The 256,980-nt window shown below is 41.9% G+C and overlaps 1 protein-coding gene and 2 long non-coding RNA genes across 9 annotated transcripts; 2 read left to right on the top strand and 1 right to left on the bottom strand.

Moving 5' to 3' along the window:
- The first annotated feature begins 24,629 nt into the window (after window positions 1-24,629).
- Window positions 24,630-224,609, top strand: AFF1 (AF4/FMR2 family member 1). Of its 7 annotated transcripts, none has more exons than XM_032862016.1 (21): window positions 24,633-24,824; window positions 39,131-39,204; window positions 135,136-135,256; window positions 135,670-136,590; window positions 174,591-174,632; window positions 179,873-179,959; window positions 180,922-180,958; window positions 184,302-184,353; window positions 193,351-193,405; window positions 193,528-193,565; window positions 196,431-196,587; window positions 201,654-202,619; window positions 211,809-211,912; window positions 212,894-213,155; window positions 213,896-213,987; window positions 214,168-214,228; window positions 218,618-218,754; window positions 219,340-219,408; window positions 220,045-220,182; window positions 222,123-222,328; window positions 223,323-224,609. In XM_032862016.1, the coding sequence occupies exons 2-21, from the start codon at window positions 39,167-39,169 to the stop codon at window positions 223,442-223,444; spliced, it is 3,705 nt and encodes a 1,234-aa protein (XP_032717907.1). In that variant the 5' UTR covers window positions 24,633-24,824; window positions 39,131-39,166; the 3' UTR covers window positions 223,445-224,609. The 7 variants fall into 7 exon arrangements, 6 of the variants coding, with proteins under 6 accessions (XP_032717935.1, XP_032717907.1, XP_032717897.1 ...); XM_032862006.1 differs by having other exon boundaries at window positions 174,588-174,632; XM_032862035.1 differs by lacking the exon at window positions 174,591-174,632.
- Window positions 97,049-98,420, bottom strand: LOC116870428. The gene is made up of 2 exons (XR_004383217.1): window positions 98,360-98,420; window positions 97,049-97,351 (listed from the first exon to the last, which is right to left on the bottom strand). It is a non-coding gene; the product is annotated as an uncharacterized LOC116870428 (long non-coding RNA).
- Window positions 224,610-229,400: 4,791 nt separating the features above from the next.
- Window positions 229,401-231,864, top strand: LOC116870386. Its single transcript, XR_004383208.1, has 3 exons — window positions 229,401-229,558; window positions 231,285-231,470; window positions 231,784-231,864. It is a non-coding gene; the product is annotated as an uncharacterized LOC116870386 (long non-coding RNA).
- The last annotated feature ends 25,116 nt before the right edge of the window (window positions 231,865-256,980 follow it).

Below are 256,980 nucleotides of genomic sequence, written 5' to 3'. Positions count from 1 at the left end.
GTGGTGAGCATAGACATCCTTGTCTTCTTCCTGAACTTAGGGGAAAGGCTCTCAGTTTTTCCTCATTGAGTATGATATTAGCTGTGGGTTTTTGTATAAGGCCTTTATTATGTTGAGATATGTTCTCCCTAAACCTGCTTGTTGAGGGTTTTTGTCGTGAACAGATCGATATTTATCAAGTACTTTTTCTGCATCTATTGAAATGATCAGGGATGCTTGGGTGGCTCAGTTGGTTAAGCATCTGCCTTCAGCTCAGGTCATGATCCCAGGACTGGGATCAAGCCCTGCGTTGGGCTCCCTATCAGCAGGAAGCCTGCTTCTCCCTCTCCCCATCCCCCTGCTTGTGTTCCCTCTCTCGCTGTGTCTCTCTCTGTCAAATAAATAAATAAAATCTTTAACCAAAAAAAAAAAAGAAAGAAAGAAATGATCATATGGTTCAAAAAATGATCAGATGGTTTTTATCCTTTCTCTTACTATCCTTTCTCTTACTGATGTGAGTAGCACAATGAATATTAAAGCACTTTTGCATCCCAGAAATAAATTCCACTTAATCGTGGCGAATGATTTTTTTAATGTATTGTTGGGTTCAGTTTGTTTGTTTAATGTATTGTTGGGTTCAGTTTGCTAGTATTTTGTTGAGGGGTTTTGTATCCATGTTCATCAGAGATGTTGGATTGCCTCATAGAATGAATTTGGAAATTTTCTTTCCTTTCCGTTTTTTTTAAATAGTTAGAAAAGAATAGATATTAACTGTTCTTTAAATGTTTGGTAGAGGGTCCCTGGGTGGCTCAGTTGGTTAAGCAACTGCCTTCGGCTCAAGTCATGATTTTGGAGTCCCTGGATTGAGTCCCATATCAGGCTCCCTGCTCAGCAGAGAGTCTGCCTCTCCATCTGATCCTCCCTCTCTCATGCTCTCACTCTCTCAAATAAATAAATAAAAATCTTTTTTAAAAAATAAATAAATGTTTAGTAGAGTTTAAAACCTACAATGTTTTGGGTGCCTGGGTAGCTCAATCAGTTAAGTGATGCCTTCAACTCAGGTCAGGATCCCAGAGTCCTTGGATCAAGTCCAGCATTGGGCTCCCTGTTCCACGGGGAGCCTTTTTATGCCTCTACCTCTGCCTCTCTCTCTCTGTCTCTCTGTCTCTCATGAATAAATAAATAAATAACCTTCAAATGTTTGGTAGAATTCCCTTGTGAAGCTGTCTGGTCCTGGACCTCTGTTTGTTTGCAAATTTTTTAATTGAGTAACAACATAAGCAATTTATTTAGAAATATGGAGGACGATATGAAAATAACCACAAGAATAAAAGTTGTAGTTGCCAAGAAATAGGAAATGTGATAGACAGGAGACTGATCCTTATATCATGATTTTTATATTCTTTGTTTTGCTGTGGGCATTTTAAACTGTGATTTAAAACATTTTAATGACAAGATATTAAAAAAACAATCACTGCAAAAGGAAAAGGAAGGAAGGCTTAGGTAAAAAGTTTAGGTAGAAATGTGAAATATTTTTTAAAAAAGTGAAATATGGGGGCTCCTGGGCAGCTCCTCAGTTAAGTGTTTGACTCTTGGTTTCAGCTAAGGTCGTGATCTCAGGGTGGTGAGATCGAGCCCCACATTGGGCTCCCCACCCAGCCAGGAGTCTGCTTGAGATTTTTTTCCCCTCCCTCTCCCTCCTCCTCTGCTCCTACACCCCCACCCCACATTCTCTCTCTCAAATAAATAAATAAATAAATAATTTCTTTTTTAAAAAGAAATGTGAAATATGGTCCCAAAGGACAGGGAGTGAGTGACCTCTATTGGTTGTAGCTGTTTATGTGGCAGGAGGTCCTTGAACGCCATCTAAGGAGGGCAAAATTTATCATGGAAGAAATAGGATTTAAGGAGTTTTACTGTGGACATTATGCAATCAGATTAATCCTTGAGAAAATGGAAATCACTGTGTGGCAAGATGGAGAATGATTTGGAAACATAATAACTAGGGGCAGGAAGACCAGTTAGAAAGTTTTGCACAAAATATCCAAGTCAGAAGGGAAGACTGGAACCAGAGTGGAGGTGAAGAGAAGAACAACTATGGGGAAACTGAGGAGAAAGGCTCGGTGACTTGTTGGATATAAGGACTACTGAGGGAGGGAGGAAGATGAGAAAACTGTTTTGAGCCATAGTGAGATCCCAGGGTCAGCCCATTTTCATAGGAATTTCCCTAGCTCATTAGTTCTATGGGATAAAGTCAAACTGGAATAATGTCTCTTATTCCACTCCATCTGACACCCCACTCTTGGGACAATCCAACACACAGGTCAGATCTCCTACCATCAATTTTATATTAATAGGCTTAATTAACATGAAAGCATTACAGATTAATTTCATAGCTGGTATATGGGACTGAAAAGTCCCTAGAACTCCACTAAGTTCCTGGCCTTCTGAGCTTAGATGAAGATTTTGGAAAGTTTTCAGAGTCCTTTTGTTTTTGTTTATTTCTGTGATTTATTTTCTCACTGCTGCACCATGCCTTCCTGGTGTTCTCATTAAGAATACTGAGTGCTACTGGGTATATACCCTAAAGATACAAACGTAGTGATCCGAAGGGGCACGTGCACCCGAATGTTTATAGCAGCAATGTCTACAATAGCCAAACTATGGAAAGAACCTAGATGTCCATCAACAGACGAATGGATAAAGAAGATGTGGTATATATACACAATGGAATACTATGCAGCCATCAAAAGAAATGAAATCTTCCCATTTGTGACGACGTGGATGGAACTAGAGGGTATCATGCTTAGCGAAATAAGTCAATCGGAGAAAAACAACTATCATATGATCTCCCTGATATGAAGAAGTGGAGATGCAACATGGGGGGGTTAAGGGGGTAGGAGAAGAATAAATGAAACAAGATGGGATTGAGAGGGAGACAAACCATAAATGACTCTTAATCTCAAAAAACAAACTGAGGGTTGCTGGGGAGAGGGGGATTGGGAGAGGAGGGTGGGGTTATGGACATTGGGGAGGGTATGTGCTATGGTGAGTGCTGTGAAGTGTGTAAACCTGGCGATTCACAGACCTGTGCCCCTGGGGATAAAAATACATTATCTGTTTATAAAAAAAAAAAAAAAAAAAGAATACTGAGGGTCCTGGGATTGAGCCCTGAATTGCATCAGACTCTCTGCTCAGTGGGGAGCCTGCTTCTCCTTCTCTCTCTGCCTGCCTCTCTGCCTACTTATGATCTCTCTCTCTCTGTCAAATAAATAAATAAAATCTCCAAAAAAAAGAAAAAGAATACTGAGTGCTAACAATCTACCAGACATTTGACTTATTTTTTCCCTTTCTATACTTACAGTGTCCTATTTACAAATGAAGAGCTGAGGTTCAGAAATGTTAAAGATAACACTGTTGTCAATATACCATTTAGCTGATAAATCCACAGCTGAGATCCAGCTCAGTCTTGGGGCGGATCCAAAGTTGGTCCCCAAACAGCTATAGGACCCTGTGCTCCCACTGTGAGCAGCTCCACTCTACATTCCTAGAATGAACAGTTTCCCCATAGTCAATGCCTGGCTTTATCCTTACACAAGTTGCTTCGCCTGCTCTCAAAATGGTATTTAGAGACCAGTATCTGGGGACTGGTTTTGCTCGTGGCTATGGGGATGCCACTACTCCCAAGTTCTTTCAGGAGACATATCTCATCAATACATGTGTGTACATATATGTTATGCATGGATGGACATGTATATGTGAATACATATATGTAAATGCATGCACATGTATTTATGTCTCTGTTTGTGTATTGATCTCTATATATCAAAAACTGTGAGTTTAAACCAATACCTCCAATCCTAATCCACCACAAATTTCATTCCACTTTTCTTCCTTTCTATATTTTTAATCCCTTCTCCAATAGTGAGAAACCTGCCCCTTATTATCCTTAATATTTGATCAATATTCCTGAATATAGTCACTGTCCCAAAACCTCCACCACCCTCTCCCCCATGCAGATATCCTGTTCATCTCACTTGTAGTCCATGCTCTATTCCAGGTTATTCCACCTTCAGTATGAAAGCCCTCTCCCACCGTTTGGGATCTCAAGTGCACTGAGATGCTCCCCCTCCCCAGCATGAATGACTTTCATTGCACATTCAGGTTCTGACTCCACCACCAGGCTGCTCCCGTGTGTGTGGATGCCTTCCTTTCTCGGCCCAGCACCCAGTTCTGAAACACTCCCATACATGGATGTCCTCCTAGCTTCTGTGTGTCTGACCCTTCATATCTGGCCCCCCCGGGTAGATATCCCTCTCACCTTATTCAGGTTCTGATGTCCCATGCTTATGAGTCTTTTTTTTTTTTAAGATTCTTAGGATTCACCTAAGTATTTGTGAGATCTTATGTGTAATGTGTAAAAGAAACAGAGATTAGCTTTTGTATAAAGGATCAGGTTTAAAAGCAGCAAGGGTGATAAATAAATAAATATTTAAAAGTTTTACACCCGAAGTCAACTATATTCAAAATAAAAAATTACAAAAAAAAAAAAAAAGCAGTGTGGCATGTTAAAAATCAAGTTCGAGGGGTACCTGGGTGGCTCAGTGGGTTAAAGCCTCTGCCTTAGGCTCGGGTCATGATCTCGGGGTCCTGGGATCGAGCCCCACATGGGGCTCTCTGCTTAGCAGGGAGCCTGCTTCCCTTCCCCTCTGTCTGCCTGCCTCTCTGCCTACTTGTGATCTCTGTCTGTCAAATAAATAAATAAAATATTAAAAAAATAAAAATCAAGTGGCAAAAGGAAAAATGGATAAATTGGACTTTAAAATTTTTTAATTTGTGCTTCAAATTTACTGTCTTCTTGACAGTAGAAAGACAATCCACAGAATGAGAAAAAAATTGAGCTTCAAATTTACTGTCTTCTTGACAGTAGAAAGACAATCCACAGAATGAGAAAAAAATTGCAAATCATATATATATATATAATATATATATTTCATATATATATACACACACACACATTTGAACAGACCTTCTTCCAATGAAGATATACAAATGGCCAACAATTACTCGAAAAGATGCTCAACATCATTAGCCATTAGGGAAATACAAAGCAAAACTATAACATCTATTAGTATGGCTGTGATTTTTTTAAAACACAGATAATAGAGAAATCATGCTATGATGTGGGGAAATTGGAGCTTTCCTCCATTCTTGTTGTGAATGTAAAGTGATAAAGCCATTTGGGAAAACAATCGGGCAGTTCCTCAAAAAGTTAAACAGTGTTACCATGTAACCCAGCAATTCCACCCTTAAATATATACCTAAGGGAAATCAAAACATATTTCCACTCAAAAGCAATACCCAAAGCTGGAAACAACCCAAACATACATCAACTAATGAATGGAATAAACAAAATACGGTATATCTATATAATGGACCATTCTTCAACCATTAAAAGAAATGAAGTACTAATAGATACAACAACATACATGAAACTTGGAAACATTATGCTGAGTAAAAGCTGCCAGTCACCAAAGATCATATATATTATTACATTTATATTGAATGTCTAGAATAGGGAAATCTATAGAGACAAAAAGTAGTGGTTGCCTAAGGCTGGTGGGGATGGGGAAATTAAGGGGAGAGGGAATGATAGCTAAAGGATACAGAGTTGCTCCTGGGGATGCTGAAGTGTCTAAAATTGATGGTGATCATGGTCACACAACTCTGTATATTACAAAAAACTGTTGATTTGTGCATTGTAAATTAGTGAACCATTGGTATGAACCGTATCTGAATAAGTTCATTAAAGAAAAACACTCTCTGTATGCTGTGGAGTTGAGGGAAGGGGCTTTACCAGTTTCCAAGTAACTCTTCCTGCACAACCTTGTCTCTCATATACCCAGCTGTCCTTGAATTGAAGTCAGGTTCCTCCCCAAGGGCTCATCACCAGGTCTCTGGTTCCTGCAACATTTTCATAGACATTTTTCTGTCAAAATGAATACTAAAGACAAAGAAAAGGGAAAAAATTCAATAAATATTATTTTTCTCTCCCACACACCTCCTCCTCCTCCTCTCCTTTTTTATTATAGAGTCCTGTGTTTCCTTGGAAACCACTCCCATCCCACTTCCAGTACTCATAGTTTGTGTGCACCTGACCCCACCCCAGATTCTAGGAATGATCACGTGACATTGGCATAAGCTGATCAACATAAATACCGCCAGCTTGACTACAGCCTCCAACTCAAGGATGAAAGAGGGAATCAAGTTAACCCAAACAGCATATATCCCAGAACTTTTGGGAGAGTTTGCAACAAAAAGTCCTCTTTCCATCTTAGAACTATGGAAATAAAAGCCTGAAACTCCTGGGAACAGCAGACAGGACACACCTAACTCATGAAGAAGAGAGCCAGGACATGAAGTGGGACACCTTCCTGAAATATATTTTGAGCATCTGAATTCAGCCATGTTAGAAGTTAGATCTATTCATGGATTTTAAATCTACAAGAGCTAATAATTCCCCTTCCCCTTTTTGTCTTTTTTGTTAAATCCTGTTTGAATTGAGCTATCTATTGTGTGAAAGAAAGAATATTCCCAGATAAAGACATACACCAAAGATCAACTATAATAGGAAAGAGGATGTCCAAGTGGAAAAACAGGGTATTGATAGGTTGAGCTCTATAGTTAGTATGTAACAGGTTTTAACTTTTTTTGACCATCTACTTTATGGAGCTAAGAAAACTAAGGCTCATGGTCACACTAAGTCAATGACAGGTCCATGACTTGAACTCAGGTCTTCTTACACCAAATTCTATTCCTGTAACACTGTGCCATAAACTACCACACATAACTATATAATATAAAGCAATGTATATGTGTATACATTTATAATTTATACCCACTTCAGCTATCTCCTCCAAACTTTGCAACAGCAATATAAGGCAGAGAAAGATAGAAGTCTGTCAGTGGTAACCTCCTAAATATCTTGACCCTTACGTCCCCACCGCCACTGCCTATGATTAGTTCTCACCTTCCAAGTTCCTTGCTCCAAAAAAATTCTACTTTTACTTCTATTAAAATATATTTTTTATCTTTCATATCTATCCTCTTAAATAATCTTTAGTTTCCCTTTGTACATAATAATAGGAAGGGATCCAGTTTTATTGTCTCCATATGGCAATCTCATTTCTTACTTCTTTCTTTTTTTTTTTTAAAGATTTTATTTATTTATTTGACAGACAGAGATCACAAGTAGGCATAGAGAGAGAGTGGAGGAAGCAGGCTTCCCGCTGAGCAGAGAGCCCGATGCGGGGCTCGATCCCAGGACCCTGAGATCATGACCTGAGCTGAAGGCAGAGGGTTTAACCACTGAGCCACCCAGGTGCCCCTCTTACTTATTTCTATGTCAACAAAATCCAGCATTTATTACTATTTCTTTGTGATATGCCCTAATATCTGATAAAGCAAAATCTACTTTTTATTCAACTTTTCCAGGGTTGACTTAGCTATTTACAGACTTTTACTCTTCTCTATGAGTGAGTTTATCAAGTTCCTTAAAATTTTCCACGAAAATTTTGATGAAGTTTGCATTGAATTTATAGATTAATTTGGGAAAATTACTCTCTTTTTAATAAGTTATCCAACCCAAAGGCATGGAATGTCTTCTCACTCATTCAGGTCATCCTACTTTGGTCTCTACACTCACTGTGGAGTCTGCTTGAGATTCTCTCTCCTTCTCCCTCTGCCCCTCCTGGGTTCTCTCTCTCTCAAATAAATTTTAAAAAACTAAGGGTGCCTGGGTAGCTCAGTGGACTGAGCCTCTGCCTTTGGCTCAGGTCATGGTCTCAGGGTCCTGGGATCAAGCCCCACATCAGGCTCTCTGCTCTGCGGGGAGCCTGCTTCCCCCTCTCTCTCTGCCTGCCTCTCTGCCTACTTGTGATTTCTGTCTGTCAAATAAATTAATTAAATCTTTAAAAAATAAATAAATAGGGGTGCTGGGTAGCTCAGTGGGTTAAAGTCTCCGCCTTCGGCTCGGGTCATGATCCCAGGGTCCTAGGATCGAGCCCTGCATTAGGTTCTCTGTTCAGCAGGGAGCCTTCCTCCCCCTCTCTCTCTGCCTGCCTTACTGCCTACTTGTGATTTCTGTCTGTCAAATAAATAAATAAAATCTTTAAAATAAATAAATAAATAGGGGCGCCTGGGTGGCTCAGTGGGTTAAAGCCTCTGCCTTCGGCTCAGGTCATGATCCCAGGGTCCTGGGATCGAGCCCCACGTTGGGCACTCTGCTCGGCAGGGAGCCTGCTTCCTCCTCTCTCTCTGCCTGCCTCTCCGCCTCCTTGTGATCTCTGTCTGTCAAATAAATAAATAAAATCTTTTAAAAATAAATAAATATATATATAAATATATAAACTAAAAAAACCTATCTTGTTTTTTAATAAATACTTGTAAATTACAATTTTTTTCTCTAAGAAATGCTTTATCTGTAATCCAAAAGTATTTACATGTAACATTTTCATTATCATTTATTTCTAAGTACTAATTTACTTTGTACTTTCCTTTTAAACATAAAGGTTATTTAGTAATATGTAACTTAATTTTTAAATACGTGAAATTACATGTATACTTTTGTAATTAACTTTTAACTTCATTGCAATATGTTTAAACAAAACTCCACCCAGAAATAACCCTAATGGACAGTGGGGAAAAGAAATACCCTCAGAAGGATTGTCTACTGTACTGAATTGAATATTGCCCTCTCAGAACCTGGGAATGTGACCTCATTTAGAAATAGCATCTTTGCCGATATAACCAAGTTAAGATGAGGTCGTACTGGACTAAGATGGGCCCTAACCCAGTAACTGGTACCCAGGAACTGGAGGAAAATTTGGACCTGAATACACAGGGAAGATGCCATATGACCACAGAGGCAGAGATTGGAGTGATATATCTGTAAGTCAAGGAACACCAAGGATCGCCAGCGACCATCAGTAGCTAGGAAGAGGAGAGAAATAATCCCCCTGTAGGGGCCTTCAGAGAGAGGATGGCCCTACTGACACTTAGATTTCAGACTTCTAGCCTGTGGAACTATGAGACAATAAACTTTTGTTATTCTAAGCCACCTGATTTGTGGCTTAGATGAGGAAACTAATAGATGTGCCTTATCAGATGTGAGAAGACAGATGATATACCTACACTGAGTCATGTGTGGTTGCTAACAGTTTGTTTGGATGGTGAGGGGACAAAAGAGATTGAAATGTTGGTGACAAGAAAGTATAGAGAAGTGGAATGTTGGTGGTCTTCTTGGAAAAGACATAGACTGCGAAGATATTTTTGTCTATGTGAATGATTACCAAAGGATGTTCACTACGGAGGAGGCTCTTAATAATTAAGTGGACAAAATGGGATGCTCTATGGATCAGACCTCTTTCCCCAGACACCCAGTGCTTATTCAGTGGGCCCATGAACAAAATGATTATGGCAAGGATGGAAGTTAGCCATAGACCCAACTACATGGACTTCTCATTACCAAGACTGACCTGGCTAATGCTATTGCTGAATTCCTTATCCACCAACTGCAGAGATCAGCTGTGGCCCTTGGTAAGATGCTATTGCCCAGCCACCTGGTAGCAGGTAGATTGCACTGGAGCTCTTCCATTGTTGAGAGGGCAGAAAATCCTCCTCACTATAATAGACACACATTCTGGGTATAGATGCCTCCTCTACTGATAATTCCTCCAGGACCTCCATCAGTAGACTCACAGAATGCCTTATTCACCATTACAGTATTCCAGCAGCATTGCTTCTGATCAAGAAACTCATTTCATACCAATAGAAATGCAGCAGTGAACTTAAGCCTACAGAATTGACTGGTTTTTACCACATACTCCATCATCTATAAGCGGCTACTTTTAACTTAAAGGTGGAATTGCTTACTGAAAACTCAGTAATGGTGCCAGATGTGAGACAACATCTTCAAAGCCAGAGTTCTGACTTACAAAATGCAGTATATACTTTGAATCAGAGATCATTATATGGTGTTGTCTTCTCCACGCCAGAATATGTGGATTCAGGAATCAAGGGATGTAAGTGGGAGTGGCTCCTCTCACCATTATATCACATAACCTACTCACAGTTTTTTTGCTTCCCATCCAGGGAACTCAGATTTGCTGCTTCAAAGGTCTTTGTTCCAAAGGGATGAATGCTTCCACCAGGGGACACAACAACACATGCACTAAATTGGAAGATGAGGTTGCCACCTGGCCATCTTGGACTTCTTATTTCACAAACCAGCAGGCAGTAAAAGACATCCCTCTGAGATGCCTGGGTGGCTCAGTTGGTTGGACAACTGCTTTCGGCTCAGGTCATGATCCCGGACTCCCGGGATTGAGTCCCGCATCGGGCTCCCAGCTCCACGGGGAGTCTGCTTCTCCCTCTGACCTTCTCCTCGCTCATGCTCTCTCTCACTGCCTCTCTCTCAAATAAATAAATAAAATCTTAAAAAAAAAAAAAAAAAGACATCCCTCTACTGCTGGAGTGACTGATCCCAATTACCAAGAGGGAACTTAGGTTGCTGCTAACCTATAAGTACAAACAGGACTATACCTGAAACCCAGGGCATTTCCTGGAATATATCTTAGTACTTCCATGCCCAATAGTTAAGTGTTAATAGAAAACTGTATTCAAAAAGGGGCAGGATAGGGGCACCTGAATGGCTCAGTGGGTTAAAGCCTCTGCCTTCGGCTCGGGTCATGATCCCAGGGTCCTGGGATCAAGCCCCGTGTTGGGCTTTCTGCTCAGCAGGGAGCCTGCTTCCCTTCCTCTCTCTCTGCCTGCCTCTCTGCCTACTTGTGATCTCTGTCTGTCAAATAAATAAATATAATCTTTTAAAAAGGGGGGGCAGGATAAACAGTATGGAGATTTCTCAGTTGAAAATAGAGCTACTCTACAACCCAGCAATTGCACTATTAAGGATTTATCCCAAAGATACAAATGTAGTGATCCTAAGGGACACCTGTACCCCAATGTTTATAGCAGCAATGTCCACAATAGCCAAACTATGAAAAGAGCCCAGCTGTCCCCTGATAAATGAATTGATAAAGAAGTGGTACATATATACAATGGACTATTACTTAGCCATCAAAAGGGATGAAAGCATTTGCAATGACATGGATAGAACTAAAGGGTATTATGCTAAGGGAAATAAGTCAATCAGAGAAAGACAATTATCATATGATTTCACTCATATGCGGAATTTAAGAACCAAAACAGAGGACCATAGAGGAAAGGAGGGGAAAACAAAATAAGATGAAACCAGAGAGGGAGAAAAACTGTAAGAGACTCTTAACTATAGGAAACAAACTGGGGTTACTGTAGGGGAGGTGGATAGGAGGATGGGTTAACTGGGTAATGGACATTAAGGAGGGCACATGATGTAGTAAGCACTGGGTATTATATGCAACTGATGAATCCCTGAACTCTACCACTGAAACTAATAATATATTTTATGTTAATTAATTTAATTTTAATAAAATAAAACAAAAAACAACAAGGGGCAGGAATACCAAGGACTGAAATGCTTCAAGAATGAAGATTTAGGGGCACTTGGGTGGCTCGGTGGGTTAAAGCCTCTTCCTTCAGCTCGGGTCACGATCCTAGGGTCCTGGGATCAAGCCCCGCATCGGGCTCTCTGCTCTGTGGGGAGCCTGCTTCCTCCTCTCTCTCTGCCTGCCTCTCTGCCTACTTGTGATCTCTGTCTGTCAAGTGAATAAATAAAATCTTTAAAAAAAAAAAAAGAATGAAGATTTAGGGGACATCTGGATGGCTCAGTCAGTTATGTGTCTGCCCTCTGCTCAGATTATGATCCCAGGGTCCTGGGATCAAGTTCTGCATCAGGCTCCTTGCTCAGCAGGGAGCATGCTTCTCCTCTCCTGCTCTCCCTGCTTGTGCTTGTTCTCTCTCTCTCTCTCTGACAAATAAATAAAAAAGGAAGGAAGGAAGGAAGGAAGGAAGGAAGGAAGGAAGGAAGGAAGGAAGAAAGGGAGAGGGAGGGAAGGAGGGAAAGGAAAGGAAAAGGAAAGGGAAGGGAGGGGAAGGGGAGGATAGGAAAGGAAAGGAGAGGAGAGGAGAGGAGGGGAGAGGAGGGGAGGGGAGGGGAGAAGAGAGGAAAGGAAAGGGGAAAGGGAAAGGGAAAGGAAAAAGAAAAGGAAAAGGAAAAAGAAAGAAGGGCGCCTGGGTGGCTGGGTTGGGCATCTCCCTTTAGCTCAGGTCATCATCTCAGGAACCTGGGATTGAGCCCACATCAGGCTCTCTGCTTGGTGGGAAGCCTGCTTCTTCCTCTCCCTTTGATGTTCCCCCTGCTTGTGTGCTTGCTTGCTCTCTCTGTGTCAAATAAAATCTTTAAAAAGAAAGAAAGAAAGTTAAAATCATAAAATCATGTCCTTTTCATAACTCTCATACAAATATAAAATGAATATGTGTCACAGGTTTTATTTACCTCAATAATTAATGAAGAAGCCAGTAAGATGTTACAACTAGATCTAAGGAGAATTCAAATAACCACCACACATAAATAGAATGCAAGGAATGCTAAAAGAATGAATTTACAAAAAGATACAAAATGTTCTAATCACCAGGAAATAATCAATTGTATTCCACTAACACAATTCATTTCCATTTCTATGGGCTAAGTTGTTTGCATTATTATTAGTTTTCTACCCCCCCCAACACAATAGTAAAATACCCCCAAAAAAACACAAGAAAAGGTTAATTAGGAAGTGTGCTCAAGGCAGTATATTCAATAAATATACACATAGAACATGGATGAATAATAAGAAAATAACACTGAGTGGGACAAAAAAAATGGGAGAGGATTGTTACAGTTTATTGCTTGCCAGCTCCCAGGCCACCTGGAGCTGGACCCTGTGAACTCGGCTCATTTGCCTACTGGTACAGTGTTGGGCCTTACAGCAGAGGGCACTGGAGGGACACCGCAAGACATAGCAGAGAGGTAGGTGGCTTCCCTTTTCAGATCTTCCTGTTCCTGGGATGTCTCCTATGAAGACCCAGTGGCATATTTCACCACCACTCTAAACGGATCGCTTCCAGGGGACCGTCCCTGGCCTGCAGGCTGCGCCCCAGCTCTGGGCTGTTACAGCACTCCCCTGAACTCGTCTGTCCTCCAGTCGATTGCAGCCTTATCCTCTCCAAGGACGTCTGAATCTCAGCTTAGGGTTGGGGCGGGGTCTGTTCCAAGTGGGTGGGTGGATGTTTTCCCTCAAGCATAGACATAGTTGTGGTGTTCACATTTGCTATTCTGTAGAATTATCTTTTACCTCTCCTAATACTTAACCACCTTTGATTAGTCCATAATATTACATTAAATATTACTGATAAATTATGGGTGTGGTCTCTGTTTCCAGACTGATAAAAACATAACCTTATTTATTTTCTTTCTATTCATTTCCTAAACTCATCAAGTCCTTATTATTACCCTAACAAATATATATTAGCACGCTCTCCTGTCCTTTTCATATCCTCCCAAAGCAGCCATCATATTAATAATAGCTAGGATTTTAGTTCAGTGTTGTAATGGATATATTTTCTCTTTCTCTTTTCTTTAGTTCTAGTTGTTTTTTCTTTTCTTTTCTTTTTTTAAGATTTTATTTATTTGACAGAGTGAGAGAGCACAAGTAGGGGGAACAGCAGAGGGAGACGGGGAAAGCAGGCTACCCTCTGAGCAGGGAGCCCAGGTGTGGGGCTCGATCGCAGGACCTTAGGATCATGACCGTAGCCAAAGGCAGATAGTTAACCATCTGAGCCACCCAGGCACGCCTACTTTTTCTTTTTTAAGGCTACAACAAACTGTACCTAAATATATGATACAGTTACTTCTGATCTCTCTTAAAACACATCAGGATTTTTTTTAATTTTTCTTCTCATTTTTGTACTTCCTCAAAAACGTTTTCAATGTGAGTCTTTCTGTGGCAAATTTTCTGAGAACTCACACACTTGAGGCTTAATATCACTTTTCCTATGCCTTTATATTTGAAAGACAATCTGGGTGAATATAATATTCTAGGCTCAAGGGTTTTTTTTCAGTATAACATAGACTACTCCTTTGCCTTCCTGCAGCTAGTATGCTGTTGAGAATTCTAATATTGGTATGATTCCTATTCTCCTTTGCAGATTATATGTTCTCTCTTTCTAGAAAGTTTCAGACCTTTTCTTTATCTCTCGTACTCTTTCACTATAACTTGTCTCTGAGTGTTTCCTTATGTCTTCTCTGAACTTTCTGATCTAAAATCACTCTTCATTAGTTATGAGAATTTTTATTATTTCTTCAAATATATTATTTCTTCAAATATATAAAACATCCTGTTCTTCCTTATTCTTTTGCATTTTGTCTTGAGACTCCTCTTCCAAAGATGCTGATACTACTACTATTCTCCACATCTCTTTGCTATGTTTTGTTCATTATCATTTCCTGCTAGCATTTCCATTTGTTTGATATGAGTTTCTAAAGGAGAGATCAACAAACTACAGCCTATGGGCTAAATCCAGCTTGTCATCTATTTTTATAAATAAAGTTTTATTGATATAGTTATGTTCATTTATGTATGATCTACGGCTGTTTGGAAGAGTTGAGTAGTTCCAACAGAGATCATGTGACCCACAAAGTTTAAATATTTAAAATATTTGCCATCTGGGGGCACCTGGGTGGCTTAGTGGGTTAAAGCCTCTGCCTTCAGCTCAGGTCATGATCCCAGGGTCCTGGGATCGAGCCCCACATCGGGCTCTCTGCTCAGCAGGGAGCCTGCTTCCCCCTCTCTCTTTGCCTGCTTCTCTGCCTACTTGTGATCTCTGTCAAATAAATAAATAAAAATTTTAAAAAAAATTGCCATCTGGCCCTTTAATAGAAAAAGGTTTGCCAATCCCTACTCTACATGATAGGAACAATTTTCTTCTTTCTCCTAGAATGTACCTTGCACACTTTTGTTTTATGAATGAATGAATGAATGAATGAATATGAATGAATGAATGAATAAGTTTTGAAAGACAAATATTCTATCAATAGGTAGAACTGAGAGAGATTTATTTCAAAAGATGAAAAGAGAACATTCTTGCTAAAAGTAACAGGAACAGTATAAGCAAAGGTGTCCCTAGTTGGCTCAGTTGGTTAAGCACCCAACTCTTGATTTCGGTTCAGGTCTTGATCTCAGAGTTGTGAATTCAAGCTCCACATTGGACCCTAATTGCTGGGCATGGAGTCTACTTAAAAGAATACATAAATTTGTTTTTTTAAAAAAAGAAAGAAATGGAAAGGAAAGAAACATATAAGCAAAGATATAAAAGTAAAAAGGGTAGATTTCTAGTAGAGTGAAATATTTAACAAAAGTGAAGCCGGAAAGACTGATTAAGAACTCTTTTGGAGGGGCTCCTGGGTGGTTCAGTGGATTAAGCCTCTGCCTTCGGCTCAGGTCATGATGTCAGGGTCCTGGGATCCAGCCCTGCATTGGGCTCTCTGCTCAGCAGAGAGCCTGCTTCCCACCCCGCCCCGCTCCCTGCCTCTCTGCCTACTTGTAATCTCTCTGGCAAATAAGTAAAATCTTTAACAAAAAAAAAAAAAAAAAAAAAAAAACCTCTTTTGGAAAGTCTGGAGTCTAGGATGGAGAGATGGTGCTTAGTTCTCTTTGCCATTGCCAGATATGTCACATGACCGGAGATATGCTTTAGGAGGATTCATCTGGCGGCATTGTGGAGAACACACAAGAGAGAGAGGACTGAGGAGGGATGGAGAACAGTTCAGAGGCTGTGGAGTAGTGAAATACAAAGGAGCTCACTTAGTATGGTGATGTAAACTCAGAGACACAGTGCAGCTTGCTAGAGTCACTGTACTTGGTCTCTATCCCAGACCCACAGTAGCCTAACTTAGTGGGATACTAAGCAAGTTGCTCAGTCTTTCTGAATTTCAGTCTCTCTCTTTTTTTTAAAGATTTTATTTATTTATTTGACAGGCAGAGATCACAGAGATCTGTGAGAGGCAGGCAGGGAGGGGGAGGGGAAGCAGGCTCCCTGCTGAGCGGAGAGTCGATGTGGGGCTCCATCCCAGGACCCTGGAATCATGACCTGAGCGGAAGGCAGAGGCTTTAACCCACTGAGCCACCCAGGCGCCCCTCTCTTTAATTTAAAAAAAAAAAAAAAAAAAAAATTTTATTTATTAGAGAGAGAGATCACAAGTAGGCAGAAGGGGAAGAGGAAGCACACGCCTTGCTGAGCAGAGATCCGGACCTGGGGCTTGATCCCAGGACCCTGAGATCAGGACCTGAGCCAAAGGCAGAGTCTTAACCCACCAAGCCACCCAGGCACCTCTGAAGTTCAGTCTCTTTGTCTCTAAAACATGTTGATTCAGTGAGGATCCAATTAGGAAAATAACACTCCTGCCAGGTAATTTAATAGAATTTAATAAGAGAAGACAGTCTTTCGGACCGAAGAACTGAAAGACCAAACAGGGGATTAAGCAACTGCAGGAAGCAATGGTTACTTCCAAGGCTGGCACTAAGGCCAGACAGTGTTAGCAGACCCCAGGAGGCAGAGCTGCTGATCAGGACATGGGGGAGCTAGAGCTAGGGAGGAGGGGCAGCCCCTGGCTCGGAGCTCTGCCCAAAGCAGAGAGAGAGAAGAGACACTCCAGAGTCTCCTCTCACTCTGCCCTCCAGTCTCCTTCCAGTGACATCCATTGGCCAAACCTAGACAGAAGTCAGTTTCCCAGCACAGCAACTTAGGAAAGGTGATTTGCAAGAATCAATCCCTTGTGATCCACAGCGGAGACTGGGTGAGCTGGGACTGGATGTGAGGCAAATAAGCAACTCGGGCACACGCGGATACATCACCGCAGCTGAGTCTACACCCTGGGCCAGCACATGTTATACAATCAATGAAGGGTCACAGGCTGGGTTTTTGTCTTGCCCTTTCTTACATCTCCATCGTCATCTTTTACCAATTTCCTCCTAATTTCGGGCATACTGAAGTATTTCTACTTCACCATGAACTCCATTCACCATGAACTCCATCACTTAGGGACTTGTGTTTGTTTATCTCCCTTTGTCCACGTAGCATTATGCCCTTTGCTAATGACTCATATTTCCCCCAACTCCCTCTTTCTCTTCGTTATTATCTTAGGCTCTGCCTCTGGCAGAATGTTGTCCCTTAGTCCATCAGTGTTTGTTAGATGCTCCTATCTATGCTCTAATAGCGTTCTACGCATACCTCATAGCACCGAGCAGACTGGTAGAACAATGAATTTATCTCTTTGTTTTAGTTTTCTACTGCTGCCTAACAAATTACCACAAACCTCGCAGTTGAAAACAATACACATTTTTGACCTCACAGTTTCTGTAACTGAGAAGGCACACATGCTTTACCTGGGCCCTGTGCACAGGATCCTACCAGGCTGAAATCAAGGTTTTGGCCGCTGTATCCTCCTCCACAGGCTTGACCAAGGAAAGATCCATTTCCAAGTTCCCTTGGCAGAATTAGTTGTATGACTAAGGTTCCTGTTTTATTGCAGCTGGTGTCCAAAGACTACTCTCAGTTCCCAAAGACACTTTCCGGTCCTTGTCACATGGCCCTCTCTATAACATGGTGATCTTCTCCTTCAAGGCCAATGGGAGAGCTTCTGCTATAGTGTCAAATATCTCTGCCTTCCTCCTCCTTTGGTCTCTAGATCTTCTTCCTTTTTTTTTTTTTTTTTTAAAGAGCTCACCTGATTAGGTTGGGCTCACCGACATTCAAGGAAAGAAAAGTTAAATAGCAAATACACACCTGGATGGGGAATCTTGGGGGCCATTTAGAATTCTGCCTTCCATACTCTCCTTCTAGATGTGAAGTGTGCAAAGACAAGCCAAGTTTCTTATTTGTCATTATATCCCAGAACGGAACAGAGTCAGTACTTGACACTTAGTAGCTATTCAATGAAAGAATGAAGAAATACAATAAGAAAGGGAAGGGAATGTCTAGGGGAGGGAGATATTTAAATAGGGAGTAAAATATGGGGGCACCTGTGTGGCTCAGTCAGTTAAGTGTCTGCCTTTGGCTCAGGTCACGATCCCAGCATCCTGGGATCGAGCCCCACCTCGGGCTCCCTGCTCAGCCCAGAATCTGCTTCTCCCTCTGCCCTTCCCACTCTCTCTCTCTCTGTCAAATAAAAAAATAAAATCTTAAAAAAAAAAAAAAAAAGAAAGTAAAATATGACTTGGTAGGTGATGAACATTTGAACCTGAATCTTGGGTCTATAATGGTACCATTATAAAAAATTGAAAACAAAGTAGGAGGAATTGGGTTGGGTGAGTTGGGAAAGAATAGGGGGACAGAATTAAATGATTTGTATTTCATACTTTGTATGCTGACTTTGTTTTGCCTATGGCGCAACCATGTGGAAATTTCCTGCGAACAAATGAGCATGAAAGTCTGGAACTTTCATGGGTGCCTGGGTGGCTCAGTCGGTTAGTGTCTGCCTTCAGCTCAGGTCATGATCCCGGGGTCCTGGGATGGAGACCCGCATCGGGCTCCCTGCTCAGCGGGTAGCCAGCTTCTCCCTCTGCCCCTGCCTCTGCTTGTGACTCCTCTCTGTCTGTCTCTCTCTCTCTCTGTCAAATAAATAAATACATAAATAAATAAGTCTGGAACTTAGAAGAGAGATATGGGTTGAGGTGAATCATAGTATTGAGTATTGAATTCTTGAAGTTGTGCCATAGTTGGTAAGTACTCTTACCACCAATCCTTCTCCCATGGGGGCACCACAACTTGGCTCTTGTACTCTAGCTCTGACTCATGTCTTTCCTTTTTGTACTTCCCAGCTATTTGATTTTCCCATAATTACTCAGATTTTTCTTATCTTCATCCTATTTAACCCTCCAGATGTCACTGTTAGAATAAAAACCCATTGCTAATTCTCTCAGGCCTGCTGATGTGGATTTAACTGTAATAGACATAGTTGAGATATTTATACTAATCTAATTCTGTGTACAGTGGTGAGAACATGACCTGGAACCACAGAAGAGCTGGGTTCAAGTACTTCCTCTGTTTATTTTCTGTATAATCATGATGGAGATGATCTCTCTGAGCTCTTTCCTTCTTTATACATGAACTATATATAGACACATGTTTTCAAGAGAATTAAATAAAATTTTGTGTGTGAAATGTCTGATAAATTATGGAAATTCAGTTAAATCCCGCATTAATTTTTTTAGAGAAAAATATGGATGTTGTGCTCATGTTCTTTTGCTCCAGATTAATTTGGATTTTTCAAATTGCTATTATTATTATTATTATTTTTAAAGATTTTATTTATTCACTTGACAGGGAGAGAGATCACAAGTAGGCAGAGAGCAGGCAGAGAGAGAGGGGGAAGCAGGCTCCCCGCCGAGCAGAGAGCCCGGTGTGGGGCTCGATCCCAGGACCCTGGGATCATGACCTGAGCCGAAGGCAGAGGCTTAACCCACTGAGCCACCCAGGCACCCCTCAAATTACTATTATAAATATGAAATCAGTTTAACAATATTGCCACATAACTAAAAAACTTTCCTAATCCCCACTGGGATTGGGAAGTAGTATGTACTAGCGATGAGTAAAAATTCCCACACCATATGAAACTCTTACTGTGCTGGTTAGAAAAAGTGATGTCAGCTTACTCGGAACCATATTTTCTGCTAAATATTCATGATGAAATAAAGAAGTTATTTTAATTACAGTAATATTACACCTAGTTCTTTTTAGAGCAGAAGACAGCAGGTTTACATTTGCATATCTGCCTCCCTGGTTGAGATGTAAAGCTAGGAATTTCTGTATCTGCCTACAGTCTATGCTGAGCTCTCAGCATGCTTTCTTACTATGTGGTCTTGGGGTTTATGACAGCAGCCTTCCAGTGTCCTATTCATTTTCCTTTTTTTTTTTTTTTAAGATTGTATTTATTTGTCAGAGAGAGAGCGCGGGTGAGCACAAGCAGGGGGAGGGCAGGCAGAGGGAGAAGCAGGCTCCCTGCTGAGGTGAAGGCAGACATTTAACCCACTGAGCCAGCCAGGCGTCCCTCCTATTCATTTTCACAAGATAGCCGCAGTAGTCTGTCTAAAATGCAGCCGGAGACGCCTGGGTGGCTCAGTCAGTTAAGCAACTGTCTTGGGCTCAGATCGGGTTCATAGAGTTCTGGGATCAATCCCCACGTCAGGCCCCCTGTCAGCGGGGAGTCTGCTCCTCCCTTTCCCTCTGCCTGCCTCTCCCCGTCAGATAAATAAATAAATCTTTAAAATAAAATAAAATAAAATAAAATAAAATAAAATAAAATACAGCCTGATTAAGTCTCCTACCCACTGCACTTAGAATGAAAGGCAAACTCTAGCTTGGCATGTCGGGTACTTTACCAGCAGTTTCCTGTTGACCTTTCCTGTCTTCTGTCTTATCACTGCCCCTTGTAATCTTTGCCCCAAAGTCCTACTACCCCCTCTTTGTGTTCTTTTTTTGGGGAACTGGCTTTTCCACCACTTTCCCCTAGCTGGTTTAGGCTAAATGTTCCACCTCCCTCCTCACTGTCGCTTTCTCCTCATCTGTATACCTCCCAACTCTGGGTTGCTTGTTTTCTTTTCTTTTTAAAATATTTTATTTATTTATTTGACAGAGAGAGAGAGAGAGATCACAAGTAGGCAGAGAGGCAGGCAGAGAGAGAGGGAGAATTAGGCTCCCTGCTGAGCAGAGAGCCAGATGTGGGGTTGGATCCCAGAACTCTGAGATATGATCTGAGCCCAAGGCAGAGGCTTAACCCATTGAGCCACCCAGGGGCCCCTGCTTGTTTTCTTTTACAAGTGTATACTCAGCTTTCAGTTTGGTTGAGGTTTATTTACACTTTGAAGAAATTATCCCTTTGAAATATACATACAGTAGTTTTGGAGTAACATAATTTTTCTTTTCTTTTTTTAAATATTTGAGAGACAGAGTGAGTGAGAGAGAGACCATGAGAGGGAAGGTCAGAGAGATAAGCAGACTCCCTGCGGAGCCGGGAGCCCGATGTGGGACTTGATCCCTGGACTCTGGGATTATGACCTGAGGAGAAGGCAGCCGCTTAACCAACTGAGCCACCCAGATGCCCCTGGAGTAACATAATTTAAACTGCTGGTCTTGCTGACTGCAGAGTTTAAGAGCGCTTTAGGCTGGCCAAGCAACAGCCATCCATTTCATGGTGCAGGCACATTTCCCACCAGTCTCCATTTTAACATTATGTTCCTGCCTCTTTGTACCATTTGGGGGCTTTGAGAATACAGCCTATGAATTTCTGTGAGTCCCAGGGTGTTCACTTGTTTGTCTTTAAATTTTAAGTAAAAACATGGCTGAAAATTGTCAAGAAGCATCCCAGGAGTCATTAAGAGGTAGTTTTTTTTTTTTTTTAAGATTTTATTTATTTATTTGACAGACAGAGATCAAAGGTAGGCAGAGAGGCAAGCTGAGAGAAAGGAGGAAGCAGGCTCCCTGCTGAGCAGAGAGCCTGATGCGGGGCTCGATCCCCAGACCCTGGGATCATGACGTGAGCTAAAGGCAGAGGCTTTAACCCACTGAGCCATCCAGGTGCCCCAAGAGGTAGTTTTAAAAGTACTCTTTAAAAAGGGAAAAGTGGGGGCGTGTGGGAAGCTCATTTAATTAAACATCTGACTCTTGATTTCAGCTCAGGTCATGATCTCAGGATCGTGAGTTCCAGCCCCTCACTGGGTCCATGCTGGGCGTGGGGCCTGCTTAAGATTTTCTCTCTCCCTCTCCCTCTGCCCCTCAGTAATAATTGCTCCACCAACATGGGGCTCAAACTCAGGACCCCAAAGTCAAGAGTCACATGCTCTTCTCACTGAGTCAGCCAGGTGCCTCAGAAAGACAACTTTTCGAAAGAAAGAAAAAAAAAAAAACAAACCTCACTAGAATAACTATCCTGCTTTTTATTTATTATGAAAAAATTTAGGGGTACCTAAGTGGCTCAGTCAGTTGGGCATCTGCCTTTGGCTCAGGTCATGATCTCCAGAGTCCTGGGATTGAGCCCCAAAACAATGGGCTCCCTGCTCAGTGGGGAACCTGATTCTCCCTCTCCTGCTCCACCTGTTTGTGCTCTCTCAGTCAAATAAATAAATAAAATCTTAAAATTATTTAAAAAATTAATTTTGGGGATGCCTGGGTGACTTAGTCTGTTAAGCCTCTGCCTTCAGCTCAGGTCCATGATCCCAGGGTCCTGGGATTGAGTTCTGGATCAAGCTCCCTGCTCAGCAGGGGGCCTGCTTCTCCCTCTGCCTGCTGCTCCTCCTGCTTGTGCTCTCTGTCAAATGAATAAATAAAATCTTAAAAAAATTAATTTTGGGCACCTGCATGTCTCGGTTGGTTAGGCCACTGCCTTCGGCTCAGGTCGTGATCCTGGAATACTAGGATCGAGTCCCGAATTTGGCTCCCAGCTCTGCAGGGATTCTGTTTCTCCCTTGGACCTTCTCCTCTCTCGTCTCTCACTCTCCCTGTGTCTTTCAAATAAATAAATAAAATTTAAAAAAAATTAATTTTGACTTTAGTGTTTTAAAATATTAAAATATATATGTATATATATTTATTTAACAGACAGAGTTCACAAGTAGGCAGAGAAGCAGGCAGAGAGAGAGAGAGAGAGGAGGAGGCCCCCTGCTGAGCAAAGAGAGGGATGCGGGGCTGGATGCAGGGCTGGACCCTGGGATCATGACCTGAGCCGAAGGCAGAGGCTTTAACCCACTGGGCCACCCAGGCGCCCCTTACTTTAGTGTTTTTAAATAACCTACCATCTTTCCAGAAATTAATCACTAGAACTATGCGTTGGAATTATTTATTTACTTGTTTGTTTCTGCTAGGCACTGGAAACTTTGTCATTGATATGGCCTATCACCTAGCACACTGCCTTAAGAATATTCATATAAACGGAATGGACTACTCTCTGAAGCAAAACTACATCATCTTCTACAAAAAGTTGTTGCAAAATTACATCCTTCAGCTTTAAAAGCAGGAAAATAAAAGTATCAAACTCTCAACATTATTTACTAAACTGACCACAGTTTGAAGGTATTAGGAGGTAGAATAGGATGATTAAAGGAACATGACAAAGGAAAAAATTTTAGATAGGAATAGTAAAGACCTTTAGATTATAAAATATTATGCACATATATATATTACAATGAAATGTATTAGTTCCGTAACAAAAAGGTTAAAATGTTTGTTCTGATTAGAATAGATACCAATCTCTATTAGAAACTTTTAAGAACTATACAAACACCTGTCAGAGGTGACTCCTTCTCATAGATGACCTCTAAAGTTTTTGTCCGGAAGCACACCAAGACACCTTCATTATTTAAGCGGTTAAGGTAAGCCAAATCAATATCATCATGGGAGCATAGGGAGGAGGAAGAAGAGTTATATTTTGGAACACAGACCATGGGAAATTAAGCCAGGTAACCAAAGGTTTAATTTGGAAATGCAAATATCTATTGATTAGGTTTTCAATCCACATCGTTCATACACATGAGGAAGGAGTAATGAGGGGCAAAGCAATAGCGACAAGGAGGAGGAGGAGGAAGGGGAAGAGAAGGGTGAGAAGAAATACAAAGGGCACTGAGGGGGTTATTTTCATTCATTATATTAATATACATTTACATCATATTACTGTTGAGAAAGGTAATCTTCTTCATCCAAATAATTTCACCCACTTTAAACCATTATGATACTGTAAAAACCCATCTGAGCCGCTCAGTGTAATCTTTCTGCATCTCTTTCCGTGAGGGAGGAGAGATGGCGCAAAGACCAAACTCGATGCTTTCCTTATATTCATAGAAGGAACAGCTAGCATTTCAACTAGACATTAGCTTTCCCTTCTTCCTTTGGTTCTGTTTGCCAAAACCCCTACCCCTACGAGGATCTTCTGGGTTTGGGCAGTGAAATGCAAGAACCTAAAGGTTGGAATCAGGAGATCTGTTTCCCGTGCCACTTTGTAGCTTGCGGACCCTGGGCACAACACTTAATTTTCAGCTCTTCGGTTTCATTATTTGGGAAACGGCAATAATGATGTATCTATTTTATAAGGTTGTTGTGAAGATGAGTTGGGCCTGTGAGTGTGAAAAGCCCTCTATAAACTGGAAAACACTCTCCAGATGTGAGTTATCTCCTTTAAAGGGAACAGAATCTGTTTCAATTGTATAGGAAATTGCAGAAAGTCTCCTTGACACTTTTAGTCAGAACTTGACACTGAGCTGAATCCCTCTGAGGAAGAGAAAGGGTTCTTGCGCCCCACATCAGCCCGGGGCAGGGTCACCCACGCTGCCGGTGCGGTCACTGCAGTATTCCATCCTCCGCTGCCGCTCCCCCTGGATCCTCCCACCGGCTTCCCGAGGAGGGTGGCGACGTTCCTAGCCATTTGGGTGGCGCCAGCTAGAGGGCGTGGGCCAGGCTGATCCGCCTAGCGCCGGGCTGCAGGGTGGGGGCGGGCCGGGCCGGGGGCGGGGCCTCCCGAGGAGGGCGTGGCCTTGCCTCCGGGGCGTTCAGGCTCTGCGGGCGCGCGGAGCTTGTGGGCCAGCAAGCGGACTAGCGCGGGGCCCCTGCGCACTCGGCCGCCGCCTGCGCGCGTCGCGGGCGCAGCTGCATTTTCGCCTCCGCGGCTCAAGAGCGGAGACTGGTGCGAGCCACCTCTGACTTGCGGGAGGACGCTTTCCTCTTCGCTCTCCGCACCCGCGCCCTTTCCCCACCGCAACAGGTCAGGGGAGAGCGGAGGTGGCGAGGGCGCACGACTTGAGACTGGAGGAGCAAAGGTCAGGAAGGTAAGCGGAGCCCCTGTGCCGCCCCCGGGCTGGGGGTCAGCCTCGCCGGGAAAGCCGCAGCCGCTGATTTCTGGGAAGCCCAGGCTCTCCCCGCCTCGCTGCCTGCTTCCCAGCACGCTGACTCAAGTAGCTGGCGTTTCCACTTTTCCGGTGGGAACGGGCGAAGGAGACGCGGAGCTCGCATCACCCTTGCAAATCCGGGGCAGGTAGCGTCTGGAAGAACTGGGGGTGGAGCGGTGGGAAACACAGGAAGAGACCCATTTTCCGTCCCCACTCTCCCAAATCCGACGTCTCCCGGTGCGCCCCGCGTCTTGCGGAAGGATGTTCTGTTTTGGAACCTAGTCTCGGGGTTGCGTAATAGAAGTGTCCCAGAAGTTTCTCGGGGAGTAAAAGCGGGGCTTTTCTCTCATCCATCCCGAGTTCCCCTTCCCTCCCGTCATTGTCAGCCTCCTCTTTGCGTGTGGTTGGGAGAATTACTGGATCCCGTCCGATCTAATGGTGATTGAGAGGAAGGCGCGTGTTCGGTGGTCCGCAGCCTCGAGAGAGCGAGGGGGAAAGTTGAAGGCACCTTCTGTGATTTGCCCCTGGGGCGCAGGGGGACGGCATCTGCAGAACGTGGAACTGGTTAATTTCTCTTGATAATTTTTCCCGCGGGTGTCTGATCTTACCGTGACTGCTGCATTCGAGCCCCCCGACGTTGCAAATACCAGGGTCGTCGAATTAAAAGGGAGAGGAATTGGAGAGTTGTGTAAATCGTACCCACCTTAACGTAATGGTAGTTACATTAATGAATTTGCAAGGGACCTTCGAAGGTCTCGATACTTTCTTAGTAGGTTGGACTTACAGGAGTTTCTGCACTCACATACACCCCAATATTGTTATGCAGATTGTGCCGGGAAGACCTTTGGCTTTGGAGGTGGAGATGTATCCATTTCTTCCGCGAGCCAGTCTCTTTTGCGGGGAGGGGAGGTTCGAGGGAGAGGGGGCGCTTGCAGACCATGTTTTGCTATGTTTTTTTAAATTGTGGGATCGGGCTTTTTAAACACTGTCAGTGCACGTTGAGGGCTGGGGGCCGGGAATGACATATGATCGAGGAACCAGACAGATTTAAAACCTTAAAGGCGAAACCGTAATTAAGGCGAAGACCCAGTTCCCTGGGACAGTTGCGAAGTGAAATAAGCTCAGAAATTGAGACCCAGAAACATCAGACAAGGGAGCGCCCTGAAAAGTGTGGGGATTTTGCTTGTGCAAGATTATTTCAGAGCAAGGTCTGGCAGATTTCGTAGAAGGTAGGCAGAGGTGGGATACCTCTCCCTGAGCTCTGTGCCTCAGTCAGGCTCCAGGTGGATAGAAGGCCCATAAAAGAAAAAAGACCTTTGGACTATGAATCTGGTTCTCTTCAGAGACTTGAGCATACCTAGGCATGGCCCTGTTTCAATGTTTACTTCCTCTGTCTAATGTATTTCCTTAGCTTGCCTTTCATCTTTAGTGGAAAGGATTCCTTGAGTGGATATTCTGGAAATAAATTCACAGGAGAGTTGAAAATTCTGGATGGTTCTCCTGTTTTAATTTAAAGGTGTTGTCCCTTGCCAGTGTTAGAAAATACTGTATTTGAGGGTAAAGATGCAGAAAAGGCATGGAGAGTACTAAAGAGTAATGACCCAAGAGAATTAAGGGAAACTAGGAGAGAAAGCAAAAGAGTAACTCGTAGTACTTATCGTGTAAAACTAGAAAGATTAATTTGAATTTAGCTGATTTAGGAGAGAGGGAACCACCAAAAGGACTTGGGATGTTTAAGACATTGAAGACTACGACACAAGGCTTTGGAAAAAATGAGCTTAGGGGCTCCTGGGTGGCTCAGTGTGTTAAAGGGCTATATAGATATCCCTTTATAAGACATAACATGTCTTACACATTCTCTGTAGCAATCAGATTTCTGTAGTGGCTTTGGCATTTGTGATTTGCTTATCTCTTCAACTCTGTAAAAAACACAATCTTGAAGAATCACAGTGTGTCACATTTGAATACAAAGGTCATCCAGGGACTGAGAATTTAAGGTCAGAAAAGCCCAGTAATTTTAAACATTGCTTTCTCTGGCAAAATGCGGAGTATGCCTGCATTTTTTGCCACCAGAAGTCACTGTTTCACTGTGGGGTGTTAAGACTTAGTACTTTGAGGTAGTAGTTAGACTACATCAAAACTGGCTGTCTCTTCTGTTTCCTATCTGGGTTGACTGAATTTGGAAGGGGTGGGTTGAGCTAAAAGTTACTGTTTTATTAACTAAGGTCTTAATTGGATTTTGGATTAAATTTGGAAGAGTATTTTCCCATTACAATACATATGAGTTGCATGTCTGAAAACGTCCACAAGTCACTGAAGCCATGTGATTGTTCAGTTGAAGTAATATCGCCTTGAGTTGAAAAGATGGGTTAAAAAAAAATTTAGAAAGGACAAACTTTTTTTTTGTTTTTTAAAAGATTTATTTATTTATTTATTTGACAGACAGAGATCACAAGTAGGCAGAGAGGCAGTCAGAGAGAGGGCAGGGGAAGCAGGCTCCCTGCTGAGCAGAGAGCCCGATGCGGGGCGATCCCAAGACCCTGAAATCATGACCTCAGCCAAAGGCAGAGGCTTAAACCCACTGAGCCATGCAGGCGCTCCGGCAAATTTTTAGTATTGTTTTCCTTTGCAGTTCTAAAAATTAATATTGTTTTCCTTTGGAATTCTAAAAAAATATTTATTTATTTGAGAGAGAGAGAGAGAGTGCGCACAAGCTGGATGGGTACACAGAGAGGGAGAGAGACTCTTTAAGCAGATTCCATGCTCGGCACAATCCCAGGAGCCAGCCTGGAGCTTGATCCCACAGCCCTGAGAACACAACCTGAGCTGAAGCCAAGAGTCAGTCCCTTAACCGACTGCACCACCCAGATGTCTCTTAATATTTTTTTAAGAAGCAAGTGAAAGGAGTTTTATGCTCAGCTGTAATTTGTGCTTTCATCAAATGAATTTACATAAACATTTATGAAGTTAATTGGTCGTTCAAATTACAAATCTTTTTTTTTTTTTTATGATTCTATTTATTTATTTGACAGACAGAGACCACAAGTAGGCAGAGAGGCAGGCAGAGAGAGAAGAAGGGAAGCAGGCTCCCCGATGAGCAGAGAGCCGGATGCGGGGCTCAATCCCAGGACCCTGAGATCACGACCTGAGCCGAAGGCAGAGGCTTTAACCCACTGAGCCACCCAGGCGCCCTCAAATTACAAATCTTAAGATGGACTGATGCTTTCACTTTTTAAAAGGTAGAGCTAATTTATTTATAAATATTTGGATCATTATAAGACATAGTTGGGATAGTATGCTTACTGTTAAAGCCCTGTACTGAAAGCTGACCTTCAACTTGAATTCATTTGCTAACTTAGATATGTCTTTTGAAGCTAAAAGCTTCAAGCTCCCCTTTTTCAAGAACTCTAGATTATTAACTAATTTTTCAGGAGATTGAGAAAGGATTTGGAGAGAGTACAAATTAAGGAACTGCATTAACATAAATCTACAAAGTTTTATAGATTATATTTTCTTCATTAAATTATATATTCTCTTTCCAAATGATACTTAATTGGCTGTAGTTTTCTAGCTGTCCCTCTTTTTTATTTATACAGTAGTAGTTTTTTTTATACAGTAGTAGTTTATTTGATATTTGCTGACTTGAATTTCAGATTTTATTAAAATGGATTTCATAAACCCTGTAATCCATTTATTAAAATTTTATCACAATGTAGAAGTAAATGTGAAATATGTAGTTCTTTGTAGGTACACATCCTTTATTCCTGACAGTTCATATATGCACAAGAGAGTACTGTAGACTTGAAATCCTGAGGTTCTAAGGCTATCAGGGTTGCTAATAGGCGTTTCTGTCTTATGCTTAGGACAGAACTCCTTCAGTAGTGTTCTCCAGGGGAAGAAAATCAGCTGATTTTCTTAAATTAGCTGGCCCATTTTAAACATGACTAAGGATTTCTTGTTCAAGTGACTTTCTCCTATTAAAAGGCTGAAATTATTGTGACAAGTGGAGTCCAGAGAAGTCAATTACATCATTAACAGACTGCTTCAGATCCATTCCTAATACCTCATATGTGTGGGGCGTCTTCTGTGTGCCAGGCAGTACTCTAAACTTTGGAGAAACTGTGATAACACCACGATCGAGAAAGAGAACTCATTGTAGGTGGACTTAACATTCACGTAGCATCAAAGTTATTCACCAACAGCTTTCAAGTACTGTATCATTTAAGCTTAATTGCAGCTCTAAAGTTGGAGTTCATTTTCCATTTTAAAATCAGGAAATTGAGTTGAAGAAGTTAAGTGACTTGACTCTGTGACTCAAAGCCTGGTGCCCTTTCCACTATGGTACACTGAGTTGGCTTTGTTGATACGTGGTTTCCTGTTTTTCAAGAATTACAGCTTGACTCTAAAATATAAATAGTGTTTCTCCCTTGGCTAAGTAATTCTTTCTGATCATTATGGGAATAAAAAAGCAGGTATTTTCATTTAGCATTCTGGACATCTATTTGTGACTCCAAAGGAAAATATTATGCAGGCCTGTTAAAAAGACACGTGGTGTTTATTTGCACCACAAGGAGATTCTTACCTTCCTAAAAAAATGACATGCAAGGGCTTCGGAACCACCTCCCTTAGAGTTTGATAGCTGTTTATGTTATGAAAGGTCAGTCACATCCCCATGTGAATCAGGATATAGCATTTCCTTCAGTTTTATAGAGTCGGCAAATATATGCAGTATAGCAGTGGTTTTCAAACTTATATTGTCAGAATATTCTGGAAGATTTGTCAATACATAACATCTCCTCTACCATCCCCTAAGCCCCCCCAATTTTTGATTCAGTAGGTCTGGGGTAATGCCCAAGAATTTGCATTTGAAACATGTTCACAGGTGATATTGATGATGCTGGTTCTGGAACTGCACTTCAAGAACTACTGCCATATAGCAGAGAATTTAAAAGTTTAAAAGCGTGGTTATTGAACCAGACAGCTTGGGCTTGAATCTTGCATGTGCCACCTACTAGCTGTCACACCTTAGGCAAATTACTTAAATTTTTGTCAAAAAAACTGTGAAGGCTCTGAGACTTTACCCTACTTTCAAGCTAACAGGTTAACCTGCCACAGTTTCATGGGGTCACGGGAATGACTTTATTGCTCATAATAATAGCCGTAGCCAGAGTGTCAACATATTCCTACACTGGTTCCCTAAGCACCATTTTCCAAAGCGAGATGCAGAGAGAGTCAGATGACACCTGGAAATAAAAAGGGTTGCATTACAGGAGAGGAATCCTGAGCTAAGGGAATCCTAATCCTTTATAATGGGCAGTAAGCATGCCTGCCCTTTGCTCCGGAGAGGGAGACGTTATTTTGTTTATACTGAGCAGTAAACATGCTGCCCTGTGCTGTAGGAGACAGTCTCTTTTTTTTCTAAGGCTGTTCTCTCTACAGACTTCCTTAAACATTGTCTGGAACAAAGACAGTTCGTGCCTCTGCTTGTACAATATGCAGAAATGCCATGGACTCATGGAGAACTGGCTTCTAACATTCTTCCATTCCCTTATAAGACGGGGTTAATAAGGTTGTTACTCCTAATTAGATCTCCCTTACTGGGTAGCTGAGTAGATTAAAGGTACTAAAATTTGGCAAGTACAGAGCATAATACGTGCTACATAGATATTTCCTGTTATTATTCCTGAAGGAACAATGTGTGTATGTGTGCCTTTAATGGTAAGTATTACCTTGTAAGATGAAATAATTGCTTTACTGAGTATCCCTAACTGTGAGTTTGTTCCAAGGAATTTCTTTCATGGGTCTGCATTTTAAAATGGGATGGAGCGTTGTTGTACCAGCCCATGGAGAATGAGGCAGAAACATTTACTACCCATATTCATGTGTTCTTTATGTTTCTCTGCCTCATTATGATTGCATAGAATCATGTGACTGATTCCGGGGGTGCCTGGCTGGCTCAGTCGAAGGAGCATGGGACTCTTGAAGGGTATGCAACTCTTGATCTCGGGATCATGAATTCAAGCCCCATGTTGGGTGCACAGATTACTGGGGGGAGGGGGGAAATAAAGAAATAAAACTTTTGGGGGAAAAAAAGCCACATGACTAATTCCGTGCAGTGGGCTGTCTGGGGGAGTAACATGTGTTTCTGAGCTAAAGCATTTAAGTGGCTCTCCTGAAACCCTCCAACTCTCTTTTACTATAACAAACCCTGAAGACACATTTTGAAATAGTGGAGATTCCAACAGTTTGGGTTTCTCAGTGTGGAGGAAAGCTCTTTGCACTCTTTCCTACCCCAACACACCAGTATGCGATGGACATGAGGAGTGAATATGAAAAAACCTTCGTTCTGTCAAGACCCTGAGATTTTGAGGTTAATTTGCCACTCAGGATAACCTGGGCAATCCCCGCTACTTTCAGTGCCTATATATGAGTATAATACCTGCCTACTGTGAGCAACTTGACTATTTTAAAATACAGGTTCTGGGTGTGTATATGTGGAGCTAGACCAGGAGCTTGTATTCTTTTGAGAGGATGTGAGCAGTTAACATTTATTTATTTATTTTTATTATTTTGTGTAAAGTGATTGCAGATGGTAAGTACTAGGAAAAATAAGTGTGGCCAGCACTGTTCCTGTCCTATCCAATGCCCATTCCTGTTTGTTTCATTGTTAAAAGAACCTTAATTGTGTGTGGGACTGCATTGTGCTGGTCTTAGGCGATAGATCAGGCTTGTTCTTAGCCAGTGCTAACAATTTGTATCCTGACTCACCTGCCTCCCCTGTAGCTTTAGGAGGCCATGTGACTTGGCTCTAGTTTTTTGATAAGCAACATCTTGGGGAAGGATTTTCCTTTCCCAACAAAAGGAGGAAGGTGTGGTTGCCAGAGTCACACTTTTCTCTTCTCATCTTCTTCCAGTCTTAAATGTAGGTAAGATACCTGGTTATGGCAGCAACCTTTCTATACCACGAAGTGACAAGCATGAAGATGCCATGCTAAATATGGCAGAGCAGAAGGGCCAGAGTTCTTGATAGCCTTGTTGAACAACTAACACTATACCACTAGCCACCTTCTTCTGGACTTGCTCTGGAAGGACAAAGTTCCATTATTAAGAAGCTGTTACTTGCAGCTAGACACATTCCTAACCCGTGCAGATTATAACAGCATTGAGAGTGGTTGGCTGAAGGATGTGGTTGAAGGCACAACAGTACTACATTAGCCACTATAACCAGCAAGGCCTCTTTGAGAATGTATCACTGGGCAGAGACCCAAATGATGAGAGACCCAATAAGATAGGAAGGGTTTACTTGAGTTTGGGGTAGCACCAGAGTCCTCTTGAATAAGGATTTTGAGGTGAAGAGACAGGGAAATCCATTATGGATTTCTGAACTAAGGGTGCCACATGTCATTGGAGAGCTAAAGGAACTGTGAGTGATCAGTTCAGTTTGGGGCCATGATCGGCGTGGCACAGAGTTGGGGGAGAATGCTGATGCAAACAGTGTATGATCCATGACTCACCCCTGACACATTGCCGTTACCAGGAGACTGTTAACTCCTGGAAGAATGTGTGGGGAGGGGAAGTAGACTTGACAGGGACTACTGACCAGTCCACTCTCCCTCTGGAATCTGGACCGAGTTCTTTTCCTCATTTTCTTCTTTGGGAACAGGGTCATGGTCATGGGGCTTTGAGACCTTATCTCTGTTGTCGCTGAAAAGCAACATATGAATTTCCCCAAGCATGTGCTTTGATTGGCAGGAAAATAACCAGAAAAAATGAAGGAAAAAATTTTTTTACTTGAGTTATTTTACCTGCTATTTTGGTAAGAAAAACACTTTGATATGCATGACTTTTTTTTTTTTTTAAGATTTTATTTATTTGAGATACCCCATGCGAAAGGGATGTGAGGGGTAGGGAGTGACGGTGAGGGAAAAGCAGCCTCCACTGAGCAGGGAGCTGGACCAGGGTCTCAGTGCTAGGACTGTGGCATCAAGACCCGAGCGGAAGGCACATGGTTAACCGACTGAGCCACCAAGGCTCCCGGACATTTTTACTTCTGAATAAATTTGTTGCAAGAGGGGCGCCTGGGTGGCTCAGTGGGTTAAGCCGCTGCCTTCGGCTCAGGTCATGGTCCCAGGGTCCTGGGATCGAGTCCCGCATCGGGCTCTCTGCTCAGCAGGGAGCCTGCTTCTCTCTCTCTCTCTCTGCCTGCCTCTCTGTCTACTTGTGATCTCTCTCTGTCAAATCAATAAATAAAATCTTAAAAAAAAAAAAATTTGTTGCAAGAGGCTGGAAGGACTATAGAACACCTGGCAGGGTACATTCGCAAATGAAACATATTTGTTTTTAACTTATATAAAATGTAACATAGATGTTGCTGACTTAAAAAAGCTGCTATGTATTCCTCTCCCCCTGTCCAAGCCCCAAGAGCAGCTATGTGTTGAGTGCCTCTGATGTGTCAGTGTGCTAGGCTTTTTAGCTAGGGTGTATAATTCACTCTTTTCAGTAATACTGTAAAATTTGCTACTTTCCATTTTACGGATGGGAACACTGAGGCTGGTAGGGTTTAATTTGCCAGAACTGATGTCTGTCTCACTAGAACCCATCCTCTTTTTTGCTGTACAGCCAAGTTGGTACTTTCTCTGCCTTTTTTTTTTTTTTTTTAATAGGAGGATTTTAAACTGTCTAACCCCCCCATCACATTTTGTCTTTATAATCTAGGGAAATAATATTTAAAAATGTGTGAAAACTTAAGACCTTCTGATTTCAATATTTATAGGCCAGTCCATTTTCTTCCTAGCCCCTGTATTTAGAGAAAAATGTGTTTATACAGATAATAAAGGATTCATAGCATATATAATGGATGTGCCCCTTTCCGGAGAAGTCACCAGTTACAGTTTGGTGTATGTGTGTGTACACATGTGTACACATGTGTGCGCATGTATGCAAATTTGCCTGTGTATGGTGCATAAACAAAAAGCATTTTCTTAAGCAAATTGGCTCACATTGTACGTTATACATCTTGTTTTAGATAAACGTATTCTCTTGATCTGTTGCATCTCATGATGTGTCATAATTGATTTCGCCATTTTTGTGTTGGCATGTCTTAAGTCGGTACCAGTTTTCTTAATGCTCTAAATAATATTTTATTGCACATAATCCCTTGTACACATGTGACTATATTTTTGTTTTAAGTCATTTCTAAAATTTAAATTCAGTTATTTAACATACAGTGTATTACTGGTTTCAGAGGACAGGTCTGTGATTCATCAGTCTCGTATAACACCCACTGCTCATTACATCACATGCTCCCCTTCACGTCCAGCACCCAGTTAACCATCCCTCCACTGCCCTTCCCCTCCAGCAACCCTCAGTTTGTTTCCTAAGATTAAGAGTCTCTTGTGGTTTGTTTCCCTCTCTGGTTTCCTCTTGTTTTATTTTTTTCTCTCTTCCCCTATGATACTCTGTTTTGTTTCTTAAATTCCACATATCTGTAAGATCATATGATAATTGCCTTTCTCTGATTGACTTATTTTGCTTAGCATAATACCCTCTATGCTTAGCATAATACCCATCCATGTCATTGCAAATGCTAAGATTCCATTTTTTTTTTTAAGATTTTATTTATTTATTAGAGAGATAGAGAGCACAAGTAGGCAGAGCAGCAGGCAGAGGAAGAGGGAGAAGCAGACTCTCCACTGATTAGGGATCCCGACGGGGGCGCAGTCCCAGAACCCTGGGGTCATGACCTGAGGCAAAGGCAGCCGCTTAACGGACTCAGCCACCCAGGCGCCCATACCACCTCTTCTTTATCCATTCATCTGTCAGTGGACAACTGGGCTCTTTCCATAGTTTGGCTATTGTGGGCATTGCTGCTATAAACATTCGGGTGCAGGTGTCCTTTCGGATCACTACATTTGTATCTTTGGGGTAAATGCCCAGTAGTGCAGTTGCTGGGTCGTAGGGTAGCTCTATTTTCAACTTTTTGAGGAATCTCCATACTGTTTTCCAGAGTAGCTGCACCAGCTTGCATTCCCACCAACAGTGTAGGGGGTTCCCCTTTCTCCACATCCTCGCCAACATCTCTCATTTCCTAACTTGTTAATTTTAGCCATTCTGACTGGTGTGAGGTGGTATCTCATTGTGGTTTTGATGTGTATTTCCCTGATGCCGAGTGATGTTGAGCATCTTTTCATGTGTCTGTTGGCCATTTAGATGTCTTTTTTTTTTTAATTTTTCAAAAAAGATTTTATTAATTTATTTGAATGAGTGAGACAGCGAGAGAGAGAACACAAGCAGGGGAATGGGAGAGGACGGTGCAGGCTTCCTGCCGAGCAGAGAGCCCGATGTGGGGCATGAACCCAGGACCCTGGGATCATGACCTGAGCTGAAGGCAGACACCCAACGACTGAGCCTCCCAGGCGCCCCCCATTTGGATGTCTTTTTTGGAGAAATGTATGTTCATGTCTTCTGCCCATTTCTTGATTAGATTATTTGTTCTTTGGCTATTGAGTTTGATAAGTTCTTTATGGATTTTGGATACTAGCCCTTTATCTGATAATGTCATTTGCAAATATCTTCTCTTATTCTCTTGGTTGTCTTTTGGTTTTGTTGACTGTTTTCTTTGCTGTGCAAAGCTTTTGATCTTGATGAAGTCCCAATAGTTCATTTTTGCCCTTGTTTCTCTTGCCTTTGCCGATGTTTCTAGGAAGAAGTTGCTGTGGCTGAGGTCAAAGAGGTTGCTGCCCATGTTCTACTCTTAAGATTTTGATGGATTCCTGTCTCACATTGAGGTCTTTCATCCATTTTGAGTCTATTTTGTGTATGGCGTAAGGAAATGGTCCAGTTTTGTGACCATGTTTTTGAGAAAGAGTCTTTGAAAGAGACATCTAAGCATATACTAATTGCCTTTCTTAGCAGTAGTTTATGTTAATAACTTCCTGACTACAGTAGGTCTTCATTCCAACCTAACCTAACCTTGTGGGTTGCATGGCTATCCGTACAGCTGTGTGATTCATACATCAGCACATAAACAGTCTTTCATGGGCTGACTTTGTTTTTTTTAGGGAGACATAATTGAGATAACAGTAATCGGAGGATGCAGCCTCTTTGCACCTGCCACCTGGCAAATTAAAGAATAAAGAATTTGAGTTGAATAGACAAGTTCCTGGCTGTGCCCTGGCACCGGATCCCTCAGAGAATGTTTCTTTCACTTTTTATTGTATCTACTCACCCAAGAATCTGGTGGTGAAACCCACAGGTTTGGCTGACCCCTTCAGTGTTGGACTTGTCCATCTCTAAGACAGTTAAAAAGAATAGACCTTGAAGATTTAGTTATTCATTTGAGAGAGAGAGCAAGAGCCCTTGCGTGTGTGAGACTGTGAACACATGTGAGTTGGGGGAGGGGCAGAGGGAGAGAGAATCCTCAAGCAGACTCCCCACTGAGCATGGAGCCTGATGCCGGGGCTTGATCCCAGGACTCTGAGATCAGGACCTGAGCCAAAATCAAGAGCTGCTTAATTGACTGAGCCACCCAGGTGCCCCCAAAATAGACTTTTTATTTTATTTTTTTATTAAAAAGAGTTTATCTATTGGACAGACAGTAGGCAGAGAGAGGCAGGTGGTGGTGGGGGCGGGGAGGAAGCAGGCTCCCTGCCGATCAGAGAGCCCGACGTGGGGCTCAATCCCAGGATCCTGAGATCATGACCTGAGCCAAAGGCAGAAACCCAACCTACTGAGCCACTCAGGCGCCCCCAAAATAGACTTTTTAAAGAGTGGTTTTTTGGTTCTCAGCAAAATTGAACAAAGGGTACAGACATTTCCTATAGACCTCCCTGTCTGCCCCGTACCCCCCTCCCCACCCCTGTGCACAGCCTCCCCATAACCCACATCTCCCAGCAAAGTGGTATATTAGTTACAAATGATGCATTTGCATTGACGCATCATTATCACCTAGAGCTCTAGGACCATCTTTCACTGCAGTTCTGGATGGTTTGCCCTTCATTTCCTTTTGGTCTTTGCTCAGATGTTAGAGTCTCTGATCACCCTATGTAAAATTGCAACACCTTACCTTGGTTCCTTGCTGGCACTCTACACTTTCATTTTTCTCTATAGTACCTTTTAATATTCAATATCTGTGAATTTTTCTTATGTGTCATCTTTGCTAAACTCCTATAGTTTGCAAGCTCAGCGATGGTAAATCTGTTTTCTTCACCCTTACTCTCTTTACATGGCTTAGAGTAGATGCTCAGGAAATATTTGCTGGCTTAGTGACTTAAATGAACAAATAGAACTTAGGACCATTCTCAATGTCAGTGTTCCTCCATAACCCAACCTACTTCCTCCTGCATGCCCTCTTGCTCTCCAGCAAGCCCTAGGGAGGGCACGTTTTTGGCCTACAAGCAGGTGGATGTCTTGATTGGGAGGGTCGTGTGGGAGACTGCCATCATGGACTCTTCAGTGTTGCAAAGAATAATGCTGAAATGACACACTGTTTTATTGGTCACCTGCTGTGTGCCCAGCCCTAGATGTCAAGAGAGAGAAAATGAGAGCAGCAAAACAGGTTAAGGGAGAGAAAGGGAAGGAGGAGGGAGTAATGGTGGAAAAGGGAAGGGGGGAGGAGGGTAGAGAAAGAGGGGGAAGGGAAGTAAAAGTGTGTTGGAGAGAGGGAAAGTGAGAGAAAAGGGCGATGGAGGTGGTAGGGTTGGTGGGGGGAATGATTGGGATTTCAGATGGAGAATTTAGGAAACTTGCCTAAGCCCCGGTAGGGCTACTATAGCAGGGTGGAGGAGTGTGCTACTTCAAAGCATGTATGACCCTGAAAAGCTTAGAGCTCCACTGGTGGGAGTTTAATTAGAATATTTGTAGCATCCATGTTGCATTCTTTCTTGGGGGGAGGAGACAGAGTGACAGTGATATCTACTGGTGAGGAAACATTGTGGTCAGCAAATTTAATTTCATGGAGGAGGAGATAAAAGACCTTATCAGGTGTCAGAGTAGAGCTGGACTATATGCAGTGTTTCAGCTGTAGCGGGAAGTGTAACAGTCTCTTAAACATAAGAGGCAAGCTAAAACTGTTACGAGTTCAGTGTGTTTTCATTTGTATCACATAGTTTGTTAAATCTGTACCAAGATTATTTGTAATAGATCCTTGGCCTTAAGGATGGTTGAAAAATGGAAACTATTTAAAGCAAGTTAGGAGAAGTACAGTAAATTACAAATACATACAAGAAAGGGAAAAGGAAACAGCTGGTGATAGTGTTAACCATAGAGAGAAAGGTTGTTTCTAGAGATACACAGGACAGGACCAAGGCCGTCTGCCCAGGTTGTAGAACCTTTTCTTTTTTTCTTTTTCCTTTTCTTTTCTTTTTTCTTTCTTTCTTTCTTTTTTTTTTTTTTTTAATATTTTACTTATTGGGGCGCCTGCTTCTCTGCCTGCTTGTGATCTCTGTCAAATAAATAAATAAAACCTTTAAAAAATATATTTTATTTATTTGACAGAGAGATAGTAAGTAGGCAGAGAGGCAGGCAGAGAGAGAGAGGGGGAAGCACGCTCCCTGCTGAGCAGAGAGCCCGATGTGGGGCTCGATTCCAGGACCCTGGGATCATGACCTGAGCCCAAGGCAGAGGCTTTAACCCACTGAGCCACCCAGGCACCCCTTGACTGGTACTCTTGATAGAATGCTCAAAAATAAAAATGTCTTTGGGGTTTAAGCACCTTTCAGAAGTGGAAGTCAGTTCTTACGTTTTGCCCTTATTTGGCCCACTTTTTAAAATTAGGTATTCTTACGTAAAAACCAACTGGCTGATTTCCTTTCTTTGCATACTCTTACCTTTCTACCTTTTGATTTTAGGGAGGGTGCTCACACAACCTGTTACCTCAGGCAAATCTCTTAAAACCAAGTTTCAGTTTTCCTATTTGTAAAATTACTTATTGGTATATGGGGTATTAGCATCTACCTTGCAAGTTTAATGGGCGGGGGATGTTACTTCCTTTCTTCCTCCTCATGATAAACTTGTGCACATTTATTTTTGCTGAAAGGGCTTTGAGTAGCAGCATCAAAAGTAGAAGTACATTTGGCCTTTGGTATACAGTAACTAGTTTGTTCCTGCAACTTGAGGGTTGATGAAGAACCACTTTCTAGTTCCAGTAAGAACACTGAATTCTGTTTACAGTAAGATTTTCTTGCAAGTCATGTATACCTTTGAGTGACTTATGGGCTAATATTCACAGGTTGCTTTTTCCCTTTCAGATGAGCAGACTTGTTATTTTGCACTGACGGGCAGCAATGGCGTTTACTGAAAGAGTCCAGAGCAGCAGCAGCAGGTAACGGTGAAATCCACGATTCAAAGATAGGACAATATTCAAGTTGATGATGTGTTTTTGAAAGCATAAGCTTGATCCTTTTCATTTTTATGGTGCGAGAAAATATGGGAAAATTTTCGTTTTCTCTGCATGAAGCCAAACCTGTTAGACTGGCTCCATATTTTCTTTCAGTCTAGTACTTTCTGAGCCTCCTAACTCATGTCTTTAACATATGGCTGTTATAGTCAATCAGATTCTGTGTTTAAGATCTTGGTCGGTATTACACAGCTTTGGAGAAATGAGCCACCTGTTCATGAAATCCACCTTCTCCTGAGAGCTTTGGAGGAGGGAATGCTGTCAGTTTCGTAGTACTGCTTTCAGATCTCTCTTCCTGAGGGTGCATATACAGTTAACTTTCTTCTTCGATCTCCTACGTGATCGGGGTTGGCCGAGGGGAGCCTATTAACATTCTGAAGCGGTTGTTAAGAATAACTCATTTGCTATCCAGAGGGAATTCTTAATGTCACTGATCAATTTTCATTTTTACTGTTAGATATTCAGAAACGTATTAATGTCGACTCAAGCTTACTCAATATTTCTTCAGTAACAGTTGATGGTGCCTGTAATTCTGGAAGGTCCTGTGTGGATGCTTTCCTACTTCCCTTTCTGTCTCATTTAGGAAACTCTTCCTCTATTCCAGGTGGCCCCGGGGGTACTGTTGTTAGACACGGGGCACTGTCCTCCCCCACAGAGGAAGGCATGTGACCCAGGCTGCAGCAGCCCCCGTTCTGCTGGAGCTCTGGGACGCTGTTGTCAGCTGTCTTCAGGCTTGTTCGTGATGTTCGGCTACACATAAGTTTTACATTTTTATGCAGTTAAATGTCTTGTCCTTTATGGGTTCTGGTTTTGATTGTGCTGAGAAAGGTCTTTCCAGCTCGGAGATTGTGCAAATAACGTCATGTGATCTCTGCTGGCACTTGAATGCCTTCATTTTTTGCATTTAAATCAGAACTTGTGAGCTGTTGGCCTCTGGGACAGATCTGGTCACCAGATGGGTTTTGTTTGGCCCCTCACAGTGTTCCAAAAAAAAAAAAAAAGAGATCTGCCCATGTTTTTTACATAACCATCTAGACTTCCATCTTCTCTTCAGAAATACAAGATTTAACAACACTGGGCTCCCACTGCTGCATGGTAGTGCTCGGATACCATTGGAGGGCTGCTGCTCTCTTCCTCCAGGCCAGCGCTTAGAGACTTCCAATTCAGAACTTACCAAGTGGCATGTCACCAGTGGGCTTCAGGTGTGCCCACCGAGTTCAGCCTCTCAACCTGCGGGTCAGCCAGAACTCCAGAATTCCCACCTGCTCCCTCCTGCAGACATCTCTTTGTCAGGTATTTGTCAGAAAGACTTGATGTTTAAAAAAAAAAAAAAAGGTCCGACGAGCACAGATGCTTTCTAGTTTGCTACAGTTTCCACACTATTGGGCTCACCATTTACTTTACTGCTTGGCTCCCTTCATTTGTGACCCATGTGAGATCTTAGACTTTAACATTTAAAAAAATTTTTTTTGATTATTTATTTATTTATTTGACAGACAGTGATCACAAGTAGGCAGAGAGGCAGGTGGAGAGAGAGGAGGCAGAGAGAGGAGGAAACAGGCTCCCTGCTGAGCAGAGAGCCCCATGTGGGGTGGGGGGATTCGGGGCTGGATCCCAGGACTCTGGGATTATGACCTGAGCTGAACGCAGAGGCTTTAACCCACTGAGCCGTCCAGGCACCCCTACATTTTTAAAATTTTTAATGAATATTAAAGTTAGTTCACTATTCCATGTGGGACTTGAACTTACACCCTGAGATCAGGAGTCACATGCTGTACTGACTGAGACAGCCAGGTGCCCCAGATCTTAGACTTTTTAATATTTTGATCTGTCTGTAATTAATTTTAGTGTCCAGTGTGTGCTATAAATTTCCATATTAGTAGGAGAATGAGAAGTCCAAGGGATATTAGGGACCCATTTTTTATTTTTATTTCATACTATTTTTTTTAAGATTTTATTTATGTACTTGACACACAGGGAGAGGTCACAAGTAGGCAGAGACACAGGCAGAGAGAGAGGGGGAAACAGGCTCCCTACTGAGCAGAGAGCCAGATGCTGAGCTTGATCCCAGGACCCTGAGATCAGGACCTGAGCTGAAGGCAGAGGCTTAACCCACTGAGCCACCCAGGTGCCCAACTTATTTAATGTTTTATTTTAATTTTTTAAAGATTATTTATTTATTTATTTATTTGACTGAGAGAGAGAGAGAGAGAGAGATATCACAAGTAGGCAGAGAGGCAGGCAGAGAGAGAGGGAAGCAGGCTCCCTGCTGAGCAGAGAGCCTGATACAGGGCTCGATCCTAGGACTGTGGGATCATGACCTGTGCCAAAGGCAGAGGCTTTAACCCACTGAGCCACCCAGGCTCCCCTTATTTAATGTTTTAAAAGATGTATTTATTTGAGAAAGAGCATGCATGAACACGTGAACTGGGGGAGGGGCAGAAGCAGAGGGAGAGAGGGAGTCTCAAGCAGATTCCTTGCTGAGAGGGGAGCCCAATACGGGGCTCAATCTCAAGACCCTGACATGATCTGAGCTTGAAATCAAGTCAGATGCTTAGCCAACTGAGCCACCCAGGTGCCCCAGGAGCCATTTTTTTTTTTTTTAAGCAAAAGTCTAGCCAGTTGTTTCAATATAATTTATTAAATCTTTTCTCCACTAATTTGAGTGGTGCATCTTAATTCCATCATGTTCCTGAGTCTTTTTTTTTTTTTTTTAAGATTTTATTTATTTATTTGACAGAGAGAGAGACAGGGAGGGAGGGAATAGTAGCTGGGGGAGTCTGGGAGGGAGAAGCAGGCTTCCTGCCAAGCAGGGAGCCCAATACCTAGCTCGATCTCAGGATCCTGGGATCATGACCTGAGCCAAAGGCAGACGCTTAACAACTGTGAACCATCCAGGTGCCCCATATTCTTGAGTCTTCTGTTGGACTCTTTTGTTCCATTGGTTGTTTCTTCTGGCAATGATGCCCTACTGTTTCACTGTATTTCCATAGATTTTAATATTCAGGTACTTCTTTTCATTACTTTTTGTTTTTAGAATTTTTATATTCACATCTGATTACATTTCCATGTTTCCTCTGAAGTCATTAGTCCTTTTCCAATTTATTTATTTGATTTTTTAAATTAATTTTTAATTTTTTTTATCATTAGGCCTTTCCTAGAAAAATGTTGGCATTTTGACTCGGGTTCCTTTGAATTTCATCAATTAGGAAGACTTGAAGTCTATAGCATATTAAAACTGGGTCTTCCTACCAAGGAATCTAAGTATCAGAATGGTGAACTTTTAAGAGGATGAAGAAATTTTAAATTTCAACTGTAAGATTTTTGTGGGCATTTGATTTTTTAAAAATTTCTATGTAATTTTCTATATAATTTGCATCCTATATAAATTCTGGTAACATAATCAAGTATAATAAGCTATTATCAGTGGCAAGATTAAAAAGTATTTTGGGGTGCCTGGGTTGTTCAGTCGTTAAGCGTCTGCCTTCGGCTCAGGTCATGATCTCAGGGTCCTGGGATCGAGTCCCACATTGGGCTCCCTGCTTGGTGGAAAGCCTGCTTCTCCCTCCCCCACCTCCCCTGCGTGTGTTCCCTCTTTCGCTGTGTCTGTGTCTCTCTCTGTCAAATAAATGAAGTCTTTAAGAAAAACAAATAAATAAAAAAATTATTTTGTATTATTTACATATGTTTGCTATTGTTAATAATTATTAGGAAGGGTAAATGGCGTTTATAGTAACATTCTGGCAGTTATAGAACCAGTTTTATTTTTTCGACTCATGGCCTCCCTGATGTGCTCCTTTTAGTTTTAATACCCAGTACAAGTGATAAAGCTAGGGGAAGTCCTCAGTGGAGCTCAATTTTTAATATATATCAATAGCTCACTGTTTAAATGTTTAATCATGACAGGTTAATTTTTCAGTAGTCCAGAGAAAAAGAAACCATCAGATTCATGAGGAACCGGTCCAGGGCTAGCTCGTACTTGAAGGGAAACAGATGTGTATTGAGTATGCGACTCTAATTGTTCAAACTAAATAAAAGTCTGAGTGTGAGCCCTTACTTTGCTCAGGGCTATCACAAGTCATAAGCGTGGGCAGAATATTAATGTCATGTGTAAAGATAATATTTGTTTTAGTCCTGATTAATAATAGGCTTATTCTCTGATTTATAGATTTATCAAATGTTAGACACTAGTGAATCTCACCTCACTTATATTTACCCCCACCTTCCTTTTCCTCCCCTTTCTTTTTGTTCTTTCTAAAAATTGTTATTGGTATATAACAAACTGAATAGGGCAGACATTATTAGTACAGTTCAGTGCGTTTTCACAAAGTGAACACACTTGTGTAGCCCATCAAGTGACAATACCAGCTTTCTAGAAGCCTCCTCTTGTCCCCTCACAGCTACTAACTCCCTCAAAGGCTGCCACTGTTCTGACTTTAACAGCTTGAATTTGTTTAAATTTAATCGTATCGTATACTTTTTATGTTTTCTATTCAGTTGTGATGTTTGTTATTTTTATCCTATTTCATAAATTTAAGTATCTTTAACTTTTAAATATTTCAGTGTATTTTATTTTTTTTTAAAGATTTTATTTATTTATTTGATAGAGGTCACAAGTAGTCAGAGAGGCAGGCAGAGAGAGAGGAGGAGGCAGACTCCCTGCTGAGCAGAGAGCCCAACTGGGGGGTGGGGGCTCCATCCCAGGACCCTGGGATCATGACCTGAGCCGAAGGCAGAGGTTTTAACCCACTGAGCCACCCAGGTGCCCCATCTCAGTGTATTTTATACTAAACTACTATGTTAGGTATATTTTATATAGTCTGTAGTAAATATTTTTGTTTCTTTCTTTTGTACTTGTCCACAGGCTCATATGATGATATAATTATCCTTACTCTTTCTTCCTTCCTCTTCCACCCTCCAACTCTTAGCTCTGCTTTTAGTTTTAAAGATTTTATTTATTTATTTGACAGAGAGAGATCACAAGTAGGCAGAGAGGCAGGCAGAGAGAGGTGGAGGCAGGCTCCCCGCAGAGCAGAGAGCCCGACGCGGGGCTCGATCCCAGGACCCTGGGATCATGCCCCGAGCCTAAGGCAGGGGCTTAACCCACTGAGCCACCCAGGCGCCCCTGCTTTTAGTTTTAAATAGTCCACATGTCATGTGTAAAGATAATATTGATAATATTGATAATATTGATAGCACATTTCATTTTATAATTGTACCTTAAGAGCTTTGTCTCTAAATTGATAATATAAGTTTGAAAAATCAATAGCCCTATTTATGTTATTTTCACCAGGAAGCAAAATAGGGTTTAGGGTTTCATTTAGTATTTCATATAGGATCATATTTCATATGGGCTCAAAGTTATCACAGGTACCACTTGAAAGAGAAGGTTCACTTTGGTCAGGACAGATCAGTTCTTTAGCTGAGTAAATTGTTCAGATTCATGCCACATTTTAAACTGCTTCATCTTTGGTGTTTTCATTTTTCCTGGAGTTTTTAGTTACTTTTCTTTTTCCTTATTGAGAGAATGTGGCTTCTTGCCATTTCACCTGTCTGTTTCCCTTCTTACCCTTATTACTCTTACTTATTGATTGAAATGTCTCATTTCCTTCTTGGAATCCTGAAACTAAAGTTAATTTTTACAAAGTGCCTACTAAATTACATTCTTCTGAAACTGGGCCCAGGTAAGTGAAGCCAGAGAGTACAACTGCGATATATTTTGGGAAAATGTTACTTGGTGATGGGTGGAAAACATGAAGGTAGGACAGAAGAATGAAAGTAATTTTATTTCAGGCTCCACCACCAGATTTGTGGGACACGTTTTTAGTGTTTTCTGCCGTTAAGAGCAGGTACTTTTTATACATATTTTAGGAAATCTGCCAAGATATGGTTTTCAGTATTTGGGAAGATTTGAAAGATTGAGTTTTGTGAGTGCTGAGTTGTACTATAGTACTGTGCTGTTGGAAGCTCTCCTTCCCCAGGAGAGTCTGAAATAATGTTTAACTCTCCTGATTGAGGAGAGTCCTCAATTAGGAAGGAAGCTACAAGGTGTTAAGCCGATTAACACCTATTATATGGACAGATTTTCTTTCTGTGAGTAAATCAGGGGCCTAACTTCCAGATGCTTACTAGAGAGATTAATGGCTGTTTGCCGTGTTTTCCTGGAACAGTGATTGGCCTGGGCATTGTAAATAATCCACACCTGGATTGTGAACTGGGGAACCAGGAAGGTTTCCTGTGTTTGCCAAGCAAGTCGTTTAAGGCCTGATTTACAAGTGCGGTAATGTTTCCTCTATAGAACTCATACTGCATCCCTTTATTTTAGAAAATGGTTCCTAATCATTAAGTTTGTGACATTGTCAGAAGTAGTATTGAAGATAAGTCCCGCAGTTTGAGGGGTTTAGAAGAGTTTAGCTTCAGGCTTATCCCAGACCTGAGGAAATCTTTTTCAGAAATACTTATCTCCCAAAGGGATGGTTAAATTTGGGGGGAGGGAGGCTAAACTGTCAAAGTACTGCATAATTTCCTCCAGTAAAATCCAGTTGAGCTAGTATTACATCTGTGATAGGGCAAGCCGGAGTGTGGGACCCTGCGGTGGGATAGCTATTTTTAGATCTGTGGCATGTTGGTTACTAGGGCAAATCGCTCAACTTTTAAAGCCTCATTAAAATGGGGATAAGAAAAAAAAATGGGGATAAGAAGAAGAATGTGTGTAAAGTGCTTATCGTAGGACCTCCTGCAATGTAAATCCTGAGTGAATTATTAATGCCACCACTTTGGCAATGATAGTAGAATGGTGGATTTCAAGAGAGTCAGAAGCTTCCTTAATTCTGAGGGGAAAGGCTTTGTTCAGAGGCAACTCTTTGGATAGAAGAGATTGTTTTGTGAGCTACTCCAGGAATAGCATTTGTACAAAGAAGAATCATAGAGGAAACAGACCTTTAAGAACAAAACACAGAGTGTGTTTATTTGCAGAGCATGTGGATACACTTAAAAGTTTTACTGTGGTCTATTTTACATTTAATACTGGCAGCGGGATTGTCCTAAATCACACACAGAGTATAAGAAAACACGGCTGCGTGGTATTTTCTTTTCTACAAGTAGCATCATCTTTATATATTAAAGAAACAAAAACAAAGAAATGCTTTATGGAGGTATAATTTACACGCCATTTTAAGTATGCAATTTAATGATTTTTAGTAAATTTGCTGAGTTGTGCAGTCATTTCTACAGTCCATTTTCAGAATTGCTCTCCCAGTAGATGCAGCTGCCTGCTTCCTACCCCAGCCCCAGGCACCTTTTAATCCACTTAATCGTTTTGCCTGTTCTGAACATTACCTATAAATACAGTCATATAATACGGGTTTGTGTGTGTGTGTGTGTGTGTGTGTGTGTGACTGGCTACTTTGACTTAGTGTAAAGTTTTCAAGACTCATCCATGTTGTGTAGTATGTGTCAATATTTCATTCTTTTTTGTTTGCCAAATAATCCGTTGTATGGCTATACCAATGTTTTATTTACTCCTCACCAATTGATGGACATTTGGGTTGTATCTACTTTTTGGCTATTATGGATAATATTGCACATATGTTTTCATTTCTTTTGGATAGATATAGAAGTGGGATTGCTTTCTTGTAACATAGAGTCATGTTTAGAGTCACCTTTATTTTTTTATTTTTGAAGATTTTATTTGAGAGAAAGTAAGCATGAAAGAGGGGAGGGGAGGGAGAGGAGGAGCGAGGAGCAGACACCCTGGGGAGTGGTGGGGCAGTGAGCAGGGGAGCCCAACGCAGAACTCCATTCTGGGACTCCTGGATCATGACCTCAGCCAAAGGCAGACACTTCACCAACTGAGCCACCGAGGCGCCCTAGAGTCATCTTTAGATTATTCTAGGTTCCGGTTCACTGTGCTGGTGGGTCAGTTTCAGATTCATTTGCATGTGGTTTTTCTCTTTGCCTTCAGCCCTGAGCTGTGCTAATGCTGAGAGCTGGAAGAGAATGGATTAATATTGTTTACTGCCTTCTAATGGATACTAGTCTAAGTTGATTTTAGGTGACACTTTGGTCTGTGGTGATAGATAAGGTGGGCATTGAGTTAAACTGTTTAGGATTACACTATTTTTTTTTAAGATTTTATTTATTTATTTGACAGACAGAGATCACAAGTAGGCAGATGGGCAGGCAGAGAGAGAGGAAGGTAAGCAGGCTCCCCACCAAGCAGAGAGCCCGACGATGCGGGGCTTGATCCCGGGACCCCGGGACCCCAGGACTGTGACCCAAGCCGAAGGCAGAGGCTTCAACCCACTGAGCCACCCAGCTGCCCTGGATTACACCATCTTTATAGGGATCCTAAGTTTATGGTATCCTGATTTGCAGAAGAATCTTTTCCTTCTTTCTGGGAGGCTTCAATGATGATAATCCTTTTTTTCCGAGAGCTGTAGCAGTTAGCCTCTTTAAGAATCTATGGAACAGGGCTAGGAAGAAGAGAATTTTTGTTCCAGGTTTCTGTGGTTTCTAGAAGCCTGGAGGACATTATTTCGGAATCAGAGTCTTGTTTTCTGTAGCTCATGATAACCCTGTAAAAGTGGTCAGATTAGATGGTAATCGGCCTCCGTGTACTGGAGAGGAAGCAAAGGCCTGGAGAAGTTAATAGCTGAACGTGTGAATCAGACTCCGGGAAATGCTGGGGGCAAGTAGTTTGTTTGGGTTGGGAAATTCTTAAATTACTACACAGAATAACATTTAACATGTGAGGGACTGTGCAGTTGCATTTCGGCTCTTGACCAACAAGTTCAGATATCTTCATCAGACGATGCCTTTTTTATAAAGTGCAGTGCACACTGCCACCATTTTTGTTGCTAAAGTTGTAGATGCTGGATTGTGTATGTTAATGTAAGTAAGATGTTCATAGATATAAGGAGACCCTGTCTTATTAAAGCTACGAGAAGCATGAGGTCATCCAGGACTTCGTGTTAAGAAGAGAGAGTTTAAAGGCAGGGAGGAAAAGAAATCTTGTGCATTGAAGCAGCAATAAAGAAATAATATTGGCTCTGTTTGGCCTTGGTAATCTAATTTAGTATGGACTTAATCATAGTTCTTGCTTACTCTTTTCCTTTTCTCTCCTTTGCTTTAAAAGAAAATTTTCAAATAAAAATTTAAAGACATTTTTTCATAGAAGTATTCAGACATTACTTTTTAAAAATTTATTTATTTATTTATTTGATAGAGAGAGAGAGAAAGACAGCAAGAGAAGGAAGTAAAGCAGGGGGAGTGGGAAAGGGAAAACAGGCTTCCTGCGGAGCAGGGATCCTGATGTGGGGCTCCATCCCTGGACCCTAGGATCATGACTTGAGCTGAAGGCAGACACTTAAACGACTGAGCTGAGCCACCCAGGCATCCCTATTCAGACATTAACCTTTTCGCATATTTAACATTTCTCAGTATTTTGCTACACTTGAGAAATCTATCCTTTGTCTTTTTTTAATTTTTCTTCTTTGCTGAAGTGTTTTAAAGTAAATCTCAGGCATTTGGTTTTTTTTTTTGTTTGTTTTTTTTTTAATTTATTTGACAGAGATCACAAGCAGGCAGAGAGGCAGGCAGAGAGAGGAAGGAAAGCAGGCTCCCTGCTGAGCAGAGAGCATGATGCGGGCTCGATCCCAGGACCCTGGGATCATGACCCAAGCCGAAAGCAGAGGCTTTAACCCACTGAGCCACCCAGGCGCCACGGCATCTGTTTTTTTGTTTCTGTTTTTGTTGTTTTTTTAATCCAGAAAATGTATTTTATTGCTGTGATCCCTTTGGGTAATCAACACATAACACTAAAATGATTGCTAAGGATAATCATCTACTTTTATTTTTGTCACAAACAGTATCTTTTTTTTTTTAATTATTTTTATTAACATAATGTATTATTTGCCCCAGGGGTACAGGTCTGTGAATCATCAGGTTTAGACATTTCACAGCACTCAGCATAGCACATACCCTCCCCAATGTCCATAACTCAACCACCCTATCCCTACTGTCCCACCTCCAGCAACCCTCAGTTTGTTTCCTGAGATTAAGAGTCTCTTATGGTTTGTGTCCCTCCCGATCCCATCGTGTTTCATTTTTTTCTTCCCTACGCCTCATAACCCCCTGCCCTGTCTCTCACATTCCTCGTATCAGAGAGATCATATGATAATTGTCTTTCTCTGATTGACTTATTTTGCTAAGCATAATATCCTCTAGTTCCATCCACATTGTTGCAAATGGCAAGATTTCGTTTCTTTTGATAGCTGCATAGTATTCCATTGTGTATATATATCACATCTTCTTTATCCATTCATCTGTTGATGGACATCTAGGTTCTTTCCATAGTTTGGCTATTGTGGACATTGCTGCTATAAACATTCGGGTGCATGTGCCCCTTCAGATCACTACCTTTGTATCTTTAGGGTAAATACCCAGCAGTACAATTCCTGGGTCATAGGGTAGCTCTATTTTCAACTTTTTGAGGAATCTCCATGCTGTTTTCCAGAGTGGTTGCACCAGCTTGCATTCCCACCAACAGTGTAAGAGGGTTCCCCTTTCTCCGCATCCTCGCCAGCATCTGTCATTTCCTGACTTGTTAATTTCAGCCATTCTGACTGGTATGAGGTGGTATCTCATTGTGGTTTTGATTTGTATTTCCCTGATGCCAAGTGATGTGGAGCACTGTTCCATGTGCCTGTTGGCCATCTGGATATCTTCTTTGCAGAAATGTCTGTTCATGTCTTCTGCCCATTTCTTGATTGGATTATTTGTTCTCTGGGCGTTGAGTTTGATCAGTTCTTTATAGATTTTGGTTACTAGCCCTTTATCTAATAGGTCATTTGTGAATATTTTCTCCCATTCTGTCAGTTGCCTTTTGGTTCTGTTGACTGTTTCCTTTGCTGTGCAAAAGCTTTTGATCTTGTTGAAGTCCCCATAGTTCGTTTTTGCCCTTGCTTCCCATGCCTTGGCGATGTTTCTAGGAAGAAGTTGCTGTAGCTGAGGTCGAAGAGGTTGCTGCCTGTGTTCTCCTCAAGGGTTTTGATGGATTCCTGTCTCACATTGAGGTCTTTCACCCATTTGGAGTCTATTTTTGTGTGTGGTGTAAGGAAATGGTCCAGTTTCATTCTTCTGCATGTGGCTGTCCAATTTTCCCAACACCATTTGTTGAAGAAACTGTCTTTTTTTCCATGGGACATTCTTTCTTGCTTTGTCGAAGATTAGTTGACTATAGAGTTGAGGGTCTATTTCTGGGCTCTCTATTCTGTTCCATTGATCTATGTGTCTGTTTTTGTGGCAGTACCATACTGTCTTGATGATGACAGCTTTGTAATAGAGCTTGAAGTCTGGAATGGTGGGGATGGGGGTGGGAGGTACGGACTGCTTGTAGAATTGAGTTGACTCTATGTGATCTACTTTGTGGATTTATCTGTTTAACTCTTAATGTTTTTAACTTGTTCTTGTGTGTCAGTGGTTTTCAACCAGGAATAATTCTCCCCCTACGCAGGATTGGGGGGACATTTGACAACATCTGAAGAGATTTTTAGTTGTCAAAATCCAGTGGGTCCAGGACAGGAGTGCTGCTAAATATCCTGCAGTGCACAGGATGGCCCGCACTACAAGGAATTTTCTGGCTCCAAATGTCAGCATTGCTGAGGTTGACAATCCCTGTGGTTCTATCCTGGGTATTTCCTGTAGAATGGAAGTTAGCTGTAAAGCTCAGTTAGAGTCAAGATAAGTCTTTTTGCTAAAAATAGTTGGATAGTGCAACAGTGCTGGTGTTGTTCTGTGTTTTGATCTGGGTGCCGGTTACAAGAGTATGTTTCTGTGAAATGCATTTGTGAACTGTGCACTTTTAAAAAATTGAAATATAATTAACATGCAGTGTTACTAGTTTGAGGTGTACAATATAATGACTCAACAATTCTGTACATTACTCAGTGCTCATCACAGAACTCTACTCTTTATCCCCTTTATCTAGTTCACCCCTCCTCCCTTCACCTCCCCTCTGGCAACCACCGGTTTGTTCTCTGTGTTTAAGAGTCTAGGTTTTTGAGGTGCCTGGGTGGCTCAGTGCCTGGGGTCCAGCCTTGTTTGGGGCTCCCTGCTCCGCGGCAAGTCTGTTCTCTCTCTCTTCCACTGCCCCTGCTTGTGTTCCTTCTCTTGCTGTGTCTCTCTGTCAAATAATTAATTAAAATCTTAAAAAAAAAAAAAGAGTCTGGGTTTTCTTTGCCTCTTTTATTCTTTGTTCATTTGTTTTGTTTCTTAAATTCCACATGAGAGAAATCATACAGTATTTGTCTTTCTCTGACAGACTTCACTCAGCGTTAGGTCCCTAGGTCCATTCATGTTGCAAATGGCAGCAGGAGCTGTATACATTTTAAATGTATGTTATATTCTAATTTTTAAGGTTTACTTGACAAATCCTTATTAGTCATGCTGTGTATTTTTGACTACGCTGTTGGATACTTAGATATGTTAAGAAATCTTTAAATCCTCTTCCCTTTTAAACTTCCTTAATACTCCATTCCATTTACTGCCAGAGAATGACAAAGATGGCTTAAAACAGATGTCTCGTGACCCAGTTATTGGGATGGTCGAACGTCTGTTATGGCCAAGCCAGGTATTTTTCTCATTCTGGATCATTGCCCTGAGGGAGAGAACACCTTAAAAAAATGGGTTAATAAGCTAAGTCACTCGGTCTTTGTCTAAAAGCTTAAAGGAGAGAGAGAAAGTCCCTCCAAAGGGGATGGTTTCAAGAGAGAAGGTCGCCTTTTGTGAGCAGTGGAATTTGGGCATTTGGGGCCGAAAGAACCAGCAAAGGTTGGGAATTCATTAGGGATGTGCTGGGAATCCTTTCTAGAAAGTCGTCTTAAAGCCAGCTTCTCTCCCCCCATCTCTGATAAATCATTGGAAGGAAAGGCAATGAATTTTTTCTGACAGTTGGTTCTTGCTGGGGCTGGGGCTTCGTTTGCAAATGAAAGGAGTGCTGTTGGAGTAGTTGAAATCACAATGGGCCTTGACTCTTTTCACATCAAAGTGTAAGAGAATCTCCAGGGGTGATAAATGGGGACTGCTGGACTCATTACTTGTAAACAAAGCTGAGGGGTGAGCTCTCCCATTTTTTTTTTTTAATTAAAAGAAAACAGGGTTTCCTAGTGCTGAGTGTGGGGTTGCTCCTCATTGGAATTCTGACTGTTCACACTGAAGAAGATTTCTGATAAGGTCACGAGGAGGCTGCCGAGGTTACTCTGGGTTGGCTGTGACTCTCAAATAAGGGATAAATGTGCCCGGTTCCAGATGGCCTCGTGGGTCCTCCTCCAGGATGGAGATCTGAGAGCACTGGGTTCGAAGATGTGCTTGTTGCCCTAAGGGGACCAAGGCAGATTTCTTGACCTCTGTACCTCCGAGGTGGTTAAGGGCTTAGACACTTCCTTTTCCCACCCAACCTCAAGGAAAAAACTCCCTGAGTCCCGTGTGGCACAGAAAGAGGCCAGTTTTCAAGTGAATCCTCAAAACTTTGTAAAGAAGTCCAAAGGCTGTTGTTTTCAGTTTTACTTTTAAAGGTGAAAGTTCTATTCCTTTTTTATTTGTGTAGTGCAGGGCTTTGCATGCGATGGAATAATCTAGCATGTTATAGAATCAAAGCCCAAATAAATATTAATAAATCCAGCCCCGCAGAGTTGAAGGTCCACCTTTGGTAAACTCCCTCCCTTGTGTACTCAACTCCCCATCAAGCTTATCTCTTGCTGGGTTTTCACCTGGCTCCTTTGTTAGTTAGTTTAAGCTCCAACCAGATGTTAAATTGAAGGTCAGAGACTGCTCTTTGTAACTCCAGTGGAACTCGCCCGGCACCCAGGACTTCTAACGTGTTTACTGACTTTCCAGATGTTTGGTAATCGCCTTCTGAGTGTATCTTCCAAACAAGTGGTACGACTTGAGAAAGGAACAGAGGTCACAGCTGGAGGGGAGCAAGCAGGTCCCTGGATGGTGGGTAGAGAAGCAGTCCTCCAGCCCGGCTGATTCAACCAGAGATAAGAGTCTTGGAGGCCACCAGAATCTGATACCGGAATGCTGAGCCTGTGGGAGACGCTTCCCTTAGCATTGCCTTTGTGAGCTCAGATGCCAGGAATGGCTAAGGTTTGAGGAGCACAGAGACCAGAATTTGTGCTAATATGTCTTTATTTGATAGGCATGATTTCATTTCAATCTCGGTTTCCTGTGAGGGTGTATTTTACAGATGAAAAAAGGCAAGGAGACGCTCACTGACCGGTTGGTGGTTGATACTCCGGCTGCCTTCCTTTTATCACCAGACCCTGTGCCCTTAACCCCCTGGTCCATGTTGTCTTGGCAGAAGCTTGTGGCAAGGAAGCACGTTCTGAGCTCTGATTTGACACTCTGAGGCTTGGGCCAGAGATCTTCTGGAGCAGACTGTTGCTTTTCTGACACCATGAAGGAGTATTACATCAAAGGCTGTTCCTGGGACAGTGTGTCGACCTGGCTTCACTAGTTACAGAAACATGCATCCAGAGCTGGTTTCTTAACATTGAGATGTAGACGGTGGAGAAGGGCCAAGAAAGAAGGGGTAGTGCTGGGTGACAGATGAGCCAACGGCAGGAAAAAGATGAATTGAGGGACAGAGGTGGTGCCCAGCCTAGGATAAGTTCCGATCTCCCTAGCTCGCCTCTAGCGAAGCTGCTGTCGTCCTCCTGGTGAGATGGTGTGTGCTGTCTTGGAGGGCACCTCGCGGTCTGTAGAGCATGGCACAGATGTCAGGTGGTGGCCTGGTAATAAATCAACGTCTTAACGGTTAAAAGTTGTAGCAGTTCTCATTTCAGATTATCTTTTCAACATCCGGTGAGACTTAGTTTCCTCCAGTGTGCGCGTGATGACTGAGATAGGGAACTGTCCTTAAGAATGGAGGTGTTGATTTGACAAGATATTTCATAAATGAGAGCCAAGACTATATCTTGTCTAAAAACTATGTTTAAATATATGTGCTAGCTTGTAAAAAAGAAACAAAAACAAAAGACGAGAGCGTAGGCAACGAGGGGAATGAGAGGGGAGGATATTTGGAACAGTTCTTAGTGTGTTACTTTTCCTTTCTGTCCCCATGTCCTCAACCTACAGTAGTGACCAGGTGAGTGGAGGTCTTACTGAGCCCACTGAGAGTCTGCCATTGATTTTCACCTGGAGGCAGCTGAAATTTAAGGGAAAAAGTTTGCTTTAAAATCCGTTAGACCTGAGCTTGAATTCTCGCCCCACTAGATTGTGTAATGTTGGGCAGTTTACTTAACCTCTCCAAACCCCACTTCCTTCATCTGTAAAATAAGAATAATGATGTGAGGCACCTGTCTGGCTCAGTCAGGAGAGCACACGACTCCTAATCTTAGGGTCGTGAGTTCAAGCCCCATGTTGGGCATGGAGCCTACTTAAAAAAAAAAAAAAGAATGACGAGAGATACTGTATTTTTTAAAATCTAGCAGTGTGCCTGCAACGAGTCAGTATTTAATAAATGTTAATTTGTTTCCCTTTCTGTTGACCTACCTTTGAGAATTTTAGTGTACAGGGCCTAGAGAATTTGTACTCTGATGTTCCTAAAGCACCTTTAGAGTTTAAAAGCCTGGGCTCCCCTGGGCACTGTTTGGGAAGTAGGCCTGCTGTGCTCTTGAGATCCAGCTCTGGAACACCTGGTCAGTGACAGGGGTCTGGCCGTGTGGCAGTGTGTGACCTGCCTAATCACATGTTCCTGCAAACTGTGGGCTCAGGTGATTGACATTGATTTTTTTTTTTTTTTTTTTTTAAAGTATATGGGCTGCTTAAGTGAGCATGAGAATGGTTTTTGTTGCTGTGGGATTTATATTACTGAGCGTTTGGGTAATTCCTAAATGGTAGGTAACACTTCTCATTCATGTCTCAATAAAATCCTCATTTCATATTTCCTGTTAAAATGTTACATTAAGAATATAGTTTAGGGGACACCTGCGTGGTTCAGTTGGTTAAGCAACTGCCTTCGGCTCAGGTCATGATCCCCGAATCCCCGGATCAAATCCCACATCGGGCTCCCAGCTCCATGGGGAGCCTGCTTCTCCCTCTGACCTTCTCCCCTTTCATGTGCTTTCTCTCACTGTCTCTCTCTCAAATAAATAAATAAATAATCTTAAAAAAATATATATATATATATAGTTTAGGATATCCATCAAGATAAGTATGCCTAATTATGTAGAGAGGATATTTAATAATACTTTTTAACCTTTTTATTTTAAGGAAATATTTTCTTTGGGTTAGTTTTATTTTATTTTTTTAAGATTTTATTTATTTATTTGACAGAGAGAGACAGTGGGAGAGGGAACCCTAGTAGCGGGAGTGGGAAAGGGAGAAGCAGGCTCCCCCCAAGCAGAGAGCCCGATGGGGGGCTCAATCCTAGGACCCCGGAATCATAACCCTAGCTGAAGGCAGATGCTTAACGACTAAGCCACCCAGGAGCTCCTGGGTTAGTTTGATTTTAAATGAAAAGTCTTCTCTGTTCTGATAATCCAAGATCCGCTCATTCATTCAGCAGTGACTTACACAGATAGGGCCTTGATGTCATAGGTGTCTCCCAGGAGCTAGGGGGAGTGGGTGGCAGGGAAGAGGTTATGATGAGAGTAGTTAGCTGGTAGGAGCCCATGCTAGAGCTTGCATTCTAGTTACTAATGTAAAAGTATTACAAGTGGTTTTCATATCGTGCTCTAAACTTTTTAATTTTTTTTAGGATTTTACTCATTTATTTCTGAGAGACAGAAAGAGAGAGAGAACGCACACTTGCCCCCAAGGTGGGGGAGAGAGAGAATCTCAAGCAGACTCTGTGCTGAGTGTCAGGCCTACCCAGGGCTCGATCCTGCGACCTGAAGGTCATGACCTGAGGCGAAACCAGGAGTCAGAGTCTCAACCAACTGAGCCCTGAGGGCGCCCTAGTGTTTTAAACTTTTTTCAAAGCATTATTAACAGTCCGCTGTTGCATTTTAACCTCCTGGGTATCTTATAAGGTGGGTAGGCTTAAAGAAGTGAAATGGTTTGCCCAACATCCCAGAGTTAATAATAAAACCGTCCTCTTAACCTGGAATGAGTTTTCTGTCACTTTCCAGCCTCCCTTCACCCCGTCTTTCAGAAATCTTTCTCATTCTTCCAGGTTCCACTGAAATAATATCTCTTTTAGAACTCTGATCCCCCAAGAAATGTATTGCTCTTTTTGTGCACTCTGACCTTTGTCCTTTCCTCTGTGCCCCAGTTTCATTATTGCTTCCCTTTTCCAACTTCACCCTTCAGTACCTGCTCTGTTAAAGTAGACTCTGTTTCTCCTTCACGGGGAGCACGGTGTTAAACTTGGCCAGTAGAGGGTACTGGAGGGATGGGGGGTGGGCGGTCCTTTCTTCCTGGTTGCAGTTGCTTCTCTTTCTCACTCCCGCTGTACACGTGTCATTGTGAGCACCCACATGGTGGGTGTGCCCATCCCCGGTGGTGCTCTGTCTCGGTGCCCACAGTCTTGGCAGCTTTGCAGCCCTTGGCTACCTCCTCTCAGTGCAGACACTGCACTCTCCAGGCCTCGTGCCTGTGGAAGTGCCCAGCTCCCGCTCTGCACCCCAGAGGATGGTTCCTCGCTGCTCTGTTAGGACTGTAGACCAGTTCCAGCCAACTTCCCTGCCACCCAGCAGGCTGCCAGCACGCCCTTGCCAGTGACATCCCAGCTCCAGTTTTGGGGAGGGAGTCCTCTTCAAAGTCTGTTCCTCCTTGGGTACCCTCTCTCAGCTCTGGGTACCCTTAGAGTTGTCTTTAATTCCCCTGTGAGGGGCGCCTGGGTGGCTCAGTCATTAAGCATCTGCCTTCTGCTCAGGTCATGATCCCAGGGTCTTGGCATCGAGCCTGCATCCGGCTCCCTGCTCAGCGGGAAGTCTGTTTCTCCCTCCCACCGCCCCTGCTTGTGTTCCCTCTCTCAGTGTGTCTCTCTTTGTCAAATAAATAAATAAAATCTTAAAAAAAAAATTCCCCTATGAAAGTTGTATTTTTTTATATGAAATTTCTGTTCATATTATTGTGTGGTTTCTCTTTCCTGATCAGACCCAGAAGGATACAACCTCTGGTGCTTATTTTCCTTTGTCTCAGTGTTATTTCACACATCTGTGTAAATTGTTAACTCCTTTTACAGCAGAGGCCTGTTTCATCCCTCAGGATTATCTCTGTGCTTTGCAAATAACCTGTGATTAATGAATGATTGAATTTGCCTCTGTTGTTGCTGTCAGAGAGAGAGAGAGAGGGGACGGTTGTCATGGGTATTCATTTGCTCTTTATGGCAAAGATAGCTCAAAGTTCTTGCTGTATTACTAATGCATTAACTTGGTGTTTCTGTGAAATCTTGTCACAGTTGGGGCAATTACTTGGTGACCCAATTATCAAAAAGTACATTTTAAGGCCTGTGTGTAAAGTCTTCAGAATTGTGTAAACAGTGATTTACTGCTACCTATTTATCTTCATTGACTTTTTAAAAACATATTGCTAAACGAAACAAAAACCCAAATTGCTTTAAAGTACGGCAAGCCTTAAAAATGCTTAAAAAATCGCATGTATTTTGCTTTTCAGGCTAATTTGTCAGTGTCATCTCCCAGTACTGTTGTCTGTTTGGAGCCAGGGTGTTAGGCTTGGGTTAACGCACAGGTTCTCTACATGCACTTGCTAATCCTTTTCTCTCATCAACCCGTGAGCAAAAGAGGAGTGAAGGGTATGGCCCATTGGGGAAAACATCTTTTTCCCTCTGCTTGGCATTCTGAGTCTGTGTCTAGGAAAGCAGTGTAGCCAGAAAAGCAGGGATATTGCATGTATTTTCAATGTAGGTCCTTCGTTATGGTTCAGAAAGGACATGTTGATAACTCGGTATCATTAGGAGGCTAATGGCATTTTTGAATTGGTAATAGTTACTCAGTTCTGCCATTTTGCTGACTGGCCTTTTACCGTGGGTCGATTTCAGCTCCTGGGTATTTGCCTGCACCTTCCTTTTGCCCATGCCCAGTCTTCTCCATCAGTGTTTGTCTGTCATTGTCCAAGTCTCTGTACCTCTTCCCTATTCCATCCACTCAGATGACCTTTTTACACTAAAGATTTCTCTCCTTTATGAAGATAGAATACATTAAAACCCTTGATTTGAAATGCTAGAGGGTAATTATTTGTAGGAAGAAAAATTGTGTTGTTTCTTTTCATAAGGATTCACATCTAGCGTCCTTTGAATCAGGGAATGGGTGTGGTTTTGGACTATCTCTCCCAGTATCTCTTTGTAGTAAGATAGTATCTTGATAATCTGAGAAATATATGTAGTTTCTTTGGAATATATGTAACCTGGACAGAGGAACTCAGTGTATTATTTTACACTTCAACAAATGCTCAGCACCTACTGTGTCCAGAGGGCCACCGAGTAAATAGGGCACATGATGGGATATTGCCTTCCCTATTCCCCAGTAACCTCCCTGGGATGCTCACACGCTGGCTCATAAGCTCTTTACCCTTCTGATGGGCCCCTCCCACTTCCACACACAACTTCCTTTCTTTCCTGCTTAATAAAAGTTGTCATTCCTCAGCCCTTTGTCCTCGATTTGCTTTCTTCTTACCACATCTTTTCTCTGTACAGTCTCACTGTGGCTGTCCTACCTAAGATAGGTGACTCCCACATCTGGATTTGTGAGCCAGAACTGCTTCCACACTGCCATCATTTCCCTCTCCGGATTCCTCTCTCTCAAGATGCGTCCGGTGCTGTCCGTCCTGACTTCTTCGCTGCTCCTCAGTAGGAATAACTGCATTGAGCTAAGAGGTTCCCCATACATTCATTTTGCTTCTTTCCCTAAAAAACTTCCAAGGCTCCCTATCATCTACTGTTTATAGTTGGATTCCCTTAATGGGGCACCCAAACCTCCATCCCCAGGGTCTCCGCCTTTTCTTCAAGTCTCATCTCCAATTTTTCCACCAACCCTGGTGCTTAGCTGTACAGAAGTTCTTTTTGCAGTCTTTTGTCTTTCAAATTATGTGCTTTGGCATACGCTGCCTTTGCTTCCTTCATCTCTAAGTGCTGCCCAGGAAGTACAGGGCTTTGCCGGAGCATATGGAAAGGGCATCTAAATGCAGATTTGCAGAATAATCAAGGCAGACTTCTTGGAGAAGGAGGAGGTAGGGCAGATAATGAATATATGTTTGTTTAAGAGGTAGTCAGTTGAAACAGTTGGATGGTGGAATGGGGAGAAGAAAAATGTATTCCACGTCAGAGGAAACACACTTGGGAAGGTTTGGGTTAAAAGCAAACAAAACATAAGGCTCTTTTGAGAAACTGAATAAATTTCAGTATAGCTGGAGAATAGAGTACCAAGCCAGGAAATGATCTGGTGACCCATGCTAAGAAATTTGACTTTGTGTTTAGGGGAAGTCCTCAAAGAATTGTAAACAGGTCAGTGGTTGACATGATTTTAGAAGGTCACTTATCAAATGGAGAATGGAGCAGATGAGGCAGTAGGGCAGAAGAGGATGCAGAGAAACCAGTTGGGGGCCTGTTAAGTGGTTCATGGGAGAGCTGGAAAGGACCATATCGATTCTGGATAATTTTGGAGAAATAGCGACAAAGGATTTGTAGGTATTTGGACAGAAAGGATGTATAAAAGAGAGCAGTCAAGAACAACTCCTAATTTTTTGGGTCTGTTACTGGGAGATGCTGCTAGCAAGGTGGGGAAGACTGGACGTGCTGTAAGTTCTTTGGGGGCGTGTTTAATCTTGAGATCCCTAAACACCTCCTTGGAAGGGGAGATGTCAAGTAGGGAGTTGGTTATCTAAGACTGGAGCTCTCTGGGGAAGGTCTGGACCTAGGATACAGATTTGTTTAGTAGAAATTGGACCACAGTTATCCATGAGATTTTCTTGGGAGGGTGAGAAAATGAAAATGCCCAAGAAGAGGAAACGCAGTAGCAAGAAGTTTCAAGGAGCTTAAGAAGTAAAAGGAATGGACTGTGAGAAAAAACAAGGGAGTGCTAGGTTGGGGGCCAAGAGAAGAGAGCATAGGAAGGATGGCTCAGCATTTCAAATGCTGTTCAACTGTTGGTTCACTTACCTGCTCCATGCAGCTTCTGCTGTCACCTGTGGGCAACAGTGGTCCCCCGCCTCTTGGAGATACTGCCTGTTATTATGGCATTTATTTCCTAAATTGCTGTGATGCTGCTTTACGAGATTCTGTGATCAGACAGCTGATTTAAGGGCTGTCATCTTTGTGTCTCCAAAGGCTGGCGTTATACCTGGACTAAGAAGATAGTAAATTAATATTATATGTATATTTAAGGTTTTATTTATTTGAGAGAGAGAGTGAACAGCGAGAGAGCACAAGCTGGGGGGGAGGGAAGGAGGGGGAAGCAAGCTCCCCTCTGAGCAAGGAGCTTGCCGAGTGGCTCTATTCCAGGACCCCGGGATCATGACGTGAGCTGAAGGCAGACACTCAACTGCCTGAGCCACCCAGATGCCCCATAAATTAATATTTTAAAAACAAATGAGAATTCACTTCTACCATCAAGAAATGGTCATGGCCTCTTTGCGATTTGCCAGCTTTTGTCTCTCTGGAGTCAGGGTGTGTTTTTAAATACATCAACATTCCTTTATATATAGCGCCTTGTAGAATTTTCTGCATTCACAACGGCAGAAGTATGACATTTTGACTGTGCCTGGTTCTTGTGATGGACAAAGACCTCGGCATCAGGACTTTGTGACATGGGGGCTTACACTAGGGGAGTATGGGAAATGGCAACTCTTGTAAAAATAAGCTGGTCAGTGGGTGGTGGGTAAGCTGAAGGAAAAGATTTATGAGCAACATCCTGCTCTGGGATCACTGCTGGGGACAGAATAGGGGGAGACATTTCTGTATAAATCATGAAGGCAGCTCAGGAAATAAAGTCTGCTATTGGAGGGTCTCACAGGGACCTTTTACGGATCTCTTCTGCAGAACACATGGGTGAAAGAGAATTGATAGGTGGTATTCTTTTTGAGACTGTGTGGGGGTTAGTGCTGGACTGAGGTAATCCATCTTTCAGAAGGAGAGAAAAAAGAACAGGAGAAAACAGAGGGCCCGGGAATTATCTGTAGCTTTATAAAATGCTTGTTGAATTGTGAAGAGAGTTGAAGGGGCCCTTTGGTAGGAAGCAGAAGATTGTGTCCATTGGTTTCAGGTCTTAAGTGGTACCCTCTGTGTGGAGTTTCTCCCTGTTCCTTCATTAATCTACATCAGTTTCTGCTTGATGTTTCAAGATGTGTAAGTGAGATCCTAATGTCTTAGCCCAGAGGGCAGATTATTTGGCCTGGAAAAAAAACAAAACAAAACAAACCCAAGAAACTCTATTTTTGTCTTTTCAAATAAAAGACACAGGAATCATTCCATCAATAGGGGGCTGAATTCTAAACTAGGATATACATACAAAATAGAAGAGTAGCTATTAAAAAAAGTGAGATAATATTAATAGGTAAACATGGCAAGATACAGTGTATGAATTGCAGAATAAAATCAAAAGATACGATTCTGTTTTTATGAATAAGAATGTAGACATACATAGAATGGGTCTGAAAGGACATTTACCAACCTTTGCAGTGTTAATTTCGTTGGGAATAGGATTATTTAGGACGCCCAGTAGCATGACTTTTGTTTTTTAAATTTATAAACGTATGGGTAATTTTTTTTCTTGATGTGCATGTATTATATCAAAATGAAAACACTTTATAAACTATTTGAAAAAGTGAGGGAATGGTCTCTTCTGTTATGCTCCTTTTCCTTTTTTTAAGATTTTATTTATTTGACAGAGGCAGCGAGAGAGGGAACACAAGCTGGGGGGAGTGGGAGAGGGAGAAGCAGGCTTCCCGCCGAGCAGGGAGCCCCATGCGGGGGCCTGCATTCCAGGACCCTGGGATCATGACCTGAGCTGAAGGCAGACACTTAACCATTCAGCCACCCAGCCACCCTTTTTAATTCCTTTCTTAATTTTTTATTTATTTTTAAAATATTTTATTTATTTATTTGAGAGAGCGCGCACACGTGCGTTTGAGCAACGTTCAAGTGGAGGAAGGGAGAGGGACTAGCAGACTCTGCGCTGGTTGCAGAGCCAGACATGGAGCTTGATCTCTGAGATCAACCCTGAGATCATGACCTGAGCCAAAATTAAAATCAGGTGCTTAACCGACTGTACCACCCAGGTGCTCCTCCTTTTTTTTTCTTTTTAAAAATATTTTATTTATTTATGAGAGAGAGAGAGAGAGCAGAAGCAGGTGTGTGTGTGGGGGGGGGCAGAGGAGAGGGAGAAGTAGGCTCCCTGCTCAGAAGGGAGCACAAGGGGGCTCCATCCCAGGACCCTGGGATCATGACCTGAGCTGAATTGAAGGCTTCACCGACTGAGCCACTCAGGCATTCCTGTTCTGCTACTTCCAAAGGAAAGTTAAAATGTTGCCTATTCACTTATTCAGACAGTAAATATCTGTTTGTTTTGCATTCCAGGCATTATTCTGGGCAGTGAGGATACAGGAACAAATAAAGCCAGCAGGATCTTGCTTTCCCGGAGCTCACGTCCAGTGTAGGGAAAGGAGAAGAATAAACATGTAACAGCTCTGGGTTATGAAGGCATGTTGGTGGGGTAAGCAGTGTCAGATCTGTGCAGGAAAGTGGTGCTCTATTGTATTTTACATCAGACAGGCTTCTCTGATGCGGAAATGTTGGAGACCTGAAAGAGCATAAACCCGGCAGATGACTGGAGCCTGGGGGTGGGGAAACTTTTCAGGGAGGGGGAGTTTGTGCGGAGGCCCTGGGGCAGCATGTGTTTTGCACGTTGAGCGAGGCAACCAGTGATCCTGGAGCGGTGGCCCCGGGGAGAGGGATGAGGTCGGAGAGAGCCAGCAGGAAGCCAGATTATGTAGGGCTTTTAGGCTGCTGGAAAGTTGTTGGGAGTCAGATGGAGAACTGTTTTTGACCGGAGGAGTAGCAGTGTCTGCATGTCCTTTTAACAGGGACCCTCGGGAAAGCTTTGTGGCGTTTACACTGTGGTGGGCCTGAGTGAAAGACCCTATCTCTGCCCTGGGTGGGGACTGTGCTTCCTCCTCACTCCACAAGTAGAGAGAATTAAAGGTTTGGTACAGGAACGTCAAACATTACAGAGCAGGGACCAGGCCCCGAGTTTTCCTGGCTGTCACTTTGGCACTCTGTCATAGAGATAAGGGTATCTAATCTGGGACTTTCCATTTTCTGATATGTTACAACATGTTATTTTTTAATAGTTAGATGTCTGATGAATTATTATGGCATTAGGCCCAAGATACTGTACTGAATTTCCAGGGGTTCTAGCCTCAGTTCTCTTCTTGTGTCAAGATAATACGTCTGATCTAGGATGTTTGCTAGAATTTTGAGTCAGAGTATGACTTAGTGTTGATTCCCCCTCGCGCCCCCCTCACCCCCCAGCAGGCAGGGTTTGGATGCACCTACGCATTCAGTGGTTAAACTTACCTTGGAACCATCTGTACCTTGAGTGTGCATGTTAAGGGTACACTTACTTACCATAAAGCTGATAAATTAAAGAGTTACGTCATCAGAAGCTAGCATATCATGGTCTGCTGTGGGCAAAGCAGTGTGCCGTGTTCTTTAAGAGCTATAATAGAAATAGCAGTATTATGCCCTTAAGGTGTTTGCAGTCTGTTGGGTACAACAGGCGACAGCACTAATGTTGTTACAGAGTTGCAAGATGAGAACTGGAAGTACGCAGGAGGTAGAGGTGAATTATGAGTGGGGGTAACCGGAAAGGCTTCATGAGTGAGGTAGTGCTGGAGCTGGGTATTGGAGTTTGGAGGACCAGAAGATATTTCGGACCCAAGGGACAGCCAGAGGAGTGCCATGAAAGAAGACAGGCTTGGGGGAAAGGTCTGTTTTCAGCTGGAATCAAGTCTTTGCAGGAGGTGAAAAAGGAGGGAGGCAGTGGGTGCTGTGGGGTCATGGTATCTGAGCCCAAGCTGTTGTATCAGTACAGTGGCTGCTGGCCGGCCATGTGTGGCGCTTGAAACGTGGCTGGTCTGATCTGAGATGCCCTGGAAAAGAACAGTATAGGCAGATTTCAAAGTCTGGTCTGGAGAGGAGAAAAAGTAAAACAACTCATCATTAATTTTGTATTGGTTAAAAATCAAATGAGGAAATTACTTTTTGGTTACATTGGTTTTAAGTAAAACATTATTAAAAAGTATTGCCCTGGTTTCTTTTTACCTTTTTAATGTGGCTGTTGGCAGATGGAGACTTATATTTGTAGCCCCCATTATATTTTTATTGGTCATAGCTAGTCTAGGTTAGGCCGACTAACCCTGGAAGAGGGAGCGGACATGGGGTGAAAAGTGAGAAGGACAAAGAAAACCAGGAAAGGAGAATCTGTAGGATTTACCTTAGTGGGTGTGAGATAGGTCAGTGATCCCTCCCTGAGGCTCTGGCCTGTTGTTGCAGTGAAATTTATTTAAGGAGTGCGACTGCACTGCACGGAGGCGTTGGACGGGGGAGGACAATGATGATTTCATTAGGTCCTGTTGATCACGGGCTGTGCTGTAGGGAAATTAGCTTGGCAGCAAAATGTGGAGCTGGCAGGACCTAGAGGTGGGGAGACCAGTTAGGTTGGGTCCCATGCCCATCACAACTGGCTCCTGCAGCCTGTTGGAGGGGTGGGGTGGGGTGAGAGCACGTTCTACAGAAATAACCTACAGAATTGCTTTGTAGTTGATGCTGAATTTTACACTGGGCTTCCCGTTTTGTCCTCAGTTCCTGTCTTTTTTTCTGAAATCGCCACACCTTTTATCATAGGGAAAAAGGAAGTGTGCAAATTGTGGTGTTAAATTAAAAAAACTTTAATGCAAATATTTGGACTAGTGTAGCAACTTCTCTTTTTCCTTATTATTTCTGGAAGCAAATTGCTTGGTAAAGAGAAAGGAAGTATCCAAATAACAAATTTGTCGAGCTTTATTTCCTAGAATCACAGTGAGGACTGACAGAGTTTTTATCAGGAAAGCCCTCCTTTTTGAGAATTGTTTTCATTAATTCATTCAGCAAGTACTTATTAAACACTATGTCAGGGGGAATGTTGAAATCTGTTGCATTTGGGCACCTGGGTGGCTCAGTCAGTCAGTTAAGCATTTGCCTTCGGCTCAGGTCATGATCCCAGGGTGTACTGGGATGTGGGGAGCCTGCTTCTCCCTCTGTCTCTGCTGCTCCCCCTGCTTGTGCTCTCTCTCTCTCTGTAAAATAAATAAATAATATCTTTTAAAAAAATCTGATGTATCGAAGATGATAAAAATATGAGTCCCTGTCTGTTTAGCTAGCAAGATGGACACACAGATAAATTATGAAACTGCATGATAAATGCTCTAAGGGCAGTCTCAGTAAAATGTTATGGGATTGTAGAAGGAATTAAGTGTCCTACGGTGAGAAATATGGTTATTCTGCTCATTTCCACTTTCCTTTGGGGGCTTCGGGATCATATCATCTTGGTCAAAGTGGTGCTATGGCAGATTTCAACTTCTGGGTTTAAGTTTGTGTGCATTCAGTGATTTATATTAAGTGTAAATAGCGGTTGTTCCACCATTATCATTTTGGTAACTGTGAAGTTGCTTTTCTCCTAGGATTTTAAGTGCCAATGAAGGTATTAGGAAATGGCTTCAAGAATTGCTAACTTGTGGGGCGCCTGGGTGGCTCAGTGGGTTAAAGCCTCTGCCTTCGGCTCAGGTCATGATTCCAGGGTCTTGGGATCGAGCCCTGCATAGGGCTCTCTGCTCAGCAGGGAGCCTGCTTCCTCCTCTCTCTCTCTGCTTCTCTGCCTACTTGTGATCTCTGTCTGTCAAAATAAATAAATAAAATCTTTAAAAAAAAAAAAGAATTGCTAACTTGTGATTTCCTGAAAGGATGGTATTTCTTGTAACTAAGAGCATTCATATAAAATATAGTGAAGGTTAACAATGTGGAATCACAGGGAAGCATTAGTACACACTTAAGAGAAAAAGCTGGCCGGTACATTTTGGTCCTGTAAATCAAATTCAGAAAGGAATTTTGATGCCTAGCTAAAAATGCAGATCCTGGTACAAAAACGAGCTTTTAGGTTGTGGCATAGGAGATTCTGGCTCGGACTCCAGGCCTTCTTTCTTTTCCTTCCATCTTGTGAATGTTATTGACAGTGCTGGTTGGATTTTTGTAATCCCTTTATCTGTCTGTTTGGAATGACCTTTCAAAAAACCACAACTGCATGGGCGCCTGGGTGGCTCAGTGGGTTAAAGCCTCTGCCTTCAGCTCAGGTCTTGATCTCAGGGTCCTGGGATCGAGCCCTACATCGGGCTCTCTGCTCAGCGGGGAGCCTGCTTCCCTCTCTGCCTGCCTCTCTGCCTACCTGTGATCTCTGCCTGTCAAATAAATAAAATCTTAAAAAACAAAACAAAACCCCAAACACAACTGCTTGGGGGCACCTGGGTGGCTCAGTGGGTCAAGCTTCTGCCTTCAGCTCAGGTCATGATCTCAGAGCCCTGGGATCAAGCCCCACATCCCTGCTCGTGGGGAGTCTGTAACGCCTTCTCCCTCTGCTCCTCCCCTCCTTGTGCTCTCACTCATACTCTCTCTCTCTCTCAAATAAATAAATAAAATCTTAAAAAAATCCACAACTCCATTAAAAACTTTGCCTAGATCATTGCTGCCTAAAGAGAAATACTGCCAAGTCTCACTGCATCCTGCTGGGCTGCTCCCCTCCCCAGTGCTTTCCTCACCTTTCTCAGGCTCCCTGCTGTGCAGAGCACCTTTTCACCAAGTGCTGCCTCTTCTCCTGCCTCTGTGTTTCTGGCCATATTGGTCCCATGCCTTGAATGATCTTCCAAAACTACTTTTTTCCCCAGGGAAAATCCTTTTGGTCCTGCCATAACCTTAATTTGGTTTCAATTCAGCAAACATTTATTGAGGTGGTTCCATGTGTTATATGTTGGGGATGCAAAGACTTTTTGTTTTTCAAAGATTTTATTTATTTATTTAACACACACACACACACACACACACACACACACAGAGAGAGAGAGAGAGAGAGAGAGAGATATCACAAGTAGGCAGAGAGGCAGGCAGAGAAAGAAGGGGAAGCAGGCTCCCCGCTGAGCAGAGAGCCGGATGCCGGGTGATCATGACCTGAGCCAAAGGCAGAGGCTTTAACCCACTGAGTCACCCAGGCTCCCCTGTGTTGGGGATTCAGAACTGGTGAAGACAGTCTTTTTTCCAAGAAGTTAGTAGTATAAGGAGGCAGGTATGAAAATATTTATTAATACCGCTAAGTGCTAGGGTTAGGTGTTGGAAGTATGACAGAATAGACATTACGTTTCCTGCCCCCATGAAGCCTATGTTCTGGTCAGGGAGAAGAAATCAGATTTTAGAAACTGTGAAAAACCCCTTTAATCTGAGAAAGCAAGTAACATGGAGGGTAGGGAAGTCAGTTTTATTTTTTCTTTTTCTTTTATTATTATTTTTTAAAGATTTTATTTATTTACTTGACAGAGATCACAAGTAGGCAGAGAGGCAGACAGAGAGAGAGGGGGAAGCAGGTTCCCTGCCGAGCAGAGAGCCCGATGCAGGGCTCGATCCCAGGACCCCGGAACCATGACCTGAGCCGAAGGCAGAGGCCCCAACCCACTGAGCCACCCAGGCGCCCCTTATTTTTATTTTCTTTAAAGATTTTACTTATTTAAGAGAGAGAGAGAAGATTTGTGAGGGATGACTGAAGGGCTTTCCAGGCCAAAGCAGAGGCTTAACACAACTTGTGTTCACAGAGTTTAAAGTACTTTGGTACTCTGGGCCCCTTTGATAATCGAGGCCCCCTCCTGGGGCTCCCTGTTCGGCGGGAAGCCTGCTTCTCTCTCCCACTCCCCCTGCTTGTGTTCTCTCTCTCAAATAAATAAAGTCTTTTTTTTTTTTTTTAAGATTTTATTTATTTATTTTGAAGGGGAGAGACACAGCGAGAGAGGGAACACGAGCAGGGGGAGTGGGAGAGGGAGAAGCAGGCTTTCTACTGAGCCAGGAGCCCAATGTAGGGCTCAATCCCAGGACCCCGGGATCATGGCCTGAGCTGAAGTCAGCTTCTTAATGGCTGAGCCACCCAGGCGCCCCCAAAGTATTTTTTTTTTAAAGTACTTTGATACTACTGGTATTTTATAGTGTGAGGAGCCTAGAGGTAGGAAATGAGACTGGGAAGAGGGGGGAAGAAGGCGGGGGTTCTGGAGCCAGAACCAGGCTCAGGTATCAGCGTCGGGCATTCCCACTTATAGGATAAGTTTTGGTGGGGGAAAAAACAAAAAATCTGTGCCTCAGGTTCCTCATCTGTAAAGCTGAGATGATAGCAGCCAAATCATCAGGTTATTGTAAGGATTAAATAAGAACCTATAAAGTGCCTGGCAGAGGGTCGAGCAGAGCAGGTGCCCGCTCACTACAGGTCTGCTGCTTGTGGACTTGGTGCTGCGGGGAGAGAAGCTGGGACCGGCCACAGACTTGTCACGGGGTATTTGCCGCGGAAGGACTTGATCATTTTGGAGTTTCTCAAATAGCATTTTAGAGCAAGCAGGAGCCTGTGTGTTGGTGGGGAGGGGACCGGGATGGTACTTTGTGGATTTTCTGACCTCACCTTTTCTCCTCATTCCCTGCATAATTACGTGTTCCTTCACCTGTGTTCCCACACCGTTTTATCTCCGTGGTGGCATGTTCCCATTGTACTTTATAGTTTGTGTTTCTCACACTAGACTGAATTCCCCCGGGGTGTCAAGGGCTGTGTGTTACTCATCTTTGCATGCCCCTGCCAAGGACAGGGCTTGACACTGGCACAGGCTGGGCACTCAAGAGGTGGTGGTTGAATTTATTTGAAAGGTTTACTAGGGAGTTGCCCTAACTTATAATTCAGGAGAAAGGTCCTCCCATGGAAAAGTCTGGGCATGTTGCTATGGGAGGGTGTTTTCATTCTTTAACACACCAAGTGTTTATGGAGAGTGTACGGCACACGGCACTGTGGGGGAACAAGGATGAACCAACTCTGTACTCTGCCCCGGGTTGTGTTGACTCTAACACTTTTAATCGTGGGTGGAAGGGAAAAGGTAAATGGTTGCTGAGAGGTTTGATGAGAAATAGGCTATGGAGTGGTGTGGTTGTATTTTTTTTTTTTTTAAGATTTTATTTATTTATTTGACAGCGAGAGAGCTCGCAAGCATGGGGGAGAAGCTGAGGAAGAGGGAAAAACAGGCCCCTTCACTGGGCAAGGAGCCCTGCCTCAGGGCTCCATCCCAGGACCCCAGGGCTCTATCTCCAGACATCCCCAGACCTTGGGACTCCATCCCAGGACCCCGGGATCATGACCTGAGCCAAAGGCAGATGCTTAACTGACTCAGCCACCCCAGTAACCTCTGTATTGGGGTTTTTGTTTAGAAGTATAATTGCTTCAAAGAATCTCAGAATTATTTGATTTTTTTTTTAATGATGTCTCATTGAAGGTAGGTTATTTTTCATTTTACGTTTCCATTTTTTGTCATGAATCTGTTTAGTAAACTGCACAGTGTGAAGTCTGTACAGTAAGCCTGCTCACTTCTCAATTTTTAATCCTGAATAGAAATTATTCTGCTCATGTGGGACAGGGGATATATCCTTGTCGTTGGACAAAGTACCTTTCTGGGCTCTTTGTTCTTGGACTTAATCCATAAATAGCATTGAGTTTCATGTTTGATGAGGGGTACCTAGTTACAGGTTTGTTTTTTTTTTAAGATTTTATTTATTTATTTGACAGACAAAGATCTCAAGTAGGCAGAGAGGCAGGCAGAGGGGGAGGGGGAAGCAGGCTCCCCACTGAGCAGAGAGCCCAATGCGATTCGGGGCTCCATGCGGGGCTCAGTGCGGGACTCGATCCCAGGACATCAGGACCTGAGCCCAAGGCAGACACCTAGCTGACTGAGCGACCCAGGCGCCCTGAGTGAAGATTTTCTTTGAAAACTCTTATTCTAAAATATCAAACCTGTCAGAGCAGTTATATTTTTAAAATGTTCCTTTAATAAGAAAAGATGTGCAGTCATGCAAATTAAAAGAGATGCAAATGAAAACTACACTAAGCTCTCATATCTTGTCTATTGGTGGTAAAAATAAAAAGTTTGACAACATGTTTTATTGATAAGACTGTAGGGGGACAAAGTACTTTCATACATAGCTGGCGGGAATGCAGAATGCTATAACCCTTTGAGGGGGGTTGGCAGGAAGTAGCAAAATCATTTGGATTCACTCTTTGATTCAGCCAGCTCACTTCTAGGAATTTATCCCCAAGATACACTGGCAACAATAAGAAAAAGGTATCTACAGGTTTATTCATTACAGACTAAATGTAATAGCAAAAGATGAAATAATCCAAATATGATTAGGAAGTTGGTTTAAAAGAAATCTGGTACTCTGGGGCACCTGGCTAGCTCAGTCAAAAGAGCATGGAACTCTGGATCTCAGGATCCTGAGTTCAAGCCCCGCATTGGGTGCGGAGATTACATACACATGTACATAAACAAATAAACTTAAAAAACTGGTACTTTAACATAATGGAGCATTTTAAAGGTATAAAATGAAATGAGGACTTTATTCTGTACTATTGTGTAATCTCTAAGATACATCATTTTTTAAAATGATGTATTTTTTAAATGTACAGAAAGAAGGGGGGCACCTGAGTGGCTCAGTGAGTTAAGCATCTGATCCTCCCCTTCCAACAAAGATTTTATTTATTTGAGAGAGAGAGAGAATGCAGGAGAGCCAGGCAGAGGGAGAGGGAAAAGCACATTCCCTGCTGAGCAGGGAACCCATTGTGGGGCTCAGTCTTGGACACTGGGATCATGACATGAGCTGAAGGCAAACCCTTAACCGAGTGAGCCACCCAGGTGCCCCATGCATCTGACACTTGATTTTGGCTCAGGTTATGATCTCAGGGTCCCAGGCTTGAGCCCAGGAGTGGGGCTCCTCGCTTAGCAGGGAGTCTGCTGGGGAGATTCTGTCTCTTTCTGCCCTCCGCCCCGCACTGCCCATGTGCTGGTGCACTCTCTCTCTAAAATAAGTAATTTTTTTTTTAAAGATTTTATTTATTTATTCAAGAGAAGGAGAATGAGAGAGAGAGAGAGAGCACGAGAAGGGGTAGGGTCAGAGGGAGAAGCAGACTCCCTGCCAAACAGGCAGCCTGATGCGGGACTCCATTCGAGGACGCCAGGACGATGACCTGAGCCAAAGGCAGTTGTCTAACCAACTGAGCCACCCAGGCATCCTAAGTAAATAATTTTTTTTTTTAAAGATTTTGTTTATTTTTTTGACACAGAGAGAGAGAGATCACAAGTAGACAGAGAGGCAGGCGGAGAGAGAGGGGGAAGCAGGCTCCCCGCTGAGCAGAGAGCCTGATGGCGGGGCTCGATCCCATGACCCTGAGATCATGACCTGAGCTGAAGGCAGAGGCTTAACCCACTGAGCCACCCAGGTGCCCCAGTAAATAATTTTTTAAAAAAATATAGTAAAGGGGCGCCTGGGTGGTTCAGTGGGTTAAGCCTCTGCCTTAGGCTCAGGTCATGATCTCAGGGTCCTGGGATCCAGCCCCACATAGGGGCTCTCTGCTCAGCTGGGAGCCTGCTTCCCCCTCTCTCTCTCTCTGCCTGCCTCTCTGCCTACTTGTGATCTCTGTCAAATAAGTAAATAAAATCTTTTAAAAAATGTATAGTAAAATTCAGTAAGGGAAGAATATGAAAATGCATATGCATTTGCTTATATTAAAAGAATAATAGATAACCCAAACATTGATGGGGGGATAAAAATAGAAACTAGATTTTCCTGAATATACCTTGCCTTGTGGCTCACCTTGGGACTGCTAAATGTTATATATAATTATAAAGCAGAATTAAACCAAAATTATGGAGGGTGAAACCAGCCCTTAAAAGTGGGAAGCAACAATGAAAGAAATGAATCTAATAGTTTCTCAGGCTGGTGGTTTGTCTTTACTGATAGGAATCATAGTGTGTCCTTGCTTTGCACAGTTCCAGTGTGCACAAATTTCCGTTATCATGGTTTCAGTAACAGCAGTCCTGAAACGCAGTGGTTCAGATTTCAGTTAGCACAGCAATTTCATAAAGTCCAAACTTGTTCATTACTCCGCAAATCACTGTATAAATAACAAAGGGCATCACCATCGGTAACCAATGGTGTCACTTCTTTTAAAGCCTGCTGGTGATTGGTCCCTGTAGTTGTGTTGGCTCCTTGTCTCCCAGTGATAAACCCCTGGGGCATTTCACAGAAATGGATAATCAAAAGAGAGAATTGGCCAACAAATATGAAAGTGCAGAAAGAAAAAGAAAGTGACCATGCTGAGAGAGAAATGCTGAAGGAGCACAAAGAAAGCTACAGAAGAAGTGTCTGACTGGAAATGTGCGGCCACAGAGGAACACCGTGGAGAGGTGCTTGTTGACCTAAGTGAGGAAGGAGGTTGTGGTGAGAAGGAGGGTGATGTCCCCGGGGGGATGAGGTGCCCAGAAGCACTCATGTTAAAGGAACGCTTACTTCACCACATTGAGACATTTCACTACACTGAAAGAGCAAAGGTTAAAATGTTGGAAGTTGATCCATGCCTAGAGGAGTATGACGGCTTGCCAAGGTGTAGAAGAGATGTCCGCTTTGTGTTGTGAGTTATGTGACAAGACTGCAAGCACTGTTCAAAGTACTCTTAGAAAGTTTTTTCTTAAAGAAATTAAACCCTCTAATTCTCCATGTGTTAATGTTTTATATCTAGTTTTATTTTTTATTTATTTCTTTATTTTGAGAGTAAGAGTGTCGGGGGAAGGGGCAGAGGGAGAGGGAGGGAAAGAATCTTAAGCAGACTCTGTGCCCAGTGCAGAGCCCAACTTGGAGCTCCGTCTCATGACCCTGAGATCATGACCTGAGCCAAAATCAAGAATTGGACACTGAACTAACAGAGCCACCCAGGTGCCCCAAATTACAGCATATTTAGTAAATACTAGTTTTACTCTTCATTTCCTAGAAACTATCTCTCATATTTGTGTGTTATTTATATATAACTTCTATGTTACTTTTAAGTTATGTGAGTTGTAAGTTATATAGAAGTTTTTTCCCTGTAAACCTTTAGACTCATAGAATACATTTTAGTATTTTGACAGAAATTTGTAAAGGACATGGAACAGTTGTAATTTTTTTAAAAGATTTTATTTTTTGAGAGAGACTGAATGCACACTGAGTGAAAGGGAGAAACAGACTCCTGCCAACCAGGGAGCCCGATGCAGGGCTCAATTCCAGAACCCCAGGATCATGATCTGAGCTGAAGGCAGATGGTCAACCAGCTGAGCCACTCAGACACCCCAACAATTGTAATTTTCTGCATTGATTATTAGGATTGTTTTTTGCAGTTTCAGCCTTTTTTTTTTTTTTTAAGATTTTATTTATTAGAATAAGCAAGTGCATGAGCACAGGCGGAGGGAGGTAGAGGGAAAAGCAGACTATCCACTGAGCAGGGAGCCCAATGCTGGGCTCGATGCCAGGACTCTGGGATCATGACCTGAGTCGAAGGCAGAGGCTTAGCCAATTGAGCTACCCAGGCACTACCAGAATTTCAGCTTTTTATGGTCTTTCATTACTCTGTGAAGTGAAGACTATCTGTATTTCAAATGATCTGGTGAAACAGTGTAAACTTTTCTCAACAAAAGTGGTTAGTAATGACAGAGGTATTACTTTACTGTTAAGAAACAAAGTTTTCAAAATCAAACAGGGTAAGTAAAAACAGGGTGATCCTAAATTTAATTAAAAATATCAATGGAAACTAATGATGCCTACTGTCTTTTCTAAAATTGCATTTTGGGGGCATCTGGGTGCTCAGTTGGTTGAGCATCTGGCTCTTGATTTTGGTTTAGGTCATGCATGATTTTGGGGTTGTGGGAGTGAGCCCTACATTGGGCTCTGCACTGAGCGTGGAGCTTGTTTAAGGTTCTCTCACTCTGTCCCTCCCCCTGCTTGCATGCTCTGTTGCCCAAAATAAAATCTTTTTATTTTTTATTTCTTTAAAAGATTATATTTCTTTATTTGAGAGAGAGAGCATAAGCAGAAGGCAGGGAAGAGGGGTGCCTGGGTGGCTCAGTGGGTTAAAGCCTCTGCCTTCAGCTCAGGTCATGATCCCAGGGTACTGGAATCAAGCCCTTCATCAGGCTCTGTGCTCAGCAGGGAGCCTGCTTCCCTCTTTCTCTCTGCCTGCCTCTCTGCCTACTTGTGATCTCTATCTGATAAATAAAATCTTTTTTTTTTTTTTAAGATTTTATTTATTTATTTGACAGACAGAGATCACAAGTAGACAGAGAGGCAGGCAGAGAGAGAGAGAGAGGGAAGCCTGCTTCCTGCTGAGCAGAGAGCCCGATGCGGGACTCGATCCTAGGACCCTGAGATCATGACCTGAGCCAAAGGCAGCGGCTTAACCCACTGAGCCACCCAGGCGCCCTGATAAATAAAATCTTAAAAAAAAAAAAAATGCAGGGAAGAGGGAGAAGCAGGCTCCCCGCTGAGCAGGGTGACCCACAAGGGGCTTGATCCTGGGACCCTGGGATCGTAACCTGAGCTGAAGGTAGATGCTCAACCGACTGAGCCACCCAGGTGTCCCTGAATACAATCTTTAAAAAACAAAAACAAAAAACCCTTCATTTTTTTCCTCTATCTTTTGGAGGGGAAAAAACTAAAAAAATGGCCACGCCAGCAGCAAGGCTCTCTTCCATATCCCACAGTGTGGATTTTACATACCATTTCCCAATAAAAGAAACTAGGTCTTATGGAAGTGAAGACCAGTTTTAGGTCTGGGTCTAGAAATGAACACAATGAGCCTACAATTTCCTCATCATTACCAGCAAGCAATGCCCTATTAAAGACCATTCGGGTGGTAACAAAAAGACTCCAAAAACAACTTGAAGGGTTTCCCAGCAGCCAAATGGTAGCATAAAAGCTTAGAAGAATAAAACTGAGTGGATTAAAACATAACAAATATGTTTAAACCCAGGGATTTAAACTGGTAATTTTTTAAAAAAGATTTTATTTATTTATTTGACAGAGGGAGAGAGATCGATCACAAGTAGGCAGAAAGGGGGGAAACAGGCTCCCTGCTGAGCAGGGAGCTGATGCGGGGCTCCATCCGAGGACCCTGAGATCATGACCTGAGCCGAAGGTAGAGGCTTAATCCACTGAGCCACCCAGGCACCCATTAAACTGGTAATTAAAACAACAACATCCATTAATCACCTTTGGAAACTGGTAGGAAACCAGCTCATAATTTTTAAAAAATGAAAACAAGGTATCAAGCATTTATCCTAGTTTCCTGAGCAAACTGGGTAGCCAAATAATTAAGGAGGAAAAGTTACTTGTAGAAAAACATTAACAAATAAAGTGATAGCACTGAAATAGTATCATTTCAGTATTTGCATTCTCAAACTGAATAGGCAGTGATCACCAGTAGCTGATAATATCATTAGGTTAAAAACTGGTGAGAAGCTTTTCAATAGGATGGTTTAGGGTGGCTGATAACACCTGTTATTTATACCTGTTCTAAACCTGTTATTTAATGTTAAGATTTTTTTTATCAAGAGGAAACTGTTGTGTACCCTGATGTGATTTAGTGGGGTGTAGATAAACCACTTCTGGAATAGTCTTTCCAGAAGTTTGGACAGGGATCTTGTTGAGTCAGCTTATGGGAAACACAGTGGACCGAAAAATGTGTTAAGGACACTTCCTGCATGCTGTCAGCAAAATCCATAACTTGAGTACGCTACAGGAAGTAGTCTTTTTTTCCCAACAAATCTGTAGGCAAAAAATTTATAGGTTATTTAAAAAACCCAAGAGACATAACCCTGTAGTAAAAAAATCCTGTTTGATCTAAGCATACTAATTAAATTTGAAGAGTGGGTATTTGAGGCTATTAAAGGAAAATTTTATTAATGTTAGTAATTTTTGAAGATGATTTTATTTATTTTAGAGAAAGAGCAAGCACGCATGCGAGCCTGGGTGTGGGTCGGGCGGGGCAGAGAATCTGCAGGGACTTCAGAGCCTGATGTGAGGCTGATCCCCGGACTGGGGATGGTCGCCTAAGCTGAAACTAAGAGTCAGGTAGGTGCTTTACCAACTGAACTACCCAGGTGCCCCTGTTTTTATGTTTATGTTTATTTTGTTTTTAGAAGATTTTATTTATTTATTTATTTATTTATTTGACAGGTCAGAAGTAGGCAGAGCGGCAGGCAGAGAGAGAGAGTGGGGGAAGCAGGATCCCAGGACCCTGGGATCACGACCCGAGCCAAAGGCAGAGGCTTTAACCCACTGAGCCACCCAGGCGCCCCCCTGTTTTTATGTTTTTAAAGAAAACATTTTAGATGGGATCATTTTATTGTGGTTATGTTTTTTAAGAAATCATATTAAAGTCTATTTAAACCTGGGAAACCCTGGTGCTTGAGTTTCTTACCTATAAAATAAGGGAAGAGATAAGATTAGTGGCCTTTCTTGTTTTTTTTCTCTGCTCCTTATGCAATAGCCACTCCCTCTTGTTTTTCTTCTAGGAGTCTTACACTCTAAAGTTCAAGAGGTAGTGTTGCACGTGGTGAAGCCTTTGTTTAACAGTGTACCTCTGTGAGCAGGAACTCTAGGGCGCAGCCTGAATGGCCTGATGATCCTAGTCCCTAGAAAACTCCTCTGTGATTTTTTTTTTTTCCTGGCCCTTCGCCCTCTCCTGAGCAGGGTCTGACCACAACAGTTCTGAGCTTTGAGTGAGGGGTCCAGCAGGAGCTTGACAATAATCAATTTATGGACTGGGCTGAGTTAGACTTGGCTGACAGTCAACCTTCTGTGTGGAAGACTTCATTCCTCAAGAGTTGATAACTCAGATCCAGGTGGAAACCAGAGGCAATAGCCACTTGGAGTAGTAGCAGTTCAGCACTTCTTAAAGACTACGAGGCTTGTAGAAGATAGCAGGCCCCCTTGGGTGGGAGCCGTCAGCACCCCTGCTTTGGTAATATTCAGAGAGCCTTGGTCAGCTGTTGACAGGAAAGAGGTATGAAGAAAACACAAGGCCATGGGATAGGTACATCTTGACAGAGCTGTAAGCGGAGTTTGTGTGTAACACAACTCCTGGAAATCCCACGTCCCCCAAGGGCAGTTTCAGACTGCCCACAAAGAGGGTGCCATCCATGAGCGGCTCTGCGATCTGCCAGCAGTGAGTAAGCTGAGCACAAAGGAGGCACTTGCCAAGTATGTTTGGGGCAGCATGCTTTAGATGTCATCAAAGCTGATGGAAAAACTGGGGCTTAAATATTACAGTGTGGGCTGTGAGGCTGTTCAAAATGGTGTATTTCCCAGGAACTTGGTTCAACTCTGAGAATAAATGTATGAGCATTAGGGAAATTGTTTGCATAGAAAATGGTTTTTTTTGCTTGTTATTTTATCAGCTGTGATCCACTTACTTAAGGTTGTTGGAAATATATAACCTGCATGTATGGCTCCCTGCGACTGTGCATTTATTAAAGGAGAGAGAAGAGGGGTAGAGAGGAGAGAGAAATGCTGTTAGTTGAAATTGTTTCAGCCAAGTTCTTATTCTGAAAGCACTTTCTGTTCATAAGGTGATTGTCCTACACAACACCACCATCGATAACTGCCTTACTGTTATCCCTCAGACTTCATCAGGTTAGCTTACAGCTTTAAAGACAGACTTTCTGCCAGGAGGGAGGCGGGCGTCTCTTAACCACATCTTCATGGCGGGAAACTTGAGTGTTCAAAGCATCTGAAACATCAGGTAAAAAAAAAAAAAAACCCACACTGGAGTTCCATGTTCACCTCAACTTGCTACACACACACACACACGCGCGCGCGCACACGCGCGCACACGCACATACATATATATGTATATATATAATTATTGTTATCTTTAGTCATTAAAATATGGTAGATGCCCTGGTCCCAGATACCAAATTTCTTTTTAAAAAAATATTTATTTTTATTTTAAGTTGGCTTCATGCCCGATATGGGGCTTGAATTCATGACCTTGAGATTAAGAGTCACGTGCTTTATGGACTGAGCCAGCCAGGCACCCCTGGAATTTCTTTCAACCCCCAAACACACCTGGAGAACACCAGACCAGACCAACTGTGATAATATATCCCTGTTTGCCTTTTGCAGAAGCCGTCTAGCCGAGTTCAAAAAGTAAGGTCAAATTTGGGAGTGATGTGATGAAACATAGCTAAATGTCAGGGAAAGTATTTCCTAAAAGACTGAAAAAGTGATCCAGTGACTGAGGGCTCGACAGTGTAACGGTAGCTTCTCCAGAGGCCAGTTGGCACAGTGATGAAGAGCAAGGTCATAGCTCAGTCCCGCCACTTACCAGCTGTGTGACTGAGAAAATCACCCAATTCCGTGGGCCTCACCATCATTCTCTGTAAAGCAGGGATGGTGAAACTGCACTTGGCTTAATGGCTTTTGGTGGAAATTAATTGAATATGGACAAAAAGAACTGTGTACTGTGGGTGCTCAGCAAACACTCACAGTTCCTATCACTAGCAAAATTATTCCAGCACCCTCCTTGCCACTGTGCCCAGACTTTGATATTGAGGACTGTTACTGAACATCTCAAGCACACACACTGAGGGCATTTTGTATTTGGCAAAAAGTCATCTTTCTGTGAATTTCCAAGTGGAAGGAGCTTAGGGACCCATTAAGTTGTTAATCATTTTAAGGCGGGAGGCCAGCTGGCTTTGAGATGTTAAAGGGCACTAACTAGTCTGTCAACTGGGAGTAGAGTTCTCAGCTGAGAGTTCTCACTGGGATCGCTGGAACTGGATGAGTTCTTAGCCAGGAAGTCGCCTCCTTTCTGAGACTATGGGCAACACTTGTGAACTAAAACTGGTCTAAGTGTCTTAAAGGAATCCTTAAACATGATGTTTAAAACTAACTCCGTGACTTAGAGATCCTTGATCATGAAGAGATATAATTGGTTAATCAACTTTTTGTTCTTTTTTTTTTGAAGATTTTATTTATTTATTAGACAGAGACCACAAGTAGGCAGAGAGGCAGAGAGAGAGGGGGGGAAGCAGGCTCCCTGCTGAGCAGAGAACCCGATGCGGGGCTCGATCCCAGGACCCTGAGACCATGACCTGAGCCGAATGCAGAGGCCTAACCCACTGAGCCACCCAGGCGCCCCCAACTTTTTGTTCTTTACATTTGTTATATTTTCAAGATATTTAGGACATAGAAAAATGCCCTTTCCCTGAGTTAGTAAGTACTTAGAAGACAAGGATTTTTAAAGCTCTCCTATTGGGTTATGCGGGGCTTTGGACATAATAGATGCTTAATAAATGCTGCTTAGGTTTCATTTTAATCTTCCCGTTTGGCGTGTGACCTGCGTGGCAGCTCAGAGCTCAGGACCTCAAATGAAACCCCCTGATTTTTTGAAGAGGCTCTGCCCGCCAGTGGAATGCAAAACTCGTGCCTCAAGTTAGGTTTTTTGAATCGTTTGGATTCAAACATTGGCTAGGGGAAAAAATACATTTAGGGAGAGCCTGGCTATCACAGGCAAACATCAGTAGTAGACATAACCTCTTTTTGTATGTGGGGAGATGAGATCTTTTTTTTTTTTTCTTTTAAGATTTTATTTATTTATTTGTCAGAGAGAGCGAGCATAAGCAGGGGGAACGGCAGGCAGAGGGAGAGGGCAAAGCAGGCTCCGAGTTGAACAAGGAGCCCGATGTGGGACTCAATTCTAGGACACTGGGATCATGATTCTGTGTTTCTAAGCAGCCTCCCACGTAGGGCTGCCACCGCTGCTGCTCTGCCGTCCTCACGTGAGGTAGCAAGGCTAAAAAGCAGAGGTTTTCAAACTTGGCTTCACATTAAATTACCCGAGAAGATTTTTAAAATACTGACGCAGGCGTCCCACCTCCAGTCATTGGCCTGGGGTATGGCCCCTAGTGATGGGAATGTTTCCGTATCCCCAGGTGATTCTCCTTTAGAGTCAAGGGTGTGGACTAGGGCTCAGCCTGAAGGATCTGAATGGTTCCCATTATTAGTTCACATCTGTGAAGTACCTGTCTTCTAAGTCATGTCCTCTGTGTGTGTGTTTTAAATTATTATTATTTTCTCCCTTCTCCTTTGGACCCCATGTTTTGAAAGAACCCCTCTATGAAAGAAACTCCATTTAAACATCTTTGCTGTCTTCCCATTTTTCAAGTAATCAAACCACAGAAGCTCGTCAGTCAGTCAGACTTCCTGGTGAGCCAGAGCTCCCTGGTGTTACCACACGGTGTTGGCATACCCTCCAGGAAGGCCCAGAGCAGAGTCCTGCTCCTACTTTCCATGGGCAAATATGTGATTTCCTTTGGACTTTCTGAAATGTCGACAGTAGTTCACTGATCTCCATTTGTGGACCTAGGGCAGAGTCCAGCGATTACATAATGAAGAGGGCTTCTTAGAAGTTTCTTTTGGTTGGGGGCAGAGCTCTTCCTTGGGCCCAGGTGCTGGAAGCAGTCTCGCTGCTGCGGAGAGCGGGAGTTCCTCACAGTCCTCTGTTTCAGTCATTATCTATTAGCAGCGTTATCTTTTGGCTCCCTTTCCTCTAACGAGCACACTTTCCCCTTGATCCTGTCCCACCTCGTGACTTGATATACAGGAGAGCTGGGAGATTGTGGGAGAGCATGAAGGTTAAGATAGCAGAGGATGCTCTGAGAAGACCTGCGTTGGTTGGGATTTCAAAATTGGTAGGGGGTCTCCAGCTGGAGAGGGGAGAAAGAGCATTCCAAGGGAGAAAATACTCTTGTGCAAAGATGCCTGGCATGAGAGGCGTCTGATGGAGGGTGTCTTTGGCGATCAGCTGAAGAAGCAGTGGAGGGGGTTGGCCGAGGGGAAGGGCTGCTGAAGTTTGACCCAACGGGGCCAATTGGGCATTGGATGTCCCTGCAAGAAGTATGGTCTTCATCCTGAAGGCCGCAGGCAATGCGTATTTTATCTTCTCTTTTCCTTTTTTTCCCATAAGAGAGTAACATCTGATGTGTATTTTAGGAATGATGTATTCTGGCAGTAGTGTTGAAGGCTAAGTGGGGAGAGGTTGGCAAGAGAAAGAATTCTTAAGCTATTGGAAAAAAACAAAACAAAACAAAAACAACCCATCATGATGTATGAGAAAGAACCTGAACTAAGTAAGAGAATGGTAGGGATTCTAGAAGACCTTGTGATTATTTTTAATTTCCAAAAGGAGTTAGATGATAAAAGTGTCAGCTGGGAATAGGTACAAGATTGACGCTAAATAGAATTTGGTACATTAAGGATGCATTCTGTTAGCCCTAGAACAGGGGTTTCTAAACTTTTCGTGTAAAACAGAATCACCTAGATGCGAGTTGTTGGGCCACACCCACATTTTCTGATTCTGTAGGTTTGGGTGGGGCCTGAAAATCTGCAAAAGAATGCAGGAAAGGCGCAACAGGAATCTCGAGGGAAAATAGAAGACAAAGAGCAAGTTGGTAGGACTTAAACCCAACAACATCAATAATTAAAATAAGTGACTGAACATTTCAATTACAAGGCAAAGATCCAGCAGACCGGGCTTCACCCAACACAATACCTTTACAGTAGATACATTTTATTTTATTTTAGATGCATTTTAAATTTAAAAACATGCATAGGTATAAGGGAAGAAGAATAAGAAATACCCTCAAACAGTAAGCGTAAGAAAGCTGGACAGCTACATTAGGATCAAGAGGGCAGAAGTAGAACCAATGATGACAGCTGCAGGGAAGCCAATTTTAGGTCTGTGGAGCACTGAACTTTCTGGTCTCATCCCGGGCCAGCAGTGGGAGGGACTGCCTTTTCAATTACAATAGATGTTCCTGAGATTCTTAGACTACTCTAGGTAGAGAGAGAGCATTCTTGCATAGAGATGTGGATTAGATGACCTTGGTCTCCTTTCTGGAACTGAGATTTGATTATAGTTTGTTAATTTCATTTTTTTAAAGATTTTATTTATTTATTTGAGAAAGGGAGTGTGTGCATGCTCATGAGTGAGGCACAAGCAGGGGGAGCAGTAGAGGGAGAGGGAGAAGCAGGCTCCCCATTGAGCAGGAAGCCTGATGTGGGGCTCCATCTCAGAACCCTCAGATGATGACCTTAGCCAAAGGCAGCTGCTTAGCCGACTGAGCCACCCAGGCACCCCTGATTATAGTTTATTTTTTATAATAATTGTGATTTTTGTTTTGTTTTAAAGGCTAGGAATACAGCTATATGTTCATTTTATAATAATTAGAAAATATTTAGATGCCCAGAATAAGACAAACCATTTGCTCCTTTCATCCAGAAATATCTATGGCAAGCATTTTGGTATAGAGGCCCAGTCAAACTTTTTAATATTCATATTCAAGTAAATTTTGATGAAGTGGTTTCCTAACAAATGTACTGTATTGTGATTGCTTTTTTTCCCCCCTAAACCTTACACTATATTATAATATCTTCCTATATCTTTAAATATTTTTATAAAACAGGAGGTGATGGCATATTCAGCCCAGGGGAAGATAAAGCATTTAGAGACTAGTGTAAATTGAAAATAATAGAGGGGCATCTGGGTGGTGCATTCGGTTAACATGTCTGACTCTTGGTTTCCGCTGAGGTCATGAGCTCAGGGTCATGGGGTCGAGCTCTGCGTCTGGCTCCTCACTGAGCACAGTCTGCTTGAGATTCTCTCCCCTCTGCCCTTCTGTGCATGCTCTCTCTTTCACTCAATCTGAAAATAAATAAAAATCTTTAAATTGAAAATAATAGAGAAGAAGTTCAAGTGAAGAGATCCCCACCCCTGTATCCCTGCACCCCTGCATTTTTACTATCTCAAGAGACCTCCGTGATTTGGGTGGTGATTACATGTGGAGAAGGAACCAGGAAAAGGAGTAACTGATCTTTAGTTTGGGTGAGGGATACTGGTGGATAACCAAGGGACCAAGGGGAGAGGAATGGGTTGATGGAACTGGGGTCTGATTAATTCTGGCCCTGTTGAGTTGCTGGGGGTCACTGTCTGGCCTGTGGCTGTTTCTTAGGCCGTCTTTTGTCTCTCTACCTCATGTCATGTTTTCTTCTTTTTATTTAAGGTGGCACTACTCCCCACACCACCTGTTGTGGTGCACACTCACTGTTTTTTCCTAGTTAGAAATGTAAGGAAGTAGGTGTAAGGATGTTTAGTGCTGTTCATTACAGTTAAACACATTATAAAGATAATGACAGGGGCGCGTGGGTGGCTCAGTGGGTTAAAGCCTCTGCCTTCAGCTCAGGTCATGATCCCAGGATCCTGGGATCGAGCCCCGCATCCGGCTCTCTGCTTAGCAGGGAGCCTGCTTCCCCACTCTCGCTGCCTGCCTCTCTGCCTACTTGTGATTTCTCTCTCTGTCAAATAAATAAATAAAATCTTTAAAAAAAATAAGGATAATGACATTTTTTAGTTTTGTTACTCATGTCCCTCCTGATCTGCTGATTGGAAGCCCTTTTTAAATTCTGCCTTCTGCTTTTATTTACAAGAATGGAACCAACTTCAGCCTTCTTCTCTCAGTTCTTTCCCATCCCTTCATGGGGTGGGAGGCATTGTGTCCTTTATAAAGATAATGCCCTTTGCAGACTAAGCAGCAGGTCAGGCTGAATGATAGGTGTCTCTTGGCATCTCCAGGGTGACACACTTTTCACTAAGTGAATGATACATTTTGGACAGCCTTCCAAGTGCCTTTTCATACCCAGGATCATGTTTCTGGGCAGCTGGAAAGAATGAACGTGGAGTTGTGGAGAGAGGTTTGGGTTGAGTTAAACTTTTGGAGAGTCATTGATGATATTGTCCAAGACCACATACAGAGACTGAAAGTGAAGTGAAGTTTTCTAACGTCTTATAATGAATTCCGGATGTGTGAGCAGAAAGATTATAAAATGAGTTCCCCCCAGATAGACTGGCATCCTAAAAGTCCACAGAGGAGAGCTCCAAGGAGGGTGGTCATTGACATCACCAAGGAAGCTTCATTTAGGAAGTTTGGCTGGGATGGCAGGAGATTGGGTGATAGCTTCGCTTCGCTTCGCTTCTTTTCTTTTCTTTTCTTTTCTTTCTTTCTTTCTTTCTTTCTTTCTTTCTTTCTTTCTTTCTTCTTAAAAGATTTATTTAGTGAGAGCTAGAGCAGGGGGATGGGGCAAAGGGAGAGAGAGGGAGAGGGGAAAAGTGGGGGAGAGAAGGAGACTCCTAAATGAGCAGGGATCGCCGTGTGGGACCCGTTTCACAAGGGGCTCCATTTCACAAGCCTGAGATCATGACGTCAAGATCATGACCTGGGCTGAAACCAAGAGTCAGGTGCTTAGCCAACTGAGCCACCCAGGCACCCCAGGTGTTAGCTTTTAAGAAGAGGAGACTGATACGTGAGAGAAGTGGCTGGTTCTAGAACCGGGGTAGAGAAAAATCAATGAGCCTGGAACATCTTGGAGGACGAGGAGTTAGGGAAGTACTCAAAAGACAAAAGTAAGGGGGCGCCTGGGTGGCTCAGTGGTTTAGGCCTCTGCCTTTGGCTCAGGTCATGATCTCAGGATCCTGGGATTGAGCCCCACATCGGGCTCTCTGCTCAGCAGGGAGCCTGCTTCCCCATTCTCTCTCTGCCTGCCTCTCTGCCTACTTGTGGTCTGTCAAATGGGTAAATAAAATCTTAAAAAAAAAAAAAAGACAAAAGTATGGGAGCAAATCAAAGGGACAAAGAGCTAACCTGAGAGCACCCCATGGCCAGGGCTGGAATATGATGAATAAAATAAATCATGTAGCACTGAACTATAACCCAAAGGATAAAGTAGCCATGAACCCATACTGATATAAAGAAATGATTATATGAATTAATAAATGGAGAAGAAGCTAATCCTTCCCACAGAAGAATTCAAATAGGATGTGTAGATACCACCCACACTCTACAGGAGGTGGAGTGTAATTCCGTCCTTTCCTTCAAGGGAAAACATCAGATAAACCCAGATTGGTGGGGGAGGTGAGGGGGACATTCCACAGCACACCTGGCCTGAACTCAAAACTGTGAAGGTCATGAAAAGCCAAGAAAAACAGATACTCTCACAGAACAAAGTGTGCAATACCGTGGATTTTCTCTTGGAACAGATAGAGAACATTAATGGAAAACTGAATTCAAAACAAAGTCTGGAGTTCCAAGTAATATACCAGTGTTGATTTCTCAGTTTTGGCCAATGAGAAATAGTGCTGTAAGTGTGAAAATGGGGAAACTGACTAGGAGGTATATGGGAATTCTTTGCAACTTTTCCATAAAGCTATGATTATTCTAAAGTTAAAAAAAAAAAAAAATAGGGCGCCTGGGTGGCTCAGTTGGTTAGGCCTCTGCCTTTGGCTCAGGTCATGATGCCTGGGTCCTGGGATCAAGTCCCACACTGGGCTCCCTGCTTCTCCTTCTACCCTTCTCCCCTGCTCGTGATCTCTCTCTCTCTCTTTCTTTCTCAATAAAAAGTCCAAAAAGAAAATTTTTTAAGGCGCTCTGTGTGTGTGTGTGTGTATGTGTGTGCGTGCACGCATTGGGATGGGGTTTTGGAAACTTGAGCTTGTTTGCAGGTTGAGAATAAGTCATTGGTGTGGAGGGGCAGGGATCTTGGGGATGGTGAGGAGAGATGCTCTAACAATGCACAAGTAGAAGGAGATGTGGAAAAGTGTAAACCAGAAGTAGAGAAAAAGACATTCATTCAGTGAAGAGTGAGCTGAAGTTGGGTGGTAGTCCTCAACATTTTTGCTTCTGTAAACGCCCCCGCCCCCACCAGAATATTGAAAAACTGCAAGTCTTCATTTCCAAACCTATGAGAGAAAATCTTCCACCTAGTTTTGTAATTCTGTATAGCTAGCCAGAGAAGGGATGGGCCTTGCTACAGGTTGGTTACCTGAATGTCTTTAATGAGGAACCATCCATGAATATTTCTTGATTGGAGCTCAGGAATTCTCTTACATAGATCTGTTCCTGGCCGCAGAGGTGTTTACACGCTGGAGCAGTGTACCCTTGATTTGGGATGAGTGAGAGGCCTGCTTTTCTTGGTCAGGTAGGGAAAGGCAAGTGGGAAATGAAGGGAAAGGCTGAAGGGGGCATTTGGGAGTTAAGGACCTTGGAAAGAGGTTTACCTAAAACCTTTGCCCTCATACCTCTTGCGAATTTCCTTGGGTCACCAGTTTGAAGACCACAGTAAAGGACCTGAGAAATGGGGAATAAAGCTTTGGAATAGTGCCTGGGGAAGAAGAGGGTCAAGAGAGGTGAGGGGAGGACTGCTTTGTGTTGAGGTCATAACTTAAGAGGGAGCCAGTTAATTTCCAGTGATGCTTATGATAGAGTTCTCCCTGCTAGTTCTGTCCTCCTCAGACTGCTCAGCCTTTTTTTCTTCCTTTGTCTCTTCTCTCTTTTTCTGCTTTATGTGAGATCTTCCATTGGGAACCTTGAGCAGTCTTTTGGTGAAGCGAATTTTGCAGTGCCCTCATTAAACAACATTCCACTGAAATGAAGTAATAATCCTTAGGAGATTTGACTTATGTAACTTTTAGACCCAAAATGCTATGAAAGAGTAGAGTCATTGAATGTTGTGGACCAAATGTGTATAGTACATTGAATGAGGCATTTTACATTTTGGATTAAGGCAACCTATGTAACCTCTCTCCATCCTCCACCCCACCCCCCGCCCTGCCCTTTAATTTCAGCTAAGGTATGTTAAAAAGATTTTGCCTTCTAAATTAAAAAAAAAAAAAAAGGTAATACATATATGTATATACACACACACACACACACACACACACTTTAAACATATGCCTTTGTATTTTGCCAAATGATGGAACACGAAAGATGATTCTGCTTTAGCTCACAATATTTAGACATATTTGTGATTGTACTTACAATGTGTTACATATGCCATATATTGTTGCCATTGCTTGTATTCAGGTGTCATTTATAAAGACTGTTAATTGGGGCACCTGGGTGGCTCAGTGGGTTAAGGCCTCTGCCTTCAGCTCAGGTCATGATCCCAGGGTCCTGGGATCGAGCCCCGCATCTGGCTTTCTGCTCCGCAGGGAGCCTGCTTCCTCCTCTCTCTCTCTCTGCCTACCTGCGATCTCTCTCTGTCAAAGAAATAAATAAAATCTTAAAAAAAAAAAATAAAGACTATTAACTTACAAAGCTAATAGACAGATACTCTTGTGATTCAAGAACATAGCTTGGATTGTAAAATAGTCTGTCACATTCACCTTATAAATTCTATACTATTTATTACATTGTGTACCTTTTGGTTTTAGCATACTTGGTCACTCTAGGATTAATTCAGAAAATGTAAACTGATTAGCATATTCTCACTGTACGGAGAAACTGATTTTGTTGTATAGATGATGTTTTGGTGTCTTGTAACATCTTTCTATTTTCATTAGCAATTCTTCACTGCACTGGGCAATTAATAAGATAGCTCCAAGTTTTTAAAGGGGCAGTGAAGATTGACAGGTGATCTTACCTCTTACTTGTAAACTGAGTTGGGTCTGTGAGCTGGTCCAGTTTGAGCATGCTTCGGGGCCCAGCCATTCTCCACCTGACGTCTACAGGACCTCAGGGGGCTCCCTCAGTGGGTGCCAGGGAGATCATGAACATATCAGAGTATAACGGACGTATACGTGGGGCTTTCTCCTCAAATTTCATTGGAAAACCACAGAATTTTGTGCCCCTCCACCCCGCCAAAGGTTAAAAATGTTGTCTTTGTTCAGTTTCATTACTGAACAGGTCTGTGGTGGGGACACTGTGGTGGTTTCCAGACGCTTGGAAGTGGTAACACCCATGTTCGTATTGCTGTACTTCAGCCACAGACAGTGTCTAACTCCAGAAAATTTCTCTTGCACTTTCCTCTAGTATTTTTAGATCTATTACAAGTCAAATATAATCCCGCTTCAGTTTTAAATTACCCTCTCTAATTTACAAACAGTTTTGACAGCCTGGGTAATCTCAGGTGTAATTATGATCTGGTGATTCCCTTTTTCTTTTTGGGGAACTGTTCGCTGTATTCTTTCATTTCTTTCTATTTAAATAGTGCCAGAACAATTAACATAGTTCACAGAGGAAACATGTAATTTTATTGTTACATTTCCAGCCTGTGGTAAGTGGAGACTGTGAGTAAATGCTCTTATGAAATACTGTTTCATCTTACTTAGGTGTCTGATACCAATTTGTTTAAAGCACAGATGATCCTAGTTTGTATTGAGAAGAGTAGGAGAAACATGGGAGGAAATGGCAAGCAGAAAATTCTTAGGGGTAGACTTTTCCCCTGAGTTTATACTTTGTTTCCTTGAAGGTTTATCACTCTATGAATTTATGCATGCAGTGGTGTATTATTTTTTGATAGAGGTCTCTGACAATGAAGATAAATGCTGTCCAACTGCTGCTATAAAATGATTCAGGCATTATAAACAGATAGTGAATCAAAAAGCTCTTAACATTATTTTCTAAATAGGCATTTAGAATTCTAGGTTAAGTGGTTCTCACCTAGAAGCAGACAAGTATTACCGGGAGAATGTGCTGAAATGCATATCCCTGGGACCTCAGCCCACGAGGACTTTGATTCAGTCGTTCTAGACTCCACTTTTTTTTTAAATACAAGCCTCAGGTGATCTGACCATATTTTTTCAAAGCTGATGGAGGTGCTAAGAGGTTACATGGGACTAATTATAAGAATATTACCTGTAATGCTGAAGAAGCCATGATGAGTGTGGAGAGGTGAGGTGGACACGGAAGTATTAGCAAATGACATGGAAAAGTTTGTGCCCCACAATTATATTGAGAACCCCAAGGAGTTTTACATATTTGGGTTTTATCTATTGATGCTTACTGGATTAGAAATTAAAACTGAGGGATGCCTGGGTGGCTCAGTTAGACATCTGCCTTCAGCTCAGGTCATGATCCCAGGGTCCTTGGATCGAGTCCTGCATTGAGCTCCATGCTCAGTGGGGAAGCTGCTTCTCTTTTTGTCTGCTGCTCCCCCTGCTTGTGCTCTCTTTTACTCTCTCTGACAAATAAAATATTTTATTAAAAAAATTGATATTGAGATATTTAAAACATTAAATATTTAAAATAATAAACCCATTGTTAATTTAAATACTTTCTTATTGAAAAAAACTATTTCCAAAATAAACTGATGACAGCTATGGCATTATTTTACGTATGCAAATCTCTTTATTCTTAACACAGTAGAAGGTTAATACAATAGATTCTCACAAAAGTTTCTTTATTCTATCTGTTCCAGTGTTGTTTTGTTGAAATCTATGAAGATCCAGCCTCACACAGAAAAGGACAGCAGTATTTTAATGCCTCCTTTGATATTATACCCAAACTATACAAGTCATATTTTCTTAAAGCTTGGTCACAATATAGAGTCTGATATCCTGTCACTGAGGTGTTTTATTTTTTTACTTTGATACATTAAAATCCATTGTTCTGTCATACACTTTCAGTGACTGTTCTACCCATGCATGACTTTGTATCAATTAGAAGATGCTGGTCACAAAGTTAGACAGATCTTCTAAAATCACATTTATTTCCCTCATCTTGTTATGGGAGCTCAAGGGTGCAAGAACAACTGGGGGGCAAACAGACCAGGTTCTGCCACTTGGCACTAAAAATATCTAAAGGCCCAGAGACTAATGGTGGTGAAACAAGAAAGGAATTTCAGTGAGGTCAACACTGGGAAGACAGAGACTAATGTCCTAAAAATGTCTCCAAGGTGCTGAGAATACTTCTAAGTAGGTAGGTACTCAGCAGCAGCAGCAGCAGCAGCAGCAGCAGCAGCAAAGGTCAGGTTGACTGTTGTCTTGGGGTGGATCATGTGGGGTCTTGCTGGCATCAGGGGAGTAGTTTTATTGCTTGAGGGGGTAGTTTTGGTTCCCATCACGGGATGTTTTGCCTGCTGGGTTTTTGCCTGAGTTAACAGATAAGCTGGAGGGAAAAACAAAGCTATTAAGCAGAAAAAGTTGAAGGCAAAATGGAGTAAATCATGGCAAAGACTGGGTCCTTCTTCAAATCCTTACTGTCGCCTCATCATTCCATTTCAACAGAAGGAGGACAGACGATGGTCACTTCTGCTGTAACTACTTCCCGTGGACCAGGGGTAATGTAGGAATTTTGGAATGGAAGATTTTGACAGGTTAGGAGAATTTGGTTTCTTGTGTCCCTGCTGAGGAGGATGGTAAGGGCATCTCTGAGCCGGTACAAGCATGGGCTTCTGTGTGACAAATACAGAGTCAAACAACAACCAGAAAGATGAACAAGAAATATAGCAATGCTTAGCAGGGCATATTTCCATTCAAAAGGAATCAAATTTAGTCAGCTGCTGAAAGGATCTAGAAGTAGGGCACCTGTAGCAGTTATGTGTTTGTTTAAATCTTTCACAGCTTCAGTTACATTTTTTTGAGTAATTTGGAATAGAGACCTAACATTCTGTTTTAATGAGAGCACAGGTTCCTCCTTGGGCTGCAGTCAAAATGTCAAGGACCATCCAGTTTTGAAGGGCTTCCTTTTGAATTGCTGGGGTTTCATCATTTAGGAGAGTGACTGCATGCTGGGTTTGCACAAAGGTGGCTGTTGTATGCATGGCTAAAGCCCCCCACATTGATAGAGGCAGCTTCTGGGACAGATATAGCTAAGGGATAAAACCATCAAGAAGCGCTCTTTGGGGGCACCTGGGTGGCTCAGTGGATTAAGGTTCTGCCTTCAGCTTGGGTCATGATCTCAGGGTCCTGGGATTGAGCACATCGGGCTCTCTGCTCAGCGGGGAGCCTGCTTCCCCCTCTCTCTGCCTACTTGTGACCTCTGACTGTCAAATAAATAAAATCTTAAAAAGAAAAAAAAAGAAGCCCTCTTTGCTTGAAGTTGAGCTTTAACAATACCCCAGTTATGAGAAATTGCTGGAATTTAACTTGAATTTAATCAGTGGGAAATAGCTCATCCCCAAGTACATCAACTAATCCATTCATAAGGAAGGGAAAGCCATTCATTATTTCCACAAGTCCATAGCTAACCCCATAGAGTGGGGTACACTCTGTGGTTTTTAAGGAACGATTTTTGCCATCCTGGCCGCATAGAATCAATCCATCAAGGTGATAGTTGAGTTACACAGTTGTCAGGAATTGGCTGAGATGATCCCCAAATACTATCTAGCTTTTCATTGCATAGGGGAGCAGCTTTACTCCATTGGACTTAGTCAGCAGTTAGCTACTCAGTTCTGCCGTGTTCTTCATTTCCCACACGTGGGGTGGGGTGGGGTGTGGGTGGGGGTGGCATTTATCTGTTCCTTTCCTAAGGGAAACACATGGTGATGAGCTGTACCTTCCCACTAGGGGAGCAAAGTATACCCAGAGAAATATTCACCTCCAACTTGTGTTTCCTCAGGGAGGTCCTATGTAACCTTGGTGAATAATTTGAGAAAGTTCAGTGGGCCACCTTAGACTTAATGTGCACTGAGAAGGGAGTGTTAAGAACTCCTAATGAGCAAGTGCCTCCCCTTGTTCAACTGCTCAGTTATATGCCCATGGGTCCTTTTATTATCCTCATGGAGTGACAGACACGAAGATTGTCTATACGTGAGTTATTGTGGCAATTTTTCTGAAGTTTGCCTCAAGCTGTGTAGGTTAGGTGAACAACAAACCTTTAAAGACAATCAAAACTAGAATCTAACATCCACAAAAGTGTGTTATTGAGACACCATTTTTCTCTCTAAAATCACCCTCATTTCCAACAAAAAGATAGCCATAGTAAGACCAGTTTGTAAAACAAGTCCAGTTTTTAACAAACTTGGCCTAATTATTTACATAAGCACAGCAAGAATAGTAATTGGCCATATACGTTCTTTTACATCTGCTTTGCTGGAACTTTTTTTTTTTTTTTTTTTTTTTTTTAAATCTGACAGCACAAGCAGAGGGAGCAGCAGAGGAAGAGGTAGAAGCAGGCTTCCCACTGGGCAGGGAGCCCGATGTGGGGCTCCATCCCAGGACCCTGTGATCATGACTTGCACTGAAGGCAGATGCTTAACTGATTGAGCCACCCAGATGCCCCTTGCTGGAATTTTTAATAAGGAATTTCAGATTGAACTTTTAATAGCCTCTAAAGGTGAGAAGTCAAGTCAAATACTTGCCATCAGATCCTACTGCAATACCTGTAGATTTGGGTGAATTCCTCTCTTCTTGAGGTCCCCCAAGCATCCTAAGTCCTGCATCTGCCAGGAAGTGACATTCTTGACTCACTTGGTAAGGCTGCTGGGAACTCGGTAAGCAGAGTATCCGGGCACATCTTCAAGGGGGTCTGTTGGCTGCATAAAGTCAATTTCCGTTCCTTAAAAGTATGTGGTCATATCTGAGTCTATGTATGTCTCTGTCAAATATGACATTCCACACAAAGCCTTGGTAATATAACCAGTGTTTCCAGTGGTGTTCCGTTATAAGGAGAACAGATTCTTATTAAATCTATGTCACTAATTACAATTGTCATGAAAGAGAATACTTACTGAGGGTTTCTGAATTCTAGAAGGTTCAGATTGGGAGAAAAGATGAATGTTTCCATTCGTTCATAAAGGACTATTTTATCATATTTCTGTAAGTCATAGATCTTTTAAGAGAAAAAAATGTCATTAAATCTGGAAGAGCAAACATGAGAGAACAAACAGTGTTTCAAAGGAGAGTCATAAAAACTATAAACATCTTCCTCAATTCATTTACTTCCTTGTTACTAAATCTTGTTCTGTTTGCAACTTTTCCATTAGTTTTGGAAATTCTTATCCAGTTTAGTTTTGCGATTTAAGGATATCAGAAACCCGTATTTGTCAAAAGTCCTTTTCATGAGATTCCTTGAAGATGAAACATGTTTTGCAAGAGCATCAGAACAATAATTGTAAATGACAGAAGACTCAGAGACGGGCTGCTTAAAGATCTGATGAGTTCATTATAATGCAGTTGATAAGGAGATCCAGTTCTTTCTGTGACATATGGCATTTCAGTAAGTAGAATATCAAGGGATGGCCTCATACCAGGACATATTAAAACTTTAAGAATTTCATATAATTTCTAGGGCAGAGGGGTGCCTGGGTGGCTCAGTCAGTTTAGCATCTGCCTTCTGCTCAGGTCATGATCTCAGGGTTCTGGGATTGAGTCCTGTATTGGGCTCCCTGCTCAGAGGGGAGCCTGCTTCTCCTTCTCCCTCTGCCCCTCCCCTCCTCATACTCTCTCTTTCTCTCACTCTCTCACTCAAATAAATAAAATAAAAAAGTTCTAGGACAGTTATAGCATTTGCCCATGCAGTATAACCTAAGAAGGTTTATCATCATTTGACAGTGCTTCCCATGTAATTTAACATACTAAATAAACAAGCCTGATTAGTCAAAAAGACTTCATTTAGAATTTGAATTTTAGGGAGGTATTGTTGAAAACCTCAGGTCTTGGGCGCCTGGGTGGCTCAGTGGGTTAAAGCCTCTGCCTTCGGCTCGGGTCATGATCCCAGGGTCCTGGGATCGAGCCCCACATCGGGCTCTCTGCTTGGCAGGGAGCCTGCTTCCTCCTCTCTCTCTCTCTGCCTGCCTCTCCACCTACTTGTGATCTCTGTCAAATAAAATAAATAAAATCTTTATTAAAAAAAAAAAAGAAAAGAAAACCTCAGGTCTTATTATTTTTTAAATTAATCATTTTTTTAAAACCTCAGGTTTTAAAGAAACATGCCTAGATAGAATTACAAATCAATATAAAATATAACATTTAATTATTTATTTAACCCAAGTGGCAATAAGAGATTCTATGGGTTACATAGTCGTTAGCAAAAACTTAGCCTCTTTAATAATGAGAAGTTTTAATCTTCTTAATCAAAGACCTGATAAAGACAAAACATGGAAACTGGTTTTTTGGGCAGATTAAAAAAAAAAAAAACAACTTTGTTTATAATTTCTTATCAAGAGTAGACCAATAATCTAAGAAAACTTTGTCATTTTTACAGAAAGAAAAAAAGAAACCCAAATTCCAGTCTTATACCAGTGTCCTTTTAAAATTCATTCATTGCAATCCTAGTCACTCCTGAACATGCACAAAACTGTTTTCCAAAGATTCCCCTTCACAAACCTTCCACAAGGCTTTGTTTTTTGTTTTTGTTTTTTAAATTCAGATTTTATCCTAAGTTTTCTCTCTCTAACTAGTCTTGTTTTGGGACAAAACTACTTTCTTTTTCCGCAACAAAATTGTACTCCCATTCTCCTAACCTTTCTTATCAGAAGCACATCTTAATTTCCCTACAGAGAGTTGCTCTCCTTATCACATCTAGCAGTCTTAATTACATCCAGTGAAAACTTTAATAACCGACTGTGAACTGTTACAACCAGAATTCTTTAGGTTGACAAATTTATAAATATATTTCATAATTTTAAGGAATATGTTCTTTCATAGTATAACTTTCAGTGAAGCATAAAATATGTTTACTAGTAGGCCCAACTATCTTTATTTTCTTTGTAATAAGAGGCCAAAAGCAGATAAACCTGTGTTTAGTAAGTAATGTTTCAGTATTTTATCTTACTTGGAAAAGACTTAACATATACAGTGAGTTCAAACCAATTTGTTATTTAACTAGTGAAATTTCAAAGTATTAGTTTACCAAAGATTTTGAAAGCTGTTTAAAACTTTACTCTTAGGGGTGCCTGGTGGCTCAGTTGATTTCAGTGTCTGACTGTTGATTTCTACTCAGGTCATGATCTCAAGCCCCTGTCTGCCTCCGGGCTCGGTGGGGAGTCTGCTTGGGATTCTCTTGGTTTTCCTCTGCAACCTGCCCCCACCACACCTTGAATGTGCACTGCTCTCTTCCTCAAATAAATCTTAAAAAAAAAAAAAAAAAAAAAAATTTTACTTATAAACCTTCTTAAAAATCGACTTGCTTTTAACAATTACCCATGAAAACTTCATGAGAGAGACTAAATTAGCCATCACTTTGGGTCTTCTTTTTGCTGACCAATTGCAACAGAGATAACATGAACTTACTCGACCTTTAGTAAACCTTGGTAGAATCAGTTTTGTATTTAATTCTGATAACTCCAAAGACATGTCTTTTTAAATTAACAACTTTGAATTTGCTTTAATACCAGGTATTCTGCACCTGTGTCCCCTAAAAAGTCCATCAGTTTGTTCCCCGCTGTCAGTTTTACCTGGGGCTCCTGGGGGGAAATCTGAAGTAGGTGGGTTGAGTCTAGGGGAGCTCCTGGACTCCTTCATGCTGATGTGGGAGGTGCTTTAGTTCGCACCTCGTATAGAGGGGGCCCAACAGTTTGGGGTGCTTTTTGCTCCTTGATGGTGAAGGTAGGGGGAGCAGGAGCCCATGGCACTGGAAGCACCAAGGATAATGAAGGAGCCAGCTGTGCCAGCCAGACCGGTGGTGGTACGGAAACAGGAGGGTGGAGGAGGTGGTGGCAGAGGTGGCAGGGTGCCCCCAGCAAGGGTGGAGGTAGACTCAAAGTTCGGACTAACATTCCTTTATCTCCATCTCCTGTCTTCCCTCCTGCAAAACAGGCTTTTTCTCTGGTTGCTTTTTAGCCCTCTGCCACCATTTATTCAAAGTATGTCCTAATGGACTTTCTTTGGAAAAAGAAGTATCTCCCATCATCCTAGGCAAAAGTTCAGAAAGAACACAGTAGAAACACTAAATGAAGCTAAGACTACCTCTGTTAGCATTCATTCTTCCTTAAAAGTTGGGGCTTCACTAACTGAACCAAACAGCTTCTCCACAAGCTAGAGCCAAATCAAAACGCCCTGTTTGTTGGTAACTGAATGGGGGGAAGAACTCTAAGAGAATCATTCAGGAGCATCTTTCCTCTGCGCTTAATATACATAGGCCAGGCGGTGTTAAAGTAAAATACTATCTTCTTTTTAGTCATAGGGTCATAGCTAAAAATAGACTAGTCAGCCAATATTCTCCTTAGGGGGCAGTGAGGGGATATGGAAATAGTACTTCCCATTCTTACACACACTTCAAGAAAGCTTACAAACACATATCCTGACTTTTCTACTTGCCACTCGTCCCTTCTCTCCTTCTAACGGTACCTCTAATGACAAATTCTATAAATTCCTTGTTGCAAATCAAACGAATGAACCACGCAAGCCCAAAATGGTTTCAAGGAGCTCGGACAGCAGGGAACTAGAGAAGGATGGGGCCCAGCGTGCATTTACTAGGAACAAAGTCTTTTAGGCCCACTTACTCCTTAGTTCATTTCTCTGCTTCACCAAATGTGGCAAAGGCAGTTTGTGCCTATTTGGGGCTAGGGGAAAGGAGTGTCCCCAAAACAAGTTTTGGCAGCTCTGTTCTCTTCACTCTCCGGCTGCCTGAGGTCAACTAATCACTTGTGGTTGTCTCCGACCTGTCGTAGTCCCTGATTTAGGAACTGAAGAGACGAGCTCTGGCGCCCTGCAACCAGCTGCTCGGAGAACCAGGAATCCTAAGAGGGCTGGACAAAATGGAAGCACAGCTCCTGGCCCGACTCAGCAGAAAATTTGTTACTGGAGCCCAAGGGTGCAGGAACACTTGGCCAGGGGGGTGAGTGGGAGGCAGCGACAAACAAACCAGGTTCTGCCATTTACTGCTAACAAAATTTAAAGGCTGAGAGACCAGGGGTGGTGAAACAAGAAAGGAATTTATTTCAGTGAAGCCAGTACCAGGAATACCATGGGCTAATGGCCTAAGAACTGTCTCCAAGGTGCTGAGAATATGTCTAAGTTTATATAGGGAAAACACAACAAAGATTGGTGGGTACTCTGCAGCAGAGCAGCAAAAGGTCAGGTTGATTATTGTCTTGGGGTCAGTCACGCAGGGTCTTGCTGATGTGAGGGCAGCCCTTATTGCTAGAGGGGGTAGTTTCGGTTCCCATCACTGGATGTTTGCCCACTGGGTCCCTTGCGTGAGTTAACAGGTAAAGCTGGAGGGGGAAAAAACAACAAGAAGAACAGATTTGAAGGCAAAATGAAGTCAGGACTATGTCCTCTGATCTCATTGGAAAAGTCTTTTAATTATTGAGACACTATCAAGCTTACAGTGGCAGATGTAAAGTTTTCCGAAATGCTTGAAAGCTCCAGTTTTATCATTGGCAATAAATACTGTCAGTTGTTTTCCTTGAGGAAACAGATTCACTTTGTTCATTTTTGAGAAAATGACTGCTGAAAACCCAAGTCAGAAAACGCACAGTTCATCAGTTGTTCTTGCACTTAAAAATGGTAGTCCCTGACAAAACAGCTGGTTTAGCTCGCAACTCAGTTACACAAGTGCTTTCCTTTCCTTCACTCTGCAGGAGCAGAGCTGTTTGTACTTCTCATTTTCTCACAGAGAACATCAAAAAGACCTCTACTTGAGGCCTTGTTGAGATTTAACGAAAGTCGTAATTCCTGCTGCTTGCTTTATTAAGGACATTCGGAAAGGCTCCTTGTTTTAAACTGCTAGTGTGTGGTGGTGAAGAATGCTCTGGTATTAGTGCCGTTTGCAGCCACTGCCTTGGTTGGTGCTAACACGCGAGCAGTTACAATTGCTTTTGCACCATTACTGCAAATGTCAGCACAGTGAAAAAGACAGGCCATGTCTTTGTGTTACTCTAAAAATAGTTCTGACCTCTGAGAGGTTCTTGGGGACTCCCTGGAGTCCACTGATTACACTTCCAGAACCACACGTAAAGATGCCCTGGGCCTTCCTCCCAGCATTGTATGTTTTCTCGCCAGAGGTCAACATGCCGGTATTCCATGGCTTGTTAGTAATACAGTCCGGAGTACCTCTTTGTGAGGTGGGCAACACTGGAGCGGCTCCAGGGGGAACTGAGGAGTCTCCGGGGCAGGCATTCATTTAAGTTTCCAGTTCCTACAGTGTGCTGCTGGAGCCCGCGAGATAGGGTAGCCCAGCCGCCCTCCGTCTCTGCCCACGTAAGGTTTGCCCTGCTTACCTTCAGGCACCGCTCAAATGCCTTCCCTCGTCCTCTTAGTAGGACCCGTTTGGGTTTGTACCCTTGAACACTTGAAGAGTGTTCACTACGTTGATGGTTTGCATCCTCAGTGATTTTTTAAAATGACAACCCCAAAATGAGTTATTGTTTACTTTGTGATCTGTATGTTGTCCCAAGAAAGGGAAGGGCGTCTTGTAAATGTTTTCTCAATGTAATGAAATCAAAACCGAAAGCGAGCAAAGTAAAACAAGGGTGCGTTAGTTGCACATTTCCTGACTGCACGCATTGGAATGATCAAAAGGAGCGAACGTGGTTTACTGCTGCTGGGGTTGTGTGTCTCGCTCCCTGCAGCCTCTTGGGGCCCAATATTCAACAAATACTCAGATCGGAGCTGGAGTTCTGAGCGGCCGGGTACTGTGTGTTCCCGCGGTGTGTTTGTACATTGTTAAAACCTGGCAAGAGAGCGCTAGCCAGGAGCCTGCAGGCGGGGCTCGACCGCGAGCTAGCGGGCGCGCGGGGTGCGTCGGCGTTCGGGCTCGCTGCCCCCGCCCGGCGCAGCCTCCGGCTCGGGCCGGCGGAGCGCCGTGCCCATTTAAGGAGGCGGACCGTACCACCAGAACTTTCTTGGCAGGGGGTATTCGGGCGAACTCCGGCAACTTTCAGGGAGCCGACATACGATTTCGCTTCTCTTCCGACGCCGGCCCGAGCTCTGGTGCCGCTCGCTGGGAGCTGTGCGCTGGTGGGCTGTGGCCGTGGGCTTCTCCGGTTTCCCTTCATGCGAAATCGCCCCGAGGGATTTCGCTGGCTCTGCACTCGGACGCGACGTTCCCCGAGCTGGTCCAAAGTGTAGTTCGCCTGCAGAGGCCCCAGTGCCCGGATGTCCATCAGGCTTAGTGGGAGCCAATAAGGCCGGAGCCCGAGGCTGCACTGAGGACGCCCGGGCTCGGGAGCAGGTAGTCCGGTAACGCCGGGGAGTCGCGCTGGGGAGACCGTCCCCGCCCGGCCCCAGCAAATGGTGAGCGCGGCGCTGGCGGAAGGGCCGCGGGTTGAAGGCTCCGATGGACAGAAGTCCTTGAGCTCTGAAAACTGAATGATGGCAGCCCAGTCAAGGTAAGCCGGGCGCCGAGAGAAACTTTTTAAATTGTGTTCGGGGGGAGGGGAACGGGGGGTGGGGGGGGGGGGGGGGGGGGGGGGTTGGGGTGCTGCGAAGAAGACCGGCAGGAAGCAGCTTTGTCATTGCTTTCTCATCATTCCCGATGCTGTGGTTCATTACTTAACGTCAGATTAAAAAAAACAACAACAACAAAACTCGGGGTGGGGGGACAAACAGTTGGGAGAGCATACTGGACAATTCCTGCGGAGTAGAGGAGAGGGGTTGCGTTAAAGTAAAAAAGTTAAATTTCTTCTGTCTTCCAAAATAATTGTTATTTTCGGAGGAATTAAGTTGTTTTCACTTGTTTGCCTTTGCCGAAATTTTCATTTAGTTTCTTTGTGCACCTCCCTTTAGGTCTCTTGATTTGAGAGTGGCGGGGAGTGGGGGACGGTTAGTATTTTGGTCGGAATTTTGGAGACACTTAATGTAAAAACACCTCGCCTTGGAAAAGGTGGTTGAGAATTTGGCTGGTGAGTGATCGAAAATTTTACTGCTAAAATGTATTCCACATCAAACGGCACAGCTTGCGAGAATCTGCTGAGTAGGCAAAGACCGGGAATGTACCGGGGCTGGTGAGGGGAGAGGATAATGAACTACAGTTGCTGTCAGAGGAACGCTCTTTTTAAGAACCCCGGGCTCTGACTTTCCATGGTTGGTTCCTTTTTTTGTGATGAGTGTTAAGGAGTGATGACAAGGCATCACTGATCATTACACAAGTCAGACTGTTGTGTGTGAACTCATTTTAGTTGTGACAGTATCTGGTGCTAAGGAAAACTTAGGAGTTATATTTAAGTCCTTTTTTAACTTTTAGTTTTACTAGAAAGCAGTTTGGTGTCACCTGTTTGAAGTAATAGAGGTCTTCCAGTTGATATTTGATGTAGTACAGTGATTGGGGGATGTCTTAGAGGGCTAAATATGTTTCGGGTCTGAAAACCCAGGTCTACCAGTGAAAGAAATAGATGCTTGAACACTGAAGTTTGGGCCACATAAAATTCGAGATTTTTTTTCTAAGAGAACTTTCCAGGAAGAGAAGCAACTACTCCATATAGTGCGATATCTGCTTTGGATGTTTAATCCTCTCAGTTCCTTGGTTTATCCCCTGCCCCCATGTTCTCGGTTATTCTAAGAAAGGGGTTCTTGGGACCAAGTAGTGGGAAAAGCTTAGGTGAGAAGCAGGAGTTGCATCTTTGTTTTGCTAACCTTTAATGAAATTTAACTGCCAAGGGGGTCTGTGGAATAAAGCCTTCGATTAAAATACCTTGGTCTAAGAAATTAAGTAAATACCATCCAACGGAATTCAGAACATAGAGAGCTGGGATCGGAACTCAGGTGCAAGTGATTTCAATGCCTCAGCTCTTTAAGAGTAAAATGAGGTGATAGCTAATTGGACACTGCATGTAGTGTGCCAGGCACAGCTGCTTTAATTGGATTATGTCTTTGATCTTTCTTAGTCACTTCAATAGGTAAGTCCTTTTATTTTTCACATTTATAGTTAAAGAAACTGAGGCCCAGCCAGCCTTTTTCTCCCCTGAGGACACATAGGTAGAAAGAACAGTGCCTGACTGGAGCTGCTCTGTAGCATTTCCTTACTTCCAGACTTTCCCCTTTAATCCTGAGGTGAGCTGTGAAAAGGAAGCTTCACAGCCTCGATATAAGTGTACAAAAAGCAATTTCTGCTAAAAGCGCTTTGCTACAAAAGGGAAAAATCTGAACTATCAGTATGGTAGTTGATCTTGTTAGTAATTGGATTAGGAGGACTGTGTATATTCTGCTCTAATACCTGGCCTTCAGACAGGCCCCTGAATTAGGAACAAAGCCACTGAGGCCATGATGGCTGTTGTTTTCTTAGCCTGCATAATGGGAGTATATCTCACAAGTTGTAGGTATTCATTTTCTACAGTTAGATCTGGAATGTGGTCCGTGCTCATCTAGACGTTGTGTTTGTCTGTCTTTTTTAAGATTTATTTGTGGGGGGGGGGAGGCAGAGGAAGAAGCAGGCTCTCCACTGAGCAGGGATAGGCCTGGTCCTATGACTTTGGGATCATGACCTGAGCTGAAGGCTGATGCTTAACCGACTGAGCCACCCAGGCACCTCTAGACATTGTGTTTTGTGGGACAGTAGGTAATCTTTGAGATTCTCTAAAGATTCTCTTTTAGATTCTTTGAAGAGAAGATGGCACATATTTTTGGATTTCAAGGAAACCTCAAGCTGGGTGGAATTGTTGAGAGCAGTGCTAAGAGAAACAAAACCATCACCTCTGATTTATAATCTAGGGTTGTAAAATCTTGCCCAAGTGCCACCCATAGTATTTGTTTGCTCTTGGAACAATTAGTTTGGATTGTTGGACTCATTGGCCCTAAGATTCATAGCTCAATTTGTTCTAAACACAGTTGTTTCATGGTGCACTATTTAAAATAGTATGACTTTTTTTTTCCTTAGTAGAACAGGTAGATGAGAACTTGGATGAAAATGAATTTTTTGGCCCTGACAGTGAATACATGAGATGGCCATGGCACTTTTCTGTCATGATTTGGCATTGCTGTAAAGTAATATTCTTCATTTGATACTTATGGTTGGTATATCACTAATTTTTCATGTGAATAGGCTAGGCAGTGTATTTGTCTTCTATTGTCAGCTCCTTAAGATGTTGTCTCACATTTTTACTATCTCGAGCATAAGCTAGAAGTATTTTGAGTGAGGGAGGGACTACCTAAGTATTTCTTAGCTTGTGAACCTTTATAAATTGAAGTTGACCAGTCCCCTCCCTCATTTTAAAACCTAAAAATAAGGGGGGGAGCGCCCAAAAGTAGGAAATTGATTATTTTGTTTTGCTTTGTGGTTCATTGTTTTCTCCCAGAAGTGGGGAGACATCTCTTGAATGAGAGGTCACTTCCCTACATTTAAAAAAATTAGATTTTGGGTCAATATTTTGAAAACATTTAATATTTGTTTTGAATATTGGAGTTGCAGAGAAAGGCAGCCACTTAGAAATGCAGTATCAGTTAAAGCAAGACATATGCTATGCCTCAGCTCTCAGGTTGGAATCTGTAAATACAACAGATACATTGACTACTTTCTGTTGGGAATTGTAACAGACTTGCTTTCTTTAATGTGAAATAGATCATCATGGCCTTAGTGTCCAAAATCTGATCTCAGGCTCAGAATGCTTTATAGAGTATACAACCTGGCATGCCCTCTTTTGAGAATGGCAAGCCTTTGGAATCTTAGTAGTTTGAAGATTTATACTTTGCTGTGAGGATTAGCTTGCTTTAGATTGAGGAGTGTGTTGATGGATAAAACAGAAAGAAGGGCTTTGTCTGGTTCCTCATCTCTGCTAACCCCTTCTTTGAAGCAATCTTTGAGTTCTAGAAAGGAATATATACATACCTTCACCTACAGCCACGAATTAACCAGTTTCAAAACGCACCTTGTGCTCCTGGGGAAGCCCTCTTCTCCCTGCCCCCAAGAGGGAGGGGAGGGGCGAGTTGAAATTCTGTAGGAGAGTAGCATCTGGTGGCTGAGCACATCTTGCAAGAAAGCACTTTCAGACAAATTGCAAAAGGAAATTAGGTTTAGTCAGTTCTCCCACAGCGTTTTTGTTTGAATTTGACTGAAGTTAATGAAGTTTAAAAAATAGTAATAATAAAGCAGAATCAGATTGTTCCCAAGATTATTATGAAGCCGGTTTTTGGTGGATCTCTGACTGGTGAGGGAAATTTTTCCATTGCAAAAAGCATTGCTCTTAAACTGGTGTAGAAACAGTTTTGCTCTGTCCTCTGCCCTCCTGATTTGTGAACTGCTGATTACCCTGGAAGAAAATTCATGAAAGCAAAGAAGCTCTGATGGAGTATGAGCAAATATCAAAGAAGAATGCTCCGGTATTTTGGAAAGTGCGGTTCAAGGAAGTGATTTCAAGAGGGAAATAATTTATGCAGTATTCTGACCCAGTGAATGTCTTCATTTTTTCCCTTATGACGCCATTGTAAACAGTGTCCTTGACAGAAGAGAAACACAGACAGGTCTCTTAAGTGATTTCCTTCTGGTTCATCCTGAGAAGCCAGCTGAGCTTCCTGACTCACAGACGACAGCTTCTTCCAAGATAAAGAAAGAGAATTGAGTCATTTTTTTCAGTCAGCTGGTTTATGGGGATGTTCTTTGGCAATATTAACGCACGTGATCTTTCAAGAGATTTAGGGGATTCTGTGAAAAGGTATTCAATAGCTGCTCTTATACGCTTCTGAAAATGAAATTTAGTGAATGCTGCATTTAAGCAATTTAAATTTCATGTATTCTCAGTAGTGAAAAATGTCTTAATCATGGGGATTATCTCATTTTGGTACTGGGTACAGGGAAATCTCATTTTGCTACTGTCAGTTGGTTTGAACATCCAAATCTATGTATTACCCAGTAGCTGTGGAGTGGAGGAATTACAAAGCCAATTATCTTCATTACTGCTTTGAGGTATGACATACAATTTGATTGCTTCTAAATATATAAACTTAGTTTTCTATTAGGGGATTTCTCTATTTCGTTTGTTTTCCAAGATTGGCAAATAAACTTAATTCCAGAATCTGTCTTTTAAAAGAGAAAGTCCTGTACATGAGTTGTAGTGAGAACTACAACGAGTAGTGTATTCTGATTTTCCCCTCCGTACTAGTTGGAAATTTCAGTCTGCGTCTTTAGGACAAAGTTTCTTGGCTCAGAAGTACAAACATAACAAGCTTGAATATCATAATCTCTGTTGTGGTTCAGTTACATTTTGTTGGCATAGGGTGTGTACATAACTTTACAGCAGTTTACATGATTACCTTTTTTACGTAAGTGAAAACAATTGGGAGAGATAAAGTTGTAATATTTTAGCTCTGCTTCAGATTGTTGTTAATTTTATTATGAGTATACATGTATTCATTTGCTCGAATAATAAAGCAGGTAGAATGCACAGTAATACCTTTCTCAAATACAATGTGTCAGGTGGTGCTTAGCTTTAGGCCTCAAGAGGAAAAATAATATCTCTTGGTATTAATGCCCTGGAGACCCTAAAGTAAAAATTAACTTCAAAACAATCCCAAGTGTGGACTTTCTGTGTTTTGGCAGTGATCTGTGTTGAGAATCTTTCCTCTGTGCAAACTTTTCCCTTTTCCAAGCTATCCCCAGTGAGTTAAAGCTTAACCCAACAGCCACAAAGCCAGCGGGACTTAATATCCTGCAAGTCTTGTTCTCTGGTGAACGTGTTTCCTTGTTATGGTTTATTGGCTTTGTTTTTAATTTAACCTGATTGAATGACCAGATTCTTAAGGCTATTACTCAGGCAGGAATTTGATGTCAAGTTAATATAGTAAGAGGAATCCCAGTAGTGACTTCTTGTCAAAAAGAACGGAAGCTAATTGAAGGAGGAAATAGGTATTGGTCACTTGACACCTAAATGGCCATTACTTTGGTATTAGGTATTTTAAAGGGCACCCTTCAAAGGGCACCCACAATTTGACCACACTCTAAAACTATTGTTGTTCCTCCATAATGGCTCATGTGATAATGAATACTTGGAGAGTTGTGGGCTGACATGATACGATCCTTTGGGTGGGCTAGAAGAGAGTTAAGGATGTTAACTCTTGAGTCACTGGCTTACCTGTGTTTTACCCCACATGATCTTGCATTTCTTTTTGGTGTTGCTTACTGCTGGACTGGCAGTTAGAGAAAAGAATATTTTAGATGCAGTGTAGTCCTATTAAGTTCAAGGTTCTCAAACTTGACTAGACACTAGAATCACCAGGAGTGCTTGCCAATGTGTTGATTCAACCCCCTCTCCGCCATACTGATTGGACAGGTCTGGGATGGAGCTTGGGTGGAGACCTTCTCTGAGGCCAGAGGCCCACCCTACTACCCTTTGTGAAATGGAGTCTGTATGTGAGAGATATGTGTGTGAGAGATAGGCAGTGCAGTTACATTTTGACTTAATATATCCTGATATATACACATGGCCTCCTTCCCCCATTGAAATAGACAAGAGGTTGATAGGAAAAGTAGGCTGTATCTCTGTAAATTTATGTATCTGTTACAAACTAACTGTTGAAGTGTCCAGATGCACTTAAAATTTAAGAAATAAAAGGAAAAGGAAGATACCAAGAAGTAATGCCCAAGTTTGATTATGCAGCACTTTCCTAAGAATTGTTTCTTCTCAGGGGCCTGGATATTTAATTTGCCCTCTCCTGTTCGTTCTGGGCTGCCTCCCAAAACTACGAATGCATACTGTACCACACATACTCCAGTTTATCAGGTGGCAGATGTTTTTGTTCCCAGGGGAAAAGTTACAACTGTGAATTGGTCAGTTATATCCAAACTGTATGAAACTGAAAGGTGGTAGTGGTGGTGGTGGTGGTTTTGGGGTTTTTTTTTGTTGTTGTTTTAACAAAACATTGTCTGCATCTACTATTGTTGAACAAATAATGTTCAACAAAAATTTTAATGGGATTCCTACTGGGAAGTAAATGTTCAAATTATAGCAGATGTTAGTTCATGTAGCAAAATTCAGGAAACAATTTCTGGTATGTAGGTGTTGTAACTTTTCAGTTCTTGGAATTTTCCTTCAGGAAACGGGGCCCTGTCAAAAGGGGAGCAGTTGATAAAATATGTAGCACAATTCACAAACGGTGTCCTGCAGTGTAATTAAATTTTGATTTGGTGCATGTAGTATATGTGGTCATGATAGAGCCTGGTCTCTCACCCGACTTTCATTCTGGATAATGTGCGTCTGGATGACTTGTTAAATTGCTCCCCTTATTCTTGTTGCCTTAAAAATGCAGGTGTACCTGATTTACTGTGGATGTAAATTTTTGGAAAGTGGTATAAAACTAACCAGTTCCCTTTGTTTTGTGTAAAGGAATGAAACCCGTTTCCTGGTTTTGCAGAAATTATTTTTTCTCCTGATTGATAAATTAATATTTTACCATAGACATTTCTAAGTAAGATGGCCTATCTAGTAAGTTGATAGTGTTATCTGTCTCGAGTACATGATATTATGATTTTGGTGTGTGTGTTTTTAAAGGAAAACAGAACCTCTTGAGTTAATATGTTGAATTTTAAATACTTTAAAAAATTTGTTAAAAAGGATATTTATTGGTACAAAATTCCGGGCAGGAACACATAGCTAACTCTCATTTTTTCCCCAAGTAGTGTTGATCTGTAATTACACTTCTAAGAATGAGGGTTTTCTGTTATTTTGCAGTTGGTGTAGCTCTCTTTACCCCTCACTTCTCTTTTAGAGTTAAACCATGCTTGTGCTAACTCTCCATTTAAAAAAGCTGTGTAAATATAAACTTTGCACTGCAGGAAAGAAATTAGTCAGGCACATTTACTAACATTAGCACTGTAAAAAGATACAGTGGAACCCAGTATGTTACATTTGTTTCCAAAATCAATTTCAAACTGAAAATGTTGGAAAGAATAAAGAGATGAATGTTGTCTGCTTGTTGTGTCACTTGGTTTTAGTAAAATTCAGAATACTGATTAAACAGTTTGTTTTTAAGTGGGAACTGTGCCCAGAAGACAAGAAAACCCCTAACCAGATTGGAAGTTAATAAAAGATTGAGTTTGATCATTTTTATCATTTTGCCGATGGTTGAGACCTGCCTTATTCTTACAAACAGCTTCATGTTTTTCTTATTTTAAGTCATGTTTTTCTAAGGATAAAGTGAAAATTGTTAGATTTACATAATGTGGACTTTTAATTCATAGGCTTTGAAAAGATCATGACAGTTCTCATGATAATCCTAGAATAAAACTTGGTTTCTTCCTGAGGTCACCCATATTCTGGTGGTACCTCCAAAGTGTTGGTGTTATCTGTTATTTTAAAGAGTGGAGTAGAAGCTTTATGCCTACTTGGTCTTTGGCTGCTTGGTAAATGACTTTTTTGGCAGAAGGGGGAGAGGAGTAGCTTGCTTTAATCAGGATACATTCACTGTCACCCAGATCTTTTTATCTCTTATGTTACTTCTCATTTTATGAATTATTTTCTTAGCCCAAGTTTTTTTTTCTTTCCCTGTACAGCTTTGAAGTATATTTTACATATCATAAGACATGCCCATTTCAAGTGTACAATTTTATTATTTTTACTAAGTGATATAGCCACCACCATAAATCATTTTTAGGACAGCTTATCTCCCCAGTAAGGTCGCTTATGTCCATTTATAGGTAATCTGTGTTCCTTGCCCCATACAAAAATCTTTTTGTTTGTAAATGTGGCTTTCTGTGGGTACTTCACCTACATGGAATCTTGTGGTTTCTAACATCTGGCTTTTTTCACTTCCACGATTTTTTTTGAGGTTCATCTATGGCATAGCATGTATCAGTTCTCTCCTTATAATAACTGAATAGCAATCTGCTGCTTGAATATGATGGACTGGTTGTTTCTCTCTCTCTCTCTCTCTCTCTCTCTCTCTCCTGTGTGTGTGTTTGTGTTCGTGGGTTAGGGGTGGGGACTTAGGAATAATGCTCCTATGAACATTTGCATGCAAGTCTTTATGTAGACGTACATTTTCCTTTTTTGCTTGGTTGAATTGCTGGGTCCTGGGATAGTTTTATGCCTTACTTTTGAAAAAAAAAAAAAAAAAACCACTGAACTGTTTTCAGACTATATGTCCACCCTAGCCCATATCCAAATTGATCTAATTCAGTCAATTTTTTGCAAGTTATTTTGCTATCTTTAGAGGCAGCTGAACTGTGGAACTGGTGGTTCTGAGATCTGATCAGGTTTGCATTTGATTATTAAAATGATATTTTAAAACTTGTGGCTTAAAAACACAACAGCAGTTTTTTCATAGAAAATACTTTATAGTATATATAAAATTGGTTGGGCTTTTTGACGAAGAAACTTGTATCCAGGAATACTTAAAACCAAATTAACATTTAAAGTTATCAGTGCATGTTTTTGTCAAAGTAGGAAGTGAATCTTCCAACACACAGGTCATAAACCCCGCAAATAGCTGTATATGTGTTTGTAAAATATTTATATTAAACTACATTTTGTAAATATATATAAATTTTACATATATACATTTTATAAACATATATATAAATCCCTTATTTCAGAACTGCAAAATAAACCTAGATATTGTCATTTAAATGCTTTTTTTTTTTTTTTTTTAAATAAAAACATTCAGGCAAAAATTAGCTGTTCCCATTCACTGCAGTCTTACATGCAGAGATAGGTTATCTGCGTGGAGCTTCTGGAAATTATCTTTAAAATGGGTCCTGCTAGAGGAAGGTGGTGACCATATGCCCCCAGTCGGTCGTGTGTTCCAAACTTCAGGAAAAGATAGATCTATTTTATGAACAAAAATACTTCATGAAATGCTCTGAAGTTGTCTTTAGATGTGTGTGTGTGTGTGTGTGTGTGTGTGTGTGTGTGATGGTAGTGAAAGTGAATCATTTCAGCGCTCCCGCTGCTTTTCTGTAAAAGAGCTGTGAGGCCCTGGTTTGCAGTCTCCTACATGGCTGCCTTTCATGAGTCTGCCCAGTGTGCTTTCAGCTTTGGAGCCTCAGAACATTATGGCATGTCACTGGAATTCACTGCTTCTGGGGATTAATGTACCTACCCCCTTTAAAGATTATATCAGCATTAATAGCTTTATGGCTGTGACCAGTTCACAGTGCTTTTAATATTATCCATATTGTGTATTGATGACTGCCTCGCTGCTCACTGAGAGCTGGCCAAAGTGTGTGCAGGGCTCTAAGCTGGTTAAGACCCATCTGTCTGCCTCCCCCATGTGAAGAGACGCTCATAGATGGTGGCAGGGTGGGGAGGTTGGGTGGAGGACAGAAAGTTAAACTGGCCAATGAAACAATCACAAACTGTTAAAGCACCATGACAAAAACAAATGGGATGTCGTGACAGAGAATATTGGAGTGTGGAACTTGGTCTCACGTCAGTCTCAAGGACCTCTGACAAAGTTGACCTGAAGTGGAGAAAAAGCAGGTCATGATGTGTGTTAGAAGTAATTGCCCTTTCAGAATACACATGGAAATAAGTGATGATAGTGGAAAGGTGTCATTTTTTCAACAGGGCAAGTATGGTTTTAGGAAATACTGCCATGAGGCAGTTTCTTGAAATAAAAATTATTTTTGTGGATTAATTCTATCAAAACTCAGCCCTGTGTTTTGTTTTATTTTGTTTTTTTGATAAAGCCAAAATGAATTCCATAACAAATTGTACTTTTAAAATAGGGACTATGTTTTCGAAGAGCTTGCCTTAATTGGTGCATAAATATAAACAAGTTAAACATGTGGAAAAGAAATGTGATAGTACACTTAGTTTGGAAAGCCATCAAATAAGGATTGGCGGTAGAATTAGGGAAGTCCCAGCTCAGGGAGTCCAGTCATGAGGAAGTGAAGATGTAGACAGTAAGGAGGATATTTAGCCTGGCTATTAAATGCGAAGGTCAATTTACAAAGCGACCTTTTATGCGTGTGAAAGACTGCTATAGGAAGTGTGGTGAAAGATGGCCTCCCCCTCTGCCCAAAACAGATCTTGAGTTAGTAAGTTATATGTGTTCCGGGGTTTAAGAAAAAGCCCAGGAATGAACTTCTCATTGAAGATAATTAAATGTGAAAACACAGTGGAAGGTGGAGTTCTTTTAGTCTCTCAGAAATAGGAAATAGATAATCTTCTACCTTGGGTATTTTAGGAAGTAGCAGCTGGTGTAAGTACCTCTTTCTCAAGGGATTCTGTGGCTTCTTGAAAAAATGTGATCACAAGGAACTACTATAGGAACTGAAAGTTCTTCCCACCGCCTGCGTCACAGCTGTGTTTGGTTATACGAGTTACTTCAGGGATCCTGTGTTCGTTATCACCTCATCTCCTACCTCTGCTTTGCAGTCATTTTCAACCAAACATATTTAGTTGTGGACCTCTTATGGAATAATGTGATAATTTTATGAACCTATTGTGAACAGAGAAGAAGAATGTGTATTCTTTACCTTCAGGGTCCAGAGTTAAATGTGGGTTTGCGCATTAGACCTGTGTTACATAATTTCTATATTCTTATTTTTGTCCATTTTGTAGACTGAGAGATAAAATGAGTCTGATACGGTCAATGAGCTTTTATTTCTCCTAATAATCTTCTGAAGTTTTTGCTTTACAAATGTTGACATGGTTCTTCTGTTGTGTAGATATTCATAATTGTTATGTCTTCATTTTAAGTTGCCTCCCTGCAAAGTCTTAATTCCTTAAGTCTTCTTCCAGAAGGTTTCTTTGAGTATTGGTGATATATTTTTTTAAAAGCCGTACCTTTATATCTTTTATCTGTGTGGATATTATTTTGGTTTAAGAGGTGAGGGTTCTAGAGCCTTCTCCTCTCCCTCCAGAGTAGCCATCCTGTTCTCTCTATTCAAGAGCCATTGCCAGACTCAATCACTGTACCTTTACAATGTGTGTTGATACGGGAGAGAGCCATACTTGTGCTTTTGGAGTTCTCATGGATATTTTTCAAGATCAACTTAGTATCTGTAAAAAAAGAAAAGCTAGTGGCCTTTAAATGGGATGACTTCCTATAAAAACCTCATCCTGTTTTTCAGAAGTATTAAAGTTTTAGACAGGATTACTCTGTTCTTTGCAGATTTTCATGGAGTGGAAAAGAGTAGGTTTGAGTGCCAGGGACTCCTGAATCATTAGGCAGACACGCTTGTTTATCTTGGGGATGTCTGGGAAATCTTGTTTGCCTCAGTTTCTCCAGGAGGAAGTGAAGATACACATTTGCTTTTGTCCTGGAGGAATGCATTATTAATCTCTCTGGAGTGGAATCATATTTCTATAGGTGACTTTTATTGGACTTTAGGCAGAAGGAGGATTTTGTGGTCTCTGTTGCTGTAGAAAAGATCTGTTTTCTTTTCTTTTTTAAAACTTTCTCTCTTTTTTTTAAGATTTTATTTTTCAGTAATCTCTGCACCCAGCGTGGGGCTTGAACTCACAATCCAAGATGAAGAGTTACATGCTCCACTCACTGAGTCAGTCAGGTGCCCTGAGAGGATCTCACTTCTTTTTTTTTTTTTTAAAGATTTTATTTATTGATTTGAGAGAGAGACAGTGAGAGAGAGCATGAGCAAGCAGAAGGTCAGAGAGAGAAGCAGACTCCCTGCGGAGCCAGGAGCCCGATGTGGGACTCGATCCCGGGACTCCAGGATCATGACCTGAGCCGAAGGCAGTCGTCCAACCAACTGAGCCACCCAGGCGTCCCGAGGATCTCACTTCTGAGCAGACTTTTTTTCATTCACTTTTTCTTGACCATAATAGATGCAATTTCAGCTCCTTGAAATGTTCTGTAGTTCAGTAAAACAAAAGCAACAATATGTTCAAGTTAATTTTAATTAAGGGAAGCATCTTCTGTAATTTTCAACAACCTGACCAAACAATTCATTCTTGTTCCTTTTCCGCTTTTTCTTTACACATAAATGTTGCAAAATTTTGAATCATTCTTGTTATATGCTTGATAGGTGATTTATTGAATGTGTAGGGAAAAAGATGAAGTGGTGGTTACTTTAGGCTGTTGTGATTTTTAATTTTAGATTGTCATTTTGTCTTAAATTTGAAGAGGAACATAAGACTTGAAGTTCTTTTGTGCTTAGAAATGCCATGCTAAGAGTATATTTTTAAAAGCCAAAAGCAGCCTAGTTAATATTGACTAAAGCAAGGTGTTATTTTATACCTTCTGCTAGGAGCCAAGGTAGTGACAGATATTAACATACTGCCACACATAGGTGTTAACTGTCTGTTCATGATGCTGGGTATGGAAACTACTCTGAATACCATATTTATGAGCTTCGCTCATTTGTGTTTATTTATAAGACTGTCATAATTGAAGAAGAGCTACTAGTATAGCTCACAAACTAAAAATCAAAGACCTGGGATTTTTCTTTTCTGTTCGTACACACAGGTACACGTATACATGTGCTCACACCAAACACAGATGTTGCCTCAGCAGAGGTTGGAATCCTAATGCAGACTGAAATGGTCATTTCTCATTGTACTTTTAAATGTTAGTTTAAAATTAGCCAATAAAAAGGGGCGCCTGGGTGGCTCAGTGGGTTAAAGACTCTGCCTTCAGTCTGGGTCATGATCCCCCAGTCCTGGGATCAAGCACCCCCCCTCCCCAATTGGGCTCTCTGCCAAATTGTGATCTCTGTCTGTCAAATAAATAAATAAAATCCTTAAAAAATAAAAAAAATAAAATTAGCCAATAAAAAATTGCAATTCTTGCTTTTGTGATCTCATTTTAAAAGTGATAAGGAAATAAACAGATTTTTGGCAGTTGTCTTTAACTTTATAAACTTTCAGTTGTTTAGATTATCAGGAATAGAAAAATTCAGGTCTTGTATGTTTATAGAATTTCTTTAAAAATTGTGCCCAAACCATAGGACAGCAAGAGCCACTGTAACCTTTTTTTGGGGGGGGGGCGGGAAGGGGAGAGGAAACCTTTCTTATTTAATTCAAAATCATTTCTTTCATTATGTTTTCATAGTTGAATTGCTGGTAAGAGTGGATGTTATTTCAATAGATGTTGGGAATTTAAAAAGAAAGCATGCATGGTTTCCTATTTACAAACTGCTCTTCTTCCAGAAATGGGTTTGGAGCACAGAAAATATTTTGCAGAAGCAGCAACAAAAATCATGTGATGAAGGTTAGGCCCCAGGCTGAACCCAGAATGTTTCTTCACTTATGGTGCCAAAATGTCAAACATGTGGTAAAATAATGGAAAACAGTACAATTGATTAAACAAGGCAGATGAACCATGCTTGAATAAGACAGTATCTTCTGCTTAAGTTGGTTCTTTTGGTGAGAGGGATGACTGTTGTAAGGGACCTTTAGGTTTAATAGGGAGAAAAGGTGGAAAAAATGAATTCTCTTGGGAGTATTTCTGTTGGTAAACTTTGGATATTTGAAGGACACAGACATTATGTGTAATTTTGGCAAATGATAATAGCAGTCCTTTTATTGTGCCGACTTTTATGTTTTGAGCTTTGAGCCAAGAATTCACATAATTGATATCATTGAATCTGTAGGGCAGGGGTTATCCCTGCCATTGTACAGATGAAGAAACTGAGGCTCATGGAGATTAAGTGACTGACTCTCAGTGATTGACTGATTATGGTTACAGAGCCGGCAAGTGACAGCTGGCTCACAGCCTCTACTCATCTACTCTAGACTCACATAAATGTCATCTTTGTCCTTAATACACTTACCTGTATGGTCTGTGCTTCTTGGTTTACTATGGAGGAAAAGAGGGATGGAGAAAATGGAGCATTTTTTTGTGTGTGTGTCTCATAACCGAGGTGTATGAAACAGGAAAAGGAAACGAGATGAGAGTAGGGAAACCTAGTATGTGTAAAATTCCTCTCAGGGTGAAGAAACATACAGAAGAAATGTGAGGTCAGTGTTTGCTAGTGCCCTGCGCTGGGGAGTGCCTTTTCCCCACAACTTTGGTTACTTACTGCATGGGGAATTAAGGAGAGACAATGCAACTATTTGAAGCTGTGGGGGTATTTGTAACTCAGAGAACCCCTGTACTATTTGGAAAGGGAGAATTATGTGGATGGAACTTCCCTGGATAGAAGATGTGAAATTCCTTGTACGCTTCCTCTTTCAAGATGCTGCTTCCTTATAAGAAACTCACTTTGGAGTGAACAGGCATCCTCCTGCCTCTTCCTGTTGAGTGGGAATGTGTGTACACCTTTGCCTCTGCTGCAGGACACCATACTTTTCCTGCCATTCTTGGATTCTCCTTTTCTTCTGGTCTTACCCCACTGCATATGTTATCAGCTCTAGGGACCATTGTACTGTGTTTAGTATTGAATTATTTTACTTTGTCCTTGGGGAGATAGGTGGGAGGAACATAGAAAGAATGGGTGAGGGGAGAACCTGTATATGCTTACTAATAGTAGCTCAGGGGGTAGTGAATACTTATGCTTTGCCAGGCCCTGGGCTACGCACTTATGTATGCATTAGTTCACTTAATTCTTACGACAGTTTTGAACCTTTGGTACAGTTCGAGCTTTGAGTTTGTGACTTACCCTGTCAGCTGTAGCTAGTAGTGACAGAGTTTTGACATGTCACAGACGTAGTCATTACGATTTCCCGTGCCTGTTCTGAATATGCCGATTGTGGTAGCTGCTGCTTCAGTAGGAAACGAATGCTGTGACTTGGGGGAATATTTCTGATACTCTCCAGCAGTGCCTCTCAACACAGGGGAGTCAGGGAAAAGAGAGGGAGGTTATTTTACCCCCACCGCCCTCTGGGATATTTGGCAAAGTCTAGAAACATATTTGATTGTCACAGCCGGGAAAACAGTGTGCTACCATTACCTAAGGTGGAGGCCAGGGATCCTGCCAGACGTCCTAGGATGCGTTCTCCGACACACAGAATGATTTGGTTCAGAATGTCTGTAGTGCCAGAGTTGAACCCCTGCTCTCTTCACAGGTATGCGGATGTCTGTGCCTCAGAGAACATCTGTTCAGACTCCCGCTCACCCAGTGCCGGCCTCAGAGGTGTGTCAGTTAGCCTGTTTGTTTAGGAGGCAGTGCGAGTGTGTAGGCTGCAGCTGGGCACCATGTGGGTTCCACAGCCCTGTAGGAAAGGGAGAAATGGAAGAAACACTTCTGAAGGTGGTGGTGAGGAAAGGAGAGGTGGTGGGGAGGACAAAGCCTTGCATAGATAGAAACTGCAAATTTGGAAAGTGTAAAACCTGGGTTTTTTTTTTTAAAGAGCACAGCTGGAGGGGCATCTGGAGACATTTTCGGGTTTCTCCTTTCTTTTTTGCCTGAGTGCTTTCAGTTTACTGTGGTACTATAAGGCATTAGTCACTTAAACCTCACAGTGGTTTTAGGGAACTGGTACTGTGATGACCACGACCTTTTTAAAATGGCTGACATTCAGCTTAAATGACTTGCCCAGAGGACACTACTCGAAAGTCCTGGAGCCCATGTGTGAACCCATCCCTCACTCCAGAGACTATGCTCTTAACCAGTGTCTGATGCTGGTGACCAGAGTGTCCCATCCGGTTGTGTATTACTCAGCTTCCTCTCTGCCTTCCTCAAGTTCAGCCAAGCTGCTTAGGAGACTGATACACAGCTGTCTGGATTCAGGGTCCTTGAGTGGCCATCCCGTTGCTCTGTTGCAGGAGGTGACGTGGAGGGGTCAGAGGTGAGGGAGCCCATTAGCAGAGAACTAAAGCGAGCCTTTTAAAGCGGCAAGGAAAGAATTCTGAGTGACATGGGGCCTCAACATATCTGGTGGGGAAGAGGTTGACTGCAATAGTATTTTTCAACTCAAGGGAGAAAATATGCAGAAAGGGAGATTGGTAGGTGTACGGTAACCACCTATTGTATTACAAATTTACTTGTGTAAAATGCATGTCTAAAATCTCGGGCCTTTTGTGTCTTAGATATCAGATGTAACTTAAACTAGGGAAACCATAGAATCAGGCCCTCCTTAAAGCCCAGAGCTTTCTGGCTTGGTAATTTTGTAGGGAAGGACTTGCAGGAAAAACACTTTGAAATATGAAGAAGGGAATGTGATTCCAGTGGTTCCTTTATAGGCACTAAATCTGTACGTGAAGAAGTAGGACAAGAATTGGAGGAGATTAATTTTCTGAAACCTCAACCAACCTAGTTCTCAAGTAGGGGAAAAAACAATGATTTTTCTTTTACAAAGGTGAAGATTGGAGGAGGGGGGAGGGAGAGGTGAATTAAGTCTCGTGGAGGCTAAGGAGATTACCCTGAAAGCTTTCCAAATGGGATTCTGAAATGTCCTCCTCCAGATGCATGTGTGTCTCTCTGCTGGATCCCTTGTAGTTTCTCAATAGAGCAGAGCGGAAGGTTTTGAAGGAGCGAGGTTAGGTTTTGCTCAGTGTGCACACAAAGATAAACTTGTGCAGCGTGCAGGCACACATATGCTCAGGCTGTTTCACTTCTGCCAACAGCAGCTGTCATCATCTACCTCACAGAGTTCAGTACCACTCTTCAGTTCCTTGCCATTCACGGAGCCACTATACTAGTTAATAGCTGAATTTGTGCTTCCCACTTACCCACCACTTTTTTTTTTTTTTTAAGATTTTTTTTTATTTGTCAGAGAGAGCACAAGCAGGCAGAGGCAGAGAAGCAGGTTCCCCACTGAGCAATGAGCCTGACATGGGACTCGATGCTAGAACCCTGGGATCACGATCCCAGCCAAAGGCAACCCCTTAACTGACTGAGCCACCCAGGCATCTCTAACAGGCTCCCTGCTGAGCTCATAGTCCATTTTGGGCTGAGATCAGGACCTGAGCTGAAACCAAGAGTCGGACGCTTGGCAGGGTCGGCCACTCGGGTGCACCACCACCCCCTTACCCCTCTCTGATGGAGACTTCTGGTTAAACCCGCGTTGTATCTGTAGGTGTGTGTGATGGAACTGTGTGGGGTCTACCCGTGTTTGGTAGCCTCTTAGATCCTGCCATATTTACTCGTTTATTCTTGTGGCTCTTTTCCCTAACATTGTATTAGGAAAATTTTTAAACATTCAGGAAGTTGGGAGAATTTCATAGTAAAAAGCCTTATTCCTAGATTAAACTATTAACACTGTATTTGTGTTAACACGAATGTACTCATCTCTTCATTGCTGTATCATCCATTAATTCTTATGCTCCTTGTGTAAATTGCAGATCCCCAAATACTTCAGCTTGTATGTCATTAACTAAAGTATTTATTTACAGGGTTTTTCCCCTTTAACCATAAGTCAGGTATGCCAGGAAACGCACAAACTTTAGGTGTTCTGGTACATTTTGACAGTGTATATGTCTCTATAACCCAAACCCCTGTGAAGATATAGGACTAATTTTAGGATTATTTTTTGGTATGTATGTGGGAAGATGATTAGAAGATGAGTAAATGGACTCATTCCTGTTTTATTTTCCTCCTTTCAAGGTATCATTTCTGTGTATTTTTTATTTTTTTATTATTTTTAAAGATTTATTTATTTTGAGAGAGACAGAGTGAGCAGGAGGAGGGGCAGAGGAAGAGGGACAGAACACTTCAAACAGACACTCCACTGAGCAGGGAGCCAACCAGGGCTTGATCCCAGGACCCTGAGATCATGACCTGAGCTGAAATCAACAGTCGGACGCTTAACCGACTGAGCCACCCAGGTGTGTCTTGAATATTGTTTTTATTTTATTATGATGATTTTAAAATATTTTATTTATTTATTTGACAGAGAGGAAGGGAGAGAGCACAGGCAGAGGGAATGGCAGAAGCAGACTTCCCACTGAGCAAGAAGCCTGACATGGGACTTGATCCCAGGATGCTGGGATCATGACCTGAGCCCAAGGCAGACACTTAACCAATTGAGCCACCCAGGCACTGTTTTTAAAATGACTTCTCCCCTGACTGTCACAGACTAAAAATTCTTCTGTGACTAGGCATATGGTGACTGCTTCTTTAAAATAAGCAAAGCCTTCTTTATAGAGTGCTTTGAAGGCTTGAGTCCAAAATCATTACTTTTTTGGGGGGGGGATTAGCCCTTTTTCCCAGTCAAGATACTTCATGGGGGAGTACAGACCCTTGTCTTCTTTAAGGATTCCCTATTTCTGGATAACAGTGGAATGCATGTGACTGAATGTAATTAAAGCCTGCTGCTTAAGGAGCACATGTAGTGGAGGGGTGCCAGGATGGCTGGGTCATGTTCTTCCAGGATCGTGCTGTGGAAGTCATCCGTAGGGAGATGAGGGTCTCTCCTGAAAGAGGTGGACTTAGTTAATGTCGCTCACCCTGCGTGGATGATCCAGGATGAATGAGAGAAGTCTGGGAGTGAAAGAATGCCTTCCCAAGTAACCTGGTGGTGGGTCTGTAGATAACCAGGGGCCCCCGAGGTTAAGTGGGCAAGTTGTAATTTGTCAGTCAAATTATCTGGTTGGATGTACCCTGTTTATTTCTGTTCGTTATCCTCCGGCGTTTTTGGTAAAGTCTAATGTAAATATTTCAGCCACTTCTCATCTATTTTATTGTAAGGGAATGGTTGAGTGTGTGATTGGGCTAGAGTTGTAGGGAAGCAACATTACCCTGAGGGCAGAGAGAGGGTAGCCATAATTACTGAGAGATCCCTACAAGGCTTTAAATCCAAGGAATAAGATTAAATGTGTTAGGGGTTCACTCTACCTTTATTTGAAGATCTCAGTTTAATTTTATCAAGGCTGGCAGCTTGTTTCTTCACACTGTCAACCTGACAAATGTCCTTTTATTTAAATAAAGGTATTCAAATACAGTAATGCAGTCTCTCACCAGACTTGTCAAGAACCAGGACACTTGAGGAACAGTAAGTTCTGACCTTTAATAGCAACCACTTGGGGGGCACCCGGGTGGCTCAGCAGGTTAAAGCCTCTGCCTTCGGCTCAGGTCATGATCCCAGGGTCCTGGGATCAAGCCCCGCACATGGCTCTCTGCTCAACAGGGAGCCTGCTTCCACCTCTCTCTCTCTCTGCCTGCCTCTCTGCCTGCTTGTGATCTCTTGTCTGTCAAATAAATAAATAGTCTTAAAAAAAGAAAATAGCAACCACTGGCTTAATTCTTCATATTTTCCGCAAACCACACCCGCCTGCCGGAGTAGATAGCTCAGGGAAGTTGGATGGACTCACTGTGCCTCGGGAGTTTTTAATCCCAGAGCTTCTCCTTAGGTTTTCTTTTGCTCTGCAATCTCCCTCGTATTCTGTCCTTTCCCATTCACGTCATCCTAAAAATCCTACATAATTGTAGTGTGAAGTCCATTACTCTGTTGAAGATGCAGCTGGAACCAGTGATGGGAATGGTTTTTATGCCCCCTATGTTTCCCAAACTTTCACCAACATACACTTTTTACCACCTTCAGCCTGGTTGAGGTTACCACCCTCAACCAGCCTTTTGAGCCTGTTGACCACAAGGCCAGGCAGGGTATTAGAGCTGAGTCCTGGAGGGAGTAGATAAGATCATACAGCAGGTGGTGCCAGACCCTGGAGGTTGCCAGCTTGGCACACTTTTTACCACATACTACATTATGCTAATATTTTGGAATAAAAGAGTAAGGTTTATTAAAACTAGATAGAGACGAGAGTGGAGATTTCTCATCTTTCCCCCTCAGGTCAGGAAAGCTGATAAGAGAGAAATTTGGTGGTTACTGAAAGCCTTACATGTTTCAGAAGGAACTATTTCTGAAATAGTCTTGTACTCCTTTAAAATGAAACACTTCAAAATAACTTTAAAAAATTCACCTTTATGTTTCTTGATAATTTAGGGTCTAGTCCAAGGGCTGACAAACTTTTTCTGTAAAGGACCAGATGGTAAGTATCTCAGGTTTTGCTGTCCATGCAGTCTTTGTTGTAACAAGTCACCTCTGCTGTTCCAGGACCAAAGTGACCATACACAGTTTGGAAATAAGTGGGTAGGGCTGTGTTGCAATAAATCTTTATTTATAAAAATAGATAGCTGGGCCAGATTCACCTCAAGAGCCAGTTTGCTAACCTCTGGTCTAGTTCATCTTTTTGTTTCTGCAAACTTTGGTTACTGTACATTTTTAGGTTGAAATTCAAGCATTGATCAATGTTCATTCAAATTGGAGTCCCCCCCCCCCCTTTGCCCCTGGTAGCCTTTTTCTTTTTTTTTTTTTTTTTTTTTTTTTTTAAGATTTTCTTTATTTGACAGACAGAGATCACAAGTAGGCAGAGAGGCAGGCAGAGAGAGGAGGAAGCAGGCTCCCCACTGAGCAGAGAGCCCGATGGAGGGCTCGATCCCAGAACCCTGGGATCATGACCTGAACCGAAGGGAGAGGCTTTAACACACTGAGCCACTCAGGTGCCCCTCCTTTTAAATTTATTACTGAACTTTTAAAATACGGAATTGTGACTGCTGGCTCAACAAACACAAGGACAGGAAGAGGTCTTGAAAATAGTGTAAAATCATTTGAATTGGGAAGTCAGGCCAGACTTTGCAGAGCAAGGCCCTGTATCAAGTGTATGTATTCTTTGGGGACTGTATTCTTGGGGCTATGAGGAGAATGGAGGGGTGGGAGGAGTGGTCAGTTTTGTTTTTGCGATCATCTGAGGCCAGTTAAGTCCATTTGCTTTCTAAACTGTGACATCCCCACTCAGTTCTTTTCCTAAAATTGACGGTTTTTTATGTGCAAAGTAATTTGAGGTCATTGTTCCAGGCTGAGGAAAGTCCACAGGCAGTTCTCAGGGTATTGCCAACCTAAAATATCACGGAGGCTCTAGGCCAGCCAAGTGGAGCGGATAGCTGCAAAAGGCTGTTATCCCCATGAATTGTCAGTGGTTCTCTGGACCCTTTTGAGGAGAAATTTGGAGCTGGAGTTGGGGAATGAAGTAAGATGGTGCAAACACCCCATGGTGACTGATCACCCCTCCACAACTTACATGCTTTCTCAGAAGGGGCGTGGGGACCCCCCCTCCCCTCTTCCAAACTCCTGTCCATTCTTCAAGCTCAGATGTCACCGCTCTTAATTAAATCATCCCAGCCCCCTTCCTTGAGAGTTGGTGTTTTTCTCCCCTGATTCTTTAGCACTTGGAACCAACCTCTGCAATCACTCTTAGCAGTCTGCCCCTACCCCCCTTTTGTATTTCTCCCCCTAGATTGTAGAACCCTTACTTCTTTTGTCCTTAGGTCTAGCACATAGACGGGGAGTCAGTATTGACCGGAAACAAATAGATTTTCTGTTTTTTATTCTGTGAGGCTTAAGATCTTAGTTGGACTCTGGAAAACCATAGGAGTGCCTTCATACTCTTAAATAACTTTAAGTGTCATAACATTTAAATGCAATTCTGTTGGAAGAAACTGTTTTACAGTCGGAGGTTTTTAATATAAATCATCAGTGCATTTGGTAACTTTAAATGTTTGCTTATTGTTTCCTTACAATGGATATATTTGCTTCTGCTTCTCAGAGAGTTAAAAATGGAAATTTTATAGCATTATAAAAGACACAATCTTTGAAGCTCCTAAAATGTACTTAAAAAAAAAAAATGAGTGAACTCTCAGATTCTAGTTTACTTGTGTTAAAGAAGGTAGAGGGTGCTGTATTAAGTTTGATAAATATCCTTTGTTTTAAGCAAGTGAACTGCTTGTTGGCAGTGATGGGGAAAAGATGATATATTCTGCATATAAATGTCTGTGGCTGGGCCAAAATCCAGGCCAAAGAATCCTGACAAGCTTTGTAAGGCTCATAACACTGCTTAGCAGAGGTCAAAATGAAGGGAGACTTCTCCAGAAAAACAATGACTTACTGTTTAGCTTTAAGGAGATGCCAATTATAGCCAGTGGTAGGAGGTGAGCTGGGGTTATGATGAAAATGAGAATATTTAGAAACATGTAATTGTTGCTTGTTGCCATATAAAATACCAATACATGTTTCCAGCTTTCTTCTCCTATAATAATCTCCCTGTTCTTCCTTCTTGAAATGTCTGTGGGATGAAATGGAATAGAATAATGAGGCTGCCTCTAGTTTTTATGACATTAAGCTTTCTTTCTGTGAAAACAAATGTGACATGTGCAATTAACCAAAAGAAGATAACTGTAAGTCGGGAGGTAAAGAAAAAGCTTGACAGTTCTGTAAAAACACACCAACACTCATTTCTTACATTGTTGTCATCTGTTTTGTGTGATATGCAAGTAGGTTTGGATATCTTTGTGTTTTTATGTTGGAGCCTGAAAAAGAATTTTTTTCTGTGGTAGAAAGTTGATCATATCGTATATACATGTCCACAGCAACTTGTTTCCCCTGTTTAACATGTAGTTGGCAGCAGCTTCTACTGGAGGTTGTGAGTTGACCGAGAATGGAAGATCCATCCTTGGGTTTAGTCCTTGATAGGCTCCCATAACGGAATGAATTTCATTAGATGAATAGAGGAGGAGCCGTACAATTTTTTGTTTGTTTGTTCAGTAACTGAAATGTGCTGATGGGTCTCTCTGTACTCATGTAAAGAATAAATGTTTCTTAATATTTTCTTCTTTAGAAAAATAAATCCCCTCTTGCCAGTTTCCTTATTATCCCATTGTTCTTCACTGTTCTTATCAATACATAGACATTGTTTTTCCTTTCATTTTCCAAATGTAAGCCTTTTCCTGTTGCTTTTTGCTGTTGGTTAGCAAGTCTAAATGCTGAGCATTTATTCTGGCTAAAGCAGTACTTGGTACATTGGCCCGGTTTCAAACAGTTCTTCTTATCGTATGCGGTGCAATTGGTTCTCTGGAATGTGTGTGCGTTCAGTCATTGGGAGGGACTTTTCCTCCGAATGGTAAATCTGTATAATTTTAAAGCTGTTCTGTAGAATGTAATTCGTTCAGTTGGATGTATGTTGGGAATTAGCGGGTGCTCAGGATGTGAAGTGACAAAAAATATCCACTTAGTATGTTTGATCTCTCAAGACTCTTCTCAACAAACAAAAAATAAACTTGCTCCTGAATAATTACTTGAGAGAAGAGTTCCTTTTTTTTTTTTTTTTTTTTTTTTTATTAAAATCCCCTTAGAGGCATTTCAGCAGTCTTGGGAGATACAAGATGGGTTTAGGAATGATTTGTCTTTCTCTTGCCTTCTGTGTGGTACTTGACAATTTGATCTATGAATCTGTTATTTGTAGGATGCTTGCTGTCCGTATCTGCCTGGTTTAAAAAAATACTGTCTTTTGTACTGTCTCTTGAAAATGCTTCTGTTAGCTTCAGATTGTATGTTTTTTTTGTTGTTGTTATCATAGTTTTGTTTTGTTTTTAAAAGAAATCACTACTTGAGGTTCTGCATCTGTATGCAGATTTCTATCCATTCAGCCAATACTTATTTAGCGTAATGGGTTAGTGTTGGGTACACAGTGTGCTGGGAGAGAAATGGTATCTGACCTTCTGAAACTTACATTCTTGGAGGAGGTGAGGGTGGAGAGCCAGACATAATTTAAACAGATAAATGGATAGACAAGATAGGTTTAGATAGTGATAAAGAGATGAAGCAGGGAGGAGTGCTGCAGAACTCCTGCTGGTGGGGCCAAGTGCCCATTTGGATCTGGGACCTGTGGAAGAGTGCGCTTAACCTGAGGTGTTGGTGACAAGGCCCTCAGCTCTCTGGATAGAGCATCCAGGTGGGGATCAGCAATGCACTGCTCCACTCATTCCAGGCATGAAAAGGCCATTGTGGCTAGTATTTGAGAAGGGCAGAGGGAGGGGAATATATCTGGAGGTAGCATTTAAGAGGAGGTGTGCTCAATGAGATACCACCTTACACCAGTCAGAATGGCTAAAATTAACAAGTCAGGGAATGACAGATGTTGGGCAGGATGGGGAAAAAGGGGAACCCTCCTACACTGTTGGTGGGAATGCAACCTGGTGCAGCCACTGTGGAAAACAGTATGGAGGTTCCTCAAAAAGTTGAAAATGGAGCTACCCTATGATCCGGGAATTGCACTACTGGATATTTACCCTAAAGATACAAACAAAGTGATCCGAAGGGGCATGTGCACCTGAATGTTTTTAGCAGCAATGTCTACAATAGCCAAACTATGGAAAGAACCTAGATGTCCATCAACAGATGAATGGATAAAGAAGATGTGGTATAGATATATAATGGAATACTGTGCAGCCTTCAAAAGAAATGAAATCTTGCCATTTGCAACAGTGTGGATGGAACTAGAGGGTATTATGCTGAGTGAAATAAGTCAATCAGAGAAAGACAATTATCATATGATCTCCCTGATATGAGGAAGTTGAGAGGTGGGTGGGGGTCATGGTGGGTAGGGAGGGAAAAAATGAAACAAGATGGGATCAGGAGGGAGACAAACCATAAGAGACTCTTAATCTCACAAAACAAACTGAGGGCTGCTAGGGGGTGGGGGAGATGGATAGAGTGACTGGATATGAGTGGATGGAGATGGATAGAGTAATGGACATTGGGGAGGGTATGTGCTATGCTGAGTGCTGTGAAATGTGTAAACCTGACAAAGATTCACAGACCCATACCCCCGGGGCAAATAATATATTATATGTTAATTAAAAAAAAAAGAGGTGTGCTGGGATGGAGCCTTCTAGGCGAGGCTTCTGGGTTTTAATCTTGAATGCTAAGGGAAGCCTGTGGTGATCTTTCAGCAGTAGGAGGAGCCACATAATCTCATTTGTGTGTTTTTCTTTTTTTTAAGATTTTATTTATTTATTTGACAGACAGAGATCACAAATAGACAGAGAGGCAGGCAGAGAGAGAGGAAGGGAAGCAGGCTCTCCACTGAGCAGAGAACCCGATGCAGGACTCGATCCCAGGACCCTGAGATCATGACCTGAGCCGAAGGCAGAGGCTTAACCCACTGAGTCACCCAGGTGCCCCTCATTTGTGTTTTAAAACTCCTTAGATCCTGTATTTTTTGTTTTGTTTTCCCCACTATGCATTTATAACAGCATGGAGAGATTTTTCATTGTGGGATTTTTGTTGTTGAAGTTTTAGTCCTAGAGGCAGCTTATTAATATCATTCTGAATCTTACTTGATTTGATTTAAAATTAAATGTGTGTTTGCTATAAATATAACTCACACTTTTTTTTTTTTTTGGTGTAGTATACTTGGACTTTCATGACTAGTAATATAGCAGACTGAAAAATGAAAGCCTGTAATATTAACTGATAAACATACGGTGTTTTCTGAGGCAGCTATCGTGGCTGACCTAGGAAAGAAAGCCGTCAGCCTCCTTCCAAATTTGAGTCATTTGATGGGTACAACAGTCTGGTAAAGTCAGTTTTAGGTATCAGACAGTGAATCATATTTTGTCATCAGATAATGAATAAGACTGGCAGACTCGAGTAGAATTCTGGATTGTTTGAAATTGAGTAATGTTTGAATATAATCATTAAGTCAAAGGTGTGTAATAAGCATCACTTTTTACTGAGCATTGTACTCTCAGGAGTAGTCCTTGCCTTTAAGGAGCTCATTCTAATAAAGAAAATCTGTAGGCACGTGTGCAGTCTATCTGGTTTTTGTAAATGTAAACATGGACAGATTTGCAAAAACAGATGTATGGCGGAGAAAGGAATCATTCACAGCAGGGATGGGAGGTGAGAGTGGAGGTTGGGGCTGGGGACTGTGACGGAGGGGCAGGGATATTTCAGAAGGTTTTGAAAGTCAAGGGAGGAGTTCATGAGAGAACTGGCAGAGGCAAGGGCTGTGCCCCCCCCTCCCACCCCATGCCTCCCAATTTCTTGTTTTTGTAGTGTCTAGAAGAGAGAGAGGGGGCAGAAATGGGTCTTAATCTACTTTGGGGTGAGAAATAAGCAGAAAGAGGTCTTACCCCCTGAAGGTTAGAGGCTTCTCATTGAAGCCCAAACATGAAGGGTGTGCTTGGCTTAACCACCAATCATCTTTAATCCTGTAGGTAGCATTTGGCTCGGAAAAAGTTATAAATAGGTGAATAATAAGATCAGATTCATGATTTTTAGAAAATTTGATGCGGTACCTCTGTGGAGCAGAGTCGCCCAGGCAAGGAGCCTGTTGGGGCCGTACTCCGAGTGGGAAGTAAGAAGTCCACACGACGCTTCATTTGAATTTTGAATGCTTAATATGTTTAATACCCCAAACATTTGTTGTTGTTGTTGAGTGTAAATAAATGAGACAAGCATTTAAAGAAAAGCCCAGAACTTTGAGCTTGCTAGTCTACATTCTTCGTTTGTGACCACTGCATTCTTTTATTTTGTGGCTGTAATGAGCAGGCTTTCACCAGCCTCATTATTTTATAGGTATGTGATGTGGTCCTTCATGGTCAGTTGAGTGTGTAAGAAGAACGGCATGGTAATGAGCCAGTGCTCTGGTTGATCCTAGTACAAATGAGACCTGTAGGGGAAGAGCCAACAGCTGCTACCCATGTTTCTCATTGGTGCCAAATGTGCAGTTGCCAGTAAAGCAGGCCGACTGAGGGAGCTCGGAACACCGGGGACCTTTCTAATTAAATGGGGGGACAGAAATAGTCAGGTGGCAGATTTATCTCTAGCGAGCCTTTTGCCACTGTGGGAAGGGAGGGTGATTTCTGTATCTGCTTTCAGTGAACTGGAAGTAAAAACTGTCAGCATTTTAGGGATCCCTCCGAGAGACTGCCGTTTTCTGGAATTTCTCAGTAACATTAATGTCTTCACATTTCAAATGGTATATTTACTAACCCCTAGCATATAGATTGTCAAATCTTCAAGGTCAGGAGCGATTTCTTCTTACTGTTGGGGTTTGTGTAATTGTGCCATTTACATGATGACCTTCCTCAGTCAGTACTAGTTCTTCTTCTTTTTTTTAATGTTAAAATGCATTTAAAAAAAAACCAACATGTTTAGAAGATAAGGGACTATGTCCTACACAGAAATGCAGTTGCTCATCTGTCTCCCTTCCCCTCATCCTCCTCTTGTTAGAGCTGTGTATCCCCACCCACACAGCTTTCCTCACTGGCCTTTTAAGACCATTGGAGAAGACAGATTCTTGTGCTTTTCCATCTATAGGGTAAATATGCCTCTTGAATATATTTATGATCTGTTAAGATACTTTTCTAAATAACAGCCGCTTGTGTTTGGACTTTGGAACATAGTCTCTAATGCACTGCCTTGTGCAGATGGCCTGTAATTATTAGTAATGATCGACGACTGAGTCCAGGGATGCCTGGGTGGCTTAGTCGTTAAACGTCTGCCTTCGGCCCTGGTTGTGATCCCGGGGTCCTGGGATTGAGCCCCACATCGGGCTCCCTGCTAAGCAGGGACCCTGCTTCTCCTCCTCCCTCTGCTGAACCCCCTGCTTGTGCGCACGCTCTCTCAAATAACTAAAATATTAAAAAATTAAAAAAAAGGTAAAAGACATATTTAGGGGCGCTTGGGTGGCTCAGTTGTTAAGCGGCTGCCTTCGGCTCAGGTCATGATCTCAGAGTCCTGGGATCAAGCCCCCGAGTTGGGCTCCCTGTCTAGCGGTGAGTCTGCTTTTCTCCTTCTCACTCTGCTTGCGTTCCCTCTCTTGCTGTCTCCCTCTCTCTCTCTGTCAAATAAGTAAATAAGATATAAAAAAAAAAAAAAAAAGAAGACGGAGTCCAGCATCCAAAACTGTGTTCATAGGTTTCAGTGAGGATTACTGACAAAATGTTCAACACCTTCGTATTTCTTTAGTCCTGATCTTGATGTTGTACGAGGCATTTTCTTTTGTTTTTAATAAAAAATTTTAACTACACAAATAGTAAATGGATACTCTCTTGTGGGGAAAAAAAAAAGTTAAAATATTCCTTAAACCACCACACTACCACTTACCTCCTCCACCCTAACCTGGTGCTCCTTGATAGATTTTTATAAGTGAATCCTTTCAGACCTTTGCTACATATTAACATGCATGCAGCAAAGTAAGTGGCAGATTGATTTTGAAAGGTAAATTAACATGACTCTCATTAGGATGGAAGTGACTGACTTTGACTCAAGTTTGCCTGGGTAGAGGCTCTCTCACTTAGTTTAAAACTTATAGTATGCCTTTAAATTACATAAAAAAATCTTAAAGGTTGATTTAATTTTGCAAAATGGAGTTCTGTACAACTCTTGCAGTATTCTAACGAGGCTGAGTCTTCTGTGGCAAGCAGAAGTGAGTAGCAGAGAGCTGTTACTTTGAGAAGATCCCCTGGGAGCTCCTCCAGGAAAACAACGGTGACATAATGCTGTTTTGTCGTTTCCCTTGGCTGATACTTATCTTTTATATTAAATCAGATTTGGTTTTTGAAATTAAGGATTAAGTCTTTGATCGTTTTTTCTTTGTGTCGTGTGTGGTAGGTGATGGGGGAAGTAATAAAGGTGAAATCTTTGGAAGATTTAGCCTCGTGATTTTTATTACAAGAAAGCTTGTTGAAAATTCTTTCATATGCACAAAGCAAAAGAAAAGATTTTCCATTCTTTGAAGCAACACTTCTTCATTCCAACATGAAGCCATGTTGATTTCTCATGTTTAACTTGTATTGATGAGTGATACAGTTTTAATGACAAAGCAAACTTTGTGCTTTGAAGTATATTGACTTTTTTCTGTAGTGTGTGAAAAATGTTTCCTGGATGTTAGATTGTCCGGCTAGAGAAACCTGGGAAAAAAGGGCCAGAAGATAGACTGTAAAAGTCAACAGGGGTGGTTTTCAAAATGAAATAGAAAGGTCGCTTGCACAAGAGTAAGATCCCAAACTTGCCATCCTTCTGCCTCTTGGTTTGTGACATGTTCTGTCACTGTCTCTAAACCAGGCTTGCCCAACTTTTGGAAACAGATTTGAGAGTTTTTCGTTTTGTTTGATCTTTTGTATATTCAAATCAGAGTGGTGTAGTGCTGCTCCTAAAGCAGTAAAAAAGACTTCCTTCTTTTTCAAAATGAATGTACGTTGTTGATTTGAGGATTTTTCTTTCCCTTCCGGCCAAATGTCTCTTCCATGCCTCAGGAGATGACTACACTGGAGAAATTACACTCTGTCCCCCAAGGGAGAATTAAACTTTTAAACGTGAGTTCTAGAGAGTTGGTCACATCTATCAGGGGCAGGTCTGTGTGAAGTGGCCAGTCAAGGGTGATAAATGCGTAGTCAGCTGTGCACAGCCTGCCCCGTGGGCCAGTGTTGCCATGGAAGCGCCCACTGGCATCCAGCGATCCTGCATGACTAACCTAGATTAGCAGCAGGGCCCGTGGGCTCCAGCCTGGAAGAAGGTGCTCCCAGCCAGACGATGGCCTAGCTGCATGCTGCCCCTCAGCTCACGCTCAACATGGGCCTTCCTGGTACCGTCTGTTCCTCCTTCCACGTCCGTTCCTTTCCTTTTTCAGTGCAAGGCAGGGTGAGAAAGAGGATCGCTCTCATTAGTCCCTAGGGAGCTGTGATTTCGTCCTTCTATCAGTGTTTTACCACACCCACCCACAACTCCAAGGAGGAGCATTTGAAAAGTCAGAGTCAATGGGCCCCGGCAGGCCCCAGCATGGGCTTGACTAAATGACTGCATTCAGGGGCTGAACGGGCAGCTCTGAATTCCTCAGGAGTTTCACCACCTCTCAGAGAATGAGAGCATCCTGGCAGATTTTCCATTTCCCAGCGTCGCTCAGGCTCCTGTGTGGATGAGAGCGGCGGAATTTGGTTGCTGCAGGCATCTGTGGCACAGCCCCCCTTCGCAATGGCTTGTGCACTTGTGTTCTGCCGGGCACACCAGGCTCTGGAAACTCAAGCCTAGGGCTTCTCCTTTGGTTCCTGGTTCACTTAACAAAAAAAAAAGGGGGGGGGCCACCTGGGTGGTTCAGTGGGTTAAGGCCTCTGCCTTTGGCCCAGGTCATGATCCCAGGACTGTGCTCAGCAGGGAGCCTGCTTCCTCCACTCTCTCTGCCTGGCTTTCTGTCTACTTGTGATCTCTGTCTGTCAAATAAATAAATAAAAAATCTTTAAAAGAAAATAATAAAAGTGGAGGCAGGTAGTTTGTTGCATTTTGCAGGAATCTTTTTGATGTATCAGCACTGCACCTCCACAGCTGGTGGGCAGTAGTATATGTCTCAAAAGCAGGCGCGTGGCGACTGACAGTAAATCCCTATTTTACTTTGGTGGATTTGTGGTAGAACTCCTGGCTATCTGCTCTGGGGGTCAGACTTTGCACACACATCCCCTACCCCTGGGGCCTTGTTTATGAGTGCTGTCAGTGCTTCAGAGCCTCCTCTGACTTGGTGGCCTTTTTCTCCCTAGGTGGGGACTTCTGGGCTGACCAGACAACAGGCGTCGTGGCCCAAGCAACATGGCCTAGGTCAGTGGCCAGAAGTTCCTGGGAGGGGGGGCCTGATGTCGGGCGTAGAATGGCAGGTTTGGTGCAAGTTTATTTATAGCCCGTCCTTGAAAGAAATGAATGTGAAGAGGCCCTTAGCGCATTGGAGATGACTTGTGAATCCAGAGGTTATCATGGAGCTAGGGACCTCAAATGTGTAAACTAAAAAGGGCTCCAAAAAGAAAAAAAAAAAGGCTTCTAAAATAAGAATTGTAATGCAGTTTTTAAACTGGAGGAGTGACTTCATGCTGCCGCCCAGTCCTCTCTCCAAGGCCTCTGTGTCAGGTCGGTCGGCAAAGACAGACCCGTGTGGATACATTTAACCAAACATATTTCGTGGTTCTGAGATTGCTCTGCTAGCAGGGATAAAACCTCGCTTATCTTTGAGAACAAGGAATTAGGAGTGATTGTGAGTGAGCACACATACAGCACACTGCCTTTGTTGTTGCCCTACTTACCACAGCCTTGCTGTGCAGAACTGTGATTAAGAATACATGCGCTTTTGCCAAGCAGACCTGCATTCGAATTTTAAGGTCTATCATTTACCGCAGATTAATCTCTGAGCTTTATCTTTTTTTGTCCCCCACCCAGAAAATGGGGGTCATACTCTCCCTCTGATGGAAGTGTTGTGAAAATTAAATAGGGGACAGGTGTGATGTGTCTACATCCGTGTTGACTGAATAGCAGACACTGAGTGGTGGCAGTCCTTGGCAGCCTTGTTGTAGCTGTCATCGTTGCTCCTGTTTTTGGTAAGCTTTGTTAAAGTGATCCACAGAGCCCAAGAAGAATATGCTCTCTTGTACTCCTCAGAACCACCCCGAAAGTTGCCCTGCATGGGATCTACTGACTCAGAAACTCGGAGTGGGGGGTAAGTCGTTGCGCTCCACGTTCCAGCAGGTCCTCCAGGTGATTCTAGTGCTCACTGGTTTGGGAACTCCTCATCTCATACAAAATGCTCTGTGGGGAGCAGGGAAGGAGCACTTGTGCCTCACTCTGCTCTGTGTGGAACAATGAGGAAGTCTGACCCTGAAAGGCTGATGAAGGCTGATGTTGGGATGAGGTTATCCTGAGAGGGAGAATGTTTTCTCCTCTACACCAGAGGAGAAACGCCACCTTTAATTAAATGAAGTGATAGCCAACTTGTAATTATTCAAAGGTAATTAACAGTCTGTGAATCATGTAGAACATGTACTGCTACCTAAAATCCCCTCATTCAAAATTTTCCATCCACCCGCTCTTTTCTTGTAGCTTGGATTAAAAATGATGTGTAAGGCTGAACAGTGATTTACTTACTTATGCTACTTATTATGTTGATACTTCTAAAATTTGTGTTTCCCCTGATACCAAAATGGAACCAAGAAAAAGAAGATATTCATGAAAAAAATTGCTTATGAACCTTAAGAAACCATTCTTTAAACCGTTGAAAACTTACAGGAAGTAAAACCCAAATAAACCAGAAAGCTCTCCCCAGTACAACTGGTAAAACCTGGTCAATGGCAAGGAGAAGGTAGACAGTCCAGAAGAGTGAGAGCCCACAGCTGATGCAGTGTAGTCCTGGGAATTGTGGACTCATCACTTCCTGTCACTTCTGCCTTCTTCTGCCCTGCCCTTGGGGAGGAGCCTTGGGGAGTGAGACCCAAGGGAGGGTGAGGGGGGAGAGTGAGTTTCTTTCACAAAGTCTAGACCTCCTAAAACTCATCCTACCATGGCCACTTGTGAGGTCTTTTCTCATCTCACAATTTTTTGGGTTTTTCAGTTGAAGAAGGGTAGTGGTTAATCTTAAAAAAAAAAAAAAAAATCAAAGCTTGTTTCAAAATTGGTGTAGTATTCCATATGTCTGCCAATAAAAATCTTGATGTGGGTTTTAACTTTTTTAATCTAATGAAGTAAAACCTTTAATTAAACAGAGTCCCTAATTTAATGGGATTTCTTCCCTGTGGGAGGTACCTTGATTTTTGAATCACATAGCAATAAGCCAGTGTTCGGAATGTTGTAAAATTGGGTTCTTATTATTTCCATAGCAATTTTTATTATTTAAGAACTAAAACCTAGAAGTGTGTGGGAAAACTTACGGAACTGATACCAAGATAAGGCGGTGCTGATCAATTTAGAAACACTTCAGTACTTTTAAGCCAGAGTAGCTTTTCTTACAGGTATGTGTGGCATTGATAGGAAAATTACGTGAGGACCCCAGGTGGCCTGATGGTTGAGGCATTACTTGTTCACACCCCCAGTTTTCAATCTGGAGCTGAGAATTTTGCCATTTGGGGTTACCTTTTTGGAGACAAAGGTTGCAATTCAGAAGTGGGCCGGGACTCGAGTGTTGGAACCTGCAGAATCAGGAAGGGAGAGAATGGTAAAGCAGATGCCCTGGGGAAGCTGCCGCTGTGTGCACCCCATGCGGGGTCCTCATACCACTGAGCTTTGGAAAAGGGACGGCTGGTCCTTCAGGTTGCTCACAGGACAGTTGCGTTCCCCACCCCCTCTGCAAACAAAGTGGCGGGAAGAGCAAGTTTGAAGGAAAAAAGTCACTTCCTGATCAACCCTCTTTTTTTTTTTTTTTTTTAATTTTTAAAATTCATCAAGGAATTACCAAAATTCTAAAATAACTGAAAGGAATTCCTGAGCAGTCAAGTCCACCATGCTTCTTTCAACCAGAGATAAATCTGACTGTCCAAAATATGTGAGATTCAAGCTCTGTTAAAGAAGACTCCAAAGCCAGTTTCTGATTTAGTTTTTTACTCCTCTTTTCAGTATGTTGACTTCAACATAAATTGTTCCCTTGTAATTTTCCTATAAAGTAGGCCATCGAGATATCCATCGTTTAGGAAAAGTTTTTGTTGTGGTGGTCTAAGCAGGGAATTCTTTTCCACATCTAGGTGAATATAGCCAAGTAGCTTAGACTCCCTACCACCTTAAGGCTATGGAGATAGAGAAAAATCACTTTTTAAATGGCTGTTTTTTAAAAAAATTGTTTTTGCATATGTCTTCCAGAGTTTATTTTATTTTTAATTACAAGTATGTTTTAAAAAATACGCTGTAAGCATGGTGGCTGTTTTTTAATTTGAAAATATTTAATGATTAGTTTCTGTGTAAAGTACCATGCATTAGCATCAGGAGAGAAATAAATGAGAGGTTCTGTTTTGATGGAGTTCACTTTCTGGGGGAAAGGTGAGGAGGAGAGAGAAGCAATCAGTATCTTCCATCAGCACAGGCTTGGTGGATTTGAGGAAGCCTTTAGAGTGGTTATCATCGGAACCACTCAGGAGATGTGCTGGTAGCTGAAAATTGGGGATGGGGATGTGAGGTTGAGAGAGAAGCAGAGGAAATGTGTGTGATTAGAATGAAAGCATCAAAGTCCGGATACCAAGGAGGAGTAAGGAATAGTCTGGAATGCCTGGAATACAGAGATGGTTTGCAGGAGAATCCTATTTCATGGGTAAGCCGGTCTTGGAAGAATTGCTTATCGTTCAGAGTTCTGGGGTGAGGAGTGGAATGCAAAAGACTGCTTTTAACAGGATATGTTTGGGGAATGGACATGGCTGGCTGGTTAGAATGCATGGGGCAGGCCTGCAGGGAAACAGTGGTGGGTAATATCTAGAGTAGATCTGTTCCAGATTCTTGGGGGGATTCTAGCACCAAAGCAAGGATTTAGTTTATTCTGCATCAACAAAGAGCCACCAAATGCCTGGTATTTTGAAATGTGGACAGTGGCATGAGAACCATAGCTTAGATTGTGTTTATGTCCATGAAAAAGCTAGTTTAGAGGGACAAGATGTTGGGGAGGCAGGGAGAGCAGTAAGAGGGAATAAGAGAAGTCATGAGAGCAGAGAGGTCAGGAAAAAGGGGTGTCTGAGATCAGGACCAGAGTTTCTAGAGGTACATACGGTTTTAGCAGGACAGTTTAATTTTCCTTCTTATTTATTCACATAATGTTGGGGGCGAAGATTCAGTAGCTGCCCTAGAAGCAAGTGTATGAGGGCAAAAATTCAGTTTATAGTTCCTGTTTTCATTATTATATATCCCATGTGGGGGGTCAGGAGGGTGTGGCCTGTGTTCCCCACCTGAGGCAGGCCCACTTTGGTTTACCTACTGGCTAAAACTGTACTCTGGTTGGTTTCCTTCTCTGCCATTAGTCAGTGAATGCATTTTTAACCCCTTTTGGTGCCAGGGCTGATGATTTAGGATGTATTATTATGTGGTTTAAGTAGGGCAATCAGATTATCAGACTTCTTGGTAGGTAAAGCTGACATCTAAAATTGGATTTTCCCATCCCTGATATTTGAAATGAGAAATAAAAATTATCTTTTTGGGTTTAACATGCCAAGACACTCCCAGTAGAATAGGCTGAGAATAAAGTAAATGCTGTTTTGGGTGCTTGGTAATCTTTTAATTATGAAATAAGCCTTTTGATTTTAATCTTCCAAAATGTATAATACTGATCCAGGAAAACAGCCTTTCTTAAAGTTCACATCCTGCTGACTCCGTCAGATGAAAAGCTCCTACCTCTACCCCATATTTTGCAAGCTGAAAGTAAAAATATCATTAATCTTGTCTCTGTTCCACGACTGCCTATAAAAGACTGTTCAGTTTGGAGTCAGTCCTGAGTCAGTATTCCAGAGTGAATGCTTAGGTTTCTGGAGCCAGGACCAAGGCCGGAGAGTCACAGCCTTTAATCCAGGAGTGGGTTGAGGGACTTAGGCCTTCTTTAAAACCTTACCCTTGTCATCACTTCTTGTTGACTTCTCCTCTTCTCCCTCACACATGCACATATGCATAGCAAAACTTGGACACTGATACATTTCATTATTTTTATTCTTTTGTGGCATCTGAAACAGCTTGTACAATGAAGACAGAAACCTGCTTCGAATTAGAGAGAAGGAAAGACGCAACCAGGAAGCTCACCAAGAGAAAGAGGCCTTTCCTGAAAAGATCCCCCTTTTTGGAGAGCCATATAAGGTATTTATTTATTTATTGAATACTAGAAGGCCTGATTTATCACCATATTTAACTCTGTAATGAAGGTGAGTTTGAACAAGGGCCATATATGTGGAAATAAGACAACTTATCTTAGATTGTCTTTGAAAATAAACTATGAAAATTCTCTGAACCTTGTTCAAATTGCTAGAGTTTGTGATCTTCTTTTATAATGTTAGTCTCCTGTCTTTAGTAATGTTTGTCCAGGACAGACTTCTCAACAGGGGAACCGAGTTTAAACTGCATGTTAAATGTTAGGTTACACATTAAATTGAAGTTTGTTTTTTTTTTTTTCTCTAAATGGTACTATGTAACATTATTTATTAAATGCTGATTTTCCTTAGTGCCCTCCGCCCGCCCCCCTCCCCCCATCTAACTCTGCTATCTTTCTCCAGACAGAAAAAGGTGATGAGCTATCCAGTCGAATACAGAACATGTTGGGAAACTATGAAGAAGTGAAGGAGTTCCTTAGTACCAAGTCCCACCCTCATCACTTGGATGCTTCTGAAAGTAGGTTGGGAAAGCCAAGATATCCTTTATTTCCTGAGAAGGGGAGCAGCGTTCCACCCCACTCCTTCCACACTAGTGCCCACCACCAGCCTGTTAACACTCCTGCCTCTGGACCACTTCCTGTTGGTAACATTAGCCACAATCCAAAGATGGCACAGCCAAGAATGGAACCAATGTCAAATCCTCATGTCAAAAGCTATGGCCCACCAGACAGCCAGCACCTGACCCAAGATCGCCTCAGTCAGGAGGGTTGCGGCTCCAGTCATCACAAAAAGGGTGAGCGCAGAGCTGATGGAGACCGCTGTGCTCTGGTGACAGGCTTGGCTCCAGAGAGGGAGCTTGCTCCCTTACTCTGCTTGCCTTCTCCAGTTCCCCCACTGTCACCTGTACATTCCAACCAGCAAACTCTTCCCAGGACACAAGGAAGCAGCAAGGTTCACAGCAGTAACAGTAACAGCAAAGGCTATTGCCCGGCCAAATCTCCCAAAGACCTCGTGGTAAAGGCCCACGATAAAGAGACTCCTCAAGACAGTTTAGTGGCAGTTGCCAGCCTTGGCGTGGCCCCTCCCCAGCCACCTTCTCAGACTTTCCCCCCACCTTCCCTCCCCTCAAAAACTGTTGCAATGCAGCAGAAGCCCACGGCTTATGTCCGGCCCATGGATGGTCAAGATCAGGCTCCTAGTGAGTCTCCTGAACTGAAGCCACTGCCGGAAGACTACCGGCAACAGACCTTTGAAAAAATAGACTTAAAAGTGCCTGCCAAAGCCAAGCTCACCAAGCTGAAGATGCCATCTCAGTCAACTGAGGTGAGTGGAATTTTGTATCTGGGGCAATTCCAGTGTGAAGGAAAATTCGAGATGGAAGTTTCTGGAGAACTGGGGACCTGGGTATCCATGGCTTTTGGGCTGTGAGATTCCTTTTTGGCCTTAGGATCTTGTTGCCCCACAGAGAACTCAGGTCTGAAAGGAATTATTGCTAACAGATACTGAAATGTGATTTTCAGGAAGGTTTTTTGTTGTTGTTTTTCAGTATTTTTACTGAACCATAATTTATATGCTGTAAAGTATAGATTTAAGAGTACAGTTTGCTATGTTTTGAAAAATGTATACATCTGTATGGCCCACAGCCAAGTCATGGTATTTATCATGAGAAAGTTCCAGGAAGATTTTGAGCTGTCATGATTTTTTGTTTTTGTTTTTACTTGTTTGGGGGAACGCTGACTTTTTTTTTTTTTTTTTTTTTTTTTTTTTTTTTAATTTATTTGACAGAGAGAGGGAACACAAGCAGGGGGAGTGGGAGGAGAAGCAGGCTTCCCGCTGAGCAGGGAGCCCAATGTGGGGCTCCATCCTAGGACCCAGGGATCATGATGACCTGAGCCAGAGGCAATCACTTAACGACTGAGCCACCCAAGCCACCCGAACACTGACTTATTTAACATTGTAGAGCCAAAAAAAAAGGGGGGGGGAGGGTTAATTCCTCAGCTCCAGTTGATTTTTCTGAGATCCAAACCATAAAAAAGTAAAAATAAGAGATTAAAATGTTGAAGGCAAAGTATTTCTAAAGATGTGTTCCGTGTAAATTACAAGAAAATCTGAAACTAAAGTTCTGTCTAATGTATTTTTATTTACCACCTAAGAAGACTGGGGGTGTCTCCTTTGAAGTGAGTCACAAAGACGATATAGAAAGCTATTCAGCAATGTTTTTTTCAAGTGACCAAAATACTTTTATCTTTTTAAACAACAACAAAAAAATTCCTTTCTCCGCTCCTTTGGTAAATGGCTGCATTGTATTTGAATGAAGAGAATCAGGGCCCACATCTTATCAGTGAAATTCTAAATTAGCAATAGTTACTCCAAAATTCAGATTAGTAGTGCAAAGTGGAATGTTTGAAGTGAATTTGTCTGAAAGCTTATCTGTTAAGGTAATGTCCTTGGTTTAGTCACAGCTATTGTATAAACCTTCTAATTTGCATATCCATTGCTCAAAGGCTTCAGTGTGCAACCAGATTGCTGTCTTACCTGGGGCTTGAAGGTAAAAATTCCTTAAGGCTTAAAAACAAAACCAAACAGACTCCAGGAAAGATAACCCTTATCTTGAAGGAGGAAAATCTGTTCCTCTGGGGTGTCAGCTTTTGGTTTAGAAGAGGTTATGCACTGTCCTCAGTCAGCTGTTGAGCTGGAGTGAGTCTGGATGTCTTCAGAATGGGACTTGTGTGGGGGCTGAGGGAAAAATGGGAAAGGGGGAGGACAGCAAGTGGTGGAAGTGATCAAGCTGGCAGAGCTCTACATTTAACCTCAAGTCATGAAGATTCACTGTAATGAGATATTTGTTAAACGTTTTGTGCTGTCCTGGGTGGAGGGGTAGGCAGCAAATTAGGGTGGAGTGGGATGAAGTGAGATATCCCCCCCTCATAATGGCCAGTCAGCCTGCTTTATAATTTTTTCAGTGAAGAACTTAGTGTGAATTTCTTTGCTTTGTTTGTCAAATAAGATATGTTGTTTTTCCCAGTTTAAAAAACCAATGAGAGGTGAATTTAAACGTATTTTCTTAAAAAAAAAAAAAAAGCAACTAAAAATTGCTTTAAAGCAAATTTAAGAAAAATCAGCAAATGTTTACATTGTTTACCAAATGCTGGACCATATGTCTAAGTGGGGAGTGAAATGCCAAGCCAGTACTGGTCCCTGCCACAGGGACGAGGACAGTCTAGTAGTGTGTAGGTCAGCCTCCACACCAGAAACAATTAGAGTGCAGACTGAGTGCAGACTGTCCTACTGCTTGGTACTTGGGAAAAGTTTCAGATAGCAGCCTTAAAGCTGGGAACCTGGTTACTGTGGTCAACCAATTGGATTTCCAGTAGACCTTCCAGAGGAGAGTCCTGGTTAACTTTTTCCTTCCTTGGTGAAAGACAGATAAGCCAAGTTGAGATTTCTCTAAGGCCTCAAAGCTCCTCAGATTTAGTGTGTATTTCAAACTTAGGACCATGCCAGATGGCCCGTGAGTATTTTCTGAGTGGATCTTTGAAATGAGCAAAATCCTCCCCAGGTTCGGTAATTGGAGAATGGGGTTTTCCTGGCACAGGGTCATCTGCTGGCAGTAGTTTGAGTAGATGTAAACTTTTCTGTGTCTGGCCTGTGTTTGCAGCAAGCGTTCATTTTAGTAGGATGGCTCTGTCTAGTTTCTCTTCAGGGTTATGCTAGTATCGGCTGTAGTACCAACTGCCTTGGAGTCCCTGGGCAGATGGAGGGTGCCGCACAGCCGGTGTGAAGGGGGAGTTCAGAGTTAAGATCTCAGAGTGGAGGGGGCGTCAGTCCAGGAAGCAGGGGTATTAAGATCTCAAATTTTAATATTCTAATGAATCAAAGGAAGGCATAGAGATGGGGCTCCAAAAAGCAGGGAGTTCACGCCCGAGCAAGTAAACTCTGGATATAGAACCAGAATATTAGGAGTATCTAGGGCTGTTTGTGACTGTGACAGTGGGGAAGAAGGCTAGAGAATGGGGGATAGAGGAAGTTGGCTCTTGGTAGCCCTGAGAGAAGGGGCATGGGGATAGCTAAGTGGTTTTCCTTTATTTGCTTAATTTGTCCTAAGGCAAGTCAGAGGAGGTTTTCTTTTCTGGCTCTCTGGGTTTGAGGGTTTTGCGGTTTGTTTCTTTGCTGCCACCCCCTTCCCCATGGCTTCCACGAAACAGTATTTTAAAAAATGAACCAAACTGGGAAAATCGTCTCGACTGCCTGGCTCTCCTTCATTCTCAAGCCACGTCCATGTGAGTTCCTTACACCACACTGCCCTTGCATTTTGTGGGAAAAAAACGTGGTTTGTATATTTTAGTTGGTTCTCCTAAAAAATGATACTCTTTTCTGGAATAAGTCATTCTCACAGTTAAAACTTAGTCTTTCCTAGAATCCTACAGGACAAAAATGATCCAAAGGTCAATATTCTTTTGTTGTTGTTGTTGTTGTTGTTGTTGAAGGTTTTATTCTTTTATTTGAGAAAGAGAGTGAGAAAGAGTATGGTTGGGGTGTAGGAGGCAGACCCGGAGGGAGAAGCAGACTCCCTGCTGAGCAGGGAGCCCAGTGCGGGGCTTAGTCCCCCGAGGACCCTGGGATCATGACCTGAGCTGAAGGCAGATCCTTAACTGACTGAGCCATGAAGGGGCCCCAAAAGGTCAGTAATCTGACTGCATTGAGGCCTGGCTCACAAAAATCTGCCCTTGGTTTCTGTGGGCATGTCAGTTTTAGTTTTGTGTCATCTGGAAGATGTCTAGCAGCTTGAAATGACCCATTGGAGGGGTACAGCCAAGACTCGGACACTTTCTAGCAGTAGAGTTGCCACATCAGATGGACCTGCCCAACCAAGCTGAAGGCTGAGTGAGATTCCTCTCTATCCCTCTTTTAATTTTATTTGAGACCCAACAACTGATGGTAGGGAAGGCAGAGGGACAGAGGGAGAAGAAGACTTCTGACTGAGCAGGGAGCCTGAAGCCCACCTTGATCCCAGGACTCTGAGATCATGACCTGAGTCAAAGGCAAATGCTTGACTTGAGTGAGCCACCTAGGCACCCCTCTTTTTTTTTTTTTTTTAAAGTAGGCTCCATGCCCTGCGTGGAGCCCAGCACAGGGCTTGAACTCATGACCCGGAGATCAAGACCTGAGCTGAAATCAGGAGTTGGATGCTCAGCCAGCTGAGCCACCCAGTTGCCCCATCCCTCTTTTCCACCCAAAGATACCAGATGAAAGTGAGAGAAAAACTGGGGCATGTCTGTGTTGTGTTCCTGAGCATAGGCCCCAGGATGGGGAGTGGGGGATTAGATTACAAGCTTTATGAAATAGATGTTTTATTGACACAGAAATGGAATAAGCCAAGATGGGCATTTTAAGTTGTGTACTGGGTTTAGAATATTAGACTTCTGTAGCTAAATGTACACAGCCCTTTCATTTTGTAACTAAGGCCTGGGAGGAGGAAGTTGCAGAATTTGGCCAAGATTTACAGTTAGTAGCAGAGCTGGAGCTCAAACTCTCAGTTCTGTGATCTTTCTACTTAGGCTTATTAAGTACGAATGGAGACTGCTGGAAGGTCTTGAGCAGGGCAGAGATGGATCTTCCTTTTCTGAAAAAAATCATTCTGGCTTCTGGGTAGAAAATGGCTTGAGGGACAGGGCTGGAAGCAGGGAGACCAGGTAGGGCTTGAGAGATGATGACAGTTTGGAGTAGGATAATAGGAGTGGACCAGGCAGATTCCAGATGTTTTTGGCAGGGACCTGGTAGGGCTTTGGTTGACTGGAGATGGGAGTGCGCCTGAGGTGAGGAAAAGTGAGACATCAAGGATTGTTTGACTTGATAGATTTGGATGCTGGGATGGTAACTGCTGCTGAGGTGGGCATGACCTGAGTGGAACAAGTCTGGAGGGAAAACCAGGAGGTCTGAGTAGATCAGATATTAAGTTTGATATGTCATTATTTGTCCAGGTAGATGCGACAAGTTGTAGACCAGCTCAGAAAAAAATGTTAAGACTGGAAATGATAGGTTTGGGCTACGTTTGCATATAATAGGTATTTAAAGCTTTAGGACTAGACTGCCTGAAAAGTCCCTGAAGCAAGCCCTTCCTGGCTCAGCTTACGCTTGGCAAGGGGCAGCAAGCAGGTGGGAAGCAATGAGGATGGGTTGGGTCTTCAGAAACAGAAACTGAAGACCATGCTGGGAACATGAGACTCTGCTTATAAAGTAGTAGAAATGATTGCTTTCTGTTTTTTTCACTTAGTTTGAAGTGTGCATGTAAATGGTACAGTTATCTTAATTTATTCAAATAACTGACTGGCATCTGGAGAACTTACTATAAACTTGAATTTGCTGCTGCTTCTATCTCCTTACGTGGCCCCGTGCCATACCCCTCCAGATGAATCCGATTTTGAGTCCTGCTGGTCTCGGATTTCCTTGTGGCCTCTTATGGCATCAGTGAGGAATGATTTCTGTTACCAAAAGCTTCTACCTAGTTTCCAAAACCTGGGTGTCACCTGCGGCTGTGAATTCATTGTTGGACTATCTTGACTCATGGCAATTCCTAAACTGAGCCTTCCATTTGCAGTAAACTGCCAGCCTAACAGTGCAAATTAATCCACAATGGAAAATTGTGTAATAGTGACTCACTGTGCATTCATATGTGCAGATAGTCTTTCCTACTTCCATATTAGTTCTCTTATTACCTTAAACCTTGAAAAGAGCAACTAACCCTTGAGGCAGTTCAGCTTTGGTGTGTTGGTGTCACGTATCCTGTTGATGTGAGGTTCAGTAGTTCATTCTCCCCTGTACACATCAGCAGCTCTGCACCTTCTAACTAAAATACCCAGAGCACCTACTATGTGGCAGGCCTCGTGCTGGGGATGGGGTTAAAACGGTGGGCAAAACACATGGTTCTGAGCCTCTTGGACCTTGACCATCTAGTTAGGAACTGACATCATGCAGATAGCCACTTAGATCAAATTGTAAGAACTTGGGCAAGCGCTGTAAAGGAGAAGGAATCCACAATCTGTTGTAAGAAGGATAAAGAGGGGCTGTGGCTTAGAATGAAGGAGCTCAGAGAAGAATTCAAACAAGACCTAAATAGCGAGTAAAAGTCACAGAAGTGAGCGGTTGTCTTAGTCTGTTTGGGCTGCTGTGAACAAAATACCACAGACTGGGTAGCTTATAAACAACAGAAATTTATTTCTCGCGGTTCCGAAGGCTGGAAGTCCAGGGTCAAGACGCTAGGAGCAATCACATTCTCAAGAGGACCTTCTTCCTAGTTCCTAGTTGGCGTTTTCTCACTGTATTCTCACTTAGTGAAAGGAGCTGGGATCTCTGGAACTTCTTTATAAGGCACTGATCCCATTGGCAAGGGCTCTGCCCAAAGGCGCCACCTCTTTCTGCCATCACCTTTGGGGTTTCCGCATGAATTTAGGAATTCAGCATGAATTTGGGGAGCACATAGACCTTCAGACCATGGCAGATGTGCTAAGGGTTAGGCAGCCTCAGTATTCCAGTAAGAGGGAGCAGCGTGTGCCACTGGCTAATGCCACGTGATGTGCAGAGACCGTGACAAGTCCTCTTGGGGTATAAACTCAGTACTGTAGATTCAAGGGGATTTTTTGGCGTTCATTCCGAAACTTGGCAGCACATCAGAACCGCCTGGGGAAGGCAGCTAAAGATACAAGTTGTAGGAAATAAAAATCCCTAGTCTTCCACCTTAGGTGATGGTTCTGCAGGTATACGTAGGCTCCAGAATCTTCGTCTGTGGTTTTCAGGAGGTTTGTTCTAGAGCGTGGACAGGAAAACTACTCGACAAGGGCTGAAAACCCACCCCAGCATGGTAGAAGACAGCCCTCTTCACGGTGGTCCTAGTGTCTCCCAAATGGGCTTCAGACAAAAAGATCAGGCTGAATTGAATGAGAGCAGCCCCAGGGAAGGAATGAGGGAGGAAGACTCCAGACACTCTGCTCTCCTTTCTCCACCGCCCCTGTTTCCTTTCTTGTGTCCCCAACATTGTCAGGCTTGTGGGGAGAGTAAGATTCTGATACGACCTTGTCCAGCTTATCTAGCTTTCTTCAGTTTTCTAAAGATGTTTTTATTACAGTAACTCTTTCATAGCAAATTAAATCAGATTCCAGGAGTTAGTGCTCCGTTAGCTTGGGCAGACCTGCTCTACTTAAATGTTTGTGTTAAGGAAATGGTAACAAAGTGGGGAGGCTATCTGTGTACATAAGTCCCTGATGATGCAGGGTGTCTGGAGCAGAATACTTCCAGTCTATGAGAAATAGTAAATAGTAACTCACTGATCTGCTTAGAGGCTGGCTCCATGCTAGAGCCCCCAAATACCTAAATATAGAAGTGAAAAAATAGTAGCAAAGTGACGGACAGAAATTTTAGAGCAGAAACTACAAACAGCCCCGAGCACTAGATTGGGCCTATGGACTATTTTGTTTTGCCTGAGGGGGGGGGGGGGGGGGGGTGTGTGTGGGGGGTGTGTGTGTGTGTGTGTGTGTGTGTGTGTGTGTGTGTTTGTTTTTCCTTTGAGCCAGTAATTACAAACTGGAGAAGTCTGGTGAAAAATACGATTTCAGTTTCACCAGCTAGAGCTGAGTGGAAGCTGCTGCCTTTAATTTCCTGATCCTGGTAATTTTTTGAGTTTGAAGAAACAGGTTCAACTCTGAAGGAAACATTCTGAGTAATATAGGCAAGATTTTTTTTTTTTTTTTAAAGATTTTATTTATGGGGTGCCTGGGAGGCTCAGGTCATGATCCCAGGGTCCTGGGATCGAGTCCCACATCGGGCTCTCTGCTCAGCGAGGAGCCTGTTTCCCTCTCTCTCTCTGCCTGCCTCTCTGCCTACTTGTGATCTATCTCTGTCAAATAAATAAACTCTTTAAAAAAATAAAAAAAAAAGATTTTATTTATTTATTTGACACACAGAGAGAGAAATCACAAGTAGGCAGAGAGAGAGGGGGAAGCAGGCTCTCCGCTGAGCAAAGAACCCCACGCAGGACTCGATCCCAGGACCCTGAGACCACGACTCGAGCCAAAGGCAGAGGCTTAACCCACTGAGCCACCTAGGCACCCTAGGCAAGATATTTTTGAGAAGCTCAAAAATTACTAGAAATTAGTTACTATGAATAATGGAATTATATATAGTAGCCCAAGAAGAAAGCTTGCAGTTGAACCTTGAAAGTCTTTTTGGGTGCTACTAATTGGAGCTGTTTTCTTTGTTTGTTTTATGTTCTCTTCCTTCTCAAAAATGCCAGAAGTACATTTGGTACCAGGATAAGAAATTCCTGTTCCTCCTCGTTGTTTTCACACTTGAGATGTTTGTGGAGAGTTATTGGATCCCCCCTGAGTCCCTCATGTTGTGCCTTTGCCAAAATGTAGACATTCAACTCTTTAGAATCTTTCCAGGCCGAGTGCTCTCCCAGGCTCTCACGTAGCCACTGGAGTCATTTTAGCTCTTGTCTAGATGAATTGTGATTTATTTTGAGCCAACAGATAATCTTCAGGGACAGAAAACCAAATATTCCAAGGGGAGTCTGTTGATGACCGAGTTAGTAGCTTTGATTTGGGTTGTTTGATGGGAGTGACCAATACTAATGAGCTGTTTAAGCAGAATTCCTTTTAAGAGAGAATCCTGGTTCCTGTTATCATAACAAGTTTATTTTTTGGCCTTATATTTCTTTTCTCCAGTTGCCAAGATCTATTTGAAAATCGTTATTTTCCAAGGTTAACTTTGCTGCGTGTTCACATTTTCCAAGAACTTTATAAGAGCTATTTTTATACTGATACTGTTTTCTTTAATTGTTGAAATCACTGGATTGACAGTCCTTTCCCCCCTAGAGGTTCAGGGTGCACACACAGCATTAGTTTTCTCTTGAACTTCCATTTCATTCCTTGTGTAAGCTTGGCCTACTTTCTGTCTGCATTTTTCCCCCTAACCCTGTGGTAATTTGTCAAGCCCACTCTAATCTCCTTAATCCTTTGGCTGAAGGGTTTTGAGGTTTAATGTTTTAATCTAGGGGCCTCAGTATTTAAGTAATTAGAGGTCCTATTTCTAGCTCTGTCCCTTAGATAAATCATCTTGGGTTTTTTGTGTGTTCCAGTGTACAAATAGTAGAACTCTGAAAGTATATATTGGACCAGAATTTGAAGCTTTGAATTGAGCTGTGTGAATTAAAGAAAGCATTCCATGTTGTTCACATTTCCTGCAGTTATTACAAACACTTATAAACTTACAAAATTTATTTTTATTTTTTTACAGAATTCTTATGCTGTAGAATTTACTTCTAACATTTTTTTCATACTTGAGAACATGTTAACTTATGAAAAAGTTCTTTTTTTCATTAAATAATGTGGACATTCTTTAAAAATGTTAAGAATTTTTTTCTTGGCAGAAACCGTTTGGTCTGGAAGGATTCACCTCTTTACATTCTAGGTTTCTGCCTTTTTAGTCAACAAGCATTTGAACACCCACTAGATAGATATAAAGGGAGCTAATGGGAGAGAAAGACACTGATGCAGTACATTTATTACATAGTATAAAACAATACAGAGTATCATCAGTACGAACAAGGTGGTGTTGAACTGCTAATTGCGGTCTTCTAATGCTCACCCGGTTCTCCTTTTTCCTTTACGATGGGAACATTTCTAAATGCTTTTTGTGCATTAACTCATTTAATCCTTGCATCTGTCCCATGTGGTAGGCACTGTTATTACTGCAGTTTTACCGAAAGACTCAACAGAGGGAATAGAGAGATTCGTTGTCCGGGTTTACCCAGGCCTTAAGTGCTGGCGCTGGAATCCAGAGCTAAGTAGTCTGGCTTGCATCCACACTCTTAACTATGACCCCTACTTTATGCTGTCTTTCAGAAGAGGAAGTTGTGCATTCTTTGAGGGTGGACTTTTGTAGCACTTCCAGTTTTGGGTATTGGCAAAAGTGCATTCCAGGCTGCGGTAAAGCGGAGAGAAGGAACATGGAGGGAAGACGCAGGAGCCTAGCAAGAGTGCTTGGGGAGAGGCAGAGCAGAAAGATGGGGAGATGAGCCTACATCCTGAGAATGATGACAGTTTGTGAAATTTTTCAGTTCCTTATGAATAATTTATCCAAGCTCCGGTGCTTAATAAAGAGGAGAAATTAATTTGGCTTGATGGCAGACACTTCAGCATGGGGTTACAATTCTGTGAGACCTTGGGCAGGAAACTTGACCTTGCCGTGTTGATACTAGTTTATTTATCTGTACAGGGGAGCCACTAGATTGAGGGCAGTCCATGTCAAATGCTTAGAACAGCATTTGGCATGTAACAAGAGCTCAGTGGGGGCGAGTAGAAGGAGCAATTAGAGTTAAAATTTGAACTGGGCTTTAAGGAAAAAGGTAGAATTTAGAAAGAGGGTTATCAGAATGAGATGTTGGGCAAGTAGAAAGACTTTGAACACTGATTGGTGTATGCTTTAGAAATGTAGGTGGGATCAGATCAAGGGGACCAGGAATTCCAAGATGCTAGCTTGAATAAAGCCCTAAAAATTTGATATACAAGTGTTAAAATAAGCCAGGGAAGAGCCTAGGGAAAGACAGCATTTGCTTAGGGGTGATGTTATCAAGAACATTTCAAGAATTGGTTTGCTGAGGGGCGCCTGAGTGGCTCAGTGGGTTAAAGCCTCTGCCTTGGGCTCAGGTCATGATTCCAGGGTCCTGGGATCAAGCCCCGCATCGGGTTCTCTGCTCTGCAGGGAGCCTGCTTCCTCCTCTCTCTCTGCCTGCCTCTCTGCCTACTTGTGATCTCTCTCTCTCTCTGTCAAATAAATAAAATCTTAAAAAAAAAAAAGAATTGGTTTGCTGAGGGGCACTGCTGCTCAGCCCTGCCTGACAGCACAGGGGCTTTGCGCTCAACTCCTGTGGGGCACATTCCCATAGCTTGGCAGTTCCTGGTATAAATCTGTCCCTTCTACTAAGGCACTTGAAAGTATTTCATTCACTGCCACCCACACCCCACCCCTTTTTAATTCCAAAGTACTTGCTTATTTGTTTCTCTCTTGATTGTCACAGCAACCTTGTGAATTAGGGCCGGTGGCATGAATCACCATTTTACATGCCATGGAATGGAGTCTCTAAGAAGTTTAATGATTTGAACTCCTAAGTGGCAGAGCTGGGGCATGAAACCAGGAGTCTTGGCTCCTAGTTCCCATCCTCTTTCTGCCACAAAATGTGGCTTTTGTGGAGTAATGTTCATTTATTTAACACTTTCATTTGAAGCATTAAGATCTCTGCTTTTCTCCATGGCCTTGCCTTCCTGTCAGTGCCTGATAAATGCTCGTATTGGGTGGAACAGATGATTCACGATGACTGAAACTCAGTCTTGGTCGTGGTGGCCACATGGCTTTCTCTGAGGTTTCTACCCCTTAAGGAGGGAGGCCACCAGGTACGAGATCTCTCAGTTCTCTCCTACATTGACCTCCCTAACCCCCCAAATCCGTATTTACATCCACCATTTACCTCTTTCCCTTTGATCTCACAGAAGGGGCTGATCCTTCTCTTGCCCTTGAATCAGCACACTCCTTTTGATTACTTTAAGCCTTTCCCTCATTACTTGCCTCTTTCTGAAGAGTCTGTAGTTATAGTCGGGCCTTTCCTCACTCCTGTTTTACTCTAATTACCTCTTTCTTGTTCCTTTCCTAGCCAAAGCTCTGAGAAAGAAGTAAACATACTTTGTGTGCGTCCTCTCCTCCCAGGTAATCTCGGAACCCATCGCAGGCTGCGAGGTTCCCGTGCCCCCAACGGTGCTGCCGGCACGGGACGTCTGGTGGACAGAGTCACGGCATACTCTTGAGGCGGGCGAGGCCTGCTTGGCCTCTACATGGCCTCTGACACTGTTGACCACCGTGCCCTGACACACTGCCCTCGCTTGTCTGGTTTTTCTCCTGCCTCTTCACACATGCTTTAACAGTCCCCACTGGAGGCTGCCTTTCCCGCCTCTTCCCCAAGCTCTGCCTTCAGCCATCCTTTCTCATTCTGCAGCCTTTTGCTGGTGATCTCATCTGCACACAAGAGTTAACTGCTTGCCCCCTCGTGACCACCAAATTGATTTTTCTAGCCTAAAACCGCAGAAAGTTTTTTCAGCTCTAGATCATCTTAATCCCACTCTTCTTGACGCTGCACAGGCATCTCAAATTCAGCACCTCTGATGGATTTCGTTACGTTTCCTGTACCTCTTCATCCACACGAAACATTCTCCTTCTTCCTGGTCGTCAGTCTCCATTCCTTCCAATCCCCTGCACTATCCACTTGTCAACCCAGTCCCGTGGGTGTTGCCTGCTAAATAACATTGAAAGCTTCTCCTTTTCTCTGTCCCTCATGGTCCCATCTTTGGTTCAGATTTTTATTAAAGCTGACTTTGAACTGCTGTAACTACTACTACCACTACTACTACTACTATTACTTCTTTTTTTTTTTTTTTAAAGATTTTATCATTTATTTGACAGACAGCGAGAGAGGGAATACAAGCAGGGGGAGTAGGAGAGGGAGAAAAGCAGGCTTCCTGCCAAGCAGGGAGCACGACGTGGGGTTTGATCCCAAGACCCCGGGATCGTGACCTGAACCGAATGCAGATGCTTAGCCAACTGAGACATCCAGGCACCCATGAACTACTGTACCTTCTTTCTAACCTTTCTCTGCCTTTTTCTTTCTCTTTAAACTACTTGCCATACTGCTGCACAAGAGTGTGATTTTATTATATGAAAATCGAATCAAGTCATTCTAGTTTAAAATCCTTCAGTACGGGGCGCCTGGGTGTGGCTCAGTCATTAAGTGTCTACCTTCGGCTCAGGTCATGATCCCAGCATCCTGGGATCAAGCCCCACATCAGGCTGCCTCATCCACGGGAAGCCTGCTTCTCCCTCTCCCTGCTTCTCCCTTCTCCCTCTCCCCTGCTTGTGTTCCCTTTCTCTTTATCTCTCTCTCTCTCTGTCAAATAAATAAATAGAATCTTTAAAGAAAAAAAAAAATTCTTCAGTACCTCTTCATTGCCCAAGATAAAAATCTGGATTATTTCCAATTGCCTGCTCTCCAACTTCTCCCTCCCCCATTTGCTTTCTTGATGGGATTCTTACCTGTTTCTCCATGCATGGGATAGGGCCCTCCTGCTTGATGCTTCCTTGTCACTTCTGTATCCCCTAGACCCTGAAAGAGATGGCTTCTCCTCCGTGCTCCTGGTACCCAGACTTCTGTCTCAGGACTTCTTGGTGTTATCCTCCGTGTCCTTCTCCAGGTGGTAAAAACATTTTGAGGGCAGAATCATGTGTCTCTTTTGCTTCTTTATCCTTTGTGTTTAGCACAAGGGAGGACAGGAGCAAAAACGGGGATTTTCCTGTTCTGTGCTGAGCTCAAGTTCTTAGTTCAATTGAATCTGTGGTCTGAAAGATAATCTATTACAAATGTTTATTGGAGTGTGTGGGGGGACAGTTTGATGCAGGACTGTATTTCCTATTTAGGACACCCGGATGGGAAGCAGGCACTAAGTTCGGCAATTTCTTAAATTGTTTGACTTACCATTTTCATCCTAAGTATTTCCTGGGTCACACTAGGCATTCTGATGTGTGGATTTGAAAATAAGCAGCCTAATCCGATCATTAGGTGTTCTTAGTAGAGCTCCAGCCTCCTAATTGCTGGACTTTTAGTATTGAGTTTAGAGATTAATCAGGTGGTTTTATGTACTATAAAATTTGGAAAGTCATGATTTTTCTGTATCTGTCATGTATGTAAGGTGCTTTCCTCTTTTATTAAATAAGACACCAAATTTCCTTCAGTGAATTTTGGGTTTATCTTTATATAAGTGCTCACATATGATAAAATTGCTGTTAATCTTGGAGGATTCTCAATTTTAAATATTTTGCCATTGAATGAATCACTTTTTTGGGAATGGGACAACCATTTTGGGTAGGGGCATTAACTCTTCTAGGCCACTTGGGTATCATTAATTGGTATCCTAGTAACTTAGGAATTATTGACCCTGAAAATGCCCAGCTGGCAACCTGGGTTTAATTTTCTAGTAAGATTAATTATCTTGCAGGAAAGAGTAAAACAGGGACACCCAGGGTCCTTTATGTTCCTTATACTCTCTCAAGATCCCAGTGAGCTAGTTGCTACCATGAGGCAAAACACTGGTGTGTTGTTCTGAACCTAATTGAGTCCTTTATTATGTGATGACTCACCTATAGTTCACAGATTTATTCCATGCAAGTCATGTAAAATAACTACACCGTGGTTTGTTTTGCCTACTTGGTTTCATGTTTCTGGTGATCTGTCAGGCTGCATATGCCAAGCCCCTGAAGCAGGCTTTGGCAGGCGCTCGTGTGGCAAACAGGACCATTGCACAGTACAGCCGTGGGGCTGACCATCCTGTGTCCCCCACACAGATGGCCCTTTCATGGTCTCCCCGAGGACTGAAGATGTCTGTGATATAGGTGGGGCTATGCTTCATAGAAAAAGAGACTCATGTCTTCAAAGTGAGTGTGTTCCCTGTATGGTGTTCCCCTACTCAGCCCCCCCACTCCCAATTTGTGAGAGAAGGAAGCACTAAAGCCAACTTTAGAGAGTCCACAGCCTCGGAGGGCCAGGGACTGAAAATTAGACTGAAAATTAGTGTCACATTGAAATCTGGATTTTAATTTTTTTTTTCCCCTTTAAGCATTGGCAACATAGGTCTTACATTCCTGCAAAGCAGCGATTGGCTAATCCTTTAGGGCACACACGCTGGCTTGCTCCCCCACCTTGCTTGAGCCCTGTGAGTGACAGTGTTCGCTCTCTGCGAATTCAGGTATTTCTGTATCCTTATGATTGTTCCCCCCGCGGGCAGATCTGATGGATGAAAACTCAGACATGCAAAAAACATATCTTTTCAGGTTTTATAATGAAATGTGTTTAGTGGTATCTAGTTAAAGTGAAAAGCAGTTGATTTTCAAACTTTTTTTTTTTTTTTTTAATTAAGCACTGTGCCCAATGCGGCACTTGAACTTACAATCCTGAGATCAAGAGTTGAACACTCTTCCAACTGAGCCAGCCCACCCCTGATTTTCACACTTTTAAAAGAAATTGTGTAAAGTTGGTCCTGCTTTGCTTCTTCATGTTTTGCCCCTTTCCAAATATAGTGATGTTTTCTGATAAGCCTTTAAATGTATGATTCAGACACTTAAGTCATTTTAAAGAAAACCCCACAATGTTAGCTTACTTAACTTTTTTAAGTTGTTTGCTACCGCCCAAAACCATGGAACATGGATTCTCATTTTTCTTGTAGAAAATTTCTGTGTAGAAATTTTTGCTCTTCTTAGTTTTACTAAATGAGGAGGTCGGTAGTCAGTCAGTCATGCTTTTCTCAGCTCTGAAATATTATGATTCTTTTTTTTTTTTTTTAAAGGAATTTGAATTCTTGGCAGTTGGATGCTGATGCTGTCTCCTATACTGAGTCCAGTAGCATATTCTTCAGTACCTTTTATTTAAAATTAATTTTTCTTATTTCCGTAGCAAATAATGGGAAATGGGCTTTCAATGCCCAGTCAGCAAATAAGAGCTGCTTTCCTTCCTCTGATCTTAGCAACATTTATACATGTTTTTGTTTCTGTTTTTATTTTTATGATATGAACAGACTCTATTGGTTGAAACAGGAAGTGGAAGAGAGAAAGAGATACAATAGCTTTGACTCCTGGGTAGCTCCAGAGACTCCCATCACCCCGCAAAAGGCTGATCTTAACAATATTGTTCCTGTAGTTGTGTGGACAACTCATGTTGAAGTTTCTATAGGGTACAGGTTTCTATACTTGTACAGATATGCACATAGTACTTAATTAGTTTAGGGTACTATTTAAGAACTGGGGTGTGTCTGTTTTGGAGAATTTCTGAACTATTCTTTCTTGTTGAGTATGATTTTGTTTCTCCTCTGTCGATATCATTACTGAGAATTTTGATGTGTTAATACTTATTAATAACTAGGAGTAAATAATCTATAATAGAACATATAATCCATGGGACACTAGAAACTTTGGAGTTGTTGAAGGGAATGAAGATACACTGTAAATTTTTTTTTGTAATCTTGTTTATTTTGTTTGTTTTTTGGCTAATTAGATGGGACTTTTTAAGACATTATAGGTAGTGGTTAAGAGTATGATTTTTGGATTAAGGAAGACTTGGGTTTGCATTATCTCAAACTAGCTTTTAGACTACAGGCAAATTACTTAAATACTGAAATACGTACATACATACATACATACTAAAAATTATTTTTCTGTACAACAGAAATAATAGAATTTTTCTTATAAAGTAGTTGTCAGGCTTAAATAAGAAGAAAATGTACATGAAATCCTTAGTGACTGGCATATAGTAAATATTTAATAGCTGCTGTGTCTATGTTGTTATCATAGTTATTCTACTATTGTCTGAGTGTATGAGTAATTTTGTAGATTCACTTCTTTGCCTTGGCTTAGAATCCGAAATTTGGGTACTTTTAATTGTTTTGAATTAATTTATTCCTTCATCTCACCCCCTTTCCTTCCTTCCTTCCTTCCTTCCTTTCTTCCTCATTCTCTACCTCCTTCCTCCCTCCTTCCCTCTCCTCCTCCTCTTCCTCGTAGCAGCATTGTGTGCATGCAAGGGGGAGGGAAGAGTGGGGCAGAGGGAGCAGAACCTAAAGAATTCTTAAATAGTCTCCACGCCCAGCCCAGACCCTGAGATCATGGCCAGACCCAAAAGCAAGATTTCAACCGACTGAGCCATCCAGGCACCCCAGTAGTTTTGAGCAAAGTCTTTAAAGAAATAAAAATGGGAGGTAATCTGTCTAACAGATGGCACTATGGAGTCGGAATGCCTGGGTTCATTTTCCTCCCTCTTTAAATGAGACATTTCTTATTGAGCTTCAGGACCGATAGGAAGATGAAATGGGATATACATTTGCCTGACATAGAGTAGGTTGTATGATGTCCCACCTTCGTGGGCATGCAGGAACAGTAAAAGCAAATTCACACCATAGGAAAATGGTATATTACCCATCTTCAAGTTATCTTTACTGACTTTATAACTATGTTTAGAAATCATCAAGATCCCAAGAAGTGTCCTAATGTTTTGGGTTGGTTTGATTGTGGTCTTAGGTGTCTTGGTGAAGTAATGAAATTCTATGTCATGCATTTAATTTTGCTCAAATTTTAAAATAACACATTTTTTTTTAAAAAGATTTTACTTATTTGACAGATCACAAGCAGGCAGAGAGGCAGGCAGAGAGAGAGTGGGGGAAGCAGACTCCCTGCTGAGCAGAGAGCCCGATGCGGGGCTCGATCCCAGGACCCTGAGATCATGACCTGAGCCGAAGGCAGAGGCTTTAACCCACTGAGCCACCCAGGCACCCCTAAAATAATGCTTTTTAAAATAAGAGACCCGAATGAATATTTTGTACCCTAATAAATTAATGAGTACCTGCTGTGTTTTCAGGATTTCAGAATTGTGTTTTTTGGGAGATCTCTATGTGGGCTAGTTGTGAAGAGCTTTAAATCGATTTGGGCATCACGAAACATATGGGGTGAAAATTTTGGTACTGAACTGCAGGTCGTAGAGTGTTAATTTTGTCATCTGGGTCACAAATCCAGTAAGGATAGCCACGAGTAGGCATATTCAAATAATTTCTTAAGGTTTCCTGAGTCTGATAGAGAGGATGGGCAACACTTATATAAACTACTAAAATAGGATGACTTTATGAAGTAGGGAAGTCACCACAGCTTTTCTGAAAAACATCAATGAAATGTCCCAGGACATCCGTTCAGTTTTTGGTTCAAATAATATTGATTAGTATCTGAACTTCCAAAACAGGGTCGTGCCACCGGTATTTATTTTATGTATCTTAACGTGAGTTAAAAAAAAAATGTATCAGCACATCGAATTCAGGATTTCATAAATATTGTTACTTATGGCAAGGCCAGCGAAAAACTAAATTGATCATAAGTTGATTTAAAGGAAATAGTATAGGCAGTGCTGTGATATAATATGGTGTCCTTGTCAAGATCGTGTGGAAATGACTGGAGTCTGGGTAAAACTGCTTCAGACTATACTTTGAATCACAGAGGAAAGAATTTACAAAGTTTGGCTAGCAATGGTCCAGTGTCAGAGAAGGAAAATAAGCTTGAGGCCTGGTGGTGACTTAAAACATTTCCTTGTCTTCACCAGTGAAGGACCTCTTCATGCTTGAAGAGCTTCTCTCTGTTCAGAACTCAATTTTGTCCCCAGTTTCCGTGCCCCCTTCCTCTGCCTCTTCTGTTCAACTGGTACTTAATAAATGTTTCTACTACTGACAGCTGCTACTGCTGCTACCAGTATCATACTATAGAAATTTTTGAGTGAGGAATATTTTTTAGAACACTTTTATGATAATACTGTTTGAAATTTATTTCTGACTCTGCCAGCAGGTTGTTCTGCAAAGTTATTAGGTATGTAGGATTTGAAGGAGTTTGGGGCTTAATTCTATTTGAGTATTTTTTCAGAGGTGGAAACAGTACAAGGGCCATAGATTTTCTTCAGGATGCCAGAATAGGGTAGAGTTATCCCTACATGGTAATGAAGACACAACTGATTTTTTTTTTAAAAGATTTTATTTATTTAATTGACAGAGAGATCACAGGTAGGCAGAGAGGCAGGTGAGCAGAGAGCCTGATGTGGGGACTTGATCCCAGGACCCTGAGACCATGACCTGAGCCGAAGGCAGAGGCCTTAACCCACTGAGCCACCCAGGCACCCCAAGACACAACTCATTTTGATGAGTATTACAGCCTGTGTTTTAGTTCCCTTGCTTGGGATAGGTTATGCATGGCATTCATCCTTAAGAGTAAGTCTCATGCCGGAAGCATCAGAATGGAGAAATTCTCAAGAATGCTCTAGTTGGTTAAGGAAGGGTTTGGCTTTCTAGTGACCCCTCATTGATTGCCCGCCCAGTAGACTCTGCAGAAGGGCAGTCCTGGAGAAGGGCAGTGCTGACGTGGGCAGTCACTCTTTTCCCCTGGCTGGCCCTCTTCTCAGGAAAAGCTTTTTTTGCACTTTATTCTTGTCTATTAAATGGGTTGGCGCGAAGGCTCTCCTGGAGGCAGACTCAGCTGAACCCTTAGGGCTTATCAGCACTTGCCTGGTGGACAGCACCAGAGACCCTGCCCGGGGTTCTTCCATCCTGCCAGTCCCCAGGGCCTGGAGCCAGCCTCTACAAATTACCGTGTTTTCCCCACATTAATTAATTCAGAACTTATTAGAAACATATTGCAGACACAAGCGTCCACAGGTGATGGCTGCTCCAAAGCTGAGGATACCTTGGCTGTTCAGGGATAAATCAGAGGAAGGTACAAGCAAGGATTATATTATATAATTATTAAAAAATAGAAAGTTTGTTGTCATTCATTCATTCCTTCAGAGTTCTCTCCCCACTTCCAGAGGAAGTTTTCATACACATTAATTAAATAAAGGTTGTTTTTGGGTGGTGGTGTGGAGAAGTGGGAAAGTTTAGTAGGATGGGAAAAAGGAGAAAATTTTTAAAAAACTGAGGCTTTTGTAAGAGTATAAGAGTAAAAATGATATATTTTATTAAGAATGTACAGTCTACCAGGTACTGTGTTTAAGCCTTTTCCATGCTATGAGCTTGTAATTAGTTGGTTCCTGGCAGAGCCTTATCTGGAAGCCGGTCTGTCTAATTTGGGGCAGACCCTTGCTCAAAAGCACTACCCTGCAAGGCCAGAACCACTGAGGGTGACTTGGAGGAACATTTGAGACTTTTGAGAATCCCCGCTTGCAAAGTCTGCTCAGGTTCCTCTCATAAACTGCAGTAAAAAGCCTCACTTCACCAGAATTTCTGTTTGCATCTGGGCACGTATGAGTGATGAGCTATGATGGGAAGTGGTTTCTGGGGTGTTGAAGTCATGTTTGTTGGCTAAGCAGGATTCCAGATCCATGCAGGTTAATGGGATTTCAGGGCTGCCATTAAATTTGCAGAATCAAGGACCATTTGGATGTATTTTTAGTGGCCATAAGTATCACCTAGTCTTTGCTGCTGCTTATGAGTTCCAGGTAGACTTGATGAGACCAGTAGGTCACCCTGCCCTTTGTAGCTGGAACTCTGTTCCTATAGAATGTCTTGAAAACATGTGTTTCTAATCTGTCAAAATTGGTTTGGCCAAAAAGAAAACTGTAGCCTCATTTCTTTAAAGAAACAAAAATAATGGCACACCAAATATGTCATTCAGTTCTCTGTTGACTTTTATGCTTTTTATTACTCTGATTTTTATTTCCCATCAGTGTATTAGATAAGTAAAGTTATTTGCAGAACCTATATACTACCCATAAAAATAATCATTTTTATGTTAGATTTTTTTCTTATGTGTAAAATTACAGCATTATGAACTACTTTCATGTTAATGAGTAACTTTAGCAAAATACTAAGATGACTGTTGAGGGATAAATTAAAAAAGCTTAGGAAACTTAAGATCATTTGTTTTGAAATACATAATGCTGGAATCACTTAAATTATTTTTTTTTTCTCTAGACTCTTTAGGTTCCTTTGCCATTGATCAGTGTGTGTGTGTGTGTGTGTGTCTGTCTGTCTGTGTTGGTGTCTTTTTGTTAATGCAGTTGGGTTCTGATGTGAGCGTGAACATTGCCTATCCTATTCCGTGAATACATTGCCTGTATTTATATGTTATACATACTTACTAATATGCATTATGTTTTCTCTGATACATATGTGTATATAATACCTGGTGATAGAATTAGTTAGATAATTTTGAGCTGAATGGCATTTACTTCCTGCCCATCCTCAGGTGTCATCCTGCAGACACTTATTAGGTGGGGTTTAATAGGAACTCCCAGTGGTGGCTTCCATATTTTGCTTTTGTGCTATTGGCACTTTTAAATCACGAAAATTTTTATATCAACCTTGAAAGCAAAGTACAGCAGAGTGAAGATTTAAACCATTTTGGGGGGTCTTCACATGCCTGGTTGTGACAGGAAGAGTGGAAGACTGCCCATTTCCTAAAGCCGTATGTTTTTAAACTGTGAGCATGGTGCTTTGCACAAGTCAAAACTGCTAAAGGGACAGATGTTGCCAATTTCAAATGTACAGGGGGAAGGCGAATATTGCTAAGCAACGGTGTACTTGAGAGAGCATTTTTAGGAGCAGAGCCAGGGGAGTTGTGCCGGGAGCACTCGCTGCTTCTTATGGCTCAGTACAAGGGAAGAGATTAAAAAGTTCTTTTCTGTCAGGGCCGCCATTGCAGCCTCTCGCACAAAAGACAGTGGCCTAGTGGCACCGGTGAGGGCTGACAAGGGGATGTAGGAAAACGGGAGCTTTTTGCCATGTAGGAAGGCAGTAAGACATGCTCACAGAGGTAAGTTCCCTCAGTGAACAGCTGTCCCGCAGTAAGTACCAGCAAGTGCCCGCCTGACATTCAAGTGGGGAGCAAGCAGGTGAGAAAGTGAGGCCTCAGAAGAGGAAGAAACCTCTCTCCCATCCCCTTTCTCTCCCTCCATCCTGCCCTTCTCTTGTTCCCTCCCTTTCTCTTCCCTCTCTTCTCTTTTGCCGCCTCTGCTAGGGGTAACATCAAAGAGGAGAAAGGTCAGAGTAACCTCTAGTTGAGCGCTGCTGCGTGCCTGACCTTCTAAACAAGGTCAGTAAGCTTCCAGCCCCAGGTGTACGGCCCCTCCCTTGCTGTACACTTGATAGGTAGCAGACAGGTGGTGTGGTGTGGTGTGCTGCGGCTTTTTTTTTTTTTCCTTCCCCTTTTGGCTGCCACTAGAGACTGAATATCTCCTGAGATTTTCGAGGTTGTTGGTTTGGATTATGGATTTTCCTTTCTCTGTCACTGTCTCTTTCTAATGAAAGAATGGAGTAAAAGTAGAAAAAGTACAGTGTTATTGTTTTCTATCTGTATGCAGTCACAGCCCATTTTTGGCAATGCTTTGTAAAGAAATTAAAAAACACTTTAAGCAGTTCTTTACCACTTAGATTTCTTTTCCTTTCTTTCTTTTTTTGGCGGTGGGGGGGGGGTTCCATCTTTCAAACTCTGGTCTTGAACTTCCAAATCTCTTGGCAAATACTGATGGTTTCTTTTGTCTTTCTAAAAAAGTAGAGGTACAAATGGAAGATATTGGCAGGTTAAAAGCTTGTGTGTGTGTGTGTGTCTACATGTGTATGTTTCCCCATTCTGGTTTCTCTCCCTCTCTCTCCTTTCCCCCCCTTGGCTTTTATTGCTTTGCTTTTGTTTTCCAGCAAATGGAATTTGGGTCAAATTCAAATGATTGTGGGGCTCCTGGCCAAATTTTAACTTATAAGTAATAATTGATTTTTAGCAGTAAAAGAATATTTTGGAGTAATTTTACTTTGGTACGGGCAAGTGTAGGAGATGGATTTTAGTATTCTTACAGTTATTTGGTTCTTAATTATTCAGCATAGTTCATGGTCACATAGCCTGTGTCTATGTGGGATGTAAATTTATGTGCTGAAAGGCTAGTTAGAGAAGATGACGGTGTTTACATTTTTTCCCCCTCAGAAGACAGAATTTGTTTAAGATGAAGCAGTAGTGAATCTTGTGTCAACAACAAGAAAGTGGAGAAATTGGGCACAAGTAACGAGAAAGGAGGGCGGACCCTCAAGTTACTATAGTGTGAATGTTTCCTTGATTGATTTGAATTCAGGTTATACCTTTGAGCTCTTTTTTTTTTTTTTTTTAAAGATTTTATTTATTTGACACAGACTGAGAGAGAGAGAGAAAAAGAGAGTGAGCGAGAGAGCACAGGTAGAGGGACCAGCAGGCAGACGGAGCAGGAGAAGCAGACTGCCCTGCTGAACAGGGAGCCTGATGAAGCTGGATGGCAGGAATCTGGGATCATGACCTGAGCTAAAGGCAGACGCTTAACTGACTGAGCCACCCAGCACTCCTAACTTTGGGCTTTTTTTTTTTTTTTTAAAGATTTTTATTTATTTATCACAAGTAGGCAGAGAGGCAGGCAGAGAGAGAAGAAGGGAAGCAGGCTCCCTGCTGAGCAGAGAGCCCGATGTGAGGCTGGATCCCAGGACCCTGGGATCATGACCTGAGCCGAAGGCAGAGGCTTTAACCACTGAGCCACGCAGGCGCCCCCTTTGGGCTTTTTTAAAAGTAGGAACTGTGTACTAAAATGAGTCGGAGGACCTATTAGCTTCAGATTTAGAAAGGGATAGAGTTTTCAAGTGACTTAAGCCTGTCACAAATAGTGTTTGTTTTAAGAACTTGTTCTAATTAAGTCCAGAAGAAACTGGCTTATTTTGTCCTACAAAAAGCTTTTGAGAGAATTTTATTAAGGAAACAAAGTTTGACATTGAGATGGCTCTTAAAAGTTTTACTAAAAGAGATAATAAAACAGGGGCGCCTGGGTGGCTCAGTGGGTTAAAGCCTCTGCCTTCAGCTCAGGTCATGATCCCAGGGTCCTGGGATCAGACCCTGCATTGGGCTCTCTGCTTGGCGGGGAACCTGCTTCCCCCCTCTCTCTGCCTGCCCCTCTGCCTACTTGTGATCTCTCTGTGTTAAATTATCATCATTATCATCATCTTTGGGGGGGGAAGATTTTATTTATTTATTTGACAGACAGAGATCACAAGTAGGCAGAGAGGCAGGCAGAGAGAGAGGGCGAAACAGGCTCCCCGCCAAGCAGAAAGCCCACTGAGCCACCCAGGTGCCCCTAAATAAACAAAATCTTAAAAAAAAAAAAAAAAAGAGATAATAAAACATATAAGACTTCCTGCTCTGGAGCCTAAAATTCTTCAGGTTCACCTACTGTTACTTGGTAGACAGCATTATTGTGGCAGTATAAATAATATTGCTTATTTTTACAGAAGATTCGGCTGTATACCAGTTAAAGAACTTTATAGAGTGAAAGGACTTTTTAAATAGCGTGTGCCCTTTCCCATCCTCATCCCCCAGGCTGGCACTGTGATTATGACACTGTCAGTAAAAAAGTGACCTGTGTTCCAAGAGCGTCTTCTCAGCAGGCCGTGTGCCAGGTGTAAGGAATAGTCAGGAGAACCACAGATTTATGTACGACTGAGATGTAATCTACTTCTGCTCATTTGACCCTCCCTTCTCTTTTTTTTTTTTTTTTTAAAGATTTTATTTATTTATTTGACAGAGATCACAAGTAGACAGAGAGGCAGGCAGAGAGAGAGAGGGGAGGAAGCAGTCTCCCTGCTGAGCGGAGAGCCCGATGCGGGGCTCGATCCTAGGACCCTGAGATCATGACCCGAGCCGAAGGCAGAGGCTTAACCCACTGAGCCACCCAGGCGCCCCGACCCTCCCTTCTCTTCTCTTAAAGGCAGTTTTCAAAAGGAATTGTTTTGTTGCCACTGTTAGAATGGTCGACCATTTTTCATATTCTCTCTTCTCTGGCACATAGATTCTGTAGCCTAGGAAATCAGGAACGACAATAAATGCAAGAATATTGTGAATTATGACAGATAGGGTTGACTTACCCTTGCCTTAAAACAGGGCGCCTGGGTGGCTCAGTTGGTTAGGCATCCAATTCTTGATTCACCTCAGTTGGTTAAGTTCAGTTCGGGTCAAAATCCTGGAGTCACAGGATTGAGTCCTGCATCTGGCTCCCTGCTTAGTGGGAAATAAATCTGCTTCTCCCTCTGACCCTCTCCCCCTTCATGCTCTCTCTCTCAAATAAATAAATACAATCTTTAAAAATAAATAAATTTAAAAAAAAAACAAAACCTGTCAGACGGTTGGGAGTCTTAGGTTAAGGGCTCTGGGCTTAAGTCAAGAGTACTTTTAAAACTTTACTGCAGGTGTGTGTCATTGTTGAGGGAATGAGAAGAACAGGGAGAGTGAGAGTGGAAAATACCGAGGTGGGGAAAGTTGTGAGCTGGGTCATATGATGGGCATAAACTGTTTGCTGCTGCAACTTTTAGAATAGTGATTATATATAGTCTGAATGTTTAAAATGCTTTAAATTCAGCAGGTATGAGGGGCACCTGGGTGACTCAGTTGGTTAGGCATCCAATTCTTGATTTCACCTCAGGTGGTGATCTCAGGGTCATGGGATTGAGCTGGGCATTGGGCTCCCTGCTCGGCTCAGTCTGCTTGTCCTTCTGCCTCTGCTCCTCCTGCCACTCACACACTCTCAAATAAGTAAATAAATAAATAAAATCTTTAAGTAAATAAATCAAAGTAAGTAAATAAATTAGTAAATAAATAATAAATATTTAATTTGTAAATTAATAATAAATATTTTTATTTAATTTAAATAAAGTAAATAAAATAAAGTAAGTAAATAAATAAAAAATAGCAGATATTAGAGTACATTTATTTTACAAGCAAAGAGTGTTCTTGATTTGCACATATGAAATACCTATTTAAGATACATGCAAGACTAAAATTTATTTTGCTTATTTTTTTTGAGAGAGCCAGTGCATGAGCTGGGGAAGGGGCAGAGGGAGAAGGAGAGAGAGAGTCCCAAGCAGGTTCTACACTTAGCATGCAGCCCCATTTGGGGCTCTGTCTCACCACCCTGAGATTGTGACCTTGAGCTGAAATCAAGAGTTGGGTGCTCAACCAACTGAACCACCCAGGTGCCCTGCAAAGAAAAAATTTTTATATGTATTTATCCTGCCCGTTGCATTTATATATTAAAAAACAAAACAAAAAAAACCTAGCACTTGTTGAGTGACTAAATATTTGTTCAAAACATTGTTATTAAACTTTTTCACTTTGACCAGTAGAGTAAATCACTTCATGAGATGAGCTTTACTAGGATCATGTTGCAGTTTGTCTAAACTTTCAGACCAAATTTACATGCAAAGATAATGCAGGAAAAGGAAAAGATTATTAAATCTACCAGAGAGTCAGTGGAATTAGTAAACTTTATTTTTTTTTCCCTAAAAAAGAATGACTGAATCTGTTTTTTAATAGATTTTGGAAAAGCAAAATTGTCTCTTCATTTTAGGTCCTCTTTGATGATAGGATTGAATAAGTGATTTGTAACCATTCATAATGTTACAATATTAAATGACTTCTACTTTCCCAAAATGATCTTTGGCCCTTTTTCTAGACCCTTGCAAACAACCTGGTTGTTTGTTACTTAACATTAAAGCCCCAAGAAACGGGGGAATTTACTTGCTCAGAATTAGATATAAAGGGCAAGGCCATCTTTATTTTCCTTCTCTCCTCTGTTTATTATAGTATCAGTAATCCCCAAGGTAGTTTGAAGCTCAAATTGCTTCCTCAGAGCATATATGCCTGCTTCAGTAATTTTCTGTCCTTTTTTTTCCACTGGGTTCTGTTTTTTGTTTTGAAAAGTCATCATGCCAGGAGACAGACAACCCACACCTAGCCCAGAGGGGACTGTTAAGATTACTCTTGGAATAAACCCAAGATAAAAATCTTTATGTTCTTTCAGACAAAGCATGGATTAAATGGCTTATCTTATTCATATGACTTCAGTTTCTTTCAACCTAATCCAGAAACTGATGGAAAAATTTTTTCTGGTGCCTCTCTAGGCTTAGCTTTTGCTCAGCTTTGGAAAAAAAAGTCCAGGCACCCTATGTAACATAGAATTAGACATGGTTCCTGAACACTGTTTGCCACTTAAGTTTGATAGACACATACACTCAAAGGAGGAGCAGTAATACAGGTTTATGTATCTATAAATCCGGTCGTGGTTGACAAAGTAATTTAGTAGTGTTGTTTTAGACTCAGAACCATCAGTTAATATGATTTGTGAGAGAGCAATCACATGCGCGTGCGTGTGTGTGTGTGTGTGTGTGTGTGTGAGAGAGAGAGAGAGAGAGAGAGAGCGCGCATGAGCACACACGAGTGAGTGCAGGAGAAAGAAGGGTGGGATGGAATTGGGGGTAAGCATGGTCATGAAACACCATCACACTGCAGTGTAACACCCTCCCTACAGTGATATATTTTAATTGAAAGACTTCATGCTTTGCAAATTAATGTACCCAATCAAAAATTTAAAAAATTAAGTCTTTCTTAGAGAAAACTGTTAAGATTGTTTCAGTGAATAGGGTTGTTTCTGGAAGGAATAGATTATATAGTTTGGTTCATTTGAAAGAACTTGTCAGTTTATTATCACTGGAACCAGTGTCCAGACTTGTTCTTTGAGATGCCTCTTTCTCGCTCTTTACTCTTTTCCTTCTTTCTTTTCCCTTTCCCTTTCATTCCTTCCTTTCTTCCTTTTTTTTTTTTTTTTCCTTCCTTCCTTCCTTAAAGCAGTGCCTTTTAAGCCACTCTTACTAAATCATTCATGGTTGCTAAGACCACAGTGGGCTTCATGGGGTCTCATGTGATCTTTCATCAAAGGCCCAGTGTTTTCAAGTCTTAAGAGCATTGGAGATTTCTGATACCTTATTACATGCTGAATGGTAGTGGTTCTCAGCCAAAAAGTTAGAAAGGTGGTGCATTACCAAGATTAGACAGAAGTACTGTCAGACAGTGGGAAGTTTTTACATTTGTTTTTCATCCAGGTTCTTTGTTTTTAAGTCAGTTAAACCTGCCTCAGGTAGACCCCCTTCCACTTACCTTTTATACCAAGAAAACTAGTTGACATCATCATAAATAATATCTACTGAAGACATTTCTGTACATAGTGCATAAACATAAATAGTATTTTTTAAAGATTTATTTATTTATTTATTTGAGAGAGAGAGAGAGAGACAGAGACAGAGACAGACACAGTGAGAGAGGGAACACAAGCGGAGGGGAGTGGGAGAGGGAGAAGCAGGCTCTCCGCCGAGCAGGGAGCCCGATGCGGGGCTCTATCCCAGGACCCCGAGACCATGACTCGAGCCGAAGGCAGACATCTAATGACTGAGCCACCCAGGCGCCCCAATATTTTTTTTTTTTTTTAATTGGAACTGTTAACTGTGGCTCTACAGAAGCCTTGCCAAATACATTAAAATGTACACACTCAGGCAATCTTAGGAAAATAATAGTAATAAAATAAATGAAACCAACACTTCTAGTACTCACATTCATTTGTACATTTAGATGAAGTTTTTATAATTATGTATGTGGGGAAGGCTATTCACTGTCTGTATTTTTATCTATTTAAAACAAATCTTAAGAACTAGATCCTAGGTTCCATAATGAAAAGATACTTTGTTTTAATAGAGATCTAAACAGAATTTCCAGACTATTTTAAGTAGTTTACTTAATATAAATTATGAGCTTTTATAAATTTCACACATTTTACTTTTTATTTGACAGAAATTACAAGTAGGCAGAGAGGAGGAAACAGGCTCCCCGCTGAGCAGAGAGCCTGATGCGGGGCTCCATCCCAGGACGCTGGGATCATGACCTGAGCCGAAGGCAGAGGCCTAACCCACTGAGCCACCCAGGCGCCCCAATTTCACACATTTTAGGAAAATTAAATATTAATGATACTAAAGCAAATTAGGTAAAATCAAAGTGCCTGGAAAGGAACAGTAAACATATTCATACTTATCTTTAAAAGTTCAGAATACTTCTGGTGAGGTTTTATAAGTTTCAGTAATGATATTTAAGGTTCTTCTCATTTTTAGTTTGCTTTAGTTCGTGAAAGACAAGGAAATAATAATTTGCCTATAAAAATTGGAGTTTACCTAAAGGTGAACTTTTAAATCAGGGATGTTAGCTTTTGTTTGATAAGTGAATTGCGGTGTTACCCCATCTTCCAGGCTTCCAGCATTATTCTTCTGTGTTCATCCCTAGAATATTTCTTGATGTCCTCTCTCAAGGAGACACATGCCTTTCCTTACCCCAACCCAAGCATGTCTGATGTACCCCCTCTCTCACTAGTCATGATCTCCTGTTTTACTCTTACATCTGAAACTTTGCCTGGAGAAATTCACATCCCCATACTCTTTAAGAACATCTGATGGGGTTTGGTGGTGGTAATGGAATTTTGTTGTAATACATTTTTTTTAGTTGAGGATTTCTGTATTTTAAGAAGTGTCATTGTTCTGTGAAGATGTCTGTCTGGAATGTTACAAGTGAGAACAGACATATTGCTTCTAATATATAGGAAAAAGAGAATTTGCCTAAAATGCTCATTCTTTTTGGTAAGTTCATGTTTCTGAATTTTGTCAGAGATGCCATGAAATGACAAAACCAAATTTGTTTCACAAATACTACTTGCTCATTTGTGTTAGTCTAGAATTATGCTGAGGTTTTGGGAGACACAGAGATGAATAAACGCTACACCCCATCAAATAAGAAATGAGGCAGATGAAAACACTAAGGCTGTCTTTTAGAGTTGAAGGTAGGGAGTCAGGAGTAAGGAGACTTCTGGAAAAGGTCTGCCAGTGTTTGTGACACCTCTGTTTCCACACGACCGCTCTTTCTAGAGCCTCCAGTATAAGTAGAAAGCATGGTCTTTCCATAGTAAATTTTTGGTGGATGATAACTGTAGGTGACCTATAGACATCCCTCCTCTTTAAAATGATTTTGTCCTTTATCATTGTCTTTCCTTGAAAAATTTATTTGGAGAGCTATAGATAGAGATTTTCTGCAATTGGCATGATGTTGATTGTGGTAGCCTTCATGTGTGGCAGACAGTTTGGCATTTAAAAAAAAGGGTCCCAAGGAAATGTGAGTGATTCTTTGCTACATATTAGAGCATATCACATTTTAAAGTCTATTCAGAAGCTTTCCATTATTTGAAAATATTTGGGGAGTGATAGGAGGGTGTTTAATTTTTTAGAATTTAACAGTTAAAGTTGGCTTGCAATTTACCGAATACTATTACACTGTTAAGAGTGCCCTGTTCTGTCTCCAAGCTCATTATCCCTCCTTCCATATTAACGATCTATAGCTTTGTTTTTAAAAATATTTGTACCATAAGTGTGCCTATAAATCTGTCTAGGGATCTTAAAAAGTCTTCTAAAATACCGGGTGTGGAAGTAGACGTTTAGATAGTTGCCCAAAGGGCATGATGCTTCTGAAACCTAATATTTCTAGCACCTTTATAACTTTCCAGCCTAAGTAGGCACACCCAAGCAGTATGAGCGTGTTCTTGTAATAGGCCTCGCTGTTGAGGGAATTTACTTTATATTCACAGAATAAAATTAATTTTGCGTCAGAACCTTGCTCAGGCAGGCCTTTTGGTTTCCTTCTCTAATCTATCTCTTGGAAATGAGGATTATGGCATCTTCATGATAAATGCCTGCATTTGTTTATATGGCATTAGCTTTAACATATATTGTCTTATTTCTTCCTCTCGAGGTTTTGTGTATTTCACATGTGGCTGCTCAGTATTTAAGTATTTTGACTGATTCTAAAAAAGCAAACCCAAACAGTGCCCCTCTTTCAAGGACTTTGTAGGTTAGTTTGGGAAGAAAGAGTGAATTAGTTAGTAGACCCTGGCCCACGCCTCAACAGTAGTCCCGAATTTCCACAGGAACACCTCACAGGCACCGATGGAAGGCTGACTGCAAAGCTACGAGCAGCTCGGCGCACTGAGCTTTAGCTGGGGCAAGCCCAGAGCAGTGAGGAAGAGGCTGGGAATAGATGCATATAGGTGTGTGTTTGGGAGAAGGAAAGTCACTTAGAGGAAGACTAATAGAAAGTAAAGACAAATGTGGCAGAAGACATTTGACTGTAATTTGAGTAAAAATTTTGATCCCTATTTTTAAAAATCTCAGCCTGATTTTGTTTTTATTTATGAATAGATAATATATTTTGTGATACAGAATTTAAAGGATAAAAATTTGTACATAGAAAAGCTTCCCACTGACACTCCCTCACCCCCTTATTCTCCCTTCTGGAAGCAGCTGATGTGCCAGGCGTCCATATTCTCAGTGGTGTTTCAGGTATCATTAGTAACTCCACCTTCATGTTCTCTTCCATTGTCTTGTCACTGATACAGATCCTGTCATACACTGCACCTATTTTTTTTTTCCTTTTTCCTTTATGTTTATTGCTTAACAATACATCTTGGAGATTGCCCCCAAATCAGTACATGAAGACAGTCCTCATTCTGTCATAGCTGCATAGTACTTCTGTGTAAGGGGCACGTATCACAGTTTTCTTAGCCAGTTATCCCTAGATGGGGATTTAGATTGTTCCCAGTCTCTTACTATTTGCAAACTAGGCTGAAGTGACTAACTTTGTACAGATGACTGTGTGTACACCTAGAAGTTGGTGCTAGAAGCCACATTGCTGTGTCAGAGTACAGAAAATTAGAATTTGGGGGCTTTTGCCTAATTGGGGTCTTCCAAAGTTGTGACCTGTTACCCTGCCACCAACCAGTGTATTAGAGGGCCTGTTTCCTCATAACTATCTTATAGACACAGTATTGTCAGTTTTTTGTTTTGCCAGTCAGATAGGTGAAAAATAGTTTCTAAGAGTAGTCCTAATGTTTCTAAGGAGGAAACAATGCAAAAAATTTCCCTTTTGTCCCCAGTACGTTTATTTCCAGTAGTCTGTTACTTAAGACATTGACATATAATTTGGATGAACTGGTGTGTAAGAAGTCTCTAAAGCTAAAATCTGGAAATTTATTTTCACGTTCTGAGTTCTGAGCCTGAAAGCATACCAGCAGATGTGTATTGGTTAGGATTGGTAATACTATCCCTTTATCACCATCAGGAAATAGTCCCAAAGAACTTGAATCTCAGGCGGCATTAGAGAGCCAGTCCTCAGCAGGGCCAGAGCTAGAATTCAAGATCTTCTGGCTTCCTTCCTCTGCATGCTGCCTTTGTGCTCCCTGGGGTTCCTGGTTAGTGATAACTAAGGGTGTTTGAGAACAGCATTGTTGCAAAAGTGCTGCTCTGTTGAAACTTAAGAGACTTAAGATACAATATTGCGAAGGGCTTCCTGGTCTCAGTGGTGAGTTCTTCCCTCCAGCTTTTTTCAGTTTACTAAAACTAAAACAAATTTGAGTCATGCTTAGAAGACATTTACGAACGTATTTTATTTTGATATCAGTGCATTTCCATATGCTTACAGTGTCATTCCAAGAGGAGTAAGAAATCAGAACGAGGCCAGTGTTGATGCCTTTTCTGGTCTGACGCACCTGTAGTGCTAAGAGGCAGTTAGATCTGAATCCCAGAGTACTACTTTGCATGCACAGAGGCAAAACATTGTTCTTAAAAAAATGTGTTTGGTCATGCATAGGACAACTGGAATCCCGTCCCCTCCTTAAAATGCTAAAACATGTTTGTCCCTTTCCCGAATGTTGGAGGTGTTTGGAAAGGTAGTTTTAACACTGTTGTGAACCCAGCCTCAGCCAGTCCAGAGCATTGTGTGACTTCGGACATGTACCTTAATTTCTCCAAAATTCAGTCTCACTTTAGAAAACGGGATAATACATACCACAGAAGTTGATAGGAGAATTGGAGTGTTAATACAGAATTCCCTCAGAGATTTATTTTGTTGTTGCCAAAGTGTAATTGACACACAATATTAGTTTCAATTGTACAACATAGTGATTCAACCTTTATATACATTATGGAGTGATCACCATGATAAATCTAGCTACCATCTGTCATTATACAAAGTTGTTACCTGTTATTAACTATATTCCCTATGCTGTACATTGATTGCATCCTGTGTCTTATTTATTTTAAAACTGGAAGTTTGTATCTATTTATCCCTTTTCCTCAGCCGCGCCCCAACCCCCTTCCCCTCCTCTGGCAGCCAAATTGCTCTTTGTATCTATGAGTTTATTTCCTTTGTTAAGTCTTTCCTTTTTTTTTTTTTTTAAAGATTTTATTTATTTATTTGACATAGAGATATCACAAGTAGGCAGAGAGGTAAGCAGAGAGAGAGAGAGGAAGAAGCAGGCTCCCTGTTGAGCAGAGAGCCCCATGTGGGGCTTGATCCCAGGACCCTGAGATCATGACCTCAGCCAAAGGCAGAGGCTTAATTAACCCACTGAGCCACTCAGGCGCCCCCCATTTTTTTTTAAGACTTTATTTATTTATTTGTCAGAAAAAGAGCACAAGCAAGTACAGTGGCAGGCAGAGGCAGAGAGAGAGGCAGGTTCCCTGCTGAGCAAGGAGCCTGATGTGGGACTTGATCCCATGATCCTGGGATCACAACCTGAGCTGAAGGCAGGCAGCGGCTTAACCGACTGAGCCACTCAGGCATCCTGCCCATTTCTTAATTGGATTGTTTTCTGGATAGTAGTCGTGAGTTCTGTGTGTATTTTGAGTGTTAAACCCTTACTGATTATAGCATTTGCAAATATTCTCCTCTCCCATTCAGTAGGTTGCCTTTTTGTTTTGCTGATAGTTTTCCTTTACTGTGCAGAAGACTTTTAGTTTGATGTGGTCCCATTTATTTATCTTTACTTTTGTTCTTGCCTGAGCAGACAGATCCAAAAAAGTACTGCTTAGGCGATGTCCAAGAGATTACTGCCTGTGTTTGTCCCCCCCCCACCCCCCCAGGACTTTCATGGTTTCCGGTCTTAGATTTAAGTCTCTAATCCATTTTTTAGTTTATTTTTGTGTATGATGTAAGAAGGTGATGCAGTTACATTCTTTTGCATGTAGCTGTCCATGTTCCCAGCACCATTTATTTAAGAGACTTTTTCCCATTGTATATTCTTGCTTCCTTTGTTGAAGATTAATTGACTGTACAAGCATAGGTTTATATTTCTGGACTCTATTTTGGTCTCTTGGTCTCTGTGTCTATTCTTGTACCAGTACCATATTATTTTGCTTACTATAGCTTTGTAGTATAGTTTGAGATCAGGGAGTGTGATACCTTCAGCTTTGTTCTTCTTTCTCAAGACTGCTTGGGCTGTTTGGAGTCTATTTTGGTTCTGTACAAATTCCAGTACTGTTTGTTCTAGTTCTGTGAAAAATACCATTGGTGTTTTCATAGATGACACTGAATCTGTGGATTGTTTTGGGTAGTATGAATGTTTTATTTTTGGGTAGTATGGACATTTTAACAATGTTCTTCTAGTCTATTAGCATGATATATCTGTTTATTTATTTGTATTATTTTCAGTTTCTTTCATCAGGGTCTTCTAGTTTTCAGAGTCTTGGTCTTTTACTTTCTTGTTTAAATTTATTCCTAGGTGTTTTGTATGGGTTTGTTTTTGGATGTAATTATAAATGGGATTGTTTTTTTTTTGTTTTGTTTTGTTTTGTTTTTAAGATTTTATTTATTTGACAGAGATCACAAGTAGGCAGAGAGGCAGGGGTGGGGGGGTGGGGAAGCAGGCTCCCTGCTGAGCAGAGAGCCAGATTTTGGGGGGAGGGGTTTGAGTCCCAGGACCCTGAGATCATGATCTGAGCTGAAGGCAGAGACTTAACCCACTGAGCCCAGCAGGGCTGAACCCACTTAACCCAGGTGCCCCCTGGGATTGTTTTCTTAATTTCTCTTTCTGATAGTTATTAGTATACAGAAATGCAACAGATTTATATATATTATTTTGTATCCTGAAGCTTTACTGAATTCATTTATTCTAATAGTTTTCTGGTGAAGTCTTTAGAGTTTTCTATATATAGTATGTCATCTGCAAATTGGGACAGTTTTACTTATTTTCCAGTTTGAATGCCTTTTGTTCCTTGTCTGATTGCTGTGCCTAGTAACTTCCAGTTACTCTGTTGAATAAAGTGGCAGAAGTAGGCATCCTCGTCTTATTCCCCATCTTAGAGGAAAAGCTTCTAGCTTTTCATAGTTGAATGTAATGTCAGCTGTGGTATGTCATTTTTATGTTTCTGTAATGAGGGCCAGATCTACAATTGATGGGGACATTTAGGGCAGTCTCCCTGACTCTGCCCCCCAAGCCAATGCTGTTGCATTTTACAATAGATGGTATCAAATAGAGGAAATAATAGTAGGTAAAGAGGTTAATGCCATGCCAGGTACAATAGGTATTCAGTAAGTAGCTGCTATCATTTTATTTTTAGTTGAATAGAATTACGGTTCCTGTGTTAAGGCCATACCCTAGTGAGGAAACGAGGTCAGTCTACACACAGACACCAGATTTGTGAGGTAGCCACAAGTGGGCAGGAGGGAAGAGCTGTGTTCCCCTAGGAACGTAGATGTTGAATGTGAGAGACGGCAGTAGGATTTGTGGTTGTAGTCACTGTCTACACACTGGGAGCAGGAGCTGGACGAGGAAGGGACCTGCGAAGTAGAACTTCCTGATTCGTGCAGCTAGCAGAGATTTTCCTTGTTGTTGCTTTTTGTCACCTCATTCTTTGGGGAGGTCTTACCTGAAGATCTTCAGCCTTAACTAGGCTGTGCTTTAGAGAGGCTTAGTGTTTACTTCCTCTTGGGCTGCAGTGTTTGTTCCAAGGAGCCTGGATTCTCCCAGCAGGAATGGCAGAGCTCAGTGGGAGACCCTCTGGCCAAAGTGGATTTTAAGTAAGGGATTGGGCCATAATGGTTTGTTGAACTTCCCCCCCCCCCGCCCTCCCCTTTTGGAAGGTCTCCTTCTGGCAGCAGACTTGGAGGTGCCAGACTGTACTTGATGAAACAAGGGAGCCTGTCCTTACAGATCTTTCTCTGCAGACACATTTGAAACACATACACTCTTAAACTAGAGTCTCTAATTTGGGTCGGCAGAAGAGTAGAGATCAGAATCTCAGGTAGATGGAACATAAAATGGGCTCGTGTTATTCAGACTATCTTGGAAACCTCCCCTCTGTTAAATAGTTAAATATCATTTTAAAAATACATCTTGGTACTCACAGAGGTATTTAAGAGTGAAGGGGCATTAACTCTCTCTGACTTACTCTTAGAAATGGTTCAGGGTAGATGGGTGGGAGAGAAAAAAATAAAAAATGTGGTAGGATGCTGACATTTGGGGAATTTGGGTGAACGGTTTGTGGGAATTTTTTTTTCTATTTTCTATTTTCACAACTTTTCTCTAAATACAAAATTATTTCTAAAGAACAAATTGAAAATATCTTGAGCATCTTTCCATGCAAGCCCGTACATTTACATTATTATTTTAATTCTCTGTAGCACACTCCTGTGTGGATGTACTGTGAAGGTCTTTAGCTAGATTCCTGTTTTTGGGTATTTGATTATGTCCAGTTATTTGCTATTATAAACAGTGCTGCTCAGAGGTCTTTAAATATGTTAATATCCTCATGTATTTGGAATGGAATCCCTGCCCTCCGTTGAAATATTCCCAGTCTCATAGTGGACCTAATAGGAAAAAATCACAGTAAATAAAACAAACAAATGAATGCTTGAACACTAAGACCTTATTTACAATTTTAAATGGGTTAAATGGGTTAAAGTTTGTCTACTTAGCAATATTTATCTTACCCAGATACTAATAAATTCTGAGCTTTAGAAAAATTTCTTCAGTTCTGCTTCATCTCATGTAATAAAGCTTTAGGAAAAAAAATCTTTTAGTGACATAAAGCATCTTGGCTAAGTGTTGACTCCTTGAATAATTACGAAGATTGGAAAGTCTTTTATTAGCGTCCTGAAGTTACAGCCTTCACATCTCATTCTGTCAGAAGCAGTGGGCAAATCTTTTTCTCTCTCATTCCAACATGCTTCACTATTTCGTTGATTCCCAGACATGTTGATTGGATTCCTGTTTGCATTCCAGGAACAGATAGGGATGAGGGGACTGTTTGACCAGGGTCGGTAGTAATATGCTATATGCTCTATTGTATTGATTTACCTTCAACTTGTAATTGTTATTTTTCCTGATGATGCATGTGAAAAATTGAAACCATAGACTATTCTTACCTTTTATTCTCAGGTCAAAACAGCATTCAGTTCTGTTTCTGACATTTGTACTAAAAGGTTTGGTTATTAGTGTTTGGCCCAATTTTTAGGCATCTCTTAATGGTTTTGAAAAAACCAAAAAGCAGGTAAGGAAATATAGTTAGTGACATGCAGAATGCCTAAAGGCAGATCTGATAGGACATCAAGGGATACCCTTGATTCTTTGGTTATACCTTCGAACTTCTTCAAAAATATCAAAGTGCAAACATTTCAACACAATTGTTTCCATGAAATTTACATGTTTTAAGAACAGACCCAGTTAGGGTAAATCACATTTGAACATTGACATGCCTGTTCAGTTTGATTGCACGACCGTGTGAGTGTTATATGCTCTTTTCTTTCCTTTTCCTTCATCCTTAAACTGGAGTGGTGAATTAATGAATCCTAGATCAGGAATTGGCAACTAATGCTGTATTAAATTACACTCAGATTAGAAATGAGAGCCAGGAAAAAACCCTTCTTCTCCTCTCCAGCTGTGAGGCAGGTATTGGACCCCACGGACTGGAAAGACCAGTGCTTTATGCACACAGTAGTGGCAGTCACAGGAGGGGTGTGTGTTGTATAGAACTTGCCCAGGGCACTTGGCTCTGAATTGACACAGAGCAAAAAGTTGCTTTTCCAGTGAAAAGGATGAGGTCATGGGATTTGTTTCATGTCTCTAGTTAAGGAAAAATGGGTTGTTTTTTTTTTGTTGTTGTTGTTGTTGTTTGTTTTAGTGTTTTTTGTTTTACTTTTCCACTTTCTTTGCACTTAAAGATATAAAGACTGTAAAAATGACATTTCCTAGACACTGGCTGTGGTGGTGATAGTAGTGGTAGTAGCTGTCATTTGTTTAGCTGAGAATCAGGAAGAAGTATAAGTAGTAGATCTTTCATAGAGGCCACTAGGAAAACTCCTCTCTCCCTAGGGTCTTTCTCTGGGGAAATACGGGGCATGTTTGTGTGTACGTGTGTGTATACATGTGCATATATACTGTGAAATGCTGACTTGAAGGAGGGGTAGAGACATTAGAGTGAATGTCATTATTTTAAAGACAATCTTTGGCCAGCTAGATTATTACCCAGAAAATCTAAACTATCCTTGATTTGGTGTTCGCCTCTTTACTGTGGGCTCACTGAGGTGTCCACATGATTTCCATCGCTGTGTTCATTTCCCTTGGCTGGCTGGACAGATGTTACTACGGAGCAAGCTGTGACCCACGTTTCCTGTCTTTCTGTCTCCACTTTCATTATGTCTATTATTCCTCTAGATTTACTAATTTTCTTTAAGGTACTCGTTCTCCTTTGGAAATGTTGACCCGAGGGTCCAAATTAGTCTCCATTTGTCTCCAGCAAAAGCGTTTCCCCCCGGGTGAAGTCAGGTTGGTCTCTGGTCTTGTTTGCTCCAGAATGTGAAGTTCCTACGACTCCGCCAGTGAAAGGTGGTCCTAAGGTGGTCACCCTTGCAGCAGTGCTGCTGGATGAATACCAGCACCCACTAGTATCATCGCTTGAGTTGGATTTTGTTTGTTTGTGCTAAGATTTTCCTTCCTTTTTTTTCCCCCCCACTTTTAGCAGACCTACTCCAATGAAGTTCATTGTGTTGAAGAGATTCTGAAGGTGAGTTCCTTTACTGTTTCTCCATTTGAAGAAATACTGAAGGAAGTGGACGGATATCCATTGACTTTGACTTTAATGAACAGTTACCATTCCAAACCCCTTCAAACAGTTCCCCTCCTCACACCTTCCAATGCAAAATAAACCAGAATAGGAACAGAAGGACTCTTAAGAGCCTAATGGAGCTCTCTGACAGATTCTCTTAATTAAAGTGAAGTCTACAAGCTGCAAGGCATTTGGACTAGAGTTTTAAGACCTCGCTTAGGTTTTTCTGATGGTTGTTCATAAAGACCCACAAGAGTGGCTCACTTCTCAGGAAGAAAAGGCCTCTTAATTTAAGGGGTTAAATAGTGCTAGATGTATCCCTCTTGGTATTTTGTAGGTCACACCCGATAGGTACGGCCTCATCTTTAGTGAGGCCATGAATTTTTAAAGGAATTTTTAAAAAAGCAGTAGAAAGTAAATAGACATCTATAAGCCTACCGTGAAGGGTTATTTTTCACTCTTGTTTCTTGAGATGGTGCCATGAACAGTTGTACTGCTTCTGCAGATATATCATTGAACCCATCACGTGTAGGTTCAAGGCTTTTTGCACAAGGACAACAAATGCCTCCTAGAATTCAGCTCCAGGAAAAAATAAATCCATTCTCCTCATGAACCAGCATGCTTTCTTTTTATCAGAGAATAATTATATAAGTTGTTGAGTTTCCCATTTTGGCTTTAATTTCCAGGAAATCTAGAGCTAAATTTAATGCCCCCCAAGTACTGTAATAGTAGTAACTAAGGTTTTTGTTTATTTCTTATCCTTTTTCTTCAGCTTTTAACTTTCCTCTGTGTGGGATTTAATGATATTCTTGCTTTATCTTTTACTATAAGTTTTCTGATTTTATTTTTTTTTAAGATTTTATTTATTTATTTGACAGACAGAGATCACAAGTAGGCAGGCAGACAGGCAGGCAGAGAGAGAGAGAGGAGGAAGCAGGCTCCCCGTAGAGTAGAGAGCCCGATGTGGGGCTCGATCCCAGGACCCTGGGATCATGACCTGAGCCGCAGGCAGAGGCTTTACCCCACTGAGCCACCTAGGCGCCCCTCTGATTTTATTTTTGAAGTGCAGATATACATGACACATGGACCCTTTAACTTTCCGTTGTAAAGTAAGGTGGAACTGAAACCAGTTTTTGTTTTTTTTTTTTTTAAGATTTATTGATTTATTTTAGAGAGAGAGTGCGATCAGGGGAGTTGGTTTGGTAGAAGGAGACAGAGACTCCTCCCAGAGCCCAGTGCGGGGCTTGATGTCATGACCCTGAGATCACTACCTGAGCTGAAACCAAGGGTCTCAGACATTCAACCGACTGCATCCCCCAGGCGCCCCTGAAACCAGTAATTCTATAGCTCATCTTCTCACTTGGAAAAATTTTGACTAAGGTAGTGGCTGCCCAGATGTGTAGAAAGTATAGAAAGTAGTCCCATCGTTTTTGTTTTCTTTGTCCCCTACTTTTGAAGTTAGGATCTTCTGAGAAAGAAATATCTCTAAGAAAACATGCTTTGTACTTCTAGAATTGAGCAGTATTTCTGAAGCAACTTGAATGATTAATAATAAACAGGTTATCTTGATCAAGCTTTTGTTTCATCCTTTCCTTCTGGGATTTCTGAAATCTTTTGGTATGATGAGTCATAAAAACAACAGATGACTTAGTTATAAAATAAGGTTTAGCATTTTCTCTGAAAGTGTATGTGATTTGTTTTATAGTTACTACAAAAGTAAATGCAACAATGTAGATAAGTTTGTCTTCTGTATATGTCAAATGCTCTTAGGTTTTGATGTGGGTTAATATAGTACTTGTGGAATCCCTTAATTAGGATGATGGTATTAGAGCACCAGATGAACAATTTTAATTTAATAAACCCATTTAATAAACTCTCCACCTCTAAGCCAGCATCACTTTGATGGGTTTTTCCTTACCTGGAAATACATGAAAAAGTATGGTTAATGCAGGCAACCAGAGGAGTATTTTCATTTGGAAATTGTACAGAAACCAGACAGAAGGCTGTCCTGGACTGAGAAGGGGCACAGGCCTTTGCACAGCAGAGACTTGGAGTCTGTGCCCCTTCTTTTCTCCTCTCTTTGGAGCTCCAGCTACATCATGTGTACTGCCCTGGGCCTCGGTTTCCTTGCAAGTAAATTGAAGGCCCTGGGCTAATAGATGATCTCTAGCATGTGATCTAGCTCCCCCTCTCTTGCTGATCCAGATATTTTCCTCTGCCTCATGGTTCTTGTTCTTCTCTTGTACGAGCAATCTATGAAGATCGCCAAGAATCCTAATGCAAATCTTTCTGATGGGCAATAGAAGCAGTAAATAGTTCCCTAACAGAAAAAAAAATCAGTCGTAGATGATACTATTTGGTTCTCTGGTGGAAATATTAAAAATGGAAGTGTTTTAATGAAGGGGAAGGGGTGGCCTGTATTTCTGAAGGCTAATGGGGTAAGGAGATACCAGATAGACACTACTAGAAACTAGGAATTGGTCCCATACGAGCTCCAGACAGGGCACTGTGCCCTCATGTCCTCAGTGGGTGTATGGAAACAGCTTGTTCTCCCCTTACAGTGTGATGGCCTGGGCAGCCTCCTGGGAAAGTCAGTGCAGTCCTCGGGGACATGACCTCGGTGTATCCTCCCAGTGACACTGTGACAGTCAATGGCAGCACTAGCGTTCGTTCATTCATTTATGCAACAAATGCCCACTAAGGCTCAAATACTTTCCTAGGCACTGGGGATTCTGTATGAAGAAGACTTGAGTTCTTGCTCTAAAGGGGATTGTGGGGAAAGTTAACGATGTAATAAAAATGTCAGGTATTGCTAAGTACTGTGAGTCCTACGGCAGGTGAATGAGGAGGAAAGAATGCAAAAAACCTTTGAGGTGGGAACAGGTCAGTATAATAGAAGAGCATCAGGAGCTAGGCGGTGTGTCTAGAGCAGAAGGAGCAAGGTGGAGAGTGAGAAGCTATAGCATCCGTGGTGCCTAAAAGCCAAGACTGAGGCAGGTGTGATGATAAGTTACTGCTAAGGTAGGTAGCGAATTCCTGGCCTTGCATGCAATTGTGGGCAGCCTCCTCGCCTTATGGCCGCGATTCTCCTAAGGCCTAACTCCCTCCAGTAAGCTAGGCATTTAGGGAAGTATATAAATTCTTTCAGACTTTTGGCAAACAACTTAGGGCCTGAAAGAGTTTATGCACTTTCCAACGGCCTAATTTAATAGCTGGGGCAGCCTTGGGCATTGTGAGTACAATAGACATTTTCTGGGAATAATTGGTGACTAAAAGTCACAGATACCATTGGGATTCTAAAGAAATTCTTGGAAAACGAAGAGAGGGGATACTTTCAAACACTTCAATTAATTGCATTTTTACATTGTAGCAATATAATGATCCATTCCTTAAAGGATAGTAAAATAAATAAAACAGCAGGGAGTTCTCTTTGGTGCAGTATTGAAATTCTTGAGAAACTAGACTTAATTAGAAGTTAGGATGCTTTTAATTTATTAAGTACTTTCTATGACCAATACAGCACTACATAAATTATCGCCCCTCAGGAAAATAAGTGGTCTTAGTTCACCTTTCACTGAGAACAGGTGCCAGAGGGTTCAGGCACCTCAGGCTCCCTGGGGCTGGTAAGGATCAGAGTTCAGATTCCAGTCCGGGATTTGAGGACAGAATTCTTCCTTTGTGCTGCACAAAACAGAGGGTTAGTCTGTGGGCAGGGGTATGTCTTCACCTTTAGCAAAAATTAAGAAAGCTAGCCTTGGAGACTTTGCTTATCCCTGTGGCAGGTCACTTATGTCTGTCCTGGGGTGATAGCAGCCCAGAGAGTGGCTGTGGGGAAAGGCAAGGGAGAAGGTGCAGAGGTTGGGAATGGAAATACTGCTAGAGATCCATCTCCAGTTGTTCAAGGATCAGGTGGCATTTCTGTGGTAATGGAGAGGTTGTCCGCACTCTGAAAAGAGTGCAGTGTTCTGTAATATACTGTGTTGTACAAGTGAAGTAATTCAGCACAGTCTGGGGTCATCAGCTTGTTGGTAGGAAGTTGCCTGTCCATCTTTAAGCCAGTTTCCCAGGCAAGTGTGACACATGGGGGAATGAACTTCTTGCTCTTAGACCGGAGGAGCAAACCCACACTCTGTGTTCTCAGCCATTATCCTGATCTAGTCATTCTGGCTCAGTTTTCTCATCTATAAAAATGAAGGGGTTGAGGGACACCTGGGTGGCTCAGTCGGTTAAGCGTCTGTCTTCGGCTCAGGTCATGATCCTGGGGTCCTGGGATTGAGCCCCGTACCGGGCTCTCCACCCAGCAGGGAGTCTGCTTCTCCCTCTGCCTGCTGCTCCTCTTGATTGTGCTCTCTCTCTCTCTGACAAATAAATAAAATCTTAAAAAAAAAAAAGGAGTTGATATGAATGATCTCCAATGCCATTTTAGCTCTTTACCAAAGTGTTTGTGTGCGTGTGTGAACACACACATGCATGCATGTATTTGTGATTACACATGTTTAATCTGACCCGTTTCCCCCCAGTTTTTTTAGCAAAGCGGACTGTTAGGTCATGAGTGTGCTTAGAAAAGAAGAATTCATGTCAAGATAAATATATTAATTTGTGAAGGAGAAATCTTGCCTCCATGAAAATAGTGAATAGAAGTGAAATTTCTGTTACTGGAAAGGGAAGGTAATTTTTTAAGGCCCCTTCCTCCAAAAAAAAAAAATTTGTACTAATAGTGTGTATCAGGGGAGGGTCAAATCCATTAAAACTCTCCCAAGTGGAACAAGTGACCTGAATTACTTGTTTGCTTAAGTCAAACAGGAAAGTTCTTCTTCCTTTGAACTTAAATAATTCCAGGAAATGCAATAAAGAAGCTGAAGGAGAAAGAAAGCATTGAGTAGAGACTCCATGCTCCCAGTTACATAAGCTCTGTTAATACCTATTACTGTTTATATGCTTTATACAGTGTTAAGACCGTTCATGTTCTGTACTCTTGATTTTCTTCTTTGGACTGATTTCTGTTTGGTGAGTTGGAGGTTTTCAGCGTTTGAACATAACCCGTTAAGTAGGAGTCTTTTAAAAGTAAAATAACTTGTAAGATTCCACTTTTTATTTACCACCAGTGCACTTTACATTAGTTTAAAAAGTTAACTTACGTAGCAGTAAGTGTTCTATTTATAATTTACTCTTTCTTTCTTTTCCAAATCTCTTTCCAGGAAATGACCCACTCATGGCCGCCTCCTTTGACAGCAATACACACGCCTAGTACAGCTGAGCCCTCCAAATTTCCTTTTCCCACAAAGGTAATTCCTTCCAAGTACGGCAGGCACTGTATCCACACCCGTTGAAAGTCTGAAGTATTGTTGTGAGCTAGATTAACCTAGTACTGACTGTTGAAATCTTCACAGATTAGGTTAAATTTGCCACTAATTTAGCTTCTTAAAGTGCTTCACAATGTTTTCAAACACTTCACTTTCCAAATTAATGTGAGTAGGAACATCTAATATATATTTGTACAAGGTTTTATAGCTTATGAAAGTTTTTGGGGCTTTTCAGTCAATTCTCTCATTTGAGTCTTCTTACTGAGACATGGGAAAACAGAAGTCCAGGGTGAGTAAGCGAGGTAGTTGTCTGATTCCTCATCTGGAATTTAGGTACATGTGTAACACGTAGATCTTAGACTTCTCATGCCTCCTAATTTTCTTCAGGTTTGCTGTGATCATCTTCGTTAGTGCTGGTTTTAATAACAAGTGGATCAGTTGCTGACTTGCATGTTTCCGTTGAAGTAGTTTTGAACAGTGTGTTTTAAACACTCCCATTTTCCTTTGCTTATTTGTACTTTGGGATAAGCTTCAGGGTATAGAATAGCACCTTCAGATCTGTGTTCTGTCCAGGTTGGTATACATGCATACTGTTAATATATCATAGCTACTTCTTTCCATGAAACTGTTTTCAAAAGAGGTTATATCTACCCAGACCTGAATTTGTCTTATTAGATACTTTACATATTTTCTCATGATAGTTTTTTTTAATGTTGTTCTTTGTTACTGGCTTTAAGGTAAAACATTATACTTTGTGGAAATAAATAAATAGATGTTTGCTCAACACCCAGGAAAAATAAGTTCTAGGTAAGAGTAGAAGAAATAAGTAATAAATAGAAAAAATAAAACCCATTTATCAGTGTTCATCACAGTTAGCAGTGATGCAGCCTTAGATTTATAAACCTTAATATTTTAATAACTGGAGATTTTTTTTTTCTTTCTAGGATTCTCAGCACATCAGTTCTGCAACCCAAAACCAAAGTAAGTGGAGCTTTTATTGCATTGGAGACGAAAGCAAAGTTTTTGTTGTTTTAATATAAAAAAATAAAATGAAAAATAGCCCAGCACAGATGAGTGCTTCCTGTTTTGAAAGACTAGGAAGGGAGCACAAGCATAAAGCTGTTCTTTGGGTGGAATTTCAGATTGTTGCAGAGTTAATGATGATGTCCTAGTAAAGTACTTGACAAATATAATGTGTCATAATTATAACAAATACAGTTACTGATCTATCCACACACCATGAATGTGACTCTGAAAGCATTGCAACCCAGAAATGGTATATAGAATAGATTGGGGTATTCTGTGTGGTTCTTGTGTTTTTTTCCTAACAAAAGTAAGAAATTTATATGAATAGAGTACATAGCTTCTTTTTTTTTTTTTTTTTTTCTTTAAGATTTTATTTAATTATTTGAGAGAGAGGTCATGAGAGACAAGCAGGGGGAGGGACAGAGGGAGAAGCAGGCTCCCCATGGAGCAGGCAGCCCAATGTGGGGCTCGATCCCAGGACCGTGGGATGTTGACTTGACCTGAAGGCAGATGCTTTACCGACTGAGCAACCCAGCCGCCCCCCCCCTTTTAAAAGAGTTTATTTATTTATTTGATGGACACAGAGCGGACAGGGAACACAAGCAGGGGAGTGGGAGAGGGGGAAGCAGGCTTCCCACTGAGCAGGGAGCCCCATGCTGGGATCATGACCTGAGCCAAAGGCAGCCGGTTAACCACTGAGCCACCCAGGCGCCCCTGCAGTCATTTAGTTTATTAATATATGGTACGTGTCCAAGTTCTGAAGTAGTCTTCCAAAATAATAGGACAACGAAGTAGGGTATGTATGTATGTTGGGAGAAGGTTGCACAGAGGTACCCATGGAGATGACTCTTCCTTCAATCTCCCCACCTCCTTCTATTCTCTCACTTACATTTTTTCCCTGAATTTTTTACAGTTTAAATTGCAAGGATATGAGGAGAATAGAAAAGATGAGGAAAGCATGAAACAGAATATTCTTGCCTCTAGAGCAGGGGTGGGTCCACCATATCCTGAGATATATCCTGAGAGTTGATCTGTTCTGCAGTTCGTTTTTGTAAAGAAGGTTTTCTCAGGACACAGCCATGCCTGTTCATTTATTATTATGCAACAAGGTACAGCATGCAAAGTCTGAAATATTTGCTGTCTGACCTTTATAGAAAAAGTTTGCCATCCTCTGCTCTAGATACCGAATGAGACCTTGCAAAAAGCTCATAACTGAATTTCCCCCAAACGCAGAGAAAGAAACCTGATCATCTTGCCATAGTATTGCAAAAGCGGCAAGGTAAAATTAACAGAAATTAATGGCTTCTTGCAGAGATGGGGGCATCTTTTTCTCAGCATCTTGGCAGCCTCTCCAGAGACAGATAAGCAGTGGAGTGGCACAGGGCTCTGCTGGATGTCTGGCTCAGCTGTGTTCAGGCTTGCTGTATGCCCCTTTACCCCTTGCTGTCCCCACTGCCCATTTGCTAGGGCTGTCTGGCTGGTGGATCATATGCCTCCCACTGGGTTACAGCTTTGAGGATTGCTGACTCCCGGTTTAGAAAGACCTTTTAAGCCTTTAAATTGTTTGATTTCCCCTTTTAGCAAAATCTAGCTGAAGAGGAGCTGGTAAGCACTTTTCTTGGTGGAGGATGGGTGGCCCTCTCTGCCAGCAGGTGGAGTCGTGTGGGCCCATCTCTCCTCGCTCCGAGGCATTTTCAGAGCCTGGCACGTCTCCAGTGGGTCTTGGCTCACTCTATCTATGCTTATCCTGTGGTTTTTCATGCTGCTGCCACTCTGTCTGTCCATGTTCCGTGGAACCTTGTTTATTTTGTGAGAGTGGGGCCTAGTTGAACCCTGGAGAGGTCTAGTTGCATGTTGGATGAAGAGAGAATTATCCTAAGGTTTTGGAGTCTGCGGAGAATGAAATATGCCTAAGGACGACCAGAGCCTTGTGGCGCTTCAAACCCAGTGAAGACTGGTATATGAGAGTCCCTGTGAGTGAGGAGAACAGTGACCTTAGCCCTCCAGTTTGTAGTAGCCCTGAGGGGAAGCAGTTACAAACACCATGTAAGAGCTGCTGCCACCATGAGGATGAAGTGATTAATTGCAAGGTCTCCACATGACACTTTGGGAAATCTCATTCAACCCCTGGATAAAAGGCTCCCGGATTTCCATTCCACTTTCAGTTCCCTATTACATCAAGCCTAAAGCAGCTTCCCAGAAGATAGTTTGTTGCCTTCACGGTTAATATTGCCCGTTCCCTTCTAGGGAAGCTCCTAGGTTCTACCAGATGGCACCACTAGTCTTTCTGAGGAGTCTGTCATGTCCCTGTTACTTGGTGGTGTGTCATTGCCAAACAGAGTTATAACTTGCTACCCTGGCATTCAGTGCCCTTTAAATCTGACCTTCACCTGTCTTCCCATGGTATCCACACATTTTGTACCCCATCCTTTACCGAGTCTGTGCCATTTTAAATCTTCCCTCTTCTAAGCCCCTGCTCGCACTGTCTCCTGCCTGAAGGCCTTCCTCCCCCTCTCCCTTTGGCCAGCATTCTGTCAAAATCTCCCCCATCTTTTGTGACAGTTCATTTTGCTCTTTGTCTGACTTGCCTTCTTTTAGTCACAACCAATAGAGAGACCATTCTTAGATTCCTGAGACAGTTCATTTATGTGGTTAATTTGTGTGCTCCTCTCACACTGCCCGCCATTGGAGATATTTTTGTGCCTATCACATTCCTCAGTCACTTGCGAACCCATGGAGGATAGGGTCGAGTGCCTTGCACGTCTTGTGTCTATGAGGCAGTACGAATGAGTGAATGGGGGCAGGTTTTGAATAATGGAGGGACAGGTGAGAGGGAACTCACACTCTAGAGAAGTCAGAGGCCGCAAAAAGGAAGTGCTAGTAAACCACTGATAGATGGGGAGGGGCAGATGAGGTGGGAGTGAGAGCAGCCCTGTCCTGGGGCTTCCATGGGAGTCCCCCACTGCCAGCTGACATCAGAGGAAGTCAGGTCTCCAGCGTATAGGAAAGTTGCCAGCCATGGGGTAGGATGTGCTGCCAGCAGGGCTGGGATTTTTCGATTCTGAGCAAGTCGTCTTTCTAGAGGTAACATAAGTGGTATTCTATAATGGTGAGATTGTACCAAGTGCAGTGCGTATAGCAGGCACCATGGTTGACTGAGTCGAAGTAGACTAAGTGTTCAGGTGGAAGAGGTGAGGACGGGGGTCAGGAGGACAGCACAAAAAAAGGGGGATTTATAACGAATAAACTCAAGAATGTATCTCATTGTGCTACTCTGATCATTTTCCTCCCCTCACAGAACAATATGATACATCTTCAAAAATCCACACTAATTCTCAGCAAGGGACATCGTAAGTAAAATGCTTTCGTTAATTAAAAAGTTTATAACGTGACATCATTAATTTCCCATGTAAATCCATTGCTTAGATTTTTTCCTACTGCTTTCAAGTAATGACTTTCATAAACTACCCCTGCATTATAAAACGAAGCAGTGCCCTGCATTTGTGCCTGGATTAAGTTCTTCTGCTGAAGGGTCAGGTACCACAAGAGAGTTTGCTAAGGGGTTTTCTCAAAAGAAAAGCATTTGAGCCATTCTTTACATATTAACTGTGGAAAACAGAAGGTCTTAGCATTGTAAATTTCAGTCTTAAATAGCTTTTGCTGTGGAAAACAAATTTTAGGGGTTGTGTACAATTTGAGATTTTTTTTTTGCCACTTTTTTGGCCTAGTTCTAAGTAATAAAGAACGAGTCCTGTTGCCCAGCTGTTCTTTATTAAGGCCAAGAAAGTCTAGATACATTTGGGGTTTTTAGAACAGTTTAAAGTACATAATAAAGGTTGTTAAGTCAGCGATTGAACCCACATTGTCATTTCTTGATGGTATTGAAGTAATACTTATTTCTTTTCATCCGACTGCCAAAGGTTTTTGAGAACAAAGTGATACTCCTTCAGTATCTAATTGGTCGCTGCCCGGGAGCTGCCAGCCTCCCAGGATGTCAGGGTAAAGCTCCAGCTTGGCTCTGGGCGCCACTGGTTCCGTGTATCTCGGAAGGGCTCATTGCTGGGGGCTGGATATTTTGAAAAACTGTGTCCTCGAGGCAGAGAGCGTGTTTTATCTTTTAACCGTGACTGAATGTGGGACCCGGTTAAATCACTGCTCCCAAGCGCCAGCTCCTCGATGTCCTGTTTCACTTCTCTATTGCAAAATAAGAAAAAGAGAACAATATGGCGAGATGTTTTTTATAAAGATTAATTTATTACAGTTTGAATGATGGACTTTTTGGTGCATGTAATAAAACTTACTTCATTTGTGGTACTGGCACATGGTGAGATTTTTGCTTCTTTTTATCGTCCTTTACCAGGAAAAAACAAAAAAGTTTTTAACCCTGTGTGCCTTTTCTTTCCTTTTTCCCTCTCTTTCTTTCTTCCTTCCTTTTTAAATGTTACTGGCTCCTGAATTCTGGAATAAGGAGGAGCTTTGTTAAACCATTCGCTGGCTGGGGGAGAACAGAAACTGTAGCATGAGGGACCGCAGTTGTAGTGGTTCTGTGGAAGCTCGAACTTCCCCCAAGGTTTTACACCTTGTGCTCTCTGTAATGATTGGTAATAAAGCCCTTTAGACGGTAAAAGGCGCTTGTCAGTGTCTTTTGGAGCAGCAAGGAAGGAGGGAGTGAAGAGCTTGCATCCCCCTTTGCTGGAGGAAGAGAAGGCAGGGTTCCCCACGGAGCAGTGTGTGGAGGCAGCAGCACAGAGAGAAGGCAGCGGTCTTGTCCTTGAGCCTGTGGAGAGAGGAGGAAAGGCCACTGGATGGGAGCGGGACCCAGGAAGCAGCTTCAGACCTTGCAGGCCAATGTCACACCCTCTCACACCCATTTCCATCAGCTTTCAGGCACCAGGAGTTGGTAGGGTCTTGGGCCATTTTCTGTGCTGGCTTTGCTCCTCAGAGAGCCGGGCTGTCCTCCTTCTGAGTTCAAGGCCTGGACTCAGAGGTGCCTGCAAGTGTGTGACAGCCCTGCTTCTGTCTTCCAACATAGGTAGTGCTTTCTTTACAGAACTGTTCATTTGCCATATATAAAATCACCTGGAAAAGAGTATTTGTTATGATCCTGGGAGACCGAAGGAGGGGAGGAAGGCCGGGCCCATGGAGGTGAAGAGGAAAGGGAAGCATGACCAAGGAAAGTGGTAGCGGGGCTCTGGAGAGAAGGAGGGGGCTCTGGTTGTGGTTGGGTGGGCGGGGCTGCCGGGTCTGCGGAAAGGAATCACTCCTGTGTCCTGATTAGTTTGGAAAGTGCAGTCCTGGTTTCAGACTTGGTATGTCCCATCTGTTAGTGCTCCTGGGTCAGTCTGATCTAGTGTCAGCGTGAAGGCTTTTGGACGTGCAGTGAAACTATGTGAGTGGCAGAGTGCCAGAGAGATGGTCTCATGCACTTGGAATGTCAGGGCGAAAAAATGTTCATTTTGGGATCATGTGTACTGTGGTTTTAAAAAATCAATCTAGGTCTTAATGCTTTTTCTTTCAGTTGCTAGTAGTTGGGAATCCTTATAATATTGTTCTCTGGACTTGGTTCCAGGTGACTTGGAGATCTTTCCAAAAATTGCTTCCACTCCTCCGTTCCGGGAATAATTAGTGAACGCATGCTGTGTGCCCGGTGCTGCTCTAGGTACTTGGAAGCAGTGGCCACTAAGATAGAATTCTTGTCTTCTGTGTCTTGTAACTTAATGTGGTGGCATTTCGTACAGACTAGGTGCTGTGATGGTGACAGGCTTGGGGAGCAAGCAGTTCTTTTGGGTGGTGGCGATACTTCCAGGAGGGAGGTCAGGAAAGGTCTCAGGAGGTGACATGTGATCTGGAGTCTGAATGATGAGAGAAGGAGGCAGAGAATTTCTGCCACGTCTAAAGGGGCTTGATAGATCTTGCAGCAGGCTCTGAAGCCATTTGAAAACATGGGGAGTCATAATTCTTACAGGCAGTGACAACTTTGAAGTAGTTCCTTTGCCTTTGCAAAGCGTGGTTTTGAAGGAGCTTGTGGAGGTCCATTTAAGTCTCACATTTGATCGTAACTGCTAATTTCCTGCAGTAAGTGACTGTAGACTAATTTAAAATGGACTGAAAGATTGAATGCGGATTTTTTTTTTTTAAGATTTTATTTATTCAACAGACAGAGATCTCAAGTAGGGGGAGAGGCAGGCAGAAAGAGAGGGGGAAGCAGGTTCCCCCCTGAGCACAGAGCCTGACTCAGGGCTCGATCCCAGGACCACAGGATCACGACCCGAGCTGAAGGCCGGGGCTTTAACCCACTGAGCCACCCAGACGCCCCTGAATTAGATATGTTTTAATTCGCCAACAATCTGTTAGCCCTGAAGGCAGTTTGTGCATTCTACCCACTGTGGGATGCTGGGCTATTAAATCCACAAGATGTGGTCTGTTTCCATAAGAATGTGTATTCTGTCCTACCCTGCAAAGGACCTCCAAAGCCTGCCAGAAACTTACCCCGTTTACCCCCCTTACGATCCCTCTTCCCCCATATTCTGGTATACTTCCCATTGTGGCCACATTGGCCTCCTTGCTTTTTTTCTTTCCTTTCCTTTCCTTTTTCCTTTCCCCTTTACTTCCCACTTTCCTTTTTTTCCCTCTTTCCTTTCTTCTTTCTTTCCTCCTTTTTATTGATTTTATTTATTTGAGAAAGAAAGAGAACACAAGCGGGGGTGGGGTGCAGACAGGGAGAATCAGGCTCCCCATCGAGCAGGGAGGGTGATGTGGGGCTCCATCCCAGGACTCTGGGATCATGACCTGAGCTGAAGGCAGATGCTTCACTAAGCCACCCAGGCGCCCCTCCTTGCTGTTTTCTGTGCCCCAGTCACTCTACCATTCTATTCCTGCATGGATGCCATCCCCTTACCAGTGTACACTTCCCTAACTGCCGCATGTAGAAAAGCAATACCCACACCCATTTTACTCTTTTATTCCCCTCCATAGGCTTTTTACCCATTGGGAAAAAATACTTTAGTTGTTTATTTCCCTTTTCACTGGGAAAGTATATATTTTATTGTTTATCTCTTAGACTGTAAGTGTCAGAAAGCAGGGATTTTGTCTGTTTGTAGAGTTATATCCACGGAATCTAGAGCAGGGCCTGGCATGTAGTAAGTACTGAGAGTAAATGTGAAAAGAAGACTGTCACACAGATAATTCATTAAATACATGTATAAACAATACTAAATACATGGGATTTCTAGCAATAATTTTTCTAGGTTTTTCCTGGTTGACCAGTATGTCATTCTTGCACTAATACCTTATTTGTCATACTATTTATTTATTTATTTATTTATTGACAGACCACAAGTAGGCAGAGAGGCAGAGAGAGAGGGAGGGAGGGAGGGAGGGAGGGAGAAGGAGAGGGAGAGAAGCAGGCTCCCCACTGATCAGGGAGCCCGATGCGGGGCTCGATCTCAGGACCCTGAGATCATGACCTGAGCCAAAGGCAGAGGCCCAACCAACTGAGCCATCCAGGCACCCCTGTCATACTTATTTTTTTAAGTAATCTCTCCACTTAACATGGGGCCCAAACTCGCAACCCCCAAGATCAAGAGTTGCATGCTCTACCATCTGAGCCAGGCACCCCTGTCATACTTACTGATTTAATCTTACTAACTTTAGATTTCCCCTTGTTTATATTCTTGTAATTTTTCTCATGTCCTTATGTGACCTCAGATAATCTTCACTTCATCCATGGATTTTATTTTATTTTTTAAAAAGATATTATATATATATTTGACAGAGATCACAAGTAGGCAGAGAGACAGGCAGAGAGAGAGAGAGAGGGAGGCAGACTCCCTGCTAAGACCCCAATGTGGGGCTCAATCCCAGGACCCTGAGATCATGACCTGAGCCGAAGGCAGAGGCTTTAACCCACTGAGCCACCCAGGCATCCCCATCCATGGATTTTAAATAGTCTTTTACACCTGTGACAATTTTTACTTTATCGACCGAAACCTTGATTTCTCTGTGTGTTGTCCCTTTCCCCTGTCTTGTTTATCATCTCCCATAGACCATCCCTCCGTGAATTTGAATAATGCCAGCCACTGTCCCCATTTGGACAGTTCCCTCATATGCAGTAGCACAACTTCTTGAGCTTTGCTTTTCCAGTTTTTCATTTCCTATATGTGGAGCTTTCTCCATAATTTGTTGCCTTCCACTGGCTCCTGCAAAACATTTGCAGTCCTTATTTCCACCCTTGATCAAAAAAAGGAAATCACAGCCTGATTGAATTTTAGGTTTGGGGAATTACGAACGTTTACTTTGGAGCCAGCCTCTTTCTCTTTCTCTGCCCTCTGTTGCCTGTTCTATCCTTAAGTCAGTTTTCAGTTTGTGAGATTGTTCAAGTTCACACCTTCTCACATGTTCCATTAGCAGTTTCTGAAAAGTATTAACTTACCATCTTATACACAGCTAATACCCGGAGTGTGACTTATTAATTACCGTGATCTTGCCTTCACTTGCGCTTTCCCAAATAAAATGTATGGCCGGGTTGGGGGAAATGCTGATCTAAAAAATCAGCTTATTTAAGTAGTTTTGGGGTTTGAATTGAGATGTTACAGACTATTGGCAGTGAAGTCTCTGGCAAGCCCAGGACTGGGGAATGGAAAAGGAATCAAGGCTTGTCTTGTGTGTCTTCACACAGTAACAATCAGGCTCTGAGTCACCGAAGCCTGCCTGCCGGAACGTGTCCATGGCCCTCTGAGCTTTGCAGAGCAGCTGCCTGAAGAATGTATTTGTACAAAGGGGTTTGAGGACTGTTTGTAACCTTTAAGTAAAAACTGTACCTCACCAGTAATGTAAAATGTGGTTAAGTCTACGTGTTAGTTCAAAGAGTTGCTGTACCTGAGTGTTGGGCTTCTTTTGAACCGTGCCAAGGTAGGCCTGATGGCGGCATATGCTTTGAAATAGCTGCTTTTGTCTTGGTGTTTGGAAGTGAGATTAGTCATTTAACCAATTTTAAAAGTATAGAAGGTTTATAATTCATCTATTTTCACAAGGGAAAAAGAGTGTATCCATTTTATTCCAACAGGATAATTACTGTTTTCTTTTTAAATCAAAGTCTTTCTCTGTCCAGGGAGTCTGGAGCTTTAGGTTCGGTCCTGTCAGGTAGGTTTTCTAGCCATTACGCCCTCTATGGGCCGGAGCAAGGCGATCGTGTGTGACGGCTTTTGCGTTCCAGATCTGGGGCCGCGTGAGCCCGGCGGCCATTCTGAGCCGTTTCCTTGCCCTCAGAGCGTGAGGGGATGATCAGGGGCAGCCTGCAGGGCCGTAAGTAAAGGCAGTGTCTGGAGACTTCTGATGACACAGTGGGCACAGCTCTCTGGTACTGTTACCTCTTCAGCAGGCGGGGTGCAACTCGTTCAGCTGGCCTTTTAGGGTTACCTGCCAAGTCCTGGATATAGAAGATGTGAAGGTGAAAATGACTTGGTCCTGTCCCAGAAAAGCTTCTAGTTGAGGATGTCCCTTGGGCCTTATGCTCTCTTGACCTAGATCTAACTGGTAGGAGTGAGACAGGGTCTAAGAGGTTTGATTCCCATCTAGTGGGTACAGAGCTGGTCACCCAGATGTGCTGTAATTAGTTTTCCCATTTTTCACATTAAGGACCAGTTCTCCCACATGTACCATGGGAGGTGTGCTAGAGTTACGTGCTTGGCCTCAGATTTGTTGGTGGGACAAGTTGGCAATTTTAGCAGCTGCTTCCTTTAAATTTTTGTCCTTATCTCTAAAAATAAAACCTTTATCTTTTATCAGGTTAGATTTCCCCCAACTGTATGGATTCTTTCTTTTTAAAATCACAATGGAATTCATAATTTTCTGTATTAGTAAAACTTAGATACGGTTTTTAAATAACTTTTTTCTTACTATAGATTCAGTACAGGTTTGCTAAAAAAAACTTTTAGAAGTATCTTTCTTAGCCCCACTGATAGCATGCTGGTTTATGTTTAGCTGCTGTTCTGGTGATAAAATAAACTCTGGTTTCTGGAAGATTCTGTGGTTGCTCTTAGCAGAGGTGGCAGACACGGACAATTCACTTTGTTGATTTTTGCCTTGGGGTGCCTGGCTGTCTCAGTTGATAGAACATGCGACTCTTGATCTTGGGGTCGTGAGTTCAAGCCCCACATTGGGCCTATTGGAGCTCACTCTTAACAATAACAAACTGATTTTTGTATTAAATAAATTGGACCATGAATTTTGATTAAATGAAATATCATGTATAAATAACCAGTATATCCTACATAAGTGGTAGATTTTGTTTGACCCTATTGGTTTATCATTGCTTTCTGAGTGTTTCTTTGGTGATATCTGGAGCATTCTTCCTTGAGGTCACTGTCCCTCATCTCTGTAGGTGTCATACCTGCAGGCTTATTTTGTTATTGTCTATGTAAGACTCTAAAGGGGAAATTCTTAGAATCTGGGACATTTTTACAGTCCCTTTTATTCCCTAAGAGCAAGTAGAGCAAAAAGTCAGAACATATGCTTTCTAGCTTAATGTGTTAGCAGAATGTATTTGTGGAAGCCAGGCAGACAACTTAGAATATTTAACCCCCTGCTTACAAGAGGAATTATGATTAGTTACCTGATTATTGATGTTTCAGGAAATTAAAGCAAATCAGTTTTATGCAAAACTCAGTGACTTAGAAACCAAGAGGTCCACTTATTGTGGTTTTATTGGTGGTGGTTAATATTGAATACACTGTCGGGTTTTGTTTTGTTTTGATTCTGTTTGTATTATACCTTATATTTATTCAAAGATACATTGTTTATCTTTAGCTTAGGTATGCCCCAGCCAAGCCACGACTTGGCAAGTAACACTGTTGTGTGACTTTTTCTTGTATACCATCATGATTATGATATCTGCTGCCAAGTCCTGCATCTGAAGGTTGTGTTTTCTAGCCTTGCTAAAATAAGAAGGGAGCTCTTGTTAGGTAAATATCAAGCAGCCTCTACATTTATAAGTAGCTAGCAGTTTTCATATTTTTTAGAAACTTGATTACAGGATAGTTTTAGTACATTTGTTGGTGAAAATAGTTCCTTGGCAGAGTTACTACACTGCATGTAGGTGGTCCTTATGAAAGAGCCAAGTTTTCGCATTTATTTTCATTAGAAAATACAATGATTTTACCAAGGATTCTCAAAAGTAATCATGCTTGCTTACTTCAGTGGCAGGTTAATGGGTTTGTAGTAAAAATCATTGGTCAGATTATTGGTTGAAGAGGTGTTTTTAGAAATACTAAAGAATTATAACCTCCAACATAATTTTGCTTTTTGGAGCATTAATAATACTTAGCTTTGTTTTCACTTGCACTAATAATATTTCCTCAAATAGTCATGCTTATAAATTTGGGGGGGAAGTGGGAGCAAGCAGTTAACGACTAATTCATTCTTTTGATACATAGGCATCCCCATGGAAGATGGTAAGAGGGAGGAAACAGGGAAGGGCTAAGATTTCAGTAAACATGTACAGATTGGAAAATGACTTTTTTAAAAATTGAAGTGTCATGTTTGCTTTTAATATTTAGGTTGCTCTTAAGCCAGAATGCGTAGATATAAGTATTATGATAACTTTGAGGAAATGAACTGAGGTTTTATTTTCACCAGAGTGATATCAGTAAGGTTAAACATACTGTTAAGACAACAAGATTATTTGTATTACTACTCTTTCAAATAATTAGTGTTTAAGCAGACTTTGTGTGTGAGAATTTGCATGGGGGGGCAGTGAAAAATAAAGCACAATATTAATAATGTCCTTTGGACAGAAATGGAAGGTACCTGCATGGTTTGGTGACCACGGCCTCAATAGCTTCCTCTATCTTACTGTGTATGGAGTTCACGTAGAGCACTTCTTAAGGTGCCCTGACACCACCCGCAACACTTCACAAATACTTATCTACTGTTAACTTATTAATGTTTAATCACTTATTCCAGTCAGAGACTATAGAAGAAAGTAGAGTGTGTTGTGCATGTGTTTTTCTCTTTGTTGTTGTTCTTGTTTGTTTTGTGTTTATAGACCTGGGAACTTGAGTCTCAGGGCTGGCTACAGATCCCAATCTTGTGGTAGTTCTGCTTTTTTAATGCTCAGAACGTGTCAGAGTCAGTCTTGAGGTGGTAAGGAGCATGGACTAAATGCGTTTCTGTGTTCTAGTAGTAAAACTTGCATTTCCAGGGAAATGAAGCATTTGATGAATAAATTAAAATTAGACCTATCCCATCCCTCTTGTTTTAATCATTAAGCATATTTTCTATTTGTATGCTGAAACAAGTTTCTAGAAATATTTTAAATCCCACAATGTCTCTGTCCCTGCCCATTTCAGCATGCTTGAAGATGACCTTCAGCTCAGTGACAGTGAGGACAGTGACAACGAACAAGTAAGTTTTGTACACCCCAACATAACCAGGAATCCTTTTAAATCTGGTATTTCTGAGCTGCGTATCCTAACCTGTTGTTTGTTCTTTTCTTGGTCCTCCTTCCCCTTATTGTAAATTCCTAGAGCCCAGAGAAGCCTCCTCCTGCATCTGCACCTCCAAGGTATCGTGTGCGTGTGCGAGCATAGTGTTTGCCTTTTCTACCAAACGAAGGAAATACAGCCCTATTTAGTGCTTTCATAGCTTCATCCTGGGGAAGGACATGAAGGATCACAGTTAGAAGAAAGTACCTATTTAATTTTTTGGAAGCTCTAAATTTTTTGGAAGCTCCAGTCAGCCTGGAGAGGTTGTTAATGCTATAAAAGAGAAAGTCCTTGTACACACCTAAAACATCAGTTTAGATGTTTAAAATTTTTGAGAGTTTATGGGGCGCCTGGGTGACCCAGTAGGTTGAGTGTCTGCCTTCAGCTCAGGTCAGGATCTTGGGATCCTGGGATCAAGTCCCGCATCAGGCTCCCTGCTCAGTGGAGGTCTGCCTCTCCCTTTGCTTGTGCTCATTCTCTCTCACTCTCTCAAGTAAATAAATAAAATCTTTAAAAATAAATAAAATTTTGGGGGCGCCTGGGTGGCTCTGTCAGTTAAGCGTCTGCCTTCAGCTCAGGTCATGATTCCACGGTCCTGGGACAGAGCCCATGTCAGCCTCACATCAGCTCCCTGCTCAGTAGGGAGTCTGCTTCTCCCTCTCCCTCTGGTGCTCCCCCTCTCTTTGTGCATGCGCTCCCTCTCTTGGTCAAATAAAATAAATAAAATCTTTAATTAAAATAATTTTTTTGAGAGTTTAAAAATAAGCTGAAATCACTTTCATCAGTATTATATAACCAGTATTTTAAAGGTTATGCTAAAGAGCCCAATGTTTTTATGAGAGTTTTTATGGAAGATTTATTTGCTGTTTTCAAAAATCATAAAGCTGAATCATTTCTGTAAATTCTTTTCTATAGTGCCTGTTTTCTCAGTCATGAATTTCTAATTGTTTCAGCTACTTTCATTTTATTTTAATTGATTTTATAAATAGATTTTAAGTAATCTCTATACTGAACATGGGACTTGAACCCACAACCCCGAGATCAGGAGTTCCATGCTCTACCGATGGAGCCCAGCTAGGTGCCCCTCAGCTGCTTTTAAAAATGAGCTAGAATGCATGTTAGTGTGATGAAAAATGGCATTCTTTTCACTTTGTAAACAGCAGCCATATTTCAGAAAATAAGATGCTTTAGTTTTTGGAAATGGGGAGTTATCTGAACTACCTTTATAATATTTTCCTCTGGTACTGAATTTAATGATTTAATATTCCATTACCTGCCTTCCACGGACAAAGAGTTAAACAAAAGAGTTAAACAAAAAGCAGTAGCTGTTGTACTTGGTGAGATGAGGTCATGCATTCTGAGACAAGCACAACAATAAACTCTTCCTGTCGAACAGGCGATGTGATAGTTCATGTGGAGGAAGATCGTATATTCATAAGCTCTGCTCATTTGTTTATATTCTGTTCAGTAATTTCTGGTAGCTTTTAAGGTCCTGTAAATTATGACAAAACAGCCTAACTTGAAAGTGACAGAAAAGAAAAAAGAAAAGGTGGCCATAAATTAGAAGCAGGAATAACATTGAGAGTGCATCTCATTCCAGTCATCACCGACTTAAGCTACCAGTGTGAAAGGGATCACAAGCTCGATGTAACGTTTTTATATGCGGAAATTACATCATAGCATAGTGTGTGTGTTTTAAAATTACTTCAACTAGTGACTTTTATGTAATATTTTTTTCTACTTATTTTAATAAACAATTTCATTTAGTAAGTTATTTCATATTTTAGGTAGATGTGGAGGCTTTCAAGATTTCAGTTATTGATTTATTGCTGTGGCTAATTCCATCCAGGGCAAGTTTTTAAGACGGGCTGTGAAATTCTGTGTGTGTCTCCAGGAGTGCGGTCATTGTGTGTTTTCTCACTGACCTAGAATTATTGCCGCCTTCTTCTTCTTCTTCTTCTTCTTCCCTTTTTTTTTTTTTTTTGAGATTTTATTTATTCATTTGAGACAGCACAAGCAGAGGGGAGAGGCAGAGGGAGAGGGAGAAGTAGATTTCTCGCTGAGCTGGGAGCCAGACATAAGACTCGATCCCAGGAGCTGGGAATCATGACCTGAGCCAAAGGCAGACACTTAGCCATCTGAGCCACCCACATGCCCTGATTGCCCTATTCTTAAAACTGGAGTAGTTAATCTCTGCTGTGGGTGGTATTTGGGGGGTGATGCTAAGCCAGTTCTAAAGAAAGGCCTCTTTTATCATCCTACCCAAGAGTGTGACTGGATGACCTTTGAGGTCACTGTCTAGAGGAACACCCATTTATATTCAGTATATTCAATATTCTTTGGTTACCATTTGGGTAGTTTTCATATAGAGAATAGAGGGAGATTTTAATGTTTTTGTTCTTCTTTGGTAAATTAACTTCTTTGGGCTAATATATACCCACTTAAAGTAAACTTAAAGGGTCAGAAAGTAAGTATTTTAGGCTTTGTGGGCCGTCTAGCCTGTCTGGAAACTCTTCAACTCTGCTTCCAGGGTATAAAGGCAGACAGAGAGAATATGTAAAATAATGGGAGTGGACATGTTCCAACAAAACTTTACTTAGAAAAATAGGCGGCCTGTCCATGCTGTGGTTTACCAAATTCTCATAGAATTTGGTAAACCATCAAATGTAAATTTTGTGGCTCAAAATGTTCTTGAGGAGCAAAATTCCACAGGCTTCTCTTTTATGTAATTCTTTGGTGAGCTATTTTAAGGATTTTTCACTGGTTTTTGAGCCCCTCTGGGCCTTTCTCTGAACTGGGTGGTATGGTTGATTTAGTAATATTAGGTAATATTGAGGCCCTTTCTTTTGAGTAGCAACAAAGTGGCCAAGAGGGGAAATACGTAGAGCAGGAAAACATCCACCTTGTGAGGTGTCTTCAGACTCTCTGTCTGGGTTGCTTCGCAGTGCCCCGCAGTCGCTTCCAGCAGCAGCGGCCTCAGCACATTCCAGCAGTGCCGAGTCAGAGAGCACCAGTGACTCAGACAGCTCCTCGGACTCGGAGAGTGAGAGCAGCTCAAGTGACAGCGAAGAGAATGAGCCCCTAGAAACTCCGGCTCCTGAGGTACCGTGTCCCCTCCAAGAGGCAGAGAGGCCATCTAAGATGGCGGCGTCCTGTCTTTCGGGGCTAGAGTCTGCTGTGGGCCAGTGCTGACCCCGGGCTGAGTGGTGCTGCCCCCTGGGACGGCTGTTTCCGACTCCCGTGCTGCGTAGAGTCCGCCGTTTCCGTTGACTTCTTACCAGACATTCGCCACGAGAGATTTGGGAGAGCGGTCTTCTCTCTCCTGTTTAAAATAAGTTCTTCTCTGTTGTTGCTAGCGTTGTTGGGAAGAGCAACTCATTAAGAATGTTTGCACACCATTTTCTTTTCCCTTCTTTTGAAAAAGAGAACTCGTTTTTTTAGTAGGCGGCTGTTTTAATGTTAATGAAAATTCTTTTTGAAATTTCAGGAATGCATGAATTAAGGAAATCAAAAGGAGGCAGCCCAGTTTAGCAGATGGCAGGAACGTGAACTAGAATAAGTCATCAGAGGTTCTATTTTTGAATCACTAAAAGCCATGCATTAAATGGATGGCCAAGTGGTTTTGCCAGGGCTGTTTCTTGCTTCCTTTGCTCCATGTGAAACAGGGATAATTGTGTTTGCCTGTCACCCACCCTTGGGAGATTCTGTAAGATAAACTGATGAGACGGCAAATCGCCAGCACTAAGTTTATCTGGAGGATTTATACTATTCTATTTTTTTTAATGGATCGCTGAACACAAGAAGTTTAATAACAATCTGGGCTGCCAGATGCCCTCAAAACTTGGAGTAGCCATGTAAAAATTATGCTGGGGAAGACTACTTCCAGTACTTCCAGTAGTCTTCCAGCATGAAAAGGGAAGAAAGACATTCTTGGTGAGCTAGACCAGCTTGTATAGAGAAAATTAATCTGCATATTTTAGATGGGAATCCTGGGAAAGAGCCTTTCTGATTAAGAAAGCATTAAAAGTTCCCGGTGTTTGTCTCTGCCTTGCAGCAATCAAGGCAGTTCCACTAGAGCATTAACTGAATGCATCTGGAGAACACATAGTGAGCTTAACAGCCCGGGCCGAGGGCAAGGGAGGCTGGAAAAATAACTGTCATTTTTTTCTTAGATACGAATTTATGTCTGACACAGAGTAAGTGCTCAATAAATATTTTTTGGCGTGAATAAACATGAATCAGCATTAACTGCATTTAAAATGCCTTTCAGATTTTGGACACTACTCTCTGTACTTCTGGGGAATGTTTCCTTGCGTGATACTAATTACTGTTGAAATCATTTTTCTGTGCCTCAGGGAAAAAGATACTGATTAGGCTTTGCAGACAAATTGTGTGATTCTTCCTTGTTTATAAGATCTTTGCTTTATGTCTCACCTTATTCAATTAGAGAAATCTGCATGCTTGTTTGGTTGATAAAAGAAGGAAGAGAATTAGATTAAATAATAAAATTTAGTTGAAATAAAATGGAAATGGTACAGACTTGGCTGAATAATTGAAACTTGAAAGAAAAATTTAATCTGGTGTTTGTATTAATGAAACCATTGTATCTTTTTTTGAAACCATTGTATCTTATTGCTCAGAAGGTTACTGGAGTAGATTTAGAGACTCTTAGTTGAAAAATAAATGTTCCCATCCTACTTTATTTTTTTAAAGCACCTTACCAAAGACGCACCTATTTGTACCTTTGTGTTGGTGACCAGATCTGTCTAGATTTGGGGCACAGTTTGTATGTCATATCCTGACACTTGACTTCACCAGAAATACTTAGTCTGGGTCTTTGATTTTTTCCAGTGTATTTAACTACCTTCTCTGCCTTGAAAAGGAATACCTGCCTTTTTGTAAATCTGTGTGAGAGTAACATGAATTCCACAATAGGCCACAGTTACTTGTTTTAACTTTCTCACCCTTTTAAAAATCTGGTTTTAACACTGAGAATTTGCTTTTTATGGCTCCATTTTAAGTTCATTTGACAAAGTAGTCCAGTGATCTTATGAGATCTCAAATGTCCTATGTCTGTCAATGGGCTGACGGCGAACTTGGGGGAAAGCCACTTTCAGTGTCTGCTTTATAGTGTGAATCAAAATGTAAATCTCAGCTTTTCAGAATATGTAGGATGGACAAGCCGTAGTCTTTTTATTGCTTCGGTTCAGAAAAAATGCTTTTATTCTTAGTTATTCAAGGAGGATCTCCTTAGTTTTCTAATCTATTCATTGTCCAGTTTTTTTGTTTCTTTGTTTGTTTTTGTAGTAAACTGCCTTTGATTTGCCTCCTAGACACTTGGTACTTTTTCATGAATTATTTGTCTTAGCTCTCTGTCCACCCTGTGAGATGGGGAGCTGTCTTTTCCCTGTGAAAAGGTAGCGACACCAAGATTCAGGCCCATGGCCATCTAACTCTGAGGTCTTTTTTACTATGACAGCAGGCCTCTCTCACACTTTTCTCCTTTTTCTTTTCCTTTCATTTTAGGACTCCTACTCACTAATAATGATGATGTTTTTACTAAAAATAATAAAAAGGGCATATTTGCGTATACCTCAAAACTTTTTATTCGGCATTACAATTCATCCTAAAATACACAAACTTCTGACAGTTTGAAGAGTTAGGAGACGTAAAGGGACAGACAGACGTTTATGAAGGCGCCAAATGAAAACCAGTCCGGTATTTTTTCACGCCCAGTGTGCAGTATTTGGGTTGTGCCAGCCCTGGGAGGCTGGCGGTGGGGCACAAGGAAAGGCAGGACAAGAAAGCAAAGGCCAAACCTTGATCCTACCCAGCACTTAGACTTAAAATTCATTGTGAAATCCGTTTCAGTCGATCCCTTATGTTAAAGTTTTTCCCATTCCCAACATCCAAATATCTGACCTTAAAAGAATTCTGTACATTTTCCCGTCTCCATAGCAGGTCTGTAGAAAGGATTGGCCTTACCCTTTGTCCTTGTCTGGGTACATAGACTCAATTTTACCCTGCATTTGGGCCATATGCCTCCCTTCTGGACATTTTTAGGACCATGGTAGAAGAAAATGTGTTTTATTTCTGTAATCAGGACATTCCTTTAGTAGGACATTCCTACTAAATGTATCTTATATTGCCCTGTTTTGGGGTGGGGGGAGAGCAGATGTTATCTATACCAGGAATGACTTTCCTTTTTGGTTCATGAATAAATCCTCTCCTGTAGAGCGTGTCAGTGATTCCAGTGGGCTGTGAACTCAGCCCAGGTGGGAGAGCCGCACCCCTCCCAAGACAGAGTTTGAAGGGTTCAGTTCCTAAGGTGAGCGGCAAGGGATATATATCCTAATGCCTTGTCCCCAGTTAGCCGCCCGGATTACCACCCCCTAAAGTGTTTGCAGGAAATAACTGTCTGACAAGTAGGTATTGGGTGCTGATCTTTTTCTCCACCCTTCACCGTCCTCCTGTCTTTTCAGAATATGGAATACAGTTTTAGATTTCCTGTGGCAAAATAAATGCCTGGCGCTCTAGAGCACTTTCCTTCTTCCCTCCTCCCTGCTCTGAAATTCAAATGAGAGCCTGGGTGTAGCGTTGATACTGAAGGAGATCTATTAGATTAAGCAGCAGTAAGGGGCAGGCAGAAAAAACAGTTCTGCAGCCCTCTTTGTGGCCAAAGTTTAGTCATACCTGGTTCCTTAAAGTTCCTCTTCTGTTGTAATCATACCAAACCGAGGAAATACCTACCTGATCATTTTTTAACGTAACTTCTTCCTAGCTATTTACAATATATCCGCATGTCTCGCTGTACTAGGTTGTTGTGTTCTTACAGAGTTCAATTGTTTGGGACGTTCCACTCAGGAAAATTGTTAGCAGTCTCTCCCTGTAAAATACCGTCCACCTACTGCAGTGATCTCCTTTATCTGTCATCTCACCAGGTAGATTCCACGTGGAATATCTTTCAGTTAACATCCTGGTGCGCTATGTATATGATTCATACAAACCACCCATCAGAATGAATGGGTCTTAGAAACATGTAGCATGTCGGTGATGTACTGCCCTTTCAAAAGGTGTAATCATTGCCCACCCTTTTAGATGCGAATTTATTTCCATATGGCGTAAGATGTGTACAGACAATAATATGCCCGTGGAAATGCTCAAGTAAATATCTCACGTCCACCACTATGTGCAAGACATAGAGTAGAACTTGGAGATCCAAATGTCCTCGGGTCTGCTGTTAATAATCTACTTAGAGAGACATGTTGGGATTCATCAGTAGTCAGTCAGCAGCAAAGATTTAAACAACAGTTAAGATACCAGAAGTCGGGAACTCTGTTTATTCCTCGGATCAGATGTACATATCATCAGTCTAATCTCACCGCTTTAATTGTGTGCTCTGGAGCCTCCCTGTGTTTCTCAGAAAAGCAGATGCTATTCAGATAAGATTGTCCCTAACAAGAGACTTAATGTTTGATTTTTAAAGAATTCAAGTGGGACTGAAGTTAGGGACCAATTTAGTGGGTTAACATGACTTCACTTGTTCTTTTACCAGGGTGAAAATTTGAAAGTCAGGCTATAATCCGTGATATACTGCCAGCCTTGTCATGTATGAATGTTGAATGTTTTTAAGTAAAGAGATGAAATCAAGTCTTGAGGAAGGTCATTTTCAATTGAAAAGTGTCTCAGAAAACAGAATAAAGCCTGTAGGTAATCACTAAGAATTAATTTATTCATTAGCCTTCTGAAAATCCTTTTGATAAAAGGATTCTGTTCATTCTTTATTTCTCCCTTTATTTTCTGATTGTTTACAGGCCAAAATGTGTTAATTCTGTCTAAATCGCACTGTAATTACCATGAAAACAAAATACTTAATATTACAAAGATTTCTCAGCAGTGGTCAGTGGTTTGTACCTCATGGTCTGTCATTAGTCAGCATCTGCTACAACAAAAATTCATGTAGTACAAACAGATTGGAAGATTGTGTTAAGAGTTAATTATTAAGAGACTCTGACCTGTAATTGAGAGAAGGATTAAAAAGGACCGAATTCTTAGGTTTGGGAATGGGTTGCATCTCCCTGGGGGAGTCCTGTACAATTGGTTGACTAACACAGAAGAGCTTATCATCCTTGGTCAGTTCACATTTTTCTCTTGTCCTTTGTTTTTAGCCTGAGCCTCCCACAACGAACAAATGGCAGCTGGACAACTGGCTGACCAAAGTCAGCCAGCCCACAGTGCCCCCAGACGCGCAGGGGAACGCAGAGCCCCCGTCTCGGCACCCGGACAGTAAGGGCAAGGGTGGGGGCGACAGCAGCGGCCCCACCGCCAGTCACGGTCAGGAGCGCACGGAATCCAAAGATCCTCCCCTCAAAACCTCCAGCAAAGCCCCTCGGGGCTCCTCTGAAGGCCCCCACACCGGCAAGAGAAGCTGTCAGAAGTCCCCCGCGCAGCAGGAGCCCCTGCAGAGGCAGACCGTTGGAACCAAACAACCCAAGAAGCCTGTCAAGGCCTCGGCCCAGGCAGACCTACGGGCCGGCCTGCAGGTGGAAAGTGAGCCAGGACCCCCTCCATATGGCTCCAAAGACCAGCCTTCCAAAGACAAGCCCAAGGTGAAGACGAAAGGGAGGCCCCGTGCCGGAGACAGCAGAGAGCCCAAGTCCGCGGCGCCCAGCCCCAGCGAGCGCAAGAAGCACAGGAGCGGGCCGCTGGCCCCCTCAAAGGCACTCTCGGGCCCGGAGCCCACGAAGGACAATGCGGGGGCCAGGAGCCCCGAGCACTTTGCCCTGGTTCCCCTGACGCAAAGCCAGGGCCCGCCTCATGGCAGCGGTGGCGGTGGCAGCAGCGGCAGGACTAGTGGCTGCCGGCGCGCTGTGGTCGTCCAGGAGGACCGCAGGAAGGACAAGCTCCCAGGACCTGGGAGAGACCCCAAGCTGCTGTCCCCACTCAGGGACACTCCTCCCCCACCAATCTTGATGGTGAAGATAACCCTGGACCTTCTTTCTCGGATACCCCAGCTTCCTGCCAAGGGGGGCCGTCTGAGGAAACCCGAGGACAAGCAGCCCCCCGCAGGGAAGAAGCTGGAGTCGGAGAAGAGAGGCGCAGACAATTCAAGCAAGTTGGCCAAAAAAAGAAAGGTGAGTGAAGCGGGTGGATTGTACCTGCTGTTGGCCTGGGGCTGGCTGTGAGCCCTGAGTTGTTTTAGGACAGGAGGGAAATCTTTGCTCTGATCTCATGTAGCCTTTGCTCCTACACCAGAATGACCCTGTCACTGTGGACCTACAGGCTTCCCACTTTGCCGCCAAGCAGTAGCAAATGCTAGATCCCTTCAGCAGTTTTGCTAGTTTGAGAAAAAGTGAGGCAGGCATGGAAAAGGATATCTTGTTAGAGGATAATGTAGCATTTTGGGGTACACCTTTTTTATGATAACATTGGTATTTACCACCCAACCCATTATTAAGTTTTGCCCTAGAAATGCATATCTTCCATGAACTGAAATGTTAATCAGTGTTCTGAATTACTGAAAGAACTGCTATATGCCAGTTTTACTCCTGTGGTCTGATCCATTTTAATACCGGTACTACATCTATGTTTTAACTCATGGCTGCCTAGCACCTCATTAATTTGAAACCACCAGATTTAGAATTTGTGACCTCTATAAAAGGCTTTTATTCATAAGCAGAACATTATTTTAAAAAGTTATAGAGCTATTAAACACATGGTTAGGATACCTTGTGGAGTAATAAACAGGACTGATAATGGTATATTATGAGGTATTGAAAATCTGTCATTTTGTTACCACAATTTTTGGAAATTTCATTTAAAGAACAAACAAAATGGGGAAAGAGAAACATTCATGGGGCACCTGGGTGGCTCAGTTGGTGAAGCGTCTTCCTTTGGCTCAGGTCATGATCCCTAGGGTCCTGGGATTGAGCTCCACCTCGGGCTCCCTGGTCATCGGGAAGTCTGCTTCTCCCTCTTCCGCTCTCCCTGCTTATGTTCTCTCTTTCTCTCTCTGTTAAATAAATAAATAAAATCTTTAAAAAAACAAAAACCATTCATACACCACTTAAGATCCAGAGTTAACTTGGACACACCACTGTTTTGGACAGACTCCTTCCTTCCTCCCTAGATCTTGAATCACTGAGCTCCTGATACACTGTTGCTGGTGCTTCATGGCAAAAGATAAGTGACTTTTTCCTCCAGTGGCATTCTTTCCAAATTTGTTCAAGATTCAGAGTGAAAGGCGCAAGAAGAGCCAACTCTTTCCTGCTGACAAGGGTTAAAAATTTTTTTAACACTCTTCTAAGTACACAAAAAAACTTCTTACTCAGTCCTGGAAGTTGAGCTAAGAATAACAAAGGACAGAAAGATCATGAAGCCTGCTGTCCTGTCTGTGATTCGACCAGTTACTCTACTAGGTTAAAAATATAACATGACTTTATCAAATGGCAAAGGGCGACTGTTTTTTCCAGAAGCTTGTTGAATGAGACGCGAGGGTGTCTGTTAACCACCGTAACTGCAGACGACAGCTCAAGCTGGGTCGGATGCGGTTCTGCTCAATGCTGTTTGAGCTGGAAGAGGGCGTATTCCCATGTTGGATAACGTTTAAGACGGTCTGGGTGTGTGTTAAAAGTGTAAAACTTTCTGGATGAAATTGTGATGGGCCTGGCTAGGAAAAAGGTCCCTACATCTCATATTCCCAAGAAAGGTTCAAAAGTACTCTCCTTGGAGGTACCTGGTGGCGCAGCCGGTTAAAGCCTCTTACTCTTGGTTTTGGCTTAGATCATGGTCTCGTGGGTCATGGGATCAAGCCCTGCATCAGACTGCGTGCTCAGCGGGGAGTCTGCTTGAAGGTTTTTTTTGCCTCTGCCCCTCCCCCTGTGCATACTCTCTCTTGCTCGCTTGCTCTAAAATAAATATTTTTTAAGAAGGCACTCCATTACCTCCCCTTCCTCCTGGGATATCTTTTTATCATTCATCTCCCAGCCGTCATGGTCTTACCTAGTCTCTAGTGAGCCTTCTGCATTAGCTGGAGTGGGGCAAAGTATTTGCTTCTAAAATACGTACTAATTGGGAATGTTAGAAATTGGAGGCTTCCACAGACAGTTCTCATCCCAGTCCATACCCCTGTGCAAATCTAGAAGCATTGCTTGCAGCTCTGGAATGGGAGCCTTAGCTCTCCCTGTTGAGTATGTGAGTCGTGCCCTCTAAAGAGCTGTTCCCAGCCCTTGGCCTTGCTCCACTAGGGCAGCTCACTTAGCTCTCTGTCTAGAGGATGGAGAAATAATGACTCTCAGCTGAGTCAGATATATGCTTTCTTGAATGCTTTGGCAGGCAGCAGAGATCTGCCCCTGGGAACTGTTTTGCCCCTCCACTGTGATACCGGCAGGATCGGGGTCTGAACCAGACTGGTCTGTTCCAGACGCTGGCTACACGTTACGGTCACCCCGGGAGCCTTTATGGCCACCAGCGGGGTTTGCACCCCCTCCCTTGCCCCCTTCATTGGTGTTTTTTGAATCCTGATGTCTGGCAGAGCCGGGAACTGCTGGAGCAGAGCCGTACAGCAGGGCTGGGATTGTACGAAGCTGGTTCTTTGGACCGAGAGTTTCCTCCAGTGGGCTCCTTCGACATCATGGATCTAGGCAGTGAGGAATTCCTTGCCTAAAGTATGTCACTAGTTAGAAGCTGTCTCATAAATTGATTTGAAAATAATCCAACTGTGTACTTATTTCGTGATCAGAGAATCATGGTCTTTTGGTTTTATTCTGCTGGGTTCCAGGTATTATGAATATTGGGAGTATGAACCTGAGCTCCTTCCCGGAGTGGGTGGGCTCCCCCGTTTCCTGTCGAGTCCCTGGCTCCCACTGTTCAGGCCTTCCCACAGAGCGCCTGCCTCTCCCAGCATGTGTGCCTGGGCCCCGAGGCAGGCAGGTGTGGTCTCTGTTCAAGCCTCAGCGCTTTGCTGCAAATGTGGATGGTGACGGTTCGTTCATGGCTTTCATTTTAAGTGTGAACACTGGAAAACTCTCTGAGCAGTTGAAGAATGTGCCTGATCGTTCACATTAGTGAAATTTTTTCTTCTCTATTTTCTTTTTTAATTTTTCAGTAGACTCCATGCCCGTCATGTGTTCAAACTCATCACCGTGAGACTGAGTCACATGCTCTACTGACTGAGGCAGCCAGGCACCCCCCCCCCCCCGCCCCCGAACTTTAGTTTTTCGCTTAAATCCTGTCTCTTCCTTTCGTGGTGCAAAGTGTAGCACAAATTTTGGGGAGGTTAACAGATCCTTGAAGCCACTTTAGACTTAAAAGCAGAAGATCACCCTAAGGACGTAATGGTGGGTAAAAGCAGCTCTGATGAAGCTGTCAGCCATGGCCTCTGCAGAAAAGTATTTACTCCTTTAAAGGACTGGGCAGGGGGCAGTTCATGACGAAAAATGGAGAAAACTGTGGGAGAAAATAGGCGTGACTTGATGTAGTGCTCCCTACAAAAACCACAAATTTCCTCATCTAGCTTACAGTTTAGAACTTCAAATACAACTTGTGTTTTCATTTCTACAGTTTGTAAACCATGCTTACGTTTCCCAGGCCGTGAGGACAAATGGAAGTCCAGAGGTACAGTAGAATAAACAGTCAGCCCAGTGCAGTCAAGAGCATTCTAACAGTACGCCTAACATGCATGGCGCTCCGTGTGCGGGTTAAGCGTTCTAGGCATTTTGTAGATCTCTCTCTCTCTCTCTCTCTCTTTTTTTTTTTTTTTTTTAAGATTTTATTTGACAGAGAAAGAGCAAGAGCGAGCACAGGCAGGCAGAACGGGAGGCAGAAGTGGAAGCAGGCTCCCCAGTGAGCAAGGATCCAGATAAAGCAATTGATTTCACACTACCCTGAGGTCATGACTTGAGCTGAAGGCGCTTTACCGGCTAGGCCTCCCAGATGTCCCTGTAATACCTCATTTAATTTCAGTCCTTGTCTGGATCGCCTCTCAAATAAAATGCCAGACCGTCCTAACCATTGTGTAGACAGATATCCGAACAAGGAGGTATATTCATTCAAGTCTGCCTTTTCGTTTTTCAAAATAACTGCTTCTCTGACCAGAAGCTTTGGCATTTTTGGAAGTAACATTTCGGAGCTATCATTTATGTCAGTTTTGGGGAATGGGAAGAGGAAGTTCTGGGATGTCGTGGGAAACTGTTTCTGTTGCTTGCAGATCATTCAATCCCTTCCTTGTATCCAGGGTCTGACTGTCTTTCCTTGATGGTTTATTCAGACCAACATTTCCCGTTAGTCTTCTTCAAAATCGAGGGTTTGAAAAGTCATGCCTTACAGTTTCCTAAAGTCACTGATGTCTGATTTCTTCATGCCTTGTTAATTGCCCTAAGAAGAGCATCATAACTGTATGAGACGGTAGCCAAGGTTGTATTTTATTTATTTATTTAAAGATTTTATTTATTTATTTGACAGAGGCATCGTGAGAGAGGGAACACAAGCAGAGGGACTGGGGGAGGGAGAAGCGGGCGTGTCTGATGCGGGGCTCTATCCCAGGACTCCGGGATCAGGACCTGAGCCAGAGGCAAGACCCTTAACGACTGAGCCACTCAGACACCCCTGCGGAGGCTGTTTTAAACCGATCTTTATGCTTGTGTATTTCCTCACCAAGAAGAAGGGGGAAAGCGCATTATTTTTCCTTTTTTGTAGTATTTATCCTAGTGACTGTGATCTGTCTTCTCAATCCCTGCCCTCGTTCTTGGTGCTGATCGGACCTGATGTCCGCTGTGTCATTGTCTTAGTGAACCCCCTGCACAGGCACACCCCGAGTTTCCCAGAAGGCTGCTTCTCCGCTTTTCCTGTCCCCGGGTGCTACCAAGCCCGCTTGCTTCCATGAGGCAGACAACGGTCGTAGAGTTTTGAGCGCTAAGATCCTATAGGTCACTAGTTGAACTGTTCCCTTTTCTAAATGGGATCCTGGAAGGCGCTAACATCACTTGGCTGCTTAGCAAAAGTAGGTCTGGAGCTTGCACTGGCTCCTGTGGTCTAGCGATGTTCTTCTCTTTCACACACGATGGTTGGTTTCTTTCTCTTTTTTTGGTGGCCAAGCGTCTTCTTGGGGGGATTATTGGAGAGAGGTTCGAGATTGGTGGTATCCTGACTCTGATAGAGTGTCATCCTGGCTCAGTCCCTCTGCTGTCCCCATTCCTGCCACTCTAGTGTGCTGCGTCCCCACCCCCAAGCCCCTCTACCTTCTACATCTGTTTCCCTTTTAGATGCTCCTTGGCTCTGTTGTAGCTAAGCTCCTGGTAGAAACTCTGTGGCCTAAAATGAGTGTCCATTTTGGAAAAGCTGCTTTCGCTTTCCCTTTGCTACCTGTGGGTACTTGGACGGTGAGCTAGATGCTGGGGCAGGCCTGCGGATGCCCTGCAGGAACTCTCTGGCAGCCAACCCGGCCCAGCACAGCCCCAGCTCTTCCTTTTATGGTCTTGGGACTTGACTGCGACTCTGCGGGTGGGGCAGCCTCTCAGGCAGGTAATCCTTGGACACCTGACCCACAGGTTAAGAAAAGAAAACACGTCAGTTAGGAACCAGTCACCAGCCCCCAGCCTCCCTCTGTTGCAGATGCAGACGCTGTCGATAGGCTTATCCCTCTAGACAAAGGGAAGCCCAAAGCCCAGAGCAGACACAGGGTTCCCTGGAATGGGGCTTGGTCTGTGGCTAACCCACAGGGCGCAGGAGACTTCTTTGTCTTCTTGAAGAGAGAGTACATCACTCTGGTCTCATCTTCAAAAGGCTGCTTGTCCCAGAAACATCTGAAGAACACCTTGCCTCCTGCTTTTCAGCCTCGGAATTCAAGACTGCGTTTCTCGCCGCTCAGTACTGCTTGGCGTGCTGTTTCAGGGCCCTTTCCTGAATCCAGCCGCTTAGAGTTGTAGCACTGGGCCTGCTCCTGGGCACCTCAGCCACTCACCTTACTTTCTGTGCCACTGCACACATGCTTACTCCACGGAAGCCTCTGTGACTGTTCCAGACAGCAGATGATGGCGTTTCAAGTGCACAGTGTACAGAGACCCTCACCTTAGGCCCCCAGGCTTGAGGTCAGGCAGACAAGGGCCATCACGAGGGGAATGTTGCTCATTGGGTTGAATGGCTTACTTTCTCCCAGCTTACAGAATGTGATGGTTTGTCAGCGCTGCCTGTTAGTGCTGTGAGCATAGTACTCCAGTCAGCGCCATCACGGGCGTTTCGTGTTAGTGTCAGCGTTTGTGTTTGGTGATTTCTTGGGGGTTTTGTGGCTGTTCTCTTAAGTCACTGATTGGTACAAGCTAGGGGTGTGTCCAGTTCGTGAGGGCTGACTCCCTGTGACAGGCTTATACTCATGTGTGGTGTCTAAGGTCTGCCACTTTGGTTTATGGTCCTAACCTGCATGCCCTAAGCAGTGTGAAGGTAGACAAACAAAAATGGACTCTCATTCCACCTCTGGGGTTTGGTGGGGTTTTTTGTTTTTTGGGTTTTGTGTTTGTGTGTGTGTGTGTGTGTGTGTTTTAAGGAAGTAACCTTTGAGGAAGTAACCTTGTGGACAGTTTATGCCTAGTTTTCCCGTGGGGACTTATCCTATGTGTCATTAATTACCTTCCACTGGAAAAAGTATATATTGCTAACTACCACGTGTACAAGTTAATGTCTGTGTGGATAGTTCAGCAAATCTGTGACTTTGCCCAGAGAGAAATCCCCCATCTTCTCGCACTGGTTGCTGGGCCAGCTTCCCAGCCCTTAATCTAAAACGGAGGGGAATTTAGTGGGCTCACCGGTGGCAGACACTCTTGGGCACAGTAGGTTCTTAACTGACAAGGAGAATAGTAAGGTTCTATCTTAACCCAGTCATTTCCAGATTACTCTCTCTTCTCTGCCAGACTTGATGGTCTCTCAGGGGTCACCATTACGAATTGTTGGATGGGCATCTGTGTGCTGTGTGGAACCCCAGGAGGCTTCTCCTGGCATGTGCCAGCGCCTTTCATTTCTTCTGAATTGTGCTCCAGAATTCTGCTGCTGGCCCCAACTTCCTTGCTGAAGGCTACGAGAGAAACAACTGTGTGAAATTCCCTCTCCCCTTTCAGCTATGCCTTTAAGACGTGCCTGTTTATTTACGTCACATTCTCTCCTTACTAGGGTCCCCCAGGGTGCTTTTTCTCCAGTCTTCTGTAATAAATGGTTATATTTCTGAGCATATTTCTGTTGTTATCTAATCTGTAAGTTAGAGCAAGGGGAGGGGCAGAGGGAGAGAGAATTTCAAGCAGACTCCCTGCTGAGCACAGAGCCCAACACAGGGGCTCGATCCTGCAGCCCCAAGATCATGACCTGAGCTGAAATCAAAAGTCGGACACTTAAACAACTGAACCAGCCAGGCACCCCTAACCTGTACATTTTATAATTCCTCCTTTGCGTTGCTAATTGAAAGTTCAGAGCCCAGTTTGCAGATCGCCTCTAGAAACCTGTAGCACAGCACTGTCTCCTAGGAATACAAAGTACACCACATATCTGATTTTAAATTTTCTATAGTAACCACATTTAAAAATACAAAAAGGCAAAAAAACAGTGAAAATAATTTTTAAATTTTTATTTAATCCAGTATAACTAAAACATCACCACTTCAACATTTAATCAATATAAAAATAATTACATTTCCCATTTGTGCACTGAGTCTTTGAGCTTAGTCACTTTGGACCAGCCATGTCCAAATTCTGTCTAGAGGCCGTCTGGCGGCCATGTGTAGGCCATGCAGAATCAGCCTGGAGGAGGGGAAAGCCTTCCCTTGCATTTCATTTCTCTTCTCTCCCCACATTTTCCCTTCTTCCTAGTCTCACTTGTGTACACACCAAGGAACCTGTACCTTTGTAAGTCACCTTGAATGATCCATTTTGAAACAAGAGATAAAACGCTTTTCCAGAGGAGATCCAAAGGGCTGAATGGACAGGCACACTCTGGCTCATTTGTTTGCAGAATGTCTGGTGGTGGAACGGCATGGTTTTCCCAGTCCCTTTCCTTTGAGCGGGGCCAAGCTGCTTATTAGTAAGCTCTACCCATCTTAATTTATTCATTTTTCTTGGAGAAATTAGGCAATGAGGGAGAGACGGTGGTGAAATCGGGGCCTCTCACAATCGGTTAACGTGAAGAATGTTTTCTTTCCTCTAAGGGTTTAACAGAGGATTTCAGGTTTTTTAGGGATTGTCCTAGATTGACTGGGTGGTGTCCCAGATTTCTCTCTTGGTGAACTGACAGTTGGAGGAGTTTAGTTCTAAATGAGCATCAGAATTAATTGAAGGACTCCCAGCAATCACTTTATTGTCACTTGCTGTTCTTCCCATGGAGTGCTTCTGTGAGCTCAGCTCTGTGGGAAGGAAGCCGCTGTGAAGTCACTGAGTCTACGTGAACCTGGTCTGCTTGTTGACCAGGGAGAAGGACTTCTGCCGGGAAGAGTTCTTTGTTCTCTTAATCATTGCGTGTATTTAGCTTGCACTTTATTTGGTGCAGACAGATGTTTCTGAGGTATGTGACTCTCTGTAGAATTAGAATTCTGCTTGTACTCTTCCCTCATTAAAATTATACTTACCCTTCATTTTTTCAAGTTTTTTGAGAAGTAGAAACACGTGTCCCCATATATGTATGGAGAAATAGAAAGTCTCTTAAAAAGGAAGGAAGACAGTTGTGTCAGTGGAGGAGAAAAAAGAGAATCCCAAAGTAACCATTTTTTGTTGTATGTCTTTCTGTTCCTCTCTGTAAGTTACAGACACAGAGGGTTTTGTAACCCTGTTTCTTTCTCAACAGTATTCTTGTTTTTCATTAGATGAAAAGTGAGCCTTAAGTACTCCACTCCTAATTTTATACAAAGAATAAATTAGTGGGCATAAGTGGATGGTCATTTCGAAAGAAAGGGGGATGTCCTTACTCATAAAATCATCCGTTGTCACTTGCTGTGAATATGCATGCCTTATTGATCCTGTTCTATTTAGAAAAACGTCAGTGATGTGATGCGAACTATTACGTACTCTTCCTGTTGTCAGCCCTTACTTAGACATAGACATCCTCCCTTCTCTGGGTGGGAAGAATACTCCTTCCTTGTGCGAAAATCTGTCTCTGTACAAATTACCAAATCTTGATTGTCTACTTCCCTCCGGCCCCTGAAACACACACAGTATAGGTACTTAGAAGTTTGCTGTGTGCGTATAGGTGTCACCGAAAGTCCAGTGACTCTCTTTACTTTTGCTGTGTAGTCTTTTCTGTTTTGTCCGTACATCTGTGTTTTAACAGTGTACTTTGTTATAATACACTAATAGGCTGAAGCAGAGAAAGACCTTGATAGCAAGAAAGCCAGACCGGAGAAAGAAACCAAGTCACAGTCATCATCTTCATCCTCCCACAAAGAATCTTCTAAAACAAAGTGAGTATAGAGATTAGCAATAGCCCCGACAGGTGATCGAGTCTTCCTTGGTCTTGGAAGGCAAAAACATTTCTCCTATGCGGTAGGAGCAGATCAGCGCACCATTGGGCTCATTTTGGTGATGCACTCTGTTTTCATGTTGCTTTCATCCATGAGGACCTTTTGCGAAATCACAATTTGTTGAGCCCAAACTTAGGTTTTTCAAAGACATTTTAACTGTGGAAAATTTCCTGAACATGTGGAAGTAATTTCTTTCTAAAAGAATTTTTCACAAAAACAAGAAGCGTGCCATTATTATTATCCCTACTTTGCAGAACTGGAAGCAGAGGCACGGAGAAAGAAAATGACTTGTTCACAGTCACAAGATTCTTGACAGTTGGAGCTAGCAGTTGAACCCTGGGAGCCTGGGCTCAGTGCTCTTTCTTCAGGCGATTACCGAGGGTGCCCAGGCCTATTCCCTAAGTCCCTTGCTTTGGAGAAAGGTGGCCACAGGACAGGGGGTTGCTCCAGGAAGGTGTGAATATAAAAAAATAACTGTTATTCATTCTCTGGTTTATTCAAGAAATCATTTCATGAAATGACTTGGCAAAAGAAAGTGCGTAGTGTCACTGGGTGAGAGCCAACAGAGATTTGTGGGAGGGGAGGATGGAGGAGGAGAGAGGAGGTGGCATCTGGGCTAGCCTGCTTGTCAGAGAAAGGTACAGGTTGGGGAGCAGCTAATAAGACTAATTTGGGAGAGTAGGGTGGTGGACTCTGGGAGCTTAGTGACAAACCATACAACTTAATCCATTATTCATAGATTGGTCTAGATATCTCAGAGGTACCCAAAGTCCCTGAAATTTGGCCTTTCTACAAGAATGGATTTCGTGCTCTATGATTTCTTAATTTTTGGTGTCAGCAGCCATTTTCTCTTACAACTAAACTACTAAGTTATATGGTTCGTGTTCTGTCTTGTTAATTTTGCATGCTGTCTCCTTCCAGAACATCCAGGCCCGCCTCTGAGCCCTCAAAGAAGGAAGCGCTTCCACCCCCATCTGCGTCATCCTCCTCTTCCTCTTCCTCTTCCTCCTCCTCCCAGAAGCCAGCCAAGCCTGCACAAAAGAGGCCAAAGCGGGAAGCCGACCCCTGCAGCCAGGACCCTCCCCAAAGTGCCAGTAGTAGCAAGGGCAGCCACAAAGACTCTTCTGCTCCCAAGCACAGAAAAGTAGAGGGGAAGGGATCTGGAAGCTGTCAGGAGCACAAAGTAAGTTGGTGGCGGGGCCGGGGGGCGGGGGGGGGCGGGGATGGTGGCTGGAATTTATGGAACTTATCCATCAGTACAGCTTTAAGTTCCCAAGTAAGAGAGGTTCCTCGTGATGGTATTTCAGGACTCTTCATCCCTGTTAATAAGGCAGTAATGAGTTACTTGTGGTTAAAGTTCTCCTTGTGAGAGTGAAAAAGATGGTAAATTTTCCATGTAAGTTTAGAGGCTATTTATTCTTCCTTAACAAAGTGGTTCAGGAGTGAAAAATTGGAATAGATTTTTGTGTTAATTTCCTATCAGGTGTTTTGCAGTAAAAAAATGTTACCCAGCTTAGTTCTTGGTTTGCATGCTTGGTATCAAATACTTACATTATTGGTCGTAATGAGAAAAAAGTATCCACTTTCTCAAATACAAGGTCCTTATTTCCTGCCAACCTGCAGGGGCGGTGGTGGGGGCGGGTGCATGTTGACAAAGAGAAAACGTTATGATTAGGTTTGTTGGTTATCTTGGCTTTTGGACATTCTTGTCTCATATCGTTGTGGTCCTCAGTACATTCAGAACCTACAGTTTCAGCTGAATCTAGCTAGGAAAATGCTTTGCTAAGCTAAATTGTACAGTGCTTGATTTCCTCTTTTTTTAAGCTACTATTTTGGGCTAATTTAGAGGGGTGGTATATTTAGGTCAATGGTTTTAACTGTTGGAGTGTGACCTGTATGATGATTTTTTTTTTTTTTTTAAAGGGGTCTTCTGGAGATACTGCATATCCTTTTCTAGTGCCTTCTTTGCCAAATGGTAACTCTAAACCAGGGAAGCCTCCGGTGAAGCTTGACAGGTAAGACCCTGGCTTTTCCTGCTGCTGCTTTCCTCCTGTTTCCTCTGCCTCTTCTCAGCTTCCCCCCTCCTCTGCCCTGGCTTCTCCCAGCCTTTTTCACCCTGTTAGTCTTCAGTCATCTTGTCCAGTCTATTAATTCCAGGTTCCTTTGACCCACCCTGGTCTTTGCTTCTCTTTCAGACAACAAGCAGATTTTCACATGAAGGAGGCCAAAAAGTTGAAGCAGAAAGCAGAATTAATGGTCAGTTTGGCTCTTCCTGCCCTTTGGTAGAATGTTTTCTGATAAGATCTCTGTGGTCTCATTGAATTCCTTATCACTGAACTCCGGGGTGAGGGTGGGGGTAGGGAGGGGGTGGGAGAGGGCCAATGGGGGCCACAAAGTAAAGCAGGATCAGTGGGTTTTTTTTCGTTTGTTTGTTTTAAAAGATTTATTTATTTATTTATTTATTTATTTATTTGAGAGAGATTGACAGTGAAAGAGAGCATGAGAGAGGAGAAGCAGACTCCCCATAGAGCGGGAGCCCGATGTGGGACTTGATCCTGGTACTCCGGGATCATGACCTGAGCCGAAGGCAGTTGCTTAACCAACTGAGCCAGCCCCCAAGGCGCCCCATGGATCAGTGGGTTTTAACAAGCGAGGGGTGACAGATTCTTAGCGAAATTATTTGCTTTGACTCAGTCTGAATGTGGGAGAGTATACAGGGTACCTAGTGACAAGTTTTGTATCTAAATGAATGGAAGTTAAGTCTACCTGGTGCTGTTTGATTTAATACACGAGGGCTTCCTCTTGCCACTGAGTCAGTTCTTTGGATGTGGGAGACGTGTTCTGCTCTTAAAAGTTGATCAGTTTGTGTTCAGCCTGAAAGATTTTGGAAGCTGAGGTAGTCTGTTGCTCCAAAATGGTCTCCAAGCCCTTGAGATAATAACCCGAGGGAAGAGTAGACAAGTGCCCTTAGGTAAAGTTTTAAGGTGAAGGTAACAATGATTGCAGTATTGGTAAACATGCTTTTACAAAATGAGCTCTCTTTACCCAGTGGCTGTTGGAACTTTCTGGGAAGTGGTGCTTTTGTTGTTAATTGCATCCATAATTAAATGTGCTCTTACATTGCTGTGGCAGTATAATTAGATAATGCCGGCCCTTTGTCATGTTCAAACATCTAAGACTCAGGGGTTTTTACTTATTTAATGTTTTCTCTGAGCCTCAGCCCCTGCAAATACCATCTATTGAACCTTGTGCCACAGGGGAAGAGCAGGGTGGCTGCCCGCCACCCCTCCCAGGTCCTGGCTTGTGCTCTCGCCTGCAGTCTGTAGGCAGCCATCTCTCTCAGACCAGCTGGGGAAGCCTGGACCAAGACCCTGTTATCAGCCCCTGTTCATCAGGGTGGGATGTTTATCAAGTCCTTACTATGGGGGATGCTGTGGGGGATGCTTACTGTGGGTCAGAGGTAAGCCTCTACCTGTAGACCCCTCTCCAGAGTGGCCTGGTTCCCAGGACCCTAGGACGGCCGGATTACGATGAAGACGGCCACGTCTACACCAAAGGACAGTGTTTTTCCCATCTCTGCCTTCCAGAGGCAGAGCTCCCCAAAGTTGGTGCCAGAACTGTAAGAACCTTTTGAGATCTGCAAAAGAGTAAATACTCAGTACTTTGTCAGCTGGTTGTCTAAAACTTAACGTTGACGTTGCACGCTTTCAGCCACTGGATTCCTTCATGATTCAAACAGTAGTCCAGGGAACTTTGTTTTTGTTTTATATACAAATTAATTTATACAGATGTACCTCTTCTTCCTCCCTACCTAAGCTGCCCATATATCCCAGTGTGCCCAGTTCAGTCCTGCTTTATACCTTATTGCATCTCATTTTAATACCTAATAATAGCTCATTTCACTCTGAAAATACTCTGGTTTGAACAGAAACCTGAATGGGCACCCTCTTTATTCTTCTTTAATTCTCCTTTATTTGGGGACACCTGGGTGGCTCAGTCAGTTGAGAATCTTTCTTCAGTTCAGGTCATGGTCCCAGGGTCCAGGGATCAAGTCCCACATCAGGCTCCCTGCTCAGCAGGGAGCCTACTTCTCCCTCTGCACCTTCTCCTTGCATGTGCTGTCAAGCTCTCTCTCCCCCCTTCTCTCTCTGTCAAATAAAGAAAAGTAATAATTCTCCTTTACTTGCACAAGGTCTCACATTGGTCCCTTTTGCGTTCCACATAGTTAAGTGCACCTGTGAGCATAGAGGAATGTATTTTTTTCTCTGCGTTACTCAATGTTGAGTAGGGAAGTGAGGACACAACTGCTTGAACACCGTCTCCAGAGCAACCCAGGAAGCTATTACAGGAATATTGTCATTGTTAGCCTTACAGAATACTTTGCTCAAAGAAGTGGATATTGGCAATTTTTTGTTTTACTATACTTTTTTTTAGTTACTATATGTAGTAACTATATAGTAACTTTATATATAATAACTATATAGTGATTTTATATATAGTAACTATATAGTAACCTTATATATAGTTACTATAGTTCTTTTTACTGTAGTTCCTTTCATTTATGAACTGAGGCCGTATAAATCTTGGAATTTCCATGAAAGAGATGGCATTAAGTAAACAAATTTGAGGAGTTATACTCTCACCAGTGAAGCAAACCAGTAAAGCCATGTACCGCTGGTTTAGTGGGGGGCGTGCCAATTTGATCTTTATTCTTTGTCACTAATTTTCTTTTTCCTTTTCTTTTTTTGAAATGTAAAACACTTTTTATTAAACATATAAGATATTTTTCAAGTACAAGAAGTTGACAGCACTTACTAAATATAATACTTAATGTTTCAAGTTTTTCTTAATTTTTCTTTATTTTTCTATATCGTGTAATACTAGTTTCAGGAGTAGAATTTATTGATTCGTCACTTACATACAACACCCAGTGTTGGATCACAAGTGTCCTACTTATTGCCCATCACCCATCAGGCCCACCTCCCACCCACTCCCTCCAGCAGCCCTCAGTTTGTTCTCTACAGTCAAGAGTCTGTTTTATGGTTTGCCTCCCTCTCTGTTTTTATCTTCTTTTATTTTTCCATCCCTTCCCTTATGTTCATCTGTTTGGTTTCTTAAATGCCCCATAAGTGAAATCATACAGTATTTGTCTTTCTCTGATTGACTTATTTCACTTACAATAATACACTCTGACTCCATCAACGCCACTGTAAATGGTAAGATTTCATTCTTTTTGATCGCTGAGTAATATTCCATTTATATATATACATATATGTTTACACACACACACACACACACACACACACTCCCCCCAACATCTTTATCCATTCATCCGTCGGTGGACATCTGGGCGTGCTCTCCCTAGTTTGGCTCTTGTTGCTAACGCTGCTGTAAACGCTGGGGTGCGTGTGCCCCTTTGAATCTGTATTTTTGTATAATTTAGGTAAATACCTAGTAGTACATCTGCTGGATCATAGGGTGTTTGTATTTTTAACTTTTTTTTTTTAAAGATTTTTTATTTATTTATTTGACAGATGGAGATCACAAGTAGGCAGGGAGGCAGGCAGAGAGAGAGGAAAAAGCAGGCTCCCCGCTGAGCAGAGAGCCCGATGTGGGGCTCGATCCCAGGACCCTGGGATCACGACCCGAGCCGAAGGCAGAGGCTTTAACCCACTGAGCCACCCAGGCGCCCCGTATTTTTAACTTTTTGAGGAACCTCCATACTGTTACTGATTTTCTGAGCCAGACTTTCTCTAGAAAAAATATTTTAGATCCACGTTATTTTTTTAAAAATTAGCAGCCCCACACCGTCTTTCTTTGCCAATATGTCACCATCTCCTTATCCTCCACTTGCATCTTGGCTCTTTTTAATTCTCTTTGAATGTAGCAAATTGAAAGCATTAGCAGAAACTGCAGACTTGGATACGAGTGAATTGGTTGCTCTTGTAACACGTGGTGCTATGGAAAGTGTAGAGGAAAGGTGGAGGCGCCATCCCTGTCCCAGAGGAGCTGGCCGTGTCCGCGATGCTGCCCGCCTTCAGGTGTAGGTGACCGCCAGGATTTGATCTCCTCCATGTTTCTCCTTGTCCTTTAAGGGACTCTGAAGTTTTAACCTCGATGGCCCAGGGATAGCCTTGCACATTTAACCCTGACCTCCACATGAGGTTGGATAATCTGTTTGGCCCTAAAATACAGAAGACAATTATTGTTAGAAGTCCTTAGATGCTCCTAAACCATAATGTTTCCTGTTGCTTATATGATAAACTTCAACACATACAAAGAAATTTGTGTCTGCATCAGTCTATAGGTGCATAGGATATCTGCTTCTTAGGAGAATCACATAGTGAGTAGTTGTACATGTGTAACAATGACGCGCTTACTGCCTTGGTTTGATTATGTAGTTTAAGACTTTGAGAGAGTAGTCTTAGTAAGATGGTTTTCTTTTTCCTACTACTTTTTTGCTAAAGGAGATTTTGCAGTGAGTCAGGGCCAGCGGGCTTTGGTTATTATTTCGAGTTATTCTCAGGCTTTTCCTTAGCCATAATTAACCGAAGACAGTGGAGGGAAGCTGAGGTAAAGAATGTCGTTGAGAAACTAAACAGTTAAGTCTGTCTGAGGCCTAATGCTGACCATTTTCTTCTGCAGACGGACAAGGTTGGGAAGGCTTTTAAGTACTTGGAGGCCGCCTTGTCCCTTATTGAGTGCGGGATTGCCATGGAGTCAGAGAGCCCGGCGTGCAAGTCGGCTTACTCGGTGTACGCAGAAAGCGTGGACCTCATTAAGTAAGTGCCATGTCATTTTGCCATCTTCCTTCATGCTTCTCCGTCCTCGCCTTTATTGTTGGAATTGATTCAAATGTAGTAGGAAGACGATGTAATAGAGAGAGCCTTAAAAAAAGCTACTGATCCAGGACCATCTCTTGGGCCTGACATGAAAGTTGTATCCTAGCTGAAGTGCTAGAATGGAGGGACTCGGTCCAGCCCCGTCCTTTTGCCAGGCGGACTGTGACGTGCCAGGCCTTTCAGGGAGAGGCGGGTTTTTCCAGTTCGGCTGTCTTATCAGATGTGTTGGCAGCTCCGGGTCAGCTCCCTTCTTTATCTGTGTTTGGGCAGGGGACTCTGTGAGGACTTGAGTCTACGTGGTTCCCAGCAGGTAGACAGGCCAGAGAAGAGACGTGTTTTTGCCCGCTTTGCTGAATGGCCTGAATTACTGCTCTAAAGCCTGGGGTTTTTTTCTGTGTGGTTTTCATGTCTTCATATCTTCAGGAAAATCAACACAAAACCAAGACAAACATAATCAGATGACTTTGTGCCTTGGCTTTTCTATTGCCTTTGGTTAACCTGATGTATTTCTGCATTTTCCTATAGATTTATAATGTCATTAAAATCCTTCTCAGACGCCTCAGCTCCACAAGAGAAAATATTTGCTGTTTTATGGTGTGTACATTTTTTTTCACTTGTCTAAATGGTATTTGCTGTTGCATCTTTTGCTGTTACAAAAAAAAATTTTGAAATTTGTTTTCTTCACATGGAAATTAATAGTGAAGGGCAAAACAATACCAGAAAGTAGAGTGTGTGGTCAAGGGGTTAATCCCACTGATGCTTACTTTTTATGAAAGGCATCTACCGCCATTTTACATTTTACTACCATTGACTCAATAGATGCTTTGGTCTCACAACTTAAATGATATTTTTGTGTATTTGTGTTTTTCCACCAATGTTTACTTTGCGGGGAGGGACAGAGAGAAGGAGAGAGAGAATACCTGAAGCAGGCTCCACACCTAGCGTAGAGCCCAACCGAGGGATTGATCTCAGGACCCTGAAGCCGTGACGTGAGCCGAAATCCAGAATGGGGTGCTCAGGTGACTGAGCCACGCAGGCACCCCTTTATGTCTGATTTCCTTTTGAGGATAGTGTGAACAGTGAGAGTCTTAAGATGTTTTTCCTCACGTAGATGAGGAAAGCCCTGTGTGTTCCTTACACTGTGAAAAGTTAGTTAGATGGCTTTGTGTAGTGCTGGTACTTGTGTTTACAAAAGTAACACTTCACTCTCACTTCTGTTTATGTTCATAGCATGCGTTGCCAGTCCATTTTGAACATGGCGATGTTTCGTTGTAAAAAAGATACAGCAATAAAGTATTCTCGTGCTCTTAACGAACACTTCAGCAGTCTTTTCAAAGTTGCCCAGGCGCCTTCTCCATGCGTTGCAAGGTAATGAAAAGTCTAATTTAAATAATTCTCAGAATCAGGTTACCTCTATATACCTCTATATTTACCTCTTGCTTTTGCAGCCATTTGTATGACTTTGACTTTCCAAAAATTGTGTTACATCTGTGTGCTGAATTGCTCCTTAAACTTAAATTATTAGTGTATTTCTACCTCTTTGAGGAATGGTTACAAGCCAAGGAAAGGTTACAAGTCTGCTGAGTCAGTAACATAAGAAGATAATTACAGAGAATCTCAGGTCAAAATTTTAGAGCTTTGAGGATCTACAGATACGTCTGACAACACAAAACGGAGGCAGAGCCAACTAGAGCCAAAGTCTTTTCTCTGTCTGTAGGACATGTTGTCTTGGCATTTCAGTAAATAAGAACTTTCTAGAACCAAATCCCCTTATCTAGGGTCCATGACAGTACTGTTAAGAATGGGTCCATGACAGTACTGTTAAGAATGAAAACTATCTCTCGCTAACTCCCACCTCCTTTGTGAACTGAAGGTGTTCATCTGTGCCATAACATGGTGAAAACAGAATTTTTGTGCAGGTGTTGTTAAGATGAAGTTAAAATTTTCTACCCTGTATGTAGTACTTGCCTAGTATTTTTTTTTTTTAATTTGGTTATACTCCTTGAAAAGTTCTCAGTTCTGATAAGTTCTGCTATTTTAAGAATATCACCTAGAAGACTGCCCCATTTCTAGCACATTCAGAAGGAGAGATTCCCATATGGCCTCTCTTTAAAAAAAAAAAAAAAAAAAAAAGTCCTGACTGAGAAGTAACTTCTTACTTCCGAAAATTTTCATGCCACTCATCTCAGATGTTAATTCTAAGTTAATAAATTGTCAGTCACATTATTTTAGATAACTCCTTACCCATTTGCCCAGCCAGTTTATAGCAAACACCTTTTCTCTACCAAACCTTGTTTTTAGGCACAGGGGATAAAGCAGTAAACAAAGCAGACAAGAATTTCTGCCCTCGTGGAGATTGCTCTCTAGTCCTTCACGGTATATATTCTGTGGGGGACACTTGGGGTCCCTGCAGCCCCCAAGGGCAGATGGACCCAATCGTGAGGCTCCTGCTGCTTGACCTTGATCTTTCTGTTACCTTTCCCGTCTCAGTGTTTTCCTCATGTTTCTCACTTGAGGCCCATCAAGGCCCGTGCAGGTAGGTAGCCAGAAGGAGAACAGGGAGAAGAGTGCATCCCCTGAGGTGCAGTGCCTCCTGCCCAGTCTCCTCGGAGGCGTCCTGTCCTTGGTTCGGCCAAGCACCGATTCAGTAGATACTTAGGAAGAGCCTCCTCTCAGTGTTAAGTGCCAGAAATGCCATGATTTGTAAGAAATGGTCCCAGCCTTCAAGGAAGGAAAAGAAATAGGCACAAGAGTATAATGGGATGTGAGAAGTGCAATGGGTAAATTAATAGGTAAATGTGAAGAGACCAGTTCAGGTGGTGGCCGGAGGGAGGCCATGCTGTCTATCTGGGGTCCAGAAGAGTGCCGAGCGTGGAGCGGGTGTCGGTCCGTGTTTGACTGGATGAGAGAATGAAGATGTAGGAGATGAGAACCATCTTCACGGGGAAGCATTGTCTTGGTGGAAGCTAGAACTGAGTTGGGGGGGGTGGAGGGCTTTCAGGCCGAGGGAGTGGACTGGAAATGGAACGAGCATATTTGGAACATAATGTGCCTCCTGATTCCGTGTCCAGCGAAGGACACCTTGCTTCCACCCAGTTACATTCTCTGTTTGATGGGCCCCATCTTGTGTGTCCTGAAATAAATTCCCCAAATACTGAAGGTGAAAGGCATCTCTGATCTTCTGGAAGTGATTGTTTTGGCTAGTACACCTCAGAACTCTAAAACTGGACTGCAGTCCCAGAGACAAGTAGTCCATAGTCTGCGGGTTTAGGTGACTCACCAGTTCTGTTCTTTCTCCTGCTTTCCAGAACCACAGGCACACCGTCCCCTCTCTCTCCAATGCCTTCTCCTGCTGGCTCTGTCGGGTCCCAGCCAAGTGCTGGCAGCGTAGGGAGCAGCGGCATGCCTGTCACCATTCAGAACATGACATCTTCATATGTCACCATTACTTCCCATGTCCTTACCGCCTTCGATCTTTGGGAGCAGGCTGAAGTCCTTACAAGGAAGAATAAAGGTAAATGGCTCTGTGGTGGTAACTCCTGGGGCATGGGGAGCAGGAGGGAGGAACGTTGTTGGTTTGCAGTTTACGTTCCGTGTTCTGAAGAGAAGGGAGGGTGTAGGTATTTGCTCTCCTCCGTTCTGCCTCGTGACCCAGCCGCAGTTCTTTCTTGAGCTCTGTGGTGCGGAGTCAGACTTCCGTGTTAACTTAGGAGTGGTTGCCCCCTAGAAGTTCTGGTGCCACTGTGGCAGCCTGAACTGACATGCTAGCAGAGGGGGGAGGCAGGTGAAGAGGGGAAGGGACCGGCTGTCTCTGCCCACGACCAGCTTGGTACGTGAGGTCATGTGACCTAAATACCAAGTCGCACGTTTGTTTTCCGTATCTGTTGAGAAAGACGGTTAGCAACAGTATAAAAAGTGTGGCCTAGAAAACATTCCTGAGACGACTTTGAGAAGAAGAAACCTTGGAGAAAGTTCAGGAGACGGGACAGTGTGTGTTGTTAGAGGAACTGCTCCCTGTCAGTCCGGCGACCACTGAGTAAATGCTGATACGTAACTGCCCCAGTAATGCCGTTCCAGATTCTTTCCTGGCTGTAGGGAAGGCAGTGGCCCACCACCTATAGCCACTTGTATTTCTCATTGCCTCCTAGAATTTTACTTTCTTTCTTAGCAGACTAATGATGCTCTTCACATGTTGGGGGTTTGGTTTGATTTTGTTTGATTCACCCATCCATCGACCCAGTAGTGCAGGTTGGGTATTTTCCAGCACAAGCCACTGTGCCAGGCATTATGGATTCAGCTCAAGAACCAGCCCAGGGCTTACATTCCAGTGTTGTGGAGGGACGTGGAGAACCAGCGAGCCACTACAGGAGACTGCGATTTTTTGCTGTGATGAAGTGTACGGAATATTGTGGGGATACAGTTGCTGGAATGTTGACTTTTTATGTTTCCATTTTTATTTCTGTGTGTGCAAATGTGTTTACTTGGTTTTGGTTTTGCTTTGTTTGCAGAATTTTTTGCTCAGCTCAGCACAAGTGTGTGTGCCTTGGCCCTCAACAGCAGTTTGATGGATCTGGTGCACTATACAAGACAGGGTTTTCAGCGGCTAAAGCAAGCAACCAAAACACCTTAACGGAGGCCCAAGTTGATTTGATGGCTTGGGGACTTTTTTGCACATTAAAAGCCTCAAAAACAGTTCAGACGTTTGTCTCATCAAGACACCAAATTCGAGAAGAGAAGCACCATGAGATGGCCAGAACATTTGTCCACTCAAACTTTCAAGAACTTACGTGATCGTTGGTTGGACATGGTGGTTATGCAGAAGCAGAAAGGAGGAGGCTGGCCTCAGAGATGATCTTGCCTTTCCTAACTAAAGGACAGAAGTGCAATGTAGACTGAGTGGGCGTGTGAGTGGTCTAGAAACATTTCCGTACTTTTTTTAACCAGCAGGATGCAAACGGCAGATGAAATGAGGAGAAGCAGTTTCAGTTCTGAGAGCACGTTCCTGTCACCTCAGTAGCCACCCTAGTCTAGTCTCAGAAGGAAATTTTTTAAACAATGAATTTTGGTGTAGGGTTCTGTGGATGATTTTTTTTCTTTTTAAGTTTTGGGGGAAATATTTGTTTAGTAAATTTTGACGGTCATCTATAAAGCTAAGTTGTGAAGGACTCCAGTGTACCCCACTTTCTGCCTGTGAACAGTGGCTTTGATAATACCAAGTATTGTCACAATTTATGAAATCGAAGGCAACTCCCCCTCCCCACCCCGCTCCCCCATTGCCTGGAGTACCATGCGTTCACCCCAGTTCTGATTTGTCCGTCACTGCTGGGAGCGTAAGTCGGAGCAGTGGAGGGAGGAGCTGCCGCCCACGGGGAAGCCATCTTGAGCTCGCACGTACAATGGAGGATGTGGTGCTGCGGTCCCTACCCCCTGCTTCAGCGAAAGGCAGTCACCGTTGACTATATTCTGAATTTTCTACCTTGGGGAAGAAGGGAACCAACATTTATACCAGACCAGATGGCTAAAGTGCTTTTTAATTTTTGTTTAAGTAGAGCTGGAATTTGAGGTGCTGATCTGTGGTGTACAGTTATGTGGTAACTCATGTTGTCTAACCAACTCACAATTTTGTCAGCAAACAAAAATGAAATCTACTTCTTAGAGAGGCTATATTTTTCTGCTACAGATTATTTTATATTTATAGCAAAAAGTAGACTTTTTGAGCCCTTGATTGTCTAGGGTAAATTAACTTCCTGAGAGGATATGGAGATTTGGGTGGTTAATTAGACTTAAAAAAAAAATTGTCACCGCATGCCTTCACTCCAAAGTGTTCTCAATCAACTAGATTTGATTGGATTGAAGAGGAACTGTGGCCTTCCCATATGTTGTTATTGCCGTATTAGATATTAAACCAAGTTCATAGGGAATGACCTAAAAGGAAAGAAAACAATCAAAATTCCCACGTAACCATAAGCACAGATTTTTTTTAATTGAAACTTTGAAGGTTATTGGAAGCATTATTTTGAGTTCAGTGTTTTTAAAAGCCAATTCTTGATATCCCTTTTAGAAGTAGAATTTGCACATGTATTAAAATTGAGAAGTGAGTGTTATCACTACCCTTGGTTCATTTTTCTCCCCCTTCATCCCATTCTGCCCCTTCACATTTTGTTTCCTACCCAGAATGTTTGTCATGTTCATACTACTAATGAAGAAGGGAGTGCCATCTTTAAAATGAAGAGGTCAAAAGTCCGTATGAGGAATATAAGAGCTCGGTGATTTGGTCAATACATAAAGGGATGTGTAGAGGAAGGGAGTGGTGATGATTTTCACGTATGAATTGTCTGAAGCCGTTCCTTCAGTGTCTTCTCCAACCTATTTTTTTTTATCGGTAGCTAGTTCAGAGGTTTGGCACCTCATGTTTAGGTGAAGGCCAGAGAGTTACGTCCAACAGGAATATATCTGAGCATGAGAACCGGATATGTGATCTTGATGGACCTGTTTCATTCACTGATGTTCTGAAGCAAAGCCATTCAACGGAACCTTCCGTTAATTAAGCAGTAATTGTCTGGTGGGTTGTGACGTCGTGTCCATCTCTTAATATGTGTGAAACAGGACACCAGAATCAGGTTTATGTGATTATTTAATGTCCTTTCCCCCCTCATTCACTTGGTCTTCTCTGTCCCCTTTAACCCACCATTCCCCAGTACAAGTCACTTGTCAGTTTGGGAGGCCATGTCTTCTTCGGACAGGTTCTGATCTATGCAGACTGTGTTGGAGTATGTGTGTGTGTGTGTGTGTGTGTGTGTGTGCGCGCGCGCCACCCATGAGCAACAGCGCTCCTGTGACTGAAGACATTTCTGAGTCCATTTCTCAGCCACTTCTAAAAGAAAAAGGAAAAAAAAAAAGAAAAAACCAAAAAACCAATTGCTTTCTCAGTGGCCTTATTCTTTGTGAGTAGTGTTCCCCCCCCCCCCCGACCTTTATATTGAAAATTTGTCCCTTGAAAAACTAATCAATTTGCAGAGATCAATTTGTAGTATTTTGAACATGGAATATTTCTGATTCTTACTGCATTGTACCTAAAAGGATTCCCGGTGGCTACTTTTTAAATAGAGTATGTGAAAAATAGTGGCTGATGAATCCTTAATGTTCATAAGGTCTTTTTCCTGTTACAGTTGTATATAGAAATCTAGAGAATTTTAAAAATCACTGCACTTTTTCACTGCATGCTTAAATTCCCAAAGGCAGAATTTGTACTGAGGTAGATAATTGAAAGGACTAGATTATAAAATGAGACAAATACAAAAATATCTTCAGGAGTGAAAATTGTAAAATCTTGCCTTTGGCACTACAGTTTTGTGTGTTCATGTGCGTGTGTGTGTGTGTGTGTGTGTGTGTCTTTACTAAGAGATGGAAGAACACTGCTTTACTTTTTAAAATGTTGAATGTTTCTGTCCATTCTGGAGATAATTAAAATGTGAATCACTGAGCTTGAGATTTTAGCCAGACTAGGGGTCCTGCTAAAGAATGAAAGACGCTTCACTGAAATTTGCCAAATGACACTGGGTTAAGAATGTGAAAACACTGACCACACGCGAGCTGTGGTGAAGAAGTGAGGGTCCAGCAGGCCTATTGTCAGGATGAGAACCGCAACAGACTGGCTTCTACGGCACACTCAGTGAATGACATTGAGTGAATCTGCTTTTTTTTTTTTTTTTTTTTTTTAATAAAAGGACTTTATTTTATAGATCTGTTTTGACCAAGATACTTTGCTTTCTCCCCCAGACAAGTTAGAACACGTTTATATCCTTTAATTCCAGATCTCAGGCTTTTGAGAACCTAACAGTCGACCCCTTTCTGGCCGAAAATTTGCCTTAATTGGTACCTTAAATATTCATGGTAGTAGAATCAGGAGCTTACTATTTTATTAGGATTCCTGCCCAATAATTTTTAGAAGCAAAAAGATGAACCATTATGTCCTCCAAAATGAACAGCTTTTGTGTCTAATCTAGAAAGGACATGTGTGTGTTGTATGCATGCAAACATTCACACACACAGAGTATGAGGCTGTTTGAATTAGATGTATTCCTTGTGCCTTTGTTGACCAAACCTAGTTTTGAGAAATACTAATTTGGGGATAATGCTGTATTTATTTTGATACGGCTTTAAGACATGTTAATGTGGGTCTTGCACCTTTTGTTCTCCTGCTTCATGAAGTTTGATGCGTATTTATTCATCTTCAGGTTAATGAATCCAGGAAGGCTTGATTCCCTACCTCCCACCACCGGGTCTGCTTTTTTCTTAAGGATTTTTTTTTCCCCAGACACTACACAAATCTTTGAAAAACATTGCCACTTATTCTACTACAGTCTTTACCATCAAGTACCAGTATTTCCATTTTGCTAGGGTAGTTGGGCTTCTTTTAGAAACACAGATGCAGAGATTTGCTCACTGGAAAATGAGTTGTGTATATGGCTCTGGAGGCATGTGGAGATCATGGCGGTACTTCTTTGTTCCCTTTCTGCAGTGGGTTGTCTCTTTTGATTGTTTTTGGTCCTATTGAAAATTAACGAATAGAAGGTTTCTCCTGTGCCTTTTTATTTTCCGTCATTTTGTTTGCTGGAGGTGGAGTGGCAGAATTACATGGTGTTGCAGATTTTCCTTCAAACACCACAGGTGGTATCTCTACCATATAAACCTCCAGTATGCAATCCAGTTGTGCTGGTTTCTTGATGACTGAGAATGATGACACTGGCCATGTTCTTGAGTTCTTAACGATGAGTTGGCAAGCACCATCTGTCTACTTACGGGGGCTGTGAATTTCCCCTTGTCCCAGGGAAATCACACTATGTTCCACTGTGCAACAGATCTCAACAGGTACTGTGATGGGTAAGAAAGTGCCTGTATTTCTCTACCCACAAGGGCAGGAAGGAAACACAGCTCCTGTGAGCCTAGATGATACTCTACTCTACTGACCTGGAAGGACAAGGGAATAAGCCCACTGGCAGCAAGGCTGGCCCAGCTGCACTGGTAAGACCAGGCAATGGCCGACCTAAGGAAGGTAACGTGCTTTGCTTAAAAGTAGATGTTTAAGTGATGCTTAACACAGGCAGTATTAACTTTGCCTTTTGTTCGGGCCATCAACGTGTATTGTTAAAATTACTGCACATCTCCCCTCAGATATCAAGTATACACTGTTCTTGTGTGCGTGTGTGTGTGCGTGTGTGTGTGTGTTTATAGGCATGTGTCCCAAATCTTTTTTGTTTTTTGTTTCTTTCTGAATGTGATCATGTTTTGGATGATACCTGAGCAGGGTTGCCTTTTTTTATTTATTACCATTATATATTATATTATATTATATATTTGTTGCTTTCTTATAACTTTAGAGGAAGTCAAATCTTGGTATTGAAATTGTTTAAAAAAGGAGTAAGTTGGTCCAGTTGATAAAACGATCACTGGTCTGAAATATGAATTTGTCTTTAGTTCTTGTGGAATAACGTGCCAGCTGTCTAGTCCACACAGTGAGTTTATACGTAGGATAGGGAAGCAGTGATGCTCTCAATGGGAAGATGTGCAACCCAAGTGACGGGGACTCCATGTATTTTATCTACTTCAGCAATGGAACTGCGACTTGGGGCTTTTGTGAATAAAATTTAGCCGCCTTGTATAGTCCTTTGAAAGAGACATATGTGATCTGTGAAAATTATAGTTTTCTTTTTTTAGAAGAAAATTTTGCAAAAGATCTTTCCAAAGAACGTGCCACAGATCTTTTGTTTGTTGTTCTCTGTAATGAGGATTAATTGCTGTTTAAAAAAAATGTAATTGACTTGTTAATCTTCAAATTCTTTCCTTTTCACAAGAGGATCGAGCTGTAAAAAAAAAAACAATAAAAATTTAGAAAAATCACTGGGGTTGAATCCATGCTTTCATTTTGCCTGAATAAAGTAATTCCTAAAATTGCTATATATAATTACCACTTAGAGCCAAGAAGATTCTGACATGGTGCAATAATACACCCTCATTTATTATTTATTTTGTTGAAATGGGAAAAGATGTGGGCAGAGGGAAGCTCATCCTTCTCTTCTTTTATTTTTAAGAACTTCTGTCACACAGATTAACCTCTCACCAGTGTGGTATCTTCTCTTTCTGACATTGAGTGCCAGGTGCACCGGTGACCATAATTTGCCTGTTTTCAATGTTTGTTGGGTGGACAGATTGGTTGGTACTGATAGGCTTTGAGAGGCCATCTGGTCTCTCCTCCCTTTGCTACTCTGAAAGACCTCATGTTCTTCCTCAGTGATTTTAGTAAATCAGGAAAAACTGAGGTGCTGAAATCTGACTTGGTGAATTTTAATCCTGGTTCTTGAGTTTGCTGTGTGGCCTTGGGCAAGTCACTTAACCTCTCTGGGGTTTTCTCCTTTATCAACTTCGTTGATTTGGTGTCTAACTAGTAGTAAGATGGTAAGGATTGGGCTAGATGGTTCTGGAGAGCTTAGCATAGTACCTGGCATGAACATTCACAAATGTTCGTGGCTCCTTTAATTTACTGCTTCCCCTTACTGTACCACAATATCCCCACAGCTACCCTCTAGCCTCTGACTGAACACTGAGAAAGACCTCACTACCCTCCTCTTTCTTTTTCACTTTTTGTTCTGTAGGTTAGGTGACTTCTACTTGCATTGGTCCTGCTGAACAGACCCCCATCCTCACTCAGCAAGCTTGTGGTAGAATTGACAAGCAGCAGGAACTGGTAAGCACATAAAGGCAAGCATGTGTGGGGAAAAGGGAGTCTTTTTAGTTCTCATTAAGAGAAGCTAAAGGGCAGATATCTCATTTGAACTAGGCTTTGACAGACAGGTCATAAAATCTTTGGTTTTCATCTTTTTCACACAAAAACGTCCCGTGTCCTATCTTGTCTGTTACAGATGTTGGTAGTTATTGTCCTTCATTGGTTGTACCAGTTTATTTAACCAACCTCCTTGTTAGACACTGAGATTATTTCTAATTAGGTGCTATGGTAAAGAATGTTTCCACAGCCATCCCTGAATCAAAGTACTTGGACAGATTCAGCAATTAAAATTTTACCATATTGTCCTTAGGTAAATGTGTGCCATGTATATATGTATGTTGAATTAGGTTTCAGTCCAAAAAAGTTCATGCATTTCATCTCGTACCATCTAAGAAAAGTTTTCAACAGGCATCTAGTACTCAGTTCATGTTAAAATTTGTGTAATTGTCCCTGAGAGGTCTTGGAGCTTCTTTTTCAAACCAGGATTCAGTCAAGTTTCGTGTGTAACATTTAGTCATTATATAAAAAATTTTTTTAAAAATATGATGTCCTACATCTTGGATTTGTGTGTTTCCCGAAGCATCCTTTAATTCATTTGTCCAAATCCTGTATTTCCCGCAAACTGGGTTAGGTCTTAGAGGCTGGATGATATTTGGCAGGACCCCACAGGGGATGTGGTGTACTTCACATTGTGTCCTATCAGGAGGCAGCTAAAATTGTTAGTGATGCTGACTTTGGATGTTTGGTTAGGATACAATCACTGAAACGCTGTTGTGAATACGGGCTTTTCCCTGGTCCCACAACCTCTGACACTTCGTGATTTTAGCATGCACTGATAACCCGTTCATTTACCAAGCCTGGGTATCATGTTTGGAGAATGCAAGGCACGGGGAGGGGCGGGAATCCCCACCTAATTCTTTAGGTGGGAAACGGTGTCTTCTTACATTTTGTCCCCTATGATACTATTTTTTCCCATCCCATACCAAGCTGCCATTCGCAGAGTGTGGGTTAGATGACCAATACCCTAACACCCAGTTCAAGTGCCCAGCTCAGTAGATGGGCAGAAGGTTTTCACCTCAATCATGTAGTGAGTTCACCATTAGGAAGGGTTCTCAAGGAAGAGAGAGGAAGCTGAGCAACAGAAAAGAATAGATGCTCCCTTTCAGGCTGTTCCTCTTTTTCCTTTCTGATTTCTGTATTTGGGATATTAACCTCTTACTGTGTTAGAAAGATTTCTATCTTTCACATTTCAGTTTTTAATATAGCTCTTATAAGTGAAGTTTGTTTTAAGTAGGCCAACTTCTACCAATGTCTGTAGTTTCTGTTTGTGGTGTCTAGGGGTGCCGTGAGGTGGCAGTGTTATCACTGAGTACTGGTGCCAGCTCTGAGGTGAGCTGTCCTTGCCCTTTGTGTCCTTCTCAGGCTTTGTGTTGGCAAGCATTTCTGCACTTTGGGAGCCTGGATTATGTAAATAGATGTTTGTTCACTGTTTGCCACGGTTGTTGGATATGACAATTGTCACAACCCCAGCTACTTTTACTTGGGACATCTAGCTGTTGAGAATCTTCCAAGCCATTCTAAACGACTGAAGCACAACGGGTCTTTACTGTAGTATGACCAGAGGTTTATCTGCGGGTACTTCGGCTGTGCTCAGATAAATGTCCTTGTCTCGTCTGTTTTGTCTTAGAACAGGACTCTGTCAGTGTCTGTGGTTTCCCGTAGACCGCACTCCGCTGAAGGCAAGACTGTAGTGTGACATCAAGGCTCAGATAATAAAGACCTGTGCCGTTCCAACAGACTGGAGGGCAGACCTGGCACACTTTCTAAACAGACAATTCTATTTTAGCTTCAAAAGACCATGTTCCTGTCCTGGGTAAGTGCTGTAAATCACCCTTCTCTATTACTGGGGCCCAGTCCTAACTTCTCATTTACCTTACTTCATGGGTAGGCGGCAGAAACAATGATGGGTTTGTAGCTCTCTACTGCTAAATATTCCTGTAAATTATCATCTAAACAACAGCGCGCGCGCGCGCGCACACACACACACACACACACACACACACACTTTTCTACAGTTACGTACACTCTTGGATGTGAAAAATAAGTTGTACTCAACGGCATGAGCTTTAGAAGTATGTCTTCAAGTTTCACTGTCAGCTCCCTGCTTTTCCATCTTTGTCCTGCAGTCTTTGAAGAAACTCTTCTTGCGGGCAGGACTCAGCACCCAGGATTGCAACTGAGGATTTGCCAAGCATCTTAAGGTGGGAATAAGTGATAGGCTAGAGTGGCTTTGCAGAGCTTCCCAAGCCTACATATACATGTAGATCATTTTGGGATTTTTTAAAAAGTCCTGTTTTCAACTGATTTACAAATAGGCTATTAAAAAAAAAATCAAATGACATAAAAAGCATACAGAGCAAAAATTGCAAGGGCAGACATACTTCATCTCTTTCCTTCTAGAGTTAAGAGCCATGAAATTGGTGCATTTCATTCCAGAACTTTTATTATGCACTTACACCTTGTTTATAAACATAAATGTGGAATATACTGTATTCTCATTCTTTTCAGTTTCTTCAGTCTTTTTATGGTAATCCTATTTTGGCTACAAAATATTATGCAGTAAGGATATATCGTCCTTTCTGTAAACATTCTTGCATTATGCATACATGCCTCCCCTGGGCACCCCCAACCCCATTAGTCTGTAACAGTGCTCTACTAAGGTTTTGGGGGTTTTTTTTTGTTGTTGTTGTTTTTTTTTGTTTGTTTTTTTTGAGGAATCTTGATATACACATCATTTTGCATTCTTTTAAGTATTTTTATAGGATAAATTTTTGTAAGGGGGATATCTGCATCAAAAGATATGATAAATTTAAAATTTTTTATGTTAACCAAACCACTTCTCCCAAAAAGCTCTCATACTAACTGTGGATGGGCGTGTACTCTCCACCCCCCCCCTTATTTATTTATTTATCATCGTGATAAATTTACTCTTTAATCTTTCCACACACACCCCCCACCTCCCCTCTGGTTAGCCATTAGCTTGTTCTCTATAGTTAAAGAGTCTGTTTCTCGGTTTGTCTTTTTTCCCCCACTCATTTGTTTCTTAAATTCCACCTATGAGTAAGATCTTACGGCATTTGTCTTTCTCTGACGGGCATTTCGTTTAGCATTATACTCTCTAGCTCTGTCCATGTTGCAGATAGCAAGGTTTCATTCTTTTCAATGGCTGAACAATATTCTCCTGTTGTATATAACACATCTTCTTTATCTGTTCATCTATCAGTGGACACTTGGAATGCTTCCATAGTTTGGCTATGGTAAGTAATGATGCAGTAAACATAGGAGTGCATGTATCCCTTTGAATTAGTGTTTTTGTATTTTGGGGATAAAATACCCCATAGCACAATTGCTGGATCATAGAGCAGTCCTATTTTTAATTTTTTGAGAACCCTCCATAATGTTTCCTGCAGCAGCTACACCAGCTTGCATCCCCACCAACAGTGCAAGAGGATTCCTTTCTCTCTATATCCTCACCAACACTTGTTTGTTTCTTGTGTTTTTGATTTTAGACATTCTGAGAGGTATGAAGCAATACCTCATGGTGGTTTGTTTAGGGTTTTTCCTTTTTTGGCTTTTTTTTTTTCCTTAAGATTTTATTTGCCAGAGAGAAAGAGTACAAGTGCACCAGCAGGGGGAGTGACAAGCAGGGGGAGAAGCAGGCTCCTTGCTGAGCGAGGAGCCCAATGTGGGACTTGATCCCAGGACCCTGGGATCATGACCTGAGCTGAAGGAAGATGCTTAACTGAGCCACCCAGGCGTCCCCCTCACGGTGGTTTTGATTTGCATTTCCTGGTGGTGAGTGGTGTTGAGCATCTTTTCGTGTGTCTGTCTTCTTTGGAGAAATATCTGTTCACATCTGTTCATGTCTTCTGGATTATTTTTTTTTTTTTTAGATGTTGAGTTATGTAAGTTTTTAATATATTCTGGATATATATTCTGGATATATACATATATATATATATATATGGATATATATATTCTGGATATATATTCTGGATATTTATTGGATAAGTTATTTGCAAATACCTTCTCCCATTCAGTAGGTTGCATTTTACTTTTCTTGATTTGTTGTGCACAAGCTTTTCATTTTGACATAGTCTCGATAGTTTATGGAACATAGCTAGAAAAATGTTGCTATGGCCAGCGTCAGAGAAATTACTGCCTGTGCTCTCCAAAAATTTTTTATGATTTCAGGTCTCACATCTAGGTCTTTAATCCATTTTGAATTTGTTTCTATGGATGATGAAAGAAAGTGGTCTGGTTTCATTCCTTTGCATGTAGCTGTCTAGTTTTACCAACATCATTTGTTGAAGAGACTTTTTTCCATTGTATATTCATTTTTTTAAAAGAGTTTATTTATTTATTTATTTGAGAGAGAGAGAGAGTGTGTGTGTAAGAGAGAGCATGAGAGGGGAGAAGGTCAGGGAGAAGCAGATTCCTCACGGAGCTGGGAGCCTGATGTGGGCCTCGATCCTGGGACTCTGGGATCATGACCTGAGCCAAAGGCAGTGGCTTAATTTAACCAACTGAGACACCCAGGTGCCCTTGTAGATTCATTTATTGATGAATATTCTTTATTGGTGAAGATTAATTGACCATATAATTGTGGGTTCATATCTGGGTTTTCTTCTATTCCATTGATCTGTCAATCTTTATGTTAGTACCATGCTGTTTTATTTACCACCCCTTTGTAATACAGTTTGAAATCCAGAATTGTGATACCTCCAGTTTTCTTTCTCTTTTTCCAGTTTCTTTGGCTATCCGGGGTCTTTTGTGGTTCCATACAAATCTTAGGATTGTTTGTTCTAGTTCTGTGAAAAATGCTGCTAGTGTTTTGATAGGGATTACATTAAATCTGTAGATTGCTTTGAGTAATGTAGACATTTTAACAGCATTTATTCTTCCAACCTATGAGCATGGAATGTCTTTCCATCTCTTTGCGTCATCTTTAATTTCAGTCGTCAGTGTTTGAGAGGTTTTTGGTTTTTTTTTTTATTAAATCAGTTTTCAGAGTATAGATAGGTCTTTCACCTTGAGTTTATTCTTAGGTTTTTTATTCTTTTTGATGCAGTTATAAATGGGATTGTTTTCTTAATTTCTCTTTCTGCTGCTTCATTATTAGTGCATAAGAATGCAGCAGATTGCATTGTGCATTGATTTCGTATCCTGCGACCTTACTGAATTCATTCATCGGTTCTAGTAGTTTCCTGGTAGAGTCTCCAGGGTTTTCTCCTTGTAGTATCCTGTCATCTGCATACAGTGAGCAGTGAGTTTTACTTCTTCCTTACCAATCAGGATGCCTTTTATTTCTTTTTGTTATCAAGTGCTATAGCGGACTCCCAGTACTATGCTGAGTAAAAGTGGTGAGAGTGGACATCCTTGTCTTGCTCTGACCTTAGGGGAAGGGCTCTCAGTTTTCCACCGTTGAGTATGATGTTGGCTGTGGGATTTTTACATAAGGCCTTTATCAGCTTGGGCATACATCTTTGCCAGCTTTGGATACAATGTGAAAAACCTTATACAATTTGCACTCCTCTGACAACTGAAATTGACCATTTTGTCACAAATGTATTGGCCATTTGTTTCCGATTCCGTGGAATGCCTGTTCCTGTGCTTAGCTCATTTTCTATGAGGTTATCTTTCTTCTAATTTGTAAATAAGGATACCTGGACTAGGTTGTTGATTGCCTCTAACCCACTGCATTGACTGTTCCCAGGTTTGCTCCAAACATCATCCATGAGCTGCTTACAATTCCCATTTCTTTTTTTTTCCAACCCTGTTGGAGGTGATGATCAATCCCTAAGTGAGACCGTATGCACAACACGGACATACAGAATTTGAAGGTCCATTAATCTTTAGAACATATTACTTGTCCAAGCAAATGACATTCATCCTGGATAAATTGAAAACTCTGAAATATTGGCAGTTTTGCAGCCCACTGGATGTGCAGAATGAATGTCACCGTAGGTTTCTTTATGGCTTACAGAGATCAAATCTAAAATTAGTCACAGGTCAGTCCCAAGCCTCACCTGACTGCAATCCTATTAACCTGATACTTGCTTATTTTAATAAAGGTAAAAAAAAAAAAACAGGGAAGACTGATCTCTTATCCCTGTGAAGTTTACTTCGGTCCATTCAGTAGCCTGAGCTTTGTGTCAAGTGACGTGCCTCAGAATGTGTTACCACGGAGCATGGGGCCGGTGCCCAGCTGCTGGGTGGACGTGTCTCTTTTCCATCCAGGTGACAGGTAACTTCAGATCGTCGTTGTCCTTACCTCCAGCCAGTCCTAATATAGATGCTTTTGTAAAACTAACACCCTATGGCTACACTGTTCAGACTGAGTTATTTTAAGCTTCACAGCATGGTATAAGCCAGTTTATCTATTAGGCAGAGGACAGCACTCCTCTTGTGTGCTGTGTATTTGTCCTAAATTCCCTGGAGCAAAATGGAGCTGCTCAGCCTTTTTTCCTTTCATTTACTATATCCATGATACATCCCCATCCCTATGGCACAATAGACCTAGAAAATGGATACCTGGGGAAAGGGAAAGGATCATGGGTTAAAAACTACTTGTGCTGTATATTTTCCATAGTCTATATTTTTAAAACCACCTTTCAAATTAGTCATTATTATGGTTTACAGGTGATAAACTAAAGGTAAGTTATGGTCAAGCAGCTAATAAAACGTGAGACTCAGATTATGATACAGATTTGTCTGACTTTTATGATGAAGGATATTGCTTATGGGAATGAGCTAGAGGAAATGTGGCTTTTTTTTTTTTTAAGCTGTTTCTGTGGGGTTTTTTGTTTTTGTTTTTGTTTTTGTTTTTGTTTTGTAAGATTTTATTTAAGAGAGAACAAATACACAGGCCAAGTGGGAAGGAGAGGAACAGCCGACGAGCCGTGAGGCTCGATCTTAGGACCCCGAGATTTTGACCTGAGCCAAACCCAAGAGTCAGACATTTAACCAGTTAAGCTACCCAGGCACCAATATAAGCTGCTGTTTTTTGTTTTTTAATAAGCTGTTTTAATGTCATCTACAACCAGTATCCTAACTCTGTTCTAACAATTCATAAAATCGGGTTGTGGGTAGGAATTAGAAGGTCTATAAAATAGAACCTGAGAAGGAAGTCCTGAGAATCTGCGTCATTAGACAGTGACCAGCACCGTGGGGGATTTTCCGAGTCTGATGTTGCTTTGCGCATGCCTTACAGATTTTCTCCATTTACTAGAACTAATAAGTACACCTCTAGTACATGCTGAAATTGACAGTTTTTTTTCTTTTTATGAGGACATGTCTTATTTAATACAATAAAAAAGCAAATTAGTGATAAACCTTTAAAGAAACTAGCATAAAACAAAAGTCTAAAGTCCTGAGCAGTGCAAAGTAAGCTTTAAAGGTTAAAATCCCAGCAAATATGAAATAACTGAAACAGGCAACAGCATGGATTCCCACCCACTCCCCTACCCAGCTACCCAGGGCCCTCCAGGTTGGAGAATATAGGACCAAATAAAACTTTAGCTCAGACACTGATGACTTTGAAGGCTGAATGCCTTGGCTCAGCAGGACACATCTCACTTTCACAATACAGTGTCTAGGAAAAATAACCAGAAGTCAGAAACAGTATTCCACCATCCTCTACCTTGTGCAAGTCACCCGAATGTCTGGTGCTGTATTTCCTCACTTGTGACTAAAAAGAAAGGCTATCCTAAAGTCTATGAAGTGAATAATGTTAGTAATATATTTGTTAAGTGTGATGGGTTAAAATTTAGGGATACACAGAACTTACTAAACAGCCAGTATCCTTCAAAATCATCATCTTGGGGTGGGGGACAGTTGCACATGTGCATTGTGTGAGCACTGTTCCAAACAGGCGCAGAATGCTTTGGAGTCGTTTGCGGGACTAGGTGGGCAAGCATACATCTTATTTTATGGTCATTTTTCTGGGAAGAGTTAAACAATACTGTTCACCAGACTTGCCTCTAAAACACCAATTTTCAAAAGGCAGAAGAAAAAAATATGTCCCTGTTTAGTAATTCCAGTATCTCCTTATTTTGTTTTGGTCATCATGGCAGCAATAATGGATGAATCAAAGTTTCTACATGTTCTTTATATATGGCAGCATTCATTATAGCAACATCTTTAAAGTTCTAATACATGTTTAAAATTATTTTAATTCCAGAGTATTTTAATTTACCCTTCTATCCAGTGCTTAACCTGAAGTTGAATAGACCTTCTCCTATTCTAAACCTTACACCCTTCTAGCTACCTCGATTTGGAACATTAAAATTACTGTGTACAAAAATGTCACACGGATGGCTTGGCTTCTCTACTTCCTCTTGCCTCCATGTGACTGGAGCAGGAAATCAACCACAGGGAGGCCATCCGTTATATTCTCTACTATTCTGTGTTCAGGCCTTTGCATATGTATTTATGTGTATGTGTATCTATACACACACAACGAATATCCAAAGTTGTTGAATGGATATGGAAGGATAGTCAGATGCGTTGTTAGCATGATGCGTACACCTACAACATAGGAAGTTAGGGGAATTTCACATACGGACATTCTGTTTTTAAAAAAAGTGTGATATCCAAAACAAACTGAGGGTTGCTGGGCAGAGGGGGGTTGGGGGGGTGTTATGGACATTGGGGAGGGTATGTGCTATGGTGAGTGCTGTGAAGTTTGTAAACGTGGAGATTCACAGACCTGTACCCCTGGGGGAAAAATATATATATATATATATGTTTATAAAAAATAAAATTATTAAAAAAAAAAAGTGTGATATCCTGTTCTATTAAAGCACAAGTTGTAGGTTCTTATGTTAAGCCATTAAATGTTTGGTTCTACTTCCTCATTTCCTGAAGCCACATCTTTCATTACTTAACCAAATATACATTCCTGTAAGAAAGTAAATCCCTGGCCAGGTTCCTTCCTTGGCTCAATTTCTTTGCTATTTTTAATGTGCATAGTGCTCTCTTCTTTGAGCAGAACCTGGGAGCCTGGGGTCAGCTGAGACCCATTCTCCTAAAACTTTACAGCTCTCTACAGGCATATTTACAGAGTGTTACCTGAAAATACCAAGGAGCCACTAGACATTCCATTTGTGTGCAGTTCATTAAAAAGAATTTACATTCATTCCCTAGTAAGAATTATTTCCTTCTCTGGCTCTGACTTGAAAGGATGTGGTAGGTTTGAGTCAACAAAACTGTCTCTGTCCTCTTCCTCCCCTTAGTCATAGGCATTAGCCACTTACAGGTGTAAACCCACACGCCAGAAGATCCGCGTGCGTAAAGTGGGGAGATCTGAAGCCCAAAAACGTAGAGTTTTGACCATAATGTACCTCTAGGGATTAAGTCCAAACCCAAGCCAACAGCCAGCTCCTGAGGATTACTATTAGTGGTAATGAGGAAAACATTTTGAACCTGGGCCTCAAATTGCACTCTGTGTTAAGCAATGCAGGCACAACATGAAATGAATGTAAATTTTAACAAGTTTTAGCATTAAGCTTCTCATTAGTGCCCTTATTCCAAGTGCAATATGCAGAATGCACCACTAGAGAGCAGACATTTCCCTTAGGAAAAAATACATGGATTTAACCATGAAAGGTCCCTCTTCACACCCAGTAGAATGGCTGTAAGCAAAGAAGACAGTATGCAGTGTAGGAGACGATGAAAAGCAGCCAGCAACCTCATACTGTGCGGATGGGAATAGGATATAATATAGCCACTGTGGATAAGTTTGGTAGTTTCTTAAAAATTGTTACCGTACAGCCCAACAGTTCCAGTTGTATGAACCTATGAAGATAAATGAAAACATGTAGAGACATGCTCTTCAACATTCATGGCAGTGTTTAAAAACAAATAGAGACCAGCCTTGAAAATTCTCTGAACAGACAAAACCAATTTAGTCACACAAACAAAACTTAATTTAGCTTATTTTGCAAGACTAGCTTGACCTGGGTCATTTTTTGCTTATGCCTCCGAAAATCATAACCAAAACCTGAACAGTTCCCAAAGGTGGTAGGAGGAAACACACTGACCAGTTCCCCGCCACTTAAGAAAATTCTCCTGCAACCAAACGCTGAAGAACAAACAGCTGCTGCTTTCTCACTATATAAGCTGCTTGAGAACAAATATTCCTCTGAGCCTCATTCCAAGTTTTGGTTTGAGTGCTTCTGCTGTGTACAATATACTTTTACTAATTACTGCTTTGGCGATGGGTTGGTTTTACTTCTGTTATTTCTGAATTTTTCCCATGTCCTGGCAACAGAAGTGGGATCCAAAGTGGACCCCGAATGTCTGCCACGGCCAGTGAACAAGCAGGTGCTGGGACCCACGAAGCTCCCAGGCTCCCTGCTTTCTCACTGATCCTGGACCCTGAGGGGAGGTCTGTGGGATCTGAGCTCTGCTCTTTGTGTTTCGAGCTTGCCAGTGCACACCTGCATTTTGCTTTTTGGAGCTTCCTGGTGAGTCACTCTGCTGTGTTCAAGGGCGAATGGTGGGGGCATGGAATGTGATTCCCCGTGTTCTGAAACCATTAGGAAAACAGGGCTCTCTGTCTAGACACCGAAAGGCAAAGATAATTTCCGCGTGGTCTATGGAGGAGGCTCTTCTGCCTTTTCGGAAAATGAGTGAACTTTTGAAATTGTGGTGACCACGTTGGGGAACGTTTAGCGTAGATAGGTCTACCTTAAGAAGCACCTTAGAAGATTCCAAACCTTTCCGAGACCACGGAATGCATCCTTTCACTGATACGCAGAAGCTTCTAAAAGACAAATGACTCCAGAAAGAGCTCTGAAAGCATTCTTACGGTGTACAAATAAAAAACCCGGGCCATCTGAGCACGTAACCTTATCTTAGTCCATCTGTCAGAAACACAGTTTGGGAGGCACCTGGGGGGCTTCAGTTGGTTGCAGGTCGCACTCTTGATTTCTTCTCAGGTCATGATCTTGGGATCGTGAGATCAAGCTGGTTTTGCAGCCTGCTTAAGATTCTCTCCCTCTGCTCCCACTCCCTCCACTCTCGCGGGCATGTGCGCTCTCCCAAAAAACAAACAAACAAAAAAACCAAAAACCAGCTTGGATCCAACAATTCTTTTGACTTTTGTCCCTGAGATGTGGGTAAAATTTTCACAACAAAAGCTTTAAGATCTCTGTGGGTCTGTATGTTTATGTATGCCTTTGTATATTACAGGTGTGATTATTTTTCTTCTTCCAGATGGTATTACCCAAATTAAATTGCAAAGAGTTCTATTTAATTCACTTAAAGAAAATTAAGTGTTTTACCAAGTATACTCTCAGAAGTATAAAAGAACTAACCCAGATGTTTTTCAAGGTCATATGATCTGAGATAATCTTAGATAAATAAAAACTTGTTTAAGTTTGCTGGTTTAATAAAAGCAGGTATGTCTTCAAAATTTGCCAAAAAGAAAAATAAGATGGTTGGTTGGTTGATGCCTAATCCAAACATGAGTATTTAAACCAGTAACTTGACATTTGTACTAATTTACACTGAATGATGGATATTCATTGAATGTCTAGATCATTTCTAAACTTACATTCAGCATTTAATGTGTACCTACTTTGGGCTTTTTAATTTTCTACAGGGAGATAAAATATATTTGGGTTCATTAGTAAACATGGTTGGTGCCACACCAAGAAAACCTGAGGAAGAATATACTTCTAGAAACTATGAGATATATTTATAAATTTGTCAACCCACAATTTTTTTTTCCTTAGAATCTGTAATTCCTAGTCAAAACAGCTAAGAATTCTAATATATGTAATTAAAACTATTAGAAATAATAGGGCTAAAAAAACGAACTGTAGGGGCGCCTGGGTGGCTCAGTGGGTTAAGCCTCTGCCTTCGGCTCAGGTCATGATCCCAAGGTCCTGGGATCGAGCCCCGCATTGGGCTTCCTGCTCAATGGGGAGCCTGCTTCCTCCTCTCTCTCTGCCGACTCTCTGCCTACTTGTGATCTGTCAAATAAAATCTTTGGGGGAAAAAAAAAACCCAATGAACTGTAGATGAAAAGTAGGTAAGGAGGGGCACCTGGGTAGCTGTCAGTTGAGCATCCAACTCCTGATCTCAACTTGGGTCTTGATCTCAGGGTCATGAGTTCAAGCCTCTATGTTGGGTTCATGCTGGGCATGGAGCCTACTTTAAAAAAAAAAAAATAAGGTAAGGAAAATAGAATGTGTTTTTTGCATGAGGAAAGGTATGAAGGACTTTGGGTTTTTGCCTTTTTAGGAAAAATAATTTTGTCCTAAAGTAAAATGATTGTTCCAGAAGAAGAAAGGAAAAATGACAAAACCTAATTGGATATAGAAAGTTACAGAGGGTTTGTGAAAAGGGAATCTTGAGAAAGGAATCTCGTGTGTGATCAAGCCAAGATTAGAATGGATTTAAGTTTTTTTTTAAATTTTATTTTATTTATTTGACAGAGATCACAAGTAGGCAGAGAGGGGGAAGCAGGCTCCTCGCTGAGCAGAGAGCCCGATGCGGGGCTCGATCCCAGGACCCTGAGATCATGACCTGAGCCTAAGATAGAGGCTTAACCCATTGAGCCACCCAGGGGCCCCTTCATTAAGTTTTAAAAAGATATTTAAGATCAAAAGTGTACTGATGCAAAATTAAGATTTCGTTTCCTCTCTGTTAAAAGAACCAAGTTTTTTTCTTAGATTATTGGTCTGCTTTTAATAAGAAATTGTCAACAAAGTGGTTTTTTTTTTTAATTTAATGTAATTTGCCTAGGAAACAAAGCTGTGTCTTAGAAAATATTTCCTGTGCTTCACACCTTTGAGTCTTCTCTATTAAAAAAGCTAAGGTTTTTTACAACTATGAAACTTTTCTGTATTTGCCTCTGAAATCATCAATCACTTTGGTTGAATGGATAACAAAGTATTTTGTCACAGTGGCCAATGATCATATTGGATCAAATGTTTTAAATCTTTTGACATTTTTGACAAACTTCCCCAAATCAAATTCTGAATGAAAAAGAGAAGTACTAATTTATTTAGTCTTATTTGATACATTAAATTTCCTGGGAAATGTCAAATAATTTGTAATTGCTTAACCTTCTTAGAGCCTATTTCTGGGATATAGAGGTCATTAAAATAATTAAGAAATAATAAGATTTTCAAGAATTTCATGTCCTGGTACAGTATTATCATAGTTTCAAGTAGGATCTTAAAATATTATAGATCATAAAAAATAACCAAATTTACTTGCCAGTTGCATCATTTTGGGGGTGTATATATAGGAATTGTCACCAGATTTTTTTTTTTTTAAGATTTTATTTATTTATTTGACAGAGATGACAAGTAGGCAAAGAGTCAGGCAGAGAGAGATGGAAGCAGGCTCCCCGCTGAGCAGAGAGCCGGATGCCGGGTTTGATCCCAGGACCCTGGGATCATGACCTGAGCCGAAGGCAGAGGCTTTAAGCCACTGAGCCACCCAGGCGCCCCATTGTCACCAGATTTTTAAGTCTTTTGCCAATTATATGCAGTAGTTGTTTACTCTGATGATTTTGCAGAAATGCTCCTGCAAAAATGCTTCATTTTAAAAGAAATTCATGGAAAAGAGCTTGACAATTATTCAAAGATGCAGGCTTCTGGGAACTTTCAGAACACTAAACTGGGTAAGAATTTCTAAAGCTCTAATGGAAAATTGATTCATAAAGCTGCTAATGCAAGATGAAACAAAACAATTACGTACAACTAAATGAACTTATGAAGATGATTAGAATTTTTATGATTTCATTTAAAACACTGCTGGTTCTTTAATGTTTTTTCAAAGGACCCCTTTTTCTCCTCTCTTAAGCTATCTGTAACTTACAGCAATTTGGCAAAGTGTATGTTTGCAACAAAGGCTGAAGCATTTATCACTTTTTCTCCACCTGATCTCTCCAGATTTTGAAAACTATTTAATTAGTTCAGGGTAGCCTGGGTGGCTGTCAATTGAATGTCTGACTCTTGTTTTTGGCTCAGTTCATGATCTAAGGGTTGTGAGATGGAGCCCCATGCAGGTCTCCACATTGGGCATAGAGGCTGCCTAAGATTCTCTCTGCCCTCCCCTGCAAACCCCACTCTCGTGCGTGCACACATGCTCTCTCTCCCTCTCTCTCAAAAAAAAAAATTAATTGGTTCAGTAAGAATCTGTTCTCTTTGTAAAAGGAAACTGTTGAGTAAGTCCTAGGCTTGGCTTCCTAGTCTCAAGCTTTTTAAAGTCCCATCTGAGATTCCTTATCAAAAGTCCCAGCAAGGGGCGCCTGGGTGGCTCAGTGGGTTAAGCCTCTGCCTTCGCCTCAGGTCATGATCCCAGCATCTTGGGATCGAGCCCTGCATCGGGCTCTCTGCTCAGCGGAGAGCCTGCTTCCTCCTCTCTCTGCCTGCCTCCCTGCCTGCTTGTGATCTCTCTGTCAAATAAATAAAATCTTAAAAAAAAAAAAAAAAGTCCCAGCAAACCAGTCAGTCCCTATTCTTACTTGCTGCACTAGGGTAGTTAATTATGTCAACTTTATTGAAACTGGATTTACTTTGCAAACAAATTAGTCTGTTGTCATTATCTCTGATCATAATGGGAGCGATGAGAAAAATTAACCTTTCTGGATACCTGGATGGCTCAGTGGGTTAAGTGTCTGCCCAGGGTCCTGGGATAGAGTCCGGAGTCAGGCTCCTTGCTCAGTGGGGAGCCTGCTGCTCCCTCCGCTTGTGCTCGCTCTCCAACAAATATATAAATAAATAAAATCTCTTTTTAAAAAATTGCCTTTCAGTAAGATTCTAGTGCTGTCGTCTTTGCGGTTTATTTTCTACCTGTAAACTAGATTCTGCATTCTTCTAGTTCCAGTATCTGGCTAGAACTCCAAAAACTAACACATCCAGTTTTCTCCCACTCTTTTGACTTAGAATTACTATAAAACTAAAACTGCCCTTTTCCCCCAGAACCATGCAAGCTTAAAGCTGCACAGTTAGATACAAACTTCAGAGAAATCCTCACCACAGCTCCGCTGTCTCACTCACGTTCACACTGCAAACCAGGAAAACCTGTCAGACTCTCACTGCTTGCCCCCACTCCATCTGAACCCAACGCTAGAAATTTTCTCAACTGACAGCTCTGCAGTTTGCTGGAACTATTAATCTTTATCTTTTGTTTCTGCTGAAATGCATCTTGTTAAACTACCTGTTGGCTCACATTATACAGAGACCTAATTCAGGTGAAAGCTCAGCTGAATCAGGGCAGGACGAATATAAGGGTGTTTTAAGAAATCATGAGGACATGAATGCTAATACATCATGTTGTGCCTGTGTATGTAAGTGGGTTTCATTTTTTCTCCCCAAGTGGTTATCTCCACTCTGGGGAATCTTCCAGTCCTTGGTGCTGTTTTCCTTACAGCCATCATAGTCACCTCTCCGATGCGTTGTCCGCTCTTGAGGGTTTTTGGTGCCTGTCACAGCCGCCGACATACCATTCCCAGACAACTGGATGAACGCAGCAGTAACCACAGATACAGTGACGATGGTGACCGCACGGCCCTCCAGTCTGACAACTCAGCTGGGTGAAAACCCTGAACACGTGATTCTGTGGCGTGACTCGATGAACGGTGGTAACTGAGAACAGCGCTGTACTGGTTAGTAGTACTCTCAGCCTGCCAGGGAAATGACCAAAAGGGGGCAGTTATTAAAAACAAATGGCGAGCAACCTTAAAAATTCCTTGGGCCGACAAAACCAGTTTAGTCATACACACTGAACTTACTTTGCAAGATTAACTTGACCTGGGTCATTTCTTGCTTACTCTAAAATTCATAAGCAAAACTTGAAATGTTTCCCAAAGTTGATAAGAGGTGACCACTGACCAGTTCCCTGTTAATCACTGGGAAGAATAAACAGTCATGCTTTCCCACTACATAAGCTCTTTGATAATATACCCTTGAGCCTCATTCCGTGGTTTGAATGCTCCCAGTATATGCACAATAAACTTTTATTAATTACTACTTTGGTGATTGGTATTACTTCTGTTATGTATGCTGCTGCTGTCAAAAGTTCAGAAATAGCCAAAAGTTGGTAACCAGTTGGTGACTGGATAAACAATGTGATATATACAGAAGAGGATATATGCTATTCAGCAATAAAAATGCTAGAGTATAGATTGGTTTTTGAGGTGAACCTCAAAATATTTATACTAAGAAGCCAGATGAAAACTGTCTAGAATACGATTTCACCTATACCCAGAAAAGGCAAATTTAAAGAAGGAAACCACATCACATCACTGGCTGCCTGGGGAGAAGTGGAGATGGATTGCAGGAAGGGTCATAAAAATGTGGGGGCAGGGATTGATGAAAATGTTTAAATTTGGATTATGGTAATGTTGGCACAACTCTAAACTTGGTAAAGGATGGATTATGAACATGGTAAATGAATTTTATATAAATTATACCTCAATAAAGCTGGATCCAAAACACTGATTTAATACTACATTAGAATAGGTACTGAGAAATGAAGCAAGTAGAAGGAAAAAATGAGAGCACTGTTAGAATATAATACAAATAGCCCTGAATCATTTCAGTCCTGGGCTCTGGTTTCCAGACAGGAAAAAAGAACATTGTTTGTAGATGAATGTAGAGGGGGCAGGGGAATCAGGTAAAAAATTTATTACTTTTGGCCAGAGGCCAAAGTGGAAACATTAAAAAAAAAGTTGCAAAGCTTCAGGCAGAACACAAATATTTTCTTAATGAAAACCAGTACTGTGGAGTCACATTTATAAAGGGATTTATAGTATCAAAGTAAGGGTCTGGTGTGTATAAAAAAACTCATACTGGAGACAAGAAGTGATAGACACATCTATTCCAAAGTAATGTTATATATCCTGAATTATCCTTTATAAATTCCTGATTTTTAAATTTACTCAAGAAAGGAACTTCAGGGGGCACCCTGAGTGGCTCAGTCGGTTAAGCATCAGCCTTCAGCTCAGGTCATGATCCCAGGGCCATCCAGCCCCACATCAGGCTCCTTGCTCTGTGGGGGGGTCTACTTCTCCTCTGCCCTTGGTTGCTCCCTCTCACTCTCTCAAAATCTTAAGAAAACAAACACACACACACGAAAAACAAACCTCCAGGTATAACAAATACCTGGGACTAAAAATTCAGTTTAAGGTCTACTAAGATACTCAATTACAATGATTTTTCTTAAGATTTTGATAGAGATCACAAGTAGGCAGAGAAGCAGGCAGAGAGAGAGGAGGAAGCAGGCTCCATACTGAGCAGAGAGCCTGATGCGGGGCTTGATCCCAGGACCCTGGGATCATGACCTGAGCCGAAGGCAGAGGCTTTAACCCACTGAGCCACCCAGGCACCCCTAATATACTCAATTAAATTTTACAAAGGGGTCCAGTAGTAGTAAGAGAAAGTTAAGAGAATATCAAGACAAAGCTGCATCATTTTCTTTGGCTCTAGAACGGCAGTGGCAACACTCTACTTATGGAAGTACTAAAGGCTAATTTAAAAAAATAAAATACACCTTACTATTTTTTAAAGTGCTAGGCCTAGCATGGGGATTGATCTCATGACCTTGAGACTGAGAGTCCCATGCTGTGCTTACTAAGTGAGCCAGCACCCTCCGAAGGGCTTTCCCATTATTATTAGTTACTGGATAAAATAAGAACATTTTAAGATGCTAACTAGATTTTCAGGAAAGCAGGGAAGCCTCCAAGGACAATGTATAAGCAGGAATGGTAAATAGAAAAGCCATAGTTGTCCTGAGGACACTTTCCCTTATCAGCACTGGGACTGAGACTAAACCTTACATGAATGGTAAGGGGAGGAGCCGAGCCAAGTACCCCAAATTAGGCCAGGAACCAAGAAGAGGGCTGTAGTGTCCCGGGGGCAGTTCATGGCATAGAAAAGAAATGGAAAACCTGAGAAAAACATGGCCAATTTAGAACCTTTGGAGTCCCACAAATTCAACCAAGAAAGCATTCACAAAATCATCACAAGCAGTGGTAGCATGGCACCATAAAGAAAAATTCATTGACAATAAATAGATTTAGGACCCCCCAAAGACTTCAGACCTAGAATTACCAGCCACAGGATATAAAGTTAACTATGCATGAAATGCTCAAAGAAACAAAAAGAAGCAAAAAAGAATCAAAAAGCTTTAGGCCAAGGCTATCTAAAAGACAATGAGATAGTATTTTGGGAATGAAAAACAGCAGTTGAAATTAGAGATTCAGTGGTGTAACAGCAGATTAAACTATTTTATTACTTTTCGTTTCAGCTCTCTGCAAGGTCCCAGAAAAAGAAGTGATATTCAGAGTCGGTTGAAATTTTATGAGCAGAAAGATGACATGATAAATAGACACCCATCTAGATACATTATAAAGACACTACAGAACAGATGAAAAGATTTGAATAGTAGCAGAAAGTAAAAGGAGATTCCATAGGAAGGAAAGGACAGCAGTTATCTTAAACTACAAAGGAAACCAGATGATAGTGTAATAACTTCAAACTGTTGAAAGAAAAGTATTAACTGGTATTAACAGTAAGTACTGTGTACTTGAAATCTGGTGAGACTAGACCTTAAGCGTTCTCACCAGACACACAGATAAGAGGGACAGTGAGGTGATGGATGTATATATGTCAAATCATGTTCCCCCCATATATAAATGTAATCTCTACACCCAATATGGACCTCAGACTCAGCCCTGAGTCTTTAATATATAAATACATGATTTTGTCAACTACAACATTTAAAAAAATTTTAGATCTAAAAATGGCAGTAAAATGACATTTTCAGATGAACAGAAACTGAATGATCTTGAACTTAACTTCTAGAAAAACATCCTTTAGAAAACAAAGTACCTCAGAAGGAATGTCCAAGATCACAAAAGAAAAATGACCAAAGTGAACCCAAAGAAATATGTTTACATGTGGATTGGGAAACAACTAAAATACTGAGTAACAAATGTTGGAAGAAAGATGATGAATTTTAGTGTGCAACCAGGAATGTGAACCACAACTGGAAAATTTGGAGGAGTAGCTCCAGAACAGTAATGAAACTGGATGGGGTTTTGCCTTCTCAAATACTGGGAGAGCAAAGGTTCTGAGACAGGTCTGAAAAGACAAGTATTTCTGGGCCATGAACTCTCAACACTAACCAGTGAGAACTCCCTTTCAGGATAAAGTTCCTAGAAACAAATACACATCTGGAAACACAACTTAAAATGCTCAACTCATCTAAAACCTCAACACAGACAACTAATTATAATATGATTACACTTCCTCTGTTGAGAAAGAGATTAGAAAGAGGGAAAAATGGCAACGTATGAGAAGATTGAGCAGCACGAGCTGCTAGTTTGATATAGTGCAAAAATAGTTTTATATAAATAACAAAATTTAAGTCCATAATTGGCCATAAGACAAGTTCAATATATTTCCATGAAGTGGAGTCAAATAGATCATGATCACTGATCAAATGAAATTAAAAACAGTAATTTAAAAATACACTTCTAGGGGGCGCCTGGGTGGCTCAGTGGATTAAAGCCTCTGCCTTCGGCTCAGGTCATGATCCCAGGGTCCTGGGATGGAGCCCCGCATCCAGCTCTCTGCTTGGCGGGGAGCCTGCTTCCTCCTCTCTCTGCTTGCCTCTCTGCCTACTTGTGATCTCTGTCATATAAATAAAATCTTAAAAAAAAAAATACACTTCTAAATTCATGGCTCAAAGAAAAACTTGTAATAAACATTATAAAATTATTTAGAAGTGAAATGAAATAATGAAAATAAAACTTGTGGGATCCAGAAAATGTTGGAATTTAAAAAAATAAAACTTGCCAAACCAACTTAAAAATTCTAAAATATGCTATTATCAATAAAATAATGAACTGGTAGTGAATTTTGCCACAAAAGAAAACTGTAGGCCCTAGTGGTTTTATAATTAAGTTCTAGCAGATGTTCAAAAAGTGGATCATCTCAATGTTAAGTAATTCATAGAACAGAATATTCCATAACTCATTTTATGAGGCTAAAAACAATGAAAACAAAGTTACAGATTAATCTCACTCTGAGCACAGATGTAAAGTCTTAAACAAAATATCAGCAATTAAAGTTCTGAACTGTATTTTAAAAAAATGATCCTTACTTAATGATCAAGTTGGCTTTAGCCCAAGAATGTAAAGATGGCTCAACATTTAAAAAAAATTAAATGTGTAATTCACACATTACCAGATTAAAGTGAAATAAACACATTTACTTCAAGAGGAAAGTGTTTCAGGGGTGCCTGGGTGGCTCAGTGGGTTAAAGCCTCTGCCTTCGGCTCAGGTCATGATCTCAGCATCCTTGGATGGAGCCCCATGTCCCCCATGTCGGGCTCTCTGCTCCGCGGGGGGCCTGCTTCCCCTTCTCTCTGCCTGCCTCTTTGTCTACCTGTGATCTCTCTCTCTCTGTCAAATAAATAAATAAAATCTAAAAAAAAAAAAAGGGAAAGTGTTTCATAAATTTCTACTCCTATAATAAAAGCTTAATAAAATAGAAGGATACTTCCTTGCCCTGATAAAGAGTAGCAAAAGCTAGTAAAATTCAATACTGTAGGGCTGTCAGTACTCCCCAAGTAACTACAGATTAAATATGACTCTAGTTAAAAAAACAGAAAAAAAAACCTGTTGTTTTTCTTCCCCAAATATTTGACAACTGATTCTAATATGTAATGAAAAAGCCAAAGGCCAAGAATACTCCTTAAAGGGAGGGGAGACTTGCCCTGTAAGCTACAAGACCTTTAATCAAGTTACAGCAATTAAAATAATGTGCCACCTTAGCTCTTGGTTAGACAAATTGATCAACGGAATGACAAAGAAAGTCCCAAAATAGATACTTACATGGAAATTTGCCATATAGATAAAGTCCCCGGGGAGAGGATAGATTTGTCAATAAACAGTAGAAAGAAAACTCGTCATCCACATAGTAAAAAAATTACTTCTCACACATACATAAGTCAATTCCAAATGGACTAAAGACAAATTTGAGATTTTCTGACTTCTAGAGGAGACCATAAGAAAAATCTTAAGGCCTAGAGTGCCTGGCTGGCTCAGTTGGTGGAGCATACAGCTCTTGATCTCAGAGTTGTAGGTTCCAGACCTATGATGGGTGTAGAGATACCTTAAAAATTAAATCCTATTTTTTTTAGGATGAGAGAGAGCGAGCGAGCAAACATGCATTCACACAAGCAGGGGAAGAACCAGAGGACATTTAAGCAGAATTTGCACTGAGTGCAGAGCCTGATGGAGAGCTCGTGGAGATCTCACAATCCTGAGATCATGACCTTAAAAAAAAATCTTAAGACATAAAAATAACTACATTTGAATGCATTAAAATGAACAATAGAAATATTAGTATCCTATTATGAAGAACTCTTTTAAGAAAAAATAAAAGGACAAAAGACACCAAGAAGTATTTCATTGAAGAAACAAGAATAACTACTGAAAGCATGTGCAACTTATTAGGAAAATGCAAATTAAAGCCACAATAAAATATCATTTTTCACCTACCAGATTGGCAAAAATCAGATCTTCTGGTAGTAAGCACATGATAAACCATACTGTAAACTAGCACACCATTCCGGAAAATAACTGTATTATAAAACTGTTACAAAGCTAATCAGGCACATACTTTACAACCAACTCTACTTGTAGATATATACTCTAAAGAAATTATTGTACATCTGTACCAAGAAACTATGAATGTTCATTTAGAATTGTCTGTAAAAGCCAAAAACAAAAATAAGGAAAACTATTACCCAATATAAATTATTTTTTTTTAAGATTTTATTTATTTGACAGAGATCAGACAGACAGAGTAGGAGAGATGCAGTCAGAGAGAGAGAGGAGGAAGCAGGCTCCCCGCCGAAGCAGAGAGCCCGATGCGGGCCTCGATCCCAGGACCCTGAGATCATGACCTGAGCTGAAAGCAGAGGCTTTAACCCACTGAGCCACCCAGGCGCCCCTACCCAATATAAATTATAAAATGAACTTGTTAAATGGAAAAATCAAGTAACATAAGACTACATAGTGAGGGGCGCCTGGGTAGCTCAGTGGGTTAAAGCCTCTGCCTTCGGCTCAGGTCATGATCTCAGGGTCCTGGGATCGAGGCCCGCATCGGGCTCTCTGCTCAGCAGGGAGACTGCTTTCCCTCTCTATCTCTGTCTGCCTACTTGTGACCTCTCTCTCTGTCAAATAAATAAATAAAATCTTAAAAAAAAAGACTATATAGTGAGTACAATACTGTTTTGTATAAAGTTCACCAACAAAAGTAAACATTATGTGGGATATGTATATATAAAGCAAAGACAAAACAACAAACAAATGATTTAGTACAATAGTTACCTACCTCTGGGGAGAAGGTAAGCTTGGTACTGGAATTGGGAACAACATGAAGGTATAGTCAATATGATCAAAAATGTTCTAGTTTTTTTTTTTAAGATTTTATTTAACTATTAGATCACAAGTAGGCAGAGACACAGGCAGAGAGAGAGGGAAGGCTCCCTGGTGAGCAAGGAGCCTGATGTGGGGCTTGATCCCAGGACCCTGAGCTCATGACCTGAGCCGAAGGCAGAGGCTTTAACCCACTGAGCCACCCAGGCACCCAGAAATGTTCTAGTTCTTAATTAGGGAGTGGGTACATAGATGCTTATTATTACTTCCATAGTGCATCTATTTTTAATCTGTGAATCAGACATTACACAAAAAACTATAGTGACTAGTGGTTGCCAGAGGTTGGGTGTGGGCGGTGGACAAAGTGGGTGAAGGTGGTCAAAAGGCACAGACTTCCAGTTATAAAATAAGTCCTGGGGCTATAATTACAGTATGGTAACTGTAGTAATAATGCTGTGTTTTTATATTTGAAAGTTGCTAATAAAAGAGATCTTGAAAGTTCCCACCTTAAGAAAAAATTGTAACTGTATTGTGATGAATCTTAACTAGATTGTGTTGATTCTTTCATAAAGTATACATATATTGAATCATTATGGTGTACACCTAAAACTAATGTTATATGTCAATTACATTTCAAAAAAAAATAGTGACCAGTGGCGCGCCTGGGTGGCTCAGTGGGTTAAGCCTCTGCCTTTGGCTCAGGTCATGATCCCAGGATCCTGGGATTGAGCCCTACATCGGGCTCTCTGCTCAGCAGGGAGCCTGCTTCCCACTCTCTCTGCCTGTCTCTCTGCCTACTTGTGATCTCTGTCTTTCAAATAAATGAATAAATTTAAAAATCTTTAAAAAAGCAAAAAAAAAAGAAAAGTGACCAGAAATACTTTTATATTGCCAAGGCAATATGGAAAAGGATATCAACTTCCCATAAATGTATGTACAGTACCTTGTAAAAGCAGATGTATAGTATAACTGGTTAGGTGGAACAGTGGGATTTTTTTTGTTCACAGAGAATACTGGTCATAACCACTTCATTGGTTATGGATCTCGGTCATTTAATGTCTTTGAATCTATTTTTTAACTGTAAAATACAGAATTATTGTAAAGATCAAAATTCTATAACGTGGTACAAACTACACATTTTTAAAAATTTGGTTATTAATTCTCCCCTATTCCCAAATTTAAGAAACCCCTTATAGGTGCACCTGGGTGGCTCAGTCAGTTAAGTGTCCAGCTCTTGATTTCAGCTCAGGTCATGAACACAAAGCTCTGGTTAAAGACCCATGTCAGGCTCCACACTCAGCAGGGAGCCTGCCCAAGGATTTTTCTCCCTCTCACTCTGTTCCTCCCCACCTCACATGCGTGCTTCTTCTCTAAAATAAATCGACCTTTTAAAAAAAGGGAAAAGAAGGGGCTACCTGATGGCTCAGTTGATTGACCGTCTGCCTTCAGCTCCAATCATCATTCCGGAGTCCTCATCTGCTCAGTGTGGAGTCTGCTTCTCCCTCTGCCCCTCACCCCATTCGTGTGCTCTCTCTCATGCTATCAAATAAGTAAAATTTTAGGAAGGAAGGAAGAAAGGGAGGGAGGGAGGAAGAAAGAGGGAGGGAGGTGGAGGGAGGGAGGGAAGGAAGAAAAGAGAAAGAAAGAAGGAAAGGAAAGGAAAAGGTCAAGAAAAGGAAAGAAAAAAGAGAAGAGAAGCCCCTTATATTCTAAAGAGTTTGTTGAGGTAGGCTGAACCTAGCCTCAACCAATAATATAATGGAAGAGTAGCTGAAACAATAAAAACCAGGAGAATTTTTGCATCAATTCATTTTTCCCTTCAAAGAAGCTATATACTGGGGCACCTGGGTGGCTCAGTGGGTTAAGCCTCTGCCTTTGGCTCAGGTTATGATCTCAGGGTCTTGGGATCGAGCCCCACGTCGGGCTCTCTGCTTGGCGGGGAGCCTGCTTCCCTTCCTCTCTCTGCCTGCCTCTCTGTGTACTTGTGATCTCTCTCTGTCTCTGTCAAATAAATAAAATCTTAAAAAAGAAAAAAAAAGCTATATACTTCTTTCACTAAAATTACTATTGCTCTGAAGCGCCTGCGTGGCTTAGTTGGTTAAGCTTTCCTTTCAGGTCATGATCCCAGGGTCCTAGGGCACCCTGCTCCCTGCTCAGCAGGGAGTCTCCTCCCTCTCCTGCTCCCCTGCTTGTGCTCTCTCTCTCACACACACACATGCTCACTTCTCTCTCAAATAAATAAAAACTTAAAAAAAAAGTTACTATGGCTCGGGGTGATTTTAGAAATCTTCCACTGGAATGGTCTATTTGTGAAAAAATTTCCCAGTAAAGGAAAACCTTAATTTTTTGAGGGTAGATGTCCCCTGTTGTAACACAAAATATTTTTAATCAAGCTTGATGAATAAAGTATACATGGCCATAATCAAGATTCTGGTCAAAATTAACATGACTGGGGCACCTGGTTGGCTCAGCAGGTAGAGCATACAACTCTTGATCTCAGGGTTGTAAGTTCAAGCCCCACGCTGGGTATAGAGATTACTTAAAATCTTTAATAGAATTTTTTTTTAATTAAAAAATACCATATGACTAAAATGAGTGACAAGACTAATTCTCTTGGATGCCTTACACATGGACTTTTCTGGCCATTTTCAGAAAAATGTTTAGCATTGGCAACATAATTATAAAAGAGGAATAAAACCACTTACTTGGAAGAACAACATTCATCCTAATGCATCAAGAATCTCATTTCAATACAAGTCCACAGTTGTTGAATAGACTATTGCTTTAATCAGTTACTAAGATTAGTGAAACTACTTATATTAGTTGCCTACATCCTTTATGTTTTAATTATTATTATTTTAATTAGGCTCCATGCCTAGCATGGAGCCCAGTGCGGGCATTGAACTCAAGACCCTCAGATGGAGACCTATGCTGAGATCAAGAGTTTGATGCTTAACTGAGCACCGCCCCTAAATAATCCTTTCTATGAGAAAAAAAAATATATTACAGTCAACTTACTAAAGTTTCAGGGATGGAGAATAAGCAATTACATAGTTTTCATAGGATTCTGTAAAAGCATCAAAAATGAGAAGTTGCATAGATCTTACAGAAGTTGCTATTCATAATAGATACATGTAGTATATATATAAATTTTAAAAAATTTATTTATTCATGAGAGAGAGAGGGAGGCAGAGGGAGAAGCAGGCTCCCCGTGAAGCAGGGAGACTGATGAAGGACTCGATCCCGGGACTCTGGGATCATGACCTAAACCAAAGGCAGATGCTTAACCAACTTAACCAGGCGCCCTAGTACATTTTGAATCAATAAACAGTACTGGTGTGAATCCAAGTACTGTAATCACAGCCCTTAGTAATATATATGATAATTTATTATTTTGATTTGTTGGGAGTATTACTACACAAATTTATATTTGTATACAGTTTTAAGAAAATATTTTAGAGAAGTTTTATTGCAACTTTTAATTCCACATAAAGAAGAGAAAGAGCAAATGACACCCCAACAATTTCTTTATAGTCTGATATAAAAAAGAACACAGAAAACATTTTTTTTTTAAGATTTTTTTAATTTATTTATTTGCCAGAGAGAGAGAGAGAGAGAGAGAGAGAGAGCGCGCGCACAGGCAGGCAGAGTGGCAGCAGAGGCAGCGGGAGAAGCAGGCTCCCTGCCGAGCAAGGAGCCCGATGCGGGACTCGATCCCAGGATGCTGGGATCATGACCTGAGCCGAAGGCAGCGGCTCAACCAACTGAGCCACCCAGGCGTCCCCACAGAAAACATTCTTAACTGATAAGATATGTAATTGGATTCTAAATGCATTCTCTATCATGTAAGAAACGGAGAAAAAAGTAACAAAGAAAATTCTTAAGTTTACCATTTGCAAAAGGAGTTTATATAATTTCAACAATCTAGGCATTTAACAGCATTATAAATTCAAAATGTGTGTGGGAATTAAGAGAATACATAATATTCCTTAGAGGGAATACAAAGTTTATTCAAACATTTAAAATAATTTAAAATAATCAGTTACATAGAGTACATGAAATTAACCAAAACCAATATTAGGTAATTTTTTTTTTAAGTGGCAACACAATCAATATAGGAAAGCAGTGGCTTTAATAACTTTATGGGAGAATCACACAAAAGCACCTACAATACTTTTTGAAGAAATAATAATATGGAAATTTTCACTTTTTCTTTTTCTCCCATCTATCATTTCAAAATTTTATATCACTTTTTGCTTTTCTTACTAACATCTGAGGTTAAAATGAAAGGCCTCACAATTAAGTAGCCATATTCTTTTAATAACGTCATCTCTTTATTCCTGTGAATTTAATCATCTTTCAATTGTATTGATTCCTTCAGCCTGATTCTCATTTTATATGAATGTTTTTAATAAATTGTGAATATTGGTTCCACTATTTATCTTTTCATAACCATTGTCAGGTCCTTCCAAACTCTGCTTCTAATGATCTACACATAATATAACAGACAGCCAACATGTTTTCTTCACTTCACTTTACTTCCCTTATGAGTAGTTCCTATTTTATAGGTAGCTAGGGTATGTTAGTATGTTAGATGACTATGGTATAGTAAAAACCAGAAATAGAAATTTAACACCTTAAAAAAAAATTTAATACCTATATGTTCCCAAATTCTGCAAACATGAAAGGCAGAAATATGTTAAAGAAAAAAAACCATTTTAAATAATCTTAGAAATAAGACCATGATCCTCTCTTCCACAAAATAAATATAACAAAGCTACTAGTAACCATAGCCAGACAAGCAGTATAACATAAGAGCTCATCAGACATAAAGAGACAGCTGAAGCCAGGTGCTGACATTTATGCTCCACACCCAGCTAACGGTAACCAGTCCAGTGAGTGCTAG

This window comes from Lontra canadensis, unplaced genomic scaffold, assembly GCF_010015895.1.
Source record: "Lontra canadensis isolate GAN:19392208 unplaced genomic scaffold, GSC_riverotter_1.0 scaffold1, whole genome shotgun sequence".
Lineage (NCBI taxonomy): Eukaryota > Metazoa > Chordata > Mammalia > Carnivora > Mustelidae > Lontra > Lontra canadensis.
The sequence above is the reverse complement of the archived record's forward strand: the minus strand, read 5'-3'. Positions and strand labels throughout refer to the sequence as shown.

Coding starts and splice junctions, on each gene's coding strand:
- AFF1 (XM_032862006.1), top strand. CDS start 39,167: ATGGCGTTTACTGAAAGAGTCCAGAGCAGCAGCAGCAG. Junction 193,566..196,430: donor CCTGCATCTGCACCTCCAAG/GTATCGTGTGCG, acceptor GTTGCTTCGCAG/TGCCCCGCAGTCGCTTCCAG. Junction 214,229..218,617: donor AGCAGAAAGCAGAATTAATG/GTCAGTTTGGCT, acceptor TTTCTTCTGCAG/ACGGACAAGGTTGGGAAGGC.